This window comes from Pimephales promelas, chromosome 11, assembly GCF_988280905.1.
Source record: "Pimephales promelas chromosome 11, fPimPro1.hap1.1, whole genome shotgun sequence".
Lineage (NCBI taxonomy): Eukaryota > Metazoa > Chordata > Actinopteri > Cypriniformes > Leuciscidae > Pimephales > Pimephales promelas.
In genome coordinates this window covers 6,333,631-6,592,091 of record NC_142779.1, presented here as the reverse complement: position 1 = coordinate 6,592,091, position 258,461 = coordinate 6,333,631, and the positions used below count along the sequence as shown (strand labels likewise).

The following is a 258,461-nucleotide window of genomic DNA, read 5'->3' as shown; positions in this document are numbered from 1 at the left end:
TAAACACCTTTTAGCCATTATTTATATTTACAAACTTAGCAAACTTTATATTTTTGTGTAGTAATGCACTTAGTTACATTGCAGTGATCCACCATCTATTGAGTTAACCGTACAATTTAAAACAACCATGATTAATTAATGCTGGTTTTACAGTTTTAAATGGCTAGAATAGTGTAATAAAGACAATTTGATCGCCTGTTCTAAAGTTAGAAAGTTATAACCACTTTAATAATGGCACTTAAGTTAATATACATATCTATATATTATAAGAAGCCACTAAGGCTAAACTGCCACTAATACAGTAAAGACAATCTGAAAGTTATAAACTTAAATTATTAAAAAAAAAAAAATCATAAGTTACCAATAAATACGTTACCAAGGCAATATTTACTTTTTCCATCTATAATTACAGTATAACTTCAGCTTTAATTAATTTTTCAATTGAACTTTTTTTAATAGTTTGTCTACATTTAGGTTAGTTACGATAATAGTCCTTCATCAAACAAAGGCCTTTGTAACTAAAACTCCAATAAGTGCATCAAAACAAAATACAATTTTGGCTGACTTCAGCCTTTTCTGCATGGAACATGAACAGACAATCTGTGAACAAACTGTGGGTCTGTGGGAGTGCTGAGAACAACTGACTGACCTTTTATTGACACAATTGATTGTTCGTTCTCCCTCTCTGAGCAGTAAATGAAATACAATAGGAATTTCTCAATGATATCTGAGTCAGAACAAGGAGGAATTTAAGTGAATTGTGATTTGTTATCAAACTCTCAGCATCCAACTCAATGTTCAATTATAAGAGCACTTGAGAAGTGACCCGAGGAGCGAGGCAACACTCCAGATCTGGACTGAATCTGAAACTCTCAGGGCACTGAGGGGACGATAACAGCCTGAATGCAACTTCCTATTCTGTACGTATTTGCAAAAATTCACATTAAACAATGTAAATCAAAAAATGCCACTGAGCTATGAGGCGTCTAACCTATAAATTATACAACAGAACATCAAATACTTCGAAAGACAGTAAACTGGAGGAAAATGATAGCAATTATAGTTCACCCAAATATTTACTTCAAACCCTCATTTTTTCCCTCATGAAAGACAAAAATAGTTAGCAGAAGCAGAATAAACACTTTTCTAATGTTATAACTTATGACATTAGAAAAGTGTATATTCTGCTAACTATTTTTGTGATGCAGTGAATGATGACCGACACCGTCATTTTAGTTTTTGAGTGAACTATTCCTTTCAATTTGAAAGAGACACGGTGTAAAAAGTGTACTATTGTACACTTAATAGCACTATAGTAAATATGAAACACCAGAATAAAAAGAGAAATGAGTTGGAAATGACTTGAACCAAACACTTAAAGATGTGATAACATTAACAAAATATCTCAAGTGGCTTGAGGCCTTTTAAACCAAACAAACCAAAAGCAAGCTGAACAATGAGCTTCTCACAGATATAAGATCATCATTAATGACCTGGAGATACGACTCTGCTTATGAGTTTATCAGAATGCCATCACCGAAACAAGGTTTATCCTCATCTCATTACTGTATGTTATTTTCTTTAACAAAAGTTACAAGCTACAAAAATGTTATAGCACACTCCACAATAAAATCATACAATGCACAATGTAGCTTACTTTAACCTGTTGACATTTACACACCAGTGCCTTTACTATTAATAACTTCAGTCATGGAAAAGCATCAACCAGCTTCCTTTTTACAGAACAATATTTTCCCTGTGAGCTCATGATATCCACCAAAGACACATGGATCAAACACACACACACACACACACGCGTGCCTTTGTTTTCCTGTCAAGGGGGAGACCTTCCATTGACTGCCATTGTTTTACTGAGCTAATGATCTATTCTAAAATGTTCACATTATTCAGAATGTGAATAATGTATTGAGATCAAAAACTTCAAAACAGAAGTTTGTCTCTACTAATGTTTGAATTGCGCTTGGTTTCGTATCTGTACACGGCGAGCAATAATTTAGAAAATTACTTATAAAAGTAATTTTGTTACTCCAGTAATAATCAAGTAGTTACTTTTTGTGGAAGGTACAAGGTAGTGTTACATTACTTTAACATTGCTCCAGTTAAACTTTTGGTAATTGTACTAAAGGCCCTTACATGACAAAAGTGCAATGAATAAGCCTCAGGCTGAAGGAAATGTAACTATTATTATTATTACTATTAGAGGGTGCAGCTCAAACCAGCTGTGCCCGACTGTGCTGCCATTCTAGATGCAGAGGAACAGGATATGCAAGAGAAGAAATTTCACCACTCTTACTTGAGCAATAAAAAAAAACAACACACAAATGTGATGTTTAACCCTCTGGGGTTCTTCGTTTAACAGTCACACTCGGGAACTTTGGGTCGGGAACTCTGGGCGGGATTCATATTTAAAAAAGAAAATCATAATTTTTTTTTTACTTGTTTTTTATAATTTTTTCTTTTCTTTTTTGGTGTTTTGAGAAAATTTCAAAAATACAAAAATTTATAATTAGTATTAATGCAATAATTATGACCAAATTTTCCCCCATTGAATATAATAGAAAAAATTTAAAAAAAAATTTACAATTTTTTTTAAAGCTGTATTTCATTTTGGAGGCAAGCCTAGGCCTCATAAAAGCAATTTTTGAAATTAGATGGATGCCATCTCGTGGACAAACTGAGCTTTTTAAAAATGCAAAACACATGTATAATCTGAATTTTTTGGTGTGTTTGTGCATAAAGGTGTGTGTGTGTGTGTCTGTTTTGCACTCTTGATGTTTTATAGATTCACCCCTTCACTGTTTTGTGCTTTTTTTCCAAGATCGTTGCTGATTTGTAGATTGTACACACACAAAAAAACTTTAAAAAAACTTTATGTTTTTGCCAATTTCCCATTCATTTCCTATGCGGGTCATTTTTGACCCGAAGGTCCTGAGTGTGACTATTTTTTTTTACGACCACTTAGACTTTTCAAATCCTGTCCCCAATTATTTTGGGTGTTCATATACCAAGTACCATTAAAGTCACCAAGTTTCGGACCATTCCGATGAAGCTACGATTTTTAACATTTTTTTATTTAAACGCTTCGGGTCATTATTGACCCGAAGAACCCCAGAGGGTAAACTAAAATCACTGTACTTGTTACATGGTTGAATTGGATCAAAGATCAACAGCAAAGAGATTGATTAATAAAGTGATATTAAATACATCAATTATACAGGTATGAGTGTTATTTAATGTTTAATTTTTGCAACTTTGCACAATGTTCTGGGTTTGCATTTCACTCCTATTATCAATTTTGAGGAATACTAAATCTGACTTTGTGCAAGTGGGATGAGTTACTACATGCTCACATTTAGTCGACAACTACAAGAACCATCATGTTTACACAGCGCACACAACACCTCTGCACTTACTCTTGATTTCTGTCAACACGCGGACAGAAAAGGTGCAAGTCAATAAATGGGAAAACAAGTATCTTGTGTTACCATTTTAAAAGTAATGTGTTACTTTTCTAGTTACTTGGAAAAAAGTAATCCGACTACGTAACCTGCGTAAACACACTGACGGCGAGGCGGTCCTAACTGCTAAACTAAGCTTGTGTAGGTGTTTTAACAGCCTAAAGTATCGCCAGCACAAGCCCTCTTTGCGCTCAAGTTGCTATGCTTTAGCTCATGGCTGCTACCTTTTCTCCTCTCTGCTCCTGGATTAATGGGCTGAACTCTAGGGTAGGGGTGTGCGATATGACGATTTTTAATCGTGGACGATTAAAATGTCTCCACGATCTGCTTTTGAAGAAATATCGTAGTATCGTGTTACATTGCATTCTAGCAGTTCAGTTCTGGCGCCTCCGTCTCTCAACTGTGCAACGCGACGTAGCCTACACATGATCACACGTTAATGAATAGGTACGGGACACTGCAATTCACAAAAGTTCATTATTTGCATAAGCCTTGCCGGTTAAACATTTAATTCACGCGCTGATGCGCTGTTCTAACGTGCGCTTTCCTGACCGCATAACCCCCGACGCTCACATCCACTAGAAGCCTGTCAAACAGCGCCTGAATACTGGACTAAGTTATCTCTCGAGTCTTATTAAGCTAATACTGTTAAATACACACAATGTTTACATAAACAGGCTATGTCTAAAGTGAAAGCAAACATTTGAGAGAATATCTGGTGTAATATGCGTCTATATTAAACGCGTCGCGTGCTGGTCTAAAAGCAACAGGAATAAATAGTAGCCTACTGCCGCTTGTCCTTAAAGGGATAGTTCACAAAAAAAAAAAAAAAAAAAAAAAAAATCCGTCATTATTTACTCACTCTAATGTTGTTCCAAACCTGTATTAATTTCTTTCTTGTGCTTAACACAAAAGACATTTTTTTTTTAATGTGGGTAACCAAACAGTTGCTGGTCCCCATTAACTTCCAGGAGAGAACCTATAAAAAAAAAAACTATAAGGAGACCAGCAACTGTTCGGTTACCCACATTATTCAAAATAACTTATTTTCAACAGAAGAAAGAAACTTATTCGGGTTTAAAACATCTTGAGAGAGTAAATTAAGACAATTTTCATTTTTGAGGGAACTATCCCTTTAGTGTTAATAAAACAAAAAAACACAAGGAGAAAATCACTCACTGACTGAGAACTTTAATATATCTTTAATAAGAATCAATTTATTCAGTGAAGTCTATGTAGTGTTTTAATTTCATATTTGTTCGTTTAATTACTTCAATGCTACTGCTAAATACACCTACTGCATCTGAAAAAATAAAGCACTATTTATTTAATATGAATATTAATTTGTGTAATGTTTATCTTGTCTTATTTTTTTAATAACAAAGTAAATAATGACAAAGATTTTGTATCTTCGCCACTGGCCTAAATGTGTGGCTTTCTTTTTTTCTTTTGTTACCTAAGCTTTGTTTTTAACATTGGGACATTAGTTTGGCTGTAATGAACAGCCACTTGCAAAATATTAAAACCAACTTGAAAAAGAATCGTGATAAAAAATCGTGATCGTGATTTTCCTAAAAAAATCGTGATATGATATTTTTTCCATATCGCCCACCCCTACTCTAGGGTCTGAGAGAGAGAGAGAGATGCTAATAGAGAATGTGCTAGAAAGGGTATTTATAGCTCACAAGCACCTTTGTGTGTCAAGAATAGATGCCGGTCACTGTGCTTAAAAGTATAAAGCTGTTAACAGTGAGATGGTAGTGGGTCAATACTCATTTGCTTTAGTTCTTTTTTGATAATGTTCACTACTCTGAAAGAAATTAGTACGTTTAGGGTATACCGTATTTTAAGGGGTCCTTGATACATTTTAATTATACATTTGAGAACTGAGTAATACTAATTATCATCATTACTATAGGGTTAGGGTTAGGAACAGGGTTTGGGGTCGCACTTACGTGTACTTATCCAAGTACTGGGCAATATAAAGTAACTACATGGATTAAGGTTATGTTTAGAGGTAGGTTCAGGGTTAGTACCTAGTTATTAACCAGTTATTGTAATTGCTATAATAAGTACATAGTATGTACATGGGGAACAGGACTGTCAAATAAAGTGCTACTGGGTTTGGTTTAGAGATAGTAGCATGTAATTAGACATAATAGGCTATTTACTGTAGTACATATTTATTCAACAATGACATTAAATTGGTGACAGTGAAGACATTTTTAATATTACAAACAATTTCTCATGAAAGAATTCTGGGGGAAAAAGTATCACATTTTCCACAAATAAATTAAGCAGCATGAGTTTCACATCAATAATAAGATGTTTTTTGAGCAGCAAATCAGCATATTAAAATTATTTCTGAAGGATCATATGACGCTGAAGAGAGTAATGGCCATCACAGAAATAAATAAAATTTTATTTGTGTCATATTAAATAAAATAAAAAAACTTTTGAATGTTAGTGTACTTAAATTGGAAGTACCCTACTGAAAAGGGGAAAAGCTATCTACACATATCCAACTTGATAAATAAAAATAGGAATTTTTGTCGATCCAACAGGATTTTATTTGATGCATAATGTTCATTATGTGATCCTTTTTGGGTTATATTATTGATTCAGTCCATTGTTATGTTATTTGTCTTGCTCCTCACTTTCTCAGAGAGCTAACACACACATTGCGCCCCCCACATCATCACCCGGAGTGTGTTTCAGGAACCTACAACCGAGGCTTTGCAGACAAGCTGATTAAAGTGAGTATTTGTAGGCACTAAGAGCTGCTATTCTAGAGGTCTGTACAGTGGTTTAGATCATCAGATGTGAGGGGGGAAACCCACTCGCTGTTCTCATTCCTCACTGTATAATGTGTTAACAGAAAGCAGATGGCTTAAATGTAACACACCCCTTTTCTTGTGTTACATCATCAAGTCTCCTCCATCCCCCACATATGGGTGCAATAAACAGATATGGGAAGAGGAGCCTTTTACAATTGAGATCCAACATTACATAACCCACAATCAATCATACGGATCTGAACATGTTAAAGGGAAATCGGCTCATTTTATAACTCCCTCAGAGTTAAACAGTTGAGTTTTACCATTTTCGAATCCATTTAGACGATTTTCTGATATTTACAACAATATCAGTAACCAGACCGTTTCTGGTCCCATTGACTTCCATAGTAGGAAAAAATATATACTATGGAAGTCAATGGGACCAGAAACTGTCTGGTTACTGATATTCTTCTAAATATCAGAAAATCGGCTGATTGGATTTGAAAATGGTAAAAACTCAACTGTTTAACTCTGAGGGAGTTATAAAATGAGCATATTTCCTAAAACAAGTGGAGTATCCCTTTAACACAGAGCCCTGAGAAGAACTGCATATTATTCTTACCATTTGTGCACTATAATTTATGCAAAATGTCTGCATTCATAGTACACTGATCTACACTTGTTTAGTATATAAAGCACACTGCCAGTGATGAAACAGGAGTTTTAACATCTTAACTCACTATTTAATCTGACTACCAAAAGATTGCATTACATTGGATGCACAATACATCATTACCATACTGTTATGAGCCGATCAATTCCTTATAGACAAAATAGCAAGCAGTGTGAAGTATATAATGTACAGTACACACTAGTATCTTATTCCAAACTCATCTCCAACTATAAAATCGATCCTCTGTGCTTCCCAAAATAGAGCACAAATGTTTATAACACAATGAGCAAGAGAGAGAATAAGAATAAATAATTTCACCTCTACACAGCATCTATGAAGGCATCAGATTGCAGAGGGACGGCCTTTTTTGGACTCGTGGAAAGAGGAGCTCTCAATAGTTTGTTTCAGATAGAACATTTACCAGATGTTAGCGCATCTAGCTCTTCTTCAGTATCTTGCATTCCACATGCAAGAAAGTAACATACACAAACACAGAACGGACCGTAACAACCTTGAATTTAGAGAGCGAGTGGTGAGAAACTGCTCATATCACAGCACTGAGCACAAATAAAAACCTCACACTTAAACAATGCTTTATATGTTGTCTGATCTAAATTTTATCGTGACACGTAAACGTCACGGACAGCATACATTTCCAAGCCACTCAACCTTGTTTTCCCTGAGAGGTCAAATAGGTGTGCAGTATTTGCACACAGCAGCTGACAGTCATACAAAGCTGCCGCAGCACGAGAAAGAAATACGAAAACAACAATGTTTTTTCCATCTCAACATATTTTATTGTTTGTAGTAAAACAAAAGATCTATCCATTTAAAAAAAAAAAAAAACATGAACATCAATCTGTACTCTACTGAATGGTTACATTGATGTAAAAGCCCATCTAGCTGTTAACCACTCTTTTATATCTAAATGAAGCTAAACAAGACCGCAGGCCTGATCCTGGAGATCCATCCACCAGCAGAGTTCAAATCCAACCCCGATCAAACACACCAGTCTGTATTATCAAGTGCTCCTGAAGATCTAAATTAGCTGGTTCAGTTGTGTTTGCTCAGGGTTGAGCTGACTTTGCAGGAACGAAGATCTCCAGGAACAAGATTGGGCATCCTGGATATTGAGGGTGTGTCATTGCATGACATTTAGCGAGTCTGCGTTACTCACACTCTACAACAGTCTCCTCTGTGGTCGGCTTCAGCGATGCGTCTAGTCGCGTGGTTTGGTAGCAAAGGTGAGGTATCCAGTGTGTCCTGCCATTTCTCTTGGTGGTGTGGCAGTCCTGCAGATTACGGAGGTGTTCCCAGTGTTTGGGACTTCCACTTGATTAAGATCTGAAGCCATCTGAGTGCTGTTAGTAGAGCACTCCTCTGGTCCAAAGTCTGGTAAGGGCAGAGTGACAGAACGAACATCATGCACCCGCAGCAGAACCTCCAGTGTGCAGATCTCCTCAAAGCCATGGTTCAATAAAGCCTCACAAGTCCTCTGGACTTGCTCTATACACGGCGAGAAGGAGCAGAGACGACCTCCTGAAGACAGTGAAAAAGAAAAGCATTGATCCTTATTTTTAGTATTATTAGCATATTAGCTAATTATCATAGTAAAGCCTGAAGTGCACTATTAAAAATAAAGGTATTTTATAGAGCTGGTAAGTCCCGCCCCTTCAGCTAACCCCGTTGGACCTCTAGGTTGAAAAATCGTCAATGCAAGTGAATGAGAGAAAATAATTATTTTCTAATACCGTTTGAATTTTGCAATGAATGTGAACATATGTTGTCTGTGAATTTTCTATATAATTTTTCGTGTAAAGAATGCTACAATTTAGCGGGTAGAATTTTTAATATGGTTAGACTTTGTGTGAAAGCACTTTGTGGACTACAACTCTTTCAACGTGTTTGATATACGTCACACCCACTAGCGCACGGATCCCGCTAAACATGCCTGTGTCTTTCACCGCCTTCTTTCAGGGAGAGGATAAACTAGTTGAGCGTGGTGAAAACCGTGATTTGTGGAGGGAAAATGTGTTGTGCGTCGACGTCACAAATGCGACGTGTAGTCTTTCTCGTTATGTCTATTCCACAACTGCTAGCCAAAGAATCATAAAATATAGACCATTTCACAAGACGTAAACAACACTGGTCCAGAAGCACTTCCTGTTTCAGTTTTTTAACACTACATAAAAGCTGGGATAAAATACGACCAACAGAACATTTAAAACTGAATCAAAAAGTTAAACAAACATCTTTAAGATGTTTTCTTTACATGTGAAATAAAGAAAACAGTTACAAACTGAAACAGGAAGTGCTTCTGGACCAGTGTTGTTTACATCTTGTGAAATGGTCTATACTGTCAAACTCGTTACATGAGAAATTATTAAAAAAATTCACAGACAACATGTTACATTCATCCCAAGTAATATCCATCTATATCAGCAGGTATCTATAATCCATTTTCATCATTCAAAAAGGGAAACTGAAACTAGGACTGCAGATATACAAACTGTAGAACAAAGCAGCGCTTGCTTACGATTTTGAATATAAATGATGTAGATCACTTTCTTTATTCCAGTCGGTAATGAAAATATTTGTGGATTCGAATGCTCAGGTCAGCCTTCTGTCTGTGCCGTCTTGACGTCTTTGCTCGCTTTCATCACTTTCGCTTTTATTCTCGTGCACTGATTAGTTCGCTAAGCTGAAGAGCCTAAGCTAAACTGAACAGAACTCGCCAAGTTGAGTTCGATCCAACACGCTGATTCGGCATAAAAAACCCAGACGGCATCCTAAGCCGACCGATGCTCAAAAATTAATTTTATAAAAGGCAGTGGATTGCAACCAACAGATTGAAGCTCAGAAACATGCGTCCAAATGTAATTTGATGTAATGTGATGTACTTACTGATATTTACGCTACTTCTGATGACATCAATTTCGAAAGTTGCGCATTAGGAGCAAGCAAACGGTCAAATGGGCTCTATGCACGGCGGTATTTCCGGTGAAGGTTTAAGGATGCTCGATAACTTCCGCCGATCGTAGAGTCCAATGCAATACCGAGAAATTTTATTGAATTTTATACTCCATGGTTATACTAAAGAAACGTTAGTCACAAAAACAGATAAAACAGACAGCCCTCGTTGTGTTCATGCTTCTTTTTAAAATTATATTAAATAAACATAACTATATATAAAATTACATCTTTATGAACGTTTCGTTTCAAAGACGGGAGGACAGTAAATTTTGAAGACTCTGCCATAATCCTGTTTTCCTCGGTTTTCCTCCGCTTTAATCATCCCAACCGGAAACTGTTGAGCATCCTTGCGTGAAAAGCGGAACTTATGCGTGCATATAGCAGCCCATTGACCATTTGGCCGGAAGCTAGAAATGTATTTTGTTACATGTTAAAGATTAATATTTTTCTTACACAAACTCATCGTTTTGCTTCAGAAGGCCTTTATTAACCCACATGAGTCGTTTAGAGTTCTTTACGATGGATGGATGCACGTTTTTGAGCTTCAATCTGTTGGTTGCAATCTGTTGGTTTCTGCCATTATAAAACTGGGAAGAGCCAGGATTTTATATATATAAAGTATATATATATATATATATATATATATATTACTCTGATTGTATTCGTCTGAAAGAAGAAAGTCAAAAAAATATACACTTAGGATGGCTTGAGGCGGGTGAGTAAATCATTGGCTAATTTTTATTTGGAAGTAAACTAATAAACTAGTGGCATGTCTCACAAATGTTCGTCAGAAGACACATTTATTGTTCCATCTCTTCAGTTTCTTTTTTTGAGTGTAAAACAACAGACTGGGCCAGTGTTGCCAACTTGCAGACAAACTAATGCAAAAAAATTCAATGCATTTTTCACCTGCAGGTTTTGTGGCAGAGACTGCCACTCCTGAATTGGACTGTTGAGTCAGAACTGACGCTGCACCGGTGTTCCTCATCCGGCGTGATCCATGGTCTCCTGAGACTGGAGAATGCCACTCATTCTATGATTTAGAAAATTCCACAAAACTTCTCTTTTGTATGAATGTAATTTGGATCTTTGTGACTCACTATGTCTGTCTACAAGTTTGCATCTGTTCTTTATCAAACCACTGAGCAGATACACAAGTCTCCAGCACTTGTGCTACACTTGGTGCAAACGTGAATAGCTGTTTATTAGTAGTTTAAACGAACCTCCCTGTTTGACAGCAACAAGCGTTACTATTTGTAAAACCTTATCAAATACCAAGGATCACACTTGTGGCTGACGTCAAATCAAACCTGAAACTTGAAATGAGCAACGAGGAACAGAAACATTTTTGCTCAGGTCTTTTAAAAGAAATTTGACCTCGACAATGTTCTTTAGTAGATCCAAAAATTTCATGCAGAAATAATTCTAAATCATCAAGTGTATATAGCGCTGCGGCATACATTATAAATTAGGCAGTCAGTAAATGAAACCATTTTCTTATTGTTTTCTTCAAAACAAAAAGTTGCATCATAAATGACGCACGCATGCACTGGCCCGGAACGTTCAGAGGGGGAAAATCAGAGATGGTCCTAACTGCAGAACACAAAATCCACATATACATCTCCGCCCCCTGATCACTAACCCCACCCCTAATCCTACCCATCTCCACCCCTTAGATCTGGATCCAACTCCGCCCCCTGGATCTCATGTACTGCAATGAGATGCTACAGGAAACTCACGCCAGGGCATGCCAGGGTACAAGGCAACAGTGCCTAGTGCGAGTACACCCCACCCCCCCAATTACCATTGTAGGTAGCCCTGCCCAAAAATCATCAACATCACACCCAGTAGGCTGTTCAACAAATAAAGTTCTGTGGGTGCAGATTTCATGCAGGACTGCTGAGAATAATCAGGAAGTGATGTCAAAGAATATGGTTCCACAACAGGCTTACTGGAAGCAACCAATAACTCACTAAGCTGTTAAGGGTTAGAGATCGGCCAACATGCACATGTTTGCATATTGTTGCCTTACTGTTAAACGGTTTCATAATAACATGTTAAATAGAGGAGTAAAATTGAAACAGCAAACTCTTCAACTCCTTTGCCATCTTGCTCCACTAACACGATTGGAGGGAATTTGGGCTTAAGGTGGTATTACTTACATGCACAAAAATAGCCACTGCTGATCAGAGTAAGAAGATAGACAGGGTGCTGTGAGGAGAGAAGTATGAGAAAGAGACCTTAATGGGTATAGTTTACTCTACCATTCTGTCTTTAGACTCAATCCAATCACATTCACTTAATCCAGCATGACCCTTTCCTTCACTCTCAACATTCGCTAAAGAACTACAATGAATGGGAACCATGGTAGGAAAGCAATGCAGAACTGTCTCACTCTCTTCTCTTGAGCCTGACAATTTTCACAGGGATGCATCAGGGATCCAAAGTCACTTGGTGCCTAAAAAATACTTTTATAAAAAAGGTCCTCAAAGCTGATACAGCGTTCAGGCCATCCTAAAATCTGCAATACAGTACAGGTGATGATATACGGGGCAACTTTTTAAGCTTTTTAACTTTTTAAATCTAAAGTATCCAGATATAATTCTAAATCACAATAAAGCCTCTTATAACTAATTGTTTAAATATCAACTCTGGGTAACACCTTTTTTTTTTTTTTTACAGTGTCCTTGTTACACGTTACGTGTACTTACCATAGTAATAACAATAAAATATGCATTTCAAAGCAGCAAAACAGCTTTGAGTATGCATTTCAAAGCAGCAAAACAGCTTTGATTTTTGGCAACTAGCATTGACTCCAGACTGCAAATTGGGGGAAAAGTATTTGGATTTTAGATGGATTACTGTACATTTAGATGGCAGTTTATCAGAAGACATTGATTGGAAAATATCAAACATGTTTGATAGTTTGAGTGATGTTTCTATAAGTTTGATTTGTTTGGGACAACTTAAAAGTGTGGTAGTATGTGATCCTCAGTTGGTTTGTGCATGTCATGATGGCCAGTCTTTCTAACTCCATAAACATTTACAATGTTGTAAAGTGTATGAGAGAGAGAGAGAGACAGAGAGAGAGAGAGAGAGAGAGAGAGATTGTGATTGTGCAATTCCATTGACAAATAAGGCCTTTGCATGAAAACACAGTCATAAACATAGACATCAGGTCTCCTGGCAACAGGGGTCCGAGTAAGAAATGAGTCACGCCAACAGCTCGGATTCTCTGAGCACTCTCTAATCTGAATATCAAGACTGAAAGGCCAAAAATGAGAAGAAATAAAGAAACAGGCAGGATAAAGAATCAGCTCAAATCACTACACACTCTGAATGTTGCATAATAGCAATAAAATGTACAAGTTGTGAGAAACATGTCAGTAGTCAAGGACAACTGGCTTGGAGTTAACCAAAGTTTAATAGTCATGTTAAATTTTTCTTCACTGAACTCTTGATAAGTAATGCACAAGTTCGTCAATTTGTCAAAAGAATTGGAAAAGAGGTCACCAAATGTATGAGAATTCCAGAGCCTTGCCCATGCTCACTGAAGACTCACCGCATGCCCCTTTATGGTCATTATTACCCTGCCAGCAAAACATTCTGTGTGTGTGTATATTACAAATCGGAGTCTCTAAGGGGGTGTACCGTAGAGCACTGCAGACATTCCACTATAATGAGACAAGAGAGGATCTCCTGGTGGAAATTGGAAATCTTATACTCCGCCAAGGCAGTTCTTTAGATGCTTGTAGACAAATTTGTGTTTGTGTAGAAATGAAAAATGACAGCAGTGTCTTTACTGTATGAAGTTATTGTACGTGTTTTTAAATTAATTTTAAATTTTACCTAAATAATTCATTTAAAAAAAAAATAATTAAAAAACATTTTGGTTACGGTCAACCTCCCATTTATCAAAAATGTATTAAATTAGAGAACCAATAAAAAATAAAAAAATCAACTACATCAAAGGTTTTAACCTTTACAAAGGCAGGAGAGTTATGGGTTAAAAGCCAAGGGCTTTATATTTTTATGAAAATTCATCTTTACTGACACAGGGGAATAATTCATACACAAGGGGGGATAATTAATACACGCTGACCCCTTACTGGGACACTGACTAGTCTAGGCCTGCCCAGTAGGGCAAAGTGAGTTGTAGTTCCCATGGAAACAGCCTCTTGCCAAGTGGTCTGGTCACTTCTGAAGAAACCATTTCTGACATGCCCACTCGATAAGTTGTTCCAACAGAATGATCAGAGAAACCACAGACAAAAAAACTATGAAATCTATTCGAGCTGGGCAAACTCAAGCCAAAGTTTTCATGATTAATTAAAGTCAAGTAATCAAAGTGAAGTGTGACATCATTTTGGCACAAAACTAAGATGTAATTATGCAGAACAAGAGGCCTCTGTCTATGATTCACAGAAGCTGCCTCAATAAATGAGATGAAAACCTACACAAATTTAAACAAGAAATTCACAATTTAAGAATTAGGAATCTCACCCCAAACCTCTCATTGATCCATAGAGGTTATTTGGGCATTTTATTGAGGCCAATGGCAGATGAGGGGAGTTTTTAGGCGTATGCAGTGCCCTTAAGAGCCACCAGAGGGCACTCCACACAGACTATTATCACTCCCTCACAAACTACATTTCCCATAACTCACTGCCCGGACTCATCATCACTGATTGCATTCACCTGTGTCTCATTAGTCATTACCTTGTTAAGGCCATTGCGCACCGAGTCTGAAATTCGCGTCCGAAATTTCCACACGTTAAAAAATAAATACGACCTCACGTTATGTCAATCACGCCTGAAAATCGGGTTTGATTTTCTGCGTTTTTCACATCCGTAGCGAGCAGTTTGAATGTTTTTTTTGAAAATTCAGAGCCACCGAATCACAAATACAAAAAAAACGCAATCGAAACTTTCGGACTCAGTGTGCAATGGCCTTTAGTCTCAGCCTATTTAAACCTTGTTCACTCATTCACTCACCGTAAAGTTTTGTTGCACTACATTTCCGAGCGTTTTCCCTGGTTTTATGTCTCTTGGTTTTTGGATTTCTTGCCTGTTCCTTGGATTACTCTTTTGCCTCTGACCCCTCCCTGTTTTGTTTGTTTCTTTGGATTGCCTTTGTTTGTTTGGACAAGTTTATTACACATCTTTTTTTTTTGCCCTTGTCCCTTGTGTGGAAATGTGTGATGTTACTATGGTATTCTTAAAACTACCTTTTTTAAAAGTACTTTTTGTAAGTGTGTGCATATTGGTAATTTTAAAACAACACCACTTTACGCCTGTAAAGTGTTCAAAGGTCACTGTAGTATTCAGTAGCATCTAGCTTGTGATTTGAAGACTCAAACTCAAGTCATGGCGACAGTGAACCACATGCCATTTAGGATTAATATGGTAATGTCTCTTTAGTTATTTGAGTTGTGTACTCTTACCCTTGCGTTTCAAGGCCCTCTTGGCATGTGTGACTGCCTCCCACGGAGAAGGGATGTCTAAAAAGACCGCATCAGCTAATCCTGTGATGCCGAAGCCCTCAGCGCACACGTCCTGGTTTCTAACAGTAACCAGGTGAGACACCTTGTGCTCCTTGAACTCCTGGATGGCCTTCTCGGCTCGCTGAGCGTGGAACTCGACTGTGTGCAGGTGACCGGTGGGAGCAATGGTCCGCAAAATAGAGTGAGACAGAGAGCCGCTGCCTGTACCTGGAAAACACACACAAAATCTGCTGTTATAACAAGCCCACTACTGGAAATAAGTGGTCAGTGTTTGAGATTATAAAATGAATATCAAATTACACTTTTTCCAGAATTTCAATTTTTCAGACACTAAATAATATAATTAAAATCTGGTCATGTTCCAAATATACAAGTATAAATGTAAACTCATTCACCTCATTGCTATAACCACATTAACGGGTTAGTTCACCCGCTAAAATTAAAATGATCATCATTCACTGACCCTTCTGTTGCTCTAACACTGTATGCAATTAAAATTCTTAAAAAAAAAAAAAGTCCAGCTCGGGCTAGTCCATATAATGGCAGTGAATAGTGACAAGCATCACACTTTTCAAAAAAAAAAGATGCAAAAGTATCACACAATCAGGTCCCATGCCACACAGGCCATATAAACGAGTGTTTTGGGGGTATAGACCATTTCACAAGATGTAAACAACACTGGTCCAGAAGCACTTCCTGTTTCAGTTTTTTAACACTACACAAAAGCTGGGATAAAATACAACCAACAGAACATTTAAAACTGAATCAAAAAGTTAAACAAACATATTTAAGATGTTTTCTTTACATGTGAAATAAAGAAAACAGTTACAAACTGAAACAGGAAGTGTTTCTGGACCAGTGTTGTTTACATCTTCTGAAATGGTCTATACGATAGGGTTTGGTGAAAAACAAACCGAATGCATTATTTAACAAAAATCCTGACCTCGATGTGAACTCAACGTATGCATTTGTGAGACTATTAACACCACAGATCACTCCGACTTGCCCAGAAAAAGCACAAAAGTTGTGAGAAATCAAGATTAATAAATATGGGCCATGAAATACAATGCCTAGAAATCCCCAAACAGTATACTTGTACTTTCTTCACTGAGTTGAATACCTCCAGAACTGATGACAGTCAGAATGATAGTTGACAGATGCGATAAATTTTTGTTGCAACAAACACAACATATTAACCTCAAAGAAGAAAGTACATGGCACTCCTTAATTAAAATGTCTTTATTACAAAAATGACAATTGAGCACGCCATTCATCTTGAATCTAAACAAGTACATGGATTGTATTTCATGTTGGTGAAATCAGATTGTTGATTAGATCAAATACATGTTTTAAGTTAGTATTTGGGCTACTACTAACATGTGGAATATTCCAAAAACAAAAAGCATCTTATTAGGGTTATATTGACCTTAATCAAAAATTATGCACATGCATGTATATATGGTCAGAGTTCAATACAGTAATAACATACGTGTCCATGAACATTTACATTCTGATACACGTGTCGTGCATGTGAGCAAGCTCTGGTGTTAATGGGCCATCTTCCTCTTCAAGAACCCATTAATATGCTTTTGTTCTCATGGCAACAATAGGGTCAATGTTTAGTGCACAGCGTTGCATTCAGATAGAACAATGAGTGACGCAAGAACGAGAGGCTCAGTAGGAGAGAAAGAACACACTGAATTATTCCAAAAGAAATATCCAATAGTATCCTTGAAACAAACTTCAGCCTGCACATGTACCAATTCTGTGGGACAGTCACACTCACCTGTCCTGAACACTGCACTGATATCTAAGGGAAAATCTATATCTGATATCTGATAGTGTTGGGCGATATGCTCCATTTTCATATCGTCCTATCGTCAGCCTGTGAGATCGGCGATACACGATAGTATCGTGAGGGGGCGGGGCTAACATTTGATTATTAACTTGATTATTTAGCCTACTCATTAATTTGCTTGTTTTATTAGCCTACTTCGTTTTATATACGAGAATATTTTTTCTATTTTGCTAGCAAAGGTGGAGTGTTTATTAATAGGATCAGGTTATTTCCTGGTATAGTGAGGTAAAAAAAAAAAAAGAGATCCTAATCCTTTTGTTTGTCAACGGGAAATTTACGGACACATTAGCCTATCCTCATGCCGTTACATGAAGCATTTTGACTAGGGCCTATTTCTGCACGAGATGAAAACACGTTTTAATAATTTCTTGGGTCAGAAAAAGCCCTAGCAGTGCGCTCTTTGCGCACTTCACATGCGCACTTCAGTAAGCACGAAGTACGCGGGTTAATGTGTTTTAAATGCCGGGAGAAACAAGAGCAAGGGCCAAACGTCTAGCTGAGTCGATCGGTTTATACTTATGACTTGACTCAGATAAAGGAAACGTTTACATGACCACATGCATTGTCAAGTTTATTCAACATAATCAGGTTAAGAAAGTCGTCGCATGTAAACGCGCTCAATCTCTGAAAGTGAAAGTAAAAACGGACTGCTTTCGGCATCTGCATTAACGCCGCGTTCCCTCAGAGACGACGATGATAACGGTAACTATAATACTATTTTAGTGATATTATTATTAATACTATTTAGTAATTGTATTGTTTTTAGTGTTAGTGTCATTAAACGTTTTGTTAATGTGTTACGGAAACAAATACTGACGAACAACGATGCCGTTTTCATCTTGGATCTGTAGGAAATTGAATTTTGCGTCTGTTAAAACGAGCACACTTGATAATTTGTGAATGGATCACCTTGCAATTAAATTTTGATGTGGGATGTTTTTTAGTCTGTTTTAAAAACATTCTCTTAGAGGAGTCCTCATTAGTGTGTTGATGCAATTGTTATGAGGTGATGTCGTTGTAAATTTAGGCAAGGCAAATTGATTGTAGTTCCTAATATTCATTTAATAACAATACTAGCTTTATAATAATAATAATAGGCCTAATAATAATAATTTAATACATTATGGTAAAACGAGCCAATTATCGTATTGATATCGTCAAAGGCATCTGCCATCGGCGATATGTCAGACTATCGTCGATACACGATACTATCGTCTATCGGCACAACCCTAATATCTGAGCACTGATATCTGCTTGTCCAGCTCAATGAGTTGGGAGGGCACAGAGGACAGAGCAGAGTGTGTGTTTTGTGTGTGCGTGTGCACGCTCAACAGCCTTTAATGGATTCATTCAGAATACAAGAGCCAAATTGAAAAGAGTCTCCTCTCCATCTCATCTCTGCCGAGCCTACTCTGCCCACTTCAACTAGACAAGTCTGTTTTATTTGTATTGCACTTTTCACAACACACCTTGTTTCAAGGTGCACAACAAATATCTGCCAGTGAGCTCAGAAAAATCTATCCATCCATCTATCCATCCATAAGAGCAACATGACATCATGACTTTTGCGTAAACATGCACACCACTTTCAAGTCAAGTGGCGTGTTACCTATACGCATTTTGAGCTATTCGCGTGTATGCGTTTATGTCCACATCGTTAAATGTTAGTGATTCCGTGAGTATGTACACACCGTTAAATGTCCGAGCGAAACGAAGCAAAATGTAGATCTACATCTGGGGAGCGATATTTTTTTTCTCCCTCGGATGGTAGGGGAAGACTCATAAATGTTATTAACCCCAGTGACTAATAGTTGATTAAACAATATTGCTGCTGCTAGTCGACACAGTTTTCACATTTAATGTTTTGTTTTTATTTACAAAAGTTACATTGAAATTAATGTTATATTTTAAAATAAATATATTATTTTGAAAAGTGTATATCTGGAGCAGAAAATAAAAATCACCTGAGTTCAGAGAAATGTCCGCTTGGATGAGCAAGGTAAGGGAGTATTTCAACAGCCAAAAACTTTCTATTTTCTTCTATGTCCTGTTAAACCAGCATATAATTAAGCTTGCTTATAGGATTGTTATACTACCGGTTTTGTATGGACAATACAGCATGAAATTTTATATCGATATTAAAGGACAAACGGGAAGAATGAAACTTGAACAGTTGCTATATCAACATCCTAACAAAGAGAACACGCTTGCCTTGCATAATGTTTTGTTGCCAGAACACATCAAGCTTTTCTTGCGATTTTGGCACCCGTCAAGTGTACAGATACTTTTCATACTCAAGAAGTGTGTTTAAACCCGGACACGCAAGTGGTTACCGTTGCAATGAACAACAATACCTTATGTGGACTAACTTTTATTTGCAACCCTACCCTATGGACACGCTGAAGCTCAAATTGCCATTGGCTAGTACAATTTTTTTACATGGAATGCAAGAACAATGCAAATTACATAAATATAGAATTTAAATATAAATTTTACTATTAAAGTCAAATAAACATGTAATAAAATAAGAACCAATAAACCACTAACCAATAGCACAAATAAACACAATAGAACAAAGATGCAAATTAAATAAACAGTGCTTTTCATTTTTTTTTTCATGTACATCTAACAGTAGTTAGATACAGATTAGGTAGATTAGGCACAGAAATTGAATAATCAAATGTAAAAACACTGAATAGTCTTCACTGTATAAATTAAATAGATGGATCCTTATTAAAATTACAAAAGTTATTCAGTCAAGAGCATTGAGTGATTTTTTGCAGTGAGTCTCATTGTTTGATTAACATTAAAGGGTTAGTTCACCCAAAAATGAAAATTCTGTCAGTAGTTACTCACCCTCATGTTGTTCCAACCCCGTAAGACCTTCGTTCATCTTCGGAAAACGAATTAAGATATTTAAGATATTAAAATCGCTCCTGCATACAGTCCATAGGCTTCTTGAGGGACTGGCTCTTGCCGTCCCCGAAAAGTCATAAAAGACATCGTTAAAATAGTCCAAGTGACTACCGGGGCTCAATCTTAAGTTTATCAAACGACGAGAACACTTTTGTGCGCAAAAAAACAACAAAAATAACGACTTTATTTCAACTATTCGTTTATTTCTCCCTCTGCGCGAGTCAGCTAACTAGTTTAATAGCGTAAGCTTCTGTTATTGTACGTCACACGCATCACACACACATGACCAGCGTCGACCAATAGTGAGCCTACGTGTGACGTTGCTCTACGCAATCACACTACGTTAACGGACTATAGGCTTATGGAGAAGGAAGTGAATAGTTGAAATAAAGTCGTTATTTTTGTTGTTTTTTTGCGCACAAAAGTGTTCTCGTCGTTTGATAAACTTAAGATTGAGCCCCTGTAGTCACTTGGACTATTTTAACGATGTCTTCAATTACTTTTCGAGGACAGCAAGAGCCAGTCCCTCAAGAAGCCTATGGACTGTATGCAGGAGCGATTTTAATATCCTAAATATCTTAATTTGTGTTCCGAAGATGAACGAAGGTCTTACGGGGTTGGAACAACATGAGGGTGAGTAAATACTGACAGAATTTTCATTTTTGGGTGAACTAACCCTTTAAAAACAGACAGCAGCAGTTAAATTAGGCTGATGTCACTTTAAGACAATGCACAGATCCATAATACTGATAAACGTTTTCTTTCTCGACCGTTTACGTTCGTAATTGACTATGTTTACTAGGATACTCGCCAAGACAGGCATGTTGACAATTTTGTGTGAAGATGTGAAAAAGAGCTCAATTCAGTATTTGGGTCAATGACGTGACGCTTGCTTTTTCTGTCCGACTGAACTTTTTACCAATTAATAAACATTAAAATTAATAAAATTATAACATGTATGTCTACCACCTCCCTTATACATATGCCCACTCTTATTTCTTTAAAAACAATTGGTTTATTGGCATTTTCTGCCACCTGAAGTGTGAAAACATCATGTGGGGCGACCGTCCGGCCTTGACTTCTGTTTGGATAACTGGTTTTAAATCAAACTAAAATAATTTAAATATAATCCTTACCCTATTTGGCATAATTTTAAACTTGTTTTCCATTGATTGACAAAGTTATGAAACATTTGTACACACATTTCAATCATAATAAACAAACAAATCTTGTCCGAAGATGTTCATTATCTGAAATATCATCTGGGGCGACCATCAAGAAAATACAAATAAGGGACTTATATTCTGATAATCATCTCAAAGAGGATGTTGCATCAGCCAGCCTCATGGTGAGGGTCCCACAGAGACAACTAGCAGGTGAGTTGCCACTCTCATTTTTACAAACAAATCCTCTTTAAAACTGCTGCAGTGTATACGTCACATTTTGATATCATGTGGGGCGACCAACCTAAAACTGTAAATTATAAGTTTTATACGCAAATCTTTATTTTTAAATTTGTAAATTGTAAATTTGTCAGTGATATGTGGTGAGAAGAAGCTAACTTGGGCTCTATAGCTAAGCATTAGCCTGTTATACTTGATTAAACTTGAAAATATCATCTGGGGCGACCGAGCATCATGTGGGGCGACCGCCACTGATTGCTTAAATAATAGAAAACACATATCATGTATTTGTAGTTTCTGTATGCAAATGTTTACATTCATTATATGCATTTAGTTGTTTTAAATAACTTTTTACATTTCACCACATATTTTTTCTAAATTTCAATAATTTCCCTTCAGAGGACTAAGCTTACTTCTTTTTGATTATTATGTTTTTTATCAAAGAAATGTGTGATATTAAGCATTCATTCTACTTTTTCCAATTCTTTTTCTAACTCTGTGTATGTTTAAATATACTTTTTTTTTCTAGATGGCCCCACTAACAAGCAAAGAAAAGACTGCTCGCTACAGGCAGCGGAAATTGCTGTTCAATGTGTCTGCAGAATGCTGCTACGTTCAACTGTTAAATGAAAATAGTAATGAAAATGCAAACATTGTATGTTTAAGTGATTAATGAAATGAAAATGAAAAAGGAAAATGCTGTTCAATGTTTTGTCCAAGCGTTTAATGCATTAGTATTGAAAATTTTTATATGATGGTTTTGTGTCAAATGAAATAGTGAGGAAACTGTTAATGTTATGAAATGTGTCAAATAAAATGGATATGCTGATTCTTCATAAAATTTCATTAAATATGCTGATTCTTCATAAAATTCCATTAAATGTGTTTTAACTATCAAAATAATTGAATAGTCTTAATTGCCTGCTGTTTTTCATCATGTGGGGCGACCATTTATCATGTGGGGTAACCAACTATATTCAATTCTGCAGTAAATTCAAAAAATAATGTCTGTCCATTATGGTTGAAATATAATTCATTGGTATAACATCAATGAGTGGATACTATATCTACACATTTTAAATCAGTTTTATGGATTATATGAGTAAAAAAAATATGTAATTGCTTTATGAGGGTGACACTGCCATTATAGATAAAAATGTATTTAACATCATTTGCAATAAATGAAAGGACACATGATTATATCTTTCTTAAACAGTTCAATTAATTACTGATACTTCTTAAAATATAACTTATGCAAAGAAAATCTATTAATTATAAGATAAATTGCGGTCGCCCCAAATGACTTTTTTAAGGTCATTGCCCTATTCATTTGAGTTTAAAAGCACTAAAATATCTTTGTTTAAAGTTTTCACACACATGCATGTGTAGACTACAGTCCACATGTTTAGAAAATAGACAAATATATTATTATTTCAAGTATTTTAAAAATGGGCCTCTCAAAGGCCTTATACGTCATTGACCCATTTGCGTGCTGTCAGACACAGCTTTGGCTTGGCTATTGAGTTATTTTAGATGAAAATAACTCAATAGCCAAAGCTGTGTCTTGTTTGCCTTCGCTGACTCTATATGCAGGTACTGAGAATTGTGAATGCTCTTTCTCTGCCATAATTGTTATTATTACTAGCTTCCCTCTTCACCTCCTTGAGCCAAACGTGGTGGTAGCCATGGTAGCAGTCGCCCAGCCAATCATTTCATTCGTCCTGAATGGAATAATGAGTTGTGTTTATTGAAGCCCTGAGAGGACTACAGACGATCGATTTTTTACTTACATTTTAATTATGCATTGATATATAAAGACAGTTGAAAAAAAATTTTTGATAAAAATTAATTTAAAACTTTTTAAGGACCTGCAGGGACAATATACTTTCGTCAGTGTGTTGAACAAAAATTATTTGAATTCAGTATTTTAAAATAAATCGTCAATGTCGGAACATTTTGTATACTCCTGACGAAGGTCATGTGACTGAAACGTTGTGTGTGAATAAACTTGATTGAAAAGTGCAAGTAATGATAGTGTGCGGAAGTTCCTTATCTGCTTGAATGACTAGCTGGTCGTATTACCCGACGCACCTATCACCTGCAGGTGTGCGATGGAGTTTGGTCACTAAAATAAATCGTCTGAACAAATTTCCATTCAGACTTGATTTACTTGACTTGCAGTAGGGTGGATATCAGAAGTACACTGGAGAAAAGTGAGCTGCATTGAACAGGCTGAGCTGTCTCTGAGCCTTGTAAGAGTAGGGGTTATGTTGCATTAGGGTTATATGGAGCACTTTCATTGATCAAACCTCCATCAGAAAAATATGAATATGAAGTGTCCTTCTGTTTATATATGAATTGAGTTCACCTGCTTGACACCCAAAAGTCAAGGATCTCCTTGCTACAGCAAGGATAAGACTGTACTATAGAAGATCTCTAAAAATTCAAATGCCCTAAACCCTTTGATTCTTACCTGACTCGCAGACGACAGAGCCCGGTTTGAGGTCCAGCATCAGTGTGATGTTGGCAATGTCTGTCGTGTAGAGGATCTGTGTTCGGTGGGGAAGGTTAACAGTCCACAGTTCTGGTGTGGGGTGCAGCACATAAACCCAACCACCCTTACTGCAAGTCACTTTGGTACCAAAGCGATGTCCAATCAGGTCGCTGGTGTGCCGGATAACCCCATAGCGGGTCTGCGTCTGAGCTCCTGACTGAACTTTGATTGGCATCATGGAATCATGACTCTGGAAGATAATGACAACATCTCCTTCTTGGATGAACTCGGAGTATTCCACAAAACTCATGAGGCACAGCTGGGTATCAACTTCACCGAAAAGTGTGGATGATTCGATTACGCTGGTCTGTCATAAATGAAAACACACAGTTAATGTTAATGGACACAACATTTATATTAATATTTATTTTCCATCATATTACGTCTTAGACTAAACGGAATATTTAGGATATTCCCATCTTTAAAAAATATACATTTGTGTTGATAAAAAAAGAAGCATAAAACAGACAGACAATTATAAACAGTATGACAATAAAGAGCTATGCTGTCATGCTTTTAAAATCCTGCCAAACTCATTTCTGCACTTTTAGAGAGACAAACCAAAATTCCACTGTTGACACTTCTTATGGCTTTTGTTTAAAGTAATTAAAGGGATAGTTCACTTTGAAATTAAAAATTAAATCATGATGACTCGTAAATGTAAGTAGCCTACACATTGATGGCCTAAGACACGAAAAGAGCAGTTTGTGTGAGAAAACAAACAGTATTTATATAATTTTTCCTCTTGTAACCACAGCCACAAAGCGCCCGCACCCTCAGATCACTTGGACGTGGCTGTGGTTACAAGAGGTAAAAACGATATAAATAGGCCTACTGTTTGTTTACTCACACAAACCGCTCTTTTCGTGTCTTAGGCCATCAATGTGTACTTACATTTACGAGTTATTAAAACATGTTTAATTTGGACTTTTCTGTGCATGCTCTTTGAGGTGGACCCCATAGACCTCCATTATATGACTGACAGACAACAACGGTTTGACCTAAAAATATCAAAATTGAAACTACTGGGGAAACAAAGACACCATCTTGGATGCCCTTGAGCGAGGTAAGCTAAAACATAGCCTAAGCCTACCAAAAAAATTATTTCCCTTTTAAGTAATATTGCCAAAAAATATTAAACAGAAACGTAAAAATAAAGACACTTGAAAGTTAAAAGTAATAATAAATTAAAATTAATTTAAAATAGAAACAACCTTAATATTGTACTGAAAGTAAACGGTTTACAAATATAAAGATTTTATAATATTTTACCCAATATATTAAGATCTCAAATAAAAACACGAACGTCAACTAATTTAAACTCCAGTAACGTTAAGTGGGAATTTTTATTTAAATAACGTTAACGTAGTAGTAAACCGTTAGTGACCGTTACCAACCTGAAGCACCTTCTGTAAACGCAGTCCGGAGACAGTTCAGACCAGCAAAAATATGGGAAATATGTAAGTTAATCTATTAATAAGGCGCTTTCTGATATCTATGAACATTTCTGTTATTTTACGTATTAGATTCAGCAAGGTCACTGTCATAAATGAGATGAACAGGAGGAACGGATTCGCTGAAGCGACTTCGATTGAATGAGAGCACACAATGACACGGTTTCATTAAAAACCATCGATTACTTATCTAATTTTTTTTTTTTTTAAATCGTGTTTACAAGAGGGCTACACTGACTGTGAAATAACACTTTTTAAAAACAGCATTCATTAGGCTAAGTTACATCGTGTTTTTCAAAGTGTAACTTAAACACATTTAACGTTAACCGTTAGCATTGCTGGAAACGAAATGTGACTGACATGTCTGACCGAACGCATCGTTCGACATAAAGATATATTTAACATAAAGGAAGACTAAAAAACTCACCGTTTCTATAATTTTATATTAGGGAGAGAGCAGAAAGAAAGTACAACACGTGTGTCCGGCTAGTTTGCTTGATAACCCGCATGTATTCAGCTGCGGTCCGTCCTACAGAGCGGCTCTTTACCTCATCTGGATGGACTCAAACGCATGAACGGGTTGCTCGCCATATACGAATCTACAGCTTGTCGCAAAACGTCTACCCCTCACAACACAACCAGGCTCAGAAAAATGATGTAAGAGTATTTAAAGGAACAGTATCTGTTTTGCTTAAACGTCAAGATAAACCAAATAGAAATGTGCTTTTTGTAATTTATTTATTTAGATGAACCAGGAAAGTGTTTCCAAACGTTAGTCAGGCCGAAGTAACGTTATCCATTCAAATCAGAGATGCACTCCTGTTAAAGGTATAACGTTAGTGCACATATTATTTACTCTAGTTATTCTAAACCTGTATGGATTTCTTTCTTCTGTTGAACACTCAACAGAAGAGATTTTGAAGAATGTTTCAAAGAAAGAAAATCATTCAGGTTTGTAACAACTAACGTTAGAGGGTGAGTAAATACTGACACAATATTATTTGAAGTCAGATTATAGTTTGCATTATAATCCATAAAACAACAAAAACAATCAATAAGTGGGGTCTCACCATACAAACTGTAAGGCATATACGACTTGCATGCATTATACATTTGTTTTCTTTTCTCTTTACCTTTTTTATTAATTACATATCAATCTATAGACATTCCCAATCCCAATAACAATTAATAGGTAATTATCATTGCCATTTAAGTGAAATTACTGAACTTAAATATACAAGTTTGATAAAAATTATCATTAAAGAAGAAAATATCAAATGGCATTTAGAGGCTTTTGCATCTGAACTCTTCATATATATATATATATATATATATATATATATATATATATGAAGAGTTCAGATGCAAAAGCCTCTGAGTGCCATTTGATATTTTCTTCTTTAATCTTATCTTATAAGCACAGATAAGCACATCTTATAATATATTACATATTGTTGAGAGCAGTCAAACTATTCCAGTGTCAGAATCTTCCAATTGGATGAATGGACTGCATATAGCAGCCAATAGGAGCAGCTTTCCTGTACTATAAAACAAACGCTCCATCATTATCTGGTGCTGGAGAACAGACGGACGACACGCAGAGTTTACACTCCAACCGTAAAAATAGGGATCTTTGTCTCAGCTCAGTGTTCCTCTAGTTCTAGTAGTCCACAACAACCCACGGTAAGAGTGTTCATTAAGTAGTTTGCATCTATCTTGTTAATGTAGACGCTTAAGCAAGATCGCAATTAAAATTGTATTTGGAAAAAGTATTGCAACTAAGTTACGCTATAAACAGCGATTTAAAGGGTTCTAGATACGCCTTTTGATCAGAAAGACTGGCTTTTTAATGCATCGTGGAGATCTACTATCATGCATTTTCAGAATATTTCTTTGCTTTTTGTGAACGAAAGCGTCCACTGGACGGCTCCACTTCAACGAAAGAGAAAGCTTGAGCCGAAGTACGATAGTACGACTACGATCGATAGCAGCGATCGTAAGTTTGTGCATTTTTAGTTTGACACAACGATGACTAACTGTTAGATGTGGACCTGAATCATTTGATCTGACGAGCTTCATTAATGTTTTTAAAAGAAAAATAATTTAACCAATCAGAAATTCATTATCAACAATTATTTAAATTGCCATTTTACAGGTACATAGACGTTTTATATTAACATTAGTCCGGTCCGAGTGTTTCGTCTTTGATTCACTAACGTTATTAAGAATCAGATTCGGCACATATGAGTTATTTATTTGGGCATCGTACTTCACTGGCCGCGTTTGATTCACTGTTTGATTCGCTTAAAAAAAATCGGTTCATAAGAGTCATTCGTCAAGCTATGGATTCAGTTGAGACATCGAGTATTGCAATTTGTAACATTTTGCAGAATTTTTAAACTGTTACAAATTTGTACAGCATTATTTTGTTAATGTAGGAACAAATTGTTCATTATTTAAGTACAATGTGAGTACTATATGAGTATTTCTGTGTTGAACCATAGCACATATCGGTCATACTTATCATTTGCCGTTGTTACGTGTGTAGAAATGTAGCATTAATCACGTGCATAAAAGTAGTTCCATCTTGTATCGATAAGATACTACTTCAACTTTATGCATATTTCTCCATGAAAAGCCAAGGATGCCTCTTGGCTTTGTTTCACATTCAGTGTAACCACCGTTATTTTCCATCCCAATTCAACCACGCTCAGCGAACAGCAGCCATGCCTTTCGGGAACAGTCACAACCAGCTGAAGCTGAAGAACACCTGTGACCAGGAATACCCTGACCTCAGCAAGCACAACAACCATATGGCCAAGGTCCTCACACCGGCGATGTATGAGAAGTTGCGCTCCAAACAGACACCCAGCGGGTTTACACTGGATGATGTAATCCAGACCGGGATAGATAACCCAGGTAAAGGCCTGAAGCAACTCAAAGTCCTCTAAAGACCAGCTCTCGTGCGCTTTTAGAACCTATAGGTGTTATGTGAGCATTACACTACAATCAGGAAGAAGTGCTAATATAGCTGTGTTTTTTGACTGTGATCTTGCTGACTCATGTTTTAGTGCAGAGGGCATTGAATAAATCTTTTCCTGTATAGATAAGACCAACCTGCCTGGTATGGATAATAAAATCCAATTGGCCTAAACCAGGTCATGAACACTTTTCTGAAAGGAAAGAATGCTCAGGGTATTTGAGACAAATGGTGCTAACCTATTCAGAACCCAACAGGTCACTTCAGCCTTTGGCAGCAAAGTGTAGTTTTAATTTTTGTCTTTATTTAGCAATACTAAGCTAGCCAGGCGGGTCCAGCAACGACCAGCTGAGGATGAGTTTCCAGACATCACAGAGCAGCACTGCAACCATATGGCCAAAGTCCTCACTGTGGACATGTACAAACGCCTCAGTCAGCGCCGCACACCCAATGGTTTCACCATCGATAACGTCATTCAGACTGGAGTAGATAATCCTGGTAAAAGAACATGCATAGTCTGTCAGGGTCAGGGTTTAGTCCTAAGAGAAAGCACTTGATGTTAAGTTTAGCTGATGCCGGCCTCTGAGGTGCATGGCTCCTAATTTGTGTACATGGACCTTTTCCCCATCTCAGGCCACCCCTTCATTATGACTGTGGGTTGTGTGGCTGGAGATGAAGAGACCTATGAGGTGTTCAAGGAACTGTTGGACCCTGTTATTCAGGACAGACATGGAGGATACAAGCCTACAGACAAACACAAGACCGACCTCAACCCCAGTAACCTCAAGGTATGAAGATGAAGTGATAATCACTCATAGACATTAGACCCCACTCACTTTAATTGTACAGACAAAACTGCTGAGACATTTTCAAAATACAACCTTTGGATGAGTTTTTTTTTTGTTATTGTATTTAATCACTGATACAGTGATCTTGCTTATTCAAAAGACAAACTTTTTGTTCCTGCAGGGTGGGGATGACCTCGACTCCAATTACGTGCTGAGCTCTCGCGTTAGAACAGGCAGGAGCATCCGCGGATTCTGCCTGCCGCCCCACTGCAGTCGTGGAGAGAGAAGAGCCGTTGAGAAGCTCTCTGTGGAAGGTACATGTACATCACTGCAGCACCACATCGGTTTATTTAAAACATGACAAAAAATAGTGTTTGAAATTATAATTAGTGTCCCAAACTGTAGTATTTTCAAATGAGTGTCCCAAAAGTAATTGGATGAAATATGATTTTTTAGAAATTGCACGTCCATGCACACTTTAACAGCTAATATTGCCTACAACCCATTGTGCTTTGGAGGAGGATTCGGTTTGGTTCAGCTACACACCAGGGTTATTTTAGTTAACTAAAACGAGAACCATGACATAACATAAAATTAACTTTATCTACTATGACGCACAATACAATTACCAAAACTTTAGAATAAAAATAAACTCATTTAAAATATGAATTAATAACAACTAATACTGATACTAAAATATCACTGCAGCATTAATCTAAAGTGTTCAACTAAAAAAACATGGTGAAAAGTGCGAGACCGGTAATTAAGTTGAGGCTTGATTTTGAGAATTATTTAAACTATCTCTAACCTGATGGAAAAACTCGATAGCTTTCTGAATGAAAGACCCATGACTGTCAGATCAATGTAATGCCTATTTTCTCTCCAATCTCATTGGAATAATTGAGTAGCATATTTCAAATTAATTAAAGTAGAGTGTGTGTATATGAAAATGGTAATTGTGACAAGATGATTGACAGGTGAGTTTACTGTGACAAGATTCATGTAACTGTGCTACAAGCTGGTCTGATAAAGCTGAAGTTATGTGGGATTCACCACTTGTGTTTCTGAAATTTGGTCATGTGACTCCCTCTAGTGGTGGTGAGGCTCATCATGTGTGATTGGACCAACATAAATACTCCTTGCATAGAAATTTTAATCTGTAGTCTAGGATGTTTCTAAGAAATGATTTCTTAAAGATAACAGAATTAGTAACAGATTTGTTTGTCTGCTGTAGCTCTGGGTAACCTGTCTGGGGATCTCAAAGGGAAATACTACGCTCTGAAGAACATGACCGATGCCGAGCAGCAGCAGCTCATCGATGACCATTTCCTGTTCGACAAGCCTGTGTCTCCCCTGCTGCTGGCCTCTGGGATGGCTCGTGATTGGCCCGACGCCAGGGGTATCTGGTCAGTGTTCTAGATTGCCCTAATGCACAGCTTGTGTAGGGCCCTAATGTTAATGTGGAACTTGCATATTTGGAATAAAATTCTGTTTTTGTGTGGGAGAAGAACGTATGTCTGGGGAAAAATGCAGACCGGGGTGAACGACTTAAGGTCAACTAATAACTATTTTATGTACATTAATCATAAACTGTAAAAGCACACTCTTTACAACTAAAATAACAGTAAATGTAAAAAAAAAATTAAAATGGAGAAGACTGAATCTGGGGGAAAAAAATTATAAGATTTCATAGGGCCTTACTTTTGATACTTTAGTTGAGAAGAACCTACTTCCTGTCAGTTTGTTCTAGATCCTACAAATACATGCAGCAACAGCAATTGAATCTGCGTAATTTTAGCAGTCTTGCACTTCAATCACGCAGCATCAAATGTGCTGAGAAAATGGTTGGTTTTTAGGACTGGCTCAACATTAATTGGAAAAATTCAATCAATTCTGGCTTAACCATTGCATTTCTGTGCTGGACTTGCCTTCACTCATTTTCTCCTTGTTTCCAGGCACAACGACACCAAGACATTCCTTGTGTGGGTGAATGAGGAAGACCACCTACGCGTCATCTCCATGCAGAAAGGTGGCAACATGAAAGAGGTCTTCACCCGTTTCTGCACGGGTCTCACTAAGGTATTACCTCCCTGTATGTAAGGATCACTATCAATGCCCACACCAACGCACAATAACATTTATTATAAGCGTGCTGCATGAGCTCATTAAAGTTTGGATTCTGATTGGCTGTCAATGTTTTTAACTCTCATCAGCTGGAAAAACTCGTTCTGAAAGTGATTAACTATTGTCCTTTTGCTGGTTGAACAAACCAAACAAGTTCAAACCGGTGTAGATTAGGTTCAGCCTGTTCAACACATGGGGTTTGATGACTGATAATTTGTTAACTTGCTGACTAATTCACCCTGGAGCACATCCACATGAGAGCGACATCTGCAGCGAACAGCCAATCACAAAACATAAATTTGATTCACTAACTGAAGATTGAGAGATTGTTATATTAAATATAATAAACTGAAACATTTACAAGGCAGGAAACAAAGCTAAAGTTTGAGAAGGCTGCTAGAAGAAAGTATCTGACTGCTCATAGCTGATTGATGCAGTTTTAGTTTGCAATCTCTAGTGGCCCATTCACACTGAATAAAAACGATAACCATATCGAAATCCACATCAGCTGACCGCAATATTGTTTAATTTAAGCGCATGCTGCGGTTTAGTCGTATGCCATTTTAAATTCTTGAGCTCTTTAAAGCAGGGTGGATTCTGATTGGCTGAAATATTTTTTTAAATTTTTTCTGCCGGTGTGACAAATTTTGTTAGCTGGTGTGACCACCGCAACGTTGCCCAACATTACATAACTAGCATAATGAAAACAGAACGAAACTGCGCTACTCATTATTTAGTGCAGTTTGGACCGATGCCAGTGCAGTGCGGGCCAGTCTTTATCAAGCAACACTTTTCACAAGAACGAATAGTCTCTACACAGCGCTAAGAGATCCAGTAAAGAAAGCATTTGAATTCGCCTCTGAATTAATTACATCGTTGCAAGATCTAATGAGAAACATTAAAATTTCTGTTATTAACCGTAGATCCTATTAGATTAAACCGCACTGACATGGAAACCAGGGGAAACATTGTGCCATGAATGATCTAGTTGATCAAGTCCACAATCTGTAACATTCACCATGGATTTACTGTAGTAACACTAACTGTAACCATGGAACCAATAGTAAAATGCTTTCAAGTGCATCACACCTCTCTTTCCAGCACTTCAAAACTCAAATATTGTCATATTTAAATGTTACTTTTAATGTGATGACCAAAACATTATTTATTCTTCCTTCAAAGATTACCCCCGATTTATAAAACTAAAAGTTTCAAGATATAGGAAGACTCGCGCTGCAAAAAAAAAAAAATTATAAAGAATTTAAATTGCTTAAATCCAGGATAATTCTCTTTTGGCTGTATCGAAAACGTACTGAACCGTGACACCACTGTGTCCCTGTATCAAACCTAACCATGAAATTTGTAAACCGTTTCTCCCCATCTGAAAGTGATTCCAATGATATCTTTATTGATATTATGTGATAGCTGTTATTGATATAGTTATGATGTGGACTCTGCTATTCTTTTACATTTATAGTTCTTGTTCTTGGTGTGAACGGGTCTTTACTCCGAATGAAACCTGCTCTGGAGCGTATTAATCGTGCAGTCGATCCCTTATCTACAAGTTACCGATCCCTTATCTTCAACTCCAAAAACCATAGTTTATTTATAGTATATAAAACTGTATTTAGCATTTGTATTTATCTTATATATACACTAATTACAGATATTTTAAATATTCTGAAACTTCTTCCTCATAAATGTGCTTTATCTTGTAAATTAAATGGTTTCTGGTATAAATAATGGCTTATACAGAGCTCCAAAAAACCTCACACTGTTTGTTCTTCCAGATTGAGGATTTGTTCAAAAGCAAGGGTCACTCGTTCATGTGGAATGAGCACCTTGGCTACGTCCTCACCTGCCCCTCCAACCTCGGCACAGGCCTGCGTGCAGGAGTGCATGTCAAACTGCCTAATCTCAGCAAGAACCGCCAGTTTGAGGAGATCCTGAAGAGACTGAGGCTGCAGAAACGTGGAACCGGTAAGAACCGATCTCAGCTGGAGAACATTTAACCGCACATTACTATTCCCACCGAGCATCGTGAACGAATGCATCATGCAAACTGATGGCATTGATAAAGTGGTGCCTCTGTTCATTAGGTGGTGTGGACACTGCAGCTGTGGGTGGTACTTTTGACATCTCCAATGCTGACCGTCTGGGCTTCTCTGAGGTGGAGCTGGTCCAGATGGTGGTGGATGGAGTCAAGCTGATGATTGAGATGGAGAAACGGCTGGAGAAAGGCCAGACTATTGATGACATTATGCCTGCCCAAAAGTAGACTGCATTTCAACCTCACGTCACACCTCCGCTCACCTTTGTTAACTGATTGATTAAATGTTTGTTGACTTGTTCTTGGAAGACATGTTTATTTAAGGGTCCTTTTTATCTGCACTGGTCAGTTCTTGTTACACATAGATGTCACAGGACAAAACATGGATGAGAATATCTGAAAATAAAATTTGTGATGACTTGATTTGTCTTTCTTCCCTGTTCTATCCCGTTTACAATTCCAGGGTTCCAACATTAACTTTAACCTGATAAGTTTTAAATTGATTTAAGAATTTCAAGAATAATTATTTTATAGAAGTTGTTCACAAACTCCAATTTCTACGTAATGCAAAGGTTCAGAACTGAATTCGATTAGATAAGACACACACTTTGTTTATGATGCATTTGTTTAAGCAACTCAATGTTGAATACATTTATTTATACATGCAAGTCTTCAACATTAATAATAAATTTTGCTTAAACACCTGATTTGCATGTTAGAATGATTTTTGTAGGATCATGTGACCCTGAAGACGGATAATGATGCTGAAAATTCAGCTTTGCATTTTGAATGAACGGTTTTCCATTATAATCTATTTAGATTTGTAATACTATTTTACAACATTAGTTTTACTGTATTTTTTAAGAAATGCAGCTTTGGTGAGCATAAAAGACTTGTACTATTCAGCCACAAACATCACCTCATGTTGCACCATGATAATGCATGACCCCATATTGAAAGGATCTGTACACAATTCCTGGAAGCTGAAAACATCAGTTCTTGCATGGCCTGCATACTCACCGGACATGTCACACACTGAACATGTTTGGGATGCTCTGGATCGACAGCGTGTTCCAGGTCCTGCCAATATCCAGCCATTGAAGAGCAGTGGACCAACACTCAACAGGCCACAATCAACAACCTTGGAACAGATGTATAAACAAGATTTGAGAGAAATTTTGTGTACATGCATCTGATTTGGCATTGCATTAGAAAGCTCAGACAGTTGACTATACCTTTAACTGTATCAGCTTCATCCATATATATGATGGCCCACGGATATATACTCTTCCCAGTAAACATCAATATGTCCATCTCAGAACAGCTTTCATTATGGCTACATCCAATCATCGCAAGTAGTGGCCTTATATGCTCGGTATCATGAATTGCTTTATTGTGAGTCTAAATTCCACAGCCCATCGGCTTTATGCTGAATACACTTTTCCTCTATATTGTCATTAGTTTCATTGCACCTCTATTACTATTACCTATACTAAAGGTTTGGGATTTGTTAGGGAAACCCTAACTCTAGAATTAAACATGACACTTCTGACAAATAAGGGCAACAGCGTTTCTTTATTTTCTCTTTACAAGAACCCTTTAAATAAGCTCACATGTAAAAGACAACATGAGAGAGAGCCCAGAAAACCCTCACACCCAACCATAGCTTTAAATAGCAGGAATCAGACTGCAACACAACGGCTGGTTAAATATGGACCAGAAAAAAAAAGATTGCATGCAACCTTTCTCCTCTTCAAATAAAATATCATTGCATTTCTGCATCTATACATTTCGCAGACTTCTTTACCGAGTCTAGACGAAGACTTCCTTTTCAACTGTGAGATTAAGCAACATGATCTAAAAACAGAAGTGTTGTGTGACGTCATTAGCTGTCTCAGTAACTGAGACGATTTGTGAGGACTAACATCCAGCTGGGTTTTACAAAACATTTTGAAGAATAATTTCAGTTATTAGTATCAGCATCCTTATGGAATCCACACATAACTGTTAATAAACCAAACCATTCTATCATTAGCAGGTCATAGATACTGTAACGTTTAGCAACAAAAACGGTAAAGACAAGCATACAGTCAATGGGATAGTGTGCCATAATTATTGTCTCTTAATGAGCCAAAATGAGAAGCCATTTTGACCTAAAAGCATCCGTTTAGGTCCGTTTGACAGCGTCAGGAACAATATACGAGATACAAACTGAGCTCAATGGGGACTGCCTCATGATTTGGTTTTGCTCTGACCCGATATATATATACACCAGTCTCACTGGCCTGTGAGACCAACCCAGAAGCCCAATATGATCATTGTGAGTGTACAATTGCAGCTATTGAATTGATGGTTGCATTCACAACAGCATTTGCCACAACAGGAACATCTCTGGCCACTCTCTGGATGGGTGGAATATTGGGTCCTTCCAAAGTATCCAGAATACCTGCAAACAGGAAAACACAACAATGACGAAATGACAATGTAAGGCCTGTAAAGACAAACTAAGCCAACGTCAAAAAACTAGTGCTGATTGTGAAAAACCTGCACTTGAACAGACTACAAAGCACATGCTTTCTGTGCTGTATGGAAATATCTTTCTTTCGGTCCTTGCACAGGAAATTCTGAAATTTTTCGTATACATTTTTTTCATATTTGTCATTTGGTGGCTCTAGATTTCAATTACTTAAGGTCACAATAAGGTCTTCAAGACATACTCGTGCACAACTATTTTGCTTTATCTTCAGTTAGCTATTCAGAGATAGTACAACAAATAAAAACACATCAGGCTATTATAGCTCATATAGTATGATATAGTGAGAAAATAGAGCTCATACAAGAAACTATGCAGTTTATAATATTTATATGGCCAAAAAGTAAAGTGAAAATTCTGATGGCTGGTAATGTAAATCATTAAATAATTTACAGTATATGGTTATTGGTTAACTTAGTGTTTTGGAACTGAACAGCCCTTGCCACAAGGATGAAATATTGTATATTTTCAATGATTTTGCTGTAGAGATGAATAGGTAATATTGCAATTATTTAATACAATCTATTTGCACATTAAAATTTCCTAAAGACTGTGGCATTAAACTAGTTTTATGATTCTTCTTTGTCCAGCGACTGACGATGAGACTATTGATATAAAGATATTTTGGCTTGTTTGAACCTGATTCAATGGCTCGATTCATCAGTGATTCCTCTGCATCATCATCACTCAAAAATGTCTTTCCATGCATGCATCAAAATGTTTCAGTAACTGTCTAGTTTAGGTTCCAATTCTCACTGTTAACTAGTTTCTTATTAGCATGCATTTTACTAGGATAATTGACCGTTTATTAGTACTTATAAAGCATATTTTAATGTCTTCTTCTGCATGATCATATTCTGCACCCCTTAATCCTACCCAACACCTAAACTTAACAACTACATTACAATTAATAAGCAATAATTGCACAAAAATCATAGTTAATAGTGAGAATTTGACCCCGATCTAAAATGTGACCAATGTTTTATTTTAAAAAAATGTGTTTTGCTATAAGTTGTCCTGCAATTGTTGTCTTATGCTTTAGGTGGCACTGTGTGATTGCGTACACCTTATTGTAAGTCCACTCAGCCTCCATTGTGTTATTGCAATCGATAGCTCCATAGAATATAATGATATTCTGATATACACATCACTATAGCTATAGTTTTCTTGTCTTAATTAAATGGTGAACAATGTGGAAAATGTGCCATTTTACTTTTATTTCTTATTATTTTAACTTTCTTTGTTTACTGTTAACAGTTGTTCAGGGACAAAATACATTAATTTTTAGCTTAATCACGTCTCATGAGTCATGACTCATGTCTTACCTTCAACCATCTTATGGTAAGCAAAGTGCAGGTAGAGCAGAAAGAGCATGTGAAGAGCAGCCAGTGTGCCACACAGTATGAGGCGAGGAGTCTGACCAACAGCTCGAGAGATGAGAACAGCCACCTGAGAGGAGGACACGAGCGCAACGAACGTGAATACACATCTTACAGAGATACATGCATGATTTTGGCCCTTGTTCATTTTGCTTTACCATGCGTAGAGTAGAGAGTCCTCCAATCACCAGCCAGAGAATGTAGAAGAGCGAGTGGAAGTGGACATTGTACGTGATGAAAAGGACCACACAGTGGCCAAAGAGACCATAACCCTGAAAACAAAGATAAGCAGTGTGAATTGGGCACATCATACACTCTCTCCTAATGGGGTAATGTGAGCTACTTACTAACAAAGACAACATCTGCAGCATGGTAATCTGAGCGTTGCACAGGTAAGCAAGGAAATAGATGAAGGAAGACACTCCTAGCCAGTATCCAAAACAGGTTCCAATGGCAGTGCCCATCAGCGTTCCCTCTCTCTGTTTCAACAAACAAACACCAGTCAAGAACGACGGACTTCTAAAGATTTTGGATTAAATTTGTCACTGACAAATGTATGGAACATTGCTTACGATGACGGTTCCTGATGTCTTCATGCCATGGAGCAGAATAGCCACCAGTGAGAACACCAGCATCATTGGTCCATACAGTTCTCCTGCAACTTTCTGGGTTTAGAAGAACAAATAAGTAGCTAATGAAGCAAAAAGTGCGTTATATGTCCAGAGGGATGAGTAACATGGTTTTTCATCCCACTTTTGGCTTTCCACACAGCTCAAAACTAAATAAAATGTGCTGTGTGACAGCGAGGAAAAGAAATGTAGATATGGAAAATAAAAAGAAAAAACATTAAAATGAAATAACCCTGTGTAGAGTGACAAGAAATAACAGTCAGAAAAAATATTTAAATTTAAATTGGAAAGGTTTACTGAGCCTTTAAACAAACGAACATGTGTTTTTTTGTTTTGTTTTTGAGTATCATATTTCATCCTTCGGGTTTTTATGGTGCATATACTATGATATTGGTGAATATGGAGCGTATATTCAAAGAGTAAAAAACACCTCAATTTTATTCAGAGGCCCAAACTGAGCAAAAATATGTACTTTGTTCCATTTACTGATATTTATATAGTCAAAAAGAAAGATGAAATTCTGATAGCTTGTAATGTAAATCAATGAGATCTTTATAACAGTCTAGCAGATGCTTACATAAAGTGCATTTAAATATCAGTAGTTATTCTATATCTCCCAAAAGTCTCTTAGCAAGATGATATCTAAATGCTTTTGTGATCAAAGCTCAATCATTTTTATCATAGGGGGCAAAACATAATGCAATGCATTACAATAAAGACTGAGAAATGAACAAATAAACTCAAAAGCGGGATGGATCATATTTGATACTCACATTTTAACGTGACTTTTGATCTATGTATAATCAAACTATGTCTGACGGCATGTAGTAGATAGTGTGCAACACATATTGATCATGTTGATAATTTAGAGGGCTTAGAAATTTGCACATAAAACATGATACAGTAGACTTTATAGGGTTAATAACATTAATCTCTCGCTCAGGGTTGCCAAACCCCTGCTCTTATCATTACAATTAAACTTGCTTTCTATTGTTTTATGGCTAAAATAATCAAATGCCTTACCTGTGGAAAGTTGATCATTCGGACTGGGATCAGGGACTCCACCAACCTGTGGATTAAGCGGTAGGTCATTGAGTCTGAAGCAGTGGTGAAGCTGCAGTAGATATTGTGAAAGCGCAGCTAGAATGCTTGACGTGGATCTTACCGGTTTCTGACTTGAATGGGTTCCACATCAAAGTACGGCCGGAGGATGTCAATATTGGCGTACAGATTAAAAGCTTTTGAGGCCTGTCGCTTTCCTGCTTGCCATACCTGTGTAGATACACACTGTTAGTAACAATCTTTTCAACACACAGCTCAACAGAAATCTATATAGAGAAGTTACACAAGTTTTTTTCAGTAAAAATGATTCACACCTGTTGAATGGAAAAGAGCAGCTCAGACATTCTACCTCATTTCATGCACATGTGACTTAGGCCCTGTTTACACCTGGTATTAAGATGTGTTTTGGTCGATCGGATCACAAGTAGACGAGGGAGATACGTTCCCGTTCACACCTGGGGCCTCATGTATAAACGTTGCGTACGCACAAAATGGGCATAGAAATATGCGTACGCATTTTTCCACGCGCATATCGGGGTTTATAAAAAATAAACTTGGCGTAAATAAGTGCGCACCGTAAGGATGCTCTTGACCATGCGTACGCACTCTTTTAGAAGAGTATGGGTTTTGGCGACACCGATGGTGAGCTGGAGTCAAATGTCTTTTTGCGCACTATTAGACAGAGAATCTAAAGAAAATTATACATCTACAGAAAGATAATACAAATATAATTTCACAAACCTATCATCACTTGAAGCAAACATCCATCCCTTCTTAAATGACCACGCCAGCACGCGGCGCGCGTTGGACCGTTCGGTGAAACTGACGCACATATAGCCTATAATCTAACGGCAGATGGAGTAAAACCGTAAATCTTCATTATGAGTCCAAATCTTCAAACAGAATGGTTTAAACTAGGTTTTACTTCTGATATAAACATTTAGATTAAATATGGCATTCTCATTAATGGAGTTAAACTTTTAAACTACATGAAATCATTACTGAGAAGTTACAAATATATAACATAATATAACATAAAACACAGCAATATATAACATAAAACACAGCATGCCAGAAGAAAAGTGTTCAAAAGCGCATCCACAACAAATAGGTCTTTATATATATATATATATACAGTATATATATGTATATATATATTCAATAAGTAGAAAGACCTATTTGTTGTGGATGCATTGCTTTTGAACACTTTTCTTCTGCCATGCTGTGTTTTATGTTTTAACTAGAGATTGTCTGAGAAAACTGTTTCGTGCAAATAATGCACAACCATGTCTATCTCTTTCCATTAAAATATAAATCAATTAAAAATACTATTTGGCCAGTGGAAAAGATTGAGAAAAACTTTCTCTGAAATGTAGGCTATATGACACTATTTGATTTATTCATTCAAAAACAAGGCAAGGATATAGGCTACTAAAAAAAAAATGTTTTTAATAATGTGACGGCACATCCGCATTTCATATTTTACTAACGTCTTGTACCATTAAACTTGGTATCACGTGGATGAATAATCATATGCAAATGATATGCAGATGAGGATATGCATATTTAAACTAGGCGTTGTAATCTCCATATATGGTTATTTCGGGGAGGAGACGCACGCGCGCATAATCTCCCGCTGACTGGGATTTTTAAAGTAAATTCTGCGCAGGTTCTGGCATACGAACAGTTTTATAAATCTGAAAACTTTTGTGCGTACGCAAATTCTGCCTTATGTGCCTACGCACGCTTTAAGGATGAAATCTACGCAAAGTTTTATACATGAGGCCCCAGGTGTTATAAACCGTCTCTTTCATCCACTTCTGTCCTGTTTTCTTTGAGGGGAGGGTCTATGGGCGTGTAAATCTATAGGCTTTTTCAGATCTTTCAATCTAATGGACAAAATAAGCTCACACAATTTACATATGAAGGTGATCAGAGATGACGGAAAAACATGAGAGCAGGAGCTTTAGTTTCTGCTCTGACAGCCACAAGTGTGTGTTAGAAATCAGGAATGTTGAGAACATTGTGCTTGATACATTTTTCATCTTTAAACCAAACTTGAGTCTTCAGCCGATAAAATTTGAAACCCATATTATATTTGCTCATTAGGCAAAGAGTAGATATTTTGTGGCTGGTCGAATTTGTTTTCTACCTCTGGAAGTGGTTGAAAGTGGACAAGCTGAAAGCATTTTAGACCCCGTTTACACCTGTATTTGGCGTCATCCACTTGTGATCCGATAGACCAAAACGCATTTTAACACCAGGTGTAAACAGGCCTCACATGTCAATCAGGTTCCAAGCCCTCCCTCTGGCTCACCTCATCAGCAACCTGTCTGCCCAACTGTCCCTTCAAGCCCTTCATGCCGAGGAACTCTCCATATTCTCTGTTGTCCTCCTCCGTAGCGGCTGCCTCTTCCGTCACCTCCTCCTCCTCCTTCATGCGCTGATGCATCTCCCCCATATCCTCGAAGCTGGAGCCCGAGGTGTCGTCCATATTCTCCATGTCCACCACAGCCGAGCCGCTGCCCTGGGGTCGGTCACGAGAAAGAGAAAGTTCTGTCACAAAGTCTTAGTGCAATTTTGTAAAAAAAAAAAAAAAAAATCATACAGCCAATTTTCACACTCCAGATAAGTTAGAGATTGTGATGGAGCATGCAGGACAGGTTTATTTTCCGTTTATTTATTTTTTATAATTTGCTTAAGTTTTCTGAATACTGCAAATACATAGAAAGTATTAAAGGGTTATTTCCCCCCAAAAAAATCCCATAATATACTCACGTTTAAGCCATTCTAGGTTTATGAGGTTTTTTTTGGCCAAACACAATCAGAGCTATATTAAAAAATATCCTAGCTCTATAATTGGAGTGAATGGTACTAGATTTTAACATTAACTATTAAATAGCATTCTACAGGTTTGTGTTAATTTCACCATTTACTAGTAGCCTACATTATATTAACATTCGTTACTGCACTGTGAAGTAACATGAACAGTTGTATTTTTTTAACAACAAAGATAAGATTAATAAATACAGTAACACATGTATTGCTAATGGTTAGTTCATGTTAGTTAGCCTAATACATTAACTAATGTTAATAAATCAAACCAAATAATTTACCCAGAACACATCATAAAATGAGAATGTAAGTGTGCTTTAGTAAGAGTGGTAAGCAAGATTTTAACATTAATAAACTATAGTACTGTCAGGTTATTTATATGACAAAGTGTAGAAAAATTACACAAAAAGGAATTTAGTTTAGACCGGAGTGAGTTGAAACCAGAAAAAAAGTGCAAAGCAAGTTGTTATCTAGGTACTAATTTTATTCAATTGTATATGGTAGAAATTTTGACATTAAACATTTTAATGCTACTTTTATATTCTACTTATTGATATTTATATGATTATTAACCTAAATAATTCTCAGGTCTAGCAAAGAAGGATTTTATATTACAAAGCTATGAAATCCAGTGGTAACATCCCAGCTTTTATTAAAAAAAAAAAAAAAAGAGGGCAAGAAAGGATGTGTTAACGTTGGCCACCACTGAAGACCAATTTTGACCCAGGAAAAACCCTGGGTAGGCAAAATAATTGTGGATGCTAAAGTGCAATAATAATGTTTTTGGACATGCTACAATGGTAATACCTTGGTTATTTGTACATATAACAAGCTAGCATGTTTATGAGCATGCAACGTGGTAAATAATAACAATAAAATGGCGATAATTTTTCTCCTCGACTTATACTAACCTGTGTGTACATAATTGTTTACATCACAGTTTCGCCTACAGAATCCTAAGCAACTGAATATGGTAATTAGTGAGCAATATCCAATAGAAATAAAGATAGTAGCTACCACCACAACAGTGATGTAACAGACTATGCAAACGGCTTGTTTAACAGAAGAATCGAGTGTTTTCATAGGTTATGTGACTGTATAATGCTGAGTTGAGTTGAGGTAAATTACCTGGATAATGTTGTCATCAAAACCACCCCATGGTTCCGTATTCGTGTTTTTGCTTCCTTGTGATGCCGACATTGTTTGGCACTATCACGAAAATCAGCAGAAAGTTTAGCTTCTACAACATTAAAACGCTACAATCTATAGTTTGGTTCTCGTGCTCATTTTAGTTTGATATTAAAAATGGTTCGTGTGAATTGTTTTGCCAGCTGTAAAGCGCTGGGACAAAAATGTGACGTGATGACGACGCGATTTGTGACGCTACTTCCTCTACTCGCAGATCTAAACTTCCGGATTTTACCAGACAGAACCTTGGACAGACAGAAGAACCTATTTTTATACAAGTTTTTATTTGGGTAAATACAAGTTTAAATTTAACCACATACATTTTTTTATTACATACGTTCAAAAGCAGAAAGCTTCGCCGTTTAATGTCAACATCGGACAAGCATACCAGTCAGTACGTCATGTCAAAATAAAAGTCGTGAGCTTATTTTTTTTTTGAGCTAGATGTCAAGCCATCGTTATTGATAAAACAGATGTTATGTTCATTCAATCTGATCAACACAAAAAGAATTAGTTAACATCAAGACCAAATCAACATCTTAATTCTAGATGGATACATAATCCATTTTGAATTTTGAAGTGAACTTAAATAAATTTAAGATATATTATATTCTTAAAATCTTAACTTCAACACCAAATTAAAATTGAATCTTTCAATATTTTTCTAAAGAAAAAGGACATAATTCCTTTAAAGGCTTTCCGAACTGTATTGGGAATATTTAGGTTAGTGAGAGAAACTCCATTCACCAAAAGCTTAGAAAGACAGACAGGGGGTTACAATACTTGGAGACAAATTGAAAGACATCTTAATTATAGATTGCTTTGACAATGTTATCATACTGGTTTCTGTCGAATAAATAACATTTCTAACATTTCTAAGTCTCAAAAGACATGATACCGTAACTCAAGCATTATCTAAAACATCACAGACCATATTCCTTTGCCCCACTAATTTTCGTAAAATAAAGATTTATTTCTAAATACCATACATCTACAACTCCACAAAAGGATGTTGTGAGGACTGAAATTATGCTTATAGATTATTTTCCAGTAAACTAAAATCTGTTGAAACATATAACGTAACGGAGTTTTTAAAGGGTCATGATCACATTTAAGGAAAAGATTGATGCCTCCTAATTTCATAAAGTTTTGACTGGAGTTAGGAAAGCAAAAACCATTTTTCGAAAAAGGACCTAAATAGCCAGGAAATACACTTTGCCAGCACAGTGAACACTGTGTAAAACACTGCCCTCTGCTGGTTATTGTGTTGATAGATTCAAGTAATGCAAAGTTTGCAAACTATCAATGCAGCAGTTGTACTGTTTAACCTTATCGTTAAATGTATAATTCACTTTGAAATTAATTTTTGGTATGTTTTAGCTTACCTCAAGGTGTCTGTTTCCGCAGCATTTTAAATTTTGATGTTTTTAGGTCAAACCGTTCTTGTCTGTCAGTCATATCACAGGTCTATATGGGTCCACCTCAAAGAGCATGCACAGAGAAGTTCTGCGGGACAGACCCTACTAGTCTTTAACCTTTGGCCAAAAAATCCTCAGATGACGCAAAATTTTTCCAGACAAAAAAATACATAAATCTCTCGTCTCAGGGGGATATGGCGGTGGAAAGCATGGTAATTCGAAAATACTACAGGTTTTCTACTAATAGAAAACACTGAAGTATCCCTTTAAGGGTCCTTTAATGCACTGGTCAGTTCTTGTTACACATAGATGTCACAGGACCGGATGAATATCTGTGAATATCAATATATATAAATATCAACTTATGTCTTTATTCCCAGTTCTATCCTGTTTACAATTCCAGGGTTTCAACATTAATTTAACTTTTACCTGCTAAGTTTTACCTGTTATTAAATTTCAAAAATAATTTTAGAAATTGTTTTATAGAAATCACAATCTGCAATTTCTAACTAATGCAAAGGTTCAGAACTGAATTCAATTAAATATATACATCACATAATAAAAAAATGTTGCTTAAACACTAAAACAGTTTTTTTTTTAAATCATACCAACCCCAAACTCTTGAAACTCCTACCGCTTTCTTTGATCTCCAAGTTGTGGACCAGCAGCTCATGTGATCCAGAGTCAGAAAGATTAAAAAAAGAGGCAATACAAATATCGAGATCATTTTGTAGCTGTATTAGATCTCTGCTATGAACACGTGACGAGTTACAGAGAGTTTAATGGAATCTGTGGTGAGTCTTTTAAGTGAAAGATTACAAGATGCCCTCTTGGTTTCAAAGAAATCCAACAAAACAGTATGAAAATGTGTAATTACCGCATAAAGTACAATATTTACACAAAAAATACACTCGAGTGGGCAAATAACGTGAAATAAATTATAAAACATCTAAATGTTGCTCTTAATAACATTCAAACAGTGAAACTGAGCTCAAATCAGGTTTACTGCAGTCGTTTTCACAGACGAGCACCCTCAATACACAGAGGTGCAGAGCAAATTTTCCAAAAGTCTTTAAGTCAGGATTCGGGTGCACCCTTTACACAAGAGTTGCCCAAAACACGCAATACTTAAAACCACCACAGAATAGTGCCCGTTTAAAAGCTAAAATAAAACGAAACCCCACAAATCTCCATCTAGTGTCCGTTTCCTGAATGACCAGTCTGAAGAGACGGCGATGGTAATGAGTTGGTTCCTCAGAGGTGCATACAAGCGTAACACTGAAAGGTTCAAACCTGTTCTTTTTACAGCATTTAACGACTTGCGCGATAATACGATAATTGTGACCAATGTTAAAGAAATTATTGCTTTAAGCAATGTTACAGTATATACATTTTTTTTCCAAATTCATGTTAAGTGGTTCATTTAAAAAAAAAAAAAAAAGAGAAGAAGAATTTGGGAACTGCTACTTAACGATTGTACAGCTTAATTTGTTTGTCTATATTGAACTGAACAATTTCATAAATTCCTCTATGTAGTAAGATTAAAGATATTCATAGCTTGAGTTCGCTTGACACTTTGGAAGCAATGTTTTTAAAAGCGATGGAGTTGCCAGATATCCTCTTAAAACGGACACCATTAAGTGAGAGCCGGGGCAGTTTGCAAACCTCCATCTCCCATTGGACGAGGCTGTCGGAGCGGCTGTCCCCGTGGGTACAGAGAAGCAGAAAGCATTCTTGCTGCTGGTAACTGCAGCTGTTGGCGTCCAGAACTTTGCGGATCTCATTTATGATGTCGGCTGGCTCCAAGGTGCTGGTGGTGTTCATACTCCAGGTGAAACGGAGAGAACGGGGTTTCCCGTCTTTTCCATCTTTCCCTTCATCTTTCTGCTGATCCCCAGATACATGGCGACTGCGAGACGGAGCGGAACGGGAATGAAAACAGAGAAAGGTAAAGTTAAGGCGACTGATGAGGATTATTTTATATACTGAGGTTACTTATATGTGAAGACTTAAAGGAGTAGTTCACTTTAAAAAAAAAAAACTTTTGCTGATAATTTATTCACCCCCATCTCATCCAAGATATCCATGTCATTCTTTCTTCAGTCGAAAAGAAATTAAGGTTTTTGATGAAAACATTCCTGGATTTTTCTCCATGTAATGGGAACCAAACAGTTCAAGGTCCAAAAGACACTTTCAGTGCAAACTGTTCAAAGGGCTTTAAATGATTCCAGACGACGAATAAGGGTCTTATCAAGCAAAACGGTCGCTCATTTAATAAATAAATAAATAACAAAGTTTAAGTTTTATAAGCTCAAATGTTCGCCTTGCTCCGTACTGTGATGCGCGTTCGTGACTCTCCTGTTCAAACTCGTTTATGAAAATGAACAAATCTTTTTCCGAGTCATTTGGTTCATTCAGAGTTGACTCGGGAAAAGATTCGTTCATTTTGATGAACGAGTTCAAATAGGAGAGTCATGAAACACGCATCACAGAACAGAGCAAGGCGACCATTTGAGCTTATAAAACTTAAACTTTTTTTAAAAATAAGTGATCGTTTCGCTTGATAAGACCCTTATTCATCGTTTAAAGCTGTTTTAAATCGTTTTCATCAAAAACCTTCATTTCTTTTTGACTGAAGAAAGAAAGAAATGGACATCTTGGATGACATGGGGGAGAGTAAATTATCAGCAAAAGTTTTTTTTTAAAAGTGAACTACTCCTTTAATCACAATGGTAGTGAAGAATCACTGCAGCGGATGCATGCATGGGTTATCAGCACACATGGGAATTAATGGCAATCAAATGCACAGCAAACTAAATCATGCATAGAAGCAGCTCATTTTTTTTAATGCTATTAACATGAATTAGGGCTGGGCAAGTCAGTATTTTTCAACATGTTAATAATTCAAAATACACCACCAAAGTCACACTGGCAATAATTGTTGAATTAGTCAAATGAACAGTTTGAACTGATTCACGGAAATGAAATGAACTGAACTCAAACTCAACAAGATGAGTTTGCTATGGATGTTATAATCAGAAAGGATATTACCAAATTGTAACATTTTAAACTAGGGAATTATTGCTAATGGAATTATGCTCTCTACCCAAATAAAGTGCATTAAAATCATTGTGATACTCAATAGCTATGTTTCCATAAAGTGTTTGTGAATTTAAATTATGCGCAAAATTTGAATATCACATAAAACATTTGTGAATTTTCATCCAGTGACCGGAACAAATCGTCATTTCCTGATAAACTGGCGCTAAATATCATTATCATATCATACAGAAGCCACTGTATATAATCATTTTCAGCTATAAAAATAAAGTAAATTAAAAAAAATAAAACTTAGAGTTCTGGGAGGTAATTATACCGAACGTATACTTTGACGTATTCATGCAATATCCTAAAATGTGCATAAAATAGGTGGTTGGAAACATAGCTAGAGTTAATTAATTTCAAATAACCAGCTGAATCAATGTGAAAGTACTGTGAATATTCAATAATGAATATCGCCCAGCCCTAATGTAAATGGAGGAACAAAATATAATAATAAACAGAGCAATTCCAAGAAAAAAACAAAACAAAAACACATCACTCAAAAATTCATTATTAAAGCAAACTAATGGCCCTCGTGCTGTACACACTACACTAAAATACACTCGGATATCTCATACAGTGGGAAACAGAAAGTATACATCCACAACACACTAAAATAATGAGCCAGGAGAGGAAATAAGGGTTTCCAAAGTCACGACGACACCTCACCTTGAGCCCTCAAATCTCCCGCTTCTCTCAAACTCGGTTGAGACTCTTTTATTTTTAATTTGTCGAAAAGTTAGAGATCACAATGCAGCGAAAAGGAATGGATAGAGAGAAAAAGGAAATCATTTTGAGTCATTTTAGCGCAAATCACTACACACACACAATGAGATAGATAGAGAGAGGGTGTGAAAGAGACAGCAAAAAAAAAAGAAGAGGTAAGCAGAAAAAGTGAACCTCCCACATAGACTCACAACACAAACACAACTTATACAAGACTCTTACGCCTGAATATGTACGGTAGTTTTTCACCATGCACTCATTTGCACTGCCATGCTGCTTCCTTCAAAGAACAATATACATCTAGAAGTTCACTGAAAGAGTGCATGATGGGTAAAAGCCTATTCTGAGCGCTGGATGTGAGACATCGGCTGAGACCTGACATCAGACGCATATACAGATATAGAGGACGTGTCTATACATATACTGTGCTCTTCGCATGCCAGAGCGTGCGTCGTAGTGTCCTTATGACAGTCGTTCGGGTTCTCACTCTCACACACAGCCTTTCGCTCTCCATTAAACACAATGTGTGGTTGTTGCTGTTGTTTTGTGCGTTTAAACGAGCCCTTACTCTAGACACTCTTCATCTGCGAATTCTTACAACTGCCTATAGCCAGAGCTGCTGAATCTGGAAGAAAAGAGCAGTTCAAAGCCCACAAAAAGAAAAAAAATTAAACTGGTGGACGGAGATAAAACAAAAAGCCAATGCAGAGCCACATGTTTGGAGACAGGGTTCCCACTCATTCAAATTCACTGATGAAAACTGGATCATTTAGACCCAATTTGTGAATTGGTTTGTCTGATATATTGGTAAGATTCGTTTCAAATGTGTTCATATCCTGAACATCAGTATATGGTGTGAAATATTTTTGAGCAAAGCATACCCTACTGGAAAAACTAAATTTAAAAAAATTAAAAAAAAAAAAAAAAAGATAATTACCATTATTTATTTATTTACATCCATAGATCCATCCATCTATCGGAAATGGTAATTATATTTTTAATTATAATGGTCATTTTTATTAGATAAAGATCACGTGACACTGAATATTGGAGTAATAACGCTAAAAATGCTTTGCCAATTGCATTAAAAATATATTACAACACAAACTAGTTCATGTAAAATGTAATAATATTTCACAGTATCACTGTTTTACTAGATTATTGATCAAATAAATGCAGCCTTGGTGAGACTAAGAGAGATTGTTTTCAAAAACAATGTTTCCAAACTTTTGACAGGTAATTATATATTTTTATTATAATGGTGATTTTTATTTAGGGCTGTCAAACGATTAATTGCATCCAAAATAAAAGTTTGTGTTTACATAATATACAGTATGTGGGTGCACTGTGTATAATTATTTTATATATGTATCCATGTATGTGTGCGTGTGTGTGTGTGTGTGTGTGTGTGTGTGTATATACACACACACACACACACACACATACATATATATATATATATATATATATATGTATATACACACACACATACACACATGCATGTATATTTAAGAAAAAACACATTATTTATTTATAAAATATTTATATAAAATATTTATAAATATATATACAGTATATACATGAAAATATTTCTTAAATATATACTGCATGTGTGTCTATTTATATATACAGTATTAAATAATTATACACAATGCACCCACACATATTATGTAAACAAACTTTTATTTTGGATGCGATTAATAGTGATTTATTGTTTGACAGCCCTATTTTTATTATATATTTTGTTATATACATTTTTATGCAATATAATTTGTGTATGCATGCATGTATATGTGTATGCATGCGGGTTCATACTGTATATAAAACACAAGTGTGTATAATATTAATAAGTGTTTACTCTATAAAAATGATATTCACATTTCCACTCCTGGAAAACACTATTTTAAAATGTCCTGATATTTCCAGGTTTTCCATGCTGTGGGAACCCTGCGGTGTGGTGGAAAAGGGCAGAGGCTGGAGGAGAGGGGGATGATAAAGAAAGAGGAAGAATGTAAACGAGTGGAGCGCAGACTTACTAAGAGTCTTTGCCGCAGGGTTGGAGGGGACTGTGAGGGTGGGGGGCACAGAGGGGGCAGCCGGCCCTGATTTGACGGCAGACTGCCGTTTGCTCGGGTCAAGAGTGACCCTGGGGGAGGAAGGCAGACAGAGAAAGAGATAAAGGGAGGAAGGGAAGAAGGAAGGGAGGGAGGAAACACAGGGAAGAGAGGGATAGATAGAGACAGTTTCAACATTAGAGCATTTCGCATTTCGTCAGAAGAGAAAGTGTGTGATCTGTTCAGTTATATTCTACAGCACAAATCTGATCATCTGAGGGTGACTCCTCAAGGTCATTCAACATGGAGTCGGCTGCAGCGTACAGTGCAGTTTACTTACAATCCTCTCTATGAGCCAGAACAGGCTCCTCCCACCTGAACCTGCTTTAAGATGTGAAGAGCATATGCTCTTACAGACCTCTGTTTGCAGGGACACATATATTACTGTTCAAAAGTTTGGGGTAAGTAAGGATGCATTAAATTAAAAAAAACATTAATAATGCAAAAATAAAATCAAATAATAATAATAATAATATATATATATATTTTTACATATAAATAAATAAAACCTAAATAAAAATAAATTAAAAAATTATTTGTGTTTTATATAAATTTATATATATATATATATATATATATATATATATATATATATATAATATATATTACCATTTCAAGAAAAATATTAAGCAGTAATGATGCCGAAAATTCAGCTTTACCATCACAACCACAAATTACATTTTTAAAATTTATGTTCAAATTGAGTTTTCACTGTAATTCTGATCAAATAAATGCATCTTGGTGACTAAGCATAGGAGACATTTTTAAAAAAACAAAACAAAAATCTTACAGACCCCAAACTTTTGATGTATATATTGATGCATCTGGTGAAGGAACAGCAGTACCCATAAATCTGAAGAGATCCACCAATCAGAGGTGAACAAAATCACTATTGCCAGAGAAACTAATTTAGCTCAGCAGCAGTCTCCCATATTTCTGTCTCCTTACTCTCTCAACCTACTAGAACTTTCAAATATTTTGCAACACCCTTCAAATATATTGTATTTTATACTCAGCATTATTGACTTACAAACCGCATTAAATCAATACTTCATAGTAATCAAGTACACAGTCTTGTACCTTTATCTTTTTCAAGAAATAAATAATCTAAGATTTTATATTGTTATTGGTGTTTGATTTTAGAACTCTTTATTAAATAATTTATTGAAATGCCTATAAAAGGAAAAACGCATCTAAATCCAAGGCCACAGGCGGTAACTGGTCATAACTAATATCTATAACCAGCACTGGCTTCTAACAACAGAAAACCTTCTTACGGACATCACCAATATTTGTGTTTGCAGGGACATACGGTTCCTTATAGAGAACCCAAATGTAAACCTACTGTAGTTTGTACTGTCTCTGGCCCTAAAAGCGGACTCAGATCTCAGTTTACACTACTTAAGATCTTTTTTTTTTTTTTTTTACCTAAAAAGGAGGTAAAAAATTCGTTTTTTAATCGAATTTGTTAAAAAAAAAAAAAAAAAAGACAAATAGATAAAAAAAAATCGTTTCCATCTATCGTTACATCTCTTAAGGGCAGTAGTGGATATTTTATAAGCAGTAGAATCCTCTCTCTCTCTATGAGAAAGAAACATAGTCATCCGCATAGTCACGCAGAGCTGAAGCACTACCATGCAGTTTTAACCACAAGAGGGTCAAAAGTTACATAGTGTGCCTTTAAGATGGTGTTTTGTCCACTTTAGAGGGGTCTGGGTGTGTCTGGCAAGTTCACATTAAGGCTTTTTTAACTACTAAAAATATATATTTTGAATAAATTCCATCTTAAAACAGTTATATAAATGTGTTTTAAAATGTAATATTCCTATTGTGGCACAGCTACGTTTTTCAGCATCATTACACAAAAATACAGAAGTAAATCTCACTGATCCCAACTTTTTGAACAACTTTTTCAATTCCTGTTCTACAAAAGATAAAGAAAACTGGGGGGAAATATTATTAATAAAATCCTTTTTGTCTAGGAATCATACAGAGCAACTGAATCTGATCTCTCAACACAACGTAAAGCTGAGAATGTACCAAAGCCTTTGTGGAATCAGTTGAATAATTAAAATGAAGTGTTTTTTTTTGTTTTAAATAAAAATGTCAGATTAAGTTATACACATTGTTTTGCACAATCAGCTTGTGTCATGCAAACATTTTGATTAGTAGCAATCAGTTAAAGAGCAATAGATTGATTTGATTCGGCCACACTAAGATGCAGGCAGTGTTTTAAAGCATGCTGAGAGAGCATTAAACTCCAAATCACTGCAATCAAATGTCTATGGGTTAGTGTGTCAGCCCCTGGACTCTTCTGATTACGTTAAAGACAGATTTACACCCCATGAACTCAATGGCCTACCTTTTGGAAAACCTGAATGACATATTTCTACAAAACAAGAGGAAAAGAAAAAAAAAGGAAAAAAAAAGGATAGACGTTACATAGATGGACAAAATTAAACCATTTCTAATGACCCCTTAGAAAAAAAATATACAAATAAAAGCAGAGGGATGTCAGGAAACGGGAAGGAAAAGTCAAGCCTAAATTGAAAGAATGGCACTGGCACTGTAAGAAACGATGCGTTTGTTTGTGAATGATCGTTTACCTGCGTGTGAGTTTGGAGGTCAGCTTGGTGAGCAGGTTGTTAGCGTTTCCACGGCTGCGAGGCTGCGTAGGCGAGGCGGGTGGGCCGTTGTAGGTGGCCGTGCGACGATCTCTCAGCTGTCCGTGGAAGGTGCTGCGGCTTGCGGAGCCTCGAGGGAATCGGCTTTTATCTGGTGTGGCGGCAGTGCTGATGCTGTGAGTGGACGCGCCAGGGTCGCGTGAGCCAGGAGACAAAGACACACTACAGACAGAGACAAAATCAGGCTTGGTTTCACTAAACCTGAAACGTTCCTTGAACTTCCTTAAGCCAGCAAACAGTTTGGGCAACATAATGATAAAATACACCTTGAATGCACTTTAAAGGTGCATTAAACCATTTCGGAGAAATGCTTTTGAAAGTGGATTGGAGCCAATCAGCATTAGGGGGCGGGTCCACTCATGATGGGGGAGGAGAGAGAGTGAGCAAGAGGGAGATTTGTGTCGGAGGAATATGAAGGGTTGTATCAACCCTCAGGAAGGCCTGGAAACAGACGGCGGGGTTGCGTTGGTTCTGCTCCAGAACTTGAGTAACATTGGTTTTGTAGTTTCACAGTTGTTGTAATGTTAGCAACAGTAACGGGACAGGTATGAGTGTCATTGATTGTCTGGAGATGGTGACTAACAACCAACTCTTGCTTGAAACCTAAATGACATACTTCTACAACACATACTTTATACAACACATACATGTACAACACAAAATTAAGTCTTGCATACTTAATTTTTTTGCAAAGCATTATTTTTCTTCGCTTCAGCTATGATAAAGAGACATCCACTCTTGCATTGTGTGTTTGTGCATTTTGGGGCGGATTGATGAAGGGAGTAATGTGTTTGTTTGGGTTTATTTTGTTTATTATTTTATAAATATTAACAGTGTTTCTCAGAAATCTCTTATTGCGCCTTTAAGTGGCTGTGGATGAAAGTAGAAAATTGCACATTTGTGTGTTAAATATTAGGTAATGTCCATCACTCAGGACAAAGGAGGGGCAGCCTGTACCTGTTCTCTTTCCCGTTAGGAATGACAGAAAGGCGGTCCGTGTTGTTTCTCTCACCGCACATGTACGTGTTTCTCCTTGACATGCCTCCCGATCCAGAGTTATTCTGTGTGATATCAAAAAAACACAGGTGTAATGCTCTATTACTAACGGTTCAAAAGTTTGGGATAAGATTTTTTGCTAACACTTTATTTTACAGTGTCCTTGTTACGATACATGTAGTTTCTAGAATAATGACTAAAAAATATTCATAATTATATGCAACTAATCCTAACCCTATAGAAGGTACATGTAGTTTATTATTATTGTAACTTAAATGTATAATTAAACTGTAACAAGGACACCTTAAAATAAAGTGCAACCGATTTCTTAAAATGCTTCTGAGACATTGCAAGGATGAATTTATTTCATATGAAAAACAGTAATATTGTGAAATTAAATATTACAATTAAAAATAATGTTTTCTATTTACATTTTTTTAAATGTAATGTCTTCCTGTGATTGTAAAGCTCAATTTTCATCATCATTACTCCAGTCTTGTGACACATGATCCTTCAGAAATAATTCTTTATATATAAATAATTTTTTTTTTAAATTGTCAAAATCATAAATGTATTTTTTCATTGATGAATAGAAAGATCAACATTTATTTAAAAAAAAAAAAATCAACATCAACATCCTTACTGTCACTTTTGATCAATTTAATGCACCCTAACAGAATAAAAAAAATGACTTAATCTTACTGACCCCTAGGGATGGGATGATAACCGGTTTCACGATAAACCGTGATAAAATGTACTGACGGTTAGTATTATCGTTTAAAATTTAATTATCATTAAAAGCGTGTTTGATTATCGCGATTTTAATAACTCACTGAATCCTGTCGGCCAGTCTGACGCAGGCGCGCAGCACGCAATGTTTTTTTAAATTACTATTCGAGAAGGAATGGTGGAAGGCAGTGACCGTGCCCAGGAGATTTTACAGCCTTTTAAGAGGACCAAATCTGAGGTGTGGTCATATTTTGGGTTTTACAAAAGTCCTGAGGGAAACTTGTTTGAGGATGGTCACCCTGTCTGCCGAACAAAAAGTCACTGCAATAGAAACACTTCAAATCTGCCGAGTCGTCTTGTGTGATCATCACCCGAACGCAAGGCAAGTTAACTTTGACCTTAATACCAAAACTATGTATGGGAAACAATTGGGCACGAAATGTTTTAAATGAAACGTTTTAAGGGATAGTAAAGTATGATACATCACGTATTAAACCGATTTTATTTTTACCACATAATTACGGGAACATATTGAATTGATAATGAGATTAGCTAATGTTTTAGATCTTACCTGTTTATGAATTCATTTTGTAAAACAATCGTCCAGACAAGATATATCTCACCAATATTATCAAACTCTTTAAACAATAAATCAACTCTGATTTCATTTTTGCGATACAATCAAAAACCGGAGACGCAAGACGGCAAGTTGTGTTTGAATGAAACAAGAGCGCGCGCCCGTTGTGATATGGATGTGCGCCGTGTAATAATGTGTTGCTATTGACGACGGGCATTATAAAGAAGGAAATGCCATAGAATAGAATCTTGCTTAAAAGAGAGGCTTGTTTTATTTGTTGTTTGTTGATTTTCAATTATAAAACTTGTTGAAATGTTTTCAGTGTGAGCATCAGTTCTTTTTGAGCACTTTCATAAATTTTTAACAAAACCGTGATAATATTGATAATCACGATTATTTTGGACACTATAATCGTGATATGAAATTTTCATACCGTCCCATCCCTACTGACCCCAAACTCTTGATGGTAGTTTGCTATTTGCACAGCAAGCAAGGGTGAACTTACATTAGGTGTGATGGAGTTGCCTCTCTTCCGGTCAGGTACGTCTGTTTTGTTGGGGTTGTTGGCGTTACCCTGAAGTGGGCTGGGGGGGCTGTGAGTGGGGGCCTTGCGTGCTGTGACTCCACCTTCCTGTTTGACATCACCGTCGGCTGCGACAGGAACCGTCTTCTTGGAGTTACTCAACGCTGAGTTAGCGACCACACCAACTTTGAAGGAGAAAGACAGTGAATGAGGGAGAGAAACACTTGAGTGCTTTTCTCTGCACATACTCAGCATAATTCAGTTATATTCAATTAATATGCTTATTTCAAAGGTTCCTGATTTTGTTTTGGAGGTCTCCTGCAATAGATTTACATGCATCCAAGGTCAAAATACACTTACATTAACTCATAATATACATTGCAGCATCACCTCCTTTCTCACAGTCTCTGAAATGGTTTGATAAAGAATTCAGTCTCTTTATACTTCTCCTGTCCGAGAACTCTGACCAATCAGAGTCTACTCTGCTATTTTTGGTCTGTTGCGAAATGAAATGAAATGCCCAATGCCATATCTGATATTCAACTTGAAACAAAGTGATACCAACAGAAAGGATGGTGTCTGTTTTGCCATATAAATTCTCATTCCCTGGAAATTCATGCAAAATGCAACATAAAACAACATCTTCTTGTAGCCTGTGCTTTTGCATACAATTTGGATCTGATGTTTGACAGCATGTAAAGAGAAAGTCACCTTGGTCACTATGGCGTCTGGATTTTCTGGACTCACTGGAGGAGACGCTTCTCTGGACCTTCAGGTGAGATGGTGATTGGCCGTTCATCTCACTGGTTGGCCTGGTCTTGGCCACGGAGAGATTACTATTGGAGCTGGAGTCACTGACCTCCTACACACACAAAAACAGCAAGTCACACCTGTCCTATAGACCATAAACTCAGTTATAAGTAAGCACTCTTCATTAGCAGCTCACCTCATTGGTCTTCCTGCCCAGCAGTAAGTATATGGCCGTGACCTCGTCATAGTTCATTTTGGACAAAGACTCCTGGATCTTCTCTCTGGAGAAGCCCATGCCCACTATCACATCTGGAGAATGACACACAAAAAATACAGACCAGCTTAATGCCAAATTTACACACAGAAGTGTTTCTGAAATGCAATTTAGCCATCTTTACAAGACCTGCTCAGAGGTGGCATGAATTTATTTACACAGCAACTATAACTCTACAAAGGGGCTGACGTGGGTCAGAGCTGGCATCATTTAAACAAAACTGAGCATGCTATTAATAAATAATTCCCAAGTATGAGCAATAAATATAGCAGTTTAATAAATCTTAACCCCCAAAGTATTTTTAAACCCGAGTACACAAGTGATCCCACACCATTTGTGCTAAAACATGAAAGAGGGGTGATATCTACCAAAGGAGACTCTAATTGAAGACTACCATATTCAACTCTTTAAGAGATTAAGGATAATTAAATATTTGAAATTTTAACATAATCATATCACACACCACCCCCTCAGTTGTTATACACACTATAAACCAGTAGGTTGATATACAGAGATAAATCCAGTTTATTTGTAAGAATGTATGAGTCATCCCTTCCACCTACATGTGCTAACAATACACAGATCTGTCCTATAGCCAACCATTCACTGTTACTCAATAAAGAACAAGCTGCATCTCCTGTTTTAACTGAAACATATATTTATTAGGTAACACTTTACAACAGTAAAGTGTGACTCCATGTTAACACACAGCTAATATAATGACAAACAGCCACCTGAATTTTTAACAATGCTAATATTTATAAATGTTTCTTGAGCAGCAAGACAGCACTGAAGAATAAATGACGTTAAAATGTATTAAAGAAAAGTTAATTTAAACTTCAATATTACTAATATATGAATGTTTTATATTTTATTTGATCAAATAAATGATTTGGTGGGCATACGCATAAATATAAATCTTACTGGTGCCAAACTTTTGAATGGTAGGTATCTGCAGGGTTTTTAAAATAAAATGTCAGGCTTGTTAAAAACTTTTTTAAGACCTCCACAAATAAAATTAAGACCATATGGGGGGTTTAGGGCAACGTTTTTGGTAACATCCTAAATCGTGAAAATTTAGCCCAGTCAAAGTTATAAATGATTATATGATTAACAACACTGCATGTATGTTGCATACAAATATGGGTCAATTTTTGCTGTGGGGTGAGTCAAAATGCAAATTCCCTCTCTGACAGTAGGTGGCACTTATGGAACAGCAAAAACATAACAGATATCCAGTTATACCCTGGAATACAAAGCAGCTGCGCTTATTAGAATGGAGAACTTCTCTGAAACTACGAGTTTGCCAGTGATATTTACACAAGTATATATACACATTAAGATATTATATCACGAATCTTGTTCTTCTGTCCCCAAATTGAAGACCTCTTAAGATGATAATTAAGACTTAAGGACCCACTGGCACTCTGGATGGTGTATACTATTTTTTTTTTAACATTTGAAGAAGGAAAACAATGGAAAAACAAACTAATTGGACGATTTATGAATTAACATTTAACCTAAATTAATAAATGCTGCAAAATTAATAAAAAAATGCTGCTCATTGTCATGATACGTAATGCATAGGGGTGTAACAATATATCGTTCCACAAAATATCGCAACACAAAAATGCAACAATACGTATCGTGGATAGCCCCCCCCCCAAAATAAAAGTTACTGTGTGAGGGAAAAATGCAAGTTTTCAGAGTTTTAGAGTAAGTACTATATATAGTGTTGCTTATAATGTATAATAATCCAATGGGGGAATATTTGTGGGTCCTGATGCCAAATGTCTGATGTTACTAGTAAAAAGTGGCTGACATTATTTTAAATATATCTAGTGAAAGCATGCAGGCAGTTTCATCTGCAATAACTCAGTAATTTCATCTTCAGAATCATGAATATTGTTATTCTGGTGTCACAATTGCCCTTGGGTTACAAGCACCAAGTCCAAGCCTATTTATTCAAACATACAATGTAATATCCAATTTAATCAACAGTACATTTTTTTGTTAACCTTTTACCATATGTTTTGGAGTATTGCAATAACATCATATTGTGAGTTCAGTATCGAATCGTGACATGAGGGTATCGTCGTTACACCCCTAAGTGCATTAACTAATGTTAATTTTATATAGCATCACTATATTAATTACAATAACTGAGGTATAACAAGAACTACCCTGAACCTTTACCCTAGAACTAACCTAAACCCATGTTGTCCATTTCATTACCCAATATCACTAGATCCTTTCTTGGGTAAAATACTGTAAAAGTGCAACCACTAATATTAACAAACTGAATCTTATTGTAAAAGGTGTCAAAAAGGAAACCTAAAATGCTATGGCAGCTCAACTATACTGTATAAAAAACATTGAAAAAGTTCAAACTTATTCAGAGACCGAGAATTAAACACCATTTTAACTTTAACAAAACACAACTAGAACTAAAAGAAATGGTCAGGATGCTTAGGACTGAAGTTTCTAGTGAATGAAGGGCCAGTCGGACATTGTGTGATGGAGAGCTCTCTCTATTAATGCATGTTCCAGATTGAAACAAGATGGAAATATATATTTCATGAGTCTGAATTAAGCCTCTTCCTCTCTCAGATTTGACTTTTAATGGGCTCATGGGAATCAATACGCTGTTTGACTTAAGGGCTTTCTTTCGAAGAACCAAAGCTCCCCGTTTCACCTCCTCTCCACACACACACACACAAAAGGACCGCTGAGGGCTGCCAAGCTCCAGCATGCTCCTCTCAACGTGAGGCTTCACTCAAAATGGGGGCGGAAGGCTAGAAAAGACCAGTCACCATCTAACTCTGGCATCCACATTCAAGTGTACTTGTTCCTGCAGTTTCCGCAGTTAGCAACCAGGTGTGTGTGTGTGTTACACAGACAGGCGTGTGTGCAGAAAAGCAGATCGATTGCAGATAAGCATGCAAAGCTCTGGTGCACCGCACTGCCTCGTGCTCCTGCAAGCTAAACTCTAGTACTTTGGAGTCATGTGATCATATCACATTGCTACATGAGGAGATCCTCGCTGTGATAGAGTGAGAGAGAGAGAGGAGTAGACATCAGAGACGTCGATAGATGAGGGAGCCAGCTGCTGGGTATTACGCAATACCCAACACTAAAAAGTACGCTCCCTAAGCCCTCATATCACAGTCTCTGGATGTTTTCTCTCAAGTGTTGTGATAAGAGTGTGGATATAAATATAAATGTCCCTCGACCTGCTCTTATAGAGGGCAGCTCCAAAGTTGACTACGCAAAACGCTTTCCGCTGCCTTTCTTTCATGCAAATGAACACTGAAATGGTAGTCTCAGATCTCACGCCCACAGACCGTTGGCTAAACATCTCATGCATAAGGCACACAAAATGGGAAACACCTCAGGATGTTCAAAGCCGTCAGCTGATTGGTTGAATTCTACAGGATTTCCAGGAGATGTGTCTGTTGTGTTCTTTAACTGTCTGCTTTGAAACAAAGCAGGTGTGATGCCAAACCCCCTCATGGAATTTTAAAAAATTAAAAAAAAATTTTTTTTTGAATTTACATTTTTTTTTTTTTTTTAATTTTAAAAAAGTATGTGGAATTCTTGGCGCCATTGTTGCAGTAAACTTGCACAACGTTCTTGAATGAATAATTTATTAGATGCATGCCGGTCTATTGTCGTAGTGACATCGACTTTACACTTTCACGACCCTAAATATGACGTGGAACAAAACAAACTGTGATTGGTTGCTCTGCATGTCGGTCAGACATTGGGCGGTCCTTCACCAAAGAAAGCTACGATGGAGTCCAGGCGAGACTATTGAAATGGTGGCAAAAGAACTAATTACAGTGAGGTTTCCTCTTACCTATTCTCTTCTGGTCGGAAATGTCGGCTTCCGGCTCAAGGAAGGGTTTGAGCTCATCATCCTCAAAGCAAGCATTGATCCAGCGTTCCTTCATGATTTGCTGAAGGAGAAAGTTCAGAAATGGTCATCTCCAGCTTGAGACTCACTGCAGTGACTGACAGTCACCATTACTAGGACGGACCTATAAAAATGTTTAATTTGCTATTTTTCAAACCTTGGTATTCAGTATTTCTAGATATGGGAAACACTTTACAATAATGTTTCATTTGTAAACTACATTAATTAATATGGACTATAGAATGAAAAATACTTTTACAGCATTTATTAATCTTAGTTAATGTTCATTTCAACATTTACTAATACATTATTAAAATCCGAAGTTGTATTTGTTACCATTAAAGCACTGTGAAATGACATGAAGTTTTTTTTAACTAATGTTAACAAAAATGTATAAATACTGTAACAAATGTATTGCTCATTGTTATTTTATGTTAGTTAATACATTATCCTTATTGAGGCCTTATTGTAAAGTGTTACCTAGATATTAATATATTTGCTCTGAAATGCATTAAAAGGGTGATTTTTAACAGAGGATTGATCTGGTTACATTACAAATGTTTAAAATCATCAGAATAATATTTATTTTAATTTAAACTACTGTTCAAAATTTTAGGGTTTGGAAAGAAGTCTCAAATTTTCTTTATAAATTATTTATAATAACATTATAAATGTCTTCACTGTCAGCTTTGAATAACTTAATGCATCCTTGTTGAATAATTTCATTTTTTTTCTTCAAAAAATTCCTGATCTCAAACTTTTGAACAGTAATGTACATATTAGAAAGAGTATTTTTTATTTAGAGGAGCAATCAGTTCAACCAAAACATGAAATACATTGCAGTCAATTAGATAAAAAATGTTTAAAACGATAAAAGAAAAATACAATAAAAATTTAGTAAAAAAAGAAAAAAAGAAAGAAAAAAAAAATATATCAAACGAACAAGAATATTTCAGCATTTCATTTATATGCACCACTATAATAATAAACATTATTATCAGACAAAGTGACTAAGACATATTTTTGAACAACTATACAAATGATTTAAAGCTTAAATATATATTGAATAAATACATAGCAAATAGTCAATATATTGCTCAGCAGTACAAATCAGGCATTAATTATGAATAATGCTTGACATGCTATTAAGGATAAAAAAGGAGGTACGGCCAAAAAAGGAAAAGGTGGAAACCAAACTAACCTCTAACGTTCCTCTCTTGGCTGGGTTTAGAACCAAGAACCTCTTGAGAAGATTCTCACAATCAGTGGACATGTAAAAAGGGATCCGATATTTACCACGCAACACACGTTCACGCAGTTCCTGTGTAATAAACAGCAGTAAGTATACAGTGATGTACAAACACACTTATAGACGTTGATAAAGGAGGTTAAAACCTTGAGATTCTGTCCATCGAAGGGCAGGGAGCCACTGACCAGCGTGTAGAGTATGACCCCCAAACTCCACACATCCACCTCCGGCCCGTCATACTTCTTACCCTGAAAGAGCTCGGGGGCAGCGTAGGGGGGGCTGCCACAGAACGTGTCCAGCTTATTCCCCACCATGAATTCGTTACTAAAGCCAAAGTCAGCTATCTTAATGTTCATATCAGCATCAAGCAGCAGGTTTTCAGCCTGGGGAAAAGAAACACAGAGGGGTAAGAAGAAGAAGGTGGGGGGTGTCCGGATACATTTCGGAGCCACTGTAGAATCCTTTTTGTCTTTTGTTTGCAAGTTCTTACACCTATATAAACTTTAACACAATCACGTCATGAGAACGAACAACAACTGCTTACCTTCAAGTCTCGGTGCACAATGCGTTTTTGGTGACAATACTGCACAGCTGACACAATCTGTACAAAACAATCAATAAATCAGATCATCTGTCTGGAGTTTGGAGGAAAAAAAAATCATCATTGGAAAAAAATGATCAGGATTAGGGTCATCAAATAGCCTTTAAATGGTATATTTCATCACTGTATTAAAACATTATTTGTACTTTGAGTTTCATAATGAGTTATAGTAATAAGGCCCATGAATTTAGAACAGCTAAGGAGTGTGCAAAGCGGCTTCAAGGGGCTTGTTGTTTTTATAAAACAGTTACTCCATAAAAAAATATTAATTTTAATATTTATTTTATTCATAAAATAAACACCAGCAAGACTAACGTTATAACAGATTTATACATTGCCAAGCAATGTAGTTCCAATGAGGTTGTCAAGCAACAGCAAAAAATAAAAAAATAAAAATTCACAAATGGCAGTTGCGCAGTAAAACTAATGTAATGCGGTCACAGGTGTTATGTTTGTTGAGTCATTTACAACGGCTTCGAACGCGGCTCAACCAATCAGAATCAAGGACTGGAACTATCCATTTTATAAAACACGGTTTACAGTTTTTGTCCATTTTGTTATGTTTTTAAGTTTTTGCCCATCCACTTGCATTATGGACTGCATTATGAAAATCTCTGTTTATATTCCACAGCAAAAAAGTCATTCATAAACATATGGGACAGATTAAAGGTTAATTTAATTTTCTTTTATCCCTTTAAAGTAAGTAATTCGTCAGTATGATTTTCTGCCATGTGGGTCAATGAATGAGTGAATGACGAATGATTCAACTTTATTACATGCATTTTAATTTATTATAAAATATAGTTCAAAAGTTTGGGGTGATTAAGATTTATTTTAAAACTTTTATTAGAAAGGTAATAAACTTTGATTTGTGGTAATGAGCTTTTAAAGCCAATAGCGCCAATGATAACACCCCCCGAAAAATAGACCTAGACCTAACTTTTGCACTGGCAAAACCGCAACTATTTTAGCTGTTAATCACTTAATATTAAAAAAATTATTGTGGAAACTTTGACATTTGCATCCAATCAGACCGTAGTCACGCATAGATATTTCTAAACAAATGTCAGGAAAAGAACATTGGTGCAGTCAATCAATATACAATGGGTTGTCTACTCGGATTAATAGCTTTTTCCAAAATTCAATGGTTTGCATTGATTGACTCTAATTTTTCACAGAATTGGCCACGCTCAACCATGCTGAGAATGACTAACCGCTCTATCCTGAGTTAAAAGTACTATGCAACACACTGAAAAGCAACAAATACACTTAAGTGCAGATAATAAGGCACAGTTGAGCATAATATTACTTTAACTATGATGTCAGTCCCTCCACATTTTGGTGCAGTGACATTGAGTAACCTCGCATTCTACAAAATAATTGTGTCAAAGGGCTATTGTAAGATTTAATGTAATAACAGTCACGATATGCATGTGCCTAGTGGGCTGATGAGACTCACACCGAGCAGAAAACCAATCAGATGCGTTTGCCGAACATGTTGAAAGAAAACAGTAAGAGAACTGCACCTGTCTAAACTTAGCTCTGGCCTCTTTCTCCTTCATCCTCCCATGAGCCACCAGGTAGTCAAACACCTCACCTGCACAACACACAGAGCAGAGAGGTCAAAGATAAGACCAAGAGTAGACAAGAACACAAAATTAAACTCTCTCTTTCTCTCTCACACACACACCTACACTTACCTCCGCTGGCATACTCCATCACAAGAAACAGTGTCTTCTCAGTCTCTATCACCTCAAAGAGTTTCACTATAAAGTTACGGAGAAGAGAGAATTTGATGAAAAGGCACACATAGAAAAAGGAGGCACAGGAAAAAGTTTTTTTTTAAAGTTAAATCAGACACAGAAATAGGCTCATTTTACAACTCCCTCAGGATTAAACGTTTGAGTTTTACCCTTTTCGAATCCATCCAGATGATTTTCTGATAGACCAACGCCACTTTTGCGTTATCGAAGGGTAACGCCCCCTTTTGGGGGAAAACACCTCTATACGGTCTATGGGAAAACAAACGGATTCCCATGAGAACAGAACTCGCACTAGATCTGCAAAGTTTCTTGATAGCAAAAATGGCACAAACTTAAAGAAGCTAACGTTACTGAATACGGGGTTACAGAGGTGTCCCTTTGAAATGGTCGAAAACTGGATTAATGACCCCACACAGCGGCCAAATATGGACTATTCAGACATCTAACGATACCACTATCTCGTGGAATCGCCAAGTAAGTAGCCTTTTTTTTTCATTAACACACAGTATGACAAACTAGACGATGAATGGATCATATTTAACTTGATTTAAGCTATTGACATAGTCTAATAAGGTAACGTTAGCTGCTAACAGCTTAGTCTTTCTAATAGCTAGTCGACAACAAAACTGTCAATAGCTTAAATCAAGTTAAATATGATCCAAGTGACATGGCCTCATCGTCTAGTAGTTTAGGCTACTGTGAGTGTGTAAATGATAAATAAATAAATAAAAAAGGCTACTTACTTGGCGATTCCACGAGATAGTGGTATCGTTAGATGTCTAAATAGTCCATATTTGGCCGCTGTGTGGGGTCATTAATCCAGTTTTCGACCATTTCAAAGGGACACCTCTGTAACCCCGTATTCAGTAACGTTAGCTTCTTTAAGTTTGTGCCATTTTTGCTATCAAGAAACTTTGCAGATCTAGTGCGAGTTCTGTTCTCATGGAAATCCGTATGTTTTCCCATAGACAGTATAGAGGTGTTTTCCCCCAAAAGGGGGCGTTACCCTTCAATGACGCAAAAGTGGCGTTGGTCTATATATTTAAAAGAATATCAGTAACCAGACAGTTTCTGGTCCCATTGACTTCCATAGTATTTATTTTTTCCTACTATGGAAGTCAATGAGACTCTGGTTACTGATATTCTTCTAAATATCAATATATCGGCTGAATGGATTAGAAAACGGTAAAACTCAAACGTTTAACCCTGAGGGAGTTGAAAAAAGTGGAGTATCCCTTTAAAAATCTCAAAGGCTTGTTTAAAAGAACAACAGATTTATCTGATCCCAATCAGACATTTATTAGGGGGGTGTTCACATATGCATTTAAAAACAACTTGGCTATGTCCACACTTGATTGTTGTCACGTTATGCCGTTTTAAAATGCAGTTTTTAATGTTTACACGGTCGTCGAGGCTGGTCTGTTATTGTCGTCTTCAGGAAGAATACGTAATGTTCCAGAAGATCAGGGAACGAATGTGTGCAGTCAAAGCTTTGTTTACAAAAGTCTCTGTTTTGGTCCGTCTGCACCAAAACTCAAAAATGATGTTTTCAAACTAAAATGGGGTCTGCAGCGTTTCTAAAAGCCTTTTCAAGGGTGGAAGTAGTGTGGACACCAGGTGTAACCATAGCAAAAGTTCGAATAAAATGAAAATGTGCTACTGTAAATAGGACAAAATTACTACAACTTTAAATAAAAACCAGAAAAGAATTTAAAATATATAGTATATAAATAATACTAAAATACAGTGATGTAAAGGAGGCATATGAATAAGGCAATCAAACTACGTCTAACTGTTTTTGTAAGAGGTTTTACTGCCTCGCTCTCATGAGCTTTATTTTCCTATCTCTTTGGAAGTCATTTCTTATTTATAAATACTCCTCTGCACATTTAAAAGTCGGTTCCACTTCATCCCATTTTGTTTAACGTCTGTCGGTCGTGAAGCACCACGAAGCTCTCTCACGCTGTACCACCGACAGCGTCTAAATATAGGCTAGTGAAACATAAAGCCCCTCTGTGTGAAGACATGACGATGTGTCTGGCTCTGCTAAACATTATGCTGTTTGCAAACAGGATCTAACAACAAATGTGGAAGAATCAATTAAACTAATTGAGAAGAACAGTATCTAAGCCTCTACTTATGGTGGTGTGTGTGTGTGTGTGTTAGTGTGCAAATAAACACACTTACCAATATTTGGGTGGTTTAAATTCTTCATGATTGTGACTTCTCTGGAAAGCTGTTGAAGAGAAGAACAATTAAATGTCACATTGTATTGTTAAACAAAAGCTTTGTACCATCTTTCAGCATTAACATGGAACAGGAAGCTAAATACAGCTGGACTGTGTCATTGTCATAGTGAACAGAGTGCTTGCTTTTCAGTGGAAACTAGCGTTAAGTAAGTGCTATTCATTATTGATCCCTAAAAAAAAAAAAGGCTGAATCCTCCCCTCTCAATGGAATGGAAGTGTCATGCATCTTTAATAGCGCTATAGTAGGCAGCCTGTGTTCCTGAGCTGTTAGCATGTTCTGCTTTCCACGTCCTGCTCTCACAAGTGTAGCTGTAGCTTTGGAGAAGGTGCGAGAGACGCGGTGCGATTTTTGGACTACAGGGAAACACTTGCGGTACAGCATAAACCCAATCCAATTCTCACTACACTACATTCAGAGTTACACCACTCATAATCGTTTTATTTTCCAACTATGAAACACTGAGGCCACGGCAGAACTCATTTACAATAAAAACATCTTCATTTAGATACAAACTCAAAAGAAATCCCAGTCAATCCAGTATCTGAAGGAGGAAGTCTCTTTCTAAGGCAAGAATCCACTGGTGAATACAGTAAATATTAATGAATAGATCTCACCATAATTCCCCAGTTGAGTACATAAAGGGAACCTATTAGGGCTGGGTATTGACACAAATTTCACAATTCGATTCGATTTCGATTCACAAGCTTGCAATTCGATTCCGATTCAATTCAATATTGGTTACTTTGAATATCAGTTACAATAAATGGCAAATTTTCTCAAGGAAATCAAATCTCTTAACTAATGCTGTAAACTATAGGAGTCTAGTTGTAGCCTACTAGGCTTCATTAGCCTAATATGAAGGTAATAATTAACCGTTTTGTAGCTATACAATCACTTAAATTACACTTTTATTTCTTTTTATAATAAGAAAATTATATGAAATGTAAACATTTAAATGGTGGCTGTCATAAAAACTTGCCAGATTTATTCAAATATGCATTAAATATTGAAGAACATTCAGATTATAATGGATATGTAATATGGTGTATATATTTAGCAAACTATATTTTTTTATTGAATCTGAGCGATTCCTTTCCCTCCACTGAAAGTCTATTCACCTAAAACTACATTTTAAAACGTATATAAATGAGATCGTAAAATAAATAAATCTATATAACAGAGAAGTTTGAAACTCTTCTGAAAAGACAGAATTACTTAATTTGATTAGCTTATTTAATTTAGGCTTTTATTTTATTTCAAATGGAGGGACAGAAATCCTTCATTTGTCTATCGAAGATGAACGAAAGTCTTATGGGTTTGGATTTTGAACAACAGGAGAGTGATTTTTCATTTTTGGGTGAACGAACCATTTAAAAGGTTTTTACAGCGAAGATTTTAGATCTTTCTTTTTTTATCACATTATGAAACTAATAAACAAAGTTTCTTCAGCCCATCTCTAAAAATCTTAAGAATGCAGATAGGAACATTAAAGATACATCAGTAGAGAATTGTCTCAGTACTTTTAACCTACCAGTGGGTGAAACACAAAAGACTGCGTGTTTCTATTGATTTATAACACATGACACAAATGATGCCATCCTGCTCTCTCTGTAGTTTGCCATTAGACACTGGCACTTTCAAAACGACTGAATCAATCAACTCCTTGACAAAAAGACATTCAGATCTGTGGTTTGTGATAAGAACAATGCTTTCGTAAATTTCAGATAAAATAATTGTAACACTTTACATTCAAGGTTTCATTGGTTATCTACTTTAGTTAACATGACCTAAGAATGAACAGTACATCTATGGCATTCAATAATCTTAGTTGTTAATTTCAACATTTACTAATTATTATTCAAATCAAAAGTTATTTGTTAACATGAACGCCAGTATTTTTATGTTTGTTAATACCTTAACTAATGAACCTCATTGTAAAATGTTACCAGAATTATGCAAATGGAGATAAAAAGGACAGTATCTAATCAGCTACACATTTAATTTAGTTATAACTTTGCTTTTCGCAACTTTCGTTGTATACAATTTATTCCAGGTTTAATTTATTTTAATATCAGATTTATAATTTCCGCATGATTGTTTCTCTTTTTCTTAAGCTTTTCTTTGGTCTCTCTCAGCTCTCACACTCTCCCTCCCTTTGCGGCACCATCTTAACGCCTCTGTGATGACTAAAAAACACCAGTCCACAGCAGAACATCTCACTTCAGTCGAGGAACCAGACCGAGTGTTGAGCTCAGACGCCCACGGGCAATTACACAACAACACGCATGCACAATCATGAGGACACGTGTTAGAGTAACACAACCAATTCCTAAAAACATAACCGCACGCACCACTGCTTCAACGGCAAAAGAAATGAAGACAAACAGACTGAAAGGGACACATACGTTCATGCTATTCAGAAATGGTGTTATTGTTAAAAAGAGTAGTTCACTTTTAAAAAAAACTTTTGCTGATAATTTACTCACCCCATGTTATTGTTAATTTACTCAGCCCCATCCAAGATATCCATGTCATTCTTTCTTCAGTCGAAAAGAAATTAAGGTTTTTGATGAAAACATTCCAGGATTTTCTCCATATAATGGACTTTACTGGTAACCAAACGGTTCAAGGTCCAAAAGACAGTTTCAGTGAAAACTGTTCAAAGGGCTTTAAACGATTCCAGACGATGAATAAGGGTCTTAATCAAGTGAAACGATCGCTCATTAAAAAAATAAAGTTTAAGTTTCATAAGCTCAAATGCTCGCCTTGCTCTGTTCTGTGTGACTCTCCTGTTTGAACTCTTTCATTAAAATGAACAAATCTTTTCCCGAGTCAATACGTTCATTTCGTTCGTTGAATGAACCAAATGCAGAGGTGGAAAGAGTACTGAAAATTTGTACTCAAGTACAAGTAGTTGCTAAAATAATACTCGATTACAAGCGAAAGTACTGGTGTTAGAAATGTACTTAAGTAAAAGTACAAAGTACCCCTCTCAAAAACTACAAGTACTAATTACTTTTTAGCCTGTGATATTTATTTACTTTTGTGGAAACCAAATTATAAAAATGGTAATATGATTATTATTATTAATGAATTATAATGCAAAATAAATAAGCTTATTGGGTTATTTTATTTATAAACTTCTTCTTTTTTCCCCCCAAAAGTACCCTACTAATATTTCAAAAGTTTCAAAAGTTATCAGCATTTAGCACTGACACAAATGCACAATCTAGACAGACTGTCAATTAGTGCAGTTACACTGTTATGCCAGTGGGTCGTGGCCGGCAAGATACTGTTTTTATGAAAGAGTCATTATTAAACTCTTCATTCTAAGCTTAAAACACTGATTCAATATTAATAAAACAATGTGTTGACAATGACATACAATCTAACTTTTTAATCTAAGTTTACAATGCTAAATCTTTATTACGGTATATGTGCTTGTCACCTGAGTAACGCTGAAGCTCATGTTTCAAGTGATGTTTTTAGTCAAATTATCGTGAGGTCTACCCAACTTTAAAAACGAAAACAACTGAACTATCACATAAATTTACCATAATGTATTTTTTGAGATTAGAGGCTGAAGTCTCGTAAGCCGAAATCACTGCAGAAACAAAGTTTCTATTAAACGCACGCTGTCCTTCCTCTGTATAAGAACAACTCCTCCATGTGGGGTCATGGGCACTCGTCATCTGGTATTTCTTCGGAATTTTCAATGAATTCAGCGTCTCGAATGTCCATGTCCATTACGGCAAAGTTCTTTGATTACACTAAAATACAAACTGAAGGACGTGTGAGGACGAATATAGCTCTCCAGAAACCGGGCTTTTTTCCTGGTCCAAATACAAGGGTTTTTATTGGCCCGCCCACGATCAGTTATTTCCGTTGGATACCCAAATGCTGGTCAAAGATTTGAATAATTGTTAAATTCAAATTGTACAAGTACTTTGTAATTAATGGGATTTTTAAAGTAGTGAAGTACATTACTTAACTTAATTTGTACTCAAGTACAAGGAAAATTACAGACTTAAAAATGTACTCATAAAAGTACAAGTACACAAAAAAACTTAAATTACAGTAATCTGAGTAGTTGTAATTCGTTACTTCCACCTCTGACCAAATGACACGACAAAAGATTCGTTCATTTGATAAACCAGTTCAAACAGAAGAGTCTAGAACGCGCATCACAGAACAGAGCAAGGGGACCATTTGAGCTTATAAAACTTCAACTTTGTTATTTATTTATTAAATGAGCGATCGTTTCGCTTGATAAGACCCTTATTCATCATCTGGAATCGTTTAAAGCCCTTTGAACAGTTCGCAGTTTGCACTGAATCTGTCTTTTGGACTTTGAACCGTTTGGTTACCAGTAAAGTGCATTATATGGAGAAAAATCCAGGAATGTTTTCATCAAAAACATTCATTTCTTTTCGACTGAAGAAAGGATGACATAAATATCTTGGATGACATGGGGTGAGTAAATTATCAGCAAAAGTTTTTTTTTTTTAAAGTGAACTCCTTTAACTAATGGTGCATTCAAGCCCTAATGGGAAGTTCGTATTTACAAGTTACAAGGTTTTTAAACTACTTCTAGAAAATTAAAAACAAAGACTTTGTACACGCAAGCACACACACACACAATAATTTAAATAGAAGAGAAATTGATATATGGTTCAGTTTTAATGCCATATTTCCAAATAAATTTTTAAAAGCTACACTACCAAAGTGGCTAAGCTTTTATGTTTTTAAAAGAAGTCTCTTATGCTCACCAAGGCAACATTAATTTGATTTAAAAATAAAGAGCTGTATTATTGTGAAATATCACTACACTTTAAAAATAACTTTTCTAATTTAATATATTTTAAAATATTATTTATTCCTGTGATGCAAAGTTGAATTGTCAGCATCATTACTCCAGGCTACAGTGTCACATGATCCTTCAGAAATCATTCATTAATGATTAACATTATCCATGTTGAAAACAGCTGTTAATTTGTGAAAACCCTGATGCTTGTTTTTAGGATTCTTTGATGGAAAAAAAAAGAATGCTTTGAAATTTGAAATAGAAATCGTTGATCATTTTTAAGGCATCCTTGCTGAATAAAAGTATCAATTTCTTTAAAAGAGAAAAATCTTACAGACATCAAACATTTGAACGGTACGTAGTGTACCTTCCCTCAAATTTCGTAAAAGAAAAACAAAAAAACATCATTGTTACAACAAGCACCATAGAGGGTTAGGAAGAAGAGAAAATCTAAATGATGCTGATGATAATTAGAGCAAAAACATCAAAAAAAGAGCCAAAGCGACGGCCTGGTTATGTCGGTCTGTCATTATTGCGGTGCGCGAGTCACAGTCGTGTGTTGGCTGAGGACCAGCAGGCCAGAGAGCGAGGATATACTCTGAATCCCAATCAATGGTCGCTGTGGAAAAACTAATGGTGGCTGCGGCGAGCAGATTCCAGCTAAAATTAGAGACGCGGCCCGGCTTGTGTATCCCTGAGCGAGCACTGATTAGCATTATCATTTGAATTCTTCTGATCATCCTATCCCCACATCTCCCACCAGCCTTTCATTTCACATTTATCACTTTTACTGTATGTACATCTTCTACTCCTCTCATTCAGACTGACATCAAGCTGTTTGTGTCTCTTTTCCAGTCTCTATCTTCCATCTCATACCATTTTGAGGTCCCTCCGGTCTGTCACTTCACTGTCAGCCCACCAAAATGTCCATCTGTCCTTCCCCCTCATATCCTCTTCCTCCTCCCTTCATGTTGGCTGTTGTGAAGACTGATTAGTTTTTCCATTTATTCTACAATCCCAGAGTTCCTACTAAAGGAGCATCATTTAGGCAGTCATATTTACCATTGCTCTGCAAATTTTCACAGACAAAATCCAGTCATTTCAATAAGAATCCACATGATTGGGAATTTCCAGAGAGGTTGAAAGATTCACGCAGATTTGGCAACAGGTTCAGTTGGCCATGCCAATTAGCTGTATTGACCAACAGACCACAGTGACTTTTGTGTGAGCAGTGAGCACTGAGCAGAGCCTCATACAACATCATTGGCGAATACATTCTTATATTTTACTTGCCAGTGTGTGTGTTATATGCCAGGCATAAGTTTAGCATAGATATATTTTCACTAGAGCCAGACCGATATATCGGCAGGCCGATATTATCGGCCGATATTAGGCATTTTCCAAACTATCGGTATCGGCAGTTATAATGGCCAATAAATTAATATTTCAAAAATAAATTAAAAACGGACGAAACACGCTTCAACCATGTCATGAGTGTTGGACTTGGTCGAGACCAACTCAAAAATGCATTAAAATGCATTATCATATTATTTTAGTAAAAATCTGTTAATGTTTTGTTGCATGTTTCTGAAAAATAAATAAATAAATAAATAAATAAATAATCGGCTGATATATCGGAATATCGGACTTTAAAACCAACAAATATTTGTATCGGTATCAGCCTTCAAAATCCTTTATCGGCCGGGCTCTAATTTTCACTCGTTGAACGCTGACTAAGCACTTGAGATTTTCACTCCCCGTCAAGTAATCTGTTTACCATTAAAAATTCAGCTTAGCGCACCTGTATTTGACGTACCGTAAACACGTGTGAAGGCGCACGAGTCGGAACTAACACGCAAAACGTCAATCTTATTGGATGGCACTCATACATGTTAAATTCAGCAAATCAGAGCGAACGAACGCAGACAAGGTCATTCACATTCAAGAACCCAAGAGCTCATGTGTTGTAGGCCTATATACTATATATTTTTTACGTATGTTGGTTGTATATTCTCATTATCAGTAGTAGGATTATCTTTTAATAATAATTACTTAGGGATGCACGATATATCGGCTAGCATATCGGTAGTCTCAGCCTCAGACGTCACGCCCACGGAACGTTGGCTAAACGTCTGATGCATATGGTACACTTAACTGGAAACACTTCAGGAATGTCGAAGTCGTCATCTGATTGGTTGAATTTTATCGGATTTCCGGGGGGCGTCAGTGTCGCGTTTATTTTCGGTCCGCCGGGAAACAAAGCGCAGATGTGTGATTGCGGAAGAAAAACTGTTGTGTTTATATGAGTGGCCTATGTGAGTGACAATGAGCATTTCTCAAGATCAGCTAAACGTAGTTGTATGTCCCCTCCAATCTATTATGGAAGATCAAGTGAAGTACTTAATTGCGAAGGGTATATCAGCTGCGTTTGTGGACAAAAACATGAAACAGACGCTGACATCGCAGCTGGCCGATTCAGTATTCATATATAGGTCGCGCACACTGGATTATAAGGCACATAAGATACTGCAGAGTCAAACGTTTGACTGGGTTTGCGTTATGCATCCACTAGATGTGCTAAAGGCTAAAGGGAATGTAGCGAGTGCGCGGCGCCGGAGGTGAGGCGTTTATTTAGTAGGCGTGAGCGCACTGGGGCGGGGACGTAACTTACATTCGTGTGACAAAGCGGACATAAGATGGACATGAGCGAGTTCGTGGGTGAATTTAATAACACGGAGCGTTGTTAGCGCCTCCGGTGACTGCTGACTGACTTGTTGCACTGTCTGTTGTTGTGGGTACATTTCCACGCCCCGAAACATGACGCTGAACGAAATGAACTGTAATTGGTTGTTTGACATGTCGGTCTAACGGCCTTATGGGCGGGCCTTGACCAAAGAAAGCTGCTATGAATTCCAGACCTTCAGCCGTCAGTCTGAAGGTCTGGCTACGCGAGACTAGCATATCGGTATCGGCCGATATATGTTCATTTTTAATGTTATCGTTATCGGCCTGGTAAGAAGAAAATGTGGCCGATATATCAAAGCCGATAAATAATGTATTATTCCCTTCAGCTGAGACACTTGTTGAGCACTGTTTATATTTTTGATTTTCTTGAAATATGATTGAAATCTCTTTAAAAAAAAATCAAATATGGTTCGGTACAACATGTGCAGCGCAAATCTGTCATATCGGCTATTATATATACAACACTATAATGAGAACATCATTATAATTGTGCGCTTGGGACATGGATTTAATTGTGAGACTTTTGTTTTTGTAATAATCAGGCTCTCAAAATTAGATAAAAATTTGGATTTAAATTTATCGGCCGATATATCGGTTAACGGCTTTCAAATATAAAGAATTATCGTATCGGCCAAAATTTTCATATCGGTGCATCCCTATAATTACTATAATAATTTTTTCCCCCCACAGAAACACTAAATGAAGACAGTTCACTTCGCGTATACAGACAGGAGCCATCTTAGGAAATAGTCTCGATAAGTCAAACCACGAACGTCGTGCTGAGTGATCTGAACTGTATGAAGTTCAGCAAACTTCTGAACTGTATGAGCGGCGTTCGGGGATCGACTTATCGAGACTATTTTTTAAGATGGCTCCTGTCTGTATACGCGAAGTGAACTGTCTTCATAAAGTATCTTCTTATTAAACGGTCTGTACACTTACAAAGTTCTCAATGCTTCGTTTTGCATGTATGGAGCCTCATTATATTACTGTGTTAGTGTGGGGCTATTTTGAGCCTTGTTAGGGGTATAAACTAACTATTTCTTTTTACTTAGTCAATGCCCCCATTACTAGCATTATACACTAAACAGTTTTTAGAGATAAAACTCTTTACATTCAATTATCATGAAAACAAAACTCAGAGAACAATTGACTAGGTACCGATGTTTCATTAGACCAAAGGTTCATTGTTTGCCGGAGTTCTCCTTTAATTGAATTATAGCATTTGCTCGCTCCACATCCCCACACAGCTTTGTATATTTAGAAATAAACCGTTCCAAACACAAGGTTGCAAGTGCACAAGAGTGGAAGAGTGTTTTCTGTCGAGAGCTTGAGTGGCGGCGCAGCCTGCAGTAGGTGGGCAGAATATTGCAGCACAGCTGGTGTACTTCAGTATTTGAGCTCAAGAGTGCGAAGGTTACTGCTCGAGGAGCTTCTGTTTGAATAAACTCCTCATAATGATGGGTGACTGACAACACCAGCTGAAAGGATGTTCCATTTCCACTACACAAGCCTCTGATAAACGAAGATCAGCACTGCTATCTGCATTCAGTTTCAAATTTGAATTGAAAGCCAACATTACCTATGAATCCATATGGAACTGCTGCGTCACTACCAAACACAAAACTAACCAAGCAGCCAATACACAGCATCACACAGACAAAAACAATGTCCCAGAGCCATGAACAAACAGAGAATGTGAACTTCCAGAAGGTAAATTACACAACAATAGAAGCATTAAGGAAGAAAGAAAAAAAAACTGAATAATGAAGACACAGTTTTACATCTAATACTCATAGCTGCCCATCGTTTACGATGATGGCGCTTGCTTCGAGGTCTAATACAGACAGTATAACACATGCGTATTTTAATATCAAATGTGAACCTCACCTTTTGAAGGCTTGTTGGATTCAGTTGGGTTTTATCAATCATTTTTATAGCCACCTAAGGAGGAAAAGAGGAAAATGAGAACTTTATCCACTACCATTAAAAAGGAAATCATGTTTTTGAAATTCTATTGTGTTCACCAAGGCTGCATTTATTTAATACATTCAAAACATTACTATCAAAAACATAAATGTAATTTATTCCTGAGATGCAAAGCAGTCTTGTGTCACACGATCCTTCAGAAATCCTTCTAATATCCTGATGTGGTGCTAATATTTCTAATCAAAGTTAAAAACTGTGTTTTGCTGCTTAATATTATTGTGAAACTTTTTTTCAGGATTCTTTGATGAATAGAAAGTACCGTAGTACAACATAACAGCATTTATTTGAAACCGAAATCTTTCGTGACATTATTATAAATGTCTGTTTATGTGTTGTAATTAAAAAAAAAATTCCAAAAGGAAACAGAAAAGCTAACATGTGCGTCTCTGGAAAACTCCCATACCCCACAGATCAGGAAACACACTCATGACTTTTGACTCCTCACCTCGCTTCCTGTGAGGATGTGGCGAGCCAGTTTGACCTTGGCGAAGTTGCCCTTTCCAATGGTTTTTAGCAGTCGGTAATTTCCAACAAGAGGGTGCACATCATCCAATCCTGAGCCAGAATTCCGGTTTCGACCACTTGACCTCACAGATCGAGAGGTCACCTCCCCTCGGCCATGGCCATTCGTTGTGTGCTGTTAAAATTCAAAACACATGAACATTACAAACAACAAAAACTTAAAACTTTATCCCTCCCAAAATTTCTAAATTATAATTTAATTTTTGCTCATTTTATCCCAGAATTTGCCCTCCAAGAATTTAGACAATTTCCAACAGTCATACAAAGAACAGGTATTCGGCAACAGACACAAAGGTCCCAGTCAGAGCAGAAATCACTAATATTGACTCCACCCATGCAGTGTCCTCAAAGAGCTCGATTAGCACATTCATCACCCCAAGTGATCGTCACTGTCACAAAATTATATCATGAGTCATCTGCATATAGCTTTACTACTTTCTCAAACATGTTTAACACAAAGTTAATGGAAGTCTGAAATTAAAAACACAATACAACTACAAGTTAATTCCATTCCTCTAACGTTTCTCAAGGTCTCTTGTAACCTTGTGACAGGACCTTTGTGCAACATACACCAGGCTACAAATAAACGAATTATGCCATTCAGAGGTCACGAGTGCAACAGGATGATGTTTAGTAAGTCAGTGATTCTCATGTGGTACTAACACCTCTGTGTGGAAGAGTACGCTGACACTGCGCTATACAATGTTCCCACTAAATCCTGCATATTGTCCCTAACGCCCGACTTGACTGTTATCCACAAAGCTCTGCCTAATAGATTATAAATCCACCAACACACTAATACACGATAATAAATGTTTTCTAACATAACCATAGCTCTGCAACAATGATATAACCCTCCTGCAATAAAACGTACAACGATCTTGAATAAAGGTCACTTACGATGCTTGCTCGATGCTTCATATTAGATTGCGATCCTCTCATTTTTTTGTTTTCAAGATTGTTTCGTAAATGGCATTGAACCAAACAGCCCTGTCTTTTCTATTAGAAGATCTCATCAATACTCTCCCATCCAGCGACACTGATACTGACGAGCTGCATCACTGCTGGAGTCTTTTTGACACTGTGTGTATGTGTGTGTGTTAGAGATTTTGGGGCAGATGGGGCTGAGTGGAATGGAGGGGTGATTGAAACCTCATTTGACTTTCAAAAGTGAGCATGAGTTGTGTATTAAAATATGTAGATTCTGGTAAGATATTATAAATATGAATAAATGTCAATACATAATCCATAAAGAATGACATTCACTTAGACACAACAAAGCAGAATCCTTTAACTTAATATATGAACAGTGTGCACACGATATTCTCATTACATAAAAGAGCAATTCATACATATTTAGATAGCTAGAACAGATAATTAAAACAACACATCGATAAGAGTGACAGACAGAGAGATGGAGACAGAACAACAAACATGTAGAAAAACGAATTGAACGGCAATGACAAAAAGATTGATAGAACAGTAGAAAGACAGAATGATTGAATGACAGACAGACTAGTATATTCAGTGGAAAAGTCAAAGACAGTAACTTAATGCTCATTATTCACAGGCATCTTAAAGGGGGACCTGCACAAGCACGCGTGCTTATGTCACCTTCCCTCACTGCTGACGTACGAGCAGTAACCTATAGGACAGACCGACGCCAATGCGCAATATCTGCATCCTATTGGCGCATTAAACATGCAAACCCACGCACGATCGCTCACTAGTGTGCAGGACTTGAAGTTGAACTAATCAAGCATATGTTGAACTCATCATGCATAAAAGCAGCCAAAGTACCGATGCCCCAGACCCCATGCGTCACTTCAGCCTGGTGCCCCATCTGTCCAAAGACTGGCACGATACTGCTAATCCACTTAAAGCACACAAAACACGGTGTGGAATGCGACACTGCCCTTAATTCTGGAGGAAATGAGCTGAGTGGCTTTGGACAGCAGCATCGGTTAGACTAAAATCGCTGTCTAACTTAGGCTGATGCTGAGACAGCCATACATTGCGTCAAGATCAAATAATACACTCATAAGTGAATAATTAACGCCGAATTGGGTCAGTTCACAACAGTTATCATTTGCTATCGCCCAGTCACTACAACATAAACAGGCTACTTACGTTTTCAGCCTTCCGTTCGTTGACGGTTGGCAGGGGGGCTCTTGTTGTTGACATAGTGTTGATGGAAAGCTGCTTTTCCGGAATTACAATTTAAGCAGCAGGTTTTGCAGTGCAACGAATGGGAAATATAGTTGACCGCTTGGGTCAATATCATTGAATTGCTTCTATAGCTGGTAACAAAGTTGTTAAAAGTTTGGGAGAAATATTCCGGACGTCACTACGTTTTATTACCGAGTGTACGCCATCTAAAAGATCCCTGAAAAGCGAACGAGACCGATTAGCTTGTGCACTGCTAAAAACATAATACTTCCAGGCGTCGCTGTCTACTTCATATTTCGGATGTCCGGTTCAGGTAAGAATGGAGAAAATTGCACTTCGCGGGGCCTCCTCTGCGATCTCCCCCCAAAGACAATCTGCTCATCGAACGGTCCTTCAAACGGACTGTCCGGTATATTCAGTTGTAACGGCAGGAGCGAGGTGAAGCAGGTGATCACAGGCGTCGGGGCCGCGGGGAAGTCACGCTCGTTGACGGTTCCATTCCACCCGAACAGCCGCGTCTGTCGCCTCTGGTTCTAAGCGAGATCCAAGATGGCTGCTCAACAGCGCAGGAGTTTCGAGCCGAGCCCTGAGCGAGACAGAGGAAGTGAGGAAACAGACGGATCCCTGTGCTTATTGGAGAGCGCCGCATCCCTCAGGGAGCTGTAGGTGTTCATATAGAAAAAGGGGGAAAACTTAGTCATCATACCATAACAAATGTGACACACCCTGTTTAATTGAATTGTAATTTCAACATATATGGTTTGACCGGTTTGGCAAATGAAGACAAAGTTTTTCAGGTTAATTGGTCAGTGTGCTTTACTCAAAGATGCACGTTTGAGAAGAGTCATCATTAAAAGTATTGTATATCGTCGACGTCTGCTGGAAAATAGATTTATTTGTTTTTGTGAAACAGCTGTTTTGTTCTACATGGGACGGGTCGCCCCCTTGTGGGCGCCGCCATGTTGAAATTGTATGACCAAACAATTGTTGTAACGATAAAACAAAAACATTTGTTTGTCTCAAGGAATATTTTCCTTATGATATTAACCTTTTAAGGTTGTAACGTTAATTATATGGAAAATATTTTGGATATAGGCTAGCTTAGGAAATACTAGAGGATTCTGTCTGTGTGAAAAAATAACCCTGCTTTCCAAATAGCTCAACAGCAGGCTATATATCTCAATATGTAGGCTGAACAATTAAGTAAACAGAATTTATAAATGCCTAGAGAAATCAGTTATATCTCCATGTCTGTGACCACCATCATGACACCGGCTTTGAAGACTGATGATCCCGAAAATAACTGGACTATAATTGAAAAGGACATCAATTTACAAATAAAATATAGCATTTGATACTACCTTCTTGTTATTTTGGATAGTTTAAACACTTATATACTTAATTTAAATAAATAGAACAATCATTTTCATTGTAATGTAAAAGTAATGCTTATCTATTTAGCATAAAATGTCAACATGTAACTTGAACATGAAATAACATCGAAAAACAAGCAAATAAACAAAAACATTTAAGTAAAAAAAGAAGGGATTGAGAAGCACCCATTTAGTCTAATGTCAGTTCAGGAATGAATCATCAGTAATGCCCATATACAGTAAATGCCCTGATGTATCCTGCCATCTAGTGGCCAAATTAGATTTGACATTCAACCATAAGTATTGTTTCTTTCTACAATAAACAATAGCAGCAATTTCAGATATTACTACTAGACAACATCTCAATAGATGTCCTAAGAACAGCCAGACTGAGTCTGGGCTCTGGGGAGCAGCATGTGTTATTTTTAACCAATCAAATAATAGCATATTCTGGATCATTTTTTGGTGGGTAGGGTTTTGGGGAGATGGCATGTGGTTGAGCAGAGTAATGACTCAAGTGATGCAATTTACTTAAGAAATCAAAATAGTCCATATAATGTACAGCAAAAATCTTTATTTTATGATTTCAAGAAATGAAAAAAAGAATCAGATGTACAGTATAAGCAAATCCATTAATCAAAGTCAAGCTCACAATACAACAAAATTGCTCAATACAGACAATAAAGCTCAAAAGTTCTCATTACTTTTAGCAGCAAGTCAATGAAAGAGCTATATTAAAACCACTCTTGAAATCAAATAGAACCAAGGAGAAAGTGAGACAAAACAAGACTGGGGCTAAACAGGAGGCAACTGTGATCCATTTGATTATTACAACAGGAAGCAGCAAGGTTCCAGGATGGCAGCTGCAGTTTCACTTATTTCTTTAAATGGCATCTATATCAAGGTCATCGTCCTCTTCTGCTTTCCCTGGCTTAACGGTCTCCACCTTCAGCTCTCGTGCAGAGTGAGAATACTCAACCTGAAGACCAAAGAGAGTTCAAATGAATAAGATGAAAAATCACAATATTACACAATCCTTTCTCTAATTCTAGCCCAGACAAGACTAATGTAATTACACTAATACAGTCCCAAGGCTCCTGCTGACAGTTAAAATAACACTGTTCTTCCAATTTACTACAAATTAAGTTTGTGTTTGCGATAAAATGCTACATGTACGTGATTATATACACATATAGCAGAATCGGATAGATTTTTTTTTTCTTCCCATGGTGGAATGACTGAAGCCTGAGAAACAACTAATTCTTCCAAAGACTGAGATAAAATGATGCAGCTATAGTCGGATAAAAGGACTTTTTGTCCAATCTGCTCATACATGAATTGAGCTAATACAAGAGTTTCAAACTGGTAAAAAAAAAAAAAAAAAATTATATATATATATATATATATATACAGGGGATGAAATTACCTCAACATTTTCATCATCATCTTCCTCCTCTGCTTCACTCCCCTCACTCTCCTCCTCTGCCTCCTTCAGCCATTTGACAAAGGGAGCCGCCTTGGCATGGATCTCCTTGGCCAGCTCCTTGGAAACATACTTCTTCGATACCTTAAAACAAAGCCATATTAAATCAAGATTCACAGTTCAAAGAATTTGATATTATGAAATGCTCCATCAATCTAAGTTGTATGTAAAATTGGCAAATGCACACCTTCTCCGCCCATGCGAGAATGACATCCTCCTCCAGTAGGTCGGCATCATAGAGATCTTTGAGAATGACGGCCACACGTGGCAGCAGCTGAGTTTGATAAAGCTTCACCAGACACTCAAAACCTCCCAGCAGATACTTCTGAGCTTTCTTATCGTTGAGGCAGAACTGCAAGAAAGGAGAATCGGTGACTTTCAGCACTGTGATTGTGGTAAAACTATGTACATTTATCAAACATATGGACTTCGTTCGTAATCTTTCACAGACACATAAATGTTGAGCTAGATAAACTGTTTTGCACCAGTAGATAGTTTTAAACAGCTTCATCTTCATTTATCTCAGCAGCAAGTGAAAATAGGCAGGTATTAAAGTTGCGGATTCAAAATGTTAGCCAAGACTTATTTTTAGCATGGCTTTACACCATCATCTCAGCTTGTAGGCAGGTCTCAGTGTCCTGCTATAAATATTCATCAATCACTAGACCAAGAGATTTTAGGTGCTAATTTTGGGGCAAAAACTGTCAAATTCTGGGTGTAAAATGTATTATAATGGAGCTGAGCTTAAGGCAAAAATTAAATAAGTTACAGGGGTGTTTCAATTAGTCTTGTAAATGGAGATCCTGTCCGTCCCATCTATCAGATTTAAAATTAGAACTGGTGTTCTGAAAAAGTACCCGCAGGAAGTGACGTTTGTATTTCTTGATTTGGTCTCTAATGTTTTCGTCAAAGAGCAGTTCACTCAAGATGAGCGGTCCCATGGCTCTCACGTCCAGCCTTTCTGCTTCAGCCAGAATCTCCTTATCAGCGGAGCCAATTGCTCCACTCTCTTTCTTTTGCTAAGTAGAAAAAGAGAGAGATGTTTGAGTCCTAGTGGCATTAATAGATCAGTTTAAATCATTGTGTTAATTTAAATCGAATTTACATATCTATGGTAAACTACCATTGAAAAGTTTGGAGTCTTTAAAATGTTTTTTACAAGAAATTACAAAAATACACAAACACTCATTCATCAAGGACTCAATACACTGATATAAAGTGACAGTAAGAAGATTTCTAATGCTATAAAAGATTTATATTTCAAATAAATGCTGTGCGTTTGTACATTCTATCCATACAAGAATGCTTAATGCACTTTTCATTAACATATGAATCAGCAGAACTGTTTCCAGCATTAATGAGAAATGTCTCTTAAGCAGCAAATCACCATATTTTAATGATTGCTGAAGGATCATGTGACACTGAAGACTGGAGTAATGATGTTGAAAATTCAGCTTTACCATCACAGGAATATATTACATTTTAAAATATATTCAAATACAAAAGATCTACTTTAAATTGTAATAAGGGGTGGTGTGGTGATGGTGCAGTGGATAAGAAACATGCCTTTGGTGTGAGAAACCCAGGTTCGAATCCACTGAGACCATATTGCCATTCTTTACTGTATTTTAAATCAAGTACGTGCAGCTTTAGTGAGCTTTTTTTTTTTTTAAACCGACCCCAAACTTTTGAACAGTAGTGTAACTTCACCAGGTGTAAGAGCATCATAAGAAAAGTGTTTTTACACTGGAAACCAAGAGTGGTATTATTTACTTTGACAAAGTTGTAGAACATGTTGACCCTCTCCTCCAGGGGTTTTTCCAGGTCCTCGCTGAGGGTCAGGTTCTTAGCATGGTCACTGATCTCCTCCATACGCCGACGCTGGGCCTCCTCTGTGGTTTCCTCTGCCCAGTCATCGTCATCTTCCTCACCATCCTACACAATCCCCACAAACATGCACTTCAATGTACTGCGCTTACAAATGACAGTAAAACATGTTCATGGGCATCTCTTACCACAGCATCTGGAGCATCTATGTCGTTATGGTTCCCAGCCTCACCACTCCCAGAGCCATTCTCCTTATCCTTCTTTCTGTTTTTCTTCTCTTTCTCCTTCTTCTCTTTCACACAACTGCTATCACTCTCTGCATTTTGAAACAGATTAGCTCTTAAAAATTGTGATTATAAAGAAATTTTAACGGCAAGCAAAGCATACATTCCTGATACTAAATATAGTAAATAACAGAAGTAGAAGCATTTTAACAGTCCACAACTCACCAGGAGGGTTTTTGAGGATGAATGTGCACAGTTTGTGCCGAGTGTCCAGCATTCCCTGATTACCGCAAGCCTTGCAAGAGCTTCCGATGGTCTGCTTCTTTGGGTTCACATGCTGTAAATTAAACAGATACTATGAGGACCGTTTCTGAAAAGGATTTCTGAATTGTTGACAACAAAGGTTTCCATTTTCAATTGCATTTTCTTTTTAAATAATAACAGAAAATGTGGAAGTATGGAAGAAACTTGCTATTACAAAGTATTGCAATTGTTTTACTGACATTATATAAAATCACCAGTTTCTCTTAGGCTTCTAATAAAAAATACATATACAGTCGCTGATAATTGTGTAAATTAAAGTTAGCTAAAACAGCCATAATCAACTTAAGAACAATTTAAACCACTCCCATATACAGCAGACATTTGCAGACTTTGAGCTTATTGAAATAATGCTGCAATAAAATATATTAGATGAAAAAAATTAACCTTATATTTCTTTTTTTGTTTTGTTTGTTTTAAACCTAAATAAATAAAACGTCAAAGTACTGAAATTACAAAAACATTAAGAAAAATAAATTGGAGCTTTAACACGGCAAATAACTAATGCTTTCACAAGCATGGACATCTTTTCAATATCTTTTTTTGTGTAGGCGTTATGAAAGTCAAAGGGCAAAGGTAAGTGTACAGAACACCACAAACCAACTGGCCTTGCCCAAAAAGGCAAAAAAACAAGTTTAAGTACACCTCTAAATGTTCTCCAAACACTATCTGACCGACAGCAAAACGAAAAAGTAAACAGAATCTTTAATTTTTAACCACGAGTGGACAAACTTCTTTTCAGCAGGCAAAAACCCTGATTGTCAACTTACCAGGTCAGTCTCAGGATTGTCACATTCGGAGCACAGCACAAACTTGCGGATAAATCCATCCAGCATGTCCTGCAGTTTGTTGGCTTCATGGGATCCGTTTACGATGAAGCGGTCATTCTTAGCATCAAACTGAGTCTGCGCCCCCAACTCACAGCCAAAAAACTTAGTTGGATCTGATGAAAAAGAAGAAAAAAAAATCATAATTGTTTAATAATGAAACACTACTGAAAGAATAATATCTATGTTATAACTAATTGTAAAAACAAACTTACAGGTTGGAGGTCTGTTCAGTGCCTTTGCAACATCAACCATGTTGACAATGACCGTCTTGATTCCATTCCCTTTGCCTTCCACCTATTAAATGAAATTGACAGTGGGGAAAAAATGAGGAATTTAATGTGTTTGTAAAAAACTGAATATCAGATTGCCGATACACCAATAAGAAATTATTATTACTCTACTACACAGAAATAATTAGTGAAACTATCCTATTTATACAGCATTCAGACCAAAACAAATCTCTAGAGTACCTTGGCAATCAAACGGGGCATCTTGTAGCGGTAGAACTGGTCCGACACATTGCGGTTGACGTTGACAGACATTTTGAGTGAGCTGAGGCACTATCAGCAAGATAAGAAGATCTTGAATGGGATTTTTTGGGTATCTTCTGTCTGGAGAAGAGGGGATGACATAAACAACTGCAAGTGTGCTCGGTCTCTGACATGAAAAAGATCTTGCCACAGTGGCTGCAAACTCCTTGCTCGTGGACTAGGTTTCCTCCGCTTGCTTTCCAACAGCTGCGCAACAGCTCTGAAAAGCAAAGTGAAATACACTATTATACAACAGTTATTTCCACTCTTTTAATTAATTAGATAAGTTACTTGGCATTCCACTTGATGCATTGTATTGTTTCTGAAGGCCATTTTGTAGGCAGAAGAGATATACAAACTAACTGGCCAATTTTTGTACACGGAAAAAAAAAACGCAGCTGTGCAGATATTTAGTACAACAGCACCATTTAATTCTGTGCAACATTTGAATAATATAACCAATTCAGGAGTTGAATCAAGACAGACGATATTCATTTTTTTATGACCATTTAGTGACTCATTTTAAGGAAATAGATTAATTTTATGGTGTAGTAATATTTTAACTGTTCGCAAACAATACTTATATTTTAAAAACACACATTCACTAGTGATTTCATTATTATGAAGAAGAAAAAAAGGCTGTTAATGTTTCTTGTCACATTCAATAATTAATTACATGAGTCAAAAACCATAAAAAAAATAGTCAGTCAGTCACAAAACTGATAACGTTAACTGGAAAAAGACATGTCAATGTCTATGGTGGTTAGGCTACAATATAGTTAATTTTACAATAAATATAATAAATTACTTTTAAATGTTCTCTCTGCCATCCATTATTACAGGAAAACATACTAAATTAAATCATTTAATAGAGGTATTTTTTTATAATTTCCTTGATCAAGACCCCATCTACCCACGTCATCGACTGCGTCAGCAGGTTTTAGAATGACTCAAGCCAAATGAACACGTGGTGAGGAAAATTTTACAGCTGTAAATTACGTGACAGAACAAGGTTTCCAAAAAAACTAAATTACGATCACGTAGTATTATGCGCGTGTCTATCGATTAGTCTGATTGAAAGTACATTAACGTTTAGAGAATGTTAAATATTCAGAGCTCACTTTAGTGTATAACGATATTTTAACATGCGCAAACTTCATAAATTGTGTGAGGTACCGAGTCGCACGTAACGTTATTGCAACCAAGGTCGATGTACACACATGGTTACCCGCTCGAGCTAAACCCAATAAGTTACGCTATTTGTACATCGAAATAAACACGTCGAATGGCGATGACTGCCATTAGATCACCCTTAATTATTTAAACACAGCAAATACGAGTTTGCTTTACCAAACCTCAGAAACAGTCGTAAAGTTGTGTGATCGTCGCGGTGGTGCAGAGTGCGTCACGGTTAGCGCGCAGCGGAGTGCGCAAAAGCACCATGACGCCATTTTGTTCTCATCCGTCAAGCTAGTTCACACCCATTAGCTAGTTATAAAAACCACCAAAACACTCGGTTCCAAGTCATGTGAACCCAAAACGCACTTACAAATGTGTAATAGATATTGGCAACGCAGTTTATGAAAATGATCGGCCGTATACTCACCGTTTCCGTAAAATAAAGACATAAACACAACGCTAGTCGTCCACCGACGGAGTGAAGGGTTGACAGTGGAAAGCCTGGATATGTTGGGTCGTGATCCAAAGAATGTAACACGACACAAGGGTACAGAGAGATAAAACCTGGAAAGTGCTGAGCGATGCAGCCGATCAGTCGAAGGGTAACTTATCGGATTTCCGGAGAGAAGCTGGATTAGAAACAAAAAAAAACTAACGTTAGATTTGTCAAATGGAAACTTGGCAACACACTTGCTGTGATAATAAAGCTAAGCAGCTCCCCGCTTTCTTGTCATAACAAGAAAACAAACGTTTTTTTCAAACGACCTCTTTGGCATTTATTAGACTCAAACACTACGGATATATGTCTTAGACGTGTTAAATTACTAGCATGTAGTTTTAAATTGGTTAATGTCACGTCTTACCTTTCCAGAACCTTCTTTGCTCCACGCAAAGGCAGAATGAGTTGTGAGTGCTGATGAGGGGCGTGTACCTCGCTTGAGAGCCACATAGCCCCGCCTACCGTGGCTATTCATTGGCTAAAATCCTTTTCTGTATTCAAGTTCCTAACGCTGACTTGGTCCTTTTGACGTCAATCATCACTGAATCACATAACCAGTTTTTATTTCTGTTTACGTTCTTTTCATGCAAGTTACAACTCATACCCCGCAATAGAGATTTATATATGTTATGTAAGTTAGCCTAATTGAAGCTTCTTTGCATCAAAGAAAATGCAACGTCATTTTTAAAGATTATTTTGAAGAAAAAAGAGGGGAGTTCAGGCTATAGCAGTTAGGCTACTGTACCCAAGCTACCCAAGTCATTGGAATTAGGCTTCATGTAGTCACCACATACAAATCAGATTCACAATTTTTGTCTTTTAGCGTATTTACAAATGAAATTGGATTGACTTCAAGATTGGTATTCTCATAATAATTTGCCACAGATTTAGCAAAAATTAACATTTAATGTAAATTAACAAATAGGGAAGGAAAATGATACCAAACATGCTACACCTGTGATCTTATTTAACCACATTACCGGTAAGCTCTTTTATATAAATAGGTTGGTAATTGTTTTGTTGAACACAATGACAATTAGGGGCTGTAAGTTATTTAATATTTCAGTAATTTGTATAGCCTATTATTGTTTGCTTAGAGTGTTGATTTTGCATGCAGTAACTGAAAGAATGATTTTTTTTAAACTTTCTTTGAGAGGTAATATTCTGATATTTATGATATTTTTTTTCAGTATTATTTCTAATGTTTTCTGATGTATACTTTCTGTTCTATTTCTTTAATGGCCCCGCCCACTCTGTGTAGTCATGATAAAACAGGGCAGGGAAAAAAAGGAAGAACCAGTTTTCTACAGGTTACGGGTGTTCTCAGTTTTGTCATTTATGTATAAAACTTGTGTTTAAACATTTAAGGTCACACAAGATAGAGGTTTAACAATTGTAATATCATAGAATACAGGAGCCAACAGGATTTTGTATTTTTGTTTTTTGATTAAACTCTTGCTTATGGATTTCTGACTGACTTCTGTGAAGAGTAGGAACTCGAGGTAACCTTTTGCATGACTTTTTTGATTATAGAAACATTTAAATATCAACATAATTAAAGTTGGGCATAGTATGAAACATTTTGTACACTTAATTTTTTTAAAGTTTATACACTTACATTTCACATTAAACTGAGCATTAATATTACATAATAGTGTGTTTGTTTTATGCAACCTGATAAAATTATTTCCACACCAAAACAAGTTATATAGCCAGGCTACTTATTGAAATGGAAGAAACTTAACTATAATGCTTAAACACCAACCATTTCTGAAAAACAAACATTTATGTCAAAGTCCACATGCTTTGACCAAAACACATTATCTAAGTGCATCATCAGTGATCAAACTGAGCATGATCAGCTTGTAGTTGAACCCTCTTCACCAAAATTGCTTTTTTAATATTTTAAGTTGCTCATACAAAACTTTTTCTACATCGAATAGTTGATGTATACCTTTGAATGTGGACACATAGTGCTGTCTTTTTGCATGTTGTTTCACACACAAATCTAACATTTCAAAAGCAATTAACGCACATAAATTCACTGCAGGAGAACATAAAAGGTGACATAAGTATGACATCTGAAGTGAGTGGTAAGCAAGAGCTTGATATCCTCAGAAAGATTCTGAGTGAACAATCAAACCCTGAGGACCTTGACAAGGCAGCTGATGTGTTGAAAAGATGGAGCAAACTGAATGGTGTTACAATAGACAATGAAGAAGGCAGCTTCCCTCAAAACTGGCTCTGTGAGTGTCTTCAAGAAATAGATCAGTTTGTGGAAAACCACATTCCCACGCTGCCAGTAGAGGGACCACAAGGATCTCAGTTAGAGCAGTTACACGACTTTCTAAAGAGCACACACACCGTGATATGCCATGAGGTGGTTCGATTAACACCTGTACTGGAAGATACTGGGCTGCTAGATCGCCTGATTGACAGTTACAGCCGTCACCTCTTTCTCAAGTTGGACCTGCTCCTAAACAGAGATCTGTCTGTGAAAGAGACCTTCTGCCTTTTACAGTGGGGGAAAGATGTTTTCTTCAGGTATGCACTGCAAAGTTGTTGTAAATGTAAAATTTGTATAAACAAACAATTTAATTTGAACTGCATGTTGAAACTACCATTCAAACATCTGGAGTCACTGTGATTTAAAAAAAGGATACTTTTTGTGTTGTACTTTTCACAAAATTACTATTTTTTGCTTTATTTTTGAAGAAATAAATGCAGACCCGAAGAGTGAAAGAGACTTATGTACTCATTTATCTTTCAGTTCAGACTCAAAACTGAAAGTGTATGACCCGCTGCTTTTGACAGGGTGGTTTGAGAGAGCTAAGCAGAAACTGCTTCAAAAACTTCAGGTATGTATGACTTCACAGTTTATGACCGTTTGAGTGTTATTTTAATTTGACTCTCAGACTAATATCTCAGTAATGCATGAAAGGGCCCAAAACAAGAGAGATGTAACACACACGTCTCTGTCCAACTTTAATTGCAACAGAATGACATCTCTAGGACTTTACAGAACATCCTGCACTATGATGAGGAACATAATGAGGATTTAATGGATGAGGAAACGTTCATAAGACTTCACATAGATGTCACTCAGGTAGCTCTTGGAAAGAGAAAGTAAAGCAAGAAAGGTGTCATTATAGGGATTATAATATATTGCTAACACATTTCATGCTTTGCCTTCACAGTGCCTGAATTCTGCTATTTTAGATGCTAAAAGTTTTGGTCTGACATTTATGCATGCAGTACAAATACTCTGTAGTAAAGAGCTGCATGGTTTTGCTCAGAAGTAGGTTTCTCCTCATCTTATATTACCCCTTACCTAAAACGATTATCTTTCTAGTGCATGGTTGTGGGTGAGGGGGGGGGGGTGTTGTGATAATAAAACACTTAAATATGTGTTTTCTTAGGTATGTGGATACTGAGAATAAACGTCTAAAAAAACTAAAGTTCATTGAGAAGAACTTTGTGTATCTGTTTCGGATTATCTACACTTGTATGGAACTCAGGTATTTACTAATGAGCGATGTATACTTTCATGTCTCAGAAACTGTAATATAGTATAATTTAATTCGGCATTATGAAAATGTCAAGACATTTCTCATTCTTGATTGATTTATTCAGTTATATTCAGATAAAGTGACTAATATTTTACTGCCATTTTTGGCTAAAATATTGTATCAACAACCATTGTGGACAGCCCTTGTGTTAAAAAAGTGTGCAAATATTAATTTCTTTTGCATGAAAAACTTTTGTATGTGAACTTTTTAGTGCACTTTTAATTAGCTTGCTTTTCCCTATCATAAATGTATTGATTCGCATGATCACAATAAAAGTTAACCCTACAATCTTTACCATGCAATTCCTGTTTTGTCATAAAAATCAGTGTTATTTTACTACAGATGTTGCGCTACGCAAATCAGTCCAGATAAAATTAACAGCGATGATGTCTCAAGAACTACATGCATGCTACAGAAACTGGAAGATAAGGCTTTATCCATTGTACAAAAGACCATGAAATGCTTAGCACAGGTATGTCTTGATTATTTCAACAAATGTGTTTATGATCATCTGTTCAGAAGAAAAGATTACTATCGTGCACTTGAAATTAAGTACGTCTGCAGTATTGAGAAATCTTTAACATCTTATTGGGTTTATATAAAATTCATTTGATATTTTTCCATGCCTCTGTCTTTAATACTGTTTGTCTTTGAATGTTCATTTTTAGGCCAATTTAGAAAGTTATTTCAAGAAAAAGTGTGTGGATGTTGATATTCTGATAGAGGCAATCCATAGGCAGCGTGCATCTCTTCCTCCGAGTGCCTCAAAGATCAAAATGGTACGCACTGTATGAACTTAAAACCAATCAGATTCAAACTCCATATTCTCACCTTAAATCTTTTCAACAATTCCTTTATTTCCGACAGATCATTTTGAAAATAGCTTACGACTGTGTTTCCAAAGTGTACCTGGAATGCCTGATGAAGACAAAGTTCAGAAAGCTAGAGAAGCTTTGGGGAAATGTTAAGGACAAGATAAAAGAGGATGCTCAACATTTACACAAAAAATTCTCTGCACTGGTGAATTCTTTTTTTTTTTTTTTACATTGTTGCAGCACCTCTGATCACAGTCTGTCAGTAACGCTATGTTTAGTTTCTATCTCTTTGAAGCCCCTCCTTCCATAATGCATAATGTGCTCTGATTGGTCAACTAGCTCAGTCTATTGGCTCAAAACACACCTGATGCACATTCTTATTTCTTTATTTTCTAGAGACAGAGTTAAAAATGAATTAACTACACAATTGTTTACTACACACATCGGCAGGGAGGCCTGACGTCACGCCCTCTGTGCATCAGGTTCTCCTGTGGTCCCAGGGAAACTTGCTTTCAGAGCAATGTACATTCCTGGGTAAACTAAAATTTGTGAGCAGACATGTTGAGGACACTTTAAAGTGGAAAGTGTTCGTTTTATGGTGCAGAGAACGCCTGTTAGACTGAAAATCACAGGAATAAATTACACTTTACTATATATTCACATAGACAACAGATGATTTAACATTATAAATATAACTATATTTCACAATATTACTGTTTTTACTGTATTTTTGATGAGCAAACGAGACAACATTCTTTCTAAAACATTAAAAATAATAGTAATTCCGAACTTTTTACCCCGTTAACTGCCCAGTGGCTTCAGTCCTGGTGTTCCTTTAAAGCCCTCGCCTCTCCTGATAAGAGCCCACTCCACTAGAGGAGTGGCATTCTCTAAAGCCCTGCTTTTTTTCACCTTCTTAGATATTATAGCTTGGATTTGCCCTCCATGCTGGTTGCTGGGACACAAGTCCTCGAGTCCTGAGCTGTGTCTGACAAGCTTCACACCAAGACAAGCACTAGTCATTGTGGTGCATTGGGTATTTCGTTCCCCAAACTGTAACTGTAATACTTGTTCCCTGAGAAGTGAACTGAGACGCTGCTTCCCTTTACCACGCCCCCTGAGTGCCTGAGAACGACTTGCTTCGACCTATCAGAAGCTAACACTGTTGTTTGCCTGGCTCTCCGTTTGTAGCTTCAGTGTACGTCATCACATGACGCAACACCAATCAAGATTACACTAGTTCCACACATGCCTCAGACACTATCACGCTGGAAGACACAGCATCTCGTTCCCTTCTCAGGAAGTAACCCGTGATGTTTTCTATCTACAGAATAGCAGCGTTGCCCAGGAAAACCAACTCCTTCAGAGAATGAGTGAAGTTTTGCTTTGCAGTGATGTAGATGCACTGAAGATTACCTGTTGTGATTTGTTCAGAGATTTCCCACATGAGAGGTAAACCCAGACCAGTCATCAACACTTCACTACAGTTTCAAACAGGTCTTTAAATGCATCTATTTTCATTGTGTGAGAGTTTTCAAACAGTGAAGTCTTCTGAATGTTTTGCAGTGAGCAGTATGTACCTGGTCTGCTGCGCTGGAAAGAAGTGTTATCAGAGCGACAGGTTAGGGAAATAATGGATGTGATCCGGGACCTGTATCCAAATCCTAGAAGTCAGAGTGTCACCACTTGCTCTTTCGGCTTTTCCTTATTTTTTGGTAAATAGCTTGCTAAAAATAGATGCCTCTTGACCTATTAACATCATTGGCTTGAATCAGTTTTATAAAGTTCCCCCAAGCCAACTTTGCATATCTGAAATGTTATTGCTGCCCAAGGATGTCAGATGCTGAAAATGAAGGTCAATTTAAGATTCGCTAACACCTTACATTGGTGGTACCCCACAAGATATTAAATTTATTGACTTTAAGTAACTTTGCAAATGCAATATAAACTTTTTCAGTAAACCTTTACCCTTGTTTATGACAAACCCAAATTCTAGAGTTGGTAATGGTCAGATATGGAGAATGTTCTCCAAACATTGTGCTATTTCTACCTTCTAGAATTCAAAACTGATCGGATGTACATTTTTTAATAATTTTAATTTTTAATTTCTTTCACACCTATACATAATGCAGGCATCAGAGCTACTCTAATGACTTTATCTCCCAGTCTGTCTGAAATACTAAAAACACAAAAAATGTAGCCTACTATTTGTTGGTATAGCCTAGGCCTTGCCTTATTATGTGCAAACTGTACACAAACTGGCACTGTTTCCTCCTGATACTGTATGTGTTTTAAATAATCCGATCTGAAGTGTCCAAATGGAAATGCGGTTAATTAACCCTGTAAAGCCTAATAGTCATAAGGTCAAACCGTTTTTTTAAATGGAACAGTTTGTTAAGTCATATTTGATACGTCAGCATTTTATTACCTAAAAATAAGAGAATATAGATCTCATACTCAATTAGGTAAAAAAAAATATTTGTTTTTATTCAGAGGCCCAAACTGAGGGAAAAAATGTGCGCATATGTATATGGCCAAAAAGTAAGATAAAATTCTGAGGTCTAATATTGAGGACCACATAAAATGCATATAGATTTTACTCAAAACATATAATGCAAATGCAATCCAATGACAATTGAGAGATACCTTTTCCTCAAGATCCTGATGCATCATATTTGATTCTTGCATTATAAATGTAATGATTATGCTCAGTTTTGTTTCTGTTTGCCTGTGTTCCCTTTGCTAGTTTGTCTTCATTGATGTGTTTGAGTTCTCATGTGTTCATATAGTTATGTTAATTATCCCAGTGTGTGTTTAGGCTTTTGTTTCCTTCATTCTAATGTCTCATATTCTCAATGTTAATGTGGTTGCATTTGATTTATTCTCCTGAGTGTTCCTCCTTTATTTATTAAAGACTGTTTTGTAATGTAACTCCTCTGTCATGTACGTTCACTACAGCCATTCATTGACATTAACATGATTCTTCTAAAAAATGATGTGATTAATCAATAAAGCTAAGTTGCTTCAGTCTGTTCATCTTGAAATATTACTGGCATAATTTTATTCCTATGTGTACTTTATAAAAATCAGTAAAGATTTCACAGTCAAAAGACATGTACAACAACCTGAAGGGGGAGGAATTTAAATGAATGGATGAATAATAAAACCCCTTTAAAAAATGATAAACAGCCAATCAGATGACAGATGGCACGTAGAAGATTATGTATAACAGTAAAAGTTTTTATCATTTTGATATTTAGAGGTCAAATATAATACAGTGGGGCAGGCTTTAAAGCACTAATCATATTTAAGTCTCCAATGTCTGTTGGTTTGTCACCATAATAATATCATAGTAACAGGGGTGTAATATGTGTTCATACTACCTCACTTCCACACAATCTACCACGTGTTGGCTCAATACTCCCATGGCACTTCTAAGGACTGCGTGTTTTTAATTTCATTTTCACTTTCACTTTCCCTGTCATAAGATTTATCTTCTTGCCACTATACATGATCTTTAAAATTGTAAGTGTAAACATGGCACAGTGTAATAAAAAGTGCTGTCCTGGTTTTACTTTAGGATGGCACAACCAAAGAGCACTTTTATTCACTCTTGGTGTCAGAGCCTCCAGTTGGGCCAAGGCTGAGGAATCTGTAATGTGAGGACAGTGTGAGAATGGGTTTCACTTTCATTTCTTCATACATAGCGTCAGAAAAGCCTGGTAGTCCAAGGACATGGAATCTGTGAGATGTGAGGAAAGTACCAAACAACCAATGGCTAAGCTGCAAATCCATTGGCTGGATTTTTCTAATTCTAGGGGAAACTCCCATAAGTGCACCTGTTTTAAGCACTGAAATCTCACCATTGATGCACAGTACTGCAGAACTAGCAAGCTCTTTATTTGCCTCAGTCAAGTATGTCATTGAAGCAATCAAAAATAGGGCTACTTTACAATAAGTTGAAGGGGAAAAAACAGGATGGGAATGAAGAGAAACCTTTAATGAAAAACAGAACGCAGACAGATGGTAAGACACTCTCTTCTTCATTTATAATAGCCATTGATTTGAAACTTAATCTTTGCATCTTGTCAGAAAAGCCAACATGTTTCCATGGGGATACTATGCGAGGATATTGTTTCATGCTTTGTATATTTGCCTGGTTTGATGAATCACGTTTAAGCTTAGGGTTACACGATATTTCAAAGGGAATACATTTCCACTTGCTTTTGGATTAGATTATTCTCATTTGTTTACATATTTAATTTATTTTAAAAAAATGCATTAAAATGTGATTCCCTTATATGGCTTAAATATGTAATGTAATTATTATTTTTTTTTTAATTAAAAAATAATAATTTTAGAGGTTATAACATTAAAATATCAGAGTGATTGACCTTTGATAAAAAGCCTCTCATAACAGGCCTCTTTCATAAAAAGGACTTTATTCAAATATATTAATGTGGTGCAACCAATCTGCAGGATAACAAACAGGAAATGACATCAACATCTCATACATCTGCACCATGTGTCAGACAGTGTCAACAAGTCTCTTAAAAATATCAGACCCAAAATATCTCTTAAAATATATAACCTTTTATGATAAGACACGGTTAGTTTAAGTTGTAAAATGTTATGTGGTGAGTAAGAAGTTAAGATTGCTTGAAATGGGTTTGGCTATGTTGGTTTCTTCTATACTACTAGGTACGTATACAATATTGACAGTGTGAAATAGAATTGCATTACTAAAACAAGACTAAAATACAATTTCCATTCACTAAAACGTCTTTCGTCGACTAAAACTAGACTAAAATGTCATCAGTTTTCGTCGACTAAAACTAGACTAGACTAAAAAGAGCATGAACGTGACTAAAACTAATAAAAACTAAAATGACAGCTTGAAACAAAGACTAGACTAAAACCAAAAACAACACTACTATAAGTGACTCCCCAAAAACTAAATGATAATTATAACTGAATAATTCATGATCTTTGTAATAATGTTCAATCTGTGTTGCTTCACAGGTATAAGGAAGACTTTTTATTTGACGACTTTCACTTTTCTTGAAAATAGCATTTAAATGTTTTCAAAATATGAAACCAAAATCAATGCACAAATTATATTTCTAAGATCTTGGAACAACATTATAAAAGCTTTAGCTTTATAAAATTTTCTTATCATGCGCACTCTTATTTGTCACTGCTTTTAACAGGGGAACAGACGTTTGAATACATGGAAAGTTCAGATCAGTCTGGACGAATGTATATGGATCTAATAGGTCCAGATGTTGAAGTGAGTGGCAAGCAAGTGCTTGAAATTCTCAGAAAGATTCTGAGTGAACAATCAAACCCTGAGGACCTTGACAAGGCAGCTGAGGTGTTGAAAAGATGGGGCAAACTGAACAGTGTTACCATAGACAATGAAGAAGGCAGCTTTGAGTGTCTTCAAGAAATAGATCAGTTTGTGGAAAACCACATTCCCATGCTGCCAGTAGAGGGACCACAAGGATCTCAGTCAGAGCAGTTACATGACTTTCTAAAGAGCACACACACCGTGATATGCCATGAGGTGTTTCGATTAACACCTGTACTGGAAGATACTGGGCTGCTAGATCGTCTGATTGACAGTTACAGCCGTCACCTCTTTCTCAAGTTGGACCTGCTCCTAAACAGAGATCTGTCTGTGAAAGAGACCTTCTGCCTTTTACGGTGGGGGAAAGATGTTTTCTTCAGGTATGATGTTTACTTTTCCGTAAATCTGCTTGTAATAAACAAATGAAGCGTGAGCTGTTGATGAATATATGATCTAATTTTTTACAGTCCAGATTCACAGCATGTCGTCAGAGTGCATGACCCTCTGCTGTTGACGGGATGGTTTGAGAAAGCAATAAGGAAACTACTGCCAATACTAAAGGTAATAATATGCTCCACCTTTAATTGTTAAAAGCATTATCAATGTATTAGGCTAACAAGGAGGAAGCGAAATATTTAGGAAGGACATGAATCATGACTCTGTCCCATTTTAAATGCCACAGAATGACATCTCTGAGACTCTACAGAACATCCTGCACTTTGATGAGAAACATGGACAGTATGAGGAATCGATGGATGAAGAAAGATTCATCAGAGTGCACATAGATGTCACTCAGGTTGAGAAAACAATGCACAATCCTTCAAAAATGTTTCGAAATATGCATTTCACACATAATTTATGTTGTTATGTCTTTTCAGTGTCTGAATGCTGTTCTTGTAAACTCTGAAGGATTTAGTAAGACCTTTGTGTGTACGGCACAAAATCTCTGTCTCGAAGAGCTTCATCGTTTTGTTCGGAAGTAAGTGTATAAAACGTGTTTGTCTTTTTATTATCTTATATAATATTAATATGAACTTTTACTTGTTCATATGTTCTCTAGGTATGTGGATGCAGAGAAAAAACACCTAACAAATTGGAAACCCTTGAAAACAAACTTTGTGTACCTGTTTCGAGTCATCAGCACCTGTAGGCAACTCAGGTGAGTTTTATTTTTAATGATTAATACAATAATAATTTTATATATCACTCAAAACCTGTCCAAATTAATAACTGGCTTTATATGCATATTCTGACTGAATCATTCTGTATACCTGCATTATGTTCAGACAACCACAGAACTGTAGTTCTTTTGTAAAACCACTTTTATTCTTATATTTATTTTGCTGTTTAGATTTTTTGCTCCCAAACTCAACACACCAGATATAAACAACGATCTCTTAAATCTCATCTGCTGCATATTAAAGGAGATGGAGGATCACGTTTTGTCTATTGTACAAAAGATGATGAAACACTTAGCAGAGGTATTTCATTATTTCATCATCAATAGTTTATGCATGGAAGGAAAGTTGGGGGATTTCCCAAATGAACAGAATTCCTAAAGTGGAATGTCCCAGAAATAATGAAATATTTTTTTGTTTGCTTGAATGCTTACATTTCATTGTTCAAGGTTAAATTGGTGTACTTAGTATGGATTAGACATCATGAACTAACAATGAACAATGCTTTTCAAGCATTTCAACCACAATTTTACAGTAACCAATAGTGTAGATATTTATTAATTGACATTAACCTAGAGAAAAAAATAGGCAATTACTATATTATTTATTCTGTAAATATACATTTCCAGGACAGTTTGAGAGGTTATTTCAAAAAGGGATATGAACAAATTCATACCATGACAAAGGCAATCCTAAAGCAGTGTGCGTCTCTGCCTCAGAATGACGTGGGAAAGGAGATTCAAGAGGTTGGTTCTGTACTCATAAACCCACTCAAAATTAATTCTTTAACAATAGAACTTTAAGTTTACATAACTCTCACACTTCTGCCCCTCTTTCTTTCTGATAGATCTTTGTGGATGTCGCCTACGACTGTGTTTCACGCGTGTATCTGGATTGCCTGATGAAGAGCAAGATCAAGCGGCTTGAAAAGAGATGGGGAAATGTTGGAGAAAGGATGAGAGAGGATGCTCTCAATTTTCACAACACGTTCACTGAACTGGTAAAAAAAAAACACTTTAAAAAGTTTTTAGGGGTATTTTCCTGTTTCCATCTCATCAGGATGAATACAAAGGCCCAGTTATTGCATGTTCAAGTTACAATTTGGTATGAGTAAAAACAACTTAACTTACTGAAGCAAATGATGCAATTCAAACTAAATGATCCAGTAGTTCGCAAGTTCCGTTGCCATCATCTTTAAGCTGATAAGGTTAAGCGTATTTGGCTTGCTGTCCGCAGTGGAGTGGCTCGAGGAAGCAGCATCAACTCGAGCGGCTGAAATAAAACAAGATGAGAACTTAAATATTCCCAGCACTGTGATGTAGTTGTCACAAGCCACATTCACAAAGGCAGTTGTATTTATTAAGGGAAATCCAAAACTCATCAACCAGTTCAGACAGGGGTCATAATCCAAATACACGATCCAAAAACATAATAAACAAACTAGCACAAAGCAGAAACAGACCTCAGATGTGGTGTGATGAATAACAACGACTCAGTGACAAACACTAAGGCCCTAGGCTTGTTTGAGATGCGCCTCGCCTCGCCTCGCCTGCAATGTAGTCGAGAGTAGGCGGCTGCAGTGAGGGGAGGAGTGAAAAAAGCGCAATCAAGCCGGACAGATCTATGGTTCTCGCAGTGAATCAGACACCTGTGAGATCAAAGGCCGATATCGCGGGATTAACGGGATTCACGCTCGTGCACGTGTTGCTAATAAACTGGATGTGATTTAAGTTCTGTTGCTTTTATATAAAAATAAATAAAATGTAAATAAAACCCAAACTACTTGTTATTTAATTACATTCCAAATAGCCTATGGTTTATCAATCTTTTTTTTTCTTTAATACAGACGTGTTTTTATATAGGTAGCCTAGCCTATTGTTTTAACAAAAATGAAATATAACCCATATGGCACTGTCAGAGAGTTTATTCACCCATATGTATACACATAAAACATGATATCAGTTTTAAAATCAAACATTTTAAAAGAGAACAATTCATCTGTTGTTCTTTTATTTTTATTTTTATTTATTTTACCTTTTTATTAGAATGCAAGTTACAAACAGCCTACCTACAAGCACCACAATTCGTGAAACAAATAGGCCTATTATACAGCCACAAATAAATAAACATCAGAATAAAATTAATAATAAAATAACCTAAATAAATAAATCAAAATAAGCTTAGCTTAAATAGACAGACTTAAAAACTTCATCATCTATAAAATGAGAGCTATTTTTCACTTGAACATTTTAGAGTAGGCCTAGTATATTTGAGTTACTGACTATAGCTTTCTTATTTTTAACCCGTTTAAGAGATTCACAATATAGATCAGTTTCAATTTGAAAAAAATAAATAAATAAAACATGGCCTTGATTTGGAGAATTTAGCTTAATGAATATGGAATTTACCTTCATCACTGTTGTTTAAACCAATGAGCATTAAGCTGTGTCGTCAGCAAGTCGTTTCCCATCATGCTTTTGATCAGCGCAGTCGGTGGAGAGCAACTGCGCGCGACTGCAGAATCCGACCCTTCCGCCTTGCGCTCGCGAGAGTTTTTTGACATACGTCGGCATGACATCAGAGCCAGGCGGACCGTTCTCGGACACATTTCTAACCGGCATGCATCTCGCGCTGATCACCGGTGATCGATTCTGCGCAGAATTTGCTCATCTCAAACAAGCCTCCTGTTTACACACGAACTCTCGCGGGTGAAAACGTAAAAATATTTTATCGGATGTGCTTTTACACGGCGACGGCGTTTTTGGGGCTTAAAAACGCAAAAAAAGTGAAACCACCCTCCAGAGTGAAAATCTTAAAAACGCTCCACTCCCGTGTAAATGGTAAAAACACTTTCTACTTGAAAGTGAAGGTTGTACGCAAGCGCGTGGACTTGGTGTTGTTGTAGTATTAGGCTTGTTTGAGATGCGCCTCGCCTCGCCTGCAATGTAGTCGAGAGTAGGCGGCTGCAGTGAGGGGAGGAGTGAAAAAAGCGCAATCAAGCCGGACAGATCTAGGGTTCTCGCAGTGAATCAGACACCTGTGAGATCAAAGGCCGATATCGCGGGATTAACGGGATTCACGCTCGTGCACGTGTTGCTAATAAACTGGATGTGATTTAAGTTCTGTTGCTTTTATATAAAAATAAATAAAATGTAAATAAAACCCAAACTACTTGTTATTTAATTACATTCCAAATAGCCTATGGTTTATCAATCTTTTTTTTTCTTTAATACAGACGTGTTTTTATATAGGTAGCCTAGCCTATTGTTTTAACAAAAATGAAATATAACCCATATGGCACTGTCAGAGAGTTTATTCACCCATATGTATACACATAAAACATGATATCAGTTTTAAAATCAAACATTTTAAAAGAGAACAATTCATCTGTTGTTCTTTTATTTTTATTTTTATTTATTTTACCTTTTTATTAGAATGCAAGTTACAAACAGCCTACCTACAAGCACCACAATTCGTGAAACAAATAGGCCTATTATACAGCCACAAATAAATAAACATCAGAATAAAATTAATAATAAAATAACCTAAATAAATAAATCAAAATAAGCTTAGCTTAAATAGACAGACTTAAAAACTTCATCATCTATAAAATGAGAGCTATTTTTCACTTGAACATTTTAGAGTAGGCCTAGTATATTTGAGTTACTGACTATAGCTTTCTTATTTTTAACCCGTTTAAGAGATTCACAATATAGATCAGTTTCAATTTGAAAAAAATAAATAAATAAAACATGGCCTTGATTTGGAGAATTTAGCTTAATGAATATGGAATTTACCTTCATCACTGTTGTTTAAACCAATGAGCATTAAGCTGTGTCGTCAGCAAGTCGTTTCCCATCATGCTTTTGATCAGCGCAGTCGGTGGAGAGCAACTGCGCGCGACTGCAGAATCCGACCCTTCCGCCTTGCGCTCGCGAGAGTTTTTTGACATACGTCGGCATGACATCAGAGCCAGGCGGACCGTTCTCGGACACATTTCTAACCGGCATGCATCTCGCGCTGATCACCGGTGATCGATTCTGCGCAGAATTTGCTCATCTCAAACAAGCCTATTCATTCCTAGCCGCCTGAAGTGCATACTACATTGAATTTCACACTATATTGCGTCACCATTTGCACGCGGATTTCCCACACAAAACGCTGAATAAAAAGTGATGACGCAACGCAACTTTTTCGTTTTCTCTTCAGAATCGTTTCCGTGTAAACATAGCGTAAAACATACAGGGTAAAATACAAAGAGACAAGTAATCATGATGGGGAACCGCTGAGTGCTGGAACCAGTGATGAATGCTGACAAGGATTGTGGGAAATGCAGTAACTAATGTTAATGATGGTGTGTGGGTGTGGGTGTGTGTGTGTGTGTGTGGGGGGGGGGGGGGGCGCGACTTATTACATAATATTAGTAATATTACTTGTAATAAGAAATGACTCTTTACATTAAGGTGGCAGCCTAGTGTGAACAGGGTGTTGGGGGAATCACTTTTTTTTCTCTTCCTCACCAAACCACAATTTTTGCAAGGTCCTGCAATTTCATTGCATAAAATTGCATAAATATCCCACATATTCCATCACATTTTTTTTAAAGAAAACGGGCCGCATAATCATAATAATTTTTGCCCGCAACAATCACAAAAAAACTGTAAGGACTGATTAAGAGATGACAACCCATGCTCCACTTTGAGCTGTTCTATCCGAAATTGTGGCGTCATATACGACACTTTTGCAAAAGCGTAAACATCCAACGCACATGGCACCCTTTGGCGTCAAATGAGACGCAGAAATATATGGGGCAGAAGGCGCCTTCAAGTGGTCAACTCAAACCCTAACCCATACCCCACACCTAAACCCATTACGGAAGCATCTCATTTGACGCTAAAGGGTGCCATGTGCGTTGGATGTTTACGCGTTTGCAAAAGTGTCGTATATGACGCCTTGGGATGAGAATGCGTTGAAATTGTGTATTTTAATGTCTTTAACAAGATACTGAATTAAAAAGAACTTTGACAGTAACAATCAGATAATCCCCAAGACAAGAGTATGACTCATGTGCACATTAGCCACAGGATCAACACAATGCAGTATTTTCATAGACAATGTATCTGTTTCCTGCAGAGCGGCAGTGATGACCAGAGGAACCAGCTCCTTCAGAGACTGAGTGAAGTTGTGCTTTGCAATGATGTAGATGCACTGAAGGTTATCTGTTGTGATGTTTCCCAAAGTTTCCCAAAGGACAGGTAAATTCAGCCAATAACATTCAACTGTCTTTGTATAACATTTGCAATATTCAAACATGTAATTACAGGTCTGAAAATGTAGGTTTTATTGATATTATTTGTGTGAGTGAGTACTTTTGTTTTCATCACAAAGTGCAGTGAAGTCTTCTGAATGTTTTGCAGTGAGCAGTATGTACCTGGTCTGCTGCGCTGGAAGGGGGTGTTATCAGAGCGACAGGTGAGAGAAGTACTGGATGTGGTGAGGGACGTACTGGATGGGATCCGGGATCCAAAGCAAAAGTCCAGATGTGTCACCCGTCATTCCCTGAAGGGCTTTTGCTGTTGTCTTTGATATGAATAACACCACGAGCCAGACCAAAACCTTTGTTTACAAGTGTTTACATGGCATGACTGTTTCTTTTTTTTAATGTTTCTAATTTTTTTTTATACATATTTGTGTCAAATGACCAATTTGATTTTACTTGAAATAGGAAATAATGTATTTAAAGACCGTTTACATGTTTGCAAACAGCGATGGCGTGTTTTGTTGGCAGAAAAGGACAGTTCTGCAGCTGCAGTCTGGAATAAAAGTGGAAATTTTGAGTTTATGTCTTTTTAATTCTGAGAAGAAAAATCTGAATTGTGAGATGTAAATTCTTTTTTTCATTTCATTCATCCTAAAGTCTTTTTTCCTCACAATTGTGAGTTACAAAGTCAGAATTTGGAGATAAAATTATTATAGGTTTAAATGTAAACTGCATACGATGTAAAGCTATTGTTTACATCACATTGGTTTAATAGTAGACTACTCATCGCAGGTTTCATCAGTTCAGTTTGTGGCTTGTAACCATAAATGACCCTGTTTAGCTACAATGAGCATCTTTTGACAATGATTTTTATTTTTTTTTTGCATTCCAGTTAATTCAAAATCCAAAAGCACAAGACATTTTTTTCTCTTATTCTGTGGATTTTGTCCGTTTCCTTCCACTTGTTACCGCTGTTTTTCTGCCATCACAATATGCGCACAACTGCAGGTGACATAAAAATGTTACTTTTTTTTATACTTAGTGTTTTTTTTAATGAAAATTCTTTGTTAATTAAAAACTATGTATTTTTTAAAAATGTTATTGTAAAATTATTTAATATTTATATTGGTTGAATTTTGGTATTTATTCTAATATAAATGTATTTTCATTTGAAAATAGAATGCATTTTTTTTATTCATTTGGGAGATGATTTTATGTGACTTATAAATGTGGTACAAATCATAATTCAATAAATGCCTTTGGTACTTCAATAAAGACATAAATGGCCCTTTTTTGATTCTTTAATGTTTTTTTCCGATAAAATAATTTTCACAGAGTATTGATGTTGTCTCATATCTTCATGGTTATGCATTTGCATTGCGTGTGTATGGCTGATTGACAGTTCGTTTCCAAGGATAGGAAGCAGGAGGTAAAAATAAATACACTAAAACCACATCCTGTGTTCGGGATTAGGTTTGTCGGGAAATCTTCAGTCTATCAGGAACTACACATCCATTGTGACAGCAGATGTGTTTCCTAACTGCACCGGTAACTTGGAATAGTACTACTTGACACTTTCACACCATATCCTTTTATGGGCATCCTGTAATGGGCATTCTCATAACCAGTAATTATCATACATAGCGGTAAAGGAACAATAAGGATGTGTGTACTGGAATTATTTGATTCTGATACTAAGACAATTAGCAGAAATTCTCTCAATTACTGCAATTCAGGTATATCCTGGTAGGTACAACATCCACTCATCTAAAATCTGATAGCTTCTCTGTGACTATTGATCAATCCATAGTTTTTCTATCCAAAGTAGCCTATAAATAAAATGTATTTTTTTATATAACCATTACAATGAGAAACTGGAGAAGAGGGTATTGTTAAAGGGGTGGTTTACTGCTTTTTTTCTTTGCATGATTGTGTTTATGGTGTGCAATATAACATGTATTTGTGCTTTTTCTTTTTTTTAAGTCTTTTTTTTCCATAAATTTCACCTTTATTGTCAGCCGCTTGACTTCCTTGTTCTATGAAACCACTCCCTCAGAAACAGGCAGTGGGCTCAGATTGGTTAGTTTGGGCCGGTGTGTTGTGATTGTGATCTAATCACGTTAAAGTGGCCTATAAATAAAATGTATTATTATTGTTAAAGGAATAACACAAAACATAAAAATTTGCCATTTTATTTCACAAAGGATTTCATTATATACAAAATTATTGCACGATACCTGAGCGCAAGCAATTCCACAAAAGCAAGCAAATCTACATAAGCAATGTTCAAATGTCATGAAACGAAATTCATTTAATCCTCACTATGGAAAAGAAGCTCCTGCTATACTGGAGCGAATCGCTCTTTTCTTTGATTTGATCTTGGCTGCAAGTGACGCTCTCCCGGATGTTCCTGAAGTCTAATGTAGAAAGATTTCCCTTGAGTCTCAGCCAAGCAGAAATATGACGGTGACTGTAAAAACAAAGAGACATGAGGAAAGTGCAACGCTAGTTCATGGCAAAATAACTCCACAGCAGAATCCACTATACCTGAGATCAGGGTAATCACTCATCAGGTTTACAAGCTCTAACTTTATACTGTCTGGATCCTGTAATTTCAGAAGTTCTGCCAATCTGGGAAGAATGTCTTTCAACCAATCCATCTTTGATCCCTGGAAATAATGAATGAATGAGGAAAATTAGACAATGCCATGTTACAAAAGGGATCATTATATTTGTTTATAAGGAAATAAGTTCTGTGGTTTCTGCAATTTAAACTTGTATTTTAACAAAAAGAAAGAAAATACAAATTTAAGCTTTATTTATGATGTTTTTTTGCATGTGTACTTACAGCTGCAGTCAGGCATGCATGTATGCGTTCACTGTTTAAGCACAGTTCTGATGCTGCCCTCTGTTGCTGATCTTTATTTGAAAGTGTGATCTTTTGTTTCATCATTTTCCGTACATATTCCGCAAGAAACTCCTGATGCATCCTATCCAATAGCTCCTAATCATCAAATCAATCAATCAATCAATCATTACCAATTAAATATACAGCAAATAAAGTAGTCGATATATTGGTTGATCTATATGTCCATACCTGGCAACACATTTTGTCCAAGTTGTTGAATTTCTGAATATGTTTTTCCAGCTTTGCAAGTATCTCTTCACATACACCATGACTATCCTTGAGCCAGTGGTGGGAACCCACCTTCCTGTACAAATCCTGCAGGAACAGATATATTGACACATATTTATTTTAATGTATATAGAAACATACAGAATCTGGTCATGATGTAGGCTTGCTTGAGTAATTATTTATGTAGTCCTCTCATATGAACTAGACAGAAGCAGTTAATAAAAGGTAAAAGTGTGGCTTGTTGTATAACTGAAGAATGAGGACCCTGCCGGCAGCCAACTGCTCACATGGATGTATTCCCTGCCAAGATAAACCACCTCAAGTGGTTCAGCAGTTACTATTTTGGGTAAAATGTTTAGGGCCATAATTTCTAATTACAATGATGTGTTAAATTGATCAAACATGGGAGTAAATGTATTTACATTTATACTGTTTTAAAATATGTATATTACAAACAAATCCTGTTCTGTTAAATCAAAGAATCGTGAAATAAAAAAATAAAATTGTAAGCAGCAAAACTGTTTTCAACATTGATATAATACAATTCTTGAGCAGCAAATCACCATATTAGAGTGATTTCTGAAAGATCATGTGACTGAAGATTAGAGCAATGATGCTGGATATTCAGGAATAAATTACAGAAATTACAGAGACTTTCAAAAACATTTTACAAATCTTAATGAACCCAGTTGTGAATATATTTTTCTATATTATAAAAATAAAACTTTTTTTTTTTTTACATTTCTAGCAAAAATACCCAGAAATGACCCAGATGCTGTTTACCCAAACTTGCCTTTTAAAATGAATTTTATACATTTCAATGCATTAACATTCTATTATTCACATAACATTATTATTTACATTACTTAAAAACTTAAACCATGTATAAGTTAATTTAGTTTCTTTTACACTGTAACACTGCTGTGAGGATATAAACTCTGGTTACAATAGATCATAAGCAAATGATGTCCTGCTAAGTTGCTGTTGTAGGATATACTGCATTAATGTTGAAAAGTTTGACAGAGCATTAGCAAAAATAGGGCAATTTTTTTAATAGGCTACATAAAAGTGAAAGAAACAAAATGTAGCTTTTACCTTAAGTTCCTTTTGCATATTAGAAGTAAAGTAATTTGTGCTGCTTTCTGTCATGGTAGTCAATAAAGACAGACAATTTGTTTTGACATCTTCCAGGAACAGATGTGCATTCTTTGTAATATAGTCCCTGCGAGAAAAAAATAAACTCAATACAAATTCAAAAAAGTTAAATATGATATTTCAGCTGAATATAAGCGACACCCACCTGCACTGAATGAGAAATGAGAGATTGACCATCAAAACGGCCTCAGAGTTGGTCTGCCTGCTTTTGATGACCTTTGCATGAAATCTTTCATAACTGTAGGGATGGAAATTGAGTTAATGAATCATCTGTATAAAATATATAGTACACACTTAAATACAAGAGCAGAAGTTTTCGAAAAGAATGTAGTTTCAGAAATACTCACTCTTTCAGAAAAGTGCTCATCTGGCATGTGATTTTCATCGCTTTGGTCTCATCGCCTAGCATCTTTTGAGTATTCTCAACATGTCCATGAAAGCACTGTAAAGGGAAGGGGAAAAGAAAAAAATATGTTCCTCCAAAAATCCATTATTCGATGAAGGGAAAGAATTGCTAATTACTTTTCCTCTTTTCATTACCTGGATCACATCAATGGCCTGAGGACAGCAGTACACCTGGTCCCTCAGTGGTGGAAGTGCTCCCTCCTTCCAGGCTGTTTCTTCTCTGTCCAGAATGTTGCGGAGGTGTGTGCTCACTTCCCTCTAGTGAACAATAATGTGATCAAATTAAAACTTAATCGTTGTGTTGGAAGCACATTTAAAGGGATACTCTATCCAAAATTTACTTACCCTCAAGTTGTTGCAAACCTGTATGAGTTTCTTTCTTCCGATGAACACAAAGGAAGATATTTTGAAGAACGATTGGAACCAAACAGTTGTTTGGCACCATTGACTTCCATAGTAGAAGAAAAAATACTATGGAAGTCCAATCGTTCCTTCAAAATATCTTCCTTTGTGTTCAGCAGAAGAAAGAAACTCATACAGGTTTGCAAAATATTGAGGGTGAGTAAATGACCGAATTTTCATTTTTGGGTGGAGTATCCCTTTAAGACTAGTAGAAAGAAAACCTCCAAAAATACATTTAAATGTCTATTTTATTGCAGTTCTATATTTAGAGTTAAATTACAAATCTTTAAAGGCTATAATTTTTCTCATGTACTGATCTCCACTTTGGTAGCACTTATCCACCGAACAGTTTTTATTATATCATGTAATGAGGGGTTTGTTCATATGACATCTGCCTGATTTATATATTTTTAACAAATCCTGAAAACATGGATATTTTTCTAATTTATGGACGGATAAAAAGAGATTTAAAAAAAAATCCTGTCTTTAAAAATATTGGACTGTGGAACAAGAACAATTTTGAACCTGGCTTTATCCAAAGGAATTGTATGCAAATGTGTGCATTTTTAATTAGAGAATCAAAAAGCATCAAACCTTCTCGCTGGTCAAAAACTGCTGTTCCAGTGGTCTAATCATGTCTTCTGGAAGCAGAGGGTCAAGCTTTGTGTGATCGATCACTTCTTTTATCTTGCTGACATTTAAAATACTGCGAAAAAAGAAAGACCAAATATAAGTTTGCCTTATGCAGAAAAACAAAACAAAACAAAAAAGGATAGACATCATTTACTGTCATCATTTACTCACCTGACTTACCTGTCGTTCCAAACCTGTATGACTTTCTTTCAACTGTTTTTGGCCATACAATGAAAGTTAATGAGAATTTAAAAAAAAAATAAAAAAAAATCCCTGACTCCATTGGCTTTCATTATTTAGAAAAAAAAAGGCATTTTTCTAAATATCTTCTCAGATTTGAATGGCAATGAGTAAATTATGACAGAACATTACATTTTGGCTGAACGATCCCTTTAAATCTCTTTAATATCAAATGACGATAGATAGATAGATAGATAGATAGATAGATAGATAGATAGATAGATAGATAGATAGATAGATAGATAGATAGATAGATAGATAGATAGATAGATAGATAGATAGATAGATATTATGAAAAAAAAAACAGTCTAGTGTCATTTGTCTTACTTGGGGTAATGCTGGTTCACCCACTGCAACAACAGAACGCAATCCTCATCACACAGAGTGTACTCTGCGACTTCTCTCAACTTGGCACTGAAGGTGTTATGATACAGTGTGGCATAAAACTGGCACACATTCTCTTGTTCTGGGTAGCAGCTGTGCACCCACGTCGCAACTTCCAGCAAGTCTTCTTTCAGACGTTTTGCTTTGCTAATGATCGATTGTTGCATGGAGGATTGTATCTCAACGCTGGAGTCTACCTCTGCTTCTTCCATCCGCCTGTGAACAAGTCGCTCAAGCAGAGCCTCGTAGTTCTGTTTACACCGCCTCGGCCTCCAGGGTGGGCGTCCCTTTTCTTGAAACCCTTCCCAGTGTGTGTCTTGCTCCTCCTCCTGCAGAATAGCCTGGACTGCATCTTTCAGTACCTCCTGCTCCTCGGCACTCTGGATGTCGAGGGAGTGCTCCAGTGTCCGCATCACCAACTTAAGCAGGTCCTCGTAGTCTTTTGCTAGACTAGCCTCTGAATCTTCCTCTTCCTCCACCAGCTTCCTCTTGGATCCGATCCCTTCCTGCTTCAACGCAAACAGACGGTCTTCTCGGATGATCAGTTGTTTCCCTGCGTCCACAAAGCGACATTCTTGAAGATTCTGCCTAAAAGTGGGGACCTCTGTAGATAACAGAAAAAGCATGCTTAAAAAGGACTTTTCTTTCATGGAATGTTGCGTTTTATCCTTTTAAAAACCATTAAAATCCATGGTATAGAAAAAAATGCAAGATTTCTGTAAATTTATTTCTAAGCAGAACACCATAGCCTAGTTTTGCCTAGATATGATCTTATTTGTGATGCACTTTAATACTGTACAAAACTTAATTGTTAAATATAATCATTGTTTCCATCCTTGGAACTTCACACAATAATTTCATCACAATAACTGATGTCACAAGAGTGATTTTCTTAATTAGTCACTTTATTTTACAGTGTCCTTGTTACACATGTAGGCATAGTAATAAATTGTGCTTTTCATGCAACTAGAATAAACCACACCCTAACCTATATATATATATATATATATATATATATATATATATATATGAAGAGTTCAGATGCAAAAGCCTCTAAATGCCATTTGAAATTTTCTTCTTCAATGATGATTTTTATCAAACTTGTATATTTATGTTCAGTAATTTCTTAAATAACAATTAATAGGTAATGATCATTGCCATTTAAGTGAAATCACTGAACTTAAATATACAAGCTTGATAAAAATGATCATTCTAGAAGAAAATGGCACTTAGAGGCTTTTGCATCTGAACTCTTCATATATATATATATATATATATATATATATATAACCAATAACATACATTTAAAATATAGCCTAATTACACTTAAGTTTTTTCCTTTTAGTGGTTTTAAATTATTTCCTGCTAAATCCATAACAAAATATTTCGTGTTATTTTTTTCTTCTTCTGTAAAACGTAAAATAACAGTGCAGATCTTTATAAACAAGATGACTCTGAAAATAACTCTGCAAAATAAGATGGAATTCTGTATGTCCAATTACAAAATGCTAAAATATGATTTATCTACATAAGACCTAATGAGCAACTCTTGTCTTACCTGTTTCGTTCTTTTTGTTATTCCGTTTAAAAATGTTTAGCTTTCCGAGCTTTAATGCCATCTCTTCTGTTGAAGAAAAAAAAACCAAATATCGTAATATCAGGTGCGCAAAAAGAAAAACTGAATTTCAATTCTATATTTTTTTGTCCATCTAGAACGTTTGTGGATATAGTTAAGATAAACTTGCTCATTCTCAGTTTTATAGTCTCCATCCGCCCATTGCGCCGGTTGGGCGGAGCATCATCACACAGTTTTTTCCGCATGGAGCTCATCTGAAGCGGGCTAAACAAGTTTATTTATAGGCTACAGTAATAAAAATTAAATTAAAAGCAAGATAGAAATAAACAAAGACATTAGTGAGCTCGGTGAAAAAAAGTTCACCACCTCAATTCCTGAATGTCCGTTTTTCTTGATTTAGATTAAATCGTGATTTCAAATAGGCCTAGTTTATAATTAGTCTATAACAATAAATAAAGTATCATGCTGTAAAAATATCCTGTTACATTTACGTCTAAAATCCAGCATTTATTTATTTAGCAAGACAATCACCGTCAAAATACTGTAACATTATTGTTTCAGGTTGGCAACGGAATATAGACCTGATTATTATACAACTTATAACTGTTTATTTAATTTAAATGAAGTTATATAGGCTACTCGAACTAAAATGTAGCCACTGATAATCACCATAATAATATGATAAAGAGTTCAAGGCAAGCTACAGCATGGTCATCATCAACATTGACAAAACATCATCATGAGAGATTTTAACCACATTTCATATTTCACCAATTAGACTGTCAAAGTTTAAGTAGCCTATGTTTTTTCACTGATGGTTTCCTGGGATGAATGATTGAAAAGAAAAAGACCTTTAGGATCAGCGAGCCTCATTACTGCATCCACACATTTCCCATGTCTTTATCTGAAATCCTGCCCTTTCCTTCTGTTAATCGGGAATATCTGGATGGTACTGGAAGTCTGGAGCAGTGCTTTAGGAAAATCCCAATGAAGGGAAAGTACACTCCACTTCTGACACCGTTCGCTTGCCGAAGCCAAAACAATGAGTAATTTTGGACTGGAAAAAAGTATTAATTAAATTCTTGGCCTGTGTTATCTCTTATAGCATGACTTTTACCTGGCTCGGACAGCTAAAAAAAAAACAAATAACAATATATCACCCAGAATTGTGATAGGGAGGACATTGGGCTGATATTGAGTAAAGAGATTTCTCATAATATTTCAAAGTCCAAATGATGTTCTTTATTGATGTTTTTTAATTAAATTAAATTTATTAAGGACAATCTCTTTTTGTGCTAAAGTACTAGAGATCAGTGTTTCTAAACACCAAAATTTTCATTCGCACTTGCATCAGACAATATATGTGTTATGATTTCCTGATTGCTCTATAGGGGAGAAAAGTCACAGCAAAAACAGATGGTGGTGAAATGAAACGTGCAACAGCATGAAGCCACCTCGTCTCCAGACACAGAATACTTTCACAACAGCCGAAAAATAACCACATAATATTTCATGAAAGAAAGTAGCTTTCATTTACAAATTAAGCAACAACAAAAAAAGAGGGTAAGATTCTTGCCAAAACAACAATCAGTCTGCCAACTTGTTAACCAAACTACTTAAATTGCAAAATAACTCCATAACATAAATAAATGGCACCCACCTCCCTACTAACCCCATAAATAAAGAACTAAATGATTAACTAGCAATGTTATTATAGTAGTAGTACTTTATTGTTCAGCCTTTAATCTTGTTAAAATTAAACCAAGAGAAAAAAAAAACAGATGAATTGAACCATTCAATGAATAATCATTGAGGTTAACACTCACTTCTGCCTTTAAACTCTAAATCACAGAGTGTGACCAAAAGAGCTAAGGAGAGAAAAGTCTACTTCAATAAGTGTAACACAAATGAGGTGAAACAACACCACTTCAAGTCTGGGGTTGAAGATGACACCTCAAAGCTGTTTCATATTGTGATAGAAATATATGACGTAAAAATTGGTATTTTCAACATTAAATGGACAGAGAAATGCATACTGAGGATGCTCAGGTCAAAGCCCTTAACCAAAAAGTGTTTAACACATTGAAATGGTGCACTTAACAGTCACATGATACGCTAACCAATCACCAGAACAAATCACAGTGAAAAAGACTTGAGTGACATTGATTTTATGATATAAATGTACATGTATCGTATTATTCTGGGGACTCACTTGGTTGTTGTGGCCAGTGATCTCCCGACCGTTAATAAAACTTAATGTGGAGTGTATAGAATTCGGGGAATTAACTCGAGATACCGTAGTTTTTATTTTTATCAACTGCAAGTTGTTTAAAGAGTCCGTGGTGAAGAAGTCAGATTAAATCGGTTGTATTCGTATTTAGAATTTCCATGACAGTCAAGCACACCACCAACACTCCTCTTCTTCTTCGTCTGCACAGTTTGGGCACACACAAACAAAACCTTACAGCTCTGGACGTATATGTGTGTGGCAAAACCTTTTAGTGTGTTTTAGAAATGACTTATGTATTTCATGAATCATATCTTTTCTGTAACTAGTGAAAGCTACGGTGGCCAAGAGAGCTCATGCAAATAGAAAAAAAAAAACACAGTCAAATTAAGAAAACAGTTTTACAGTTAACCAAATACAGAAAGGCACTGCAAAAGTTCACAACACAACCGAAGACAAAAATACACTGCAAATAGCCTAGTACAGACCACAACAGAAATGTTTCCAGAGGGAAAGTCCTAGTTCCCAGTAGGAACTTTTAACTGGAATACCCCCTCAAGCCAGAGTTGTGCAACACCCCACCCACGACTTCAGAATCCAATATGGCTGCTCAGTGCATTCCCCATAGTGTAACAGTAGTACCGGTTATATATTGTTTATTATTACTTTTGTTTGTCTGTGTCTCAATAAACCTAGTATTATCCAACCTTTATTTGTGGACATGAAACTGCACCATTATCTGTGCAAAATACAGCTTTTAAATGTTTGTTTCCCGAAAGAGCAAGTTTGCCCGGACGTGTTCATTTTAGTTTTCTGTGTGCAGGAATGTGGTCAAACCCAACCATGACTGAACAATTGACAATCTTGATCAACATTTAATTAAAAAGCACTCATGATGATGTGTGAATCCTAAATATAATCATAATAAAAACACAAGTGAATAGACTTGATAAATGTGTAAATTTATGCCTTTATGTTGAGTTTTGTATATTGTGTATATACATTTTAGAAATATATAATAGGGGAAGGCGGGGCACAACCTAACCCGGGGCTAGTTGTAACACCCTTGTTTTAAATACCTCCACAAATGCTAGCATGATGAAACTTAGTGTATTTACTAGTTTTTTAATTTACCATATTGATACTATAGTGTAAAAATTGCACCAAAATTCAGACATCTTTGGAAGATATCACTAACATTTATTTAACCATAGCAAAAGTAAAAACAATCATGTTAATTTTCATCTCATTCATCTCTATTTTTGGTGTTTATCTTAAATAAGATAAATCTGATATTATTTTAATCTCAAATATGTTATTTAACTGTTGATATGGTTCTTTAATGATTCACTAACTAGCAGAAGAACGGTTACAATGTGCCCCTATTAAAACTATGTTATTATATTCTATACTTTTATTAATTTTATTGAAAAAACATGAGAAAAGGGTGTATAAAGACTGAGTGTCAATGATCAGAAATTATTAATAATTATTATGTTTTGAACAACGTTGTATTGCTGTGTTTTCCAGTGTTTTCATTGTCAAACTCATTTATTAAAAAAAATCCCATTATTTTATATGAAAAACTTAATAATTGTATTTTATTGAAAAAATATTTTAGTGTGTCTTGCCTTTTTATTAGATCATATAACATTACCATAAGCTGTCATATGTTGCAATGTGCCCCTCACATGTTACAATGCCTATAGGCCATGTTGTCACATTTCACTTCCATTCTTTCAGGGTAGATCAAGAAAAAAGTATACACTGTATTAATAAAACAACACAAAAGTATATGGGAAATTAATGTGGGAAAAAAATAAATACTCTGAACCCTAAGTAGATTTACACAAACTGAGAAAGTCAAAAAAGCGTTTCCCTACATGTTACCATTCATTCAGAATTGCACATCTGCAAATGATGTAGAAAAAGGGGAAGTAAAATAAGGAACATGATATCTAAAAATTTAGTAAAGCGCAACATTTTAATATGAACACGTGAAGCATGTCTTGTGAAATGTCATTTAAGCTGTTACTATGAACACACACAGACCTGACCAGAAACAATTACTTGTTAAAATAAGAATTCACTATAAAAGTTAACATATGGTCATTCAATAATTTAACATTTACTCGCCCTTGTGTTCTTCCAATCCCATGACATCCTTTCTTCTGTGGAGACATTTGAGGATTCTCATTGCTGTTTTTTCTGTATAATGAAAGCAGATGGTGATCAGGGACAGACAGTGGCGCAAAAAGTCGCTAAGCGCTAAAATTGTTGCTGAAACTGGGTAGTTGCACCCCTGGGGACAGATCTGCTCTTCGTTCAATTTCACTGAGAATCTTGGATGTTCTTCTGTATGATTTATGTCAGCTTGTAGAATATTTCAAAACACCCTTTCTCTTTTTCCAAGGGGGTGGAAAAAAATTCAACATGGTCTCTTGAAAAAAAACAGATGGTTATGCAACTGCCTGGAAAAAAATATAAATATACAAGTTCCACAAGGCTGGTCAAGCATAAGCATTCAATGCCTGTGTCTGTCTTTGACTATGTGTCAAGCTTCAATATAATATTCAAATGTTTGTTGGCTACAAAATAAAGTAGTTCTCATGGTTTCACCATGGTCTTCTTCACCATCTTCTTTCTACTCCCTTCTCCCTGAATCCAAATCGCTAGCACCTGCTGCCCTTATATGTAAGTATTATATATAATAAGGATGACCTTAATACAAACCCAATTCCATAAAAGTTGGGACACTGTACAAATTGTGAATAAAAACAGAATGCGATGATGTGGAAGTTTCAAATTTCAATATTATATTTAGAATACAACATAGATGACATATCAAATGTTGAAAGTGAGACATTTTGAATTGCCATGCCAAATATTGGCTTCTTTTGGATTTCATGAGAGCTACAAATTCCAAAAAAGTTGGGACAGGTAGCAATAAGAGGCCAGAAAAGTTAAATGTACATATAAGGAACAGCTGGAGGACCAATTTGCAACTTATTAGGTCAATTGGCAACATGAATGGGTATAAAAAGAGCCTCTCAGAGTGGCAGTGTCTCTCAGAAGTCAAGATGGGCAGAGGATCACCAATTCCCCCAAGGGTCAAGGGTCGGAAAAGGCCGGAAAACCATACTGAATGCCCGTGATCTTCGGGCCCTTAGACGGCACTGCATCACACACAGGAATGCTACTGTAATGGAAATCACAACATGGGCTCAAGAATACTTCCAGAAAACATTGTCAGTGAACACAATCCACCGTGCCATTCACCGTTGCCGGCTAAAGCTCTATAGGTCAAAAAAGAAGCCATATCTAAACGGGAACCAGAAGCGCAGGCGTTTTCTCTGGGCCAAGGCTCATTTAAAGTGGACTCTAGCAAAGTGGAAAACTGTTCTGTGGTCAGACGAATCAAAATTTGAAGTTCTTTTTGGAAAACTGGGACGCCATGTCATCCGGACTAAAGAGGACAAGGACAACCCAAGTTGTTATCAGCACTCAGTTCAGAAGCCTGCATCTCTGATGGTATGGGGTTGCATGAGTGCGTGTGGCATGGGCAGCTGACACATCTGGAAAGGCACCATCAATGCTGAAAGGTATATCCAAGTTCTAGAACAACATATGCTCCCATCCAGACATCGTCTCTTTCAGGGAAGACCTTGTATTTTCCAACAAGACAATGCCAAACCACATACTGCATCAATTACAACATCATGGCTGCGTAGAAGAAGGATCCGGGTACTGAAATGGCCAGCCTGCAGTCCAGATCTTTCACCCATAGAAAACATTTGGCGCATCATAAAGAGGAAGAACAACAAAGAAGACCTAAGACAGTTGAGCAGCTAGAAGCCTTTATTAGACAAGAATGGGACAACATTCCTATTCCTAAACATGAGCAACTTGTCTCCTCAGTCCCCAGACGTTTGCAGACTGTTATTAAAATAAGAGGGGATGCCACACAGTGGTAAAAATGGCCTTGTCCCAACTTTTTTGAGATGTGTTGATGCCATGAAATTTAAAATCAACTTATTTTTCCCTTAAAATTATGCATTTTCTCAGTTTAAACATTTGATATGTCATCTATGTTGTATTCTAAATATAATACTGAAATTTGAAACTTCCACATCATTGCATTCTGTTTTTATTCACAATTTGTACAGTGTCCCAACTTTTATGGAATTGGGTTTGTATTTAATCTTGGTTTTTCTTGAGGACAAACACATATAATAAAAACATCAGTGATAATGCAACAGCATGTTTAGTTTTCATTGACATTTAGATTCCTCATGTGACCTAGATTCAGCGTCTTTCCCTGCCAGCTGCATGGTCCTTATAGTATTCCTTTAAATCACATGATTTTCTGTTGTAGTGTTCATATAGAGAATTATGCAGTGGTGAGAGAGTGTGTAATTCTCTCTCGCCCACCGTTTAAACGAAGTTAAAAAACCTTAAAAATCCATCAAATCATTTAGTCCATGTAACCATCACCAGATCTTATCACTGTAAATCAACATTTAGAAATTTCTGTGAAATTAAAATAAAACTCACTGAAAGGTCTCTTGATTCATTAACCATGATACAAGTCTTTGCCGAGGGCAATTGAAGTTTCTAAACAGATTTTTCTTGTTGTTGTTTTTAAATGTTTGTGAAACTTATCAACAGATTAGACAAGAAAAAGAAAGATAAAATAGAAACTAACTGAAGTGTTTGTTGAAAATAGAACTCTGAACTGCCTGACCTGAACTCTAAATTATCTTCTGTCCATTACATTTATCATCTCAGTTGGAATACAGAAGCCTTAGAGGTCAAAGCCACAAGAAAATAGAGTAGAAGGAACTTCCCTTTTCAAATAAAAAGAGTTTACCATATTACTGACTGGAGAAACTGATCCGTCCCTCGTCAATATGTCAATATGTGAGCTGTAGAGTCCCTGACGTCTTATTATCTTCCTTTCTTTTTACATATCCTCTTTTTTATAAACGGTGTTTTCAGGCCCTTTTATTATTTAGTGCCAACCACCACATCAGACATTTCATTTTCGAACCGTCATAATTCATACAATAACCAACGTTTTTATATTACTGGTTTAAAGCCACTGTCCCGATTTACAAAGTGACATATCATCTCGATAGCTTACACTAAGGTTGTCTTTGTGCAGGATACCTCAAATCTAAGTTACCGTTTAACACCCCTGTGGTATTGGTCAATATCTATGCACCAAATTTTGACAATGATATTTTTTCTTAGGTTTCTCTCTGCTTTACCAAACATTCATTCTAGTTATTGAATTATTGGTGGAGATTTCAACCCCTGCCTACAGGGGCCTTGCACTAAACTTTTCATTCCACTGACTTCCATTCATACGCATGCAAATACGTCCGACTGAAAATGCAAGATTATGCACTTTAATCCACTTCATCCTTATACTCAATTCAGTCGGGAATCCATGAAAACTTAAGTAGGGTTGGCGACGCGTTGTTGATTAGATTTACAAAGTGGAACAGAGCCTTCGTTTCAGCCATTGTTTAACTGCGTAGGAAATGGACATGCACAAAGTTGACAAATCCCGCCCATGAAACCCGGAAGCGTGATATTCCCCTATCCTCTATCAGTCACACCTGCTATCATTCACCTTCATCAACTCCACTCCATATAATCCTGCTTCACACTCTGGCCTTGGCATTCTACACTGAACATGTACTTACCAGTGCATTTAACGGTCCAGTTTGTTGCCTATTCTGTGTGCCATTGTCTGCCAGTCTTCAGTCCACCAGCCACTTCTCATCTCTACCTATTACAGATAAGAGTTATCATTCACATGCCAGTATCACAATCCCGTTCTGCAATCCAGAGACTCTCCCGCTAACTTCCTGTGTTCTTTAATAAACTCTATTCAAATTTGACCTTTGTCTGCATTCTTCTGTTCCATGATAGTGTAGATGCATCACCTGAACAATGCAGTGAAATACAGCAGGAGCAACATATTTCAGGTTTTGCAGAAATAAAAATCACATCTTTTTGTTTAAATGCCTTTTTTTTTTAATCCTTAAGAACAACAATTAGGTCCGAGCAATTAGCAAATAATCTCTTCAAATATTAGAAGTAATCAGTTTCAAAACACCTGAAATCTATCCAGGCCAGATCCTCTGCTTAGACTATCAGGAAGATTGCAGGAAAACAACTGTGGATTACAGGAAAACCTTGCAGTGCCTAAAACTCATGAGTCAGATGTCCAGGAAAATAGACGGTAGGTAGGTGTCAAAGAGAGGAAGGAAGATCAAGTCTATTTAGACTGTGTGGATGTTTTTTCACTCTATAACCTGAATTCTTGCTTCTGAATAAATTCTTATCTCTGTTCTTCTGCCAGTAAGTGAATCCAGGATCTGCTCCGATTATAATATAACAGGAAATCCCCCTCCTGAGGAAGAGCTCTCTGATCTACCATCTTCATTTCTAGGAGAGGTTTCCTGCTATATCGTCCTAAAAAATCTGCAAAAAAAAAAAAAATGTATCAGAGTAATCATAACCCAAATTTCAACTACAGTCATACAAAGTGTTTCAACAATATATATTACATCAATCTTTAAAAAAAAAAAAAGATTGTAAATTTTCTCAGTAAGCAAGAGCCACAGCAAACCTCTGCAGCATCCATTGCATAAGACTTATGGGAGACTGAAATAATGTTAATAACTCCAGAGATGAAGCAGTTTTTCTAATGTACTCTAGTTGTAAGTCCCGGCTGAATCGAGGGCATTAGATCTCTGTTTCTGTACATTACTGTCTTTCCGTGTGACAAAGTAATTTGATTAAATACATTTTCTCATATGTATTCGTTAATTCATCTGACTCCATCTGACTAATGATTTCTGGGCATGATAAAAGTGAGTGAATATTAGATTTTTTTTTTTTTTTAACTCTTTAATTATGTTTTACCCACTCAGGAAGCTATATCACTTATGATTGCAAGTGGTAACCCTGGTCATGACAGTCAAACTGGCATAGACTGTAGGTGGATAAGGTGGCAACAGCCCTGCTGCAGAACATTAAAAAGGAGAAGCACATTAACCAGAAACCATTTGAACCACTAGAGGTTATGGCTTATCCAGCAAAGATTGCAGTCAGGGTGTCAGATGTCAAGGACCCTGCAAGAGATTCCTTCAGCGCTTTTTTTGGGTTAGAGGGGAGCCACTCACCTAAACACCATGTGGAAAATCCCTTCATTTAAAGGTGACAGACGGGGAACAACATTTCCTTTTCATTGTGAGCCTTCAAAACCAATTAGGCGCAAGTAAAAAAAAAAAGTTAACTTTAATATAATGCAATATTACAAATACATATGTAATACATACATATAAACTGTATAATACATTACAGAACCTTTTGTTTTAGAGTTTTCTACAATAGCTGTACATGAATCTAGGGCTGCCCTCGACTAAACATTTTTCTAGTCGACTAGTAGTTGTTCATTTATGACAATACAACAACATTTGTTAAATATTGTTCATTTAACATCAATACATACTGTATGTACAATACATATAACTATATCTTTTGATAGGCTGTCAGTGGAGAAATATGTTTTGTAGATACCCAGCAGAGAGATCCATGAACCAGCCACAATCTGACTTCGTGGGGGTTTTGTGTGTTTCATCATTTGATTATTTCTGTTGTTTCATCATAGCAGAATAGTTTCACATATCATTTTCTGCTGTCTACTGTTCTTGGGGAAGTCTCTCTGGAGTTTAAAAAGTTGCTCATGTTATTTTTGTTTGTATAGATCATCAGCATAATAGCATGTGGGTTTATTTATACTTTGGTCTGTTTATTCAAAGAGTGCAGAGAGACTGTAGGTGAGCAGTTGAAGAAACTGCTGGAACAGATGATAAAATATTATGCAATTATAATATTAATATGCACTGCTAGATTTCGGTCACCAACGGATGGGGTGTGGAGTTGCTTTATCAAAAAAACAACATCTAAATCAACAGATATAATATACATCTAAACAACTAAATAACAGATTTAAAAGGAAACTGTCTTCAATATTTATTGGTGTTGACATGGCCATCTAATTGTGCTGCATACATCATAGCATAGATAAGGGAATTTATGCTTTAGTAGGCTATATAGTGAACATTTTTATAGAAATTAACCAATTAACGAGCGGGTGATCTTCAAAAACTACCCAGTTAACGTTAGGCCTATATTTTCTAAAGCGGTCTGGATTTCGTTGCTTTTCATAACTACGTTTAGTTCGCACGTCACATTTACTGTCCATTGATTAATTGTTTACATTGGTAGCAACACGCTGTAAACCAATCACTACTTTGCTGTTTTTTGCATATAGGCCGCCTAAATATAGCCCTCTAGCAAAGTTATAATGGTGTTCTGCTTTACCTTATCCGATATAGCAATCGTAGCAAACTTATAATGTTATTTAAAGCAACTTTTCAACAAATCAAACAAAAGCTACTTACATGCTCATAAGATGCATTTTTTTTTTTTTTTTTGCACCGGTCAGGTGCTCTGCCATCAGATTCATCCGAGTCGAAGCACAACTTATTCTACCAAAACAATGTTCCTCCGCAAGAGACGTGCAGTTGTATGCTTCAACCGCTAGAGGGCCAAAAGTTACACTTTGCACGTTTGAAATTCAAAAGTTCATTATTATAGTGGTTAAAACTGTCTGGATATGCTTTATGAAGAAATACAAAACATCAGTTTAACCTGATCTGGTTGTGAGCTTTTAATTGTTTGTGTAGGACTATTACTTTTCTTTTAAAAATGGACTTTGAGTCTGTAATAAAGTTTTGATTGATTGATATTAAAAACACTACCGGTAGGCACTTATGAGAAAGTTTCTCAACTAAGAAGTGGATTATAGAAATATCACATTATCATTGCCAATGCCCCCTTTTTTATTTTTAACAATGCATATAATATGGTCTGATTATATTTAAAGTGTCATCCACAATGATTTCACAAAATTCCACATGATAATAGTGAAACACATTTACTAAATCTTCTTGTTAGAATACAAGACTATAAATTATTCACAAAGGCAGTGTAAGGAAGGACTTTCCTAAGACTGAATTTAGGAATTCGAAACTGCAGTAAAACAATAATAACTCACTAATCTGTAAAAGAGATCAAAGGGACAGAGGGCACCACACAACTGGCCCAACCTGATATCTTCCCATCATGTTGTGGTTCTTGACTCTGCACAATATCTTCTCTCCTCCAGGGCTCATTCAGCCATGCAAATCTCACAAACCTCCTGCCTCCAGCTGTGTTATGCAAGGGCAAAATAAATACTTCTGGCGCGAATGGTAAAATTGTTTCATTCCTGCAGAAGCAGAACAGGCAGAACAAGAAAACAACGCCTGTTCTTCTGTTGTGGGAGATGCCCCAATAAAGATTTGGGTGATAGGTGTTTATTGTTATTTCGTTTGTGAATCTAAGGTTTTCCCTTTTCATGTTTGGTATCATTTTAAGTGTCTCAGTGCGATTGGTAAAATGGTCTTAATTTCATTACAGTCATTGGAAATAGGAGAAAGATTGAGAACTTAGGAGAACCCTGTTCTTCTCCATGGGTGATGTCTTTTCAAGATAATATCTCCCCTCAGGTGTTACCCCTTGAGGTATAGGAATTGACCCAAAACAAACTCTGAAAGCTATTGGTACAACCCTTTTGTTCTGGTCTAGGTATTTAAGGCTAGGTAACAGAGCAGTCTTGGGGAACCTGTAACCAGGAAAACCCCCATACAGTGCTGTGTCAGTGTTTTCCCGGTGGTTCCCGTTACTGTGTGTCTCTGTCAGGAATGCATTGCTTACTTTTAGAATCATCTTTGAGTAATTGATGTCATGTATTTACTATTTCTGAATTGGCTGTTAATTGCTTGGGTAATTGGCATGATACATTTTTTCCTGACAAATAAATGTTACATCTTGATTTACTCTGGAGTATTCTGACGTCATTATTTTAGTAAATTATAGGAGGCTGGTGCTACCGCAAATCTTGCAGGATAGGTCAAACTAAAGGCGCAGATGTGAATGGAGCAGTAGGCACGTCCTCTGAAGACCTTTTGATTTCTGTCTATCACTGATTTAGCAAGTTGTATGGAAGTGGCTAAAATAAACTACATTCTTTGTACGTGTGAGCAGTAGGCAACCGACTTAAGAAATATTAGTTAACCCTGCACCCTCTGACTAAATACAGAACTGACAAGGTTTGTGTCCGTGAGAAACACGATCCGGCCGACGTGATCTCTGGGTCCATAATGAACGAATAATTGAAAGTGTAAGAAACACAGACATATCAAAGATCTAAATTAAATTATAATCAATAGTTATGGTTATTTTCTAATAAGAAACACAATCTAAACTTGATCATCAGTAAAAATTGGGGTCAGATTAAGCATAGAGCTAAAGCAATATTGAAACTAAATTCTAATAAATTAAGTGAACTTCACTGGAGCGCTGAAAAGACATATGCGCATTATCCCTTCGCCCAGCCATTGGATTCCGTCCTTGGGCCAATGGGTGGACCTTACAGCAGGAAAACATTCCTTATCGCTCATATTTTAAGGCATACTGTTACTATCAAACAGTGCAATCTTTATTCCCACTTCATATCAAATGAAGTGTGTTTATTTGGATTAGCTGTTTGGCATGATGAAGGACAGACAGGAGAAGGTTGTACCAGGCAGACAGTCTGTGTTAACTGCTGCTTGAATCTGATTAAAGAGAGCATGCTCTTTATTCCCAGCATTCCCGATGCTCTCTTTTAACTCTGCCAGTCGCTGTAGTATAATGTGCCTTTCCCTGCCTCTTATAATTCCTCGGAAGTACAGCACAGCTGAGAGATGGCTCCTTCTGGAATGGGCGAAACATTCGTTGAATTAAAGTAAAATGATTGTTTGTTAAATTGTTAACATTATCTGCAGCACATAATATGACCTAAAATCGCACCTGATGTCTGGATAGTTTTCAACCAGTGGCTGTAGGTTATGTTTTACATCACTTTTTCTGCACCCAATGATCTTGCTCAGCTGGTCCCCGACTGGATGGAGCCATTCTGAGGTAGAATTCTATGCAGAGAATGATGCAGTAAGGAATATGTTAGCATGTTTTAAAGACCCCTTATAGAGAAAATACATTTTTTAATGTTGTTTTTAAATGTTTATGTGCCTTTTTTTTTTTTTTAAAGACAAACCATGTGCAAATTTATCAGTCAAAACCATTGCTGAGTTTTGCTGAGTAAAACAGTGGTTTAGCAAATACAGTTTAAAAAACACAGTTTTGTGTTCTTTAAGTCACAAAAATGTTATAAACAATTCCATTAATGTGCGGGCGGGCTTTAGCATATCATTTACAATGCTGCGAAACACAAAAGTCTCAAGAAAAGCCAAGTTATCCTGGTATATTTTTCTGATGATATGAAAAATGTTATGATGAGTTGTTCAAAGCGTTTCTAATGATACTGATGTTTAGAAGGCAGCTGTCCGAAACATGGTTTGTTTAACATTAGCAACACATTATTAGCTGTAGTCAAGCCAAAAGCTAATCATATCAACCGTTAAGTCTGACGAAGAGAGCAGTACAAAAAATTTACTATTCTGATACATCGACTTGTAGACGACCCTGTATAATTCACCCTTCCATTTATATTTACATTTATTCATTTAGCTGACGCTTTTATCCAAAGCGACTTACAATTGCTATATATGTCAGAGGTCGCACGCCTCTGGAGCAACTAGGGGTTAAGTGTCTTGCTCAGGGACACATTGGTGTCTCACAGTAGATTCGAACCTGGGTCTCTCACACCAAAGGCATGTGTCTTATCCGCTGCACCATCACCACCCCACTTCTTCTGAATCAGTTTCTGGTTCAAACATTTATGGCTGAATTAAACCAGTATTTCCATTTGACTTGCCACTATGAACCGTTTACTACAGTAAAGTTGATCGAGTGGATCAGGTAGTCGGAGGTGGGGATAATTTGCATATTCATGGATCCGCACATATTAAATGAAGCAAGGGTGTAGAGATATATTTTCTAGCTATTTTAAGGCATGAATAATTTATTTTAAGGGATAAAATTATTGAATATTTATTGTACTTTAATAATAAAAAAAAAAACACTGGTTTTTAAAGTTGCATTATGAGGATTGTACCATTTCTTGAAATATCTCCTTCAGTTCCTCCCACTGATTTGCGATCTTAGTGGCAGCCGTCTCATTTTTCCTGTTTTTGCACGAGTAGTTATTCTTCATCAGCTGAGAAACATATTCTTTCACCACAAAAATGTGAGCCTCATTCACAAAGACCTTAAGTTGCATAAACAGGAGAAAGCAGAGAAAAGAGAGATTTTACAATAAATACATGAGGATGTGTATTTTGTTGACAGGCAGTGTAAACAGTTCACTAAAGTGACATGAGAGCTGTTGCACAGTGGTTAGGATACTTGTACGCTGCTCTACGCAGTCAAGTGTGTATTGTTTGTGTATATACTTTAAAAAAAACTAGTCAAAGCCTCACCTGTTTAGGTTTTGGGCTCATGAATTTGGTCTTTTCAGAAAGATTCTTGGTTCTTTCGATCAGCTGTGAAAAGTCTTCATCAAGTGAAAACCATTTTCCTGTCATTTGTCTCCTGAGGAAAGGCTACAAACAGAAGCTCTTAATATTCACTCACTCTACTATCTAAAATAGACATTCAATATGCATATTCACAGACACTATGACTGAACTCAGTGATTTACCTACTTAGAATTCTGCACAATATAGTGTTTTATATTAATTTTTGTATTAAAATAAACATGTAGTTCATTTAAGGTCTACATCAAGTCAGCTAGCCTGTTGTCTGAATGGTTCTTAAATTTATCTGGTGTGTATCTCAAACTATTGCCATTGTTTAACAAGTATTGTTAACGATGTGTGGTTCAGAAGCTCACACCTTGACATCCGTTTTGAAGCGCTCCAACAATGATTGACTCAATTTGGTGGTGAGTCCATCTATTTCCTTTTGAAGCAGCTCTAGTGGAATCGGGCAGCTGTCCTTAAAGCTCTCCATGTGCTCTCTGGAGAAAAAATATTTAAATTATAGTTGCTTATTAGAACTTGTAATGTCAGAACAATCTAAAAAGTTTATAAAATGTAAGTTTTGTCTGTATGCAGTTTGTATTTAGAGAACATTTTTTAATCTATCTTGCTACATTAGCCATGCTTCCATCCAAAGTTGTGAATTTAACTTGTGCACAAAATTAGAATATTGTAGCATTTCCATCCCATGTGTTCAAGAGAACACATGACTTCCTGGGGAATTGGCACAAAACATCTGTAATAAAAAAAAGAAGCTGTGGAAATTGGGGAAGCCACTATGGCTCTTTTTTCCTGTCTCATAAATGAGTGAGACCGTTCTGGGAGGTCAAAATACCAAATCATTCTAATGGCAAACTTTGGCTCAGGGATTTGAGATGCTGTGCAATGAAACTGACATCTAATCACATCCACTGTTGTGGCAAAGTCACATGAGTTTTTTGTTGGACATTAAGGGATTTATTCAGTAAATGTGTTTCCATTGTAGTTCATGCGCATGTTTTCTCATCAGATAATAAAATGAATCCGCCTTAATAGAATGCATAAGTATTTTATTTTATTTATTCACATCTTAGTTTTCATGTTGTGTTTATGTGCTATCCCATAATGCGCATAAAAATAGGTGGATGGAAAAGTAGCTAGTGATTTAGGCTGCATGAAAATCACAATAGTTTAATAGTATAATACTAAGACCAATGCTTACCTTTGAGATCATCTAGTTCACATACATTAAATACCTTACAAATAAATCTGATCAGAAATAAATGATTGATTTTGTTTTACCAAATTTAAATTTGATACCAAATATAAGTTTGGTAAAAAAAAGTCTTTACTTTAAGTAATCATCATCAGAAATCATCAATAACTCATTAATATCTAAAAATGTATTTCCTTTTTATAGTTAGTTAGAACTAAAACGACTTTTAGTGGTTTAAGTTTTAGAGACACGCACCTAGAGGTTTCCATCGCAATTAATATTCCCCAGTGTCAGGGACTTCCCCTGCCAGCTGCCTGACTGCCTCTATGTGGCATGAATTCCTGGAAATCACGTGACGGATTGTTTTTTTTATGCTTTTTTTTTTAATGGCTTCATGGCATATAAGGTGATTGGCTTTGAAAACAGTTGCTTTCTGAACTGAGTGATGACAGGCAAAGATCAGAAGCTGGAACGAACATTCTGCCATTGAGATGAATGTGAAAGTAAACGAATAGCTTTCTCCACCCCTTGGCTTGTATTCACATAATCTTTCTGAAGAGATAATATTCAATTTGAAACTAGACTTATAAAGTTATACATTATTTCTACTCCTCTCAAACACGTGTGTAAAAATTGTTTCAATGAAAATTACAATTTACTTTTGGGCCGTATGTTGTGTAAATGACCTACTTTAGGGCACTAAAGCTGTTGATGTAGCTGATGTGATACTCTGCCCAGAGAGATGAGTTCGACAGAGGACTGCTCCACTCAACAAACGCTGACTCAAACCTTCAGAGACAAATAACAACAGTCGGTGATACAAAGAAATAAAAAGAAATATGTTTTTCTAAGATCACATGATTTTTCAGTTATCGTTGAGGCCGGGGAATGTGTTAAATATGGGAATACAGTTAATAGGATGTGGTTTTAATAAAATCTATGTGAAAGATCTGCCACATGAAGAGAAAGAGAATTTTAGATTTGGAGCCAGATTACAGGGGGGTAAAAATTACTATACAAGCCAAGGTGACAGCCTCATTATTCTTATTTTTAAACAGAGATTGGTAGGTCTTTTAGTGAAATATGTTGACTTTAGCAATCTTTGTTTTAATGTTACATTTACATTTAGTCATTTAGCGGACGCTTTTATCCAAAGAGACTTACAACTGAGGATTAAACCAAGAGAGTCATCGTGAAGAGGCAAAAACAAGAAGTGCTCAAAATACAAAGTTCAGACATTGCTCGGAGTGGCACAACCCAGATAAGCAGTGCTAACGGAAGAGATGAGTTTTCAGTTGTCAGCATTCAAAAGACAACTGAAAACTCATCTCTTCTGTGAGTACTTAACATAAAAATACATAAAAAAAAAAAAAATAATAATTCCTTTTCCTTTAAATCCTTGCTTAGCTGGCTTACGCACTTCTAGCGTTGTTTTTGCCTCTTCACAAGGACTCTCTTGGTTTAATCCTCAGTTGTAAGTCGCTTTGGATAAAAGTGTCTGCTAAATGACTAAATGTAAATTTATATGTCAATGGTGAAAGTTCAAAATTAGGAAAATGCACTTTTCCAAAGCACAAAAAGTGCAGTTTCTCAGTTTAACTAATATAGCTATCGATGGTGCCATCTTTCTATAGTTATTTAAACCCCATGTATTCTGGCTCTTTTTTTATGTACATTTCAGTCAGGGACTTCTGGTTGAGTTGACACAGAATGACACTATGGTGACCTTTTTTAATCCAATAATAACTGTCATATCAGCCAATAAAGATATAACATCTGTCATGTGAATTTTTTTTTAAATCAGTTGCTCTGCACATAAAAAAATATACCAGAGTATATTTCTTTCTCACAAACCTTTTCGGAAAGGTCTTCAGTTCCTCCAAACAGGATCGGACAACCTTCTGCTCAAGGTTCACATCAATTCTTCTGGATGCTTGTACATGACCTTTAATATTCTGGGAAAGAAAACATAAATGTGTTGTTTTTTTCCCCTTGTGCTGTTTTATAATTACATTGAGCCAAAAAACATATAGACATGTTTGAACATGTCTGAATATCATTGAACTAGATTTTTTTTTAAGTGGCATTTGCAAACAAATGATGCTAGAATTTATAAGTATAGAATTTATAATTAAAGAACAATATTATAACATATACTATCTTCCATAGCACATTAATGCATAGTTCACTCAAAAATGCAAAATGCTGACATAATTTACTCCCTTTCATTTTGTTCCAAACATACAAGACTTAATAATTTGAGTGTTTTTCTCTCCCTCCACTGAAAGTACAGGTAACGAAGATCCAAAAAGGTTAAAAAGGCGCCATATGAATTGAGCAATTTAATCCAAGACATGTAAAGAGATTTTCCTTCTCAATACATGAACAGATTTTATTTAAATTAACAGAATTTTCATTTTTGGATGAACTATCCCTTTAACTATGATCTTGTTTCACTAACATTTAACATTTAAGTGTCAAAATGATTTTTTTTCATAACCATACCTATTTTTTATCACTTAAAACTGAACAAAGCTCTTTGTGTGAAATTATTTACTAGCAAAGTGTAATTGTGTTATCTTTCTTTAAAGTAAACGCCACTTGGTAAAATTTTAAGTGTCGCTCAACAATTCGGGGCCACTATAAGTTGAGAAAAAGGTCCTATACTGCTCTCTACTGGTAAACAAATTCCATTGTGACTGTAGACATTTAAATGCAAAATCAAAGGACTTTCTATTAATCATAATTTCACTTCCATTTAGATCTGAGGGAAGGCGAGCTAATTGTGAAAGTGCAGGCTCACCGTCCAGATGTCCATGTCAATGTGTGAGCTGTAGATTCCCTCATCAATGTTTGGTTTCCTCTTTTCTGTCCACATTTCCTCATTCTCCAACTGAATAATTCGGTCAAGTGATGCTCTCATGTCAGCCTGTTAAAAGGACAAGGGTGGACACTGAATTCAGACGGTTAGCTACTAGTGGTATCTCAGATGACAGATGTGCTTGTGTGCTACCTGTAAACGACTGCAGTATTTAACTTTAATCAGGTTAAGGAAGTCTTTGTTCAGCAGAAGCACTCTCTGATCTTCCTTCAGCTCTGGCTGCAGTGAGCAGCTTCCCATTATCTTCTCACTGTGGAAACAGCAGTTAAATACAGTTTATTATTATTTTATTTACAGTCATGACTCATGTCATAACCCTTGAAGTAAAAGTACAGTCACATCTATAATCACAACTGTCGTAAGGCGCATCCTTTAAATGTACGGTTCTGTGCTTTATTGTGAAACCAACTTTACAATGGATCTCAGCAACTGGTACACACATGAGTATCCATATAAGGTCTGAAGAGAACTGGAATCAAACTGAAGTTTGGGGTCATTAAAAACACATTAAGACCACCAGACCTTTAGCAATTTGGGAAGTGGAAGTTTGGAGTATATCAGTCTTTTGATAGGTTTATGTGAATTTATGTTTGACATCACGATTCTTTGATTAAATCCCACTGAAGTCAATTTGGATATGGTTTTCCAGTGAACAATGACTAAAGATTGTCATCAAAATATATATTGCACAGCCTCAGAATGTGTTTTTTTTTTTAAAGAAATTAATCATCAGCAAGCAAGGACCCCTTAAATTGACCAAATGTGAACGTAAAGACATTTATAATGTTACAAAAGATATCTATACCAAATAAATGCACATCCGTTCATCATTGATAATAATAAGAAATTTAAGTTTTTAAGCAGCAAATCGGCATGATTTCTGTGACACTGAAGACTGGAGCAAGGATGATTAAAAAAACATATTTAAGGAAAAAATACATTTAAAAAAATATTAGAATTAAAAAAAAAGTTATTTTATATTGTAATATTTTATAATATTACATAAATGGAGCCTTGTTGAGCTTAAGACACTTCTTTCAAAAACATACAAAAATGCTACTGACCCCAAAGTTTTGAATGGTAGTACTGTACGTCATATGAATCACTTTTATGATATATACTGTATATACGCTACAGTAGGGCATTTTTGTCCTTTCCAAACATGACTTCCCATTCACTTTCATTATATGGAACAGATGGCCATGAGGATATTAATCAAAGAAATTAATTTTTTTAGTATCAAAAGTGTAATTAATACAGGATTGGAACAGCATACTTACTTAAATAACATTAACAACAGCACAAAAAAAAAGAAGATTTGGAAGTGATATTGACCAGCTGTATTTACCAATATAAAATCTAAAGGTAGGAATACCTACCTTGGGTAGCGATGAATAATGAAATCTAGAAGAGCGTGGTAATCTTTAAGCTCGGTCACCTTTTCCAGAAGTCTCTTTAAATGCTCTCCTACAGCCTCATGATGGCAGGACACATAGGTTTCAAACACTTTAAAGTCAGCTGGATATGAGCTCAGAAGTTCAGTCTTCACTCTCTCCAAATTCTCCACCACAGCTTTACCCAGAAGCCCCAGATGCACTGCCAACCAGGAAGTGTTCTGCTCGCGGCTGTCCAGCTGAACTTTCTTCAGAGCATCTCGAAGCCCGTCTCGTACCGCATCCCTCCAGGCTTCCCTCCATCCCGGCATCGCTCCTGGTTCTCCCTGTCTCTTCTCTTCCTCTAAGATAATTTGTGCAACATACACCAGCAACTCTTTATTGGGCAAGGGCAGAGCACTGGAGTTGCGTACAATGACAGACATTTTGTTTCTTAGTGTTCCAAAGAGCAAACTGAGGTCTTTCTCTTTATGGACAAGTTCGATGGGACAGTCTTCTTGATCTAGAGCTTGATGCTCACGCTGTAGCTCCAAACTTAGAGACAGTAGATTCACATAGGCCTCCTCTAAAGCTTCCATCTCTATCAGTTTGTTAATCTCCATAACTGCAGCAAATAACATATAAAGCAAAATATTAGTAAACAGGCGACTGCATGAGTTGTGTCATAATACAGGAGCTAACACACTTGCATCAACAGCTATTATACTGTATTTCAATCAGGAATTATCATGCTCTGTTTACCATAGATTAGAAATCGAAGGGATTCTGATTATAATCTTATGATGTGGTCCGGGTAATGTTGCCATATGTGAAGTACTTTACAAATAAATAGGTATATATATATATATAGGTATATATATATATATATATATATATATATATATATATATATATATTAACATTCATTGAGTAAAAGTAAGTATAAAACATCTAGTCACAGTGCTAGTGTCAAATACTACTGTTTTTGTTTTTCATTAAAATGACAAACGAGTATACAGTAGACCATTTCACAAGATGTAAACAACACTGGTCCAGAAACACTTCCTGTTTCAGTTTGTAACTGTTTTCTTTATTTCACATGTAAAGAAAACATCTTAAATATGTTTGTTTAACTTTTTGATTCAGTTTTAAATGTTCTGTTGGTTGTATTTTATCCCAGCTTTTATGTAGTGTTAAAAAAAGGAAACAGGAAGTGCTTCTGGACCAGGGTTGTTTACATCTTGTTAAAAGAAGTCTCTTATGCTTAGGTTGCATTTATTTGAACTAAAATACATTATAAACAGTAATATTGAATATATAACTATTTTTGAATATATTTTAAAATGTAATTTATTCCTGTGATGATCCTTACTCCAGCCTCCAGTGTCACATGATCCTTCAGAGAGCATTTTAATATGCTGATTTGCTGCCCAAGAAACATTTTGTATAGTAATCAATGTTGTAAACAGTTATGCTGTGTTATATTTTTGTAGAAACCATGATAAAAATTAACTTAAAAAAACGTTTGTAACACTGCAAATGTTGTTATGGTCATTTTGGATCAATTTAATGTGTCCATGTGAATTAAAGTATTTTCTCAAAAAAGTATCCCAAACTTTTCAACAGTAGTGCACAGTGTGGGTAGTTGTTGTGCAGTGTGACCGGCAATTCGCCATATAAGATTATTTTAAAATGCTTTTTACAATTCATTTTTGTTGTTGTTGCTGACGACTTCTTATCAGTTCAAAATTCATGACTGAACATGAACTGAACTCCTATCAATGAAGATTTATTGCTTGAATTCACAGGAACCCAGACAAAATGATAAGGCTAGCCCCCAGCCCCCATACAGGGTAAAGAACAATGTTGTTTTGACCTATTACACTTTAGCAAATGAAATACACATTTAGTAAAACAAGACCTAAAAGTTAATGGTGTAACAAACAATCACAATGTCTAAAATGTCTAAACCATAATGTTGAGAAATTATTTGTCAACTACCTATAGATGGGACACACAATACTTGTGTGATAAACACTCACCTGACAAAGGCAAAGGCGGTATCTCAGGCAGAGTATAGGTGTCTCTGAGCTCCAACACTCTGTCGATGCTCTGCACACTCTTCGATATCTGCTCTTCAGATAAATCCATGTCCTCTGTGACAGGTTGAAGTGGTTCCTGTTTGTGTTTTTTAGGACCCAAACCCAAACTTTCCCTGAACGATGTGCCCCTCTTTGCAACTGGACCAGTAATTTCAACTGCAGAATCTGAGAATAAAATGAAGAGTTACTGGAGATGATTCATGTCATTATGTGTTACATTCAATTGAACAAATGTTCTCAAAAAAAATGTTCTCAGATGATTTTACCCTAAATTTGACCCTTTTTCATTAGGGATGGGCGATATGGCAAAAATATCATATCACATTTTTTTCCAGGAAAATCCTGATTTACGGTTTTATACTGTTTTTATTATTTTGTAAGTGGCTAAACTAATGTCCCTATCTTAAAAACAAAGCCTTATAGGTAACAAAATATAAAATAAAAAGAATGGTAGACATTTAGGCCAAAGTGGCGAAGCTAAAAATCTTTGTCATTATTTTCTTTGTTATTAAAAATAGATACAAAAATACAAAGATACACATTACAAATACACAACTTAATATACATATGAAATAAACAGTGCTTTATTTTTTTTCAGCTACAGTAGGCGTATTTAACAGTAGCATTGAAGAAAGTAATTAGGCTAAATAACAAATATGAAAATAAAACAACATAGATTTCACTGTATGAATTATATATTGATTCTTATTAAAGCTTCTATTAAAGTTCTCAAGAGCAGAGAGTGATTTCCACTATGTTTTTTTTTTTTTTTTAACATTAAAGGGGTAGGTAGGGTTCTCCCAAAAAAATAAATAAAAAAAAATTTCATCATTTAATCTCTCAAGTTGTTTTAAACCCAAATAAATGTATTTCTTCTGTTGAAAATAAAAGTTATTTGGAAGAATGTGTCTAACCAAACAATTGCTGCATGGTCCCCAGTCACTTCTATAGTATATTTCCTACTATGGAAGTCGATGGGGACCAGCAACCACTTGGTTAGCCACATTCTTCAAAATATGTTCTTTTGTGTTCAGCACAAGAATGAAATGAATACAGGTTTGGAACAACATTAGAGTGAGTAAATAATAACAGAATTTTTATTTTTGGGTGAACTATCTCTTTGAAGGACAAGCGGCAGCAAATTTACTATTAGGATACTGTCTCTTTAAGAGCTGCACGCTATACGTTTGACAAGCAGATTTTCTCTGTTTGCTTTCACTTTAGACATAACCAACTTTGTTTATATAAACCTTGTGTGTATTTGACAGTATTAGCACAATAAGACTCGAAAGATAACTTCCAGTATTTAGGCGCTGTTAGACAGGCCTTTATAGTCAGTGAGCTTCGGGTGTAGTTACGCGCTCAAAAAAACGCATGTTAGAACAACACATCAGCACGTGAATGACATGTTTAACCAGCAAGACTTTAAAGTACATGCAAATAATGAACTTTTGTGAATTGCAGTGTCCCGTGAGAGAGTGTAACTCTACCTCTGCGTTTACATGTGAATGTACGTCGCGTTGTATAATAGGCTATGAGACGGAGGTACCAGAACTGCGACTGATAAAATTAACGATACTATGGTATTTTTTCAAAAGCAGATCGTGGAGACATTTTAATTGTCCACGATCAAAAACCACGGTATCGCACACCCCTACTTGAATAAAATTGTATAGTTCAAAGAAAACATCATCTAATATCTCAAAATGTACACTTACAATATCTTTGTGTACCTTACGTATCTTAAAAAATGATAATTTAATGATTAAACAAACAGGATCAGGAGGACATATTTTTTGTTAATGTGACGGTTCTAATAATTTTAGGAATAAACATAATTGTAAAGGCTAGATCTCCCAAAAGGTATAACGTAATAAGCATTTCTGCATTGGTTGCTGCATTTACTATCAACAGATCCTGTAATGACATATTTCACTTGTCTAGAGGTGAATCTAGTGACCTGCAAAGACCAGTCACCTGACTTAGTTCTGGTAAGAGAAGCTTTTTTTGCCTTGGGACTCTGAAATGAAGATTGTGAGGGAGATCCTCTGCTCAAGCCTTAAAAAGAGAAACATGCAAGGAGTTTTAGCAAATCCAAAGTCAATAAAAAAAATCCTTATCCAACTATCTGTTATACAAGCTAACAGGCTAACATGGTTCCTTATGAATAGGATCTACAAGACACTGCTGCTTTTGTCTACCAGAAGTTAAGTTCACAGTACTCTATAAGTACTTACATTCTGCTTTACTGTTGGAACTTTAACCTTGGGAAGACATTGTCACTAAAAAACAACAACACTTTTTAATCACATTATGGATACACTTACTTGGAGAGGAAGGCGGTCGTGAAGGTGAATTTGAGATTTGGCTTTGGTCGCTGTCTGTGTTCTCTGACATTTTGTTTTTCAATGTCAAAGGACTGAGGACTTTCAAACTGTTTCTGAAGGTCTTCATAAGCCCAGGATTCTTCTCCTTGACCGGACTTTCCATCTGTTTTCCACCATTTTTTATAACCTTTGTTGCGTCCTCACCCGATTCTGGTGGGTCATTAACCCCATCTACTTCTTCTTTTCCAGTTTCTGACATTTTGCCATGCGTCAGTCGGATCAAGCTTGAGGAAAATAATATCAAGAACTTTAAAGAAATGTTGAAATATTGTGCCAAAAAACAATGCAAGGTTTGATAGTGTTGAGACTGTTCACCACTGGAGCCGAGTGTGAGAATGAAATGTTGAATCTATCAGCAGGTATCTTGTTGTTTACTGACAACATGTCTTTTTTTCACTGGATTGGAATCATGTAGAAGGTGTACATGTTGTCATAACAACAGAAAGACATGAGCTTGTATATAAACTCGTTTCAAATAATCACAATACAGGTCCCAAAGTTAAAAGATGAACCAATTGATATAGAATGACATGTCATTATATAGATCAGTGGAGTGGATGAACCACACATAGGGTGAATAATATATAGGACGCCCTTAACCCCACATTCCACCTTTATGGAAAGCTTAGTTAAAAAGAAAAACAAGTGATACACAAATATTAGGAAGAAAGAACATTCAAAGCCCAGATTTATTCAAGGCAATGCTGTTTAAGTGCGTATTTTTGGAGACTTAATTTTCCTGCCCATGTTCATTTTTTAAAACACAACTGTGACTGAAATAAAACAGCAATAAACGTGTGTTTTTTTAAATAGCCCTAAACAATGTTTAAAATCTTCATTTCTGCCTTCATTTTCGACATTAAATTCTGAAGTAGCCTACACTGCACTACTGTAAACACTATTATAAATGATTTGATATGCTGCCCCATTTAACAGTAGCCAATGTAACGTTAGCTATATGGGCGCATGTCGTATGTTTCTTTTGCCAAAAGATGACAGGTTCTTAGAAATCATCTCTGAGTTAGGAAGACATGTCTCCTTTACAATACCAAAATATTGCTTTCCGTCGAGAGCGAAAATATAAACTTATCGACCGTTTGATTTCATGGACCACAGCTCGGCATTATCTCAAAGGAATCTCGTTAAAATTACTCATTACATTAAATAACATGAGTTCAATCTTTTATCTAACTGACACTGACTTTGGCTGTTATTGGCACAGCTACAGAGGTAACTACGTTATGATATCTCAGCGATTAAAGGTCGCGGAAGATATGTATTTTAAAGATCAGTTCTAAAAACACGCATAAATACAAATGTGGCCGTTATTACAATATATGAATGTATAAGTATGTTTGTAAGTTAAACATCGCACTGTAAAACGAACTCACCTTAGACCCGAGTTTCTTGTGCCACTTCCACTTCCAACGATCTTTTCTGTTAAATATTGAAGCGTAAAAAAAACAAAAACAGTTGGCAAACGCACTGCACCGACAGGTTCAACAGCAAGACTTAACTATACATTTCCCGTAAATAGGCCGCGAGTAGAGCTGCGAAAAACCCTGGTAGCCTACTCACAACAGAACAGATTTCGACTTTCTAGTCGGGATTCACCTTGAAACGTCACTGAATAGGTGCATTGTTAATTATTATGAGCCCGCGTGAGCTGAGCTGATACAGGAACTAGCGTCAGATTCAGTCACTGTTCAGTCAGAGTAAGTAGCCTACTGTATTCACTGACTTGAGAGTTTTTGAAAAATGATTACACATCACTTTTAGATTCCCATAATCTATGGAAATACAATTGTGCGTACCACTGAGGAAAAACAATATAGTGGTTATGCAAAGCATCGAGTGTTTCCTTTATTATCAAAATATAGCATAGCCTAGTCACAATACAAGGCATGTTCCATCCAAATTGAATGAATAAAACCCTAAACATTTATTCTATTTGAAAATATATAAAATATATATTGCAAATATAGGCTACTAACAAAAAAAGGTACTATCTTTAAATATATTAAAAGAGAATTGGCACCATGCTTTTACTTATTTTCACAATACAACTTTTAACACTTAAATAATTGTACTTTTAAAAATATATATTTAGGTATAGTTAAACTGTGGTCAGGACTTTGATCATTGTAACAATGCATTGAATGTAAACTTTCAATACTAGGCCTACATCAGGGATGCAACTTCAGTCCTGGATGGGGCATTGTCCTACAGAGTTTAGCTTCAACCAACAAGCTAATCAAGGTCTTCAGGATTAAGTTACAGGCAGATGATTTTTTCAGGGTTGGAGCTTAACTCTGTAGAACAGTGGCCCTCCAGGACCGAAGTTGCCCATCTCTGCTATGCATAGCTTTGTTATTGATGACAAAATTTGTAGTATTTAGAACACACCTTGTATAGTATCTAGAATAAGGTATTAATGAGCCTATAGTTTTTACTCAAATATATCACACCACGATTGCCTCGTGGGCATTCTGTTTCTCAAAATGCGTTCTTGGGTTCTTGTCTGTACTTGTTCCAAATCAAGTTCACATCAAGCCAAATCCTGTTCAACCAAAACCAAGTTCAAATCCTGATGTGTTCTTGATCCGCCCCTTTTACAGAGGAGGCATCGAGAGATGACTTAAGCAAAGTTGATACCACCATAGACACATGCTTGAGACAGCAGGTATACCAGAATGCATCTCGCACCAACCAGCAAGTGTCAACAGCAGATTAGAAAACCCACATAATTTAAAAATGCTACTGTTATTGTGTCATGAAAGTAGTTTTAAGAGTCTTTCAGGCGAGAATGTAGTTGTTTAAAGGTCAAATCTTTGGTTTATTTATAAAGATAGCACCTATTGTGAGATCCATGCGATCAATGGGGGCTCAGCGCTCATACCCCGCTGAGAACAGCCTTTCCTCAGCTAGTCCTTCTGACGATTGCCGCAGGCTCGGCTGTGTCTAGTCAAGTGGTTAAACATGAGATATAAATCGGCTTGTGTATATCTAACTGGTGATTTTGTCTTATTAATCTATCATTTATTCCTTTATGAAACATTTTGCATAGCTTCTTATAGCATCTACATGGAAACTTTGTGTATGTCTCTTTCTGTTAATTTGTAACTAAATGGATGTGTGAACATTAATGTTTGATTTATATTTCAGCAGCATGTTTTTGCTTGAACCATTGGCTTTTACTCCCTCTGAATAGAGCAAATGCAAATGCTATTCAAAGAACCTATTCATCACTGATAAAAGCCTTACAGTGGTTTTTATAGGTGTACACGTGTCTTTTTCAAGTATACATGAAAGTGAAAGTAAGTTCCCAAAGCTCCTCTGAGAAGAAAGGAAGGGACATTCCCTGAAAACGTTTCAGGTAAGAGCTACACATTATTTACTTGTTATTTACGTGTTGTGCTTTTTTTAGAGACGACACTAAAATGATTTTGATAATTTGTCGGTGAGATTAAGAGATAGCATTTCTGATTTCTGCATTTAAAAGAACTCTTACTTTTAAGACACCCTTACTTATTTTTTATTCATGGTTTTCCTGTTTACTGTAGGGTATCACAATTCTTTATTCCCAACTTTATTTCTCATATTTATTTCATATTTCATATTTTATCTCATATTAATTCTCTCTTTTTATATATATATATATAATTTGTCTTTTGAAAGTTAAGTTACCGATTGGGTTAGTAATGAGGAAGAGTATTTGTTTTTGCAGGTGGAAATTGAAAATTCTTGTTGTTTCATGTTCCAGTTTTATATAATCACTAGTAGCTTATAAGATAAAGCACCATATTAAAATGCCTTGGACGGCTGATGTTACATAATATATTACTTTCATAAGATATTCTGACTTTTCTTTTCTCATGTATTGTACAGACCCGCTTGGATTAACAATGGCAAAATCTCCCACTTCTGGCAAGTAGCATATATCAATGTCATTTACATGAAATTAAATAGAATTGAATAAATACAGGAGCATGCATGTTTTATTGCTACATGACTGGGCCAGTGGAAATTGCTGTGGGTGCTATGCAAAATACAAGGAACAATTTGTAAAAGTGCAAGTGTGCTGTGATTGTTGCTACAATTCTTCTAAAGCTGAGAAATATACATTCATGTCAAAATGAGGGAAAACACTTTAAAATATCAATCATCACCATCAATGATGTTACATACTTACATATATTAGTTTCCTATAAACACATAATATTGGTGATAAATGATTGATCTGAGCTTTTGGGGTTATGCATTGTCTGCTGCATTGTCTTCACCCTTTTAAGTTTCTATTTGATATTCAATGGTTGAGAAGGGAGGAGAATAGTGCTCTGTTGTGTTAATACATCTCTCGTTTTTACGAGGAAAAAACTATTGTTGAATTTGTGCAGTATAGATTTTCTAATATATTTTTATAATATGTTTGCACAGTGAAAGACATCTTTCGCAGGTTATCCTCGATCAGAAAAAGCAAAAAGAAGACATTTGAAATCAACGGCACAAAGATCCCTCAAAAGCCATGCACAGGTAAATATAGTCCATTTGTTGTGGTGGTAAAGAAGGCATAGGCAATGCATAGTGCTCTGTATGATATTATTCATAGCAACATTCTTTCTCATTGCCGCTTTGTTTTCACAACAGTATTGCAGATCACAGATTATATAGAAAAAGATATGCTGAAGGAGGCCTATCTGAACCTGCTCTCCATGCGCCAGAATGAAAAATTAAAAGTTGAGGGAGAAGGAGTTTCTCCCACAAATCAAGTAGCTAAAGAGACAGATGTCAATTATCTATTTGAGACTCTAAGGAACAAAATGTCTCTCATTGTACGCAACTCCAGTGCTCTGCCCTTGCCCAATAAAGAGTTGCTGGTGCATGTTGCACAAATTATCTTGGAGGAAGAGAAGAGACAGGGAGAACCAGGAGCGATGCCGGGATGGAGGGAAGCATGGAGGGATGCGGTACTAGACGGGGTTCGAGATGCTCTGAAGAAAGTTCAGCTGGACAGCCGCGAGCAGAACGATTCCTGGTTGGCAGTGCATCTGGGGCTTCTGGGTAAAGCTGTGGTGGAGGATTTGGAGAGAGTGAAGACTGAACTTCTGAGCTCATATCCAGCAGACTTTAAAGTGTTTGAAACCTATGTGTCCTGCCATCATGAGGCTGTAGGAGAGCATTTAAAGAGACTTCTGGAAAAGGTGACGGAGCTTAAAGATTACCAAGCTCTTCTAGATTTCATTATTCATCGCTACCCAAGGTGAGCTTTTTAAAACACATCCCACAAGTGTCTAAATGGCACTTCATTGCATAATTAGTTTAAATGAAATGGTATCTCATTGGTATTCCACAGTGATCTGAGAGACGAGCAGGGAATTCTTATGGTGGAAGAAGAATTGCTGAATGATATAAAGACCTCTTACTGTCATTGCCAAATGGTGAGTTACTGCAAGGAAAGAGTTTTAGCATTCTAGGTTAAAGGTACACTATGTAACATTAGAGCCAGTTAAAAAAAATAGCAAGCATTTAGCGAAACAACACTGTTCTGGTTGTGCTTCGGCTCTGTGTGACAGTACTGATGAATAAGTTTCTTTCTCATAAGGGCTTAAAGGGATACTGCACTTTTTTGGAAATAGGCTCATTTTACAACTCCCCCTGAGTTAAACTGAGTTAAAGTTTTTGAATCCATTCAGCCGATCTCCGGTTCTGGCGGTACCACTTTTAGCATAGCTTAGCATACATCATTGAAGTGCACAAGACCAATTAGCATTTCTCACAAAAAAAAAAAAAAAAAAATGACGAAAGTGATTATATATTTTTCCTATTTAAAACTTGACTCTTCTGTAGTTACATCGTGCACTAAGACCGACGGAAAATGTAAAGTTGTGATTTTCTAGGCTGATATGGCTAGGAAATATACTCTCATTCCTGTGTAATAATCAAGAAACTTCACTGCCGTACCATGTGTGCAGCAGGCGTAATGACGACACAAACTTAGTCCCGGTCTAATTCTAATGGTCTTGTGCACTTCAATGATGTATGCTAAGCTATGCTAAAAGTGGTACCGCCAGAACCGGAGATTGGCTGAATGGATTCAAAAACGGTAAAACTCAACAGTTTAACTCTCGGGGAGTTGTAAAATGAGCCTATTTCCAAAAAAAGTGGAGTATCCCTTTAAGAGAACCAGTTTAGATTGAGAAGGATCTCAAGCTGACTAGCTGAGGACATTACTGTAGCTAACAGACACGTCACTCTCAGTTCTCGCCACCTCCTAAAGCCAAGCTAATGTTGATTCTCGTTTTATTACGAGCACTGTTGCGTGCTATTTTTTGCCACAAGACTTTCATCAATATTTTTTTTAAACAAGTGATTTCCCGTAGGTTCGAGATTTAGCTGCTCCATGTTAAACTTTTTCGCTCATTGGAACAACTAACCTACGACACTCCCACACCATACACACGTCAAAGTAGCCGAAGCAACTTTTCTCTATTTACGGATATGACGAGATCACACATGGGAAAGTGACGTATTTACATGTATTTACACGAAAATTTCCCACAAAAACCCTCCGGGCAGGTCTAAAATATAAACACACATTATAGGCTTACCATATTGAATCAGGGTAAGACAAAAACACGTTTTGGAAAAAGGATGTATGATGTATTGACTCATTACTTAAATTGTGTTTATTTTGAATTAAAAAAGTTACTTAGTGTACCTTTTAGCAAATACACCACATAGCCTATTTAGAATTAGTTTGTTCTATCAGTTTGATTTACTGCGATACCATATTTGATATCAGGAGGACTTTAAATCTGCACTGGAGAATATTATCATAACTGAAAAAAAAGTGTGGACAATGAAGAATTCTCCTGATAGAGCAGATGATGGATTCCTCACTTCAAAAAACTACATGGCCATCTTCCAGGTCAGGACTTAAACTTGACACTAGAGGGAGATCAAAAACTTTTATCTTTATTATAACAATTTATTACATTTTTATTCACCTCTGGATTTGTCTTGTTAGCTGATAGCGAGTTATGCTGAGAATCTTGAGAAGATCGATGAGAATCTGGGGAAGTCAGTGATACGCTTTTGCTTAGAGGAGCTAAATCCATTTCATACAAGGTTTGTGCACAGTATTATTATAGATGAAGTCGAGATCACTTCTGCATCTTTCCTTCTCTGACAGTTTCCTTCTCTTTTAGATTCGAGGAAGAGTTTTTGCAACACACCTGCTCTCTGTTGACCTCTGACCTGCTGGACTGCTGTCTATGGGTAAAATATCACATCAGCTACATCAACTGTTTTAATTCACTCAAGTAAGTTCATCATGAAAGCATGCCCTTGTGAAAAAGAGTACTTATTATGGAAATAATATATTTTAAAAGAAAAGAAAATTATACTTAAGTGTAAACGGAATTTAATGTTTTCAGGCATTTCATTGCATGTTAATGGCAATTAAATGCAAATCTATCATAGTTTAAATAGATATGAAACTTTTTAACTTTAGAGTGTTTTGACCCACTTAAGTATATGGGACTAAAGTACATCTTAATATGTAATTTCAGAATTATTATTTTAATATTGAATAACACACTACTCTTAAAATTACAGTCAAGTATTTTAAATGTGGTTTAGTATAGTCAACTTATCAAAATAAGTGTACTTAGCATTACAAAATGTAAACATGATTATTAAACACAATGATCTAAGATGCACTTTGAAATAAAACTGTCATTATTTTAAACTGCACTTTTAAAAGTGTACTTTAAGTGTGTTAAGAAACAATCATGAAAGTGTTCTCACTTTAAGTACACTTAAGTGGTCTTTTATTTTATTGATATATTATCTGCTTGTATGTTTTTAAAAAAATATACTTTTAAGGTATATATATATATTATTATTATAATAATTATATATATATATATATATATATATATATATATATATATATATATATATATATATAACGCTCCACCTTCCCTAGCTCCATCTATATAGATCTGCTACGGGTATTTCTTATATGCCATATTGTACAGCAGCAGCATGTCTTACTTTTGTTACAGAGAAAAAATGCAGTTTTATAGGGAGAACTTCTCAGCTCAGGTGGAGCAGCTGGAGAAAGATGTGGATGGACTGATTCAAAGACTTACCCAGACCCTGATAAAACATTTCAAAACTGATATCAAGGTGGGCCTTTCCTCAGATATATACATATAAAATATACCCAGCTTTTCATTTTAAATTCCTCATAATCTAAAATTATACCTAGTCAAGAGCATATTACACTATTTTTTTTATAATTGAAGATTACAATATTACTAACTACAATGCAATTTTACCCAAAGCCTTACATAGATGGTATGATGACAAAAAAATGGCTGAAAACAAATGAAGATTTTAAAGAAGTTACTTGCAGAATAGAGAATTATCGTGGGCTCTGTAAATCTATGAGAGCTCCATCAGCTCAAGTGAGTCCTGTCATCTACTCTGAGATTCTCTCTAATGGCTACAGAGCACCACTTTTAACACAGGGTCTGTATTCGCAGGTTTTCGTGAATGAAGTGCACTATTATGTAGCCAGAGAATATGTATCCCAGCTGATGAAGAAAAAATACTCATGCAAAAAAACCAAGAGCGAAGATGCTGCTGTAAAACTGAGAGAACAATGGAAAGAACTCAGGAAACTATTTGAGGACATGGTAGAACCCAGTCTAGCATTAAATAGTTTGGAAATGGATTTTTCATGCACTGACAATGTTATTTCGTACACAGGGATCATCCTTAAACTGGCTTTATCCGTTGGGAGATTACCTTAGTGACATTATTGGAATGGAAAATGAGAGAAAGATAAAAGATCTGTTAATTCCATTAGTTAGTAATTACCCAGACATCAGGTAAGTGTTATAATAACTTTGAACATGCTATATTTTAAAACAATACATTGTTTTGTTCACTAGTTTGATTGCATACAAGTAACCACTCTGTCCATTCTCGTCTTTAGCAAGAAGCAGTTGTCAGCAGTTCTGTACTTCCGAGACAGCAGTTTTAGCTTGGAGAAGCACAATGTTATTAATCAGTTTACTCTTCTTAAACGGGATGCTGGGAACACAAATCATCGCTCCTTCTTCACGGACACTGAAGTACTTTCCTGAAATACAATATTTGTTGATGTGCAGTACATTATTTGATGCACTAAACCATCAGATAACAGAAAATAACTAAATATTCTGTGTTTAATTTGAATTAATAATAAAGCAATAAATAAAATTGATAAAGAAACGTGTATTTCACGAAGTAGCACACTTTTAACTTATAGTGAGATTACTTTTTGCCATTCTGGACCTTCAATTGCATTACTTTTGATAATTTTGTTCAAAACCTGTACAGTGCATTTTATTGTTAGAATACAGCAGGTATTGTTAGTTAATCTGGGCTGCACGATTAATCACATGCACTCTCTCTGAACTGCTAAAGAAACACTCATGATCTGAAAACACAGACAAACCAATATGTTAGAGTGCATTAATCTCTATTACCATAGTCTGCTGAAATGAAATAATGTGTTCCTTCACAAGGCTGCATGCTGTTTGCTGCAATGCTAAATCTGCATGCTAACTTTATCCGGAATTAATTGTAATAAATCCAACATGAATCTCAACTATGTAGTTTTCGGATGCTGAATATGTACAACATCTGTGCTTTTTTGTTCAATGTTTAAAAACATCAACATAATCTGGAATTACAACAGATTACCACAGAATCAGGAAACTATGAGGTAAAAATAAGATGCATAGCCTATGAGTTGTGACTTACCTCTTGATTTGTACTTACAGAAAAGTGCAATAATTCTGCCGAAATGTATAAAGAAATATCTCAAATTAGACCACTAATTTTTTAATGGATTTGAGCAAAATTATTGCGATTAGCAGTTTTTTCTCCAGTCCGATTTGGTGTATGTTTTTGGTTGTTTGTCCTTATACTTGCCAATAGAGGGAGACACACTATAACGATTAGCATTTTCTCCATATTGTGTAATCATTCAACAAGAGACTTGATGGATTCTGTCTGTTTAGCCTATACTGTGATATCAATCGTGAAAATGTGATGTGTAAAACCTATACTATCGGACAAAACCAATTGTGTGGTTTTGGACCCAGCTCTTGAGGTAAAAATGCTAAAGGTTGGTCAGTTAATGCTAATTTTAAACCTATAGCTTAAGCCTTATATTTTCTGTTCTGTGAATAAAACATGAAGATAAAAATTATTTCATCCTGTAACTATACAGTGTGTTATTGAAAGTATTTTTTTTTTTTTTTCAATTGCTGTCTGTACTTTTATAATGCGACCAGGTAAATGTATAATAGCCTATAGCCTATCTGGAAACATTTTACAATAGTAGTACACGAAAAATCATGTACTAATAGCTGAATTAATAATTACTTTAATGATGAGTTAAGACATGTACTACTAATGAGGAACATGAGTCATATGAATTCCTGCATGAATGTACCATCAGCTACACGTACTGTTAATTAATGCATTAATTAGCATTTCGGGATAAACTAAATCAAACATATTCTAGATCAGAAGAAAGATGTAGCCTACTAAAAGGGCTCAATGTAAAATTGTTCATAAATTGGACACCAGAAACTGTCACAAACATCAGTGAATGACACTAGATGTCTTGCAATGTTTACATTTAACCTTACATTTAAGTGAACACACAATGATGCATTCATCATTAAAACAATTTAATCTCATTCTGTTTTAAGTGTTTCACTGCTGCCATCAAGAGTGAAATTCTAACATATTCATTAACAGATGCAATTTTCAAAATTAAAATCAGTGTGAGCACAGATGATGGTTATTTATGTGGTTATTAGTTGGATGTTAGTCAGTTAGGGTTCTTGCACTTCTTTTGGGCTACAAAATGTGTCCATTTTATAGAGCAAGTTTGATTTAGTTAAGCATGTACGTTAAGATGGTATATTCATGCAGGAATTCATATGACTCATGAGTTCCTCATTAGTGTGCCTTAACTCATCAATAGTTCATAGTAAAGTATTATTTATTCATTCAGGTATTAGGACATGATTATTCATGTACTAGTATTGTAAAGTGTTACCATATATCTTTCCACATGCAAATAGTGTATTTGTGTGCCTGCATGGGAGAGTGTGTTATTTCAGGACAGACTGGCTTGTGTCCAGATGTCCTGAGGATTACAATCTTATCTACAGTCTGTAGAGTTAGATGTGATGAAATGGGAGGGGATTGTAAAGATATATGTAGTTCAGAGATTGAATGCCATAGGTCTCTGGCTCATCCATAAGTCCTTTTCATCATAAGTTACGCTTTACTCATTCTCTCATCTCCACATAAGCATCTCTTCACTTCCTTCAAATCCATAATCCCTCTTTTTCTTCAACATGCCCTATTAACATGTTCAGGTCTGAATATTTACTTTTTTCTCCTCTCTTTTTAAAGGATACAGCTTATGCAAATATCTCCTGGCTGATTTGTATACAGAAACCAGAGGCAGATGACTCCCTCCCGTCATGTCATTGTGAAGGTGTGTGTGTGTGTGTGAAAATACATGTCAGCGTTGCATGGTCTCTGGTGCTCAGTAAGTATTATATTTAGCTCATCACAGCATTCCCTATGTCATAAGTTTTCTAGCACTCTCTCTTACCCTGCCTCACCTTATCATCCGGAGCAGTTGTCACGGGATATAGCGCAAACATGCATGTAATCAACACATCAGTCATGATAAATGCTATCAGGTTTAATGAAAGCCTCATGAGGTTGCCCAGACCCACTTTAAATCACTCTTGATCATTGGAGGGTTAACGAGGCTAACATTAAAGTTGCAGGATATTGAGGACATTGAGTGGATGGGGAAAAAGACTTTATTTTAAAAGGCCCACTGAAGTGGCTTGGAACATGCAGCATTATTCAATGTGTTGCCGTAATTTCCACTGAAACAGGTAGACAGGGCGGGACATTTCAAACAGCTCCTCCCCTTTTTAAAATAGCCAGTAGCGGTAAAGCCACAGTTTCCTCCTAATCTCTAACCATTTCTCCTCCTAATCTCCTCCATTATCAGTTTATAATACAGCATTCTGTGCAGAATTCAAATAGGTTCGATATGTTTTGTGGTCTATCCTTTATCGTGCTATCGTGTCTCTGGACTGGAGCAGACTCTACGTGCGCTGTGGCGGTTCGCTTGATGCTAACGTGAAACCAGACTTAATTCGCCTCAATGGAAAGCATTTCACTCTCTGAATCGTTTCCTATGCCCTATATAGTGAACTAGGTGTCATTCTGTGAGGAGGATGGATTACCTCGGCAAAGGAGAAGTGCTCACTAACACCGATTTAGACAGATTTGTGAACAATATATAGGCCTTTTGTGTACATAGAAAAAGTCTCAGATCTTTGAGTTCAGCTCATGAAAAATGGGGGCAAAAACAAAAGTGTTGCATTTATAATTTTGTTAACGACTTTAAAGTGATGTCGTTACATTGTACATCTTATGCGTCAAATAAGTAGGCTAAATACTATTACTATAGTGTTACGGTTAGGGTTTGGTTTTGGTTTAGTTTAATTCGTTTTCTGCAATTATGCATAATTTACTGTCTTCTCTCAGTTAATCTTAATGCATATTTCTCACACATATGTTGGTTCTTCTCAGACAAAGAGTTTTGAATAATATTAAACTGCACAGAATCAGGGATTTTTCAGGGATCTCTAACCATCCCCTAAACATTTCTGCATTAACTTGCACTATGCATAACATTCACCATAGCAACTACCCCAGAACACCCTAGAAACCAAATTTTCTCCAAATACATGTAATAATCTATTTTGTCTTTTGTATTTTGATCTTTTTTTTTTAATTCAGCATTTAACGGGTGACAATTGAGGGCTGAGTACTGGTCCAAATGCTGATTATTGCTTCACTAAGAACAAGAGATGGGACGGCCCTAGTTTTCTATTCTCGCTTTTAGAAACAGCAACATTACACTTCAAAAGAAATGTGTACTTTGCTGTAACACTGCCAGTTATCTGTTCATCAGTTTGTAGTTTCAGAAATTTTTGGAACTAGAGTGTGCTTTGTATCCTGAGCATATCATAAAATAACATGAATTTCAGATTGCCTAGAGGTTTTTATTAATATCTTTTGCAAACAACCTTCTGCTTTAACCTGTTTCCCAGCTAGACCACCACATATTGTCGGCCCAGATTCGGCCCACATCTGGTACATGTGGATTCCACATAGCCCAGATGCAGGCCCAATCTGTGCCAACACTATGTTGCTGTCTGGATAATTTTTTGCATAAATATTGTGCAGTATCTAGACACTAACTGAGTATGTACAGTCTGTATTTCCAGGATTTTCTCCATATAATGCACTTCATTGGGAACCAAACAGTTCAAGGTCCAAAAGACAGTTTCAGTGCAGATTCAAAGGGCTTTAAACTACACCAGACGATGAATAAGGGTCTTATCTAGGACCCTTCGAATCATGACTCGAAAAAAGATTTGTTCATTTTGATAAACGAGTTCGAACAAGAGAGTCACAGAACAGAGCAAGGCGAGCATTTGTGCTCATAAAACTTTTTTTTTTTTTTTAAATGGCCGATCGTTTCGCTAGATAAGACCCTTATTCATCGTCTGGTGTCGTTTAAAGCCCTTTGAAGCTTCAATGAAACTGAACCGTTTGGTTGCCATTGAAGTCCATGGAGAAAATCCTGGAATGTTTTCATCAAAAAATTTCTGTTCGACTGAAGAAAGAAAGACATGGACATCTTGGATGACATGAGGGTGAGTAAATTCTCAGCAAAAGTTTTTTTTAAAAGTGAACAACTCCTTTAACTCAATATTACACATTTTTACTATAATATTTTCAATATTTTTACTTTTACTGTGGTAACTATGGTTTAGTTTTCAATGTTGTTTTAGCAGACGGTTTCATCTTGTTGCATTCAAAATCATCTCCTGACATCTATTGCAGATATAGACATTCATAAATGTGTCTAACTTACTAGAATAGTGGCTTATTGAAACTGCCAATAATGAGGAATCTATATATATATCTATATCTATGGCGTAGACAGCCAGTCTCGACCACCGCAAACAAACAGCAGAGACCTTTTACAGTTCCTCCTGAACTAAAACAACAAGCTTATGCTGCATTCACACCATGTTGCAACCATATTTATGAGATGGCAACCCCTGATGTACCCGGAGCTGTTCACATCCTCATACTATTTTTTGGCGTTTCTATATAAACACTATCAACTCTTAAATGAATCTGCAGCAGTCAGGTGGTACAAGTCAGAGCTCTGATAGTTGTTTACACTCATTATTATTGTAATGTTATGTGCTTTGAGATATGAGGTAATTAACGTTGTCTCTTGTGGCTCCTACCTTGAAGTGTTGGATTTATAGCCTTTATAGCGTCTACTTGTTTTGTTTGATAATTGTTGACCTTGTAAAGACCTATCAAACATTAAACACTGTCTGCATTTTGCCTGCAGAGACACTGTATTTTGCTTCTTTCTCTGGAACACAAAAGAGAAATTTTAATTTAACCAACAAACTTCTGTCTCAGATACTCAGGGAAACTTGCGAGAAGCTAATTTTGTTGATGCAAATGCACAGCTTTGCATACATATTAGGTCGGCAGCCAGACGCAAAACAAAGGACTAAAGGGAAATGAGCACAATTTCACGAACAGCCATGGCTGACATCAACAGGGATGAATGATATTTTCTTGAATGCAATCCTGCATTTGTTGACCATGAAACAACCTTTTCTTTTGCTTTCTCCCTCCATTTCAGGCGTGCTGTCTCGCTCAAGTGTGCTCTTGTCTGGGGATGAAATCAAAAACGAGCTTGTGTCAGTCAATGTGCTGTCAGGTTCTGAGAGAGAAAGAGCGTGACTGAGAGTCACCACTGAGAGCTGAACAGCATTATGGGTAAGAACAAACAGAATCGGCAACAAAGTCAAAAATGTAGCCCTCGAATCCCAGTGCGTCTAATTTGATTCTGTTTTATCTTGATGGTGTAGTTTTAAAAATCAATAATAACCACATTAGATGTGTTGATCCAAACCATCCAGATTCATGACTTAGTTTTCATTGAGATACCCAGAGGCGGTATATACTGAGTTGAGTTTTTATGTGCAGTCTGGCTGGATCCCTTTCATGTAGAAGTATAAATAACTTAGAGAATGTTGTTTGGATGTTGAATATGCCTATATGCTCCCGAAACAAATATAAATAAATAAAAAGGAGGCACCAAATGGACAAACACTGCTGATCTTTTTGTCATTGTGTAAGCTGACCTAAGCCTCACCCTCAGTTCACTGAAGGGCTTATAATAGAGTTCTCATGAAAGCTGTCTTCACAAACAAGCACTGACAGACAAGTGACAAGCTCTTCATGATCCATCTGTCACCTGAGCCAAACCTGAGTAGGTGTAACAGACTACACAAATAAGCATAAGCAGACACACACTGTCACACGGCTATAGAACTGTAGTGAGGTCACGAGATCATCAAAAGGATGACGTGTAGGAAACTTTCTCTTCAGTGATCCACGGGAAAGAGAAAGACCGAACAGAGTTCCGTTAGATCAATTCTTAGATTTCTTGTGGCGTCACACCCTTATAGGAACGCCGGCGGGAGGGCAAAACAAGGCTTCCCTCTGTTCCCCACCATAAACAGGTTTGTACTACTAAGGACTAATGGCGCTTTTCCACTGCATAGTACGGTACGGTTCGGCTCAGTACGCTTCGACTCGGCGCGGAACAGTTCGGCTCGCTTTTGCGTTTCCACTGCAGTAGTACCCCTTCAAAGTGTGTGGGACTGATCGTTATTTGCGCGCGCCTCTACTGCCATGACATCATCTTAAAAGCGCCACATTTTCAAACCCACAACACAGGAACAATGGAGACTATCGAGGGGATGGTGTTCCTGATTCTCGGTATGTGGTTGTTTTTAACTGCTAGACGGAAAAATGTGTTTAAAATGAGGCTGATGGCAGCAAAACAAAAATACTGCTAAAAAAGTGTCTCGTGTCTCGTGTCGCAAATCCAATGACGCTAGTAGTGACGCTGGTAGTGACGATTCTGTCTGACTAATCAGTGATCTGCAGTGTTTCACGTCACATTTTAGTAATGGTACGGTACGCTTGGAACCTCAACAGACCAGGTACCATTTAAAGCGACCTGAAGCGAACCGTACTGTACCGTACCATGCAGTGGAAAAGCACCACAAGTGAGCCGTACCGAACCGAACCGTACCGTACTATGCAGTGGAAAAGCGCCATAAGCTTAAAGGGATAGTTCACTTTGAAATTATTTTTTGATATGTTTTAGCTTACCTCAAGGGCATCCAAGATGTAGGTGTCTTTGTTTCCACAGTATTTTCAATTTTGATATTTTTAGGTCAAACCGTTTTTGGCTGTCAGTCATATAATGGAGGTCTATGGTCACCACCTCAAAGAGCTTGCACAGAGAAGTCCAAATTAAACATGATTTAAGGACTCGTAAATGTAAGTACACATTGATGGCCTAAGACACGAAATGAGCGGTTTGTGTGAGAAAACGAACAGTATTTATATCATTTTTACCTCTTGTAACCACAGCCACATCCAAGTGATCTGAAGGCACAGGCGCTTTAGTCAGTGCAAGCGAGTGATCTCTTGCACGGTGGCGAAAAAAAAGTAACGTTCAAAATCGTCTTCCATTGCAATTTCCTGTATATATAAATATGTATAGATCTTCACAGTGAAGGGTAACACTTCTGAAATCTCTGTATAAACAATGAGTGACGTACGTGAGATTTGACTTCCGGAGATTTCCGGCTTGCGTAGACCGAAGCGCCCTCGCCCTCAGAGTACTTGAACGTGACTGTGATTACAAGAGGTAAAAACTATGTAAATTCTGTTCGTTTTTTTCACACAACCCACTCGTTTCGTGTCTTAGGCCATCAATGTTTACTTACATTTAATAGTCATTAAATCATGTTTAATTTGGACTTCTCTGTGCATGCTCTTTGAGGTGGACCCCATAGACCTCCATTATATGACTGTCAGACAAGAACAGTTTGACCGAAAAATATCAAAATTGAAAATACTGTGGAAACAAAGACACCTACATCTTGGATGCCCTTTAGGTACATAAGCTAATACATGTAAAAAATTAATTTTAAAGTAAACTATCCCTTTAAAACACCAAATTCAGTATACATGTTATACATATAACATACACAGGCAAGCAGCTGAATCCAGAATATTTAGATATTCTAGATATCACCTAAGCGGTGATCTAAATATTCATGACTTGAAACATATTATTAACTGAAAGCCCTGTGCTGCAGTTCAATGGATGTTTTGGATAAAAACTGTACAATAAACTGCACAATAAATCCTTTTCAATGCATAAATAAATAAATGCAATATGCATAATAAGTCTAATAAAGTAGATATAGACACATTTACTTATTAAACATATACCACTGTATGCACACATACTTGAATGAAAGTCACTGTTAATGCTATCAAGAAAAAAAAATATGCACACATACAAACACAAATACAAACACACAATCATCTTTAATAGCATGTATCCACAGTTAATGGATGACTTTAGTGGGAATTTGATTGAGATGACATTTAGCAGGTCTGCCTAGTTCATGGGGGAGAAAAAAACCCCTTTTAATCTAAGAACGAAAGAGATGCACAAATAGAACATAATATAAAACAATATAAGTGTTATCTTTGGGTTAACTATACAAAAATTATAAACGCACATAGGCCCACTGCATTTAACTCTCATAGCAGGGTGTTAAATGAAAACCAGTCAAAGACATAATATGAATGCTCATTACTGAGTGTTATTTTTAGCAATATAAATGTGACACATTGACCTATTAAAATGTAGGCTATTTAAAGGTATAGTTCACCCAAAAAAATCTAATATTGATGTCTGCTCTAGATCTCTTCCATGAGAGAGTGTAGAAATATCCAATTTGTGAACATATGAGTCAGATCTTTTTACTTCAGTTCAATGACTCGATGATCCAATGACAGCGGTTTTCAGGCTAGAGAGTACTATTAGAAGTGAATAAACAATTAAATTTTAATCTGCTCGTAAATTCACCATGAAACATGGCATATTGTTGCCTGTATGGTTTACTTGACTAATAGCCATATATTTTATTAAGTGATATTGTGTTATTACTGATCTATGAAGTACCCAAACCTACTGTGTACCTAAAAATCCTCTTATAACCACTATATTAATACAGCAGAAAAAGATATGATGAACCTGAATTCATACTTAAATAAATAAATGGTAAATGAGCATACAGTACTAAAACAATGCAATAAACATTAACTAAACAACAGAAAATGAAACACAAAACACCCCAATGAACATAATACAGAGAAAATGATAACATAATTTTTATTTTTGGGTGACTTGCTCCTTTAACTAAAAAAATGTATCTCTGTGTGCGTGTGTGTGTACTCTAGTATTTGGTATGGAGACCAAATATCCCCAAAAGGAGAGTAATTTACTACATTATAACCTTGTGGGGAAATCTTGTTGGTCCCATTGAGAAAAACAGCTTACAAATCATACAAAATTAAGTTTTGGAACATCTAAAGCTTCCTGTGATGTATAAAAATCCTTACGTCAATGGAGAGTCCCCATGGAAATCAGTGTGTGTGTGTGTTTGTGCATGTGTGTATGGAGGTGTTTCATTCTTTGCCATCTCACCTGGCTGTATTTGAAATCAGCAGTTTGAAGCCGGCATAAGCAAAGTGAGGGGAAGATAAAAGCAATGACTTTTTTTAACTAGAAAGAGAAACTTTACGAGAGCACTGTGAGCGATTTGATGCATTTATATCCTTGAAATAATATAAAAGAGTAGAATCGGCTATATCTCACCAAATGGCATCAACAAACAAAGATGTATGATTGGGACTGCAGCTATAATAATGATGATGATGATGAGAAGCATGCAGCCGATAGCTGTGTTGCTAATCAGGCTCCCGTTGAACTAGGTCAAGTGCCACTATCCATGATGTAACCAAACCCCTACACTGAACCATCTCCATAGTTACCCAGCGCAAGCACAGAGGGGTTTTGACTGAAGTGGAAAAGAGATAAAAGGAAAACAATGACATTAACAAAGGACAGGCAATGCAAATCTAGAAATGATGTACTCGTAAGTGTCAGTAAGTGTCAGGATTTAAATTCATAAAATAAACAGGTCGAGTTTCCATTCAGATACTTAGCATGGCAAGTGAAATGTTTTGGTTTTGGACAGTGACATTAATACTGACATGCACAATAAATCCGTGAAAGTAGAGTGCATGTCATGGTTGTTAGGGGATTTTTGGATCAGTGGGCAAGCGATGCTCGTGTCATCAGGGTCACATTAATCACAGAAAGGTCATTGAGCTCCGTGGACAACTTAATCTCTTCGTGCACTTTTTCAGTTTAGATCCCAATGCTGTTAAAAACAAGGACACTTTAATCAGTCTCATTCTGAACGCACTCATTCATAGTCATCTTTTTTCTGGAAAGATTGTGATTTCGCTTAAAATACCGATCCCTTCTAAAGTGCTCCTGCTGCATATGCCTTGTTGTATGTATTTTGCACTTGAGATAATTTGACCGATGTTTTATTAAAATTGCTTTACTTACTTAAACACTTAAATCTGTTTAAAACAATTATTTGCAGTTCACATAGCAACAAAAAGCTTCACATAAAGCTCTGGGCCGTATTCATTAAGAATCTTAATGCAAAGAAAATTCTTAGAAATGTGGGCGTTTACTCTTAAAATTAAAGAAAAAATTTTAGTAAAGAAAAAAGTAATTCAGAAAGCATCTTAACCCTTAAATGAGGTTAAGATGAGAAAATGAGGAGAGGAGAAAATGACAGAACGATGAAGAGGGATAAAAAATATGTTGCAGACAATGGATGACAGTGACTTAATACAGTAAGACGATCACTGATCACTGTCAGTGATCTTATTAGAGACACGCTAATATAGACCATTTTGCAAGATGTAAACAACACTTCCTGTTTCAGTTTGTAACTGTTTTCTTTATTTCACTTGTAAAGAAAAAAATCTTAAAGATGTTTGTTTAACTTTTTGATTCAGTTTTATATGTTCTGTTGGTTGTATTTTATCCCAGCTTTTATGTAGTGTTAAAAAACCTAAACAGGAAGTGCTTCTGGACCAGTTTTGTTTACATCTTGCAAAATGGTCTATTTCAGACTCAGCGCAGGAATGCCATAACGCCAGAAATGAAATGAAAGTAATCACTATTTAGATATTTGGCAAATGGGAAAATGCAATAAAGCAGCAGTGATTTGGGTCTGTCACAACCTTCTTTCACTTAACTGTCACCGTCCCACAGGTGGGACGTTTGCCACTATATTTTTAAAACAATAATATCTTAGTAAATACCTTAAATAATATTGACAAACTATATATCATTTGAAAGCTTACAATCTCTAGTTTCCATATTTGGTGACTGATTTTCAAAATATATTACATAGGAGCCATAATTTATCAATATAAAACAAGAATATTTTCATACTCATAAGGCGTGTTCAGACCTTTATTTTAAAATAGCAGTAAACATGAAAAATCATGAAAAAATGGTAGATACCTCAGTTTGTTTTCATGCCAAAAGTTCAAAAGATAGAATCCATTCAATTATTTTGGAAAAAAAAGGTCTGAAAAGTTTGAAATATCAAGAAAAAAATAATAAATTCACCATTTGTGACGTGGCAGCTAGCTATGACTTACATGCGTGTTCTTTGTATGTGTTTCTTAGAGGTTCAATTCATATCAAAATCTGCCAAACTTCCCATGCTACTTCTGAATAGGATCTCTACTTCAGAAATTGTATGAAAATTGTGAAAATAATGGTTCATATCACTCAAAACATGAATGGAAATGCAGGCACCCTTATATGGGCAGTAATGGAGTCTGATTGTGCCCTAGTGAAAAAGTTTGGTACTGCGCTCAAACAAAATCTTACTGAAAGCTCATTTTTTGAGATATCAACCTAAAATTTGAAACACAACTTGTTCAGATTTTTGTCTTTGATTTTTCTGCCATTTTAGAGTAGCCCAGGTTTTGAAAATATATATTTTATGTAAAATATGAATAATTAATATTTTTACATTGTACATTTCCATAAACTCAAACTTCTATAACTTTTTTTCTGTTTCACTTTCTTAATTTATTTCACTTCTACAAAAATCTGCCAAATGTCTTCTTTAAAACAAGACCAATCATATGTCTATATTCCAAAGCATTCTTGAATTACAACCATTTAAGTTCGAAATGTGCATTTTCATGTCTATTCAAAAAAGGGGGGGTGACAGTTAACAGGTTAAGCAGTGATCACACAAACAATTACAGCACTTCTAGAACCTCTTATGTCGCAGTTCATTTACTTTTCCACTGGACAGTCCCCACCTTGGAAGCTCAAAAAACTGCATTTATGAATATAGCAGGCTTCCCTGGTGCGTTAATATTTGTAGTATAGACCATTTTGCAAGATGTAAACAAAACTGGTCCAGAAGCACTTCCTGTTTCAGTTTTTCAACACTACATAAAAGCTGGGATGAAATACAACCAACTGAACATATAAAACTGAATCAAAAAGTTAAACAAACATCTTTAAGATTTTTTCTTTACATGTGAAATAAAGAAAACGGCTACAAACTGAAACAGGAAGTGTTTCTGGACCAGTGTTGTTTACATCTTGCAAAATTCTTGCTCCGTGCTGTGACACACAGCCCGAATTTTCCGATGGCCTAGTGTTCATCTTCTAACTGGCTTTCTCGTCTTTTAATCCATGTTTGCTACACCACACACATATGGCTTTTAATTTGTATATTTCATTAGCAAACATGTTCCATCGATCAATTTTCTGCAAAAAAAAGTTAATAATAACGATCGACATGCTTGTTTGCTTTGCGGCCCCTTTAAATACAGTTGTAAAAAAAGATCACGCATGCGCATGCGATCTACGTCAGAGCATCACAGCGTCCACGAATCTTTCACGGCGTCGCTGTCAGGGTGGCAAGAACGAATTTCACCGCTCTCACCAGCGGCTGTGTGAACGTACGGTTAGAGAGACAAAAGTTTAGAAGTTCAGTCTGGGGGATTCCAGAGTTCATCCCTCGCCGTGTCCAGGCTCCGTTAACCCCTCTGACCCACGGCCTGGTAATAGTTCCTGGCAGAGGGTCAGAAAGTGAGCGTGGCAGCCTGCACTCCCCCTCCAGAGTGCTAATCAGGACGATTATTTGCGATCCACTTTTTTGTCTGTTTTGCCAGTTAGAGGTGACAGTCAATCAGTTACATGGTGCTTTGGACAAGGACTATAAGGAAAAGTGGCTAAATTGAGCAGAGATGCGCGATGATGATGATGATGAGCAGGGAAGCGTTGGTGCAATGTTGACAAAGCTGAAAATGGTCTGCTTTTCCATTTGCATCCCACTCTCTCAGTCAACCCCTCCAGAACATTATCATTTGGAGGTTAAAGCATATAATCCTGCATCCCTTAAGGTCTGATAGGAAGGAGACAGAGTACATAAGTGGACTGTATCACTATTAGCTTCCCACCTGAGGAATTAAAGTGCTGAGAGAGGTTTCACAGACCAGCAGCAATAGAGACTATATCTTAAAAGAGCTTTACATGTGTGAAGGTGGACTCGGTCATTTATATGACACACTCTTTCTGTGGCGTAGCACACAGGGAACCAGAAATCATTTCAATAACATTTCAATAAGGCCTTCTGTTTTTTACATGGAACAAAAAAGAAAAAGAACTATACATCTTAGCTGAATCCCAAGAGGATAGTGATGGGAGAGAGAAAATAGAAAGTAGTGTGTGAATATCTGTGAGTGTACCGCAATGAAATAGATTTTTTAAATGTTCACATTGTCCTATTTGTTACGGATAGCTGCTAAAAGGAAGCGCACGACGAAGGAGAATACTAGGAAATAATCTTACTGAACACTCTGGGAAACATAGACAACACCGAACAAAGAACTGAATGAAGGCGGGACTTAAATACACAGAGGAACAAAAGAGCTAATTAATTGGCCAACCGGTGAACGGGATAATCAAATCAGGGGAACAAACTGGCACACACAAGGAAACTGGGTCACACAGGCAAACAGGCACAGAACTAAAACACAATGAAACATGATAAAAGCAGAAGAGGAAATGTATGATAAAACCATTGAGAGTGGTAAAGGTAAATAGATTTGCGGTCAGCAGTAGAAGAGCTCGAGGAGAAGACTTGAGCTCTTAGTTCCCACCAGACTACATATGCTGGTTAATTAATAGGCTATAACAATGGAGGTGGAGGTTGTTGCTCCTCCAAAACAATATCCCCAATATTCCTTGCCATTTGGGGAATAATGGGGATGTTGAGAAAAGAAGAGAACAAGAGAACTTGCTGTGTATATTAAAAACTGCACAATACACTGCACATCTAATGGTAGTTTATAGGAAAAAAATCATCTAAGGCTAAGCTAAATGATATTAAGGTAGATTATGTTGTCAAAACATAGGAGAACGATTTAATAGATGAAGAACACAAACTCAGCAGTTATTTAATATTAATCTTTATTAACTTATCAAACAAACAAACAAAAACATGAGTACATGTTAAGAGCAAGTGTATTATCAAAATTTTTTATTATTATTTTTTTTACCACAAAAGTTTATCTAGAATGAAGGCAATTTAGATCAAATAAAACATTAAAATAAATAATGTAAAAAAAAAAAAAATCCAATCAGGTTTTATCTCTCCAGAATAAGTATTTTCATGGTTAACTGTGTAATTTCCATTATTTATTCAAAATGACTAAAAGTCACAACTTTCAATGCATGCCAATAAAAAAGATTTAAAAAAAATCTTGATGGAGACACATCATATATGATAGTGATGGAGGGTTTTCAAAGCAAACATAAGCATTATGGCTTTATGATAATATTACAGTAGACGAAATGTGATTTAATATAATAAACAGAGTTACACATCAAGGCAGTTTCCCAAATTAAGAAAATATCATGAGTGCAATGTATATCATGAAGTGTATGGTTTAGAATCACATCACTAAAATATCAACATTAATATCTGAACTATTGCTGTAAATCTAGTTTTCTTTTTTTTTCTTTTTGTAAAAAAATGCAAGTGACTTATGCCTGTATGTGCAATACCAAACCAATCTCACAACCTATTTTACGAGGTGGCGGTTTTTCCACCCCTAAACATGACTGGAGTGTAAGCAGATTGGACAAAAACATACGAATGAGACCGTAAAAATAAGACACATATTCGCCAAAGCATAGTTACTAACTGCCAGTCACAATATTGGAGTTGGCCTTCCCAGTATTTCCCAGCATGAAATGAAGTGTCAGTAGTACAACCTGTTCAGAGCGAGTTATATACCAAAGTATAATACTTAAATTCCTAACCCTAAGAAAGAAAATAGTAATAGCTGCTTGTCTAAGCAAACACTACTATTTAAAGTCAGAATTTCAAATAAGTTGTAGGATGTCTCTGTATTTAGTCCTTTGAGAATATTGTGTATCTAATAATTTCGAGTCTGCTGAAAGTCAGACAGGGCTTGGAGACATAATCATGTCCTTGCCCACAGGATGATTGACAGGCAGACATGTTTGAAGTTCAGCAGCAGTCATTCCTCACAAGCCTGGAGAGGATTGAGTCTCCTCACATCAAGTTTTCAGCCATTGAGTGTGTAATGATTAATAATGTTCACATGAATATGAGATTTACATTGGTCACTGCAATAATAATTGAATATATATGGGCTTCTGGGATACATCAAAGTGAATGGCATAACAACAAATCAAATCATATCTTGCTCTAGATTTGATATGGATATACGCCAAGTATCCAAAACCATTGTGTATGTTGTGCTTATTATATAAATTGATTCTGATGAGTAAATTACAAATTTCTATGGACAAATATTTCTGTATAATCACTGTTAAAAAAACGGATCTGTTTTTATCTCCGTTAAAATTTTGTAATCTCTCTGTGATCGCTTTCATCTCACCTAATAAAATTATTTCAAATCAATATTTTACATCCATTTATTTGGTAAGTACAATCAGCTGGTCATTAAAGCTAAATGATAATGCAGTGTTGGCCAGCTGATTTACCATTTACTTAAGATCCAGGAACAGTTCTTCAAATTTTATCAAGTTGTGGCATCCGAATGACACTCCTTTCAGTATATTCTCAGACTTACCTAAAATTTTTTAAGCTACTTTCATCACTTCCGCATCAAAAAGATAAAGATCGAAAAGATACAAAACTAGGCCTTCGAATCTGAAAGCCATTTTGAAAAAAAGTCTTTTTAAAGTCATGCATGTGTTAGGGTGCTCAGATATAGCATTGTGAGCTCTGATCTTATTCACACCCGCCTGCCAGTGTTGGTTGTCAGCTGTGTTTGTGTGAGAACTGAAACTTGTGATAATGACAGACTTCCTACAGTGTCTTTAATACATTTCAGTTACGCTCAGCTGCCCCTGATGTTTCCAGACTGCTGCACTTGACTTCATCTGAGGGGGGGGGGGGGGGGAATGCACATATAGTCATTTATAAATTAACTTCTCTAAACTGAAACACATATAAGCATATATTTAGTTGTTCCCCTTTAGACCATTGTACTAGTAATGCGGATCATTGTTAATAACAAAAGCTTTTTTTCCTCAATTATTGTCTTACACACCTGCACTCTGGCTGTGTGATATCTGGGTGTGTGAAGCAGACATCTGTGTGATCTCTTCAGATGGTATGTGTGTATGGCTGGAAGGGTCTGTGGTTCTTAGGTCATCTGGGGGCCAACGTAACTCTCCACTCTCCACCTCTCCCTCTGTGGGCTCCACTACGATGGAGGGCAAGCGCTTGGACAGCTTGGGGGGGCGCTCCTTTGTGTCTGGAAAAATCTGAAAATAGATGTTTTATCTTTGAGATAAAGTATGTTGAATGCTCCACTTGTGTTTATAGACATAAAGAAAGAGATCACCTATATGGAAAATGCTGTCATCATTTATTCACTTCCATTTTGTTCCATACCTTTTCATTTTTCCATGGAACACAAAAGGGAGTTTTTAAAGAATATCTTTTTTTTTTTTTTCATATAATGAAAGTAAAAGCGGACCAGAGCTTGTCAAGCAACAAAATGACACCATAAATATATCCATACTATAACTTTGTGTTATCTGAACAGGACAATATTTATTTTCTTAAATTCCAGGCTAATTATCACAGTATGATATTGAGTATTTCAATGGCCCTTTCATTATGTGAAAAGAGCATGTAGGTTGTTCTTTAAAAATGCAAGAAGGTCATAAGGGTTTGAAAGACATGAAGTTGAGAAAATGATGACAATTATGTTTATACGGTATTCACAGAATCTTAAATCAGTTGAAAGTTTAATTGAGAGATCAGATGACATTGAAGGAACTGATCAACTGACCAATGAAAAGATTTGGATGAGACACCAACCTGAAAGGAAACGCCTTGCTCTCCGGTGTCACTCATAGTGAAATCTTCTCGACTGTGTTCTGGGTTGTTCAATATATCCGTCATTCTAACAAGAAAATGAATCATAAATTAGCCTATATATAAACAAGCAAATGCCTGCTGACAAAGAAAACGAGGAACATGAAGTATATAATCAGTACTTGGTTCACACAGGGAGAGGAGAGTATACAGTACATTTGCAAGTAGTATTTTTATTTAATAGAAAGTAACAACATTCAGAGACACTTGAAGAACACAGGAAAACAGAAAACCACATAAAATGGAAGAGAACAGACAAACAACTGAACAAAACAGGGGAGTACAAGTTAATGGGGGGTAAAATAAGGCACAGTTGGAACAGATCAATCAACTAATAGGTAACCAGATCAACCAAGGACACATGGACTCAAAACAGGCAAGAGGAACTTAACTCAGGGAACCCAAAAACAGACAATATGTAGGTCCTGTAAGATAGTGTGTTTCAAAGAAATCTCTATATGCTCTCCAAGGCTGCATTAATTTAATTTAAAAAATAGAATAAAAACAGTAATATTATTACAATTGATTTCTATGTTAATATTTTTTTAAAATGTAATTTATTCTAGCGATGTCAAAGCTGAATATTCAGCATCATTACTACAGTCTTCAGTGTCACATGATCCTTTAGAAATCATTCTAATATTCTGATTTGCTGCTCAAGAAATGTTGTCCAACTTAATATTTTTTCTGGAAGCCATTATACATTTTCTTGCAGCATTCCCCAGACTTTTGAACAGTAGTATATATTGTTTGAAACTGTGTATCGTAATAAGAACAATACTTTCAGACTATAACACTAACACACAAATACATAACCTTTGCCAAGGAACAGTGAAGGATTAGTTCACCCCAAAATTATAATTTTGAAATTTCATTTAAATCCTTTTTTTCTTCTTCAATGGAACACAAAAGCCAATCTTAATCATATGACAAGGAAAAACCAATGGCGTTTGACATCAAAAATGTCCTTTTTGAATTGATCACAAGAGATGAAGAGAATTATTAATGCAATACAATGAATAACCAATGAAAAAATATTAAATCGTTTACCCATATTGCTCATACTAAGTGTTTGTATGGCTTCAGATTATTTAGCACATATGGAACTGCTTTTATAGAGATTTTTTTTCTTTCTTGGCAGTATACCATCCACTTTTGTTGTATGGAAAATAGCCACTTGGATATTCAGCCAAACATTTAATTTTGTGATTCATAGAAAAAAAAAAGAAAAAACACAGGGTAGAAGCAGGTAAATAATAACACAATTTGAATTGTGTGTGAACTATTAATTTAATAAAAAAGATACTAGAAAAAAATGAAGAAAATCATGCGCCAACATGTCAGTTGCAGCATGTTTGTTCAGTCTGTAATCCCTAAAAAAAATCCTTCCTGTCCCTTTCAAACTGACATGGTTTTAACAGCATGCACAAAACCAAACACCCCAGCTATTCTTTGTTCCAGGCTTTGACTGCTGTGTGACACTGTGTCTGCAGGTGTGTATGCAAATACGAAGCGTGATAAAATTATAAAATATTATCCTCCATCATTTTCATTCAGATTGATGGCGAACTCATGCCTGTTTGCAGTCTGTTGAACAGACAATATGAGGGACGAATGCTGAAGGATAATAAAACTGTGAAAACACTAGTTAGTACACCCACTCACATCCACACTCACAAATCCTGTTCAATTATTCAGCAGTTAAAGGCTGGATAGCACAAAGACCCATAAAAACTAATCACGTTATTTTGACAATGACAACTAAATTGCTCAGGCTAAGGCAGTGCCTAATATTATTATCATTAACTGAAAATAAAACAATTAGAAATAATTTCCGGTAATTTAAATAAAACTGTAGAAATATTAGATGAAAAACATCTCGGGTTATGATTATAACCTCAGTTCCCTGAATATGGAACGAGGTGCTGCGTTAAAATATTGACGCTTTGGGAACGCTTCCATGTGACTGGTTTCTAAGCACATGTGAAACAGCACCAATTCGATTGGTAATCATATGACGTAAGATGGTGCGCTATTTGACTATAAAAGTACATTTGCTTTTGACATCATCAGCTTTTGATTGGCTGAAGAACGACATTCAGGTATGATGTAGTATGGCAAGGAGACGCAGTCTCTCCTTCCTTACTCAGGGAACAACAAAGGTTACAGTCTAACCCAAGATGTTTTCTTTCGAGGGAATAGTACGCTGCGTCTGAATAGTACAGTAACACCTTTGAAGGGGCCACATCCCTAGTATACCCCTTTTCCACCAAAGCCTTTTGAGAGCCGGTTCGGAGTCGGTGCCTTCGCGCAAACCAGTTCTTTGTGTTTCGACAGCCAAGGAACCGGTTCTCGGCCAGGAAAACTGGTTCCAAAGCGTCACCAACTCTTTGCTGGACTAGAACCGTTCTTTTACCACGTCATGCTAACGTCAGGGGCTGGGGCGGGTTTAGATGTGTTCTGACCATAATATAGGATCGCAAAGCCAGGAGAAACATTTGCAGAAACACGATGGAGTCCGCCTTTGTAATTGTTTTGCTTGAAGTTGGCGCAAGCGTTTCTATTTTTTTTTTTGAAAACATTATAAGCAAAGTAGAAAACAGTCACTGTAATCATACAAGATTACATATCAAAAGAAAAGATTAAAAGACTTACATATTTCAATTGTTTTTAAAGCCTTCTTGGTACAAGAGTTAGAGATTATCCCAAAGTAATGTTGTACTTGCAAGCGTTTCTAGCTAAGACGTATGGCGACATACACAGTGATATAATGACGTCGTTCCCTGGGCGCTCTAGTCAGTGGAAAAACAAACAGGTTCTGAAAGGGTTCGCAAGTTGAACCAACTCTGAACCAACTTTCAACCAGCACCAGTTCCGAACCAGTTCTTTTTTGGTGGAAAAGGGGTAGTAGTGTGGGCTCTTATAGCCCCTGTACTCTGAACAGCTGCTGAGAACCAAACAGGGCATACAAGATTAAGCCTCTCCTGGTCTCCTGTTCTTCAGATTGAAAAGGCAGAGGACAGAAGGACCTGAAGAAGCACAGAACACGTCACTGAGGAAGAGCAAATCATACAAACATAGCCTTGTCCATGTTTTAACCAAGACATCCAGCCTCAAGGGTGCTGGGGGTATGAAGGTGAACCGGAGTGGACGGTGTGTCAAATTCTCAGGTCTACTTCCACTCTGCCAAACCTCAACCATATTGACTCCATCTGCCTCGAAAGGATTTCTGATCCCTGATTCAGGTACCCAGGTATGTAGTCTGGGTCCAGAGCAGGATCTGAGATGCCAGTCTGGAAATAGGGCATGAACCCTGTTGATTTAGTATGGGACTACTGATGTGTTGTCTGATGGTAGCCTCTGAGGTCTGGGAGAAGTATTTCAGAACCAGAAATACAGCCCTCGTCGCCTGGCAACTTATGTGCCACGAAAGATGGTGACCTCTCCACAAACCCTGAGCAGAGCAGCCATCTAGGATCGCATCCCAGCTTGTGAGGGAAGCATCTGTTGTTAGTATTTTGGGACAACACAATGCTCTCAAAACGGGACCTTGGGCCAAGAACCAAGGTTTCTTCCACATCACTAGGGTACACTCTTAGAAGAAAAGGTTCTATATAGAACCTTAAAAGGTTCTATCAACGCTACGTATTTGGAACCCCTAAAAGGTTCTATACACTATTAAAAAAGGGTTCCTCTGGGTTCTATATAGAACCGTGGGGTTCCATACTTGGCCAATAGAACCTTTTACTGTGTGTAACCCTGATGATGCGAAAAGAGTTGCCCCTTGGGGACAATCCCTTGGTCTTGAGCCACCGATGCAATTATTTCATGTTCAAAAGGCCCAAAGGTATGATGTTTGACGCAGCTGCGTTGAGTCCCAACCGCCTGACATTGACAGCTTGACCTAGCCTGATCTTTCCTATGGCCATGAAAATAGACTCTACGTGCAGGGTACAAACGTGCAAGGCTAGGCCGAAAGGAAGAACCTGATATTGGCAAGTTTCGCCCCCCAAAACCAAACCTGAGGATGGATATCATATGTGATCCTTTAGATCTATTGTGACAAGTCCTTGGATCTGATTTCAAATACGATGAACTTGATTGTTCACATTTTGAACCTTTAAGTCTGTAGAGTACAGTTCAGATGACGCAGATCCTTCTTTCGTACCGGCTTTAGAAGCCCGACTTCCTCTCAGGAAGAGGAATATATGTTCTCTTCTATTTCTATAGCCTATTTCAACAAAAAAGACTGTACTTCATGCTCCAACACCAGAGCCTGCTCTGTGCTCACCAACGTAGGTAGCACCCCGCTGGATCCTGTAAACGCTTCCATGGTTCGCAGAACCCAAGGAGACACACTTGGCAGAAGTTGCCACGTTGCCATATGGCCTGAAAGTGGTATCTCACATCCGGCGCAGGATGATCACAAGGCTTGAGGTTCCATTTGGGAAAGGGGCCAATAAATAAGAGAAATTTTTACATATATCACTTTCTGAAGACAAAGAAGCCGATGATGTCTAATGCAGATATAATCATATGACACACCGTCTTACGTCATATGACTTCTATATAGAACCTTAAAAGGTTCTATCAACGCTACGTATTTGGAACCCCTAAAAGGTTCTATTATTAAAAAAGGGTTCCTCTGGGTTCTATATAGAACCCTGGGGTTCCATACTTGGCCAATAGAACCTTTTACTGTGTGTAACCCTGATGATGCGAAAAGAGTTGCCCCTTGGGGACAATCCCTTGGTCTTGAGCCACCGCTGCAATTATTTCATGTTCAAAAGGCCCAAAGGTATGATGTTTGACGCAGCTGCGTTGAGTCCCAACCGCCTGACATTGACAGCTTGACCTAGCCTGAGCTTGCCTATGGCCATGAAAATAGACTTTCACACCGTCTTACGTCATATGACTACCGTCAGCCAAAATTCAGTCATGCTTCAGAGACCAGCGTTCCCACAGTGTCAATATTCAGTCGCGCGGTGAGTTCCCACGAAAAGGATATTTAACTTAAATGTCAACATTTTTTTATTTGTTAATTAATTATAATTTGTAACAAGTGTTTGACACTTTTACAGCTGCAACTTGAAGATGGAGATGAAGATTCTTGAATAAAGGCTTGAATTTGGGTCTGTTCCTCCAGCCCGTTCTCATCCCAAGGCGTCATATACTGATGCTTTTGGCAATGTGTATACATCCAATGCACATGCTTTAGCGTCAATATGAGACGCAGATATATATGAGCCAGAAGGCACCACCTAGTGGTCTAACCCTAACCCTACCCGAAACGCAAACCTACCCATTAACGAAGCGTGTTATATTGACGCTAAAGGGTGCCTTCTAAATGTGCGTTAGATGTATATGCATTGGCAAAAGCGTCAGTATATGACGCCTTGGGAATTAATGGTTAAGTAATGGTTAAACATTTACAGAAATGTTACTGATTTTATGTTTTTTTCTTACGGTTTATTTGTTTAACATTATGTAATTCTTTGAGATGAGTTTGCATCAGAAGTCACAAAATGAGTAAAAAATGTGATTGAAATAATTGAATTTACATGAATTGCAACAGAATCAACCAATTAATTCCATGAATTCAGTATAAGAAAAAAGGGAATTTTATCCATTTGTAAGTCTGTAAAGTTACCGATACATAAATAATTTAGATGCTGTCAGTACTTCAATACGATACGTTTCAGTGCCAATGCAAACCTAAGTAATATTTATAGTTTTCACCCCCAGCCACTAAAGAGAAAAAAAGGGGAACCAGTTCTGGGTGAACTGTCACAATGAGTGTGGTAATGTGCTTTATTAGTTGCTATAACGGTATTTTGTTAAGCTTCTAGATGAGAAAAATAAACAGATTTCTGTAGAATGTTAGAAAAGATGTTACCAGGGAACCAATAGGAACATGTTGGGTCTAATTGTTTGATTATTGTTTTGCTATTTTTCAAAGGATTGTGAGACTGAATGCAGTGTTTCATGTAACATTGTGGTGTAATTAGAATAACACTGACAGATACTCTTACTTAGAACTGTCCTTTAATTGTGGCTTTGCTTAAGGCGAATATAGAGGCAGCTCAACTCAAGGCTTTTAAAGCACATGCAATAAAGTATGGTCTAACTTTGACATTAATGCGTGAGGTCTATGGGTTTCTTTGTGCGTACACATGAATGCATGCGTGCTTGTATTAATGCCCATAAGCATGGGTGGAATTTATTTTTATTGATATCATTTTAATACAGCTTCAAAGGCCTCTGGCTGCCAGATGATTTTTGGATTGCAAGCACAGACGTCACCATACATGCCAAATCATGTCTAGACCTTTTGTGAGTTCAAAGAGAGGAACTATTTTATGATTAATATATTGACATGAAGGAAAATAAAGGCTTCCTGGATTTTAAAGGTTTCCTTCAGTGAATTGATTGATCAAGAAACATTGTAATATATCGAACATATCAAACAGGTGAGGAAAATGTTGTGGGAAATATGACTTACTTAAATATTTGAAATGAATAGACAGTTAAAACTATAGAATTTGTTTTGTTTTTTTGTAACGCTCTAATAGAATTAAAGCAACACCAAGTAACTTTTCCTCTTTGAAATCATGATGGCAATTCAAAAGCTACCCGGCTTACATGTAGTTGTAGTCTACTGTCGAGTACGCTCCACCTCACTCAGCATTTGTAATGCTTGCCGTAAAGCAAGTCAAATGTGTAGTTTTCTCATGTCTCATTCGAACTAAAAGACCGCTCATCAGATAAAGGACCGCAAAGCGGTGGCATAAGTGCATTTCATCATGTCACGACTTGATGAACCACTGAAACGATTTTGAAAACATTATTTTAAGGTACATTTTTTTTTTTAATTTTAAAGTTGCTTTAACTTTGACCCAACTACACCCAACTTTCTAATCTCAGCATTTAATTGCCAATCACAGATTTCGATTTTATGGTCATTCCACAAGATGGGTGCCTTTTTCTTTTAATATTTAACATTTTTATTTTATTTTGCCATATAACTACGCTTTGAAATAAATAAACAATCAAAATTAACAATTTTATAGTTAATTTAGCCATTAGGAGCCTATAGTGTTTAAGGCCATGACCTTAAGTTTCGTGAAACTTTTAATAATCAGTTAAAAATGGTAACTGGGTTGACTATTTAGGATCATCTCCCTGTCAGTGAGGTCATGTTATCGGTATGATGTCATTACGATATTGATATTGTTTTGTTTTTTTGGACATCATTGAAAAAATGACTGCTTTATGAAGAGTTACTGCATGATGTAACAGTTGATGCATACGTTTTTATTTTGTGTTTTTTTTACTAAAATTTAACAAATATATGAATACAAAATATTAGATTTAATTTTCATTGTGCAAATTTGCTAATATTACAAGTTAGAAACAACCAAAAGACATCTGACATGAATCAAGAAACAAAAAACAAAAAAAGTTAATGGATTTTATTAATGTGTTTCCTGAACATGACAATTACAACACATAGGCCTAGTTAAAAGTCATAATTTCATTGTTAAAGTCATTATATATATAAAAAAAATCTCTCTTATAATGGACTAGTATGAAACAATATGGAACAATTCTAATATGCAACTCCATAGAAATGCAAATGTGGTTTTAAGACAAATTGCACGCATATAGCTTAAAAAATCATAAAAAGGGACCAAATTTAATTTAGTCAAAGGAATATAGACTAAATATGAATATAGGCTACAGCAGATAAGCAATTAAAAAGATGTACACAAAAATTATATGCAGATGAACCTTTAAGTTTTTCAGCAATGTGTGTTTGGTTTCCTGAGACTGAATACCTTCTCTTTTTAACACTTAACTTCAAACGTGCAATGTACCATAATGTCAAATATCCTACCTTTATTTTGTCCCCTTCTCTTCTTGAAGTGTAAGAAATTGTATTATATTGAGATATCCTCCCGTTAAATGTCTCTCGCAGCTTCCGTTCACATCAGTCCGTCCAGTTCGAGCGGAAAGTTACTGTTGAATGCTGTCACAGTGCTTGTGCTCATCCTACCAACGTCATTCATTTACATGTTGAGAGCTGCATACATGCAACATGAATCGCTGTACGATTGGTTACGAGAAGCACGCATCCACGTCGTCATCGAAGCTTGTTTTTTCATGTCATTTTCAGGATCTCTGAATCCTTCCAGATGAAGATTATTACGCAAGTGTTTGGCTGAGTTTAGTGATCTGCACTACCAGATTTTTAGAAGCAACTTTCTCTGAAAGATTCATCCTCATGTTACTGGATAATAATGGCTTTAGTGTTCTTTAATAAACTTGAAAGCTTGTCTGGTTTAAGGAAGATTGTTGTTGGTTATGGATCGCTGATGCCCCCTGCTGCTGTACTTGGATTTTTTCCCACTGAGGTCTATTTATAGGCATGCTGTTTGCGTGATTGTTTACACTCATATTCCATGTAAACAGTGACTTTTTTGTTCATATTTTGGTCAGGTCCCTTTAACAGGACACAATAGTGACTGGTGTTCACTTTTTCCACCGTGGTATACACCTATTTCCTTTTCCTATTTATTTTCCCCTTGCCTTTTAAACTTTAATTAGTTTTAAGAATCAAACCAGCTTAAGTTACTGTATTATTGTATGTATAATTACTGCTCTGACTGGACCACAGTACATATACAAACTCCATATGTTGTTTTAATTGTTTTTTTTTTGCACACTTATTTTTACTCATTGATTATTGCACTGAAATTATAATGATTTATATATTTTTTTGCAATGCACTGACTAGGGTGTCTTTCAATCAGTCTTTTTAATCCCCAGCCTGCTGTCCGTATCAATTAATCAATGAATCAATGAATGAATGAATGAATCAATCAATCAATCAATCAATCAGTCAATTCCCCTTATACAGCAAGGTTACTTGTTGAATATTATACAATTTTTTTTTCATTTAAATTCCAGTTTTATAAAAATTGTGAATTTAGTAACAGTTTTTAATCAACATCTATGTATTTTAATAATTTCTAGCTTAAATGGCAATGCAGATGAAAAAGGAAGGAGTGTCATGTCAATATAATATTGTTACACTCATAAATAATAAATGTGATTTTGTGTTGCCATCCAACTAAACAGAATGTAAATCTCTTACAAATGATTCTTAGTCCATTCTTTAACTACTACTAACGGGATTACTTTTGATTCATTGCGTTTCATTTAAAAAAAATAGTAAAGAATGTCAAATAGTAAAAAAATAGTAAAAAATAGTAAAAAAATAGTAAAGAACCAGTCAAATGCTGGTGCAATTCCAATATCTAAGCAACCACAAGAATGGACACAAATTAAATTTCAGGGCATGGCCTCAACAGGAGAACATACTGGAGTAGGGTAGGCAGACATTGTTTGTGTGTGTGTGTGTGTGTGTGTGTGTGTGTGAAGTTTTAGCACAAAATACCCCACAGATATTTTAAAGCATGTTAAAGTTGTCACTTTTTGAGGGTTTGCAAAAACGCACCGTTTTGTGCCTGGCCCTTTAAATGTAAATGAGCTGCTGCACAGGGCGGGCTTTCAAAAGGTCGTGTCAGCTGCACGCAGACACACTAAAATGACAGAAACTGTTCTTGGAGGGACTCAAGAAAGAGTGAAAACATGTAGAATACAACAGGAAATCTCTGAATGGTTAGTTGATTAATTTATGTTGCTGATGTGGAGTTAACTATCTTCAATTAGCATATTCTGTCATGTAACGTTAATCTCTCATCTAGGAACTGTTGTGAGATGCACACAGAGTGACTTATTATTGCATGTGAAAAGATGGATGCTAAAGTTTGAGCTGACTCACATATGTACTCTTTTGCCGTGTTCCAGGCAACCTGTAACCCGTGTTTTTCCAACTTTATACCCGTGAAAGTGCAGTCAAACCTGTGACTTCCCACCCTTGAACGAGCTCTGACGTCACATAGCCAGGCCAGCGAAACCATACAAAACAACAATGGCAGCCCCTATGGATGCAGTGTTTCTGCAGGCAGTACACGGTGAGATTACACTTTAGGACAATATAACGTTAACTAGTTTTTAGTCCATTGAGTGCAAGGATAAATTTATACCAAATACATTTCCAAATATACAAATAAAGTAGAATTAAAGGTACAACAGCTTATCTTGCCTTATGCACCGTTTTTCCTTAAATAAACAAGGAGTAAGCACCTTTGGCAACAGAAATTATTACAAATGTGCATAAGCCCCATAAGTTCCGCCATGCTGGTTTGTTTACATCTAGCTACCACAATTCCTTGCGCTCAGGTAGTTTGGCGTGACTGACCTGGAATGCTACAAAGTCATGAGTCGTGGTTTTAAGTCATGATTTATGTGCTCAAAAACCTGCCTGGAACGCAGCATTAAACAACAACTTTCCCTTTTCTCAACATGGACTGTGTTCCCCGGAGCGGGGTTTATGTACATGTTAGGATTGGTGATGTCACTAACCCGGGAGGAATGTTGTGTAGTCCCTACCAGTCGTTTGTTGTAGTCATTTTCTTTAAAAGGAAATATCTTCCTTTGCTTTGAACTTTGAGCGTTGTAACTTTGATAATGTTGTTTATACTCAAACAGCAACATTACACACTAACTAAAGTTTGAAAAGTGAAATCATACTTTATTCAACTCATACAGTAGTAAAATTGGTAAATGTGCAGCTTTCCCGAGTGACGGTGCCCTATGAGGTGGCAAAGTGAGTCTCAATGATTGTGTTGCTTCAAATTAATTAGTGATATTTGGGAGGGTGATCTCTCAAACAATGTGTATTACTTTATTAGTGTTCACAAACTAATTCAGAGACATGGAACATATTTTCACTTTTTTATTTATTTTGCAGTGACTAGTGTTTCTCTTACAACATTCATTTGACAATACATGTTAAATGAAAAGTCATTGCTTATTGAGAAAATGATTGTATTTTGAAAATGTGCATTGTATATTTTGCAAATCTATTGATTCCATCAAATGCTTTTGTCATAAGCTTACAAAGATAATGGCTAGGCAAATAAAACATTTACATATTTGCTTTCATTTATTGTCAAGGCTGCAGAAACACAGATTTTATATGCAATTTTATAGTTTTCTCAAAACAAATAACCTCAAAGAAACAAATGCCTCAATATGTGATACTGTCAACATTCTTTAAAAGCCACACCAACTTTATAATTAATTTTATTTGTGAATATATCTATTTAAATGTTGTTTGCTTGAATATTACTGAGTTTGCACTGTAAACAATTTCCCCAAGATAACAGTTGTACAATAAAGTGCACTGATAACCCACACATCAAATGATAATATAATATTTTTTTCCTATTATTCATATTACATACATAATTTGCTTAAAATCTTCACTAGCTAAACAATACTCTGTGATATGTTCATAAGTAAGTCAATTAGCATTTCAATTCAGCTGGCTTGTATGATTATATAAGAGAACACCGAAACATACATTCAAAAGCATAAAATAAACTCAGCCATATGTCATGTTCATTTCCCCTCATTCTCATCTGTTGAGGAATCCATATGTCTTAGAGATGTTTCATAGCTCACTATTGTGACCTCTTCAGTTGTTGCTGCACTGTCGAAAAACCTCATTTTCTCAGTGTGTACCGTGTCTCTCAGCCTACGAATCGAGGAAGCCGTATCATCACAAATGGGTTCTGCAGAGTCTCCTTCAAATACACGTGTTCTCTGTGTCACAATTATCGTCTCGTTATCGTCATGTAATGTTTCTTTCACAACGTGCTTTTCCACCAATGTTTGCTTCCCACATTGCACTCTGGTTTCCTCTACTGTCAACACCGAGTCTGAGCCTAGTGTTACTTGTAATGGTGAGGTGTGAATTCCATGGGCGTCTAGATTAGTAAAGATTGCTGCTTGCTGTGTGTCTGGTATAGCTTGAATGTTCGATGTGATGACATGAATTTCCCCTGACATCTGTTTCAGAGTGTCCACTGAGGGTGAGGACATATCTGATGAAAATGGGATGTTGACTTTTTCTGGCTGGTGTTGAGGCTCCATTGATATCATTTCACATCTGGCTGTGGAAGTCACAACATTAGTTTGTACATCTTTGACCCCAATAGTGGCAGTTGGTTCAGCATATTTCACTTTAACTTTTGTAGGAGAGGTCTGCGACAGGCCCACATGTTCAGTTACTGTGGAACTTATATCTGCAAAGGCTTCAGATGACCTTAGTGATAATGTTGGGCTGATGTTGTCCTCCACAGCCTCGCTGAGCAAGCTCTTCTCTGGTTCCTCGTGTGCCTTGCTGGATTCTTTCTCTACATCATCAGACTTCTCAGGCTCTTCTGGTGGTTGGATTGTTTGTTCCTTCTCGTCAGATTTTGTAGATTTGGTTGGAGAAGAAAATGAGAACTTGAACCAGCCTCCTTTTTCAGTTTTTGCTTGTTCTTTGCTAACAGCGGATTTCTGATCCGCTGAAGCCTCCTGATGTTTTTCACTTTCTTCAATTTTGGCGTCGACTAACTTATCACTTTCATCTGAGGACTGGCTGAATCCCAATTTTGGAAATTTAAATTTAAACTTTGATTTCTCCTGCGCTCCTTTGTCCTTCTGTTCTGCTACTTCCTCAACTTTTTCTCCAGCCTCCTGATCTTGCTTAACAGATGGTTTTTCCATTTGTCCTTCCTTTTCCTCTATTGTTGGAACATTAAATTCAACCTCAAAGCCACTGAGAACATCCTCAAGTCTTGGCATTGTAAATCTGGGTGACTTTCCAGTCCCTTGTGAATCATCTTTTGGTTGTGTTTTTGTGTCTGGGGCATTCGCATTTACGGTTGTGACATCTTCTCCATCCTGAGATTTTGTTCTTGAAATGCTAAACTTTGGCATTTTCATAGTAGGAAGTTTGAATTTACTCGGGGAGCCTTTGTCACCCTCCGTTTTTTTTACAACAACCTCTGGAGGCTGTTCAGTGGTTTCTTTAATTTCACTCTCTCTGTGCATATCTTTGGAGTCTTCTACTTGTAAAGGCTTGTCTTTAATATTTAGATCAGTTTTAGTGTCTGGAACATCTACTTCCACTTCTTTCCCCTTTGCATCAGATGTTCTTCCAAATCTTGGCATTTTAAAAGCAGGCATTTTGAATTTACTTGGAGAACCTGAAACAACAGTGGTATCATCTTTCAACTCCGTCTCTACCTCTGTTTTTTCAAGGCTGGAACTTCCCTCTAAAGCCATGGCTACTTTTGGGAGACTTGCATCCTCTGCTGCGATTTTAATTTCTGGTTCTGTTATCCCAATTTTAGGTGTTCCTGTTTTTACTTCTTTTGCAGTTACCTCGGCACCTTTTACTTTGGGTAATGAAATCCCAAATTTTGGAAGTTTAAATTTAGTGTCCTGTCCCTCTTGATTAATCTCTTTTGCTTTTATCGTCATATCAATAGATGGGGTTTCAATCTCTGCAGTTTTGCATTTGATGTCATCTGATTGGTCCACTTTTGTCTTTATCTCATAATCCACTGAACTAACTTTAATTTCCTTGATGTCAGAGTCAGGTGCATCAGTGACCTTTGGAGCGGAAAATCCAAATTTGGGTAATTTTATTTCTGGGAGTTTGAATTTTGTTGGAGAGCCAAATTGTGGACTTGTTATTTCAGTTTTACCATCTCTCTCACTTTCTCCCATTGCTGCAGTGCCCTGTAGTAAAATATCTGTTGTCATTTCACTGGCTTGCATATCCACTTCCACTGTTCCTTTGGGTAACTTTAGCTCTTTCTTGTCTGTAGTTGGCACATCTCCTGACATTTTCACTTCTGTTTTTGTCAGAGCTTTCTTGAGCTCTTGGTCACTGTCAGGACCTTTAGTTGTTGGGAGAGCAATACCAAATTTTGGAAGCTTAAATTTGCTTTTAATGTTCATCTCAATGGATGGATCTTCAACATTTTCTGTTGGCACTTTCATGTCAACACTTACTATGTCTCCTGACATGTTAAACGTCTTATCGGGAAGGTTAACTTCATCAATCTCCACATTTGCAGTAGGAATGTCAACTTTGTCCTTTGATGTTTTGGTTCCAAATTTGGGGAAGTTGATTGTTGGAAGTTTAAATCTTGTTGGAGAGCTAAAAGTGTCCTTTTTCAAATCAGGTTGTTCTTCTGGTAATTTAATATCCACAGATTCCTCTGGAAAATCAATAGTTCCCAGTGATGTGCCCATGTCAGGTTTGGGTAGACTCACATCAACTTCAGAATCAGGAGCCTTAAGATCTGGTTTTGAAAATCCAAATTGGGGAAGTTTCACTTTCAGCCCTTTAGAATCAACTTCAACTTTATCTGTTTCCCCCTCAATGGTCACACTTTGAATTGCAACATCAGGCTGTTGTACATTAACTTTTTCCTCGCATAGCAAGCCAGTCTCTGTGTTTATCTCTTTACCCTCTGTCTCCATATCCTTTCCTTTTGGCATACCAATTCCAAATTTTGGCAGCTTGAACTTACTCCCCGTCCCCTCAATGTCCATCTCTTTGACCTTAATGTCCACATTAACAGTAGGCCCCTGAATATCGATGTTTGTTTCTGTGTCATTGGTTTGTACCTCTATTGTTTCAGAGAAACTGATTTCAGGTTTTTTTAAATCTACTTCAGCTGCTGGTATATCAGATGTGGACTTTGGATCTTTGATTCCAAACTTTGGGAGGTTGATTGAGGGAAGGTTAAATTTTGGATGAGTTGGATCTTCTTGTTTTTTCACTTCTGCATCTTGGTCATCTTGACTGGCCTGATCAACATCATGACCCTTAATATCTGGCCTTGAAAAACCAAATTTTGGAAGTGAAAAGCCTGGCTTCTTCAATTTCACATCAAGCTCTTTCAAGTCAACTTCAGGTATATCTACCTCGCCTTCAATGGATATGTCTTGAACGTCAACATCAGGTTGGGGTAGTATTACCTTACCTTCTGCTAGATGAACATCGGTTTCTCTTATTGTGGCACGTATATCTGTCTCTCTTTCAATTTTTGGTATTTTTCCTGACACCTTGATGTCAGGTTCATGACTAGTAATTTCTATTCCTGTAATGTCCTTATCTGCTGATGGTAAACTTGCTGTACCTTTTGACGTTTTGACTCCAAATTTTGGCAGGTTAACTTCTGGCAGTTTATATTTGGTTGGGGAACTAACAATTGTTAGATCTTTCTGTTCAGCTTCCTTTCCTGGAAATGTAACTTCTGCTGTTTGTTCTTTTACTGGTACATTACCCTCTGGTATGGATACTTCAACCTTTTCTACACTGACATCAACTTCTGGAGTTGCAGTGTTTGGTTTGGAAAATCCAAACTTAGGAAATGAAAAACTTGATCTTTTCGCTTTTACTTGCTGTCCTTTGGAATCAACCTCAGGCATGTCTGCACTCTTTTCAACTTCAGATTCATTTTTGGGTGGCTGTACTTTTAGTTTGACGTCAGCTTTAGAAATATCACTTTTTATATTTGTTTCCTCTAGTTCTGAATCAGTTACATTAATGTCTAATGCTCCTTTTTGTGATTTAACACCAAATTTCGGGAAGCTAAAAGAAGGGAGTCTAAACTTGGTTGGAGATCCAAAAAATGTTGAACCCTTTTGATCAGGCTCCACTGACACTTCAATGTCCATTTTTGCTTCTTCTAGGCCCATACTGCCTTCTGATATGGGGATATCAGTTTTTTGGAGACTTACATCAACCTCAGGGGCTTTTATTTCTGCTTTTGAAACCCCAAATTCAGGTAATGTTTTTATCTGTACATCTAGGCCTTTAAAATCATGTTCTGGTGGGTGAATTTCCCCCTCGGTTGCTATCTCTGTTTTTTTAAGATCGATTTCCTGTAGTTCAGCTATTTCCTCTGTCTTTGATGCACTTAAATCAAACCCTTTTACTTTAGGAAGGTCAATACCCTTCTTCGGCATCTTCAGCTCTCCCCCAAGTCCTCCAAGTTCAGCATCTTCAACCTTTAAGTCAAGACTTACAGATTGACCCTCTGTGGCTAGATGAGGTCCCTTTATATCAGCTGATGATATTTTTATTTGTGTATATGGACCGCTCATTTCAGGTTCTTTAACAGCTATACCTACATCTGGCATAGCTTTTTCATCCTTCATGGCTTGTCCTCCAGTTTTTGGGATGTTGATTGAGGGGAGTTTAAATGTCGTTGTGGCACCAAAAGTTGTCGTATCTTTTTCCTGAGCCTCAACATTTAACACTGTGATATTCATACTTTGTTCTTTTATTTTCACATCACCTTCTGGTTCAGATATAACAACTTGTGCAAGATTGACATCAGTCTCTGGGGTCTTGACATCGGGTTTGGAAAATCCGAATTTAGGAAATGAAAAGCCTGTTCTTTTCATTTTTATATCTGGGTCTTTTAAATCAACTTCTTGATCTTTTTTGCTTTCTGCTTTAGCTTGTGGTACTTCAGCTCCAGCTGACAGTTCCCCGAGTTTTGTCTCTGGTAAAGAAATATCAACTTCTGCCTTTGATGTGATGGCCTCTGTAAGTGACAGGGTGTATTGATCTCCAGTGTCTAGCTTTGGCTGATCAACACTGATTGAGGGTTTCTTCAGCTCTTGACTGGGCACATTAAAGTCAATTTTTACATCTGACGCTTCTACTGATGTAAATGTCTCTTCAGCCTCCAAAGTAATTTCCTCACCCCTCCAATCTGTTATTTCAGATTTTACTTTGGAAGATGAACTTCCGAATTTGGGTAGCTTGAAAGAAGGAAGTTTGAATTTGAATGGTGACCCTCCAGTGGTTGAATCATCTTTTAAGTCAGACTCAAGATTCACATCCACTTCACCAACTGCCATAGATGGTAGATCACTTCTCTCAACATGACTCTCTGGACCTTTAATCTCTTGTTTAGAAAATGCATGCTCTGAGCTTGGCTCTTTGGGCTTTTTCATCGTTACCTCCATTTTCAAAGGAGCCTCGGGTATGTCTTCATTTCCCTCAGCACTCTCAACGTCATGTTTCAGTGTAGCCTCTGGTGCGCCCTTTTTAAATTCTGGTCCCTTTAGCTTTGGAAATGAAAATTCAAATTTGGGCATCATAAATCTACTCCCTTGACCTCCAGGATCTGTGTCTTGAATTTTAATTTCAGCATCTACCGGTATAGTTTCAATAATTGATTTTGATAGTTCTATTTCTTTATCTTGTGATGCAACTGTTGATGTTGCCTTTATTTCTGACTGTGCATCATCACCAGCTTTTGCAATTGATTCTTCTGCCGTCTTTGAAATGGAAAAGTCATATTTAGGGAGAGAAATTGTTGGAAGCTTGAATTTAGATGGAGAACCAGAAGCACTTTTGTTTTTCAACTGGACTTCAACCTCTGGAGCAGGGATCGTCACCTCAGTCTCTTTGATCTCAGTGTCTGGCATAGATACTCCCCCTTTTTGAAGACTGGTGTTAGCATCAGGGATCTTAGTGTCAGATTTGGAAAAGCCAAATTTTGGAAATGAAATTTTACGTTTTTTAAGTTTTTCTTTTTCTTTAGCCTCTGGGATGACTACATCTACTGTACCTGAAGAAACTTTGACTCCCATCTCAAGTTTCTCGTCTTGCACTTTCGAATCTTCTATAGTTTCTTCTTGATCAAGACCATGACCTACAAGGCTCACATTAACCTCTGGTTTAGAAAATGATGTACACTTTTCAAAGTGTGCATCAAAACCCTTTTCTACCTCTGGTCTAGATACACCCACTTCAGGTTTTGAAACACTGGAAATAATTTGTGGGGTTTTCATTTCAGTTAATGATGGCACTACTCCAGTCAGTTTGGCTTCTGGAACTTTTATTTCCATGGTGGGTTCATCTGTGGTGACTTCATGCATTTTATTGTCAAAGACTGCATCTGTTGGTTTTGGAAATAAGACACCAAATTGAATTGTGGGAAGTGTACTTTTTGTTGGAGATCTTGGACCTTTCTCAGTCCGGTCAGACTCTGCATTAAATGTTTTGATGTCCATAATCGATTCTTCTTTGTCAATACTATCAGCTGGCTTATAGGCTTCAACCTTTGGAAGGCTAATGCCATATTTTTGGACTGTAACTGTAACCTCCTTGTCTACACTAACACATTGACCTTCTGTAGTCACAAAATAATCCTTGACATCACCTGATGGGGCACCATCTTTGAGTTCCATGCTTATTTGTGTTTCTGGAAGGCTTACATCAGGTTCTTCATTATCTATATCTACAAAGGGCATGTCTTTCACTACCTTGGATGATTTCCCACCAAATTTTGGTAAGTTGATAGAGGGGAGTTTAAACTTTACTGGTGTACCACCAGTTGTTAGATCTTTATGTTCCGCATCATCCTTTGAAATTGTGAAATTCACATCCTCTTTTAAATCCAAAGAAACTTCTGGAATGGATAAATCAACCCGTGGAAGACTGACATCAATGTCTGCAGCTTTGATGTCTGGTTTTGAAAACTCAACAGCTGGAATTTCTTCAATATCATGGTCATTCAGACTAGGATCAACCTCTGGTTTAGAAAATGAAATATCTTTAGCTGATTTTATTTCTTTTTTCTGAAAATCATCAACTTTTGCAATACAAATACCTTTGATTTCTGTTTTTCCCTCAGGTAAAGACAAGTCAACTTCAGGTTTGGATACACTGAGAGTCATCTTCAGGTCGTTTTTGTCAGATAGAGCTGTAGGTTCTACAGATAATTTAGCTTCTGGCAATTTAACATCCTTTGTAGTTTCATCTGTGATGACTTCAGGCATTTGAATATCAGCCCCAGCATCGGTTGTCTTTGGAAATGAAACTCCTAATTTGGGAAGTTTAATTGTGGGAAGTCTAAATTTTGTGTGAGAATCTGTTGAATCCTTGAACTCAGCTTCAACGTCTGTAGTCTTACTTTCAACATCTAGTTCTATCTCATCTGCACCTTGTAAAGAACCCTGTGCAGTTGGAAGAGTTATGTCAGCATCAGATACTTTTGTCTCTGATTTAGAGAATCCAAATTTGGGAAATGATATTTTCCTTTTCTTCATTTTAGACTCTGTTTCTTTTATTCCAGCTTGTGGTAGTTCAGATGGGTCCACTTCAGTTGTTCCACTGACCTTTATGATAGATTTTTTAGATTCCTCTGGTAACAGACCAGCTTCTTCTGTTTTCTCTTTTGGCAATGAGACACCAACATTGATCAGTCTAAATCCACTCTCTTCTCGAGTATCCTCTGCAGCCTCAACCTTCTTGTCAACTTTCCCAACCCTTTCAGGTGTTGAGAGCGCAGTTTCCTCCTGCTTTGATTTTCCCTCTGTCTTGGGGATTTTTATTTTTGGAACAGAAACATCTATGCTTGGCATTTTTAATTTATTTAAATTTGTGTCTGTTTCTGAACTATATGCTTTGGGATCAGTCTCGGATATTCTTTTCTCAGAATTTAATGCAATCTCCATTGTGTAATCGGCCACTGTAGCATCCTCTTTTGCAGTGACTTCAGTTGTTCCTTTCAATGATTTCCCTCCAATTTTGGGCATTTTGAATTTAGGCATCTTCTTTTTATGTGGAGAGGAATCTTTGTCTTTGCTTTTGATTTCAACCTTCAGTTCTCCATCAACATCTTGTTTTGAGGTTTCATTAATGCCAGTGCAAACACCATGATGGAGCATTTGATCACCCTCTATATCATGTGCTTGTTTAGTTTCATGCTCAGGTGCACAACTTTCACCTTTTTGAGATTTTTCGAATGTTGCTTCTTTTTTAATGGCTACATGGTCGTCATCAATAGATATTTTTGCTTCAGTTTTCATCTCCTTGATTGCATCACGATCACTTTTAGATGATGTATCCTTTTTTGGTAATTCAATCGCGATACCTGGGAAGCGAATGTCAGGTGCCTTGATCTCAAAACTAGGCATAGATATCTTTGCTTTCTTTGATTTCTTTTCATGTCCTTTTCTCTCAGCTTTGATATCAGTATCAGTATAGTCTTTCACAGCCTCATCTCGTGTGTCTGTATCTTTGGCTACTTTGATTTTTTGCAATTGAACTGATTGTTCAATGGCTTCCATTCCAGGTATTTCAATGTCTTCACGCTTTGGAAGTTTGAATTTTACATCTGGGGAAGTACTTGTCGTATCCCTCACTGACATTTTGTCAGATTTGGGTTTGTGATCTGCTGGCTTAATTTTAGTTTGGTCTGTTTTGCTCTCAGTTACACTTGTTTCATAAAGACGAAATTGTTCACTTTTAGGTAATAAGATGTCTTGATCCTTTGCAGCAACAGGAGAAAGTCTCTGTTCTTCTTTATCCATTGTGTCAAGTAACTTAATGTTTATTTCTGTGCTAATGTTCGAAAGTTTACTAGGGGATCCTTTAGGTGTCATGCCAGTCTTTTCAGATTTTATTGCGATCTCTCTTTGTACAAGGACTCCTGTAATGTCTCTCTCGGGTAATTTAAAGGCAGGAAATTTTGATACTGCTTCCTTTACATCCTGAACATTAAACACTGCTTGGGGTTTTTCTGATTTTGAGATATTTATTATCTTCTCAACCTTTTGTTCTTTAATTCTAGGAGACTTAAATTTAGTTGTTGATCCTTTATCCTCCTTGCCAGGAATCTCAATTTCCTCTCGTTTCAGGAGAGGCACTTTGTTGGGGTCTCTTTGGCTTATAGTTATTGAGTCTTCATGGTTGAATCCAGAGAGATCCATCTTAGGTAGTTTAAAATCTGATTCCAAATTTGCTTTTTTTATTACTTCAGTGTCAGCCATCTTAGTACTCTCCCCACTTTTATCCACTTCCAGAGCATGGGATTTTGGCTGGGATATAACTGGTTTCTTTGTGTCCATGGCCATTGAGGACACATCTTGTTTAGTTTGAATCTCAAAAGTGAAAGTGTCTGATGATGCAAAAGGGCTCTTTAATGTGGCTATGTCTGCCATTGGTCCCCTGGTTCGAATCCCATAGCTTTCTGTTTCTAGGATGTTTCTTTCTTTCTTTTCCTTGTCGATACCAATTCTTGGTGATTTGCTTATTGGTACATCTGGCATGTCAAAAGAAACATCAACTTTAGTTATATCCATGTCCATTTCTCCTGACTTTTGGGTCTTCTCTACAATCTCTTCAATTATTGGTTTGCTGTCAGAATCAACTTGATGTCCAACTGCTTCAATTTGTGATATTACATTAGGACTGTCCATAATATTGTCGAAGGCTAATGCATCCGAAGTCCGCATCCCACTTGTGGAGGATTTTAATTGGCTCTCTGTTTCTGTCGCATATATATCCTTTCCTGGAATGCTGTCCTTCAGTTCTGATCTCTCTCTCCTTTCTTTGTCATCCTCTCCAAGAGAAACTGTAATATCAGTAGTCTTTGAAGTAGTGTCCAAACTGATGAGCTTAGCCAAATGTAGCGATTCAGTTGCTTGCAAAGTCGGGAATGTATATTCATTCCTTGTCTTAGCAGAGTCAGTATTTTCAGCTTCATTCAAGATTTTAGGACTCTCTAACACATTAATCCCTGGCACTTGCTCTACAGCTATATTCATAATAATTTGGTTGTCCGAGACCTCCATATAGTCTGTTGTCTGTACCTCTTCATTTTCTTGGGTTTCTTCAACAGACTTGCTCCTACAGTCTACCATCCTCATCTTCAGTTTCATCTTGTGTGTCTTTTTCTTCTCTTTTTCATCTGTTGATTTTAATGGAGACTTAATGGGAGATTCTGTGTCACTCGTTGGTGGACTTATCTCTAATTTTCTCTGTTCTTCTGCTTCTGATGTGCTGTGAGATCTCTTAAAATTTGCCCTCCGACCTTTGCTGAAGGTGGGGAATTTGGGCCAAGAGATGCGATCGTGTTGTTTTTTCATCTTTCTTCGACCTCTCATTTCTGGACCTCCTCCTTCCTCTTCTCCTTCAGCCTCCTCACCCTGTAAACATTGATAAAGCAATGATCAATGACATCTCTAAAGAAGCTTTGCGGTATTCTGTAATTGAATATAATGGACCGTATGATAATTACAATGGTTATATCTGGCCTCATTGTCTCAGCGTCTTCCTGGGTTCTTGGAGGTGGTTTGCGTTTGAGACAGAATGCCACTTTATATGGTTGAGCATGCTCAAGAATCTGGAGGGCGTCCTCATATGACACATTATCAAAGTATACTGTAGCACTAAGAATCTGATCACCTGAAAGGCCAGATGGAAGGACATGGAAGTGAAAAGATGGAGGAACAACAAAATTAGCTGTATTCTAGCTTTAGAAATGTTCTGTAATGTGCTATATGGCATCTCACCTTCTTTCACACTTAGATTCTTTGAGGCCGGTGACTCTGGTTTTACTTCCTTGATGAAGATGCCATCCTTTCCCCCTCCACTTACAACCAAACCCTCAGCACAGACTTCTTTTTCAGTTTTCACTATTTCTGACTGATCATTTTGCATGTCCTGAAACAAAAGGCAAATTCATTCAGAAATCTGTTCATAATTTTCATTTTTCGCATTTCTAATCATCTGTATTCTTGACAGGAGAGAAATTTAGGCATGTCTGACCTCTGTTTGATGCATCTTGGCAGAGGAACGCTTGTCAAACAGTGAGCCAAAACCAATCCTTTTGCTTTTTTTGGAACTCTTGGTGGGTGAGTCATAGAAGTCACCTTCAGCCTGGCAAAACAGTTAGCGTGTAATCTATTATATAGTGTATCCTAATAGTTAGATCAGATACAGCATTAGGAAATTCTGAATTGGGGTTATCATACATAGTATTAAAAGATAAGGGTGTTGTGTAAAATAGCAGTCACCTGTTTTTCGTATTTTTCTGTGGTGGGGAATTCCTCAACAGGAGAGGAACCCTGAGGACGAGGTCTTTCCTCCTCTAAAACTTCAGGCTCCTCACATGCCTGTTACATTAAAGATACCAATTAAGGATTGTTCAAACAATCAACCAGTTTAAAAGAGATAAAATAACACGTGCATGTTTGCTGAATCTGCTGTACTTGAGTGATACTCACTAAATCATCCTCTGTGTCTGGTTCTGGTCCCTTCAGCCTTCGCCCTTCACCTGTTGGGGTGAAAAATGCAGCATAAGCACTTGTTATGCTTCTGCACACATGACTTAAATTTAAAGAATCTATCCTTAATGCCAAAAGCCTGCTGGTCATCAGTACCATCTATACCTTAATCAGTTTTTACTGATTGGAGACTTAATGTGGGATTTACTGTATTTAATGGACCAAAACGTTTGAATCTGAAGAGTTGCAAGGCAAATCTAAAGCAAGATTTTTGTATGCAAGATTTCCTGGTAGATATTCCCACGGGATCCAGATAGTCTACCTACTTCTGTTGCTTCCTGTAAAGTGAGGCACTCTATTGATCTTAAGGGGTTGGCTTACACTGCCAGCAATAAGGACAACATAGAAACATGGACCTCAATAGATCCAATAAAAGAGCTGTGAAACTAATATTGTTATAAATATCTGCAAATGTGATATTGTTATCAAATTAATGATTAAATACAATTTTAAAAGTAACATAATTTTACGGCATTAAGAAACACTTTTTAAAATATTATACAATAGACCGTTTAAATATTGCTTATACCATCAACAAGACTACTCTCATGACCTCCTTTCTTCTGAGAAAGGCATTCATTTCCAGTTTCCCATAACACAATGCACTTATCCACATAAACATTTTCCTTGAGTCTCACTCTGCGCAGGTCATTAACCTGCACTTTCCAACAAGCACTTATCCAGGCATCAGGTCTAGATGGCATTAAAGCACATTGGAGATTTATGTATGTGCATGTATGCCATGTAGCCCATGAATAGTATGATTACACTAGCAGATTGTTCATATCTTTTCACAATTTCTAATAATCAGACTCTAAACTTGGGAATGCACCCATGTATAAACAGACCAACTATGCGCAGTTAATTAATAGACTTATTAAAAGGGAGGAGAAAAATCTTCCCATATCTTTTGTTGACGTCATAGTGAACAATCCAAATCAATGGTTTTAAACTGTCATTCTGTTAGTAGGCAGATCCCAACATTGACAGGTTACAATACACACCCTTATCTCTAAAACAAAAACAAAATTACGCCTTTAAGTTTTATTAAAATTAAGCTCTCTGAACCCTGTGTTTAACCAGGTAAAGTACCCTACTATGCTTAGCACTGGCTTTCATAATAACTGAATGATACCGTGAGAAATAAATAAGCCCAAGTGATATGCAAAACAATAGGAGCTATTAGTTAAACAGGTCACAAACTGTGTTCGTCCAATCAATGATATTGGCAAAGGTCCCCCAGAGTTAAACAGTTGAGTTTCACCATTTTCAAATGCATTCAGCCGATTTTCTGATATTTAGTAGAATATCAGTAACCAGACATTTTCTGGTCTCATTGACTTCCATAGTAGAAAAAAATATACTATGGAAGTCAATGGCACCAGAAACTGTCTGGTTAATGATCTCGTTCTAAATATCAGAAAATCGGCTGAATGGATTCGAAAACGGTAAAATTCAACTGTTTAACTCTGGGGGAGATATAAAATGAGCCCATTTCCAAAAAAAGGTGGAGTATCCCTTTAAGTATACTGATGTATATAGGAGAGATCAGGGATGAAGTGAGGTTTGGTCTAACAATTATGATGAACAAGCAGATGAATGACATACCTGTGGTTTTGATGTTCGATATGTCATGTTGCAGATCAACAAGTTTCAACAAAGTTTTTATTATTGCTGCTATTGTAGTTAAACAGGCTTAAGATGTTTTGTTCAATTTCAGCTTTATAATATCTGCCCAAAACCAACTCAGTGAATTTAACTATCTTAAACAACAGGCCTCAGTATCTTTTGTTATTTTTCCCTGACTGTTTTCCGGCTCCCCACATGTGTCAGGTTGGGAAGGATTGGGAACTTACTGATAATTTGTAACACAGATATAAGTTTAGTGTACAGGGTAATTTAGTTATTATAATGAGTTATTATAGGAAAATAAAAAACATTTGCTTATTTCAAAGTTGTATAGCGAAAAATATTACAAGAGGGGTAAGGTGTCATTAATGTAAAATACTAAATAAACTATTTTATTTCACATTTTATTTTAAAAATTAATAATAATAATATTAATAAATAATAAGTTATTAATAATTGAATAACTGATGACAGACCAAGCAGAATTCCAGTAAAAAGTATAATTATACTATGACTTATATAGGCATATGAATATTTACTTACTTAATTGCCCATCATTTAATTGAAGATATGGGTTACACTTTAAAGGTGTCCTTGTTACTGTGTAATTATACATTTTAGTTCAGAATAATATTTTTTAACTACATTTATGGGGTTAGGATTAGGTTTAGGGTTAGTTGCATGGTGCAATTTATTATATGTATAATTTATAGTTATTACTATAGAAACTAATATAAACATAATGTTACCAAGATATTTCATAATAGCAACACTATGAATGCAAATTTATTGATTTTGCTCAACTAATCCATAGATTTTAATGAAATAGAAGATGGCTGAAATGTACATCGAATTCATGGAAATAATGAATAATAATCCAGTTGATTGCAATAATTATTAAATTTAAAAATAATAACACTAGAAACAGTATGCCACTTGGGGCCTTCTGTGCCAATTCTAACAATAATCAATGCTCCACAAATCTAAAAACCCTAGTGTGTCCCCAAATCCCTCATTAACAAATAAACAAAAAGCATAATTAAAATTAAATAGATCACTATTTTCACTAACCCTAACCTCAAAACTGTTTCAGCAGACTTAATCTCACAAATGTTGATATTCAGTTGAAATGAAAAAATTAAATTAAAGGTGGTACTATATGTAACAATTATGAATACAATACATACAAAAATTCCTTTAAAGGCCATTGTCCATCATTAATACAGTGCAGTATGTAAAATGTAAGTTATTTAAAATGCAAATCAACACCAAAAAGTTTTGAAATCATTCCTGGGCTCTTATGCTTCAAATATATGTTTTCATTTACATATTTAGAAATAAATATGTGAGCTCTGCTGTTAGTGTTGTGCAATCAGTTTAAGCTTGTGTCTGAATGTTCAGGTAACATGTACTAATCACCTTTTTGCTTTTCACTTGCTTTTTTATGTTACTGACATATCTAGATTCTTGACGTACAAACACTAAGAAAAATCCATGTGCCAACATCAAAATAGCCTAAATTAAATCTATAAAAATTCATATTTATAATGCGTTGTATTTCTAAAACATCATGTTTGCGGCATTTTAATGACTCTGAAAAATGCCTCTCCTGTTATACATTAAAGGTTAATAATATTAGGTTTGTACCTACCTGATCTATGGTTTACTTGGAGGAATATATGTTTTACTATATTCCAGATAGTAATTCACCTAGTGCGCAGCAAGAATGGACAGAACCATTTGTGGGTATAGTTTTAGTAGAGAAGATGAAGGGCCCTGCCCTTTTTTTAAAGGTATGACAAACCCTGTTTCAGGGCTGTGGTTCAAGCTCCTGCTAATGCTATTGTGCTGAAGAACAAACATGTGAATGTGTTGCATTGCTTGCACAGTTCACAAATGTGAGATGTGAGATTTTAATGTTTTTTCTATAAGCAAAGAACTGTAATGAGGGTGTTTATGTCCCTCTGTTCTCCAATGAATGTTTATTTTGTTTAAATTTGAGTTGAAGGACATAGTTATGACATTAGTGTACAGTGGGATGTGACTGCAGAATGAAGACAAGATCTTGTGCAGTTTAGGGATATTGTGCTGTGCTTTTAGTCACACAATGAATAAATAAACAATAAGAGCTTAAAGAATGGATCAGTTACACAATGAGAAGCAAGCTGTTAATCTCATAATGACAGTATGCCTCTCTCTCTCTCTCTTTCAATAAATATTTGAACCATATTTATTTGTCTTTAACTGATCTGGAGTGCTATTGGATTGAATTGTTTAAGAAATTCAAAGTTAGCAAATTCATAACGTAGTTACTCCCTAATCAAACATTTGCTCATTGGGTGCTCCTCTAAAAGTGATAAGAATGTGTTTTATGGAAGTGACCAAACCAAACTAAAGTCGTTATTTTTGTAGTTTTTTTGCGCACATAAAGTATTCTTGTTGCTTGATAAAATTAAGATTGAGCCACTGTAGTCACTCGGACAATATTAACAATGTCTTTACTAACTTTTCTGGCCCGGCAGATGCTATTACCCAGTGACCCATGACCATGAGCGAGTGATCCAGATTTCATCAAAGAAAATCTTAATTTGTTTTCCGAAGATGAACGAAAGTCTTCGTGGGGGAATGGAACAACATGAGGGAGATAACTTACTGACAGAATTTTTGGGTGAACTAACCCTTTAAAATTGCGGGAATTCGAAATTCTTTATGTTGAATTCCCGCAACTTATTTCGAATTCTTTAATTGTGACTAATTTTTCAGAATTCAGACTTTATATCACAATTTGACCATAATAACTCACAATTGTGAGTTTATATCTCACTATTATGAGAGATAAAGACAGAATTGTGTTTATTACAAGTTTCTGACTTTTTTCTCAGAATTAAGAGATATATAAACCTGCAATTGCAAGTTTTCAAGTAAGAATTACAAGATGTAAATTACCAATTGCGAGTTATTAAGTCAGAATTGTATTTTTTTTTTATTCTGTGACGTAACAAGCTTGTTTGGAGCAACAGGCGAGTAAATAATGATTTTTTTAATATTTAGGTCATTTACTTATTATATCCACGATTAATCATTTAAAAATGCAATATTAAGTCCAAAGGTCCAAATCTTTTAGAGACCTCCTTAACTGAAGTATTGTGCATGTGGTATTCAAATTACAACAAGATTAGTACAAGCATGGACTTTCCCAACTACTGATCCTGTATGTTTGCACATCACCCATGACCAAGATTACAGGCATTAGAGGTTGTTGTCTGCTCCTGTGGCCATATGGACCCAGAGCTCTGCTCCTTCAGCTCACTAATATGGTTAATTAGCTTCTCAGCAAGTTGCAGGGAGAAGGAACATCAATTCTGGCTTACACTCATAACATCCTACACAAGCCTCTTTCAGTCAAGTGGGAAAGACTTGTTTGTATTCAAAATATAATTGAATTTTAGGGCCGGAGAGGGAAAATAAACTGAAAACAGAATTGGATTTTCTTCCATATTAAGAGAACATGGGACCAGTTTACCTCATGTTTCCAATCAATCAGGAACTACATAAATGTAACAATTATTTGATACATTTATGTGCCAATGAGATAATGGCTTTATAATTGATGGATTAAAGATAGAGTTCTTCTAGAAATAATTCTGTCATCTTCCCAATTATTACTCACCCGCATGCCATTACAAACTTGTATGTTTAATAAATAATAAGACATTTTCAAAAGTTTTGTTTTCCTCCATACAATGAAAGTCAATGTTGAATGGAACATATTAACAAAATATATTGAATCATTGAATAAATGATGACAGAATTTTCTTTTTTGAATTAACTTTCCCAGTAAGTATCTCACAATATGGTGAAAATATATACTTATATACTTATATTATCAGTTCAGATATACAAAACAGATATGTTCAATTTCATGAAAAATGCAAACCCTCTCAAACTTATCATTTATTCATTAGCAGGAGGACATTAGTGAGATGCTGATAGTTATTACTTATTTTAGGAGTGGACTCCTGTGCATATAAGTATTTTATGGACTGCGTATCCACTAATGTTTGTAGAGCTTCTCTATAAAATAGCTTTTTTTACTTTAAAATTGCTACTAATAACTAAATTTAATATGTAAAATCGTGTTAAATATAGATTGTTGTTTCACTTTATAAGGTAACCAGACAGGTTACTATAGCATTGCCCATTCTTTTTACGTTGTGCATATAGCAGCTGGACAATTAATGCATTCATTTTGATTGAATTTTGATTTATCTTGCATCAATTTTCACACTTTGAGAATCTGAACATAGAGACAGACTTTATTTGGGTGGAAACTAAATTTTGACAAAATATTGCTACCTAAGTACAGCTGTATAGAATAATTTTAAGTATACTGACATGATATCCTTGCAATGTACTCATCTTAGTGTGATCGTAATTCAATCATTTTCTTAGATAGCACAGGTTGTGTGTTAATGCAATCTCACAAACGTTCAACATAATGGAAAAGCTCTAGAATGAAACATTGTATAAAACCAGAGCACAAAAACATTCTTGGTTATATATATAGCAATTAAGCTGTCATGCAGCTGTTGAATTGTGAGATGTATTGGTTGCTCATTGCACCCTGTAAGATCACTAAAATACAGTTGTTGTCTCATTTAGGTTACTTTAAGTGTCAGTTTCCATAGCTTGAACTTCAACTGAAGGTCAAAGAAAAAAAAAAAAACTACAGATAAATCTGCTAGTTGAACTGGATTGGACATGTTGACCAAATGACTTAGAGAGGTTTGGTTAACAGGCTAATTGGATTTCAAAGTCTTTGTAACAAAGCCAAAAAGAGTCGCTACTGTAACATAGAATGAAGTGAAGTGTTAAAACGTTAGACAAAAAAGGTACATAATAAGATATACACATATACCAAAGACACCACAATGTGTGTGTGTGTGCGTGTATGATGGCTCCCTCATTCTTGTGAATTTGATATATTATATTTATTTCAGAATTAATTATACCTATATATGTATGTATAAATAATTATACTATACATATAATTTTATGAAATATAATTATATATTTAATTATATATAAATTACGTAATTAAATACATTAATGTATATAATTATATTTATAAAAGTATTTGTTATTTATTTATTTATAAATGTATTAATATTTAAATATTTATATATATAATATATATAATATTTTATTAATATATGTGTGTGTGTGTATGTATATATATTTATATGCACACAGAAATAAAACTGCGCACCTTTTCAAAATAAATTTTACTGTAAAAATACAATAAAATAAGACCTCAAGCTTACGTACGCCCTTGTAAAGAGCACAATCATAATTCAGCAATTCTTAAACGCTCTGAAATCATGCTCAATATTGTAAACAAACACACTGCAGATGCTGTTGATAAAATACTGCATAACTCTGTCGACACACCCACGTCCACATAGCCACGCCCCCTTTACTGCAGACACACCCAGATCACACACAGTGCAGCGTCATCTCAGCAGAGAAATGCAGTGATGCTTGTAAACAAGCTCAGCACTAGTGTCTCAGTAACACACACATGCATAGTCCAACTGCAACATTATATTGTCCTGCCACCAGAGGTGCTGAGTGCGGAGATAAAAATAGCGCAGAGCAGGCAGAATGAGACAGAGCGAGAGAGAGAGAGAGAGAGAAGAAAAGCTAAAGAGACAGAGCAAAATAAAGAGTGATGCCCACCCGTGGCTGACGCATGCCAGTTGGGAAATGCCAGGTGAAAACAGTCACACATGATGGCTGTCTCCTCTGGATCTTGATCTGGTTTCTGGTGATGTCCTGTTTCGGGCAGCCTCACTCTCTTCCTCCGGGTCTAAACAACCTGCTTCTTTTCTCCTCTCAGTCCGTCACTCCAGATACAAGGACAAAATAAAGAGTCGGTGAATAATAGCAAAGTCAGTCTGACTTGGTATGTGAGGGATGGACGGAGAAAGATGTCTTGCTCCATCCACACAAGTTTGTCTCAGGAGTGAAGCTGCACAATCTCTAACACGCTAAAACGATTAAAGGGGGTATGGCTGACTTGGGATGGGGGGGCTGTCCTAAACAACACAAATCCCTCCTTCTAAGCATCCCACTCCACCCTCCTGATCACTTTGACCAGTCACTGCAGAGCGTCCACCAGCCTATTGGTTCACCGCACAAGAAAAACATTCCAGCTTCATAGACATGCGGCAGAGATGCGTAATTGGATTTGACACCACACAGTACATGTTTTCATGTGTGATGGGCGACTAAGGGGAACTGAGGACGCTGTTTGTCAGGTGACTGTGTTTAAGAGCAGTTGTTTGCCTGAGCTGCATTTCTGATGACAAACTTTACATGTACAGTATGTGTATAGTTTTGTCTGATATAGTGTTGGGAGACGTGAATGTCTTCCCTTGTTTCGGCACGACTCCGTCCTTCTGAGAATGGCCGTTGAGACCATGGATAAATTATTTATCTAAGAATAAAAAAAATGATCTCAGAAAGGTGCCAGACTGTGACGTCAACCTGAGACCAGTTCAGCGCGCCGGATTGCCACAATCAGACAACAGCGGTCGTAATTTATGGCCTTTGTGGATCTAAATCAAATCAGTTAAAAGAGAAGTCTTGATTTTTTTTCACCTCATGAGACAGAAAAATCACAAATAAGAGCTCCTCGGTATCTCATCTTTAGTATTTTTGTAACGCAGTTATATTTGACATTGCCGCTGTCTCCTGTTTCTCTGATTTTATTCCCTGGGAAACCTATAATAAACTTTCAGAAGATCTCGATAATAGCTACATTTACGTGCATCAATATAAACTCTTAGGAATCACATTGATTGCTCAGTCTGACTGAAAGCACCTCAATAAATCTAATTGAGATCGATCCAAATGAAGTGTAGACCTGAAATAATCCAATCTAAAGACGAAAATGAATTATGTAAATGCTTGAATACGACTTTCTCAGTCAGATTCAAAAATGCCTTGCATACATGCGTAATGGCAAGATACATCTTGAAAATGTGAGTACACTCTAAAAAATGCTGGGTTGTTTTAACCCAATTTTGGGTCAAATATGGACAAACCCGAAATGTTGGGTTAAAAATGTAATGTAAAAATTTAACCCAACGGCTGGGTTAGTCCATATTTGACCCAAAGTTGGGTTAAAACAACCCAGCATTTTTTAGAGTGTATGTTTATTTACTTCTCACGTCTTGATAATGTCATGCATAAGAAGACTTTTTTTTTTTCCTGTCCTGGACTCGGTCTTGACTCGGACTCGAACCTTTTTGGACTCGGTCTTGTCTTGGACTCGACAAAGGTGGTCTTGACTACAGCCCTAGTCGAATGTAATCTGGACGCACTACATCTGCCATGTTGTCCTTATCATGTGACCTACCAGCGTCAGCGCCCTCCATTCATAAATCCTCTCCCGTGGCCTCATGGGATAGTGAAGTGTCCATCGAATGCGCACTTCAGAATCTCACCGGAAGTATAGGTCATCTGGAGACTTTATATGTATTCTTATTTTAGTCGGATATACTACTCTGTTGGCACACTGTATTTTCACAAACGAATGCGATTTCGGATGCAGCCCGCGTCTTTTACGTAAAAGTCGTTTTACAGGCTTTTAACGACAAGGAAGTTTGGGGAGGTCATGTTTTTTAAGTTTCGGTACAATTATTTACACATTGGCTAGATAAAAACAATGAATACATGAAAATCCTCACATATAGCCCTTTTAATGTGATAATTAGTGTGATTACCAAAAAGGCTGAATTCTGTTTAAAGAGGCTTTCTATAAAGTTTAGCAAAGTCATTCGAAGGCTGGCGACAACATGATACATTCCTGAAAGATTTTGATCAAATTTATCTGTAAAATCTTGTGTGGCAAATAAGACATGGTTTGAAGTTTGGAGTATTTATGTATAGACATATATTCCCTGCTATCCATGCGTGTGTGCATGCATGCATTATTGATTCGGACAGTTTTGCCTTAGCGTCTTGTAAACAGAAGGATCTCTGTGTTTCATATTCAGCACAGATGTCCATTTCTCTTTATGTGTCTGCATCTGAGACAGGGAGTGGCAGGATGATACTGCATTAGCCACTGGCTGCAGCCCAAGAAACTCCACACCGAAATCAATTTGGGCACTTGAAAAAAACAGAATGCCCTGCCACCATCCTTGCCTACACTTTGTCTGCCAAGCGTACAGAGACATGCATCTTCAGCCATTATGCACCACATATTCTGTGAATATTAAAAAGGTAATTCATCCTCTAAATTATTTATTTATATATTAAAGGGTTAGTTCATCCAAAAATGAAAATTAAGTCATGTATTACTCACCCCCATGCTGTACCAACCCCGTAAGATCTTCGTTCATCTTCGGAACACAAATAAAGATATTTTTGATTGAATCTGAGAGCTGGATCACTCTTCTATAGACTGCCTAAGGGACTGGCTCTTGACGGCCCATAAAGTCATTAAAGAAAAGGTTTAAATATTCCATGTGCCTACAGCGGCTCAATTATAAGTTTATCAAGCGACGAGACTACTTTTTGTGCGAAAAAACCATAAATAACGACTTTATTCCACTATTCCATTACTTCCTTATGGGCGCATGCGCGAGAACTGAGACGAGGACGTTCTCATTCGGCTACTTCTTGTTACCTGCTGCTCACCGCTCAGGAGTTTTACCGCCACCTACCGTATAAGATGATGTGCTGATATAGCTGGAAGCGCAAAACTTTCTGTTTACAAGCAGAGGAAGATGCGCGCTGTACATACGCTTTTCAATTTGCGTATTTTCCGCACTATAAGGTGCACTTAAAAGCCTTTAATCTTCTCAAAAACCGACAGTGTTCCTTATAATCCGGAGCGCCTTATATATGGATCATCATTTTATACGGTAGGGGGCGGTAAAACTCCTAAGCGGTGAGCAGCCGGTAACAAGAAGTAGACGAATGAGAACGTCCTCGTCTCAGTTCTCGCGCATGCGCCCATAAGGAAGTAATATAATAGTCGAATTAAGTCGTTATTTATGTTTTTTTTTCGCACAAAAAGTAGTCTCGTCGCTTGATAAACTTATAATTGAGCCGCTGTAGGCACATGGAATATTTAAACCTTTTCTTTAATGACTTTATGGGCCGTCAAGAGCCAGTCCCTTAGGAAGCCTATGGAAGAGTGATCCAGCTCTCAGATTCAATCAAAAATATCTTTATTTGTGTTCCGAAGATGAACGAAGGTCTTACGGGTTGGTACAGCATGGGGGTGAGTAATTAATGACTTTTTTTTTTTATTTTGGGGTGAACTAACCCTTTAACATGCATTAAAATTCAGTGCCATGTACCGACCTTTCGCTCATGTGGAAAGTTTGAATACGGTAGGAATCAAAAGACTGTTGTAGGGTTTTTTCTGATAAGTAGATGATTTTAATCTAATGCAAATAACACTTTTTTTTAACCATTTACAGAGACATTGATTCTGGAGCAACCTGTTGCTTTGGCTCAATGGACTTCATAAAGAGAAGATGCCATATTTCAAGGGGAAATGAAGCAGTCAATCAAGTTTACATGATTTACAAGATGGATTTCCACTATAATCAACAATTATATAAGAAACATGACAAATGTAAACATATAAAAGAAAAGAAAAAAACTTTATTTCTTTCGCCACCAGGGCGGCGCCATTGTGCAGTATTCTAACATGTGACGTCACAGGGTTAGTTGGCTCAGGCTCTGGGCAGTGAATATCGCGACATCAAACTGTTTACACCAGTGTTTTGACCGTGAACGACTAATGTTAGGAACAGTCATTAGACAAAAAGATGACGTCTAATGTTATATGTTAGAAACATTGTTCACGATGTCTGCCATCATATTCCCGTCTCGTCCTGTACTCCAGGATGAGCATCCTGAGGTAGAAACATAACATTTCAGAACATTTTAGGCGAAAGATGATCATGTTTACCAGTATTACATCAAATAATGATTGTAGTAGAAGTTTATGAGAAGCATTATGTGAATGCTTGGCTAAAGAGGTGTGTCTTTAATGTATATTTAAACAGACAGAGAGTGTGTCTGCTCTCCGTACTTTATCAAGAAGTCTATTACAGAGTTTAGGAGCCAAATATGAAAAAGCCCTTAGCAGACTTGATATAGTAGTATAAAAAGTAGTTTAAATTTGTAATGGAACTGTACTCTCTTTAACTATGCTTAAGTGGCCATTTATTTTATTTCATTTCATTAATATTATATTATCTGCCAGTAGAGGTTTTTTAAAAATATACTTTTAAAATTTGAAGTACTCTACAAGTGCACATTCAATAAAATGAAGTGCACTACTTTTTTTCACAAAGAATATCTGATGTGGAAAATCATTTTAAGAGCATGGTAGTTTGAAACATGTTCCCGTAACCAACCCAATCCTCCTTCTGGAGAGCTACCATCCTGCAGAGTTCAGCTCCAACCCTGATGAAACTTGAAATACTTGAAGCTAATCAGGGTGTTACTTGAAAGTTATACAGGCAGGGTGTGTTAAAGCAGGGTTGGAACTTGGACCTGAAATTCTCAGGAAGGTTGCTTGACTACCTCTGATATACTGGTATAACATGCTGTAAACATGTTACTCTGGTTCAATTAAATCCGGCATAAAAGACGAGTTATAGACATCACATGATAAACATCACGATTAAAATCTTAAGTACCCCGGGACATAATTGGACAATAAAAAAGTGATGTTTTACTATATTGAAAACTGGATTGAAAGGAAGGGTTTGAAAATGTTCAATCAGCTGAAAGTCATTTCAGACTAGATAAATTACAAAGACAAATGATCTTATTTGGTATTTTGTTTTGTACCGTTTCCTAATCTATTTATTTGTTTTACATTATTTGGCATATCGTTTTTCCCATTCAGTCTCTTGTTCTCTACATGTCCAGTGCATCATCCAAAAATACTGCTGTTGTTTCTATATGAAACTGATACTACTGCATTTGGAAGACGTTGCACGTTTTTGCAGAATCTGCAACTTTTGTTGGAAGTACTGAGAGTATGTATACGGATGGCCTGCATGCAACATCCATTTGTGTGATCCTTTGAGACCAAAAGTACTCAACTACTTTGTGCTGCACTATAGTTGCAGAAGAGCATCTCTGAACGCTCAACATATCTAACCTTGAAGCAGAGATGGGCTACAGCAACAGAAAACACACCAGTATCCTGTCAGATAAGAACAGGAAACTGAGGCTACAGTTCACACAGGCTCACCAAAATTGGACAATGAAAGATTGGAAATAAATGTCTCGATTTCTGGGATTTCTGGGATATAAATACTGTTTTCTCACACAAACCGCTTGTTTCGTGTCTTAGGCCATCAATGTGTACTTACATTTACGAGTCATTAAATCATGTTTAATTTTGACTTCTCTGTGCATGCTTTTTGGTGGACCCCCTTTGCCTCCAGTGTATGACTGATGGACAACAACGGTTTGACTGAAAAATGTCAAAATTGAAAATACTGTGGAAACAAAGACACCTACATCTTGGATGACCTTGAGGTAAGCTAAAACATCAAAAATTAATTTCAAAGTGAACTATCCCTTTAAACTGAGAGAATGTGCGTTCACAGACACCAGAATGAACGTGTTCACAGTTTATACTTCTGCGTAGGGTGCGCGCAGTAGTTACGACGTAGCATACGCACAGACGCGTACCATACCGCGTACACGTCGCCGTAGCCTGACGCGCACCTCCTCAAAAATTTAACCACACGTCGTGACGACGCAGACCGCAAGATCAGGGATTGGTCGGCTTGGTAGCATCGCATTTCCTCCTACGCATTTCCGCCGTGTTCTTCTGCACGGCCCGCCATTTTTAAATTCTTAGTTCAAAAAAAGACTAAGAGAGAAACATGGAAATGGAGCAAGTGACCGATTCTCCAACATGATCCGCTCTCTTTCAGTCGCCATTGCTTGTAGTAACCTAGCCGCTAGGAATCTAAACACAGTGGAACTTAAAAAACCCTCCGCCGCCAACTAGCGTTTCGGAGCCGTACTGCAGAGCAACCAAGACCTGAACGCAGAAGTATATGCTCACGACGTACGGCGTACCCTCGACGCAGAAGTATAAATTGGCCTTGACTTTAAATAGGGCAGTAATACAGTACGTTCAGTTCACGTTCGCCTATTGTTCATCTATCTATTCATGTTCACTATCGTTTAATCAACGCGTTGTGGGAGCACGCACAAAACACTATTAAACACGAAACACAGTAACTTAGCATGTGCATGCTGTCTCTGTTATCAAAGATTTGCATTTTTGTAGTTTACACGTAGCAATATGGGTTTCAAAAACGTACATTTTGAAAACCGGTATTCAAAAGTTTGCATTTTCATCGCCACTAAACCATGTAAATGAACGGCCAAAACACAAAAAGTTCAGTTTTTTGTTGAAAATGATGTCCAAAAATCCCCCAATAAATATGTGTGTGCATAAAAAAGTTCTGACCAAATCACTGACAAAAATATACCATTACTGTCCTGTGACTGCACTGACAGTATTAACAATTAAGTTAAAAAAAAAAAAAAAAGTTGAATGAATCCACTGTTGACTCTCTTTTCGTGACCTTTGAGGACAAGGTTAGCATGCTTGGAATACTTGGTTTGTTTTGAAAATTGGAGCCGGAGAGAGGGAAATTGTTAAATTACAAACAATTTAATCTAGTTAATGAGGGTTTTCTTAAGGTAATTCCAAATGTAAACTAGACTATAGTGATGTACATTGTGTAAAACAACATATAGCTATTTAACTGAGCACAATAAGGCCATTCATTTCTAGCTCCCTGACATACCATGGGAAACGTTTAATTTAATGGACAACTGAAAATATTAGTGTAGAGAGAAAAGTGAAGGTAATGATTAATACAGCGTTGTAAATTAGCTGATTATAATTCATTTTTAGAGCTAATTGAATTGGTGAGGGGAGGGCATAGATGTTTGTCTGGGGGAAACCCAGGATGTTCGAGGTTATGCGATGTGTTGTTCACTGTAACTTTAGCCACAAGATGAGAACATGTGTTCTGGAGAGAGAGAGGTCAGAACGATGTCATAAAAATCATAACGACTTCTTTAAGTCACGTCGCTAAATTTCGAAAAAAAAAAAAGCAGGCTTTTTTTTTTTTACTGAGGAACTTGTTTTGACAATTCGATTCTTGTAGATAGAGTCTGCCAGACTAATTCTGGCTGGGAATGAATAAAATAAAGACAGAGCAAGAGGGAACGCAGTGGACGATCTGACTCGGCTTATTCAAACATCAGATTTATTTGATGAGGATTGATGAATGCATTTATACCCGTCTCCCTTCACAGTAAAATAAGTCAATTGTCTGTCTCCTAATATCAATGCTTTTTGACTGACCAGAGACAAGACATAAATGCCATTTTGCAATGTTTTTTTGAGCCATATAACTGCAATAATTCCAGTCCCACCACACCAATATATGCATTCAATTGGCTCTCTTGCATATACATTTTTAATGAGTCACATCAGTGCAAAGTTGTATTACAAAAACAAAAATATCATCAGGGAGGGAGATTGTGGTGTCAGACCATTTATGTGAATACTTGTTAGATATTGAAACAAGCTCCTGCCTCAATTTAACAATTAAGTCTTTATTTTAATTATTCATTTATACAGTGTAGCTTAGTGCAGATACATTGAAGCCACCATCAATTGAATGATATCATAACTCTCATAAAAAGCCTCAAAGAAAATAACCACCAATACAACTTTAAAACCATAGCACTTCATAGTACTAATACTTTTTGTCTAAACAAAAGATAAAAGATGGAAACATCAAGGTTTTCAAGTTATTAAAAGCCTTTAAAATCTGTTAATAGTATAAAGTGATTGTGTCTCTCCAAAAGACTTGGATTATACTGCTCGATTCTAATGAATTGCTTTCACAAAGTATTTATGAACTTTAAGTTTTGGGTGAATGGACTTTCAGTGGGGGACAAAAATATCTGTTTCGAAGATGTACGCAAGTCTTTTGGGTTTGGAATGTAAAAGAATTTTTATTTTTGGATAAACTAACCTTTTTAAAAAAAAACAAAAAAAAAAAACATGCTAAAACAATTTAAAACATCATTACTGTGTAATGTTGGTGCCTGGACTACAGGCGAAAAACTGAACATGGACAACCGATGACAAACATAAACTGCATTAACAAAGATGAACAGTGGCTAAAAGTTGATGAGTAGGGCAACATCCCACAGGATAGTGGCTGAATGCCACAAAACTACAGCCTCTAAACAACAGAATTGAATCAGTGCCTGTGTGACCCAGACTCAACACAAACTGCGGGTCGCGACTTCACAAAGTTGGAATTTATGGCAGTATTGCCATTTAAAGACCACTTGTATCCAAGGCCAACGTGCAAAGATGTGTAACCTGACATAAAAAACACAATACCTTGGGTTCAGGATTATAATTCAAGAGTTTCATGAACACCAAATGCCAGCAGCCTTCCCAGTCACCATGCAAACACACGATGACATGGTGAGGTCATGTGACAATGATGTAGCGAGTCGTTGAATCAAACAGAAAGTAATTCATTTAGGTGCTGCTAGCTGCACTTTCACAACCCTGAGTTGACAAGTTTAACAATTTCTTTAAAAATGTTTTTGGCTAATTTGATTTACTTCACTGTGTGAATCACTCAAACCACATTAGCAAAGGCATTAACTGTGCTGCGCATGAATAATTTAAAGAAAACCGAGTTTTGCAGATTTGGACTGTTTTTGAAATGAGCTTTAAATGAAAGAATACCAAAGAAAAAAAAATCTATTCAGTGACTCAGCATCTTGTTGTGTTGACCAGGATACAATGATTTGATTCATATTGTTTCATTGCCCTCTAGTGGAGCAGTTCATCAGACTCATGCTAAATGCAGGATGATAACTGCTGTCATTGAAGAGAGACAATGGCAAACTGAATTGTGAATGTAATGATTTATTTCTTTAACAAATGTATAAATGTATAAAACAATGATTTTGATTGTTCTTAAAAGTATTACAAACACTATATGATGCTATACAAGTACTGTATAAGTATATATTAACTTAGTTATTATTACAATATAAAGCATCCTTCTACTGGTCTAGTTTATTTTTAACAGTGATAAATGGAAGCATGTTGACACACATTAGTGTACACTGTTAGCCTGGTGTTAATTAGGAGCTTTTTGCCCCATTTCCCTCCAGCTCTTCCACAGCAGCAAACCTTGGCTCTTACCCTTAGTGACCAGAAAGCGAGGTAGTTTATAGCCATTAAACTGGCCCACTCCATCATCCTTACCCATAGCTATCAGCATAGTTACATTTCCTGAATGGGAAATATACATAAATTGAAAAATACTAATAAACAACTCATTGAGAAAGCAGTCTGAATTGTATGCATTGTAAAAGAACTGTTAAGAGATTAACTTTTTAAAAGTGAGCTCACAAAAGACATCTAAAGCAAAATCGTTTGGCTTATGGTTGTTACCTGTGTGGTATGAGGTTAGAGGTTTTCCTGACAGACTGTTGATGATATTGGTGGCAGCTACTCCAGCATGAAGTCCAGCATGATACGCCAACTTGGGTTCATTGACATTGGCACAGTCACCCACACCATATACGTTGTTAAAGCCTTCTACTTGCAAGTGCTTGTTCACCTTCAGAGCACCAGCCTCTGTCAGAGATGCGGCTGAAATAAGAACACAAAACATAAACAGAGAGCGGGATGATGAAAAATCAGCCAATTAAATTAGGTTATATGACGGCATCGGCATGTAACTAAAAGTCAACAAAGAATTGATTGATATAACATTTTGCATCACATTTTCTACAGTTAGCAACTGCACAAGTACGCAATCCTAACCAGGGTTTGAAAAGCATTAGTTTTTAATAAAATAAATCCATTTCGACCAGATAATTGGTTTTACCGATATTGCAACGTGACTTTTGCGTAAACATACAAGTCAATAATCGGGTATTGGTTTTGTTACATCGAATTAAAATGTAAATGGCCCCATCTTGTGGAAGTTTTGAGAATTGCGAGCAAAACTGCCATTTAAGGGATAATTCACCCAAAAATGTAAATTACCCCATGATTTACTCACCCTCAAGCCATCCTAGCTGTAAATTACATTTTTCTTTCAGACAAATACAATCGGAGTTATATTAAAAAATGTCCTGGGTAATACAAGCTTTAAAATGGCAGTGAATGGGAGGCCAGAATTTGAAATCGAAAAACCATCATAAATCGAACTCCACATGACTCGAAGCGAAGCAATGTGTTTGTGTAAGACAAATATCCATATTTAGAACTTTATCGACAATAACAAGCTTCTAGCAGATGGCCTACGCAAGTTTACTAAACACCCATTAATGCACAATTGTGATATGTTATTATACTGTATGCTTTATTTGTAGTTTTTGGCACTAAAAAATAGACACTCCCAGAGTCACGTAATTCATCAAGACATGTTTCAATTAAGACGTACGTTTATATGAATTAAATAAAACAGCCATGTTGCAAATAAAACTGCTGAATTTAATTCTTAATCTATATGACAGCATGTTACTAAAAGTCAACAAAGAATTGAGTGAAATTTTGCATATCATACATAAAAAATTTTCTACACTTAGGAACTGCACAAGTATGCAATCCAATCCTAACCAGGGTTATAAATCAGTTGGAAAGATTTGAGGGTGCAGAATTCATATTCACATGTAATATAAGTATAGATTTTAATAATGCATTAACTTTCTGTATGAATTACCCATCATGCACACAAAATATGGGGTATTCGAAAAACATCCGAATACATTATGTTTCAAATCATGTTTAAATGTCACCTGTAGAAATGTGCAGTTAATTTGCATACATTTAATACAAGAATATTTTATGGACCCTAGAGGAATTTCTTTAAAATACTTTCTCTTAAGAAATTTGTCTGCGAAATAAAAACATACAGTACATTATCTCAACAAAAGCAACTATTAGCCCATTTATTACATGTAAAAAGCACTTACTTAGACTGGACCTGTATGCTTCAGAGTTGATCTTACTTCCTGTGCAGCAGATGACGAGATCGGCGGTGACCTGCTCGTTCTTATTGGTCTTGACCACCATGCCTCTCCGACACACATTAAATTCCAGCTCATCAAGGTTAGAAACTTTTTGCCCTGCATTCAGGTACAGATGGAAATAGAGAAAAAAACAGTAAAAAAAAATAATTTCCTTTTCCTGAAAAGACAACACGTGTAAGGGATAATGTACAGTAAACCTGTCATTATCACAATTTAAGACCTTTTGAGATCAAGTAAAGAAAACTTAAAGATTAAATTGAAAAATTGAATGTAACACAATACATATATCTCTAAATATAAATGTCTAGGGAGAAACAAAATGAGTTGCATTAATAACATTTTAAAGTTGGGAAATTACACTTTCAACAGATACCCTTACTTTTTAATAAATAAAAAAATCCCACTAAACTATGGAAATAACTTTTACTGTACCTTCTGATCACACTGCAAAAGAGTGATGTTCTTCCTCAGTATTTTTGTTTTTTTTCCAGTGCAAATGTCTAACGATCCTTAAATCAAGATGCATTTACTGGAGATACAAAGTAACATAAAATAAAAGTAAAAACAACAAGTCTTGTTTTCTATGAAATTGATCAAAAAAGTGTTTATGATTAAAACAAGATCAAATATCTGTCAAAGGTCTCAGAAAAAAAAGGAAGTTGATAACTCATTGATTGATATTATAAACTCACTTCGTTTTGTTACATTTTTCAAGACATTTAACATTTGCACCTCAAGTAAATGTATCTTGATTTAAAGATGGTTAGATATTTGTATTGGGAAACAGGACAAAAATACTGAAAAAGATATAAATGTTTTGCAATACATGCAACATTTAATGCCATGGTATATTCTGATGTAAGACAGCCTTAAAGGCTTTGTTCGTCCGAAAATGAAAATTAGGTCATCATTTACTCACTCACAAGTTGTTCCATGAGTTTCTTTCTTCTGCTGAACACAAAGGAATATATTTTGAAGAAAGTCCGTAACCTAACATTTAATGGGCTCCTTTGACTTCCATAGTATTTCTTTCCTCCATCCATACTAATGGAAGTCAATTTTTTGGTTACCCATATCCTTCAAAATATCTTCTTTTGTGTTCAGCAGAAGAAAGAAACTCGTACAGGTTTGGAACAACTTGAGGGTGAGTAAATTATGACAGAATTTTCATCTTCAGGTGAACTATCCCTTTAATTTAAGGGCGAATAAAGACACAGAAACCCAGACAATATACAATAAACACCCCAGGTCTAGCCTTATTCCATGGCTCCTTGTGAAATAAATTAATAGGTGGACATGAAATATTAATTTGAGTTGAAATTATTTTATAATCTTACCTGTCTATTATCTTAAAGCTTTTCCTAAGAAAAAACCCCATAACGATATTATTACAGTAATATTTTAATACTGAAGTAGAAAAATCTCTGACATTACATGCAAATAAATGTTAAAGGGATACTTCACCTCTGGAAAGATGAATGTGTATTTAAAATGGATCATTTATGTAGAAGAAATGTGAAATTATTTTTGAATTTGGAGCTTTCCAGACTGAGAAAACCAATCGCGTTCATGTAAACACTACATTCAGATTCACCAATCAGAATGAATTCAGTTCGATTGAAACAAAAGCTGTGCATTTAAACAATGAATGGCAACTGCAGAAAGCAAAAGCTGAATCCGGACATCGACGGCCGGACATGTCCGTGGAAAAGAGGATGGTAACCCCTAAAGTTACTACTCAGCTTTCTCCACAGAACACAAGAGCCTACTAGCTTAGCTTCCAAAAAAAGATGGCTGACACTATGTGTCCATTCTGTTAATGAGATCCCACCCTCTATGGGCAGGTTGAGAACGTGTGGGACACCCCCTACTACTGACTGTAGTCTTTAGCCTCTGGCCAAAAAAATCCTCAGATGACGCAAAATGACGATTTTTGCGTCATCTGAGGATTTTTTTCCAGACAAAAAAATACATAAATCTCTCGTATCAGGGGCATATGAGTATGGAAAGCATGGTAATTTGTAAATACTACAGGTTTTCTGCTAATACAAAGCTTAATGCTAAATCCTGAAGTATCCCTTTAAGAAAAAAAACATTTGGACACACCTCAGATTAGAGTCCAATTCTCACCATTAACTAACAATCACCTACGACTTTTGCCTCAATAAACTCCATATTATTATAGTAAGTAAGCTAGTTGTTAAGTTTAGGTATTGGGTAGGATATGGTCATGCAGAATGATACATTAATAAGTCCTTTACAAGTACTAATAAACAATACCCTAGTAATATGCATGCTTAATAAGCAACTAGTTAATAGTTAGAATTGGACCCTAAACTAAAGTGTTACCAAGCATTTTATTAAAGTCAAATCACATCAATATCTGTATCAGCACTGGGTCTCTCAATTCATATTTTGCACTGCATTTCATTCAGAAGAAAAATAGACATGTGATTGCCCACATCAGGCAGATGCTAAGCAACCATGTCATGTGAGATAATTACCTAGCAACAGCTCCACCCCTTTTTCCAGCAGCACCTGCTTGGCCTGTTGTTTCACACTAGGCAATAGTTCAGGATCAGCCACCTCCTCACGAGAGTGAATCAGAATCACCTAGATGAAATATGGTAACGGTTATCATTATAGCACAAAACCAGTTTAAAGTGCCCAAATCATGCTTTTTTGAATAGAAGCTTTCCTGCAGTGTGTAATATAGCTGTTAAAGGCCTGCAGAGTTTTAAAGATCAAAGTGCACGACAAATAAAGTTGTCTCCTAAAAGAATCAATTGCTGAAACGAGTCGTCAGACTGGAGGAGTTTGGTGCATCAAGCGTGAGGAAGTTCCAGAGCTGAAATTCAGATATGGTAATGGCGCTTTGTTTCCGTCACATGTTTTAACTGCTATAGACCAATCACATTAGACTGGGACATCTTACCAATCAGAGCAGAGTAGGCTCTCATGAGGGGTTTAGAGAAACTGAATCTTTAAACAAACAGTTTTTAGACTTTTTGAGAAATGAGGCGATGTGCAAACTACATTATGAGAAAATTAAAGTGTTTTTGACCTTGGATGCATGCAAGCCTATTGTAGGAGACCTCCAAAAAAATGCAGGAAACTTTAAAATAGCATAATAGGGGCACTTTAAGCTCGTGCTTCAGATTAAGATTGCAAAGTATGTTTGGGTGAGAAGTCAAAGCTCTACTTTCTTGTCAGGAAATTCTGTCCTGATCTCAGCAGCCATTTCAACACCGGTGGTTCCGCCACCAACTACAACAACTGAGTTTGCTGACTGGATCTGTAAAATTGGAAGAAAATGAATAAAAGTTTTCAAAATTTAGTCTGTAATGCCATTTAAGATTATCACATATATAAACATGCCCACTATGAAAACTCACCAATTTGCCAAAGTCCTCATACTTCTGAATGGCTGATTGGTAGGAGTCCACCGAATTATGTTTGCCTGGGAAATCTCCGCTGGTTCCAGTGCATAGAATGAGGTGTGAATACCGTACTTCCTGTGGATTTATATGGACACATACTGTATAAAGATATTTTCTCATAATTTGTTTTCGCCTGCTGTAACATTGCAATATCACTTACCTTTCCATTGTCAAGCACAACTATCTGCGTTTCGGTGTCTATACGTTTGACGCGGCCTTGGAGGAAATTCACTCCAAATGTCTCTTTGTATGGTATGAAAGTCTGCTTCGCAAAACCTACAATAAGACACAATTTTTTATTATTTTTTATTTATTTTATTAATCTTGATGTTTGTTTTCTTGCATCTTGACTTTTGCATACCAGGTTGAACTGAGGCACGCAGCGCTGCAATGTTGTGATGAAACGCATCCAGGATGTCAATAAGCATGAAGGGCACCCCATGACTCTTAAGGTGTTGAGCAGCGGCAATGCCACCAAAACCACCACCGACAATCACCACATGAACAGTCTCGTCAATGGACACCTGCCCACCCATGATGCTTTACTACTGAGGAGAGAAAAAAACTATGATAATGTTTCAAATTAAAATAAATTCTGTTTGATTCTTCTGGAGTAATAATATATATTTTCAGTATATGTACACTACACACTTCCCTTAAAAGTTTTTTTTTTAAGTCTTCAGTGTCACATGATTATTCAGAAATCATTCGAAATATTGTGATCTGCTCCTCAGGATAATATTTCTTATTATCAATGTTCAAAACAGTTGTACCGCATTATACATTTTGTTACAGTCACCTTTGACCAATTTCATGCATCATCGCTTAATAAATAGTGCTAGTTTCTTAGAAAAAAATCTTACAGACCTTAAACTTTTGAACAGCAGTGCACACACACACACACACACACACACAGTCATATATATATATATATATATATATATATATATATATACATACATACATATCTCTGTGTGTGTGAGAGTGTAAACTGCTGTTAAAAAGTCTGCTTATATATATATATATATATATATATATATATATATATATATATATAGTGGAGTTTTTGTGTATGTTCTGTTTTTATTTGTTGATATACATATATCTATTTGTTTATTTATATATAACATATATATTTATATTATTTAATAAAATGTCATATAAATTTGTACAGTGTACACTGTTGTTAGAAAGTCTGCTTGTGTGTGTAACAGTTGAATTTTTGTGTATGTTTTGTTAGATATATTTGTTTCAAGTTTGTGTTTATTTATATAGCACATTTAAAAACAGCAAACAAGGCTGACCAAAGTGCTGAACAATACACATGATGAAGAGAAAAAAGAAAAGACAGAAAATACAAGGACAAACCAAACATTCATAACAAAAACTCACAATGAGCTAAAAGCTAAAGAAAAAAAATATGTTTTAAGAGAGGATTTAAAAACAGTTAAAGATTGAGAAGCTCTGATATAAACTGGAAGGCTGTTCCAGAGCCTAGGGCCAGCAACAGCGAAGGCTCTGTCCCCTCTGTTCTTTAGCCGTGATCGGGGGACAGACAGTAGACTCTGATCACCAGACCTCAGGGATCGTGTGGGGTTGTGTGGGCAGAGTAGCTCAGACAGATAGCTTGGTGCAAAGTTATTTACAGATTTAAAAACAAATAAACGAATTTTATACTCGATTCTAAAATGCACAGGTAGCCAGTGTAGAGATTTTAAGATAGGTGAAACATGATCAAATTTGCGTTTTCTTTTGAGGAACTTTGCAGCAGCATTCTGAGCTAGTTGGAGACGAGCAATAAAGTGTTTGGGTATGCCAAAGTAGAGAGAATTGCAATAATCCAACCGTGATGTAATGAGCGCATGGATGGCAATCTCTAGTGTTTTCTCAGAAAGGGAAGATTTAATTTTAGAGAGAAGGCGTAACTGAAAAAAGCAAGCACTAATCACCGTATTGATTTGTTTTTCAAATTTGAGGTTTGGATCCCAGAGAACGCCAAGGTTCTTGATGCAAGATGACTTTGGATCAAGATAGTTCAGATCAATGTTGCTGCTATCATAGTTGTCATGGGGGCCAAAGACTATAACCTCGGTCTTGGATTCATTCAGGAACAAAATTTTTTGAGAAAACCACATTTTTACTTCCTCTAGGCATGCAAAAAGAGATTTTAGAGCAGTCTCTTTGTTGCATTTCAGAGGGAAATACATTTGTGTATCATCTGCATAGCAGTGAAATAATACACCATGCTTTCTGAAAATGGAGCCAAGAGGAAGCAAATAAATGGAAAAAAGAATGGGTGCGAGGATAGACCCCTGCGGCACTCCACAGGAGAGTATGGCTGGTGAGGAAGAATAATTACCCAGTTCGACGGAGAAAGTTCTATTTGTTAGATAAGATCTAAACCAGCTGAGGACAGTTCCCTGGATGCCCACAGAGGACTCCAGTCGGGACAGCAAAGTTTTATGATCAACTGTATCAAAGGCCGAGGTTAAGTCTAGCAGTATTAGGATCACAGAGTCACCAGCATCAGTTGCTAACAGAATATCATTAGAAACCCTTAAAAGAGCAGACTCTGTGCTGTGCAGAGGCTTAAAACCAGACTGGAAAGTTTCAAGAATTTGATTTGTGCTAAGATGAGATTGGAGTTGATTGAATACCGTTTTCTCCAGTACTTTTGTAATAAAAGGAAGGGTCGAAATAGGTCGAAAATTATTGAAATCCCTAACATCGAGTGAAGGTTTCTTGAGGAGAGGTGTAACGGTCGCTTGTTTTAGTGTATCAGGGATAGTCCCTGTGCTCAAGAATTTATTCATCAGAGACACCAAACATGTACCAACCGAATCAAAAGTTTGTTTCAAGATACGAGGAGAAAGAACATCAAGAGAGCAGAAGGAAGGTTTCAAATGGACAACAATTTCTCTGAGAGATAGAAGAGAAACAGGTTCAAAGACACTCCAAATGGGTGAAGAACAGTCCAGTTCAGGCAGGACATTAGCAGATGATTGCAACTGGGATCTGAGAGAAGTGATCTTCTCACAGAAAAACCTTGAGAAACCTTCACATAATGATACTGAAGGATTTGAAATCACAGTTATAGGAGGATTGAGAGCAGACTTTGTGAATTTTTACATTACATAATATATGTTTATATTATTTGTGAATATATTTATATGACATATTTTGTTAAATAATTTTCAGTTGATTTTCTGAAAAGGTTTCAAAGACATATTTTCAACGTTATTTGTTCAATTAGGCTATATTACCCATCATCAGTAGTTTACATTCTCAAAAGCTCAAACGACTTAAATTCAGGTATGTGCAGATGCTTTCCATTTTATATGAGATTTACCTGTTTTAAAACTTAACCAAAATGCATTGTAATGGTTCCACATGCTATCATTAAGAAATAACTGATAATGCAAAGTGGTCCGGAACATCGATATATTCGTATAATAAGCTTTGCCTGCGACTAAGCGCTATAAAAGAAAAATAAAAAACAAATCTTTGCATGCAACGTAAATATCTTTTGTAAGCAGAACTTGCAATTCTTACCGGTATTTGATGTGTGGAGGTTTGTGAAGGCTCTGTATTCTCTTCTTTCACACGGAAACGTCTTCAACTATTCCTACTTATACAGCTGTATTGTATCCAATGGTAGCGCTTGTAGCAATGCGGTGGGCGGGTTTTTTTCTGATTGCGTTGTATCATAGCCAATGGTTATCCGTCTATGTGGTTATCGTGTTATGGGAGTGTCTGTTTTTGCGTAGGCCTATATGTTGCACGTATTGTACAGTTGATGATGGCTGAAGCTTTTTTTTTGTTGCGTGGGTCCGTTACATTCTGACAACATTTAAAACAGATAGCAGATCATGTTTTAACCGAAGTGTTATCGGAATGCTATCATTGTCACTTTTACTCACGGATGACTCAAAACACTTCATATAGGCTACGAGTGAAAGGTCACCAGTCTGTCTAGCTGAGTCACGATGATAAGAAGCACGGATTTTTCTTTGCCTAAACTTTTTACTTCGATTTCGAAGGGCCAAAAAACTTGATTGAAGGCTGTGGGATTAAAGTATACTTTGCATTACATCCAACCATATTAAAACGTTGCCTACGTTTAAAGGAAATTTTATTTAGCCCATTTTTCTACACATTTGAAAGCAAAAATTAAACAAACCATCACGAGTCACCTTTGGCCCACTGCCACTAAAATGAACAACGGTGACGTGTGACTTTCTTGTCCAAGACGTAGGCTACATTAATAATTAATAATAATAATAGGGATATTATGCCTGAAAATAAATCCTAATGTGTTTAAGTATAACCGTTAAATGATTAAAATATATCTTTGCAAGATTTCTTGGAGCACTAGCACTTACAACAGCAGGTGATGTTAAATATAAACTATTGTCATCAATAGTCTGTCATTACGAGTTATTACTATGTTGTTGCAAACCTTTTTTGTAAAATACAAAAGCAGATGACAACCTCTCAGTCGCCATTCATTTTAGCGCATTTTTGACCAAGTGAAGGGCCAAGTGACTGAGGCTGTCCTTTGTGTTGCACTGAACAAAAGTTTTGTTTGGAACAGTATAATAAAAAGTTTAAGTATTTAAAAAAAAAATTTTTGTTTATAATTTACTCACCCTCAAGATGTGCCAAATCTGCATGTTTCTTTTTTTCCTGCTTAACATTCTTCTAAATATCTTAATTTGTTTTCAACAGAAGAAAGAAACTCACACAGGTTTGGAGCAACATTGTTCCATGTTTCTGCCGACGGGTGGCGCTCTAATAAAGCCGTGTGTGCGTGCCGTGGACCCTCAAAATCCTAGTATAAAAGACCCGTGAAGATTAGAATTATGTAAACAATGGTTTATTTTTTTATGTAAACGTGCATTTGATAAATTAATCTACCCGCTTAAAGCAACTATTAAAAAACAAAGTGCTAAACTTTATTTATTTTTACAGTAGTAGACACAATGTAATGCAAATATCAGAATGCAATGCCAACACAGCAATGGACGATATAACCAGAGAAAGTCTAATATGGGGCTTATTTGATATAACTATAACGATACAAAAAAAAAAATCCAAAAATCATTATAAAAATAGAAAAGTTCGCACCAAAACTATTAAGATAAAATCACTTTCAGAACGATGTTATCCAGTTGATGAACGATAAATTAATAAATAAATAAATAATAAAAACATTAACAGCCAGTCAGAATCCACCCTGCTTTAAAGAGCTCAAGCATTTAAAGCGACAGACGACAAATCTGCAGCTTATAATAAACAGACCGTTATCGTTGGTGTGCTCACTAATACAGTTATTGTTCTTGAGGTGAACGGGCCTTTAGTCTCTGGGGATTCATTTGGGGGTCGTGTATGCATGCATGATCTCTCGTCCCATTGGAGTCCACCGCCTGACCAGCAGGGGCTGCAGAAAGGAGCATCTCTGAAGGCGCAGGAGTACGGTACCTCCCCGCACTAGCGCTGCTGCTCTCCGGCGGATGAGCGCGGGTGTCTGTCCGGCGACAGCGTGCTTCTACCCGGCCGGGACACTTTTCTTGGATGCGTTACTTATGTCTATTTCAAAGAGAAAAGCCTCTTTTCGTCTTTGGTCGTTCACTTTATGAGCACATGTTTTAAGACGCAACTGTGACTGATGCTGGACATAAAGTGATTTTTACGGGAACGGAGTCGGTGTGAGGTTACAACGGTAAGATGGTTTGAATTTCACCGATGTCACATTAACGTATTTTTTTATTAAGTGATGGCCTGCGCGTCTATAACGAGTCACGAGGACTTTGAAAATGAATATTTACTATGGAAAGTAGTAAGTTAGGCGGCTACTGTAAACGAGAATACTTTCCTTTTGTTTTACATTAGTCTTGTCCTCGTTGGCTCGTTCCCATGGTGAATGTATACCAACCCGCGTGCTGCATTGTGGGATACCTGCAGCAGGCTTCAGGGTTAAAATTCTCCAGTGTAGTACGTTAAAACAAATTGTCTGTTTAAAAAACTGATTTAATTATGTTTGTGTAAAAAGGTTACTTGGAAATAGAATCTAAATAACGTTACCCTATCTTGATTTGACTTTCGGAGTGTTTATGATTCTGAGGGGGTTTCCATTCAGTCAGTCAGTGCTATATTCAATGTGTTAAAGTAGTTTTTTTAAGCATGAGATATTTTAAGTCTAAACGATACTTGTCTCTGGCCTCCACTATTATCTGAAATCACTTGAGACTACTGATAAATACTAAAGTGTTTTTTTACTGTGTGTGGAGTGAACAGTGGCTTAAACACCTTAAACAATCAGACCAACAGGATAACAGAAGAAACAACAAAATGGTTTAAAGTATAAAGCCTAGCCTATGGGTTGTTTATATGGTAAATTAGGCTTCAGAAATGTTCTACAAAATGTAAACTTTCAAAATATCACCGTATAGCATAGTTTCTCCTGTTATTCCTGTGATGGCAAAGCTGAATTTTATGCAGCCATTACTCCACTTAAAAAATAAACAAATGGTCAAATCTTACTGTATCCAAGCTTTTGGAAGATTATATTTGTGCAGAATATATTTCTTTGTGCCTAAATTAGCATGCATCATCAACTCGATTGCCTAGATAAGATTGTCAGATCAATAAAGTTCATCAATTCAATCAATTACACTTTCTATGTAAGATAGAGAGTGGTGCTCATACATCAGGCTGCAGTAATGAGGAATTGATCACTAGCCTTGTTTATCACTTTTAAAGGTAATCTTTTACTCACCCTCATGTTGTTCCAAACCTGTAAGACTTCCGTTCATCTTCGAACCACAAATGAAGAAATTTGTTTATCAAATCTAAGAGCTTTTTGTCCCTCCATTTCTGTCCCTCCAACTTTTTGAAGCGTTAAAGTTGTAGTTGGGCAGACTGTCAATGGAGGGACAGAAAGCTCATAGATTTGTTAAAAAAGATCTTCATTTGTGGTTCGAAGATGAACGGAAGTCTTACAGGTTTGGAACAACATGAGGGTGAGTAAATGATTACAGAATTTGACATTTTTCATTTAATTTCATTTAATTTTTCTACATTCATGTCCCAGACTTTGCTGGCGGTGCAGTATGTGGTGGGATGGATGAGGAGGAGCAGAACCGCTATGTGGCCCAGTTGAAGGCAGAGTTTGACAGCTGTGACACCACCGGGACAGGTTACCTCGACAAAGAGGAGCTTACTGCCTTATGCCACAAGCTGAGCTTAGATGCTCATCTCCCCTTGCTGCTGGACACTCTGCTAGGACCACAAAATTATGCCAGGGTAAAAAGTTCCCCACGATCCTCCCAGTGTCTCTAATCCTAATGCTGTATTATGTTAAAATAATCTCTTTTTACAGGTACATTTTGAGGAGTTCAAAGAGGGCTTTGTGGCTGTGCTGTCAAGGTCTTTGGACTTCAGTACTTCAGAGGAGGAGAGCAGCTATCTTGAGCCAGGTACTCTAGTGGAAAGTGACCTTTATATACCTCCATGGTTATCAAAGCTTTTAGGCCTGTTAATCTTCATGATTTTCTGTATTAGTCAGTCAGGACCTTGTGTACTCAATGTTTATTAATGGTACATGATGTGTAGTTGATATAATATCTGGACCCAGAGGAACTGAAGCATTGTGTTTTTTGTTTAAATTAGGGATGCACGATATACCGGCCAGCATATCGGTTTCGGCCGATATATGTTCATTTTTAATGTTATCGTTATCGGCCTGGTAAGAAAATGTGGCCGATATATTAAAGCCGATAAATAATGTATTATTCCCTTCAGCTGAGACACTTGTTGAGCACTGTTTATGTTTTTGAATTTCTTGAAATATGATTGAAATCTCTTCAAAAAATGAAAATATGGTTCGGTACAACATGTGCAGCTCAAATCTGTCATATCGGCTATACAACACTATAATGAGAACATCATTATAATGCTCTTGGGACATGGATTTAATTGTGAGACTTTTGTTTTTGGAATCAGGCTTTCAAAATTAGATACAAATTTGGATTTAAATTTATCGGCCGATATATCGGTTATCAAATATAAAGAATTATTGGTTATCGTATCGGCCAAAATTTTCATATCGGTGCATCCCTAGTCTAAATGCTCATTTTTATTTGTTAATGAATAGCAGGGTATATTTATGGTTAGTTACACAGTTTTTGATATTTTCTTATGTTCACCAAGGCTGCATTTATTTGACCAAAACGACAGTAAAAAATAATAATAATATTGTGAATTAATATTACAATTTAAAGTAACTGCTTTCTTTTTAAATGTATTTTAAAATTTAATTTATTCCTGTGATGCAAAGCTGAATTTTCAGCAATTTTCAGTGTCACATGATCCTTCAGAAATCATCATAGTATGCTGGTTTGCTGCTCAAGAAACATGTTAAAAACATTTTTGCTGATTAATATTTTTACTTAATCAACTTTAATTTTTTTTGGTTTAAATACATTGTTTTTAAGACAAAATTATTATTGGCATTCACAATAATACCACATCATACCTTGAGGTACCTGGCATTTGATTGCTATGGCCCCTTTCACTGGAGGCATAATAATATGTTATACAGATGCTGCAACTTTTTGTGCAGGTCTTCTTTAAGCCAAAGCCAGAATAACATTTTTTTTTTTAATAGATGCATTAGGGAGACTGGTACAATAATGTATGTTGTGAAATCTCAGAGCTCAATGCTAAAATTATCTTTGAAAACGGTAAAACCTGAAAGCTGTGATGAGAAACAGATGTTGGAGAGGTTTCTTTTAGGTTCTCATTTCCTTTCAAGCATATTTTTCATTTAATGAGTAAAAGTTTTTGACATTGATGAACAAATGATGTGAGATGACCTACTATTACTTCTACCACTATTTTGTTTCTTAATTTTGACTGCCTCTGACATACTTTGATTATCTGTTGCTCTAAACTAAGCATCATTTCCTATTCTTCTAGCAGTCCCAGAGGAGGTGAAGCCTAAATATGTGAAAGGAACCAAGCGGTACGGGCGGCGATCACGGCCAGACAAGACTGACTTGGAGCTCACAGCAGACTCAGAAGATTCGCCAGTGTTTGGGACTGACAAAGTGGAAATAAACGGTGTAAGGAGAGCCAAGCTCAGACGCTCTACCTCACTGGAGAGTGTTGAGGTAAAATTAATAATGCCTACATTACCGTTTGGGATCATTTTTTTTACTGATCATCAGTAACATTATTTGTAATTTTACAAAATACTTTTATTTCAAATATATGCTGTTCTATTGAACTCTTTATTCATAATAGAATCCTGTAAAAAAATATCATGGTTTTCCCATAAATATTAAGCAGCACAACTTTTTTCAGCATTGATAATAATAAGAAATGTGTGAGCAACAATTAGAATGATTTCTAAAGGATCGACACTGGCGTATTGTTAGTCAGTTGAAATACCTGAATTAGTTTGATAATGATTCTAGTGAATGGATCTGGGCTGACCTGCTTTTCACAGACAGGAAGTGTGGCGGTGTGGAATGTGCAAGTGCAGCCCCCACCTTTACCAGACTTTAGTGTTACTTTTGGCTCATGATCAAAACATGGCTCATTTCACATTCTCTTTTTTCCCCTCAAAGGGCAGGAGCACTTATAAAAGGGGCTTGTTGTTTCTGCTGTGTCTGTACTTTTTCTTCTGGAGTCATTTTACTTTTACAGTGCCAGACTGGAAAGCCAGTGCAAATGCAAACCTATGCTGCTGGAACTCTCGTTCCATGTGTTTCGTTTTTAAAGAGTTATTTTGGATCCATCTTGGTTTGGTACTAAGAACAATGGAGGATGACGATGCACACCACATGTCCCTTCACTTAAAGTGATTTTTTGGATGAACTATCCCTTTAAGATGTTACTGTAACAGTTCTTTGATGGGGTTGATGGTTGTTCAAATAAGCAGCCACCTACCCTTGTGAAACAGAAGCGCTCTTGATTGTATTGAATGTGCACTTGTAGTGTACTTCAAATCTTTAAAAAATATTTTTATAAAAACTATACTTGAAGATAATATAGTGTTAACTAGATAATAGATAGATAGATAGATAGATAGATAGATAGATAGATAGATAGATAGATAGATAGATAGATAGATAGATAGATATCTATTTGTAATAATGATTTGTAATAATGTCAAGTTTTACTTTAAAGTACATTTTAATTTATCTTGTTGCGTTAAAAAAGTACACTTATTTTGTTGTGTTGGTGACTAACACACTAAAGCACATGTAAAGTAGTTGATTATAATTTTAACTGTGGTTTAATTACAAATATATTTACATACAGGTCATACAAGTTTCTCTAGAAATTACATTAAAGGATAGACCTATGCTTTTCAGTACATTGGACAGTACAATTGAACCCCATTTCAAAGACAATATAAATAATTATGAAAATTAATTACGTATGTAATTGAGTCATTAAGCACTCTTAATTTAAACTAATTGCATTTATTATACATTTAAATAATAATACATTTTAGTTGTATTATTCATTCAAATTAAATGTCCAAGAACTACATTCAGTTCCCACTTTGTGTATGGTTTAACGTAGTAGTATTTTTGTAAAGTATGCTATTCACAAGGAAAGAACACCGTAGCTACTGAAGCAACATGGTAAAACCACTCGAATCATCTCAATTAATCAAATAGATAATTCTATAGATAATAGATAAATCTATTCTAAAGGTGTTTTTTTGGGATGAGACTTCTTGAGAGAGTGGGACACAGTCTGTGGAAGATTTGAACAATCAAGTGCTTTAGCCAAGAATGAAAGCATGCTGGTCCATCAGTACAGTTTATGTTGGCAGTCGCTAGCATTTGGTGTTTATTCACCAGCCCGCCAGACTCCATTTGGTCCTGGATGTTTTAGTGCCTTTCTGTGTGCTCAACATAGTGTGTTTTACGTGTCGAGTGTGTTCAACCAGGATTAGAGGTCTTGGTCTGGGTGGAGCTCAGGGTGCAAAGCATCAGCTGTGGTCAGAAGGCCTGATAATGTGAAGTACAACAAGGAAAGGGTTTGGCTATAATTTGGCATGGCGCTTCCTCTAACTGTGCCTCTCATTTTAGAAATGCATACTTGCATACCAGAGCCCTCCCTCGCTCTCTTACCCTCTCTCTGTCTCTCCACTCTGCTCTCCTTTTCTTCTCGCTCTCCTCTCTCCTTTTTTTCATAACAGTGTTTGAAATATTTAGACCTTTTATGTAACCCAGTACTTTCTATTTCGATAAAAGGGGGAGATTGCATGCTCTTTAAATCGACTCTGCTCTGTAACTAGCGATTCTGTGTTGTTCTGTAGCAGGAGGATCCAACTCACCATGTTTCAATAAGTAATCTGATGCACATGCACATTTTAAGTGTTATGTAAAAGGTTTACGGTTTCACAAGGGTGTCTCTGAACTTTTAAACATCTTAAATAGACAAAAAGGCTGTAAAAAGTACCTTTAAAGGAACATCTCGACTTTTTGGGACTTTAGCTTATTCACCATATCTCCCAGAGTTTGATAAGTCCATACCCTTTTCATCTCTGTGCGTGCTGTAACTCTGTCTGATGCAACAACCAATAGCCTAGCTTAGCACAAAGACTGGAAGTAAATGGCTCCAGCTAGCATACTGCTCCCAATAAGTGACAAAATAGCGCATATTTTATATTCTCAGAAGGTGAAGCACTGTTACTTGGGCAGAGTGATTTGCTCGCAGCACCTGAGAAGCCCCGTGGTTGAGGAGCAGAGAGTTCGCTCAGAGTGTTACGCTAATCACTCCACCCAAGTAGCAGTGGCTCGCCTTCTGAGAATATAGTTCCCAGTAATTTTATGTAATTTATTTATGTTAGGAAAACTCAATTTATGAAATGAATGTGTTTTTAAAAAATCTAAATGTGAATTTGTATCTAGTTTGTATCTTTTAAAGTCTGGAATAGAGGATTGTGTAATCCTGTACCAGAAATCCTTTCGATAAACTTCAATAAAGTATGTATACGGTTAAAAGATGGTTGTGTCTCTTATGGCCTTGTTATTTGTAGAGCCCGACCGATAAAGGATTTTGAAGGCCGATGCAGATAGAAATATTTGTTGGTTTTAAAATACGATATTCCGATATATCGGCCGATATTTTCCGAAACGTGCAACAAAACATTAACATTTTTCCCTAACATTAGTTATTTGTAGTTATTTATGGGTTTTAAGAAAAATAATATGATCGTCCATTTTTATTTTATTTTTGAAATATTCATTTATCGGCCATTATAATTGCCGATACCGATAGTTTGAAAAAAATGCCTAATATCGGCCTGCTGATAAATCAGTCTGGCTCTAGTTATTTGTACACCCCTGTGACTATACAAATCACAACATATAAATAGAAAAATGTTGGTGTTATTTTGTCACTAATTGGGAGCAGTATGCTAGCTTAAGCCATTTACTTCTAGTCTTTGTGCTAAGCTAGGCTAGTGGTTGTTTTATCAGACAGAGTTGAGATGAAAGGGTAGGTATGGACTTATCTAGCTCTGGGGGATACGGTGATTAAGCTAAAGTCCCAAAAAGTCGGTGTGTTCCTTTAATCTACGTTGCAACAGTTGTTTAGTTCTTTAAGCCATCTCATAAAATTGAATTCTTTTAGCTTAAAAATGCTAAAGATTATCATGAATTTTCAAGAGTGAATCCCACATTTATATGCAGATGTCACTTCCAAAATTATGCAGCGTGTAATTGGCTGTCGGACCTCTTAGCTGCATGAAAAGAAAACTTTTATCCAATTAAAACATAGCCTCGAAAGCGTGCAAAGATCGTTCCCTTTAAAATCACTTAAAACCCATCACTCATCTCATTTCATTGCGATCTCACAAAGTTCCATTATAAACTATGAAGCTGTCTACACTGCACAATGAATCTCTTACTTACACTGTGGCGTGTCTACACTTGGTTGTTAACGAGAGGATTCATGAGTGTGCAGAACTCAGCACTGAGCAAAAATTCTGGAGTTTTGAGCAGTGAGTGGATTCTGACTAAAATAAACACCTCTGATTGGCCAATGCGTTCAAAAGATCAACAAACATCTGTAATTGGCTACAAATGTTTACCGCTGCAAAAACACATTTTAAATGTAAACCAAAATACGCAATGGAGTGTTTGCCAAATCTGTTGGTAAGCAGCAGCAGACCTGAAGCAATTTTTCTTTTCAAACTCATACGCACAATATTTTTGCAATACAGATTCACAGGCCTCAGCTCCGATTCCCATCCATATATTCTTTTACAACATTTATGTGTGAGCAACATCACTGCTTGTTTATGTAAATAATTAAACCGGCTGTGATGAATATTGCACACAAACCTTTTCTTGCCACATAAATTATTCAGTTTTGAGTACGTCAGTGACTAAAATATAACACATTTGTATTTTTTTCAGGCAGAAACTAAGAAACATTATTAATTTATCTGTAATCAAGGTGGATCTAATTTGTTCTGACTGTTAGAGAATTTTTGTGCACCTCTTTGCTGAAAGACCTCCATATCCCAATGCTTTCCTTAGTGAACAATGACTTGAGGACAACAAGTGTGATGTTCCTCACTTAATTTGTTAGCAGAGATCAATGAAGTGGCTTTTTCTTTACAAATGATTGAGAGAGAGAGAGAGAGAGAGAGAGAGAGAGAATGCAAGACTTTCTGCTCCCTGCCTTCCCACTGAAAAACAGTTTGTGAACAGTTATGTAATGTTGTTTAAAATTTAATGCTGATAGTAAATGATTGTGGCTTGTCCCATATTTAGCTGGGTTTATTCTTTTGTTGCTGGAAGCTAAACTGTGTACCGTTTCGATCAGTGTATTCTGTCCTGTTTGTCTCCTGCCATACATTGATCAAACCACATATATCTTACAGGTCAGTGGCTGTCTGCTTTAAACTTTAATCTACCTCTAGATGGCACTAGCACACAAATTCTCTGTATAAAAGTTTACACAATCTACCATACTAGTACTTTTACCAGATGTGCAGTATGCATGTGTGTTCTACTTTGCACAATATAGAATACCAAGATGATTACTACTGTACTACATTTACGACAATGAATGCACAGTATACTACAGTCAGTGCACAGAATACTACACTCAATAGTGCTCAACCTGACCTTCCACTTTCAGTAACAAATGAAGTGGAAGTGACATCAATTGTTACATACATACCCTTTTCAAAAGTTAAGTACACCTGGGAAACTCGTCCCTCCGAGTCAGGCATTCTTTAATACAACATGTCACACAAGTCAGACAAATTACACATAAGTACCCTAGTAGCCTAAAAGCCCTTAGAATAGTTATAGTGTGAACAACAAACCCAAATAATTAACTACATCTGAATTCAGAATGATGAAAATGATTTATTTCTGTCACCTACTATCATTTTTGCGTTACACATTTTTGCATTACATAAAGTTTGTGAAAGTTGAATAATTAACTCTACTCTTGTAAGCTGTTCTGTACATCACACCTTTAAAATAATTGAAATTCAGCATGTAAAATTAAAATAACTTGCAAATTCATGCATTATACAATATTTCACTACAGATATGCTCACTGATCTCTATATATTATATAGAGGCAGGCACTCCTGTTTGTATATTGCAAATGAAAGTTAATGAACTTTGTATTTTATATTTATTTATTGCTCTGTTGTAACTGGTGTTATGTTTTTTTGTACTATAATGGACCTTTCTTTTTGAGTCCTGAATAAAGTAATATCTATCTATCTATCTATCTAGATTATAGATATATGATTTAATGTAATTCTATTTGTCTCAATGAATTGTTGTAATGAAGTCAGCTTACAGCAACCACATTTTTTTTGTTACATTCTACATACAGTTTCGCATTGTATATTATTAAAACAATAATATACAGTATTTAGTGTATACTGGGCAGTGTATCCAATGACACATTTACAGATTGTAGTATTTCACTGCATTTGTCTTTTGTCAGCTGATTTTAAAGCTCTCTCAGTGTTGGAACTGTTGGATAACTCGGTCCGACTCCAAACCATCTCTTATGTAAGCTCTTTTGCATCATTACAGAAAGATTTAGCTGGCTTTATATGAGCAAGGTTTAAGCTGTTTAGTATGATGCAGTGTTTCTATACTGATGTGAAGAACAGCATTACATCAATGCTTGTATCCGCAGTCTGCTAGTTGTTCCCGTCTAGCGTTGCGGAAGTAATGACTGCTGGGATGGAATGCCTTATGATGACTCTATTGTGTTCCTTGTGATCACTGAACCATACTAGTGCAACCATACAAAGCTACACTTTCTCCATCTGCTCACTCAACAACTATTCAGTCAAGTCAAAACCTCAATTCAAGAAGATATGCTTCTTTAATTATGCCCTTTGTGATCATAAGTTTACAATTGAGATGTTCAGAAAAGCTTACTATTATATTACATAGTAGTATGTAGTACATATAATGTGTAGATTGTGTATGGAATACATGGAAGACCAGTCCAAAATGGCACCCTAAACACTATAAGTCCAAGCTCTTCAGGATCGCTTGAAAATCACAAAGATGAGGTCTCTAGGAGCAGGGTTGAAGACCCCTGCCCTATGGTCTCATGGGCTTCATGATCACGCATGTGGCGTCCATTCTAAGTCCACAATTAAAAAAATAAAAATAAATAATGATTTTCATGGATCATTTAAAATAAATCCCACTATATTCCATATAAAACAACAAGAATAGTAAATTTTGACAGTGACACTGTCAATTCTTTATCTACAGAGTCTCAAATCAGATGAGGACACAGGAAGCAACAAAGAGTCCACACACCACTATTTTGTGGCACAAGGTACTATTTTGTGTAACTTTTAAATGAATATGTAAATCAGCACATGAATGTAATTCTTTCTGATTTCTATATACCAAAGGCCAGTTGAAGCTCTGGAATCAAGAGGGCACAGAAAATCCTCAGCGCTCATCCAACCCTCAGCATGAAGTAACGGATGGACAGGTGAGAGCAGTATGGGAAGAGCTGGGGGTCGGAGCCGGAGGATCACTTAACCGCGAGGAGCTGTCGCTCGTCTGTGACCACATCGGCCTCAAGGACTTACAGTCTGAGGTACGGTCATACTGTATAACAATCGGTACAGAGTAGAATAAGTAACGAAATTAGTCACTAAACACCATATCTGTTTGTCTGTACACAGGAGTTAGATGCTCTTTTCAGGAAACTAGACAAGGATCAAGATGGGAGAGTCAGTCTCAGCGAGTTCCAGAGTGGTCTGTTCACACAACAGCGTCACATTATGCCCATCTCTACCTCCACCCCTGCCAAGCCCAAACCAAAGCGCTCCATCTCAAAGGTCAGGATCAACTCAAGGTCTTGGGGAAAGCAGATTGTAGCCAAAAACAAACATACTGTAGCTTTGGCAAAACAATCTGCTGCAAACACTGACACTAGTTGTTACGAACTGCTCTGAGGCTTGTAGATAAAGATCCAAATGCAGCTTTAATATAAGAATAGTCGTACAGGCAGGGTCGAGAATCAGCAGGCAGGACAATGGAGGATACACAGTGGGAATCCGGGAAACAGGCAGAGGTCAGGGCAGGCAGCAATAATCAAAATCCAAAAGACAATCCAAAGTCAAAAACCAGAAACCAAACACGGAAAACGCTCAGAAATGCAGTGTAACACTTAAACAAGACTTCGCAAACACTGAATGTGAACACAAGGTATATATAGACACACTAACAGGATGAGACACAGGTGAATGCAATCAGTGAATGAGGTACAGGTGAATGTGATCAGTGATGAGTCCGGGCAGTGAGTTCTGGGAAATGTAGTTGTGAGGGAAACATGAACATCTGGTGTGGAGTGCCCTCTGGTGACTCTCAAGGGCACTCCACCTGGTGACCGTTACATAGCCCCCCCCCAAAGAGCGGCTTCCAGACGCTCCAAAAACAGTTCAGGAGGGAGGTGGAGCGGAGGCGGATCCGGGGGAGGGATGGAGGGCCAGGCCTGTGGAGCAGAATAGGGCCTGGAAACTAGGACGGAAGACCAGGCTGTGCAGGCGGCCAGGGCGGAGCAGGCCGTGCAGGCGGCCAGGGCGGAGCAGGCTCCTCGGGCGGCCACGGCGGTGAAGACCCCTCGGGCGGCCACGGCGGTGAAGACCCCTCAGGTGGCCACGGCGGTGAAGACCCCTCGGGCGGCCACGGCGGTGAAGACCCCTCGGGCGGCCTGGGCGGTGATGCCCTCTCAGGACCAGACACCGGCTCGGGACCAGACACCAGCTCAGGAACAGACACCGGCTCAGGAACAGACACTAGAACAGAAATTGTCACAAACACAGAAACAAACTCAGGAACAGACACTGGGTCGGCCATCTTGTCCGGAGACACTGGGTCGGCCATCTTGTCCGGAGACACTGGGTCGGCCATCTTGTCCGGAGACACTGGCTTGGAGGCGGCCATCTTGTCCGGAGACACTGGCATGGAGGCGGCCATCTTGGCAGTAGACACTGGCTTGGAGGCGGCCATCTTGTCCGTAGACACTGGCTTGGAGGCGGCCATCTTGTCCGTAGACACTGGCATGGAGGCGGCCATCTTGTCCGTAGACACTGGCTTGGAGGCGGCCATCTTGTCTTTAGACACTGGCTCGGCAGAAGTGACGTGGAGCGTCTCTGGCTCGGCAGAAGTGACGTGGAGCGTCTCTGGCTCGGCAGAAGTGACGTGGAGCGTCTCTGGCTCGGCAGAAGTGACGTGGAGCGTCTCTGGCTCGGCAGAAGTGACGTGGAGCGTCTCTGGCTCGGCAGAAGTGACGTGGAGCGTCTCTGGCTCGGCAGAAGTGACGTGGAGCGTCTCTGGCTCGGCAGAAGTGACGTGGAGCGTCTCTGGCTCGGCAGAAGTGACGTGGAGCGTCTCTGGCTCGGCAGAAGTGACGTGAACAATCTCTGAATTTGCAGAAGTACATTGAAGAGTCTCTGAGTCGGCCATCTTGTCCATAGACACTGGCTCGGCAGAAGTGACGTGAAGCGTCTCTGTCTCGGCAGAAGTGACGTGAACAGGCTCAGACTCGGCAGGGCTGACATGGAACTCTGGCTGGGCTTTCTCGGCGGGACGGGACTCTGGCTGGGCTTTCTCGGCGGGACGAGACTCTGGCTGGGCTTTCTCGGCGGGACGAGACTCTGGCTGGGCTGTCTCGGCGGGACGAGACTCTGGCTGGGCTGTCTCGGCGGGGCGAGACTCTGGCTGGGCTGTCTCGGCGGGGCGAGACTCTGGCTGGGCTGTCTCGGCGGGGCGAGACTCTGGCTGGGCTGTCTCGGCGGGGCGAGACTCTGGCTGGGCTGTCTCGGCGGGACGAGACTCTGGCTGGGCTGTCTCGGCGGGACGAGACTCTGGCTGGGCTGTCTCGGCGGGACGAGACTCTGGCTGGGCTGTCTCGGCGGGACGAGACTCTGGCTGGGCTGTCTCGGCGGGACGAGACTCTGGCTGGGCTGTCTCGGCGGGACGAGACTCTGGCTGGGCTGTCTCGGCGGGACGAGACTCTGGCTGGGCTGTCTCGGCGGGACGAGACTCTGGCTGGGCTGTCTCGGCGGGACGAGACTCTGGCTGGGCTGTCTCGGCGGGACGAGACTCTGGCTGGGCTGTCTCGGCGGGAAGAGACTCTGGCTGGGCTGTCTCGGCGGGAAGAGACTCTGGCTGGGCTGTCTCGGCGGGACGAGACTTTGGCTGGGCTGTCTCGGCGGGACGAGACACTGGCTGGGCTGTCTCGGCGGGACGAGACTCTGGCTGGGCTGTCTCGGCGGGACGAGACTTTGGCTGGGCTGTCTCGGCGGGACGAGACACTGGCTGGGCTGTCTCGGCGGGACGAGACTCTGGCTGGGCTGTCTCGGCGGGACGAGACTCTGGTTTGACGGTCTCTGGCTGGAAGGTGAGCGGGGGCTCGGCAGGGCTGACGGTGAGCGGGGGCTCGGCAGGGCTGACGGTGAGCGCGGGCTCGGCAGGGCTGACTGTGAGCGCGGGCTGTGGAAGCTCTGCTGAGACGTGACGAGGCTCTGGAAGCTCTGCTGAGACGTGATGAGGCTTTGGAATGAAACTCTCTTCACAAACGGAGACCGCCTCTCTCCAGTTCAGACCCGAGAGATTGGGGAGCTCCCTCGGGTTGACCTCCTTAGCCCCTAGCTGGTAACACAGCTTAATAGCCTCATCACCGAGAGAGCAGGAGGCAGCGAGAGGAACAAACCCCCAGGTATACTGGAACAGATCACGGCTATCCAGGGCCAAGGCCGCGATCTGACCAGCAAACTCCCGGATTTGTGCTGCTGGATTCATTTGTTGGTCGGTTGTTGCTGGATCTCGGTGTGGCGAAGTCTTCTGTTACGAACTGCTCTGAGGCTTGTAGATAAAGATCCAAATGCAGCTTTAATATAAGAATAGTCGTACAGGCAGGGTCGAGAATCAGCAGGCAGGACAATGGAGGATACACAGTGGGAATCTGGGAAACAGGCAGAGGTCAGGGCAGGCAGCAATAATCAAAATCCAAAAGACAATCCAAAGTCAAAAACCAGAAACCAAACACGGAAAACGCTCAGAAATGCAGTGTAACACTTAAACAAGACTTCGCAAACACTGAATGTGAACACAAGGTATATATAGACACACTAACAGGATGAGACACAGGTGAATGCAATCAGTGAATGAGGTACAGGTGAATGTGATCAGTGATGAGTCCGGGCAGTGAGTTCTGGGAAATGTAGTTGTGAGGGAAACATGAACATCTGGTGTGGAGTGCCCTCTGGTGACTCTCAAGGGCACTCCACCTGGTGACCGTTACACTAGTATGCAAGAATGTGGCTGCATGGTTTTCTCTACAAATGAAGTGAATGTGTAAACAAAGCAGTTATATGTGATTGTTTCTTTATTTGAGACAGACAGACAGTTAGTTAGTTAAGCCTAGTTCACATTAAATGATTTTAAGCTAGATTTAAGCCCGATTCGCAAATCGTTGAGCTCGCCGACAGGTCAGGGTGTTATCGCGTGCAAATCGCTCGCCAATCTGTTAGTATGAAAGAGCTAACAACGCATCAAAGACGCTCGCAGACGCCTTGCCAAGCCCAGAAAAATATCTAGCATGCTAGATATCCAGAGCTGTTGCACGACTCAACCTCAGTGATGTCATGAGCTACAGCCAATCAGAGCAAGGCATGGGTTGAGGTCACTAGATAAATCGTATTTTTTCTTTTTTTGCATTTTTTCAAAGTTTGCAGTACTAGTTTCTGTCTGACGTCCATGTTCGCGTGTTGTGTTCTTCGCTGGGGATTGGCGCGCGTGCTGTTTCGCGTCATTTCCGGTTCGTTTTATTGCGTGATTTTTCGTGACAGAGTTGTTGTCAACTCGTGTAGTGCGTTACCTCCTGTTGCAATCAATCACGTTGTGTCGTGTGGTGTGAACAGCTCAACAACTTGAACACTCCTGATTTCACAGAGAGCAAGTCACGTATTGTGAACCGCACAGTTCAGCCCGACTTTTTAAAATCATGTTTCACACTACATGATTTTAAAATGTCAGGCTGAACTGTGCGGTTCACACTACATGACTTGTCCTCTGTGAAATCAGGAGTGTTCAAGTTGGCTTTAGCTGCTGAAAAATTGTTTGCTGCAGTTGATCGTTAATTGTCTTCCCCTAGTTACATACATTTGATCATATGTTGTTATGCATGCCAGACTGGCAGGTTCATGTTACAGATAAAGTATAGAAATCTTGCAAATATCTGCCACTTTTCCTATCACCTGTTGATTAAAAAAAGTCATTGAAAGAATCAACAACTAAAGCCTCTACCAATTTTTACACGGATTTCCTTGGCTGACAATGACAGCTAAATGATTTCCTGACTGTCAAAGGGATTCATTTCAGAACTCTAACATCAAGCCAAGTTACTGAGGGCTGCACTGGCTGGAACCAATTAACTTAATTGGGAAGGTGGAGCCTCCCATTTTTTTTTCTTTTGTTTCTGGGAAAGCACGATTGTATTGCTATGCAATGGCCAAACTTGCAATCAAAGCTGAGGAGATATACTGCACAACCGGCCTCCTTCCTGCATGTAATGTTTTTACATGGGAATGTAAAGACATTTTGGAGTCCTTTAGTGATGACCTTTCTGAGGTGATTTTACTGAAAAAATACATTTAAAACAATATCTTAATTCAAGATAGGCACTTATACGGATGCAAGATTTGTTGGTTAATAAAATGTAGGATTTAAAAGATCAGGCTTCCTTTAAGGAGAAAAACAGCTTCTGTGATCAGTGCTTGATAACAAATGCCGAGTTGCATGAATATTTGGCGGTCTCTGGAGCTAAAATGAGGCTAAGCCAGCTTAAGGGTTACGACACCAGAAGGACGTTTATTAGTGGTCAGTGAAATAATTTTGTTCATGATTGAGGCTCTAGCTCTGGCATGTCAAGGACAGCATTGTGCATTGTGTGGTGGGACTGTGAGAGCTTGTTGAATACTGAACTTTGCTGGATCGTTTTGTCTTTTTTTCCCCCTCATGTCGTTCCCGCTGCTCTCTCAGGCCCTTGAGGAAGGCCGTTTGGTGCGTTCCACCTCCCCTTCTTTACTGTCAGCTACGGTGGGTCAGAGGCTGTTGACCCGGCTGGATGATGGATCGGGATGCACAAGCCCAGATAAAGTCATCGCCCTCTGGACAGAGGAGGGAATCCACAACAGCAGGGATATTCTACAGGTAATAGATTACTTTAAGATAGATGTTTACGGTAGATGAACTGACAAACTATGAATGATAACTTTAAAAAAAAAAAATTCTACATACAGACTCTGGACTTCTCTCTGGAGGAGCGATTGTGTCTGGCTGAACTCACTCTTGCACTGGACAATGAGTTACTGGTCAGTGGAAACGGCATCCATCAGGCTGCTCTGGTCTCCTACAAAAATGAGATAAACCACTTACAGTGAGTGTAATTCACATCAGATCTGTATTTACTCATAAAGCCTGCCAAAAACGTCCACATTTCACCTGAAAACCAAAGCATGTATGAATCTATGTATTTTTTTATTTAGCAGTGTAACATTTTCAGGACAATTTGACCATTTCTTAGAAATGTCTAGTATTACTTGTCTCATTACTCATTACTCAAGTCATTTTACTGTATTACCGGTACTATAAAAAACAGTTTTTTTAACTAAACATTCTAATTAAAAGAGGTTAACATGATGTTGTAATGTTCAACATTTATATATTAATCAATTTATTGTAACAGAGTAATGAGAATAGGATATTTAGCTACTGAAAAGTGTTGGAGTAAAATGAGCTTAAACTGTCCTGAAAATAGCGTCCCAATGTTGAAATCTTAATACTAATATTTTGGGAGGTAAAATGCCTCTTCATGAGATTCACCTGAATGTCTGTGCCGTTTAGTTTGTCTCCACCTGGAGGACATGTAATGTACTGTGTTCCCCAGTATTCTTTGTTGTTTGCTTTCACACTAGCAGTTTTCGATTGATGTCAGTCTTCGGTTAATTTGAATAATGTAAACGATTTTTTTTTTACAAAATCGGACGTGACGTGACCTGTACTGGAGTCTGCTTAAAAAGAGTGGTCTGGGGGGTTCATGTGAATTCTAGTACGCTTCGCTGCTGGTATGAACACAATCGTACTTTAACTCTGAGGTAAACCGCTATTGATGACGTGTGATTCGATAAAACTCTGTGTGTGTGGTCTCACTCACTTTCCTGACGCACTGCCCACATTCTTTAAAACATTTGCGGCATAACCATAGGTTAAAAAAAATAATTATAATAATAAAATGAAAGAGGTGAGCAATGCCATGCATTTTTCCATCTTCTCCTTCGTCGTCATTAATGTGAACAGAATCCAGTCGGGGATGGGGAGCAATCAAACTATCAGACCAGGCAATCGAACCAAGTGTGAAAGCACTCTTGCATGGGAAACAACTACAAAGTGGCTTTACTTTGTTCTCCAAACATCTCTGAATGCTTAACAGGTGTTATAAATGTTGCATCAGGATGGATGATCATCTCATGGTGTGGTGTCTTGTGTTCTGTAGAGTCCTGGTAGAGCAGGCCTGCCAGGAGAGGGACAAAACCAAGGCGGACCTTGAACTGGCTGACCGCCGCAACCTACAGCTTGTCAGAGAGGTGGATGATCGGCATGCGACCATGGAGTCTCTTAATGAGTCTAAAATCAAGTACGGCTGCTCTCCTCTAGTCCATATAGTATCAAATCTAAAAAGGAGACATGCAAGGGCTTTACAGTTTTGTTTTTTTGTGCAGGGGTCTGGAGCAGGACTTCCGGGATAAACTTACAGCTCTGAGGAGTGAATCTGAGTACGAAAGCGAGGTTCTTCTAGAGCAGGTAGAGAATGAGCGGGACAGACTCCGGGAGGAGCTAGACTTGCTTCAGGCTCAGGACGTTAGCCTTCAGGAGGACATTTGCACTGCTGCTAAGGTAACCACTGATGTCACCAGTGATCGTATGATCATTTAAACAAGTTTTATGACAAGGTTGGTGAGGATGGGAAAAATCTTACATTCCTGTGCAAACTTTGCCTCCCGATAAAATAATTGCTGGCTGTGGCAATAATAATATAAAGGGAAAAAAAAAAATAGCTCGCAGCCACATATGGAGGAAAAAAAGAACTATTAACTAGTTTTTGGAACTGTCAACTTGATCATTTTAAAATTTGTGAACTGAACTTTGAAGTAGTTCATGTGAACTTTCCCAACACTGAATGTCACGTATTATTATTATTATTGTTGTTGTTGTTGTTGTTATAAGTAGCAGTATTCTTAGGTTGTTGCATTTAAAATGCATTTGAAACTATTGTTTTTATTCAGAGAAGAAATTGATTTTATTCAGCAAGGATGTATTCAATTGATCAAAAGTGACAGTAAAATGTTTAAACTGTTAACTTTTTTTTTTAAATCATTTTTTTAACCTTCTATTCATCAAATAATCCTATATATTATCACTGTTTCCACAGAAATGGCAAAAAATGAGCATATTAGAATGATTTCTGAAGGATCTGAGTAATGAGGAAAAAAAATATGCTGAAAATTCAGCTTTGCCTTCACGGGAATAACTTGCATATTTCAGTCTTACATATATTTACATAGAAAACCATTAATTTATTGTAGTAAACTTTTGAACGGTAGTGTATAACTATATAAATGAATCATTCTGACTATGATGAAATCTGAGTGTCTGCTTTAATAGTGGTTGGTAATTTTTCCGTACAAAAGCCCCATGTTGTTTTTTTTGTTTGGCTGCAATAAGAAATGGCCTGCGGTTTTACTAATGAACCGTTTCTTCATAGAATAATTGTTTATTACTATTATTAACATGAATGATTAATAAAACTAAATATTAAATAATAAACAAAAAAATCATTATTTTTTTTAACATTTGTTGAATTAATTTTATTAAATAGCAGGTGCCAGCATTTTACACCATTCAAGGTCATGCTTTACACTGATTTTATTAGGGTTTGTAGGAACTCCCATACCTGTGGTAAACTCACTGTAAAGTAAAAAATAAGGCAACTTTGCTGCAATAAAAATCTATATTTATTTTATTAAAAAAAAACAAATGTATTAACTTTTCATCGATTCTGTTTTCAAATCCTATTATAGTACAGTATTTTTTTTCATAAAGATGAAACATACAAATTAAAAACTGTGCAGGAACAAAGAGTCTTATTCATCAAGATACATCTCCAACAATTTTGTATTTTTCCATTTGAATTTTCAAGTTGGGGAATTATATTTAAATAAACCATACCATTATTCATATAATATATAAATTGCCTTACCATGCCTCCTTTAATTCCCTTAATGATTCTGTTCTTGGCTACAGAACACGACTCAATGGTGAAGAGGTGATCTGTCATGGTTAGAGGTGTATGTTTCTTTGAGCGTGTCAGTGCGGTGTCAGGTTAAATAACTCTAGCTCTGTGTTACAGGAGAACAGGCGTTTGGAGGAGGAGGTCCGCCTTCTGAAGGAGAAGCTGTCTGAAGCGGAGAGCACCATCTCCAAACTACAGAAGGATCTAGAGCATCTGCTGCAGGACAAGGTGAGACGTCTATATGCTGAAGATCATAAGTTTCAATCTTTAAGAACAGTAATGATCATTGATCTATGCTTGTTTTATTGAACAGTACGGTGGCCTTGATCCAAATGGCACAGGTCTGCTGAATCAAGAGGAGCACTTCTCAGAGATCTTTAAGGAGTACGAGCAGCAATGCCGGGTATGAGCTGTGTGTGTTTATGGTGTGTTGGTGGATATTTTGTCTAGAGTGAATGGTAAGGTCATTGTGCACTGTATTTAAGTGTCCTTTCCTGGTTATTATGCCAACTCTCCTATAATCCATGGTTTTTAAATGACGCCTTTATTCGTGAGTGGTGTGTTATTACTTTTTGCTCTTGTGACATTTTGCTCTTTTGTAAGTCAATCACCTTGGAACCATTTAAAAAAAAAACTTTTAAAACCATTTAAAAAAAGCAAGTGTATACTAATGCACAAAAATTACTCTGAATAGCTTAGCAATAAGGTAGAGACTTTGCCCATGAGGCTTCTTACTTAAGGCAAGACATTTTTTTGTTTTTTCCTGCACTGTTTAATTCATAGATTTTGGGCTATTTGGCTTTTCAAGTCATTTTTTAGACTACTGCAAAGAAAACATCCAAAATACACTTTATTATATTGCACTTTATGCATTTTTACCGCTAGATTAGAGTACAATGCATTTCTTTCAGGACCATTTTCTCAAAATGTATAGAGCATTTGGTATACTGACCTTTAGTTTTATTTCTATTTTATTTTTTTTTTGAAGGTTTTTACAGTGGGGTTTGTTCATTTATCATTTGCTTGATTTTATACATATACAACATTTTATTCCCAAAAACATGGTGAAAATACTTTTTTCTGGCTGTTGATTGTATTATTTATTTATGGAGCGACAAAAATAGATATCCAAAATCCCTTATAAAAAGCTTTGACTAATGTCAACAAAATGAAACAATAATTTTGAACCTGTTGTGAAAACAATACTATAATAGGATTACAAAACCGAAACGAGGGAACGTTGCTATTTAAAGTATGCATTTGGTTTTTGACATATTTTTAATGACCTTTAAGTTGGTTGTAATGTTATTTTGTTTTTAATAACTGTAAGCAAGCCATTTGTAATTTTTGCTGTTTCATTTGGTGATGCTTTTAAAGAAAAACACATTTCACTTCTGCTTTACATATTTTTGGGAGATTAGTTTCAGGAAATGTAGAAAAGTTTTACTTGTGCAAATAACTCTGTGTCTCCGCCCCACTAAATACAGGAGTTGCAAGACAGGAATGATGAGTTGTGCTCAGAGCTGGAGTTGCTGAAGTCTCAGGGCTCGGGAAGGAGAGCCAGACGATCCAGGGGCAGCCTGTCGGGTCATGACTGGTCAAGCCGAAGAGCATTAACCACTGAATCAGATTCTGGTGAACAAAGATCTCGCACATCTTTCATGCTATCGAGCTTAACCTCTGTTTTAAACATCTAAACCCATGTTTTGTTCTACAGATGATCCTGAAATGAAGAAAGGTACATCTCCTCAGGTCAGAAAAACTCTCCAAGTCACTGACAAGAATGGTGAGGGATTATAAAAACAAAGTTATCCTTTCTCAATGAAATATCCATACACATGGGTCATGGTTTGATTCGGCGTGTCTCTTCAGCTCTGGGTTCCTTGGAGAGCTTGGCTCCCTCTGTGAGCATTGAGACTGAACTGGCCATGGAGCAGATGAAAGAGAGATACGAGCAAGAGATCCAGGACTTGAAGATCCAATTGGAGACTAAGGTACAGGCAAAGCATGGAAATATTAAATGGGTTACCCAAATTAGAGTAGATTCAAACAGCCAGAGCTGAAGGGGAAAAAGCTTGGAGCACTGACAGTTGACATACTGTAGAGAAAGTGATTTCATTTTGTGTCCACAGGTGAATTTCTACGAGCGCAGTATGGAGTTGATGCGGCAGAATATGGAGGTTGAAAGGAAGGACATCTCGCAGGGCTTTAAGATGGAGATCAGTGAGTTGGAGGACCTGAAGGCTCAGGCGGAAGAGCGAGCGGAGCAGACACGTCAGGCTGTTGAGAAGCTGGAAGCAGAGCTGAGGGGTAAGACTGCAGCAGGAGTTTGGGGACAAGAGCAAGAACGAAGAATTCAACGGGAACAGGCAGAACTGGAGCAGAACTACGCTCGTGAGATCAGTAACATCGTGATGCGCCTCACCTCAGAGAAAGATCAGCTGGAGGCAGAACTCAAGCTCAAGATGGACCAGGAGGTGCTGCTTGTTAGGTAAGTGTAACTCAAATGGTCTGGTAAAGGATTAGGTGCTGCTTGTATATTGTAGACATTAGAAGTATATATTAGAAAAAGGACAGAACCAAATAATAAATATAAAGACAAATATAAAATGTTGCCTATTTTAAAACCATTCGTTTTTTTTAGGGCTGTCAAACGATTAATCGTGATTAATCGCATCCAAAATAAAAGTTTGTGTTTACATAATATATGTGGGTGCACTGTATATCATTATTTTATATATATAAATACACACACATGTTTTTAAATACAAACACATTTTAAGAAATATTTTCATGTATTTACTGTATATAGGTTTATATATAATTTTTTTTAAATTTAATTAATTTAATTTTTTTTAATTTAATATTAATTTTTTTTCTTAAATATACATGCATGTGTGTGTATTTATTTATATATATATATATATATATATATAAAATAATTATACACAGTGCACCCACATATATTATGTAAACACAAACTTTTATTTTGGATGTGATTAATCGTTTGACAGCCCTAGTTATTTTGTGTTGTGACCATTTTTTATTTGATTTACAACAGCTCGGCCGACAGCATTTTTCATTTCCATAATTCAAAAAATCTTTTTTTAAGGGTTGTGAAGAAAGTATAGTTTGATTGTAAAGATAAATTTTAATTTATATATATATATACACAAAAAAATGATTGTTATACATATATATATACTGTATATATATATATATATATATATATATATATATACAAAAAATGATTGTTATACATTTTTATTGAAATGTTAAAAATAATGTTTTACATTTGGAATTTAATGAGATTCACAAAATGAAAAAATCTGGACGCATTATAGTAATTAGAAATTTGCATAACTAAAAAATTTTTAACACTTTACAGTAAGTCTCATTTGTTAACACCCACTTACAATTTATTTTGTGCATTTTCAATAAGACGTAATATGTGCTTCATATAGACCTTCAATCAAGAATTACATCTTGAATTGTTTTACTGTATGTTCAACCTTTTTTTTTTTTTGAAGTAAGGAAAAAGTATTAATTTTTTCGCCCTTGGTATCCATGACATTGCAATACATTTAGACATCGACAAATTAGCATGTTGCTGTGTCCCAGGGAGAAGGCAGAGCAGCAGTTATTGCACATGAAGGCACAACACAGCGAGGCTCAGCGTAGCCTTCTCCATCAGCTGCACCTCGAGCGCAGCCGTCTAGAGGAGGCGCGCAGGGAGCGTCTCCTCAGCACCGAGCGCTGGAGTGAAGAGCAAGCTCAGATCTGCAGCAGGGTAGCACAGGAAAAAAAGAAACTGGAGGAAGAACACCAGGAAGAAATCAAGAATCTAGGAGAACACATCCACTTCATGGAAGCTCAGGTAGAACTCGCATCCAGGGCTGAGGAGGAGATGCTCGTATTACAAAGACAGCTAGAAGATAAGCTGGAAGAGATGTGTGTTCAGCTTGAAGACAACACGGTTTCCATGAAAGCTCAAGATGCCCTTGTCCAGCGCTTGACCTCAGAACTTCATGCCAAAGATAAGGAAACCGAAATTAGAAATGAGAAAGAACAAAAGCTTTGCAATAAGCTCTCTCAGCTAGAGCAAAAGCTTAAAGCTGAGCGTGAAAAGAAGCAAGAGCTTCTGAAGCAAAAGGAGCAAATACAGAAAGAAATGGACAGAAGACTTCAAGATCTAAAGGACGAATTAGCAAAAGAAAAAGAGAAGAATCAGGAGCTTCTTGACAAAATTCCTGAGTTGACAGAAGAGCTAGAGAACTGGAGGACCAAATCTGAGACCTGGCAGAAGGAGATCGAAATAATACAAGGAAGCAGTAGTCATCTATCTACTGCATTTGGTGAACAGCAAATGCAGTTGAGAGAACAAGGGAAAGAACTTGAGGACCTTCAAGAAGACTTGGCCAAAACGCACAAGGCATTGAAAACCAGAGATGATGATCTTACAAGACGGGCTTCAGAGCTAAATGCTGTGGAGATGGAGCGGGACCGACTCGTGGAGGAGCTCAGGGGTCAGTGTGAGGTTCTCAAACAGCTACAAACACAGGTTAATAGTCTCTCTGAGGAGTGGGATCAAATGCACACAATGGAGCAAACCCTTAAAGGCTTTCTTCTTGTGGAGCAGGGTAAAGTTGAACAGCTCCAAGCTCGTCTGAACTTGGAGCGAGAAGAAAAAAACCATCTTGAACAAGAGAACTCAAGCTACCGGCAACTTGCGGACCAGCTTTCTTCTCAGATTGTTGAAATGGAGACCGAATCTACCAAACTTAAAGAGAACAGAGATCATTTTGCACTGGAACTGCAAAGCAAAGACATCCAAATGCTGGAACTCAACCGTCAGCTTGAAACCAAAGCCGAAGAGATGGATTTGCTCTGGAACGAGGTTCGGCTGAAGATGAATCTGTTTAAAAACGTCACTCATTTCTCTGGTCAGGTTCAACTTTTGACCAACCAATTGGAGGACAAAAAGCGAGAGCTGTGCTCTCTGAGAGAGGAGGCCGACAAAACCACCAACCAACTACAGCAATCGCTGATGGACTCCCAAGCAGAGCTTCTGCAAATGGAGGAGGCCTTTGAAATTGAGAAGTGCCAAATGAAAGAACGGCTTCTGGAGATGGAGGGACTTGTCATGGCCTTAGAACTGGAGATGGACTCCAATCCCCACAGGTTTGTGGTTCTCCAGCTAGTAGATGACCGTCGAAACAGAACCAAAAGATTAACAATTGCTGCATTGATCCAATCGTCGATTCTCCCGTACGGATGCCAAGAATTGACCGCTCGCTACTTTTGTGTTTGTCCAAGAATGCTTGGCTGAATGTTTCACAGAATGAGACCTCATTAACCGTAGATATGCGCTTTCAGACCTCATTCTGCATCTGACTAACTAAATGATAATGTCACTGACATGCATGAAAACTCACTATTAATAAATGACTGTATTCTGATTGAAAATCTGTTCTTGCATCCTATTAATTGTATTAATATTACATTTGTGTGTTTGTTGCCCTAAACTTATGCTGCTTTTTTTTTTATGTTGAAAATCTTGCTACGAAAACTCCTGAAATTGTATTGTTTTCAGTACTGAGCTAACTAAAAGTGCAGAGGCTGGTAAGATTGTAATGGAGAGCTGATCTCTATATTTTGGTGTCCAATTGTAGGGCTCAACTTGATGAGGTCACGTCTGAAAACAGTGCACTGAAAGACAGGCTTGCTGTCTTACAGCTGGATGTCAAGTCGCTGGAGGAGGAGGTCAACAAAAAGAGGTAAAGAAATTGTCTACTTTAACTTGTCAATTATCTAAACTTAATTTTAGCATTTTATTTAACAAAAACAAACTTCACTTCACTGTTTTTTTTAAGGAGGAAACTTGAAGAGATGGACAGAGAATATATGAAAAATCGAGAAGACGAGGAGAGGCTACGAAAAGAGGCAAGATTGGCATCAATGACGTTCTTGGAAAAATATTGATAGCGCATGGATATTAAAGGAGTAGTTCACTTTTAAAAAAAACTTTTGCTGATAATTTACTCACCCTCATGTCATCCAAGATGTCCATGTCATTCAATCTTCAGTTCAGTCGGAAAGAAATTAAGGATAATTCCATGATTTTTCTCCATATAATGCACTTTACTGGTAACCAAACGGTTCAAGGTCCAAAAAAACACTTTCAGTGCAAACTGCAAACTTTTCAAAGGGCTTTAAATGATTTCAGACGATGAATAAGGGTCTTATCAAGCGAAACGATCGCTCATTTAAAAAAAAAAAAGACTAAGTTTTATAAGCTCAAATGCTCGCCTTGCTCTGTTCTGTGTGACTCTCCTGTTCGAACTCGTTTATCAAAATGAAAAAATCTTTTTTTCGAGTCATTTGGTTCATTCAACGAACGAAATGTACAAATTGACTTGGAAAAAGATTTGTTCATTTTGATGAACGAGTTCGAACAGGAGAGTCACACAGAACAGAGCAAGGCGAGCATTTGAGCTTATGAAACTTAAACTTTGTCATTTTTTTTATTTAAATGACTGATCGTTTCGCTTGATAAGACCCTTATTCATCGTCTAGAATCGCTTAAAGCCCTTTGAACAGTTTGCACTGAACCTTGAACCGTTTGGTTCCCATTGAAGTCCATTTATATGGCGAAAAATGCTGGAATGTTTTCATCAAAAACCTTAATTCCTTTTCGACTGAAGAAAGACATGGACATCTTGGATGACATGGGGGTGAGTAAATTAGCAGCAAAAGTTTTTTAAAGTCACCATGAAATCAAAATTGACGTTCCTTATTGTTTTATGGAATATTGTAGTATTTATTATAAATGATTTATAAGTGCACCTTTTTAATTTTTTTTTATTCATGTGCCCTTATGATCTTTTAATTAAAATCTTGCAGCGACATCTCTTTTCTGTTTATGCGCACGAGGGCGGGACAACCTGCCACTCACATGACATCACAGTAATAGAAAACCACAACCGTCCAATCAGTTCCCAAGGCTCAAGTTTTGTCGCCCTACTTTTTTCTTTTTTTCACTCGGATATACGTCACAATAGGAAGTAAAGTCTATCGCGACTTCCATTTAATGTTGACTTTAAATTAAAAAAACAATTAAAATTGGTTTTGCTATCTTTGTGGGAACTCTCAAGGTGTAATGATTTTTATACTGAACAAACTGTATATTCTACCCCCTTACACTAACCCTACCCATCACACACAACTTTCTGCATGTCATATATTTCTCTTTTGTTAAATATGCTGTTTCACTCATAAATGTCACATTATGAATACTGAATGATTGCACAACATTACAGTTCCTGCTCTTAACAATTGTTTTCCTTCTCCAACATAGAATTCCAAATGTCGAGAAGAGGTGCTCGATCTCAGTGCGAGAAACCTTCAGCTTAGCAGTGAGAACGCTGAACTGAGCTCCCGGCTGTGTACTGATCAGAGAGCAGTGCAGACGCTGACTGACAGGCTAGCGCAGGTGTGCCAGGAGAACGATGGGACAGCTGCGTCCTACAGACAGCTGCAGGAAACCCTACAGCAGCAGGAGAGCGACAAACTAAAGCTTCAGGAACAGTCGCAGAAAGAGAAGGAGCTTCTAGAGGGGGAGCTTAAAACTGCCAAGGAGATGGTATGATTGAGTTTTTTAGAAGATTTATATATTAAGGTTGGCAGGAATCACTGAAACTCCTCTTATTTTTCAGCTCCAGCATTTGACTGTGGTTGAGTCTGCATTGACTAGTCAGACTCTGAAAAACCAAGCACTAGAGCAAGACAAGGAGCATTTGTTGAAGGAAACAGCAGGCCGAGACCAGAAGGTGAGATGCTGATGCTTTTTCTTCAAGCACTTTTCTGAAACTGGACATGCTAAAGCTTGCTTTGTGTTTGTTGCAGCTGGAAAAGCTCCAGGAATCGCTTTGTAACTCAGAAACCCAGATAGAGCAGCTCAACTCCCAGATCCTAATTCTGTGGCAAGAAAAGGATGTTCACATCCAGGAGGCAGCCACGCATCAAAAGATGCTGCAGCAGTGTCAGGACAAGGTGAACAATGATATTTTATACTTGTTTGGGTTAATTCAGTAATAATTAAATGAATAACTGTTAAATATTGTTGTGTAACACAAGGTCCAGGAGCTTGAGAACAGCATAGATCGGCTGAATAAGGAGAAGGAGCATTTACATCAGACCCACAGGATTCAGGAGGAGACTGCGGTCAGTGTTCTGCAGAAGGAGTGCAAGAGCTTGCGAGCACAGAACGAGGACCTTCTTAACAAAGTTAGTCGGGATTTTTCTCAATTTGTAATTATCTGTGTCCAAATTATTTATTTTATAGTGCATTAGTTGAAATGCATATGCATGACACTTTTAACCAAGGTATACATGAACCCATGACCTTGGTGTTGCTGGCACCATTACTGTTTGCACGGCATGAATGTTCTGGATTCACAATTGTGAATTCCATATAGTGCACACTTTTAAACCCACAATGTATTATTTTTGCTGTGTACAACCAATGTCAAGTACGTTTATATAGCGCTTTTCACAATATAGATTGCATCAAAGCAGCTTCACAGTATCAATCAAAACATAACAATGTTCGTTTCTTAGCGGAAAAACATCCACATTTGGTAGAGCTGATCAATGGTATTTCTGATTGGATAATTAATTTGAATATCCCCAATGTATACTTGTCATTGCTAGACATTATTTAATGCAGAGGGATTACTGAACTCACCAAAGAAAATACAAATTGAAGCTTCCATTCTTGCAGTCTTTTGGTCTATACTGTGGAGATTCACCTGCGGGCGCCTCCATCCAGCCGTTCAGTGTACACCCGTTAATACAGTGCATTGTGGGATTGAATGAGTGAGCTTGAATGATGTCCACTGTGGTTTCGGACAACACTACAAATGGCTGTCCTCTCAAATAGTGCCCTTTAAGGCTATAGGGGGTGATTTCGGACACAGCCTATGTGTCTCAGGAGTGAAATCTCATAGCCATTTTTCTTCCCCTGAGCACAGAAACTCTGCACAGCTGGTGTAGGATTCAAATTATCATGTTTAAACATTTTTTGTTTTGTTTTTTTGCAAATATCTATGAAAGCACAAATTTATTATGTATTTTGGGTACAATACTGTAACAACTCTCTGACCCTAAATTTGAAATGTTTTTGAAAGTCTCTCACCAAGATGAGCATAAGATAAAGAAAATGACTCTTTTCTACTTTAATGTTTTAAATATTTAGTAAATTAAATTTTTCAGCAGCCATAATTCCAGTCTTCAGTGTCACATGATCCTTCGGAAATCATTCTGATTAGCTGGAATATTTTTTTTGTTTTTAGGTGGCTCAGCTGCAGACTCAGGAGCTGGAACTTCAGAGACTGACACATCAGTGCCTCACTTTGAAAAACCAACAATCAGAGCTAGAAACTGCTAAACATGAGGCGAATGAACAGGTTTGGAGATCATTTTCTACCGTCTCACTGATTGAGAATTCCTTGAATGTTTTTGGTCTCACTTTTGTGTGTTTGATGCTGTGGTTCAGGCACTAAGGGCAGAGAGCGCTCTGTCGCTGGCCCAGGCTCAGCATGTACGTGTGGTACAGGAATTAAGGGAACAGGTGGGGTCTGGCACCCGGGAACACTTGGCTCATCTACAAACTCAACTGGCCGAGCAGCAGCACAGGACGCAGGATTTAGAGGGTCTGCTTCGCTCTCAGGCCAAGCAAGCCGGCATTCAGATGGGCCTTCAGCAGGTACTTTCAAATTCTTGATGGGTGAACATGTCAATTTTCCTAAGCCAGACATCACTTTTGGCCACAACTGTATTTATCATTGAATCGTTTACATTTTTCAACCTTCACCTCATATTCCAAGTAATTGTATTTACAAACTATTATATCAAACAACAGGAGCAATACGAGAAATTGATGGTGAGTATGCAGGAGCGTATGGATGAAGTTGAAGCCAAGCTGAAAAACACCCGTGTGATGCTGCAGGAGAAAGTCAACCAGCTAAAAGAACAGGTAACCAGAAACAAGTGGCTTTAAAGTTCCTACGTGCTCTATTAATGGAGATATTTGTATCCCGAAAGAAAAAAAAAACGATTCTGAATTGCCTGAAATGAGTCGTCAGTAATTCCAGTCTTACTTCCTGCATAACCCTACATATAGACCCTTTTACAGTTGGTAAACATGGTGACGTTTTTTTGTGGGCGGAGCTTAGGTGGAGGCAGAAAGATCCATCTGGCCACTTCACTAACGCGAGTTAGCAAGGATTGTTAGCTTGTTTTTTAACAATGACTGGAGAAAATCCGATATTATCTTAATGTGTAAGGTCACTCAATGTCCAGGACCGTGGTTGTTATTTCCAAAAGTTATTTTTAACGGACAGAACCAGATTGGCCGACCCGTAGCCGCCTACACGCTCACTCAATGCATGGATGATCTGACCGGATTAACGTACGTTACCTCGGGTGAGTGGCCTGACTTCTACACCTACCTTATAGAGAAACCTAACTGAAAGAGAAACTGAGGCATATAAATCTTTAGATGCCTATATGGTCCTGTACAAGACTTGTGTGTATGATCCGCAGTTCTGCCGAGCCAGCGCCGAGACCACGACAATGTAAAGAGTGACATTACAGTGCGATTTTAATGATGTGAATATTTTCTAGAAATAAAAAATCCAGACACAGCATATTCATTTTTCATCAATTCTTGCACCAAACAACACAACAAGATGACATTTAATAATAGTAACAATTATTTAAGCTCCTTATTATGTAGCCGAATCTGTGCTGTTTTGCATTGACCGCCTCCAGTTTTCACTTTGTTTTGCCTCCAGCTAGCGCCGTGACGTAACTGTGACGTCGGCGCAAAAGGGGTCTATAGGTTTGTAACAAATTTGCCTAATGCCACCCTATCTTCATTGGCTGCCCAGAAACATTTATCCTCAAACCCTGACGCTGTAGTTGTAGCTGAGGCCTGACAGAGTTTGGTTTGTGGGGTTTACATGTTGAGAAGACGCGGTTCTCTGCGCTGTGAAAAAATCCTTTTAAATGAATTTTCAAAGGGCTCGAATTGTATGTTACTTTTCATATCACGGTGTATCAAGTGCAGAGGAAGCCTCCGGAGCTGAAATTCAGATATCAGAGCAGAATAGGCTCTCGGAAAGGTGGGGTTTAGAGGGACGGAATCTTTTTTAGACTCTTAGAGAAATTAGGTGATGTGCAGTGTATTTTGTAAGTGTTTTTTTGACCTTAGATTCATGTATACCTATTGCATGAGACCTCTAAAATAAAATTAGGAACTTTAAAATAGCATAATAGGGGCACTTTAAAACCATGTTACTGAATATACTTAAATGCATAATAGTACTTTTCTGTAATTTTTAGGATGTGAAATATTAGTTGGCATTTTGCAACAAGTAAACATTTCACATAACCCCACATGCTGCATGTTATTTATAAATAAATATAATAATAAATATAATAAATATTTTAGAAATAAATTCTAAAAATGCATATAAAAGGTGGATATTTTATGCGATAAGAAACTAGCGTGTAAATAACGCTTGGAACACATTTACTGAAAAAAAATCCCCCAATTCGCAACTAAAAGCTCAAGTGACTTCATCAGCAGTGGATGTGATTGGATAATTAGACTAGATCAATGTTGGTTTGATCATTCTGAAATGCCTGAGCCAAAGTCTGCCATCAGAATGATTTGGTTTAATTCCCTCTGAGAAGCGTCTCACTCAGTGTTTATTGCGTTTCGTCTGAGACACGTCATTTATGATGGAGGTAAAAAGAGCCACATTGTCTTTCCCGATTGCTGCAACTTCCATTTTTATTAGATATTTTGTGACAATTTCCTAAGAAGTGGTGAATTTGTTCTCTACAACACATGGAATGGAAACGGTGCTTTATTCAAAAATGTTTTATGCGATATTCTAATTTTGCATAATTAAAATTTGCAACTTTAGATGGAAACATATCTGTGATAGTGTCTTTTGTGCACATTTTGGCAAATGTAGGTCATCTGGGCATTTCATCCGTCCATAAGACTGTAGTATACATGCTACAAACAAAAATAGTTTATTAGCATGCTTTTCCAAAGCTTGATATTTTGTATAGTGACAATCCTCTCTCCAACTTCCCCTCCTATAGCTGGGCAAAAATGCCAAGTCTGATCTGCTGCTGAAGGACCTGTATGTGGAAAACTCCCAGCTCATGAAGGCTCTTCAGGTGACCGAGCAAAGGCAGAAGAGTGCAGAGAAAAAGTCTTTCCTGCTGGAGGAGAAAGTGATCGCCCTTAATAAACTGCTACGTAAAATCGCCCCAGCATCGTTCACGGCTTAGACTTGTTTCACTCCATTACGAGCCTTTACCCGTTGTACTGGACTGTGAAGTCCCACCCGCTAGTGCACTTTTGTATTTTGGTGCGAATTGTTTTTTGTAAAAGCAGTAAACAATCCTAGTGTTAAAGTGAAAGCACAAATAATGCAAAGTCTTACAATTACTCTAACAGCATTTTTTGTATTTAAATCATGCTGTTTTCAACAATACAAAGAGGACGAAGCGTAAAGTTAATTTAAGGTCATATTTTAGTCTCTTCAGAGGCAAGCGAATTGATCATTTGTGAAGGACAGAGCTTTACACATTCCTTTATTAGTTCACTGTGACGTAGGGTACAAACCGCAAGCGTTCTTGCCAATCTATTGGCTTTAAGTATTTGAATGAGACGTATTCTTTTTACTGCAGTTTTAATGCCCATTTTATAACCAAAAGCACAGTATTCACTCAATGTACAGTTTTGATACAAATACTATATTGTAATTGCACAATTTTCAATCATGATGCACTAATGTCCACTTGGATATAAGTTATTCTAAGCGTTACGATTTAATGTACACCTTGTTTAAAAGAGCTGGCTAACTTTTGGGAGATAATTGTGACACCACTGTGTTGTAAATGCATCATGTATTATTTCCCACTGTAAGGAATGTGAGCAAGTAAAGGTTTACCTGTGTATGTGTGTTGCTTTCTGATTAGATCAAATGTAATTTTATAACATTTCAATTGTTAAAGTGAAGAAAAGATGCGAGTATCCACAATCAACTGCTTATTCTTAGGAGATGACATGCTCTAATACACCCTGCCGAATAAGCTGCTCACATTTCCATCTGGGTAAGAAGTGCTGTGAAGAGAGAAACGGTGAAACACGTTAAGCAAGATTAACAAACAAGCGGACCCAGTGTGATTTAAACATGCCCTTAAGAATAGTTACCTGGCTATTTTTCTTCAACAGAATCACAGTGCCATCATCTATTTCAAACTCTCCATGGTCTTTAAGACACCGCACCTGAATTTGAAGGGAAAGATACATCAGTGCTAAAAAAGTTCCTGTGTGTTCACACACACACACAAAAACCTACCCATTACATTAATGAGAATAAAATAACTAAAACAAAAGAAATAAAATCTTGAATATATAAAAATATTTTGAAATAAAATAAAAGCTATACATATTTAATATGAAAAAATATTGTAAACTATTGAAAATTACAAACACTAATTTACTAAAACTTTGAAATTTAAAAATACATTAATACATTATTTCCCAGTTTCACATTCCAGTCTTAAACCTAATCCTAGACTAAAATGCATGTTTGAGCTGTTTTAAATGAAAGTAACTTGGACTGACATATCTTAAAATATATCAATGCCACTGTTTTGTCTCAAGGTGCACATCAATAATATTTTCTTTCAAGGCATGCTTATAAAAGCTAAATTGAAATAAGGCCTAATCCTGGCTTAATCTAAGACTTGTCTGTGAAACCAGGCCTATGTAAGTGGCACTAAAATAACACTGCACTCACCTCAATGTATAAACTCTTAGGGGGCTTCATATCCTGTGTTATATCCAAACCTTCCTCTCCCCCAATTGATCTCATATAGGTTGCCAAGGATTTTTTATACTGATTGAACCACTCCATCTGATTTAGAAGCATTTGAATTGACATGTCAGTCACCAAGAAGAAACAACAAATGGCATTTAATATTTGTTATACAGAAGAAATTCAGGCCCACCTCTTCAGCACACATATGAAACCTAATGGCTGTGGGCAGTACACTGCCGTACTCCCATCTGAGAGCACGGATTCGCAGGAGGCGATCATAACTGTGGGAAGAAAGAGAGAAATGTATGATCACACCTGCCAAGGTCTGAAGAGTGAACCAGACGATGGATAACAGGAAAACGGTGAACCGCTCACAGGTATGCGGAGATACAGCGCTGGTTCCTCAGTAGACAGCAGTGGCGGAACTTGATGCTTGGTATCAGCTCACTCTTGCCCTCTGTCTTTGTTTCATTCCTGTAAAAAAAGCAGGTTTATATGGAGTGTACTGGATTTGTAGAATAAATCATACAGTATTTATTTTAAATTGTAGTAATTAGATGTACTTTTCGATTTTTATTATTTACTATATATTGTATTCCAGTGTATTAGTAAAAGAATTTTGTTTTGCTAAGGCAACCATTATCATTTTCCAAAGGTTTCGGTTTTACATCATATAAGAAAATGATTTTTAATGGCTTTGACAGTCAATATGAGAGTCAAGTCAACATTATGACATACTAATTTACTGTACGAAGTTATCTTGAGATGAAGAAGAGTCCAAGTCTTAACAAAAAAATAATGACTGAGTCAACATTGAAATAACTGAGTAATAAAGTCATATCTGATAAAAATATGAAATTATGACGTCAATTATGAGAGAAAAGTTGAAAAAATTTCAATATTTTTTTTCTTTTTTACTTTTTATGTCAATGGCATACCGTTTAACTCTTAGAATCAGAAAACATATTTGGCTGAATGTCAAAAAAAATAAGTTTTTTAAAGGTTTTAGTTTACAAAAACAGTATTACAGCCCCTGCCGTTTGCTAACTAATCGAACACAGGAAGCATTAGTGTCGATGGCGAGAGCTGAGCAGACTTACACATCACTCTGATTCTGTTCATACAGAGCCTTCATTTCTTCCAGAACTTGCCGAATACTGTCTTCCTGAGGAACATCAAGGACAAATCGGTATGACTTCACTTTGACATGTTAATGACATCCGACTGTTACTTATTTAACGTTAACGTAACCTGGTGAAACTATGGCAGCTAACGGAAAGTTAGCTACTGTTTTCTATTATAAAACTGTACGAAGCGCTTTACTTACATTAAACGCGGGCAGCTGGCCATCTCCCATCCGATGTAGTTCTCTAATAAGTTCGACTGCTTTTTCGCAGAACATTATAAATGTGTTTGTACCAAAATGATGTCGATATTTCTGTGATAGTCTTAGCTAGTAAATTTCTTAGCTATGTATGCAAGCAAAGACAGTTTTCGCGGTATTTTTTGTTGTTGTGATCACGTGAGCTATAAAGTTCTCTACGGCGAGTCAAAAAGGACATTTTCAGATATGAGAAGTGACGGGACTCATGTCCGAGAATCGGTTCTTTCGAACTGCTCGTTTCAAAGAACCGGTTTAGTTATTATTTTCAAGAAGATCATGACATGCGTCGTTGTGTGCGTGAAGACAACACAAGTATCAATGTTTATTGCCTAAAAGCAAAAAAAAAAAAAAAAACAACAACAACAACAACAACATTTTAATGCCTAGGCCACTCTCTATCAGAGAGTCTCTGATTAAAACCTTAACTTTGTGACCTTATACCAGACTATTACATATCCTTAAAAAGACATCGATTTTAAGAAACTTAGTGGCGTAGCACGTTGTGTTTTTAGGGTTCTTTTTTAAAGCGTTTGATTATTACAGATTCTTGTATTATTACTTCATAGTACTAAGCATTTAAGTAACCAAGTACATGCTGCCATCTATAGGTGAAAAGGTCACATACAAACAAACAGTTTACAGGTCATCCCTCTTAACACCTTAGGTTTGGTGACACCAGTCTTTGGCAGTAGAAGGTTAATCACATCTTAGGTCTTTTTTACCATTTTTAGGGAGAACCATAATTTTTTCTGTAAATATAATTCTTGATGATGAACAAATAAAAAGCAGTAGATATTGTTGCGTTGTGCTATTTCTCAAAAGAAATAGACGGGAGATGGAGGTCCAGTTCACAAACACCCAAAGGGCTTGCTACCATCTCCTTTTTCATAATTGTGGCTTTTTATCATCACCACAAAATACACAAATTTAGACTTTTTCTGAAAAATAAATCAAAATAGAATATGCAGAAGTTAAACTCTTGGGACTTCTTGATGAGGTCTTTAGGATTTTCTCTCAGGAAAAAAATGATTAGGGCCTTCAGGACACACTCTTCTCAGGTGAACGTTTTCAGTTTGTGATAAAGCAATTGTGGTTATTTTTCTTATTTTAAAAAAATCCAAATAATCTGTATTAGGGAATCAGATTTTGCAGATATATGATAGCAAAGGACAGGGATGCTAAAATAATTTGTATTAATGACTGGTCAGACTTGCAATTAAGAAATGCATCTGAACCAGTCATTGGCTGCATTTATAATTTAATCTGAACATAAAACATGCATCAACAAATCATAAATTATCTTTACACCCATATGCACAATTGTGAGCGTACAGAGCTGTCTGAACCACTGCCAACTGGACATGAAACTGGAAGTGTCCTGAAGTCCCGAAGTGTCCGAGCTCATGTTAGATTTTGTGTGGAAACGCAAACATTTTTGCTTGGAAGATTAAAAAAAAAAATCTCAATTTTTTCCCCACCACCACGTCCCTTTAGGGGCTCTGTAGTTCCCTGAGGTCTTTATATGACATCTGTGACATGTTTTGGTCTAATAGTGTCCTGTGCTGGTCTGTGCAGCCAATGACAGAACAGTTTGCATGCTTTGCTCAAATGTTTGCCATTGCGTTAGAACTGGTTACACTGCTGTCGCTTGCGAAAACCAAATGGCGGCGCCGTGGTTGGAAACGTGTAGATTAAAGGGCGATAATATTATAGTGAGATCTCCTTCGTAGGTCAGAAGGGATCGGAATCTGATCGGCTTATTTTTTGACATGCTTTCAGAGAAAGGCTTACCAAAATAAAGAACTAAGTAGTCACTTTTCACATTTTCTGGGTTGGTAGATGCACCGGGGACCTGATTATACCACCTAAAAAGTCAGATTTTCATGATATGTCCCCGTTAAATGAGGAAACATCAAATTCTCCAAAGCTGTTCACCAAGCTTATGATTAAATTTCATATTTAAAATCTCCAATAAAATCTGAATCTCAGTGAAATTTCAGAACACAGAGCTTCAAAAGTTATCGACCAATTGGTGATTGGCTCTTTTAGAAGGCGGGACTTATTCCTCCATATTGCGTGTTGTACTTTCTCGCATTTACAGTTAAATGAGTGCTCTGTCTTTGTATATCTATAGTGTTTGACAGTGTGGGAACAGCAGTTTATAGGTGTGAGCTAGATTAAGCAATCACCCAAAGGCGTTTATGAGGGGTGCAAAAGGGGAGATATCATTCCCTGTGGACGTGGAGTCAATGAAGTCATGCTCTGTATCTACACCACAGTTTGATTGGGACGCCTCCCAAACCGAGGATAACAGTATAATTAACAGGGACAGCTGCAGATACGGTCCCTCTGTCAGCGGCCACAGCAGACACCGTCCACTCCGCCTGGGCCCAAATCATCTTCTAAAACCATAGAAACCGTTCACAGCCATATCAGTGTCTTGTGCTACAACAGGTGGTCCCTGAAGTTCACAATTCAACCTCCCCCCTTGTCTCAAGTTTGCTGCCTACCGCTCAACATTAGACCCTTGGACACTCGCATTTGTCATAGAAAAACTCACAAACATCCTCTGCTTGGTTTGTATTTTTCAGGCCAAGATAAAAAATCCCACTTACATTCCCAAACATGTCTCTGTCAGAGCAGCGGTATCACATAAAACCTTTGGGGCTTTGGAAGCTGTCGCTGTAAGTGCTTATAGGCTGTCGGATGGTAGTCTCGGGTACCTGGGAAAGGAGTGGAGTGAAAATAACAGGGAGAGGGAGATAAACAGAATGAAGGGATGAATGGAAAAGAGCAAGAAGGATCAGAGAATGGGTCAGTGGGATTTGTCTTGTTTTCTCACACCATGAGTTAACCAGCATGCGTCTAAAGATCTTCAGCTATGTAGCTTTGGCTCCTTCAGTCTTTCTCATCGACCGGATCAAACGGAACGGATTCAGCTGTGGCCTCCGATCCCGTCCCGCTGGAACTGCACAAATGTTGCCACTTGAGCCGCGATGTCACTAACACCCCATCCGCTAACCCCCTCCAGCTGATTTCAAAAGAAACCTGCTGTCTGTTTGACCAGTGGTAGAGAACTCTCGGGTGTCCTGGTGTCTTGCCAAAAATGATTCAGCCAGTTGCGTGCACATATGCATGACAGTGCTTGATCGTTGGTATTTATGGCATAGTGTAATACATAATGTTTGGCATAGAGTGCAGTAGCCTATATAAAAGAACAGGGACCTTTCCCGGAGAGCCAATAAAGCTTATGGCATTTAATAGGAGTACAATTCCACGGTGTTGTAAAAGGAGTAGTTCACTTTTAAAAAAAACTTTTCGAAACGGTTCAAGGTCCAAAAGACAGTTTCAGTGCAAACTGTTCAAAGGGCTTTAAGCGATTCCAGACGATGAATAAGGGTCTTATCAAGCAAAATGATCAGTCATTTAAAAAAAAAATGAACAAATCTTTTTTCTTGTCATTTGGTTCATTCAACGAACGAAATGAACGAGTTGACTTGGGAAAAGATTCGTTCATTCAACGAGTTCGAATGGGAGTGTCACGAACACACATCACGGAACAGAGCCAGGAGACCATTTGAGCATATTTATAAATAAATAATTGTAAAAAAAATAATAATATTTGTGATTAAAAAAAATGTGTAACTCGACTTAGGATGGTGACAAAATAAAACGTTGCACTTTTCTAAGTGTGTAAACTAGCAAGTGCGTTGGAGCACTTCGACTTGGACTCGGCGCAGTAATATCATCACTCCGGAGAGTGAGAGGGGGGAGAGGACTTTTCACGAGTGATGATATTACTTCGCCGAGTCGAAGTGCTCCCATGCACTTGCTGTGGTATTCCGCCATCCAATATAGTTATCCACTTTACACGCTTAGAAAAGTGCAACGTTTTAGTTTGTGTCACCGTCCTAGGTCGAGTTACACTACTTGTGTAGGTAACTGTATTTAATTAGGAAAAACTTGGAGGTGTTTGGTCGACTCGCTTCTCTGCTTGGCCCACATGAACTGGGCTAGTTAAGTTTGATCAAAGTGTCTCGCGCGCTAAAGCGATTGAGTGCACGCACTGAGAGAGGTATGTAGCCTATCAACTCGTCTTAGTTAAGGTAATAATATAGTTTAATATGAAAAAAAAAAACAAAACGGTGGAGTATCCCTTTAAAGCATGCCAGGATACACTACATGAAGTTGGTTGAGAGAACGAACAGTGCTGGAATACACAAAAAATTATAAATGTATAAAAATAATAATAATACTGAAGAATGGGTAGGTGAAAAATAGAACAGAATGGACTAGATTAAATATGGCTTTATTTAATCAAGTAAAAGCTGAGTGTGAAAGTTATTGCGGCCTTGTGTGATGTGCAGTTTACTGTCTGTGTGAATTTCCACTCTGATGACAGATGTTTCGATCTGAATGGTGTCTGCTATGGAAGGCCATTAACTCTAAATAAATACTTCGCACGACTATATGATGTACGTCTACTGCCAAAACATTTGGAGGTATGATTTAATCATTCAAAATGCAGCCATACATTAATAGGGTAATTGTGAGGATGTCTAGTTTCAGCTTGTCATGTGAGTTTCGTCTGCTGTCTGTGTAGTGTCGGCCCCAAATGTAGTTCACATCTTCAGCTGTCAACATGAGCTGGGTGTCAGACAAGTGCATTTCAATACAAAACCTGTCCAACATAAGACCATATACATTACGAGTCATCAGGCCAGTTCCATGGATTAGAAATCAGGTCCATCTGGTTGGCCTGTAAGAATGCATGGATAAGTTGTTTGTCTGCTGAAATGTCCAAGAAATCACCTAGAGTTCCTAGAACTCCTAAAAATGTTGTTGTATTGAAACAATGATTCCAACATAGGTTTTCTACTCCGACAAACCAGCAGCCACTTCTGAAACAAAAGAACAATTTAGTTTCTTCAAGCAAAATCAACTAAAACTCAAATGTTCCCAAAATGTTACCCAAACAAGCACTTTCCTTGTTGTTGAACTGTGAACAACTTCTGTAGCATTTATTAATCTTAGTTAATGTTCATTTCAACATTTACTAATACATTTTTTGAAATGTTAACATTAATTAATGCATTGTAAACTCACATGAACAAACAATGAACAGATAGATTTTTATTAACTAACATTAACAAAGATTAATAACTGTTTTAAGACTTTGTTAGTGCATGATAGTTAATACATTAATGTAAACAAATGAGATTTTTTTTTTACCTGAACCTAATAATTTCATAATTACTTCTATTGTCTTTGAAATATGGTTAAATTGAATGCATGTATATAGTAAACTTTAATTAAACTTGTAATTTCTTGTGTAACTTTATATTTAATATTGATGTGATATTGAATAACAGTTAAAAATGCATAAAAGAGCTAGGCCTACTTTAAATTGTAATAATATTTCACAATATTACTGCTTTTACTATATTATATAGTCTTGTGTAATATACAGCCTTGGAGAGCAGAAAATATTTCTTTAAAAAAAACATTAAAAAAATATTACTAAAACTAAACTCTTTAACAAGTACTTGAAAATTAATATTGCATGGGAATGCATTATTTGAAGAGTGTTATTTAAAAAAAATCAATCAATGACAAACTGCTGGATAATTTCTGATTATCGTATAACTTAGTAAATGAAATACTGGCAACATAACTCTATATAAGAGAGTGGATGAATGAGTAAAGCACACACAGTGTCATTAACTCTCATTACCAGTAGATGGCAGCAGAGTGCATTAAGCACACGTCCTCTCTTTCTGTCACTCTGGACTGGATATTTAAATAAAATAATAATAAAACAAAAACATACACAACATATGCTTGTGATTCATAAACAAATTATGTTTTATCACTCATAGTTTATATAAAGTTTTAATTTTTGTACATGGTGCTCATTCTTATTAGACGTCAGCAGGCTTAAATCATGTTGGCAAAATCAATGAAGATTTATGGCTTAATTATTATGTCTTTGTTATCGTAAGTGCCATAATGAAGGTGTACACGCATATAACACTAATTATTAGCAAACTGACAATATTAAACAAAAGTAAAACAATTGAGGCGTAGGCTGTAATTTCTACTAGATGAGATGCCTAAATGGCTTTCTGGTAATTGGTTCTCAAGCCCAAGATAATCCTATTTGAATAGGCCCTCAAGGTATTCTTGTCTCTGTGAGATGCCTGTGCAAGTACTGGTTAATGAAAGGTGTCTGCTGCATTGTAGGACAACTGGGTGAGGCCAACAACCATGTACCGGATGGAGAGCCACAATAGATCTTGATGTTGGCATATTCTACTAGTTTGGAAGATTACAATATGCCTGTATTTAGTATTCACTCGTGTGTGTTTGTGTGTGTGTGTGTGTGTGTGTGTGTGTATATATATACAGTATATATACAGTATATATATATATATGTGTGTGTGTGTGTGTGTGTGTATACACACACACACACTTTATAGTGCTTTTTATACCCACACAAGTAGCTACTGTCTTTGTACTGTACTGACAAGCAGTTATTATAAACTAAAATATAGTTTAATGTAATTTCTTTAACACTTACTGTGTGTATATTTACATATATCTGTTATGCATTTGAAACAATGAAGTATATTAACTTAATATATAATAACTTTAAATGGAATTTCGAATAACAGTAAAAATTATGATCAAGTACTTTACATCTGCTTTATATGTTAATTAGGGCTGTCAAACGACGAATCGCGATTAATCGCATCCAAAATAAAAGTTTGTGTTTGCATAATATATGTGGGTGCACTGTGTATAATTATTTTATATATATAAATACACACACATGCATGTATATTTAAAAAAATATATATTATTTATATATAATATAAAGTATATATAAATCTATCTACAGTATACATGAAAATATTTCTTAAATATATACAAGCATGTGTGTGTATTATATATACAGTATAAAATAATTATACACTGTGCACCCACATATATTATGTAAACACAAACTTTTATTTTGGATGCGATTAATCGCAATTAATCGTTTGACAGGCCTAATGTTAATCAAGACATGAAAATAAGTGTACTTTAAAACATGACAAAAGATTATTATAAATAATTCATTAAAATGCACTTTTTTAAAAGTGTAGGCTACTTAAAAAAAATCGGTCATCATTGGCTGCGTTAACACTTGGCATTAACATGCGATCAAGAACATCGGATCATTAGTCAATCAGGACATGGCACGTTTACATATATTCACATTAAGTAGTATCTGTATCTGCATAACCGATCGGTTTTCTGTTTCCTGCATAATATTTAAATTAGGTCTGTGGCACGACACCAGATTAAGAGTAAAGATGATACCAATTAAACAATGTACCAATTGCTTTGACTCACTCACTTTACTTTCCTGTGCAATCTCCAGTCTTAAATCAAATTACTGTAGGTTTTTTGAAACTTCCAAAGCTAATCATACACAAATAGCTTACATGTCACATATTGACTGAAATGGGAGATTGATAAACATGCTGAAACAATAAAAACATTTAAAACATTCAGATTCTGATTATTAATAATAATCACGCACAACCATTTCTAGGGTTTACAAAGAATGGTGTTAAAAGGGAAAAACATCCAGTATGCGGCAGTCCTGTGGGTGAAAATGCCTTGTTGATGCTAGAGGTGAGAGGAGAATGGGCCGACTGATTCAAGCTGATCGAAGAGCAACTTTGACTGAAATAACCACTCGTTACAACCGAGGTATGCAGCACAACACACACAACCTTGAGGCGGATGGGCTACAACAGCTCAAGACCCCACCGGGTACCACTCATCTCCACTACAAATAGGAAAAAGAGGCTACAATTAGCAAGAGCTCACCAAAATTAGACATTTGAAGACTGGAAAAATGTTGCCTGTTCTGATGAGTCTCGATTTCTGTTTCAGTCAGTATTTGGCGTGAACAGAATGAGAGAACATGAATCCATCATGCCTTGTTACCACTGTGCAGGCTGGTGGTGGTGGTGTAATGGATGCTATCCTATCGATATGGGCCAACATTTCTAAAGAATGCTTTCAGCACCTTGTTGAATCAACGCCACGTAGAGTTAAGGCAATTCTGAAGGCGAAAGGGGGTCAAACACAGTATTAGTATGGTGTTCCTAAAAATCCTTTAGGTGAGTGTATATTCAAACGCACATAGACTGAACTCTTAATGTGCTTGTGCACTCCATCAGCATTCTCACAGGTTCGCGTTTTTAAAGGGAACTTAAGAGTTTTCTGTTAAAATGGTCTCGTGTAAGCGGCCCCTAAGTTTGCGACGGAAGTGAATCAATCAAAACTAACTTTAGCTGGAAAATAACTTTATTCTAGAGCTGCCATACAGGCAAAACAATCTCTGTTACTTTAATTTCCTATTACTCCTGTAAAGCTGCTTTGAAACAATCTATTTTGTTAAAAAGCACTATATAAATGAAGATGACTTGACTTGACATGACAACTGCAAGTAGGCCCACTGTTTTTTTTGTGCTTTTTTTACACCAAGTGCACATTCAGTACAATTAAGCACACTTCTTTTTCACAGGGGGGCTTTTATGCTAAAGGGAAGAGTGAAAGATAATAGTAGCAGCTTCTTCAGGATTTACCTCTGGAATTTTAATCCTGCTAATGTATTACAGTGGGGGGTTTGGACTTCAGCAGCACTGACACGGTCTTGAGGGCAGAAAGGTTTTCTTATCTAGAGGAGGAGTGATTCGATCAGTAATAATGCTTGTGTAATCCACACAAGATATCTCGCTGAATCAGGACAACTTTCAGTTCTTTTGTTGCACGCTTGAGTTTTGAAATATTAGGTGTTTTTCGTCGTCGTCATGGAAACGTCAGTAATGCTCCCTATTCAGATGGGATAGGAGGGAGCGTGAAACTAGTAATTGCGAGGGAACAGATCTTCGCTGGTATCCTCCCAGGGTGTGAGACATTGTGTGTGTTTACTCCTGCCTCAGGCATCGGTGTGTGGGGTTGCTCAGACTATTTCTTTTTTTGTTGCCAATTTCTAAGCTGTGTCTGATAAGCTACAAAAAGCAATGCGACTAATCATGTAATGGCAGATTAGCGCCTGCTAACACCGTCGTTTCTTAGGATAAAATATCTTGGATGTGCTTTAGACTACATGAATTTAGGCTGGAAGCAAGATCAGTCTCGAGGTGTTTTTTATACAGTCTGAGATACGGTTTGAGCATTCATATCCATTTCTGATATACAGTGGTAAGAGGAAATTGTGTAAGGGATAAAGAGTTCACAATACAAAAGAAAATTCTGTCATCTTTTAATCATCCTCATGTCGTTTCAAACATGTATGGAACACAATTTTTGGTCGAACCATCCTTGTGTGTGTATTAGTACATTGTTATATATAATTAGTACATTGTATATAATGTAATGCTATTGTAATTACTGTAAATGAAAATGAATTATTGATTAAATTGATACTAAATATAATTAACTTTAGACCTAGTGGGATTTTTTGGGGCTGCAACAAAAGTTACTGCCTTAAATTAAGTATAATCGACTTGGATGTTTAAGTCATTTCAACTTAAATTACTTTAAACTCACATTAAATAATAAGTTGAATCTAGTATAACTTAACAAAATAAGTTAAGCAATTTTCAAACTTTTTATGAGTTAAAGTAAATTGTAAAAACATGTTGTCATAACTGTACACTGTTTTTACAGTATATGCAATTTCACAATTTTTCTTGAAATATGACTATAAAGTGTCACCCAATGTACTGACAAGATTTTATGGTAAACTATACTTCAATCTAATTTTCTGTATTTAAACACATTTTTGATCAGGTTGCAAATTAGTAGTAACTTTAAAAGTAATATCAAATAATGTTCAAGTACTTTACATGTGCTTTAGTAAGTTAATAAACACATCAAAATAAGTTAAAGCACAACAAAAGATTGAAATAAGTGTAATTTACAGTAAAACTTACTTTTACATTATTATAAAGTGCATTTTTTTGTGTAAATCACTTTTATGAAAGTGTACTCTCGATTTATTTAATTAACATTATATTATCTTCAAGTGTAAG

At 36.8% G+C, this 258,461-nt stretch overlaps 15 protein-coding genes and 2 long non-coding RNA genes across 33 annotated transcripts; 6 read left to right on the top strand and 11 right to left on the bottom strand.

The window, feature by feature from the left end:
• Positions 1-7,703: 7,703 nt before the first annotated feature.
• trmt61a (tRNA methyltransferase 61A) lies at positions 7,704-26,181 on the bottom strand. The gene is made up of 4 exons (XM_039672168.2): positions 26,019-26,181; positions 24,057-24,444; positions 15,347-15,613; positions 7,704-8,468 (listed from the first exon to the last, which is right to left on the bottom strand). Exons 2-4 carry the CDS (start codon positions 24,385-24,387, stop codon positions 8,149-8,151), a joined length of 918 nt encoding a protein of 305 aa, XP_039528102.1. The 5' UTR covers positions 24,388-24,444; positions 26,019-26,181; the 3' UTR covers positions 7,704-8,148.
• On the top strand, positions 25,516-33,956 carry ckba (creatine kinase, brain a). 3 transcript variants are annotated; one of them, XM_089116833.1, is made up of 8 exons: positions 25,516-25,597; positions 28,882-29,069; positions 29,205-29,359; positions 29,541-29,673; positions 30,594-30,765; positions 31,315-31,438; positions 33,274-33,463; positions 33,583-33,956. In XM_089116833.1, the coding sequence occupies exons 1-8, from the start codon at positions 25,587-25,589 to the stop codon at positions 33,759-33,761; spliced, it is 1,152 nt and encodes a 383-aa protein (XP_088972959.1). In that variant the 5' UTR covers positions 25,516-25,586; the 3' UTR covers positions 33,762-33,956. The 3 variants fall into 3 exon arrangements, with proteins under 3 accessions (XP_088972959.1, XP_039528099.2, XP_088972958.1); XM_039672165.2 differs by lacking the exons at positions 25,516-25,597; positions 28,882-29,069 and adding exons at positions 27,118-27,274; positions 28,306-28,510; XM_089116832.1 differs by lacking the exons at positions 25,516-25,597; positions 28,882-29,069 and adding exons at positions 27,156-27,274; positions 28,230-28,510.
• A 1,133-nt stretch (positions 33,957-35,089) lies between these two features.
• On the bottom strand, positions 35,090-43,355 carry yipf3 (Yip1 domain family, member 3). The gene is made up of 9 exons (XM_039672166.2): positions 43,100-43,355; positions 41,454-41,663; positions 39,240-39,346; positions 39,098-39,143; positions 38,018-38,110; positions 37,793-37,924; positions 37,604-37,717; positions 37,392-37,515; positions 35,090-35,979 (listed from the first exon to the last, which is right to left on the bottom strand). Exons 1-9 carry the CDS (start codon positions 43,169-43,171, stop codon positions 35,849-35,851), a joined length of 1,029 nt encoding a protein of 342 aa, XP_039528100.2. The 5' UTR covers positions 43,172-43,355; the 3' UTR covers positions 35,090-35,848.
• A 1,939-nt stretch (positions 43,356-45,294) lies between these two features.
• Positions 45,295-79,669, bottom strand: mark3a (MAP/microtubule affinity-regulating kinase 3a). Of its 7 annotated transcripts, XM_089116830.1 has the most exons (19): positions 79,022-79,669; positions 76,815-77,006; positions 76,271-76,324; positions 66,769-66,817; positions 64,519-64,584; positions 64,345-64,415; positions 62,762-62,818; positions 62,364-62,600; positions 62,170-62,289; positions 60,912-61,011; positions 56,975-57,087; positions 56,740-56,890; positions 56,011-56,213; positions 54,161-54,264; positions 53,126-53,365; positions 50,442-50,551; positions 48,974-49,030; positions 48,349-48,393; positions 46,457-46,486 (listed from the first exon to the last, which is right to left on the bottom strand). In XM_089116830.1, the coding sequence occupies exons 1-17, from the start codon at positions 79,073-79,075 to the stop codon at positions 48,975-48,977; spliced, it is 1,977 nt and encodes a 658-aa protein (XP_088972956.1). In that variant the 5' UTR covers positions 79,076-79,669; the 3' UTR covers positions 46,457-46,486; positions 48,349-48,393; position 48,974. The 7 variants fall into 7 exon arrangements, with proteins under 7 accessions (XP_088972957.1, XP_039527960.1, XP_088972955.1 ...); XM_089116831.1 differs by lacking the exons at positions 48,974-49,030; positions 50,442-50,551 and adding an exon at positions 52,882-52,908 and having other exon boundaries at positions 45,295-46,486; XM_039672028.2 differs by lacking the exon at positions 48,974-49,030 and having other exon boundaries at positions 46,253-46,486.
• A 1,318-nt stretch (positions 79,670-80,987) lies between these two features.
• On the bottom strand, positions 80,988-87,775 carry LOC120479636 (eukaryotic translation initiation factor 5). 3 transcript variants are annotated; one of them, XM_039672315.2, is made up of 12 exons: positions 87,691-87,775; positions 87,255-87,456; positions 85,589-85,868; positions 85,331-85,412; positions 85,059-85,231; positions 84,193-84,304; positions 83,932-84,059; positions 83,690-83,851; positions 82,774-82,935; positions 82,104-82,268; positions 81,860-82,000; positions 80,988-81,412 (listed from the first exon to the last, which is right to left on the bottom strand). In XM_039672315.2, the coding sequence occupies exons 3-12, from the start codon at positions 85,658-85,660 to the stop codon at positions 81,317-81,319; spliced, it is 1,293 nt and encodes a 430-aa protein (XP_039528249.1). In that variant the 5' UTR covers positions 85,661-85,868; positions 87,255-87,456; positions 87,691-87,775; the 3' UTR covers positions 80,988-81,316. The 3 variants fall into 3 exon arrangements, with proteins under 3 accessions (XP_039528249.1, XP_039528250.1, XP_088972954.1); XM_039672316.2 differs by lacking the exons at positions 87,255-87,456; positions 87,691-87,775 and adding an exon at positions 87,004-87,113; XM_089116828.1 differs by lacking the exons at positions 87,255-87,456; positions 87,691-87,775 and adding an exon at positions 86,999-87,021.
• Positions 87,776-88,612: 837 nt separating this feature from the next.
• On the top strand, positions 88,613-94,737 carry LOC120479827 (uncharacterized). Of its 2 annotated transcripts, XM_039672614.2 has the most exons (11): positions 88,613-88,828; positions 89,377-89,870; positions 90,097-90,184; positions 90,325-90,432; positions 90,524-90,624; positions 90,746-90,844; positions 91,238-91,367; positions 91,564-91,674; positions 91,763-91,915; positions 93,041-93,162; positions 93,277-94,737. In XM_039672614.2, exons 2-11 carry the CDS (start codon positions 89,401-89,403, stop codon positions 93,431-93,433), a joined length of 1,539 nt encoding a protein of 512 aa, XP_039528548.2. In that variant the 5' UTR covers positions 88,613-88,828; positions 89,377-89,400; the 3' UTR covers positions 93,434-94,737. The 2 variants fall into 2 exon arrangements, with proteins under 2 accessions (XP_039528548.2, XP_088972953.1); XM_089116827.1 differs by lacking the exons at positions 93,041-93,162; positions 93,277-94,737 and adding an exon at positions 92,631-92,760.
• A 729-nt stretch (positions 94,738-95,466) lies between these two features.
• LOC120479350 (tumor necrosis factor alpha-induced protein 2) lies at positions 95,467-104,785 on the top strand. Its single transcript, XM_039671715.2, has 11 exons — positions 95,467-95,736; positions 96,921-97,440; positions 97,528-97,621; positions 97,743-97,856; positions 97,939-98,039; positions 98,121-98,219; positions 98,412-98,541; positions 98,868-98,984; positions 99,086-99,238; positions 103,372-103,493; positions 103,656-104,785. The coding sequence occupies exons 1-11, from the start codon at positions 95,628-95,630 to the stop codon at positions 103,822-103,824; spliced, it is 1,728 nt and encodes a 575-aa protein (XP_039527649.2). The 5' UTR covers positions 95,467-95,627; the 3' UTR covers positions 103,825-104,785.
• LOC120479351 (uncharacterized) lies at positions 98,429-99,783 on the bottom strand. Its single transcript, XR_016145494.1, has 2 exons — positions 99,701-99,783; positions 98,429-99,510 (listed from the first exon to the last, which is right to left on the bottom strand). It is a non-coding gene; the product is annotated as an uncharacterized LOC120479351 (long non-coding RNA).
• Positions 104,786-105,674: 889 nt separating the features above from the next.
• tnfaip2b (tumor necrosis factor, alpha-induced protein 2b) lies at positions 105,675-111,586 on the bottom strand. The gene is made up of 11 exons (XM_039672566.2): positions 111,412-111,586; positions 109,797-110,457; positions 109,191-109,302; positions 108,330-108,452; positions 108,137-108,231; positions 107,935-108,027; positions 107,730-107,856; positions 106,596-106,721; positions 106,347-106,502; positions 106,046-106,167; positions 105,675-105,968 (listed from the first exon to the last, which is right to left on the bottom strand). The coding sequence occupies exons 1-11, from the start codon at positions 111,470-111,472 to the stop codon at positions 105,806-105,808; spliced, it is 1,839 nt and encodes a 612-aa protein (XP_039528500.2). The 5' UTR covers positions 111,473-111,586; the 3' UTR covers positions 105,675-105,805.
• Positions 111,587-120,951: 9,365 nt separating this feature from the next.
• exoc3l4 (exocyst complex component 3 like 4) lies at positions 120,952-137,865 on the bottom strand. Of its 2 annotated transcripts, XM_039672235.2 has the most exons (14): positions 137,591-137,864; positions 136,140-136,423; positions 135,790-135,870; positions 133,753-133,977; positions 131,717-132,335; positions 130,470-130,587; positions 130,260-130,385; positions 129,311-129,411; positions 128,147-128,245; positions 126,617-126,740; positions 126,202-126,324; positions 125,838-125,990; positions 124,634-124,752; positions 120,952-124,537 (listed from the first exon to the last, which is right to left on the bottom strand). In XM_039672235.2, exons 2-14 carry the CDS (start codon positions 136,396-136,398, stop codon positions 124,321-124,323), a joined length of 2,364 nt encoding a protein of 787 aa, XP_039528169.2. In that variant the 5' UTR covers positions 136,399-136,423; positions 137,591-137,864; the 3' UTR covers positions 120,952-124,320. The 2 variants fall into 2 exon arrangements, with proteins under 2 accessions (XP_039528169.2, XP_088972952.1); XM_089116826.1 differs by lacking the exon at positions 135,790-135,870 and having other exon boundaries at positions 137,591-137,865.
• A 1,515-nt stretch (positions 137,866-139,380) lies between these two features.
• LOC120479319 (exocyst complex component 3) lies at positions 139,381-146,469 on the top strand. The gene is made up of 13 exons (XM_039671627.2): positions 139,381-139,575; positions 140,088-140,126; positions 140,637-140,732; positions 140,847-141,459; positions 141,553-141,637; positions 143,002-143,127; positions 143,227-143,327; positions 143,408-143,521; positions 144,269-144,392; positions 144,551-144,673; positions 144,752-144,904; positions 144,978-145,099; positions 145,207-146,469. Exons 2-13 carry the CDS (start codon positions 140,105-140,107, stop codon positions 145,355-145,357), a joined length of 1,830 nt encoding a protein of 609 aa, XP_039527561.2. The 5' UTR covers positions 139,381-139,575; positions 140,088-140,104; the 3' UTR covers positions 145,358-146,469.
• Positions 146,470-160,453: 13,984 nt separating this feature from the next.
• Positions 160,454-171,148, bottom strand: LOC120479755 (protein LBH). The gene is made up of 4 exons (XM_039672514.2): positions 170,757-171,148; positions 162,803-162,887; positions 162,024-162,240; positions 160,454-161,853 (listed from the first exon to the last, which is right to left on the bottom strand). The coding sequence occupies exons 2-4, from the start codon at positions 162,884-162,886 to the stop codon at positions 161,801-161,803; spliced, it is 354 nt and encodes a 117-aa protein (XP_039528448.2). The 5' UTR covers position 162,887; positions 170,757-171,148; the 3' UTR covers positions 160,454-161,800.
• Positions 171,149-172,464: 1,316 nt separating this feature from the next.
• On the top strand, positions 172,465-199,240 carry LOC148977128 (uncharacterized). Its single transcript, XR_016145493.1, has 3 exons — positions 172,465-172,543; positions 172,733-172,899; positions 199,057-199,240. It is a non-coding gene; the product is annotated as an uncharacterized LOC148977128 (long non-coding RNA).
• Positions 173,709-193,634, bottom strand: LOC120479747 (uncharacterized). The gene is made up of 7 exons (XM_039672504.2): positions 193,304-193,634; positions 185,876-185,925; positions 185,666-185,764; positions 185,418-185,528; positions 185,162-185,312; positions 184,888-185,054; positions 173,709-184,795 (listed from the first exon to the last, which is right to left on the bottom strand). The coding sequence occupies exons 1-7, from the start codon at positions 193,353-193,355 to the stop codon at positions 174,392-174,394; spliced, it is 11,034 nt and encodes a 3,677-aa protein (XP_039528438.2). The 5' UTR covers positions 193,356-193,634; the 3' UTR covers positions 173,709-174,391.
• Positions 199,241-201,242: 2,002 nt separating the features above from the next.
• Positions 201,243-212,084, bottom strand: aifm2 (AIF family member 2, ferroptosis suppressor). 2 transcript variants are annotated; one of them, XM_039672580.2, is made up of 9 exons: positions 211,720-212,084; positions 208,529-208,712; positions 208,328-208,443; positions 208,123-208,242; positions 207,930-208,022; positions 207,232-207,340; positions 204,671-204,823; positions 203,139-203,339; positions 201,243-202,976 (listed from the first exon to the last, which is right to left on the bottom strand). In XM_039672580.2, exons 2-9 carry the CDS (start codon positions 208,701-208,703, stop codon positions 202,822-202,824), a joined length of 1,122 nt encoding a protein of 373 aa, XP_039528514.2. In that variant the 5' UTR covers positions 208,704-208,712; positions 211,720-212,084; the 3' UTR covers positions 201,243-202,821. The 2 variants fall into 2 exon arrangements, with proteins under 2 accessions (XP_039528514.2, XP_039528513.2); XM_039672579.2 differs by having other exon boundaries at positions 208,529-208,715; positions 211,720-211,847.
• Positions 212,085-213,428: 1,344 nt separating this feature from the next.
• Positions 213,429-246,109, top strand: ninl (ninein-like). Of its 4 annotated transcripts, none has more exons than XM_089116825.1 (28): positions 213,429-213,889; positions 215,261-215,472; positions 215,549-215,645; positions 217,150-217,340; positions 223,968-224,034; positions 224,114-224,304; positions 224,393-224,548; positions 229,758-229,928; positions 230,018-230,154; positions 231,271-231,411; positions 231,497-231,671; positions 233,185-233,295; positions 233,381-233,470; positions 234,555-234,702; positions 234,785-234,853; positions 234,940-235,061; positions 235,200-235,558; positions 236,656-238,248; positions 238,740-238,844; positions 238,941-239,010; positions 240,425-240,709; positions 240,783-240,896; positions 240,973-241,119; positions 241,204-241,353; positions 242,421-242,534; positions 242,624-242,833; positions 242,990-243,103; positions 245,248-246,109. In XM_089116825.1, exons 2-28 carry the CDS (start codon positions 215,290-215,292, stop codon positions 245,437-245,439), a joined length of 5,502 nt encoding a protein of 1,833 aa, XP_088972951.1. In that variant the 5' UTR covers positions 213,429-213,889; positions 215,261-215,289; the 3' UTR covers positions 245,440-246,109. The 4 variants fall into 4 exon arrangements, with proteins under 4 accessions (XP_088972951.1, XP_039528324.2, XP_088972950.1 ...); XM_039672390.2 differs by having other exon boundaries at positions 213,430-213,889; positions 217,147-217,340; positions 236,689-238,248; XM_089116824.1 differs by having other exon boundaries at positions 213,430-213,889; positions 217,147-217,340.
• gins1 (GINS complex subunit 1 (Psf1 homolog)) lies at positions 245,729-248,505 on the bottom strand. The gene is made up of 7 exons (XM_039672393.2): positions 248,308-248,505; positions 248,081-248,145; positions 247,356-247,454; positions 247,171-247,261; positions 246,960-247,076; positions 246,368-246,442; positions 245,729-246,277 (listed from the first exon to the last, which is right to left on the bottom strand). The coding sequence occupies exons 1-7, from the start codon at positions 248,380-248,382 to the stop codon at positions 246,209-246,211; spliced, it is 591 nt and encodes a 196-aa protein (XP_039528327.1). The 5' UTR covers positions 248,383-248,505; the 3' UTR covers positions 245,729-246,208.
• Between the last annotated feature and the right edge of the window lie 9,956 nt (positions 248,506-258,461).

Excerpts from the sequence above, each read along its gene's own strand:
- ckba (XM_089116833.1), top strand. Across the intron at positions 31,439-33,273 it reads TCTGCACGGGTCTCACTAAG|ATTGAGGATTTGTTCAAAAG; the intron begins GTATTACCTCCC and ends TTGTTCTTCCAG. Across the intron at positions 33,464-33,582 it reads GCTGCAGAAACGTGGAACCG|GTGGTGTGGACACTGCAGCT; the intron begins GTAAGAACCGAT and ends TCTGTTCATTAG.
- yipf3 (XM_039672166.2), bottom strand. The coding sequence starts at position 43,171 with ATGTCGGCATCACAAGGAAGCAAAAACACGAATACGGAACCATGGGGT. Across the intron at positions 41,664-43,099 it reads TTGATGACAACATTATCCAG|GGCAGCGGCTCGGCTGTGGT; the intron begins GTAATTTACCTC and ends GACCGACCCCAG. Across the intron at positions 37,718-37,792 it reads TGCAGATGTTGTCTTTGTTA|GGTTATGGTCTCTTTGGCCA; the intron begins GTAAGTAGCTCA and ends CTTTGTTTTCAG.
- aifm2 (XM_039672580.2), bottom strand. The coding sequence starts at position 208,703 with ATGGGTGGGCAGGTGTCCATTGACGAGACTGTTCATGTGGTGATTGTC. Across the intron at positions 208,023-208,122 it reads ATGAGGACTTTGGCAAATTG|ATCCAGTCAGCAAACTCAGT; the intron begins GTGAGTTTTCAT and ends CCAATTTTACAG. Across the intron at positions 207,341-207,929 it reads CAGAATTTCCTGACAAGAAA|GTGATTCTGATTCACTCTCG; the intron begins GTAGAGCTTTGA and ends TATTTCATCTAG.
- LOC120479755 (XM_039672514.2), bottom strand. The coding sequence starts at position 162,886 with ATGACGGATATATTGAACAACCCAGAACACAGTCGAGAAGATTTCACT. Across the intron at positions 162,241-162,802 it reads AGCAAGGCGTTTCCTTTCAG|ATTTTTCCAGACACAAAGGA; the intron begins GTTGGTGTCTCA and ends ATCTATTTTCAG. Across the intron at positions 161,854-162,023 it reads ATCACACAGCCAGAGTGCAG|ATGAAGTCAAGTGCAGCAGT; the intron begins GTGTGTAAGACA and ends CCCCCCCCTCAG.
- gins1 (XM_039672393.2), bottom strand. The coding sequence starts at position 248,382 with ATGTTCTGCGAAAAAGCAGTCGAACTTATTAGAGAACTACATCGGATG. Across the intron at positions 247,455-248,080 it reads GAACAGAATCAGAGTGATGT|GAATGAAACAAAGACAGAGG; the intron begins GTAAGTCTGCTC and ends CTTTTTTTACAG. Across the intron at positions 247,262-247,355 it reads CGCTGTATCTCCGCATACCT|TTATGATCGCCTCCTGCGAA; the intron begins GTGAGCGGTTCA and ends TTCTTCCCACAG.
- LOC120479350 (XM_039671715.2), top strand. The coding sequence starts at position 95,628 with ATGTCATTGAAGCAATCAAAAATAGGGCTACTTTACAATAAGTTGAAG. Across the intron at positions 97,441-97,527 it reads GGGAAAGATGTTTTCTTCAG|TCCAGATTCACAGCATGTCG; the intron begins GTATGATGTTTA and ends AATTTTTTACAG. Across the intron at positions 98,542-98,867 it reads TGATGAAACACTTAGCAGAG|GACAGTTTGAGAGGTTATTT; the intron begins GTATTTCATTAT and ends ATACATTTCCAG.
- LOC120479747 (XM_039672504.2), bottom strand. The coding sequence starts at position 193,355 with ATGTGTGACTGTTTTCACCTGGCATTTCCCAACTGGCATGCGTCAGCC. Across the intron at positions 185,055-185,161 it reads GAATCTAAGTGTGAAAGAAG|GTGATCAGATTCTTAGTGCT; the intron begins GTGAGATGCCAT and ends CTGGCCTTTCAG. Across the intron at positions 184,796-184,887 it reads TGAGGCCAGATATAACCATT|GGTGAGGAGGCTGAAGGAGA; the intron begins GTAATTATCATA and ends CAATGTTTACAG.
- tnfaip2b (XM_039672566.2), bottom strand. The coding sequence starts at position 111,472 with ATGGCATTAAAGCTCGGAAAGCTAAACATTTTTAAACGGAATAACAAA. Across the intron at positions 107,857-107,934 it reads TCATTTCTCATTCAGTGCAG|GGACTATATTACAAAGAATG; the intron begins GTGGGTGTCGCT and ends TTTTTCTCGCAG. Across the intron at positions 105,969-106,045 it reads AGTGATTACCCTGATCTCAG|TCACCGTCATATTTCTGCTT; the intron begins GTATAGTGGATT and ends TTGTTTTTACAG.
- LOC120479827 (XM_039672614.2), top strand. The coding sequence starts at position 89,401 with ATGACATCTGAAGTGAGTGGTAAGCAAGAGCTTGATATCCTCAGAAAG. Across the intron at positions 91,675-91,762 it reads GTGCCTCAAAGATCAAAATG|ATCATTTTGAAAATAGCTTA; the intron begins GTACGCACTGTA and ends TATTTCCGACAG. Across the intron at positions 93,163-93,276 it reads AGAGATTTCCCACATGAGAG|TGAGCAGTATGTACCTGGTC; the intron begins GTAAACCCAGAC and ends AATGTTTTGCAG.
- trmt61a (XM_039672168.2), bottom strand. The coding sequence starts at position 24,387 with ATGAGTTTTGTGGAATACTCCGAGTTCATCCAAGAAGGAGATGTTGTC. Across the intron at positions 15,614-24,056 it reads CTCTGTCGTCTGCGAGTCAG|GTACAGGCAGCGGCTCTCTG; the intron begins GTAAGAATCAAA and ends TGTGTTTTCCAG. Across the intron at positions 8,469-15,346 it reads GAGGGCCTTGAAACGCAAGG|GAGGTCGTCTCTGCTCCTTC; the intron begins GTAAGAGTACAC and ends CACTGTCTTCAG.
- LOC120479636 (XM_039672315.2), bottom strand. The coding sequence starts at position 85,660 with ATGTCTGTCAACGTCAACCGCAATGTGTCGGACCAGTTCTACCGCTAC. Across the intron at positions 85,413-85,588 it reads TGCCCCGTTTGATTGCCAAG|GTGGAAGGCAAAGGGAATGG; the intron begins GTACTCTAGAGA and ends TTCATTTAATAG. Across the intron at positions 82,936-83,689 it reads TGTTCTACAACTTTGTCAAA|CAAAAGAAAGAGAGTGGAGC; the intron begins GTAAATAATACC and ends TTTTCTACTTAG.
- LOC120479319 (XM_039671627.2), top strand. The coding sequence starts at position 140,105 with ATGGCAAAATCTCCCACTTCTG. Across the intron at positions 140,127-140,636 it reads GGCAAAATCTCCCACTTCTG|TGAAAGACATCTTTCGCAGG; the intron begins GCAAGTAGCATA and ends ATGTTTGCACAG. Across the intron at positions 141,460-141,552 it reads ATTATTCATCGCTACCCAAG|TGATCTGAGAGACGAGCAGG; the intron begins GTGAGCTTTTTA and ends GGTATTCCACAG.
- mark3a (XM_089116831.1), bottom strand. The coding sequence starts at position 79,075 with ATGTCAACAACAAGAGCCCCCCTGCCAACCGTCAACGAACGGAAGGCT. Across the intron at positions 77,007-79,021 it reads ACGAACGGAAGGCTGAAAAC|CACACAACGAATGGCCATGG; the intron begins GTAAGTAGCCTG and ends GAATTTTAACAG. Across the intron at positions 56,891-56,974 it reads TGGGCAGGAAGACCAATGAG|GAGGTCAGTGACTCCAGCTC; the intron begins GTGAGCTGCTAA and ends TTGTGTGTGTAG.
- exoc3l4 (XM_039672235.2), bottom strand. The coding sequence starts at position 136,398 with ATGTCAGAAACTGGAAAAGAAGAAGTAGATGGGGTTAATGACCCACCA. Across the intron at positions 130,588-131,716 it reads ATTATTCATCGCTACCCAAG|TGAGAAGATAATGGGAAGCT; the intron begins GTAGGTATTCCT and ends CTGTTTCCACAG. Across the intron at positions 124,538-124,633 it reads GAAAACTATCCAGACATCAG|AAGGAGCCATCTCTCAGCTG; the intron begins GTGCGATTTTAG and ends CGCCCATTCCAG.
- ninl (XM_089116824.1), top strand. The coding sequence starts at position 215,290 with ATGGATGAGGAGGAGCAGAACCGCTATGTGGCCCAGTTGAAGGCAGAG. Across the intron at positions 215,473-215,548 it reads GACCACAAAATTATGCCAGG|GTACATTTTGAGGAGTTCAA; the intron begins GTAAAAAGTTCC and ends CTCTTTTTACAG. Across the intron at positions 241,120-241,203 it reads TGCAGCAGTGTCAGGACAAG|GTCCAGGAGCTTGAGAACAG; the intron begins GTGAACAATGAT and ends GTGTAACACAAG.